This window comes from Podarcis liolepis (genome assembly GCF_965112155.1).
Source record: "Podarcis liolepis genome assembly, chromosome: Z".
Classification (NCBI taxonomy): domain Eukaryota; kingdom Metazoa; phylum Chordata; class Lepidosauria; order Squamata; family Lacertidae; genus Podarcis; species Podarcis liolepis.
In genome coordinates this window covers 18,104,241-18,382,618 of record NC_139570.1, presented here as the reverse complement: position 1 = coordinate 18,382,618, position 278,378 = coordinate 18,104,241, and the positions used below count along the sequence as shown (strand labels likewise).

At 46.6% G+C, this 278,378-nt stretch overlaps 6 protein-coding genes and 2 long non-coding RNA genes across 36 annotated transcripts; 5 read left to right on the top strand and 3 right to left on the bottom strand.

Moving 5' to 3' along the window:
• Positions 1-13,269: 13,269 nt before the first annotated feature.
• LOC310697973 (uncharacterized protein) lies at positions 13,270-21,545 on the top strand. The gene is made up of 10 exons (XM_083484561.1): positions 13,270-13,604; positions 16,975-17,048; positions 17,180-17,217; positions 17,369-17,485; positions 17,710-17,789; positions 18,287-18,383; positions 18,546-18,629; positions 18,973-19,077; positions 19,475-19,520; positions 19,824-21,545. Exons 1-10 carry the CDS (start codon positions 13,585-13,587, stop codon positions 19,874-19,876), a joined length of 714 nt encoding a protein of 237 aa, XP_083340687.1. The 5' UTR covers positions 13,270-13,584; the 3' UTR covers positions 19,877-21,545.
• A 72,916-nt stretch (positions 21,546-94,461) lies between these two features.
• LOC310698106 lies at positions 94,462-129,255 on the bottom strand. Of its 4 annotated transcripts, XR_014521313.1 has the most exons (4): positions 128,298-129,255; positions 117,848-117,914; positions 111,161-111,336; positions 94,462-94,531 (listed from the first exon to the last, which is right to left on the bottom strand). It is a non-coding gene; the product is annotated as an uncharacterized lncRNA (long non-coding RNA). The 4 variants fall into 4 exon arrangements; XR_014521314.1 differs by lacking the exon at positions 117,848-117,914; XR_014521315.1 differs by lacking the exon at positions 111,161-111,336 and having other exon boundaries at positions 94,470-94,531.
• XPNPEP2 (X-prolyl aminopeptidase 2) lies at positions 113,241-149,528 on the top strand. Of its 2 annotated transcripts, XM_083484730.1 has the most exons (21): positions 113,241-113,500; positions 117,585-117,658; positions 118,629-118,739; positions 119,674-119,737; positions 121,591-121,695; positions 123,670-123,756; positions 125,892-126,038; positions 127,235-127,336; positions 128,195-128,276; positions 129,262-129,460; positions 131,297-131,386; positions 132,121-132,230; positions 132,754-132,831; positions 137,021-137,092; positions 139,074-139,134; positions 143,654-143,723; positions 144,805-144,909; positions 145,477-145,536; positions 146,071-146,147; positions 147,028-147,126; positions 147,757-149,528. In XM_083484730.1, the coding sequence occupies exons 1-21, from the start codon at positions 113,452-113,454 to the stop codon at positions 147,949-147,951; spliced, it is 2,037 nt and encodes a 678-aa protein (XP_083340856.1). In that variant the 5' UTR covers positions 113,241-113,451; the 3' UTR covers positions 147,952-149,528. The 2 variants fall into 2 exon arrangements, 1 of the variants encoding a protein (XP_083340856.1); XR_014521289.1 differs by lacking the exon at positions 146,071-146,147 and having other exon boundaries at positions 113,272-113,500.
• A 4,213-nt stretch (positions 149,529-153,741) lies between these two features.
• Positions 153,742-170,854, top strand: SASH3 (SAM and SH3 domain containing 3). 2 transcript variants are annotated; one of them, XM_083484791.1, is made up of 9 exons: positions 153,742-153,939; positions 157,754-157,849; positions 159,369-159,521; positions 161,079-161,190; positions 161,684-161,847; positions 162,688-162,894; positions 163,966-164,116; positions 164,405-164,583; positions 170,174-170,854. In XM_083484791.1, the coding sequence occupies exons 1-8, from the start codon at positions 153,883-153,885 to the stop codon at positions 164,575-164,577; spliced, it is 1,113 nt and encodes a 370-aa protein (XP_083340917.1). In that variant the 5' UTR covers positions 153,742-153,882; the 3' UTR covers positions 164,578-164,583; positions 170,174-170,854. The 2 variants fall into 2 exon arrangements, with proteins under 2 accessions (XP_083340917.1, XP_083340916.1); XM_083484790.1 differs by lacking the exon at positions 170,174-170,854 and having other exon boundaries at positions 153,796-153,939; positions 164,405-165,686.
• On the bottom strand, positions 166,233-187,698 carry ZDHHC9 (zDHHC palmitoyltransferase 9). Of its 5 annotated transcripts, none has more exons than XM_083484783.1 (10): positions 187,557-187,698; positions 184,812-185,077; positions 174,137-174,297; positions 173,280-173,438; positions 172,272-172,409; positions 172,060-172,106; positions 171,790-171,894; positions 170,878-170,981; positions 168,744-168,894; positions 166,233-168,493 (listed from the first exon to the last, which is right to left on the bottom strand). In XM_083484783.1, the coding sequence occupies exons 2-10, from the start codon at positions 184,976-184,978 to the stop codon at positions 168,392-168,394; spliced, it is 1,134 nt and encodes a 377-aa protein (XP_083340909.1). In that variant the 5' UTR covers positions 184,979-185,077; positions 187,557-187,698; the 3' UTR covers positions 166,233-168,391. The 5 variants fall into 5 exon arrangements, with proteins under 5 accessions (XP_083340909.1, XP_083340910.1, XP_083340911.1 ...); XM_083484784.1 differs by lacking the exon at positions 187,557-187,698 and adding an exon at positions 187,424-187,531; XM_083484785.1 differs by lacking the exon at positions 187,557-187,698 and adding an exon at positions 187,153-187,278.
• A 284-nt stretch (positions 187,699-187,982) lies between these two features.
• UTP14A (UTP14A small subunit processome component) lies at positions 187,983-209,743 on the top strand. The gene is made up of 14 exons (XM_083484720.1): positions 187,983-188,699; positions 189,840-189,913; positions 190,030-190,094; positions 190,563-190,705; positions 193,135-193,290; positions 196,140-196,259; positions 196,382-196,476; positions 197,919-198,042; positions 198,154-198,231; positions 199,389-199,686; positions 203,546-203,895; positions 206,086-206,276; positions 206,366-206,465; positions 207,277-209,743. Exons 1-14 carry the CDS (start codon positions 188,628-188,630, stop codon positions 207,565-207,567), a joined length of 2,157 nt encoding a protein of 718 aa, XP_083340846.1. The 5' UTR covers positions 187,983-188,627; the 3' UTR covers positions 207,568-209,743.
• Positions 209,744-215,701: 5,958 nt separating this feature from the next.
• LOC310698101 lies at positions 215,702-223,427 on the bottom strand. The gene is made up of 3 exons (XR_014521304.1): positions 220,248-223,427; positions 219,111-219,528; positions 215,702-217,260 (listed from the first exon to the last, which is right to left on the bottom strand). It is a non-coding gene; the product is annotated as an uncharacterized lncRNA (long non-coding RNA).
• A 7,280-nt stretch (positions 223,428-230,707) lies between these two features.
• Positions 230,708-277,243, top strand: BCORL1 (BCL6 corepressor like 1). 20 transcript variants are annotated; one of them, XM_083484612.1, is made up of 16 exons: positions 244,396-244,525; positions 246,668-246,751; positions 248,464-248,528; positions 256,413-256,545; positions 259,365-259,455; positions 260,929-263,340; positions 264,771-264,909; positions 265,766-265,846; positions 266,278-266,688; positions 268,540-268,760; positions 269,616-269,822; positions 269,927-270,093; positions 271,277-271,422; positions 272,473-272,550; positions 274,062-274,215; positions 275,591-277,243. In XM_083484612.1, exons 4-16 carry the CDS (start codon positions 256,460-256,462, stop codon positions 275,871-275,873), a joined length of 4,476 nt encoding a protein of 1,491 aa, XP_083340738.1. In that variant the 5' UTR covers positions 244,396-244,525; positions 246,668-246,751; positions 248,464-248,528; positions 256,413-256,459; the 3' UTR covers positions 275,874-277,243. The 20 variants fall into 20 exon arrangements, with proteins under 20 accessions (XP_083340735.1, XP_083340726.1, XP_083340724.1 ...); XM_083484609.1 differs by lacking the exons at positions 244,396-244,525; positions 246,668-246,751; positions 248,464-248,528 and adding exons at positions 230,708-231,128; positions 238,229-238,280; XM_083484605.1 differs by lacking the exon at positions 246,668-246,751 and having other exon boundaries at positions 244,475-244,525; positions 248,464-248,548.
• Positions 277,244-278,378: the final 1,135 nt, after the last annotated feature.

Sequence of the window (278,378 nt, the reverse complement as noted above, 5' to 3'; positions counted from 1 at the left end):
TCTTGCGAAGCAACTCGAAAACAAAAAAACCTTTCGTCTTGCGAGTTTTTCGTCTCGCGAGGCGTTCGTCTTGCGGGGCACCACTGTGTGTGTGTGTGTGTGTATATATATATATATATATATATATATATATGCTTTCGTAGATTTTCACGGGTACAGGAATGCAGGTTTTGGTGTCTTCGGGTGTCTTCCCGTGTAAGAGTTGGGGTGTCTAGGCGACGTTTCGACGAGGTCTCACTCGTCATCTTCAGGCTGGTGCTTTCGGCTTCTTGTTACTGGAACAGAGCAGGATCTCAGTGTTTGAGTTCCTATAAATACTGTTGAGGGGGTGTGGTGTATAGCCTCCAACGTTCTGGGCAGAGAGGAAGTTCCCAGGTTAGTGTGCCTTTTCTTCTTTTGTTCCTTAATTACTTGAGGGATATCTTGAGTGATTTCTTGAGTGATATTCTGAGTACCACTTAGGTGGGTCATTAGGTGTGGATTAGTTGCTAAAGCTTTCGTGTCTTGACCTCTTGAGCTTGTGAAGAGTTTTTCTGAGAAGATGGCTGTACTGCACTTAGTTGTGCTCTGGCTTGGCTTCGTGTATAGGGGCGAGCTGTGGTTTTGTGCCCTGTGCCAGCCAGATCTGTGTAGGGATTGCAGGGGGGTGCAGCATCCGGAGGTGCCACTATGGTTTGGCTACTGGATGGTGTCTGTAATTTATCTGTGGAGAGGGTCTGGGTTTGGGTCTGGTGTGGTTGATTGGTGATGGCGTTCTGTGTGCCTCTGGTTCTGGTGTTGGTTTTTGTGGGGAGGGCTAATTTCCAGATGTCTGGCAGGCGGGACGTGTCGTCACGCTTGTTCATGTTGTGAGGGTGTTTCTCTATCTCGATGGCTTCCATGATTATTCTCTTGTGGTGATGTTCCATGTTAAAGAGCAATTTGGAATCTGCAAAATTAATTTCGTGTCCTGTTTCATGTGTTGGAAAAGAGAGGAAGTTTTTTCTTCTTTTTTGACGGCATTCTTGTGTTCTGCGATACGTGCATTTATTCGTCTGTTTGTTTGTCCAATGTACGTGGCTGGGCAGACTTTGCAGGGTATTTCATAGACCCCTTGGTTTTCCAACTGGATTTTATCTTTGGGGTTTCTGAGGATATTGGCTATTTTTTGGTTGGTGCAAAAGGCTGTTTTGATATTGTGTTTATGGAGGATTTTGCTAATTTTATCTGTAGTGCCCTTGATATAAGGAAGGAGGGCCATGTCATTGTTTTCTTCTGTGTCTTGGTTTTTGGGGGGTGTTTCTTTTTGGATTAGCTTCGTAACCCTGTTTTGCTGGTATCCATTGGCGATTAACACATTTGAGAGATTCTGTAACTCAGTTGTCAAGTGGTCTTTGTCAGCCAGGCGTTTGGTTCTGGAGATGAGAGTCTTGGCTACGGAGTTTATTTGTGCAGGGTGGTGGTGTGATTGTGCATGTAAGTAGCGGTTGGTGTGTGTTTTTTTCCGGTAGATAGTGTGTCCTAGTGAGCCATCAGGTTTTTTGTAGATTAGGACGTCAAGGAAGGGAAGTTGGTTGTTGGCTTCTATTTCCATAGTGAATTGTATTTTGGGGTGTAGGCTGTTGAGATGTGTGAGGAAGCTATCTAGTTTTTCTTTCCCGTGTGGCCAAATTACAAAGGTGTCGTCAACATATCTGAGCCAAAGTTTGGGTTTGTGTTCTGACTTGTCTAAAGCACACCTAATGACCCACCTAAGTGGTACTCAGAATATCACTCAAGAAATCACTCAAGATATCCCTCAAGTAATTAAGGAACAAAAGAAGAAAAGGCACACTAACCTGGGAACTTCCTCTCTGCCCAGAACGTTGGAGGCTATACACCACACCCCCTCAACAGTATTTATAGGAACTCAAACACTGAGATCCTGCTCTGTTCCAGTAACAAGAAGCCGAAAGCACCAGCCTGAAGATGACGAGTGAGACCTCGTCGAAACGTCGCCTAGACACCCCAACTCTTACACGGGAAGACACCCGAAGACACCAAAACCTGCATATATATATATATATATATATATATATATATATATATATATATATATTATAAAGACGACTGCTTGCAGCTTGCGAGTTTCAGCCCACCAGCAGCAGCAGCTGGCTTCGACTTATTGCATAGACTCTTGAGGGGAGGTCTGCCCTCCCCTCTCCCCATTAACCTTTGTCTCCAGGGCTCAGTGGTAGAAGGGAGAGCAGAGGAAGAAAAAGAACTGGGCTTGGCTTAATTGGGGGGGTTATGAGAGCATATGTGCACCTGGTGCTAAAGGATATGGCTGCAGAACTGAGCAGAGCACATTTAAGAGCAGGAGGAGCTAAGCCCTGCTCCCGCCACCACCAACAGCAACTCCTAGATGTCCAGCTGTTCTTCTCAAGGGAGTCCAAAAAATGGCCAAAGGAGACTGGAGCTCTCAGAGCAGGTATGGAGACTGCAGAGTCTGGATAGGAGATCTTTTATTATTTATTTTCGTTTGAAGCAGAGTGGATCACTCTGTGTAGATGGATCACTTTGTGTTTTTTTATAATAATTTTTTATTCATTTTCCAAGCATTTTTATACAATCAACTCATATTAACTCTCACATTCATCAATTTTTGACTTCCCTCAGTTTCTCTGCCGATCTTTCATTAAAATTTCTCTTGTTAACGCATTTCTGAACTTATTATTGCCTTTAACCATTCCTCTTCCTTTCTCCTACTTTCTTTTTTACAATATTTCTTAATTTTTCACAGAGACTCTTCAAAACCAACAAGCATTGTCTGTGCATCACATATGCTTTTAAGATAATCTGTAAATTTCCCCCAGTCCTCAATAAACTTTTGGTCTTTCTGATATTGAATCTTCCCAGTCAATTTATCCAATTCTGCATATTCAGTCAGTTTCATTCTCCATTCTTCCACAGTTGGAATTTATTCCTGCTTCCATCTTTGCGCCAGAAGTATTCTTGCCGCTGTTACAGCGTATTGGAAAAGTTTACAATCTTTTCTATTAATTTCATTACCTACCAATCCTAGTAAGAAGGCTTCTGGTTTTCTAACAAATGTATATCTCAACATCTTTTTCAATTCCTTATATATATTATATCTTTTCTAACAAATGTATATCTCAACATCTTTTTCAATTCCTTATATATCATTTCCCAGAAGCCTTTCACCTTTTTGCATTCCCACCACATATGATAGAAAGTTCCTTCTTTTTCTTTACATTTCCAACACTTGTTACATGTTTTATACGTTTTAGCTAATTTAACTGGTGTTATGTACCATCTATATACCATTTTCATTACATTTTCCTTCAACGCGGTACACACCATAAATTTTAGCCTAGATGGATCACTTTGAGCGGAAGCAGGTGGAGAGCAGTGGAACAGGATTGAGAACTTCCCCCTTCCGCACTGATATAATCCAACTGGGCACCTTAGGAATTGGCAGGGCCAACCTGCGCATGAGGCGTTGCAAGGCCATTGCCTCAAGCGGCAGAACCAGGTCCATAGAGCACCTGGCTTGCAGCCATGTCACTATTGTAACCACCATGACCACGGTCATGCCCTTGTGAGTGTTTCACCAACACAACCTGCTCCTCTCCAGCCTCCTTTCCTGAAGGAGAAGCCCAGGGCTGGAGGAGGAAGCAGAGGCAAGCGCTCAGGGTGTTTCTGCCTCAAGCAAAAACATCCGGGGCTGGTCCTGGGAGTGGACATTAGAAATTGCTTTTGGTATGGAAAAGAGCGGAATGAAGGGAAGTGGGGGGAGGGGAGTGTGTTAAAGCAAAATGGATGAGTTTTCCAAACTAAAATTGGGATTGAAGCAGAGTTCTATTGATTCACAAAAAGGGCTTCTTCCAGCCCAGTGGAATTTTTGGCTCCCCTCACCCCAGCGTCTTAAAACACAGGAAGAGCTTGGGGAATAAATTTTGTCTGCAAGGTAGATGTTTGGAATGGTCTGTCCTTGGTGTGAAAAGAGGATTCTTTCAATATTTACTTTGGTGAACTACATCTCCCACAACAACAGCTCTGAAGGTGGCACAGATGTTCAGAGCGGGTTGCTGATAATGCCAAGGTCATAAGTTTGATCCCTGTGTAGGCCAACTGCCTTATTCCTGCTTTGTAGGGGATTGAACTAGATCAGTGGTTCCCAGTTAGCTGAGGACCTCTTATTTTTCAAAAGCCAAGCTGCAGACCCCCTGCTTTTGAAAATTTTGATACCTCTATTGTAGTTACCTCTGCAAAGCAATTTTTTGAACAAAATGTGGGGTAATAAGCAAAGGATTTTAGGTATACTAAAAAAAACCAGCCCATAAAATTTATGATATTGCCATGCAAAAATGACAAAAAATTAGTTGGAGGGAGGCAAGGGATGGGGCCACAGACGCCTGATTCGGAATAACTCAACCAGATGGTCCTCTGTGTGCCTTCCAACTCTACAAATCCTATGATCCTGTGTCTTAAACACAAATCTTGAGGAATAAAGCCTTTGCTTTATTCTGATTTGCACTTGTGTCCCTACTTCCCACGTGTAGAATTGCTATATGTTTGGATTTTCCTGGACATTAAAGCGTTTCCCTCAAGGACACTTGTTTCCAACGGCCAAATCCTGGCAATTCCAGGCTGATGGCAACCCTACCCACTTGTGCCAGATTGCCTGGCATACATTGCAAGCATTCAGACACATAGATTATCCAGAACCCCAAGCAGCGACATTGTGAAACTTTAATAGGAATAAAAGGTAGGGGGAAAGGAGGCACAATGTCAAGCAGGCTATAGAATAAACCAGAGCACTGTGGGTCTAATGAATGTCTTGCTCCCCACTCTGCCCTTCTAACAATAACATTTTTTGCTTGCTGGATGACTGTGCATTGAGACCTCAGTCACTGAGGATGGGTGCTGGCCCAGTCGTAGAAATATGTGCTTGGCATGCAGGCAATCCAAAAATCAATTCAAGACCAAAATTTCAGTTCTCATGTTTTCTGTATAAATGGCTAATTAAAAGGGGAATAACATGGTGCCTTCCACAGAGTCAGACCACTGATCCACCTAACTCCTTAAGGGAGGACCATAGCTCACTGGTGGTGCAGGTCCCAGAACAGTCTCCAGCATCTCCAGGTGAAACTGAAAACATCACCTGCCTGGAACCACTGCCAGTCAGTGTAGAGCCACTGCCAATCAGTACAGACAGTGCTAAGTTAGGTAGCTATGATCCATCCACCATCATCATTTGCCCGAAGCAAAGGCACAATGCTGGTCCAAATCTTTTAAATAATTTCCCTGCTCACCAAGCCACCTGCCCTGCTTTATACATTGTCGATGGCTTATCAAAGGTATCCTCACTGAAAGTATCATCAAGGCAGATGGCTTTATGAAATCTTGGTGGCCTTTCTTACAAAATGCTAACAGGGACAATGGCACCAGTTGCCATCTGGACTCGCAGGGTGCAGCTTATTTTGGAGCCATCAGTTGGAATGGCCCTTGAGAAATTATAGTCTGCCTATATTCAGCAGCTTACCACCTTGTTTGTTAAAAATTAATAAAAAGCATGCTTAAAATAAAACAGGAAAAATTGTGTTTTTTTCTGGCTTCTTGAGAAAAGAATAATGTCTAATTATTTGTATCTGCTTTTAAATGTTGTGTCGCTTTGTAATGAGTTTTACAGGGTCTGTGGTCTTTTTAAGTTGCTTACCTTCACTAAAATATATAAATATACTCAACTGGAAACTTTTATTATACAAATTCAAACCCACTTTTCTTTCTTAGAATGCCCTCCAAGGAAATTAGATGATGAAATGGATAGCAAAATTCTTTGGGTGGGGAGGAGGGTTCTATGTTATAATAGATTAGATATGGACAGTCCTTCAGTACAGCAAAACTTGACACTTTGAGACCTTTTAGTCCTTCCCAAAAGGACTTCACCCACTATTCAGGGGGGAAGTATGTGGTAACTGACCTTCTGCAGTACTTATTTCACATTCTTGGACTCTTAATCTTATACGTAAATTAGAGCTGGAACCATCTCAGGCCCTATGGCTCTTGAGATGACCATGACCTATTGAGCAAAACCACAGAATAGACCTCCCTGGTGACTAAACCCCACTTGCTTTTACAAAATAAATTAACAACAGAGGAAAATCATGGAAGAAATAAAATGGCTTTTGAAATTAATGAAGGAGATTCCTATTATCCACATGTATTACGGGACATGTTAAAAGGGCCCCCCTAAGGGGAAATTCTGTAAGCAAAGGTAGCAGGCTTTGAAATGCTTATGCAGATACACAAGGACACATTGCTAAAGGAAACAAAGGGATTTGGAGTGACCATGAGTGAACAGGTAGTACAATTCTGTACGGAACATACAGAATTGTACCTAGAAGAAGGTTACAACTGGATTACCTTTTTGTAAACAAAACAAAAAACAACCCCAAAAATAAAACTGGAAGCAGCAGGACTCCTTATGAACTCTTAAAAAAGAAACAACAACACAAAACTACATATCCCTACCTAGTCACCAAATGTGAGGGAAAATGTAAACAAGCATCTTACACTGCTTTAAATGATAACCAGATTCTACCATTTTTAACCACACCAGAAGTAAAAGCAAGGGGCATTAATAAGTTTTTGAAAAATCATGCAATTCATTTGTAGGCAAGGGAAAGCTTTCTGAAATGTACAAAGTCTTACTAAGACACACAACGGGTTGAAATGACTAAGCAGCGGACGATTTCCAGGGGGGACAGGGGTTTGCTGCATGGGGAAATGTTCCTTTCTATTCATCTTAAGCAAAGATGCGGTGACCTTGTACATCCATAAATAACTTTCAGAAATGTATTTCATTACTTCCCAAACCTTACCAATGGGCTACCAAATGGCATTTCTTTCTATTTTTGATGAAACTGGGGAAGCAGCTTTAGAAGAAGGGGTTCTTGACATTCACTGGCCTGGAAAACACCTGATGCCCATAGTGATGTCCGCAAATTGTGGGTGTTGCATTGATGGAGAAACTAAGGCAACCAATGGGGACATGACGCAACCTGTGTTCTGAAGATACAAATCGTGCAATGTGGGTTTTCTTTAATAAACATCTAAAGATTATACCGGGCTTCTTCAAACGCACATAGCCTCTTACAAGCAGAGGTTTTAGATTAATTTTTTTGTAAACGTCAGTAATAAATAGTGGTTACTGAAAATACGACCAAACAATGCAATGCTGGACTCATCCCTCCTGACAACGTGCCTGGGGAAGCACGGGTCCGAATAGTTTCTGCCTTACTCTGCTCTTTTCTTTGTGAAAGCCTGCTCTTTAGCTTTTAGATCAGAGCAAACGTCAATCCACCCCCTCCCAAATAAACATTTATTTATTTTTATGAGCCCCCCTACTCTGCGTGTGCTTTAAGCCAACTGCTTTCTTCGGCTCCTGTCTCAATGTGCAGAAATTGAGCACATGAATTTTTCAGCATCGTGAGTTTCCCCCAAGATAGTGTCGAGATAAGCCGTGTTTGTGTGGCTTCACATTGCACCAGTCAAGCTGCACCTTGGTTTTCAAACATTTTCAAACATTTTGGAAGTCAAATGGACCTCGAGAGCAGATTAAATTTGGTGCTTTTGTTTTTGATCTGTATTTTGCATTTTTGGTTTTTGATGCTTTTTCGGTTCATTTGCTTTTGTGACTGTGGGGAACCCAGTGCTTGATTGATTGTGTGGCTGCAGAAATGGATAAAAGCCCCCATCCTAACAATGACTATCATTGGTGCAGGTAAGGAAATAATAGTAATTTTATTATCATCTACAATACTGTCTTATTTATTTTATAGGCATAGTACATTGATTATTGCTTTCATTTTATGGATCAATGGTCTTGTTAGATAGTAAAATTCATGTTAAATTGCTGTTTTAGGGGTTGCTTTTAAAAGTCTGGAATGGATTAATCCATTTTCCATTACTTTCTATGGGAAAGTGCGACTTGGTTTTGGAACAGACTTCCGGAATGGATTAAGTTTGAGAACCAAGGTACCACTGTAGTCCTATTTGGAGATGTTGGAAGATTAGACAGCTCAGTCAACAGAGCATGAGACTCTTAAATCTTAGGGTTGTGGTTTCAATGGGCAAAAGATTCCTGTGTTGCAGGGGGCTGGACTAGATGACCCTCGTTCCTTCCAGTCCTAAAATTCTATGATTCTACAAACATGGGACCCTGAGTTGTGGCCCTTCTAGCACTCTAATTAGAGGAGAGTTTTGTGGTTACCATAGTTCCACTTTGGGACAAGGAGGAAGTACTCAGAAGTCTGATTCACTTTGACAAATATTTTTCAGATCATGGAATCACAGAATTGTAGAGTTGGAAGGGACCCCCCCAAGGTCATCCATTCCACCCCCCTGCGATGCAGGAATTGCAACTCAAAATAATCCCTGACAAATGACCTGACAGATGTTTTTAACTGTTTTTAGAATGTTTTGGTTGTTTTGGAATTACTTAAGAAAAAGTGTGTGTCTTTGCCACTTTGGGCTCCTTCAGGAGGAAGGTTGAGATATATAAATTCTTTTTTTTTTTTAAGAAAATCTTTATTAATTTTCACATAAATTAATAACATAAAACAGAAAATGATACAAATGAATAGAAACAATGAAATAAGAAAAGATAAAGGAACCAATGTAAACAAATACAATATATTACACTTACATGACAGATGAAAATATATAACTTCCAATAGTTCTCATTATACTACTTTTATTATCTGTATTCCTTGCACAGATTCCTATTATTTTGTCTTGTGTATGTATATATAATCCACTATTATATTTTATGTAATTCTTGGTCACCAGTGTCACTCTATTTCTGCAAGTATCTTATTGCTCGTACAATACATTTTTAAATATTCCTTAAATATTTTCCATTCCCTATATATCTTCTGGATTGACACTCCTTTTTTCAGTCAGTTTTGCTAGTTGCAGGTATTCTATCATAAGAGTTTGCCACTCTTTGCCAGTTGGTAAGATTTCATTCTTCCAATTTCTTGCCACTCTTATTCTGGTCTTTTTTGAAATGTAAGTTTGAATAGTTTTTTTAATTCACTATAAATGTTATTCCAAAATTCAGCTTCGCAGTTCCACCACATATAGAAATATAATCCTGTATCTTTTTTACATCTCCAACATATTGGTGATCAGCCCTTATACATTTTTGCAAGTTTTAGAGGAGTGTGATGCCATCTGTATAACATCTTCATGGTATTTTCTCTGAGGTTATAGCATGCTGTGAATTTTATATCTGTCCTCCATAATCTTTCCCACTGTTCCATGTAAATATAGTATCCCAAATCCTGCGCCCATCTTACCATTACAACTTTTATCTTGTTCTTCTTTTACTTCCCATTCTAATAAATAGTCATAAATTTGTGATATGTGTTTTCCTTTATTATGGGTTAACGCTTTTCCAAATTTAGATGTTTCTTTTGCGATACCTTCTTTCTTATCTATGCACAGTCTTTGGTTTAACTGGGGATATATAAATTCTATCATCATCATCATCATCACCATCATCTTAACCTTTGAGTGCACATCCCTTGCTTCCTCTTGGAATAAAACAAAGGGGCTTGAAAACAAAACAGTCTCACAGGTTTACTTAAAAAGCACACACAGAGAGGGGGAGGGATACTAATGCTTTTTGTTTGATATCAGGATGCAAGGCACTTAGGAGAGACAAAGGTGTCTGTAAGACACGACTTTGATAGCAGATAATATACTAAAGACCCAATAGCAGAAATCCAGCCTCTACAGCCAAAGTCCTGTCCGATGCCATGTCAGGAGAACATTAAGCATAGCCTCCTGAATCCTGGCTGGTATTGCTTTCAACAGAGCTCTTTGGTCCAAGTTTGATCCCACTTGCGCAAATCGATTTGCAGTTGCAGGTCCGTTTCCCAAATCTGCTACAAACCATGGTAATCTCCAGTACCCTTTCTAATTAGCTGCTTGTATTTCGCCAAGGCTGCATTGTTGAGTGCTGTTTTAGGATGAACCAGCACTGTCAGAACCTCAGTATTAAAGTGCGTACCCCAAGAAGGAGTCTCTTGCTGCCTCTTGAAATAAGATCAATAAGCGAATTGGTATTTATATATTTTATTTTCTTATTTGGAGCATTTGTACCCTGCTTGTCAGCCAAAGAAGGCTCCTAGACTGGCTTGCATACAGTCAAGTAAAACAAGACAGTACCTGTTGGAATCTTACAGTGTTAACAACACAACACACAAAAATGAAAAAGGACAGGGAAGGGGAAGTGGGGGGGGGGAGCAGATTTTAAGACAATATGCCTCTTCACACACAAACTGAGCACTAAAAACATTTGTTCACTTCAGAAGGCAATGTGAAAGCAACTATTTTCTTTAAAAGAAAACTTGCCTAATCTGTGCTACCCCAAACAAGAAGCAATGGAATTCTGCCGTGCAGCAAAAATTGTATGGGAAGGGAGTGTGAATGAAAAGCACATATTAGTCAAAATAAATGTCCAATCTAGAGGGTCACATTCTCCCCTGTTTTTCAGGGTTATTCAGTTAAGCACACTGTCTGGGGAAAGGTTTGACATCTGAGACTAGATCTGCAGTACTCATAAACATTTCACTCTTTGGAGATGAGTAGTCTCCAAGTATAGGAGGAGGGGGGTGGGGGTGGAAGACAGGGTTGAGGAAATAGAAGAATGCATTCAATCTCCTACACGAAGCCAGAACCGATTATGAAGCTTTACCAGTTGGTTATAGATCAAATGCATGGATCATGCAGCTGCAAAGAGGTCTACCCAGCCGCTCCCACAGGCAACATGGAATTCTTCTGTGCGATTTACAGTGGTACCTCGGGTCAAGAACTTAATTCGTTCCGGAGGTCCGTTCTTAACCTGAAACTGTTCTTAACATGAAGCACCACTTTACCTAATGGGGCATCCTGCTGCCGCTGCGCCGCCACCGCGTGATTTCTGTTCTCATCCTGAAGGAAAGTTCTTAACCTGAGGTACTACAACGGACGCTCGGGTTGTGAACATGATCCGTGCGGGATGCATGTTCGCAACCCGCAGTGTTCGCAACCCACAGCGGCACATCTGCGCACGTGCGGGTTGCGGTCCGGCGCTTCTGCGCATCCACAAAGCACGATTTAGCGCTTCTGCACTTGCGCGACCGCTGAAACACAGAAGTAACCCGCTCTTGTACTTCCGGGTTTCGGCAGTCCGCAACCCAAAAAACGCAACCTGAAGCATCTGTAACCCGAGGTATAACTGTATTTCTGGGTTAGCGGAGTCTGTAACCTGAAGCGTCTGTAACCTGAAGGGTCTGTAACCCAAGGTACCACTGTATTATTATTGTTATTATTGTTATTATTAATAATAACAATAATAAAGATGTAAGACGAGCCTATATTGCACTTCATTAAAAATGCCAGGTCACTTCACAACAATATACAGTGGTACCTCAGGTTAAGTACTTAATTCGTTCCGGAGGTCTGTACTTAACCTGAAACTGTTCTTAACCTGAAGCACCACTTTAGCTAATGGGGCCTCCTGCTGCCGCTGCACCGCCGAGGCACGATTCCTGTTCTCATCCTGAAGCAAAGTTCTTAACCTGAAGCACTATTTCTGGGTTAACGGAGTCTGTAACCTGAAGCGTATGTAACCTGAAGTGTATGTAACCTGAAGCGTATGTAACCCGAGGTACCACTGTACTGATGGACTCAATAGAATCAGCAATAAATATTGGGGCACGGGCCTTGGCCAGTACCCTGAAATGCGCAGCCCCTGCACCAGTCCTGAAGGCTGAGGAGGCTCAAGGCCAGGAGCCAGCAACCTTTTTTCAGCCGGGGGGGGCGGACTATATTTTTTGGGGGGGATTCCTATGCCCCACAAATGCCCCCCAAAGGGGCAGGGCATGCGTATTGGGGCGGGGCACGTTGCCTGCTGGGGCGGGGCACCCAGCGCAGGCGGGAGGGCAGCTGTGATGGAACCCCACTGGGATTGCAATGCCAGTGGCGGTGTGCTCCCCCCACACTTCTCTTCCTCTGCCAGTGAGTCAACGTAGTCAGTGCTAAGTTGGATTTTCACAATGGTCTGATGCAGCATAAGGCATGTTCCTATGTCTAAACTTTGTGCATAATTTGAACTCATTAAGCTTAGAATGTAAGTCAGGGGTCAGCAAACTTTTTCAGCAGGGAGCTGGTCCACTGTCCCTCAGACCTTGTGGGGGGCCGGACTATATTTTGGAGGGGGGGAATGAATGAATTCCTATGCCCCACAAATAACCCAGAGATGCATTTTAAATAAAAGGACACGTTCTACTCATGTAGAAACACGCTGATTCCTGGACCATCCGCGGACTGGATTTAGAAGGCGATTGGGCCGGATCCGGCCCCCGGGCCTTAGGTTGCCTACCCCTGCTCAAGGCAATGACTCTCTGCACTTCACGTTAACTCCGAAGAGAGCCCAGTTGTGCTCAGATGCTCAAAATTCCCTTTTCACCTTTGAAACGGGAAGTCCGATGCCTGGTCCTGCAACTTTCTGCACATGTTAATGCAGAAGACGGCCCAGTTGTGCTCGGATGCTCAAAATTCCCTTTTCACCTTTGAAACTTTGGAGGGTCTGTTTCAATTGACAGCTCAACTGGCAGTGCAGCAGCTTTTATTGCAGAGGCAGGAAGTTTCCTTCCTTTCATATTCAGGATTTCAGTACTTACATAAAAATTATAAAATTGTTTATGCTGTTTGTTAAAAGTCATGAATGAACTCTCACAACTTGTTGATAAGGTAGCTTGCTTGTGTTTCGATAAATAGTGTAAAGAGGAGCATTCTTAGGAAGTTGCACTTTACAATCTAGCTTAGCACTGCCTACACTGACTGGCAGCAGCTCTGCAGGGTTTTCAAACCCGGGGCATTTCCAGCCCTATCTGGTGGAGATCCAGGACTGAACCTGGGATCTCCTGCATGCAAAGCAAGTCCTCCCTAGGCTCAGGAAGCATGAGTTCTCTACTGTATTTTTAAAAAATGTTTGGATGGGCTCTCTTTAGAAAAGTTGCAAGAAAATGTATGAGCTGGTTTGTGATAAAAAGGGATCTGTAAAGCTGCAAGCAGCAAGTGTCCCAAAGTGAGGGAGAAAACATCGGAACTAAAGAGGGGGGAGATTTGTTCAGGGTCAAGGTGGGTGGGTTGCCATGGAAACAGTGTCCTGCCCATCTCTGTGACATCTATTGCTGCTTGCATAAAAGACAGCAGTTCCACATCTCCTTCGCGAGTTAGTTGGGAGGAGTTGGCTGAGATAGAAGTGGGACGGAGGAGCAAGCAATCTAGCTAGCTACGGAGCGAGTGAGCGAGCGGCCAACAGGGGAGATAGGTGTAGACTTTTCTTTTATTTGCTTCAACTTTTATTTCATTTGCTTCAACTTTATCATTTCATTTTTCATTTGGATATTTTGTGCACATATTTTCCCGGGCATTTTAGACGGAGAGGAGTAGCAGTAGGGTTAGCGGCAAAGTTCGGAGTTACTGTTGCGTGAGGATTTTTAAGGAGTTTATTTTAAACCGGAGGGGATTTCACCTGAAGAGATGGCCAGCATCGTCAATATGTAAGTAGGATTTCTTCTGCCTCTTCTTTTTAGTCTTCTGGAGCAGTGGCGTAGCGTGGGGGGTGCAGGGGGGGCCGGCCGCACCGGGCGCAACATCTGGGGGTTAGGGTTAGGGGGGCGCAAATCCACGGGTTAGGGGGCGCAAATTACTTGCCTTGCCCCGGGTGCTGACAACCCACGCTACGCCACTGTTCTGGAGCGAGGGCTCGGGGTCCCCCACACGGCCAGCATCCCCTTGGAATTTAAAATTTTCCCGAAGAGCTTAACTTCTCTTCGCGCGCGCCCCCTTTCCCTGCCGTCCCATTCTCCCTCAAATCTCATTGTAGCTCCTCTGCTTAGAGTGAGCTGCCGTTAGCGCCAAGGATGCAGGTTCGATACCCATAAGGTACAGCTGCATATTCCTGCATTGAAGGGGGTTGGACTAGATGATCCCCAGGGTACCTTCCATGATGATTATTTTTTTGGATGCTTTTTATTACATTCATAGCCCACTTTGCATCCAAGCAGTTTAAGGTGGCCTTTATGGCTTGCCTTTCCCCCTCACAACAAACCTGTTCGGCAGGCTAGGATGGGAGTGACTGGACCCAATATCAAACAGCGCACTTCGTGACTGAGTGGGGATTTGCGCTCGGATCTCCTAGTCCAGAATTCTAACCACTATACACCCCCCGCCCTCGCTCTACCCCTTCTCCGTTTCTCAACTCTTCGGACGCTCTGTCAGTCTTCCTGTCAGTCACTCTGGCACTAAGAGAGTTTTAATCGCATTCTGCGGCTCGTCTATGCCTTGATGCTTTGACGACCCTCCTAGAAGCCCCCTTCGTTCTCCCGGCTGGGCAGGGTTGTCCTAAAAGCATTATGCTGAGGGTTCTTTTAAACGCGGGAAATGCTTCCCTTCTCTTTGCTTTGCCGGGGGTGGTGGGGTGGTGGTGGGGAGTGTTGGAATCCCCCCCCCAAAAAAATGAGGTGCACTACTGTGTTCCTGTGGAGAGCCGTTTGGGGTCTGTGGGTGTATAAAAAAACACGGAAAGAGCCCTGTTGCTGGATCGGAGGGAAAGCCCATCTAGTCCAAACAGATGTGTCCTGTAAAACTCACAAGCAGTAGCCCGCTCCCGCGGCTTGTCCTCTAGCAGTTGGCTCCAGAGGTAGAGTGCCTCTGTTCATGGAAGCTCTATATAGCGATGTTCGGTAATGGTAAAAGATGCTGTTTTTCTCCTCCAACAGTTGGTGTAATCTGCTTCCCAGCCCGGCAGGCTACTTGTCCTTTGAGCATCAGGTGCCTGCAAATTTCAGAAACTGATTAAGTTCCCACCACCAGCGTTCTGAAATCAGATGATTCAAAGCTCTTCCTCTATCTCCTTTCTCTCCAAGTCCACGATCATCTTAGATAACTCCTTCTTGCTCCTTTCCTTGTTGGTTTTTTAAATAATAATAAATAAATTGTTAAATATTTCTTGGTTTACAAAAAAAATGCATTGTCTCTTTTTTCAAGTTGTGTTTTCTACGGATCAGTTTCATTTGTTGTGAGACATTAGTGTTGCATGCGGTGTTAGGTTTGGAAGAAAAGAGGGGGTCGGGGGGAAGAGGGGGGTCGGGTGGCAATGATTCTCTTCTACTTAGTGTATTTGTGGGTTCACTCGTTGCATTTCCTTGGTTGTGAGTAGTTTACAAAAAAAAAAGGATTTTCTCTTTTTTCAAGTTGTGTTTTTTACGGATCAGTTTCATTTGTTGTGAGACATTAGTGTTGCATGCAGTGTTAGGTTTGGAAGAAAATGGGGTCGGGGGGTCGGGGGGTCGGGTGGCAATGCTTCTCATCTACTTTGTGTATTTGTGGGTTCACTTACTATTCACTTGTTGCATTTCCTTGGTTGTGAGTATTTTACAAAAAAGGGCATTCTCTTTTTTCAAGTTGTGTTTTCTACGGATCAGTTTCATTTGTTGTGAGACATTAGTGTTGCATGCAATGTTAGGTTAGGAAGAAAAGAGGGGGTCGGGGGAAGAGGGGGGCTCGGGTGGCAATGATTCTCTTCTACTTTGTGTATTTGTGGGTTCACTTACTATTCACTTGTTGCATTTCCTTGGTGGTGAGAGAGGTTGGGGGGGGTGACCTAGGGTGTTGGTGGTGGTCTTTGGTGGCTGCAGTGAGATTTGTTTTTGTGTGTGAGTTGGCACCTAGGGTACAAATAACCAGAAACCTCGTCAAACTATACATCCACAACAACAACTCCTCGTGGTAACAAATCAACAAATACCTGAGGAAATGCAACAACACCAAATTTCCTTGTTGATACGATGTCCTGCAGCCGAAGTAGCGTGTTTGCGTTATTGCTACGCTGCAAAGACTCCGTCTTCTCTTACACACACACACACACACACACACACACACACACACACACACCATTTTGGTTGTAGGCTTCTGTCTCAGCTTTTGAAATGTGTTGGGAGGGGTTTTTTACTGGGTTGTTTTTAATCTTTATTATGCATTTTGTGTTTTTATATTGTGATTTTTATGTTGCAACCAGTGCTTTTTTTCTAAAAAAAAATGTTTTGGGGTAATCTCATTTTGACTCAAGAAAATCACCATTTTATAGTTCAAATCGGGGGAAACAAATGCAGTACAGTAAATGCAAAGATTCAAAAAATGTTTAGGGGTATGCGTACCCCTGCATCCCCAAGAAAAAAAGCGCTGGTTGTAACTGAGACCTGCTGGTATAGGGCGGTATAACAAAGCGGGTTCTCCTTCATGGAGAGCACGTGTTGCAGTGGGAGCAACCATGACATCCCCTGTTGCTGGGCGGGTTAGTTTGGATGGCCACGAATTTGATTGGGCACCCCCAATGTTGCTTGGGAAAATTGATGGTTGCAATTTTATTTGATTGATGGGGGTGCTATATAGGTCCCTGTGCACAGCATTGAACTTCCTATTTTCTCTGCGCACATCGGATTACCCGCCCACCGTCCCTTTTATTAGGGTTTGTTTGCATTGACCTTTCTATGCCTGTCATGGGGTCGTCTGCTTTGGAGCAGGGGCCTGGTAGGAATTTTACTATTTGGCTGATTGGCTGGGGCCATTTGGGTTTGCCTACTGCGTAGCAAATCGTCACAACTTGTAAGGTTGCAGTTAGGTTTTGTTTTTTGTTTTGTTTTTTTATTAAAGATTTTCTTGTTTTACAGAAGTATGTGTAATGTCTCTTGTATTTTTTCCATATAACATTTTTGCAATTCAATAACGTTGTGGCCAAAATTATGCCAAAAACCAAAACAAAAATGATGTGTGAACCGTGTTTTTATTCAGGGGTGTCTTGGGGGCACTTGACACGCAGCAACAACAACAACAACAACAACAACATCTGCTCCTCTCCTTCTCTTCTAGGTTCAGGAGACTGAGGGACATGATATTCGGCGAGAGGCCTGAGCCCAAGAAGTCCAGGGCTGCTGTGGGCCCAGGTGAACAAATGCTTCATTTTCATTTTGGAGCATAAGGAGGAGTGGCCTTAATGCTTTAATACTCAACTGTGGAAAATAAGTAGAAATGAACTAACGTGCTCCCATGTCCTTTCCTTCTTCTCTTGTTGCAGATGATTCGGTGACTGTCCGGCCTGTGGTATCACGTGCGGTTAGTATTTGAGAAAACAGCACAGTACATACTAAATCCCTCACCCACCCACCCCCATCCACCAATGCTGTTTATACCCCCCATTTAGGCGGTCTCAGATGCAGAGAAGCCCTCCTGCCATGAATTGACAGCCTTACTCTTGCCTTTTCAGCAACAGGAGAAGGATGAGTCGTTCCTCTCTTGCGTGCTGGCCACTTGCTCGGAGGCCCGCATGAGAGAAAAGGACACGTTGAGGTACTCCAAAAATCTGGCCGTCAAGTCAATTGCGGTGAGTGACAGGTTGCCCAGGGGTGAGGTGGGCAGGAGAGCTGGGGTGGGATTTGGGGGATGTTGGGCAGAAGGAAGGGTTGGCGGGGTCTGGCCAAGAGAAGGGTTGTGCAGGCATTTGGCATTAAATTGCCAATTCCTGCCCTGAGTTTTGGGGTTGGAAGAATCCGCCTGATGTCCATAGGGAACTGATTTTCCCCCGCTCTGCCCTCTGTTCTCTATCAGGAAATCATGGGACGGATTCCGTGCTTTACGCACCCTGAATTGGTTCTTGCTATGGCACTGGAGGCTCTTTACCAACTGAGGTATGATGGGTTCTTTGAGCTTGACAACGAGCTGGGGGGGGGGGGAGAGAATGTGGAAAGGTGTTACCAGACCTTGCCACTTAGATTGGAATTATTTCTTACAATTTCTTGATTTTTTTGCGTTCAAAAAGCTTTATTTATGCAGCAACTATTTACAGGATGAGTGGAGATGTGAGAGAGAAAATAGAAGATATATTGTCTAGAGATAACTTTGAAACAGCTCAGCTTTTAGGGGTGGGATTAACTAGAGGCTTGCATACAAAGTGCCAGGTAGACTGCCACATAAACAGTGCCCTCGTATGTTTATTTTAATTTTACCTGTATTCATTTTATCCTGTAAAATTTATACAGTGCTTGATTGTAAAAAGTGGTTTAAGCTAACACATGCATTCACTAGAAGTTCAAGAGAATGAAATGTATTTGATGCCCCCCCCACCTCAATATGAGGAAGACTCCAAGGAGACAGAGTCTAAAAACTTTCCCCTCCATCTCTCCAGCCTCATGAAGCCCAAATTGCCACTGAAGCTCCACAGCCTGATCGTGCATGCAGCCTTTGCGGCTGTCGTTGAGGTGAAAACTGAGCCCGACAGACATGTAAGTTGTTAGTTTTGAAATTTGACTTCTATGGTTATTTCTTTTTCACACACTTTAAGCATTGCACCCATTGCTCAACATCTGATCTCTCTTTCCTCTGCTTGGCGCATCCTCTCCCTCCATCAATGGACCCACGTGGATGAAAATTGCCATTGTCTACAGGAGCTGGACGAACGTTATACTCTGATGCTGGGAGGACTCCTCTGGGAAGCCCCAAGCACTAAGCTCCTGAACTTGCTGATGAATGTAAGTATATTGATGGCCTCAGTGGCTGTTTTACCTAGAAAGCTTTCATGAAGAAGCCACCGCCTAGCATACACTTTCTCAGCATTGCACCTCTTGGGCCCTTCCCCTCTTGGAAGGCAAGCTGGCCACATGGAATAGCCAGCAAAGGCCCACTTGCCCAGACAGCTAAAGGAGGACCTTTAACGCAGAGCTACAATTTGGGGCTGGACGACATTGCCATTTTAGAACAGTTGAGGACAGTGAGAAATGGATCTCTCTCTCTGAGCGTGTAAGGGGCTTCACAGTGGTCTGTCTCTTTCACCCAGACCAGCCCCTGATTCTGAGGTCTTCTTTCCTTCCACAGGAACTGAGAGGTTACACCAAAAGTCCGGTTGCGGCGGAGAGGCAGCTGGCAGCCAGTGGCATTGGCTCGCTGATGTCCTATGCCAAGGCGCTCCGTCGCCTGAAGGTAAGTATCTCACCTTTATTTATTAATTCCTTTGGCACACTTACATCTCACCTTAACAGCCCCAAGAGGCTCCCAGTGACTTATGAAAGGATTCCCACAGTCTGGTATCAGGCACACAACACAAGGTGTGTCCCTGGGATGCCAGACAATTCTGGAGACATTTCCTGCCTTCTTCCTTGGCGTTACACTTCCACCTCTGCCTAGTAGGCTGCAAGACCCATTGAAGTCACCTGGGGCAAGGGATTGGGGCCAGGCAATAGAACTCACTCATCCCATGATGGAAGCAAGTTTCCCCTGGCTTGGGTCTGCTTCCATGTTCTCTTGTACCCATTATTTGGGGAGCGTTTAGTATCAGACCGGTCATCTGATCCAGTATTGTATTTTCTTTTCTCTACAGAATGTTCTCATCCCTCTGGAGCTGGCTCACTTCTGCCCCAAAGAAGGTAAGACCCACAGCCTGGGGATGTGGGACTCACTTTCCAGACTAAGGAGGGCGCACTCAGTAGCTGCAGCATCCTTGCTTGATGCAGACCTCCTGGGTCATGTGGCTATGAAATTCTGCCACAGGACAAACATGGCTATTTCCCTCCAGGGCCAAACTGCAGGCTTGGAAGGAGTCATTGCCACCAAAGACAGCATCCATAAATAGAACCCCAGCCCTGTATGGTTGAATGGGTACCAGGTAAATTTGGTGAATCAGTAAATGTGACATAAATTAATCTCTCTTCTCCTTCATTCTCTTCCAGATGACATAATGCTTAGTGTCGATTTCAATTACGGGGAGAAGACCGAAGTCTAAGTTTCGAGGCTCAGCAATTATCGAGTGGCAATTTTTGCTTACTGTTTCATTGTGTGTGTTGTTGCTAATTGTGATCATTGCTGTTGTTTTAGAATTATTTCCTATGCAATAGTACAGTGGTACCTCAGGTTAAGAATTTAATTCTAAGTCTCAGTCAGTTTTATTGCACATAGCCAAAGGCTGCCGCAATGTACACAAAATTATTTGACAATTAAAAGAAAATATACTGAATTGGTAAAAAAAAGACTTAAAACATTTATACATTACATTATATTATATTACATTACGTACTCTAAACAAAGCTATAAAAGTGCCCCAATGTACAAATAAAAACATTAAACAATAAAATTCATAAGCTAAAATCATCACATGGTCACTAATGTTAAACACAATATCAATTAATACAGTGTGCAATTTATAGTCAGAGTTTGGTGACAAAGATAGAGCATAGCCTGAGGTAGATAGATGGGATCAAATAAATTCATCTCCTTTACAGTTAATGGCTACCTCGGCTATATAATTTGCTCTAATTTTCCTAGCAGCAGTTGCAAAAAGTGCTACCCGCCAGGTCACATACTTATCTGTGTCTGCAAGGAGATATAACATCATGTCAAGGGGGTTCTGGCCAGGGGACCCTGTCATTATAGGTACCAAAAATCTTTTTCTTGCATTATTATATAACGGACAGTGCAAGATATAATGCATAAGGTAAGAACTTAATTCGATCTGGAGGTCCGTTCTTAACCTGAATCTGTTCTTAACCAGAAGCATCACTTTAGCTAATGGGGCCTCCTGCTGCCGCAGCACGATTGCAGTTCTCATCCAGAGATAAAGTTCTTAACCCAAGGTACTATTTCTGGGTTAGCAGAGTCTGTAACCTGAAGCGCCTGTAACCTGAAGCTTCTGTAACATGAGGTACCACTGTACTTTTTAATTGCTTTTAAATTGTTGCTTTTTAATTGTCCTTGTAAAGGAAAGTGTTCTGCTAATGTTGATTGTATTCTGAATTGCTTCAAGAAGCCTCATACCAATGAATAATATTAAGAGTAATAAGTATTTTACCTGCCTTAATTATAATAAAACATTGATATGCATATTTTAAATTAGTGGTTAAGGTCTTAAACTACATATTTTAATTGTTTTACATTTGTATTATTTACTGTGTTCTAGCTTATAGATCAGGACGCGGGTAGCGCTGTGGGTTAAACCACAGAGCCTAGGACTTGCCGATCAGAAGGTCGGCAGTTCGCACCCCCCGCGACGGGGTGAGCTCCCGTTGTTCGGTCCCTGCTCCTGCCAACCTAGCAGTTCGAAAGCACGTCAAAGTGCAAGTAGATAAATAGGTACCGCTCCGGCGGGAAGGTAAACGGTGTTTCTGTGTGCTGCTCTGGTTCATCAGAAGCGGCTTAGTCATGCTGGCAACATAACCCGGAAGCTGTACGCTGGCTCCCTCGGCCAATAAAGTGAGATGAGCACCGCAACCCCAGAGTTGGCCACGACTGGACCTAATGGTCAGGGGTCCCTTTACCTTTACCTTTAGCTTATAGATTTCAATATTAACCTACATATATATCTACATGTTCTCTATCTCTGTATAAGTCCATATTGTGGTTTGTGACTGTAATAAATCAATTCATTCATTCAATAAAGCTTTGGTGATTTTGCAATTCAGTAAATTGTCTCTGCCTCCATTTTTTGGTATCGAGGGAAACGCTTTATAAAATACCTTATTTTCACCCTATAGGACGCACCTTTCCCCCTCCAAAAATGAAGGGGAAATGTGTGTGCGCCCTATGGGGCGAATGCAGGCTTTCGCTGAAGCCTGGAGAGTGAGAGGAGTCGATGTGCACCGACCCCTCTCGCTCTCCAGGCTTCAGGAAGCTATCCGCAAGCCTTGCGAGCCCGGGGGGAGTTCCCACTGGACTCGCAAGGCTTGCGGGCAGCAGACTGCAGCCCGAAAATGGGGCGCGCTCCGGAGTGCGCACTGGGCTTCGGGCAGATGTCCACAAGCCTTGCGAGCCTGGCCGGAGTTCCCACCGGGCTCGCAAGGCTTGTGGATAGCAGCCTGTTCTGGGGGCTGGAGTCGGAAATAATTTTTTAGAAATTTATTTTCCCCCCCAAAAAAAAAACTAGGTGCGCCCTATGGGCCAGTGCGCCCTATAGGGCGAAAAATATGGTAATCAGAAAACATCAGGGTTGTATTAGTCAACATTAGTCCTTTCCACAGCAGACCTATTTAAATTGATGGGCACAAATTACATGGATGTGTTGATTTTGATGCATCTGTTCTGTGTAAAACTCAGTTCACTACTAATCACAGGATATCATGGAATTGTAGAGTTGGAAGGGACCACAAGGGTCATCTAGTCCAACCCCCTGCAATGCAGGAATATTTTGCCCAACGTGGGGCTCGAACCCACGACCCTGAGATTAAGAGTCTCACGCTCTGCTGACTGAGCTATGGGCAGATATATTTTTTGATAAATTGTCCCTTTAAAACATTTTGGTCTCTGCAGGAGTTGCTATGCCTAATCTTTCCATCTAGTTCTGTCGAAAGGGAGGTGGGGGTTGTTTTCTGATTTCTTAATTGTGAAATTTTTTGGGAAGGGGAGGCATAGGTGGAAAGGAGACACTCAGATGGACCAGAGTGAAATTGGGCCGAGCCTTTGGGGCTTCTGGATGGCTTGGGGAAGTCTAAAAGTATCACATCCAAACCAAAACTCTTGGTTGCTGGATGCCCCTGCCTTCTGTCATCATTTGAGTTTTCCTCTGTTTCCCTTTCAAGCTGCTGTCTGGAAGGAGACCACAGCCCACTTAAACTTAATAATGATTATAACAAAACATTCATTCAACAGCTAGGATGAGAATGAGATGATTAAACCATTCTGCAACAGCAACACACACACACACACACACACACACACACACACTGCAATCCGAACCCTAGTACTGTTATGAGGACAGTGGTCACAACCACATATTTAAAGAACCGTTGCACAGTGGCGTAGCGTGGGGGGTGCAGGGGGGGCCGGCCGCAACATCTGGGGGTTAGGGTTAGGGGGCGCAAATCCATGGGTTAGGGGGCGCAAATCCACGGGTTAGGAGGCACAAATCCACGGGTTAGGGGGCGCAAATTACGGTACTTGCCTTGCCCCGGGTGCTGACAACCCACGCTACGCCACTGCCGTTGCACTAAGAGTCACAGATTCACCCAACACATCCTGGGAACCTCTGTTTGTTAAAGATCTAACATCTCTCAGCACCCTTAGCAAACTACAGCTCCCAGGATTCTTCAGGGAAAGCCTGGACTCTTTAAAGTGGTGTAAGAGCTTTAAATGTGTGGTGTGGAATTCCTCCAAAATAATTGGGGAACTGTGCATCCCTCTCTCTCTCAGGCTACAGTCCTGGCCTCAGGCTCAGGAGGAGGAGGAGGGCTCTTTATTAGATGTATCCTGCCTTTCTATTTTCATGGGAGCTAAACCGTCAGAACTACATAAATCAATTATAATAATCAATACAATAAGAACAGCAATAAGAATTATTTACCAAATCTAAATAATCTGATAGAAAGTTGAGGGACGGGGTGATCTCTCCATCAGCTGCAGTCTTTGGACACAACATTTCAATGAACATTATTGTTGTTGTTGTTATTTATTTTATTTCTATACCACTTTATATTTTCAAGGAAAATCTCGAAGCAGTTTACAGCATATTAAAACAGAAATAAAACAATCTGAAGAAAGTCAAATATCGAGTATACAGTTAAAGCAGCATAGTTAACAAAAAACGAAAATATTAAAGATTTCAAAATAAAACATTACAAAGGAAGTCAACTACAGAATACATATTTAACACAAAGTTAACAAAAACAAAACAAAAAAAACTTAAGCATCCCCCCCCCCGCAAAAAACCAACATTGCTAAGTAAAGTCAAACATAAAATGCACATTTAAAACAAGAGAATAAAATATCATAAGCATGACACGGCTGTTTAGCAGGCACAAAAGAATCCAATAGTTAGGGTTTGTTATCAGGCCTAGCGATGTCCCTCTGGTCTCACCAGCAGCCTCTTTAGTAGAGCTGCTGAATCTAGGCCCTGCCCCCTAGGCCAGGTGGAAAGGGCCTTGCAGGAAGCGGCCTTCACAACTCACAACCAGTCGATGCCACCAATATGACACACAGTTCAATAGGAATTCAATTACGATTCCAATCATAAACAGGCAACGATGTTGCTAGGTGAAGTCAAATGCCCTGTTCTTCTTCTTTGCAGACTTCAGAAAGGCTTTCAGATTTTCAGCCTTGAGTTCGAGTGATACAGAGAGTCAGTTCCAGCATTGCAGTCTGCAGGCCACATACTTGGTTTAGGTCTCCTATTTTTGCAAGAGGACTTAGCTTCCTTTTGCTTGTAAGAGTTTTTCCTCAGTCAGCCACTTGGCTCTTAAAAAGTTCAGAAATTAGGTCCTTTCAGAGACAGGGGTGCACACTGAGCATAGTCCCGAGGAGATGACACCACAGGTGCATAGCTGTCAACTTACAGATTTGAAAATAAGGGACCAGCAGCCTCGAAAATAAGGGATCAGCAGCCAAAATAAGGAATCAACAATTACTTTGATAAAATACATATTTTGTTGCATGCAAATGGCTTTAGATACCTATTAGGTCCATAAATTACCATACAGCATATATTCAACACAAAAAAACAGCAACAATTTGTTGTTGACAAAGGACAGCTGGACATATAAAGGGCCCCATTACCTTCAGTAGCTTATTTAAGGGACATCATCAATAAGGGATAGCAGCGGGACATGGCGCTGGAATAAGGGACTATCCCGCCAAATAAGGGACGCTTGACAGCTTGACAGGTGTGGGGTGGGGAGATGCAGGAGGTACATTCCTTCGTTGTGTGCACACATGCACATGCAAACACACAGAGGAAGAGAATAACCACTCCCCACATCAAACGGGGGGCACCTTGTGCATGGTCACGTACAGCCCCATCCCATGCAGCTTCTGGCATGACAGCCTGGATTCCCCCCCCCCCCCAGCCAGACACCTGAAGGTAGCCGCCTACCTCTGTCAGTTACCCAATCCCAGCTGGGGAGGTGTTGCCAGGAGAGAGTTGGCTAGGTAAGGGGAGGGATCGCCCAGCTCACACAATAGTGGGCGGAACTTACCTGGGAGTTCTCAGTTGACTTCAGAGCTTCTCCCACCCTGCCCTCCCTCAGTTAAGCCTTCTTTTGCAGGTTAACCTCTTCTTCACAGGTACGTGGGCGCTGCTATGTTATGGTTGCTGTTGAAGGGCTGGAAATGATTTTTCCTGCATTGGCAGGTTTTGTCTTCCCCGTAGTAAAACGTCACAACTTAGGCGGTTTCAGGCCTTGGGCGGAATCCTTTAGTTTATCTTCCCTAAATGGGGGGGGGGGGCTGAAGTGGTGACTCATGCCCCCCCTGCAGCGGCGATCCCAGGGTTCCCCATTAAAGGGGTTGTTTTGAGGGGAGGCATTGGCCATACGCCATTAGGTTGTCATTAGCAAAATGGGGGGCAGGCTCTCTGCTTGAACAGACGTCCTCCAGAGCCAGCCCAATCCCCACACAGTCTGGATAACCCTGATGTTCCGCAGATCCCTGGCCAGGAACTGGGAGGGAGAAACGCCCAATGCCTAAGCCAAGTTCTCCCTACATCTGAAGTTTTAATAAAGTTGTGGCCAAATTTTAATCCCATAACACGTTGTCTTGAGTCATTATTCCACACTGAAATATACTCGGAGTTGAGAGTCGATTTCATGCTCTTTATTCAGCTCATAGTGGTGAGGAGGAATGAATCTGCTTTATATACATTATTTACACAATGGGCTTCATATGATTGGCTAATTCCAGAATTCTGTAGGCCAATCAGGTTGTGGATTCACTTCCACCTGGAGCTGGATTGGGTGGCTCCTGCGGACCAATCATACTGCTGCATTGTTCTAGGACCAATCAGACTGCTGCATTCTGAATCCTATTGTTCTAGGATCAATCAGACTGCTGCATTCTGAATCCTATTGTTATAGGATCAATCAGACTGCTGCATTCTGAATCCTATTGTTCTAGGACCAATCAGACTGCTGCATTTTGGACCCTATTCAACTCCGTACATAACACCCCTCCCCTCTAAGTTCCAGTCCTGCCCGGGAGGTTGCATTCATAGTCCTCAAGGTACGCCAGCCGCCTATGTGTGCGTTGAGGCCTGGGGTGTTCACTGGTCTGGGGTCCGGGTTCTGGCTCATGTTCCGAGGATGCTGGCTGTGATGGGGCCGTTTGGTCTGGCTCAACCAGCTCACTCAGTCGTGGTTCTGGTTCTGGTGTCCTTTCAGCCTCGCAGGTCATCTCTGTACTTACTGATTCTACCTCACCTGCTGGCCCCGCCTGCTCTATGGGCCTCACTGCCCCACTGTTCCCTTGAGACTCCTCTGACCTGCCCTCCTCCTGGTTTTCCCCCAGGAATCATCGCCGTATCTGATCGCAGTGGTAGCGCCAGCATTGCCCCCCATCCGTTAGCACCGTGTACGACATGGGGCCAGGGACCCTGGTAACTGTGGTGGATACCTATGCCGGGCCTGCACCAAAATTCTTTGCGTACACTGGGTCCTGGGCCACAAAGGTCCAGGGGTTCCTGCCCCCCCACTACCTCATCCTGAGCTCTGTTGGGGTGAAGGCGGTCCAATCTGATTGCGAGGCGCCGGCCGATTAGTAGGTTGGAGGATGGATGGCGGCTAACAGGGTTAGCTGTGGAACGCCCTCCCACCAGATGTCAAAGAGAACAATAACTACCAGACTTTTAGTAGACATCTGAAGGCAGCCCTGTTTAGGGAAGCTTTTAATGTTTAATGTATTACAGTATTTTAATATTTTTTTGGAAGCCGTCCAGAGTGATGGGGAGGCCCAGCCAGATGGGCAGGGTATTAATAATAATAATAATAATAATAATAATAATAATAGTTCAGCGGGGCTCCAGCCAGTCGTTGAGCTGGGGGTGCTGTGGTGTGCTGTGCTGTGCTAGAAGGATTGTGACAAGGCGGTACTCCCAATCCCCTTGCGTCATGTGGCAGAGGGTGTCCTTGGTGGTCCGCTCCATGCGCTCTGCTTGGCCATGCCATGGAATGGCACCGAGCGGATGTGGCGGATTGCGTCTGTGCTGTGAAGGTCTGGAATTCTCCTGATGTAAATGCGGTTCCGTTGTCTGAGACGAGAGTGTCAGAGAGCCCATGGGTTGCAAACAGTCTGCATAGTACCCGGATGGCTGCGGATGTGGAAGTGGACAGTACCAGTGTGACTTCCAGCCATTTGGTGTAGGAATCCACCACTATGAAGAATGTTTCCCCCTGAAAGGAGCCAGTGAAGTCCACGTGCAGGCGTGACCATGGTGCTTGGGCGGACTCCCAGGACTGGACTGGGGCCCTTGGGGGATCTGGACAGGATTCTTGGCAGGCCTGGCAGTGTTTGACCCAGGCCTCTATCTCTCCGTAGATCCCCAGTCACCACACATAACTCCTGGCAAGGGCCTTCATTCTCACTACCCCTGGGTGTGTCTCGTGTAGGGCTGTGAGGACCCTTTTGCGGAGGGGCTGGGGAACAACGACCCTGCTTCCCCATAACAGGCACCCCTTGTGGGCCAACAGTTCATGTTTGCGGGTTGTGTAGCACGCGAATTGTGGCCCAGGGCTGCTGCTGGGCCATCCCCTCCACACCCAATCCAGGACCCAGGAGATGACCCTATCTTTCTTGGAATGGTGCGCAACTTCTTGTGCCTGAATGGGGCGGTCAGGAAGCAGCTCCAGGCTCATAAACTCTTGCGTGGGCACTGGGTCAGGGCCTGTTTCTGGTTAGTGGTAGCCTGCTGTGGGCATCCGCGTGGCCCATCGCCTTCCCAGGGCGGTGAATCAGTGCATACTGGTAGCTGGCAAGGAAAATTGACCACCTGAGGATGCAAGGAGGCAGCACTTGGGGGTTTGCAACCGCTTGTGGTCAGTCACCACGGTAAAGGGCTGCCCGTACAAGAAATCACGGAATTTTTTTACTCCCTTCATGATTGCCAGACCCTCCTTGTTGATTTGCAAGCAGTTCCGCTCGGTTGCGTTGAGTGTCTGGAAAAAGTATGCCACCGGCACCTCTCTTCCATCCGGAAGTTGGTGTCCCAGGACAGCACCAATGCCATAGGGCGAGGCATCGCATGCTGGCACCACCGGCAGTCTCTCGTCAAAGTGTGCCAAGACTGAGTTTGAGACGGCCCCATTGTGGGGACCTTACGTTTCTGGAAGTCTCAGAGGGTGAATGGGACCGGCCTGAGTTTGAGACCCCCACTAGGGCACAGTTTCCTTAAGGTCCTTGCCGAGATTATGGATAGAGTTGAACCCGTGTCCAGCTCCATGCGGCACGGGGCCCCCTCTATCTGTACCTCTACATAAATTTTCTCTATGTTGGGGTGGGGCAACTGGTATACCTGGCAGTCCGTGATCTCCGTCAAGTTGCCTTGGTGCGTTGGGCCCTGGGACTCTTGGATCGGTCATCTGACGCCCGGCATTGGATGGGCTGAGCCTGACACACCCGGGCAATGTGTCCTGATTTTCTGCACTGCCTGCACTCTGCGTTGCGGAAACGGCAGGTCCTCCTCTCGTGACTCTCCCCGCAGCTTGCGCAGTTCCCTGCTTCTCATCGAGGCAGCTGTGGTCTGTGCGCTGCTTGAGTACACCACTGAACTCGGTGCACCTCCTCCCTGTCAGATCCTGAGTCATTGGCGAGGTCTTCGTGGTGGACCCTCAGTTGGGACGGCAGGCTTGGCTGTGCCTCTTGCATCAACCTCTTGGCAGCTTCCGTTGCCAGGGCCTCCTCCAGAGCGACCTGGAACGTTAGGTCCTTCTTGGCATACAGGCGTCGTTGCAGCTTCTCATCCTTCAGGACACCGATGAGACGGTCATGAAGCATGATCTCCAACTCTGAGAAGTTGCAGAACCGGGAGGCTTGGCAGAGAGAGGTCACAAACCCAGTTATGGTTTCCCCAGGGGCTTGCCACTTTGCATAGAAGGCATTTCGACGAGCCACCACTGAGGGCTGCGGCGAGAAGTGCCCCTTCAGCCGTTATTGTTTTGTAAGGAACAGTAGCGATGTCTTCAGGAGCAAGGAGAGCCTGGGCGATTTCAAATATAATAATAATGATAATAATAAATTTTATTTATATCCCGCCCTCCCCAGCCGAAGCCGGGCTCAGGGCGACTAACAACAATAAAATAGTGCAACATTCTAAAAACATTTCATTGTAAAAATTAATTAAAATCAAATTGATGGCTAAAGTTCTGTAAAGACTGCCAAAGGAGGGAGTCAGGCTGCGCCCTGACCAAAGGCCTGGTGGAACAGCTCTGTCTTGCAGGCCCTGTGGAAAGATGTCAAGTCCTGCAGGGCCCTAGTCTCTTGTGACAGAGCGTTCCACCAGATTGGAGCCGCAGCCGAAAAAGCCCTGGCTCTAGTTGAGGCCAGCCTAACCTCTCTGTGGCCTGGGACCTTCAGGATGTTTTTATTTGAAGACCATAAGTTCCTCTGTGGGACATACCAGGAGAGGCAGTCCCATAGGTACGAGGGTCCTAAGCCGCATAGGGCTTTAAAGGTTAAAACCAGCACCTTAAACCTGATCCTGTACTCCACCGGGAGCCAGTGCAGCTGGTATAGAACCGGGTGAATGTGATCTCGCAGCGAAGACCCAATAAGGAGTCTCGCCGCAGCATTCTGCACCCGCTGGAGTTTTTGGGTCAGTCTCAAGGGCAGCCCCACATAGAGCAAGTTACAATAATCCAGTCTGGAGGTGACCATCGCGTGGAACACAGTGGCTAGATCAGGGCGAGAGAGGTAAGGAGCCAACTGCTTAGCTTGGCGGAGATGAAAAAATGCCGCTTTTGTTATAGCTGTAATCTGCGCCTCCATGAAGAGGGAGGTATCGAAGATTATACCCAAACTCTTAACGGACGGTGCTGGCACTAATTGCACCCCCGCAAGAGATGGGAGTTGCCCCCCCAATCCCATATTGTCCCGTCCCAGCCAGAGGACCTCTGTCTTCAAAGGATTTAACTTCAACCGGCTCCCACGTAACCATCCAGCCACAGCTTCCAAACATCTGATCAGTGTGTCTGGGGCCAAGTCAGGATGGCCATCCATCAACAGATAGAGTTGGGTGTCATCAGCATACTGATGGCAGCCCAGCCCAAAACTCCGGACAAGTTGGGCGAGGGGGCGCATAAAGATGTTAAAAAGCATCGGGGAGAGTATCGCACCCTGAGGCACTCCACACACCAAGGAGTGGCGCAATGACAATTCCCCCCCCCAAGCGCCAGCCTCTGTCCCCGACCAGAGAGAAATGAGCGCAGCCATTGAAGGACTGTGCCCTGGATCCCCACGTCGGCAAGGCGGTGGTCCAGGAGTTCGTGATCGACCATGTCGAAGGCTGCTGACAGGTCTAGAAGAATCAGCAGCCCCGACCTGCCTCGATCCAGCTGCCTGCGGAGATAATCTGTTAGGGCAACCAGAGCCGTCTCGGTCCCATGACCAGTGCAGAAGCCAGACTGGAATGGATCCAGAGCTGATGTTTCATCCAGAAACCCACCAAGCTGTTCAGTAACCGCTCTCTCAATCACCTTACCCAGGAATGGAAGATTCGAAACCGGCTGGTAATGGGATAGATCTAAGGGATCTAATGATGTTTTCTTTAAGAGCAGGCGCACCACTGCCTTCTTCAGTTCCCCTGGGAATGTCCCAGTGCCAAGGGACAAATTGATGATATCCCCCAGGGGGGCCCACACCTCATCGGCACACGCTCTAATCAGCCAAGACGGGCACGGGTCGAGAGGACAGGTGGTGGGCTTTCCAGATCGGAGGAGTCTGTCCACATCGGCTGGGGATATCCGGTCAAATTGGTCCAATACTGGACCCGAGGACAGTTGAGGGGCCTCCAGTTCCTTTATTGTATCCAAATTGGCAGGGAGGTCATGGCGGAACAATTGGACCTTCTCCGCAAAAAAGCTCGCAAATGCCTCACAGCTGTGTGTCAAATTGTTATTTAAATTTGGCTGTCCCTCGAGGGATGTTAAAGACCTAATTATACTAAATAATTGTGCCGGGCAAGAGCTAGCGGATGCAATGGAGGCCGAGAAGTAAGACTTCTTAGCGGCCTTCACTGCCATCTCGTAGGTTTTCATAAAAATCCTATAAGATGTTCTTGAGGCTCAGTCACGGGCACCCCGCCATACTCGCTCTAGCCGTCTGAGGTCCCGCTTCATTTTCTGAACCTCCTCGGTAAACCAGGGAGCCTGGTTTCTGCGGGGTCGCAGAGGGTGCTTAGGTGCGATCTCATCAATGGCTGCCAGGTGCTGGATATTCCAGACCTCAACAAGCTCAGTCAATGAGTCGCTGGGGGAGCAAGGTCCCACAAGGCTTGGTGGAATCTATCAGGGTCCATCAGCCTCTGAGGGCGAGCCCAAATCGGCTCACCACCTAAGCAGGGTGGGGGTGAAAAGTCAATCTTGGCTTTCAGAGCGTAGTGACCAGACCATGGCACCTTCATCGAAGGAGACATGATCACATCTATACCGACGCCAAAGATCAAATCCAGCGTGTGGCCTTCTTGATGTGTGGGGCCCGAAACTGGGAGAGCCCTAGTGTCGCCATGGAAGACATCAGAACCAGAGCCTGTGAGGAGGGAGTGGCATCAGCATGGATGTTGAAGTCCCCCAATACCAATAGGTTAGGGAACTCCAAGGCCCAGCCGGCCACCGCCTCCAGCAGGCCTGGCAGGGTGGCTGCTGGTGCGCTAGGTGGCCGGTACACCAGCCAGACAGCCAAGCTCACCTCGGAGCCCCTCGGATCAATGGCAATGGTAGAGCCCTGAAAGAACAATCTTTCCAGATTAATAATGCCACCCCTCCCCCCGGCCCACAGTCCGTGACTGGTGGAGGACGGAGAAACCCGGGGGCGCCATCTCTTGTAAGGTAACAGTTTCCCCTTCGCGCACCCAGGTCTCCGTCACACAAGCCAGGTCGACCCCCTGCGAGGTAAAGAAATCTCGCAGGGTGGCGGTTTTGTTGCCTATAGACCTGGCATTGCACAGCACCAGTGACGGAGGTGAGTAATCGTTGCTCACCCTACCCTCGTCCCTCGGGATGGGGCGCAGATTGGAAGGGGTACAAGCATATCTGTATCCCCTTCACCTATGACATCTGCCCCCACCGCCATACCTCCCTCGCCCCTCCACGGTAGCAATCCCAAGCCTCATACTATCCTCCATTTACAAAATAGAAAAGCAAAACAAACCAAAAACAATTATACCAAAACAAAACCAATCCCCACCCCACTTAACATCCATCCCACCCCAAACCAAAATAAAACAAAACAAAATAAAAATATATGAATAAAAACCACCGTTCACAGTGGTAGAACAAAGTAAAAAGTAAAAACGCTTTTTAAATACATAAAAACATTTTTGACATTTGCTGTAGCAGCACCAGTGTCCTTAAAGCTGTGGTGATGGTGAGTGTGGGCCCTGCCCCCTAGGCCTGGTGGAATTGGTCTGCAGGAGGGAGCAGCCTTCCCCAACACTCACGGTGGCAGCAGCAGCAGTGTCCCAGTGCCTCAATGAGGCCTCTTAAAGCTGTGGCGGTGGTGGGCCCTGTCCCCTAGGCCTGAGGGAGTTGGCCTGCAGGAGGGAGCCTTCCCCAGCACTCACGGTGGCAGCAGCAGCCACTGGAATGCTTCCTCTCCGCAGACGCTGAAGAATATTCCCCTCTTCTTTGCATCGTTGGTGACCCCTTTGGCTTCTAGGAGGAAGGTGGAACGGGAGGCGCATGCTTCCCAGTCTCCTGATGCTGGGTTGAACGGCGAGAAGCTGCTGTTGGCTGCCATTCTGAGTTCCTTGGGTCCCGGAGCTGAAGCCTGGATACACGGTGCGAGGCAGCGGTGCGGCAGGTGGCGGTGCTGCGGTGCTGTGTGTGGCAGTCAGCTCAGCGGGATCCCACCTTCGTTGCCAGTGAAATATACTCGGAGTTGAGAGTGGATTTCATGCTATTTATTCAGCTTATTGTGGTGAGGAGGAATGAATGTTCCCCCAAAATATTTGCTTTATATACATTATTTACACAATGGACTGCACGTGATTGGCTAATTCTGGGAATCTCCTGTAGGCCAATCAGATTGTGGACTCACTTCCACCTGGAGCTGGATTCACTTCCACCTGGAGCTGGATTGGGAACTGCGGACCAATCATATTGCTGTATTGTTCTAGGACCAATCAGACTGCTGCATTTTGGATCCTATTCAACTCCGTACATAAAACATGCGGGTGTCGCCCAGGGTCAGGGGTCTCTGCCTGTCCGCGCAAAAGTTTTTTTTGCAGTAGGAGCTGCTAACACAACCATCTACTTCACCCCCAGAGGCACACTCAATTGTCCCTCGAGACAGACAGATGGCAGCAACTGTAACATCTCCTGCAAAGTAAATGGGGCATTGAATCATGAAAAAAACAACAGCAAAATTGAGCAACAAACACACACTTTCTCAGGCTGCATTCCTGACCCCACTGATAACACTTATGAGAAAACAGAAGTGTTGAATAACTCTGTCTCTCTCTGTCTCTCTCTGTCTCTGTCTCTCTCTCTGTCTCTCTCTCTGTCTCTCTCTCTCTCTCTCTCTCTCTCTCTCTCTCTCTCTGGCTGCAATCCTGAACTAAGTGTAAAGGTAAAGGGGACCCCTGACCATTAGGTCCTGTCTTGGCCGACTCTGGGGTTGCGGCTCTCATCTCGTTTTATTGGCCGAGGGAACCGGCGTACAGCTTCCGGGTCATGTGGCCAGCATGACTAAGCCGCTTCTGGCGAACCAGAGCAGCACACAGACATGCCTTATACCTTCCCGCCGGAGCGGTACCTATTTATCTACTTGCACTTGGACGTGCTTTTGAACTGCTAGGTTGGCAGGAGCAGGAACCATGCAATGGGCGCTCACCCCGTCGTGGGGATTCAAACCGCCAACCTTCTGATCGGCAAGCCCTAGGCTCTGTGGTTTAATCCACAGCACCACCTGCATCCTTACAATCCTGATCTATTCCTCACTAAGAATAGCAACACCTCTTTCCTCCTGCAAAATAAGAAACACACTGAGGGTAGACAAACAGGCAGGTGACACCTTAGCGCCAAACCATGCACAAGCAGGCGGGTAACAGGCAAACTGCAGCTGCCATTTGTGCACTTGTCATGTCTCCCCTACTGTTTGTTTTTTAAAAAATAAAATCAAATCAATAAAAGGAGACAATATAGAGGATGGGACGCAAACGGCACAAAGGCTAGACCAGGCAGGAGCAGGTAACAGGTGAGTCGTGGCAGTCATTTTTGCAAACCATTTTTACCCTCCTCCAATAAAAAACAAAATTGAGGGAGAAAGTGCCAACGAGGCCTGGGCTTCATGGGACAGGTTAGAGGCCTGCCATCTTCACTCCTGACCGCTGCCTGAAGAATAAACAGACTAAGGGGGGTTTGAACCTCCAAAGGTTGTGATGCTCCTGGACATAAACAAATATTTTGTAGGTTTGAGGGGGTCAGTCTAGATGAGCCCATTCCAATTCTTTGCCTGTGATGAGGTTGAAATCTGACAAAAGGAAATTGCTGAACTAGTCATACTTGGAAGACAAAATATCTTAAGTGTCCTCATCAACATCCTCAAAGAACGATCAAGGTTACTAGGGTTGCCCTGTTTCAAAAACTGAAATCCAGACACAACTTGGTTTTGTTTTGCCAAAGTTGTTGAGCTTTTTTGCGTCATTCAAAGGAAACTGAACCCTGGGAAAGTGCCTAGTACTCCTCACCACTGAGAGACAGGGGTAGCCTATAACAATACACAGATGTCCTTGAACAAGATAATCTATGTAGGTTGTAGAATCTGGCATTTCAGGGCACATACAAAAATCATGTTAGCAGGGCTTTTTTTCGAGTGGGAATTTGCTAGAACTCAGTTACCACACCTCTCAGGTGGGTTCTGGAACCTCTCAGGTGGGCCCAAACGCCATTCTAAGAAAAAGAATGGTGAGTGCCTGTAACTCTTTTTCTAAAAATAAAAAAATTCCTTCCAGTCGCACCTTAAAGACCAACTAAGTTAGTTCTTGGTATGAGCTTTCGTGTGCATGCACACTTCTTCAGATACCGCATGCACACGAAAGCTCATACCAAGAACTAACTTAGTTGGTCTTTAAGGTGCGACTGGAAGGAATTTTTTTATTTTGACTATGGCAGACCAACATGGCTACCTACCTGTAACTCTAAAAATAAAATTAAAAAGCACTGGTTTTTTAGTATGACTATTAAATTTATCCTGCAGCTTGGCTTGCAAATCTATCCTTGCTTTGGCTCATCCAGAGGCATTTCAGCAAGCCCTGTTGCCATCAGGGTTGAAGACAGCTGTTCCCTTAGTCACTTCCAGGGCCAGTGGTTGCCACCCTGATGTCTCCTGCAGGCTGGAGGATGACGTGGGCAGAGCTCAAGGTCCAACAGAAGGACCTGTTTGGCGGTGGCCTTCAGTTGATGAGATCTGTGAATAGATAAAAGCGGTGTCCTTCCACCCACCTTGTAAATAACAGGTGGGCGAGGGGATTAAGGGGCTTATCCCCCCTCCCATAGCTCAAATGAAAACTGAAAGTACACATACAGCACTTGCAAAGCAGCTTTGTGGCAAGCAGTGGGGCAAACAGAAGACAGCTTTTACTCATGCCTAGCAAGCACAGGAGAGCTTTCTAAGTACAGTGGTACCTCAGGTTACATACGCTTCGGTTACATACCTTCAGGTTACAGACTCCACTAACCCAGAAATAGTACCTCAGGTTAAGAACTTTGCTTCAGGATCAGAACAGAAATCGTGCGGCAGTGGTACGGCGGCAGCGGGAGGCCCCATTAGCTAAAGTGGTGCTTCAGGTTAAGAACAGTTTCAGGTTAAGAATGGACCTCCGGAACGAATTACCGTATTTTTTGCACCATAACACTCACTTTTTTCCTCCTAGAAAGTAAGGGGAAATGTCTGTGCGTGTTGTGGAGGGAATGCCTACGGATTTTCCTCCCCTAAAAACTACGTGTGTGTTATGGTCGGGTGCGTGTTATAGAGCGAAAAATATGGTAAGCACCGTATTTTTCGTCCCATAGGACGCTCCGTCCCATAGGACGCACCTAGTTTTTTGGGGGGGGAATAAAGGGGAAAAAAATTCCCTTTATTTACCCCCCCCCCAAAAAAGCAGGTCGGGGAAACAGAACAGGTTGAGGAACAGCGGGATGGCGGCGCTGCGCCTCCCTGCTGTCCCCCGAGCTTGTGGGGCTGGCCAATGTCTGCCCCGCGCGAGGGGCGCTCTGCATCAGGGCGCCCCCCCCTGCGGGGCGGCAGGCTGCTATCTGCAGCGTGGGGAGCCCTGGGGGGAACTCCTGCAAGGCTCCCCATGCTGCGGATGTCTGCCTGGCGCAGGGGGCGCTCTGCTTCAGGGCGCCCCGCGCGCTGGGCAGCAGGCTGCTATCCGCAGTGTGGGGAGCCTTGCGGGGAACTCCTGCAAGGCTCCCCACGCTGCGGATGTCTGCCTGGCGCGGGGGGCGCTCTGCTTCAGGGCGCCCCTCGCGCTGGGCAGCAGGCTGCTATCCGCAGCGTGGGGAGCCCTGCGGGGAACTCCTGCAAGGCTCCCCACGCTGCGGATGTCTGCCCGGCACGGGGGCGCTCTGCTTCAGGGCGCCCCTCGCGCTGGGCAGCAGGCTGCTATCCGCAGCCTAGACATCCCTGCCGGACCTCCCGTAGGGCTGCCTAGGCTGCGGATGTGTTCCTGAAGCCTGGAGAGCGAGAGGGGTCGATGCGCACCGACCCCTCTCGCTCGCCAAGCTTCAGCAAAAGCCTGCATTCGCCCCATAGGACGCACCAAGATTTCCCCTTCATTTTTGGAGGGGAAAAAGTGCGTCCTATAGGGCAAAAAATACGGTACTTAACCCGAGGTACCACTGTATATGGCATGAATGCGGCCTTAGTCTCTGTGTTGCTCTTGTAGAACTAGGCAGGGAGGAGGATGGGGGCAATGCTAGAATTAGTTGGCTCTCTGGCTCCATACCCTCCAACATTTCTCCAATGAAAATAGGGATGTCCCATTCCATAATGATAATTCTACTATTTATACTCCACACATCATACTGGATTGTCCCAGCTTCCAACACATATAAAAACATAATCAAACATTAAACATTTAAAAAAACTTCCCTATACAGTGGTACCTCGGGTTACATACGCTTCAGGTTACAGACTCCGCTAACCCAGAAATAGTACCTCAGGTTAAGAACTTTGCTTCAGGATGAGAACAGAAATCATGCTCCGGCGGCGCAGCAGCAGCAGGAGGCCCCATTAGCTAAAGTGGTGCTTCAGGTTAAGAACAGTTTCAGGTTAAGAACGGACCTCTGGAACGAATTAAGTTCTTAACCCGAGGTACCACTGTACAGGATTGCCTTCAGACAGCTCAGGAGTCGAATAACTCCATACCCTCCAACATTTCTCCAATGAAAATAGGGACATTCTAATCCAGGGGTCTGCAACCTTTAAGACAAAAAGAGCCACTTGGACCCGTTTCCAAAGGGGGAAAAAACTGGGAGCCACAAAACTCGTCATTATAAAAATAACTTTTTTGTCACTTTTTTATTATTTCTTTGTTTGCCCCCTCGGAATTACTCCTCCTCATAGAAATAAACGTTAAATTAACAAGTTACCTTTTTGTGTGTGTGTGTTCTTCACTCCCCTTCAAAACAGTGACCAGCGTACATGCCCCCTTTCAACATAGCTGTCAAGTGTCCCTTATTTGAAGGTACAGTCCCTTATTCCAGCGCCATGTCCCGCTGCTGTCCCTTATTGATATCCATCAATAAATGTCCCTTAAATGTCCCTTAAATGATGTCCCTTAAATTTCAAAGGAAGCAGCTCCTCTCCCTCCCTCCCTCCCTGCCGGCCAGGGAGGAGGGAGGCTCCAACTGTGTTGCATGGCTGTGTTGCTCACCCAATAAGAAGTCTAAGAACGACTGGGGGGTGGAGCTTGCATGCCTTGTGTGTGGCTAGTTAATGCAAGCTGAGGGGTTTTTTGAATGCTGGACGCCATTTTGTTGCACGTGCTGCTGCAAACTTTGCAGTGCAAAGCCAGGCCGGGGAGCCATCTTAAGTTGAGGCTGCATAGGCCTTGTGATTCAGATTCTAGTCAGTTGAACCTCTGGTTACAAAGTTGGTTGAACAGTGTTCTCAAAGCTACCCAGCATGAGTTTGACCAGCCTGCAGAAGGACAGGAAGACTGGAGTGCCTGGAACAGGTGAGGCGGCAGGTCCCTTATTTTGGCTGCTGGTCCCTTATTTTCAAGGCTGCTGGTCCCTTATTTTCAAATCTGTAAGTTGACAGCTATGCCTTTCAATGCAGTGAGCAGCGTACATGCCCCTTACAATGTAGCGGGTGGGTGGGCGGGCGGGCGGGAAGGTGACGTCGGGACGGTGCGTGACTAACGCACGTACCGCCCCCATGTGACGTCACAGCCAGTACAGCGCCCGCCACAGTGGGGAGTGTCGGGGCGCACAATGCGCCTCCTCCCCTCGCTATTATCCGCCCCGGAGCTGCAGCAAAGGTGTAAAAGAGCCACATGTGGCTCTGGAGCCGCGGGTTGCTGACCCCTGTTCTAAGGAAAAGTGGGACATTCCAGGATCAAACCAGAAACGGGGACAGCTCCTCTGAATCAGGGACGTCCCTGGAAAATACGGACACTTGGAGGGCAGTAATGACACCTGAGATCCACAGGTTCCTCATCCCTGGTGTAGGCCTATATGGTTTCATGCACTGTATCTTCAGAGTTAAGAAAAGCATTCTCTGTCTCCTTCCATTCCTGACCAGTGTCTAAAATCTTAGTGTGTTTCCCACCCACCCCCCACCCCCCAAAAGTGGAAACTTTGAACACTGAGATTTGCTTCTTGTTGCCTTCTTGGATTCTCTTCTGCACAATCCAAACACATATTATTGCCATACATTCAAAATGGCTTATGTAACCCCTGTTTGAAAGAGGCGTATTTTTCTCCTGATACAACTTCAGATCCTAAAATTTCTTTATCTCAGCTGTTCATCCTTTTTCACCCTCCCTGATATCAGAAAAGGGTTTGATCTAGCTTGGCATAGGCTTGTTGCTCATATCCTTTGCCCACATGCCGCACTGTACTTAAGTGTTTCCTAGTTGGATTGCAAACAAATACTTATCAGAACAACAGCCTTCCTTCTGATGGTTGGTGGCGGCTGACAGTGCCAGGGTCCAGCAGTAATTTAGAGTGCAGGCCACCCGGACTTCTCTCTTTTGGACACTGGATGGGAAGCTGCATTTCTTCTAATTTTGTGGGACTGGCTGTACACCACCACATATGTTGGCAGCTGGATAGGTCCCAGGCTGCATGCAGAAGGTCCCAGCTTGAAGCAGCAGCATCTCCAAAAAGGGCTGGGAGAGACCCCTTGCCTGACACCCTGGAGATCAGTTGCTAGTAAACAATGCAGAGTTAAATGGACCAAGCAGCTTCTCGTGTTTTACACCGACTGCTGTTGCCACCACAAAGCTAAATTGTGTTTTTAGGGGGTGGTTAGGAAAATGAGATGGGACGCGGGTGGTGCTGTGGGTTAAACCACAGAGCCTAGGGCTTGCCGAACAGAAGGTTGGCGGTTCGAATCCCTGCGACAGGGTGAGCTCCTGTTGCTCGGTCCCTGCTCCTGCCAACCTAGCAGTTCGAAAGCACGTCAAAGTGCAAGTAGATAAATAGGTACCACTCCAGCGGGAAGGTAAACAATGTTTCTGTGCGCTGCTCTGGTTTGCCAGAAGCGGCTTCGTCATGCTGGCCACATGACCCGAAAGCTGTACGCCGGCTCCCTCGGCCAATAAAGCGAGATGAGCGCCGCAACCCCAGATTCGGTCACGACTGGACCTAATGGTCAGGGGTCCCTTTACCTTTACCTTTAGGAAAGTGAGGGCTCAGGCCAGGGGCAACCCCTGCCCATATGCAGCCTGTTGGAAATAATCTGCAAACAAAATTCTCCAAAACTGCATATTCATAGAAGCTTCTTCTTTACAAGTAATGCACAGTATTCGAGAGTACATAATCAGTTTGTTCAAATGGTAGAGCACCTGCCTTACAAACAGAAGGTTCCGGGTTCAATTCCTAGAATTTGCAGGTAGGGCTGGAAGAGTTCCTTGCTTGACATCCTGGAGAGTTGCTGCCAGTCAATGCAGTGGCAGAGCTTCATGCACCAGCACTGGGGAGGGGGCGGAGAGCAGGCAGAGGGGGGCTGGCGCGCACCCCAGGGGCAGGGCGCTCCCCAAAGGGGCGGGGCATGCATCCTGGGACGGGGCAGGCTGCCTGCGGGGTCGGGGCGCCCAGCGCAGGCGGGGGGCATCCGTGATGGAACCCCACCGGGATCGCACTGCCGGCGGCGGCATGCTCCCCCCCCCCGCTCCTCTTCCTCCGCCAGTGAGTCAATATCGTCAGTGCTAAGTTGGATTTTCACAATGGTCTGATGCAGCGTAAGGCATATTCCTATGTATAAACTTTGTGCATAAGTTGAACTCATTAAGCTTAGAATGTAAGTCAGGAGTCAGCAAACGTTTTCAGCAGGGGGCTGATCCACTGTCCCTCAGACCTTGTGGGGGGACAGACTATATTTTGGAGGGGGGGAATGAATTAATTCCTATGCCCCACAAATAACCCAGAGATGCATTTTAAATAAAAGGACACATTCTACTCATGTAAAAAAAAATGATTCCCGGACCGTGCGCGGGCCAAATTTAGAAGGCGATTGGGCCGGATCCGGCCCCCGGGCCTTAGGTTGCCTACTCATAATGTAAGTTCTAATCAGTGCTATTTTTATAGGAAAAGAGGTACGAAACTCACCATGAAAACCTCCCTTGTTCTCTTATACAGTGGTACCTCGGGTTACAGACGCTTCAGGTTACAGACTCCACTAACCCAGAAATATTACCTCGGGTTAAGAACTTTGCTTCAGGGTGAGAACAGAAATTGTGCTCCGGCAGCAGCAGGAGGCCCCATTAGCTAAAGTGGTGCTTCAGGTTAAGAACAGTTTCAGGTTAAGAACGGACCTCCGGAACGAATTAAGTTCTTAACCTGAGGTACCACTGTAATGGCAATGGCACCCACCTGAGAAGTGGTGGAGCTGAGTTTTTTTCCGGTTGAAAAAAACCCCTGCTTCCAACACCTCTTTTTAAGAAAAGAATTATAATGCCACGTATTCCCTCCAAGCATAGCTTTTGCATGGCTCAAGGCTGCATCTCTTTATACCATCACAACTATTAAGCCAATGGATCAAGAAAAGTCATCGTGACACTCCTTGAAGAAAATCATAATTTGACATCACAACAGATCTGATAACAGCATTAACAGATGTGGTATTTTCCATTAAGGAGGCTGTCATTGTAGGCTTATCAGCTGAAATCAAATCCAGAAAACACGGGGGTGGTTCAGAGATATGGTGTTCTTCCTGCTGTGGAGAGAGATTTGTCCTCGAAGCATCAGGTTTGCAGCTTCGGGTGCTTATTATTTTTATTGTTTTGAAACCAAATATGGGCATGCAGGCGGAAGCTAGGATCGAAAGGTCTTTTGTCAGTTTACATTGATGTTACTAGCTGTAGCCAATCTTGAAAAAAGAGAGTCTGGACTCTGATGACACCCAGACTGCATTATTTTGTAGTGTGTTAAAGTTCATTTTAAATAAGAACTAATTCTAATTCAACACGTCCAAAGAGAAACTAATTCCAGTTCACATTTGCCGCTTTGCAGAATGAATTAATTCAGTTCACAGTTTAGGTTCATCCAAATAATCCTCAGCCATTCCTCTCCCCCCCCCCCCCAACAAGCTGCCGTGCTGAAGTATAAAATATACTTAAGAAAGCTAAGAAAACATCAACACACACATAGCAGGATGTGAATTGCTTATATTTTTTTTGAAAAGCTTAAAGACCCAAAGAGTCTAAGGAGTAAACAACCACAACCCACAGAGAATGAACTTGATGAGGAACTCGAGATTGTTCAAAGTTCCCTTCACAAAATGAACTGTAAACCTTCAGTTTACAGTCATACCTTGGGTTGAATACGCTTCGAGTTGAGCGCGTTTGAGTTGTGCTCCTCGGCAACCCGAAAGTAATGGAGCATGTTACTTCCGGGTTTCGCTGCTTGCGCATGCGCAGATGCTCAAAATGACATCATGCGCCTGAATGGAAGCGGCAAAATGCGATGCGTGCGTGCGCAGATGTGCCGTCGCTAGTTACGTTTGCTTCTAGATGTGAACGGGGCTCTGGAACGGATCCCGTTCGCATCCTGAGGTACCACTATACTCAGAAATTCTGTCAACAATTTTTGGGTGTAGCTCAAATAATTCATTAAACTAAGCTAGTTCGCTACCTTTTGAAGAACATACCAAAACTTGAACTGTTTCAGAATATGGCAGCTCCATAGGACCAATATTACAGCATCTCCACTATCACCTATTCTGCTTTCAAGAACAATCTGGAGTACTGGTTTTCATCTATAAAGCCCTAAACAGTGTGATACAATGGTTAGAGTGTTGGACTAGGAGTAGTGAGGCCCATGTTAAAATCCCCATTCAGTCGTAAAGCTTGCTGGATGTCCATTGAAACCAGTCCCTGTCTCTTAGCCTCAGCTACCTTAAGAGCAGTGGTGGAGGAAGGGAATGCGGGGAGTGCGGTCTGCCCCGGGTGTCATCACTCTGTGTGTGTGTGTGACAAATTGAGGTTTGTTTAAAAAATGGGCTCACGAAACTTTTTAGGAGTGACGTGGTGGCTTAGGCACCTGCAGGTTCCACGCAGTGTGGGACTTGCCTCTGCCCACCGCCTCTCCCTCAGCCTCCCTACAGCTGAGGGGGAGGCAGCAGAGAGCCTCCAAGTATCGGAGAGGCTCGCCCATCTCCCATGGGCAGATTGCCCCGCCCCCAGCTGCAGGACACGCCCCCACACCAGGCACCCGAGCAGCTAGCTACACTGCTGCTTAAGAGCTCAGCTGACCAGCTCGGCTGTGAATCTGGAACAGTGGCGTAGCGTGTATTGTCAGCACCCGGGGCAAGGCAAGTAATTTGCGCCCCCTAACCCGTGGATTTTAGCACTCGAGTGCGAGCGCGCCCCACCAGATGTTGCGCCCGGCCCCCCTGCACCCCCCACGCTACGCCACTGGGGCTGGGGGCGAGTGAAGGAGCCAAGGACCCCCCCCCCCAAGGCTCAGCAGGAATTTATTAAATTTATTATTTGCGGAGCCCCCGCGGGCCGAGGCAGCCAAAGCCCCCTCCCCTCAGGCGCCTCCCCGCCCCCTCCTCTCCTTGGGCTGTAGGTGGAGCTCCAGATCCGGGCTTGGCGAGCGCCTCTCCTCCTCCCGGCCGGGTCCGGGGGCTTCCAGCCGTGCTCCGCCCCCCCCCCCCCGCGGCTGAGACTTGCGCTGAGAGCTGGAGCCAGCGGCGCCCCCTTCTGCCGGGAGACCCTCGCCCGCCCGCCGGCTTCCTCTCAGAGGGTTTTGGGGAGCGCAGGGCGCGGCGAGGCCCCTCGGAGCTCTCCTCCCTTCCAATCGGCAGAAGCAGCTGCCGCCTGTGGCTGGGCCGAGGGGATGGCAGCGGCGGCGGGGTGTGGAGACTGCCCGTGCCCGGCCATTCGTCGGTGGCGGCGTCGGTGCTGCTGCAGCAGCTGCTCCTCCTGCGAGCAGTGAGTGGAGCGCAGCCGCAGCGGCGGCAGGGAGCGCGCGCACGCTAGGGCGCAAGGCTGGCGGTGGCGGCGGGGAGCCCGGCGGAGGAAGGAACTTGTCCCTTCCCTCTGGACTCGCACCCCCCCCAGATGTTGCGCCCGGTGCAGCCGGCACCCCTGGCACCCCCCACGCTACGCCACTGGTCTGGAAGACCTGTTTTCTACCTTGCAAGCCTTTTCCACCTGGCCTGGGAGGATGGGGCCCTCACGGATTCAAGCTACAAAAGCTAAGGCTGCTGATCACAGACTACTGGGCTGGGGTATTGTTGTGTGTGGGGGGGGGTTGTTGCTGTTATCAGCAGCGGAGCAAGCCAATCGGGCGCCTGGGGCGGCATGCATGCCTGCGTCCAGGGGCGGGGCCAGTCACCTGTGGGGGGTGGGGCCAGCTGGGGCAGGACGCTCTGCGGGGCCTTTGAGGAGTCTGCCTGCCTTCTCCCACTCAGCCGCCCTACAACTGAGGGGGAGGTGGTAGAGCCAGTGTGGTGTAGTGGTTAAGAGCGGTAGACTCGTAATCTGGTGAACCGGGTTTGTGTCTCCGCTCCTTCACATGCAGCTGCTGGGTGACCTTGGGTCAGTCACACTTCTCTGAAGTCTCTCCACCTTGTTCACCTCACAGAGTGTTTGTTGTGGGGGAGGAAGGGAAAGGAGAATGTCAGCCGCTTTGAGACTCCTTCAGGTAGTGATAAAGCAGGATATCAAATCCAAACTCTTCAGGCGGACTGTTTGGGGCAGTGCAGAGCCTGCGTGCGCCCAAGCCACTGCGTCTCTCCCAGTAGAGATGTGTGGCTCAGGTGCGCTGCAGGCCCCACGGTGAGTGCCGACCGGCATTTTGTCCTGCCCCCAGTGGTGACACCTGGGACAGACTGCACCCACCGTACCCCCTTCCTCCACCCCTGGCTGTTATTGGTATTCAATTTTTTGCATATTTATTTTAGATGTTATGATTTATGTGGAAATTGTTTTAATTTGGTTGTGTGCTTGTTAATGTTTTATTTATTGTTTTTTTAAAAAGATATTTATTGGGGGGAAATTTGGATATAAGAAAAAAATAAAAAATAAACATACAAAATAATAAACAATTAAAAACACACATTAATTTTCAATGACATAACTTCCATGCCCTTATTTCCTCCGACCTCCTCATACTTCCCTTCTTTGTATTCCAGTTCAGTTTGTTAGTTCAGCAAATCCTTACCATTAAACTTTTACCCATTTATAATCCTTTTTTCATATCTCCTAAAGCATTACAGCTGCAAACCACTTAGTTTCTATCCAACATCTTTCTAACATTCATTAATTTTACAATATTTCTTTAAATAGTCTTTAAATTTCTTCCAGTCTTCTTTCACCGACTCTTCTCCCTGGTCTCGGATGTTTTATTTATTGTTGCACACCAGCCAAATCTGAGCTGTGTGAGACTGCAGGGGTTCATGTTTCATTTTGGTAATGAGGCACAGCAGAGACCGTGGTGTCTTTAGAACATATGGTGTATTTACACACATATATGCAATCTGAGCCTACAATGGAGGGGTTCATGGTATTATCACCCCAAAGGATCTTGTATCTCCCATAGCTACAGCCTTTGATTCAAGCAGAAATCTAACATTGCACTGACTCCCTCCAGCTTGCTGCTTTACTTCGAGGTCTCATCCCTGGCTTTTTCTGCTGAGGGAGGGGGTCCCACCCAGTTGCCATCTTGCACTGAGCCCTTTAAATCCCCCATCACCTCAGAAATGTTGAACAATGATTATAAGATTTTAGCAAAAATGTATAAGATATTACAGTGGTACCTCGCAAGACGAACGCCTCGCAAGACGGAAAACCCGCTAGATGAAAGGGTTTTCCGTTTTGGAGTCGCTTCGCAAGACGAATTTCCCTATGGGCTTGCTTCGCAAGACGACAGCCCATAGGGAAATATCCGGGACAGCGGGGAAGCGCAGCGCGTCTTCCCCACGGTCCTCGGACCTCCTCCGAAGCCGGGCGGTGGGGCGGGAACGCCTCCTCCCGCCGCCGCCGGGCTTCGGAACGATGCTCGGAAGCCGGGCGGGGGGGCGGGAACACCTGCCCCCGCCGCCCGGCTTCGGAACGATGCTATCTTCGTCTTGCGAGTTTTTCGTCTTGCGATGCACGGTTTCCCATAGGAATGCATTGAAAATCAATTAATGCGTTCCTAGGGAAACCGCCTTCAGACCAGGTCCGGGGACAATCTGTCCCCGGACCTCTTCTGAAGGCTTGGGGGGGGGACAAGGGCTTTTCTTCCCACCCCCAGCATTTTAAAAAACCCCGGGACAGCGGAGGACTTCTCCGCTGTCCGGGGCAATTTAAAAGCCCCTGGGAAGGCAGGCAGGGGGGACAAAGACTTTCGCCCCCCGCCCGCCTTCAGAAGGTGTTCCCGCCCCCCCGCCCAGCTTCGCAGCAGCGCTACGAAACCCGCGGCTGGGGCAGGTGTTCCCGCCCCCCGCCCAGCTTCGCAGCAGCGCTACGAAGCCCGGCGGCTGGGGCAGGTGTTCCCGCCCCCCCACCCCGCTTCGGAGCAGCGTTCCGAAGCAGGGTGGCTGGGGCAGGTGTTCCCGCCCCCCGCCCGGCTTTGGAGCACCGGGAGAAGCGATCTCCCCGCAGCCCCTTGCTTCAAAAGAGAAGACCCACTGTCCCCGGGGCAAGCTTCGTTTTGCGAAGCAAGCCCATAGGGAAATTCGTCTTGCGAGGCAACTCGAAAATGAAAAAACCTTTCGTTTTGCGAGTTTTTCGTCTCGCGAGGCGTTCGTCTTGCGGGGTACCACTGTATAGGGCATAATATACAAATGGAGGATTGGGAAAGGCTCTGGAAAGAAGGCTTAAGATTCACTGCATGTACAGTTATAAAAGAAAATGTTATGAAAATGATGTACCGATGGTATGTAACACCTGTGAAGCTAGCAAAAATGTATAAGACAAGTAACAAATGTTGGAAATGTAAAGAAAAAGAAGGTACCTTTTTCATATGTGGTGGGAATGTAAGAAGGTAAAATGCTTTTGGGAGATGATTTATAATGAATTGAAGAAAATGTTGAAATATGCATTTGCTAAGAAACCAGAAGCATTCTTACTAGGCATTACAGGTAATGAGATAAATAAGAAAGAACAAAAGTTATTTTTATATGCAGTGACAGCAGCAAGAATATTGATGGCCCAGAAATGGAAACAGGAGGCGCTACCTACGATAGAAGAATGGAGAACCAAAATGATGGATTATGCAGAACTGGATAGAATGACAGGAAGGATCCGGAATCGACGAGATCAAAGATTTACAGAAGATTGGGAAAAGTTTATCTAATATATGCAAAAACTGAGTGATAATCAAATTACGTTTGAAAGTCTTAAGGAAGCTCTGTGATGGGAAATGGTTAAAATGGCAGAAATGTGTAAAAAGTAATAAAGGGAAGGAATTGCAGACAAACTGAGGGAAGTCAAAAAAGAGAAGTAAGATGTGATTAAGATGTATGGAGTGTATAAATTTGTTTTTGTATTTGAAAACCAATAAAAATATAATTCAAAATAATAATAATAAATCCCCCATCACCTCACAAGGAAGCTAGTTTGGCTATTTCACAGAATTAGAAGGCCTGATTAGCTTTTGACACTTGCTGGATCCAGGGTTTAGCGGGGACTGACACACACAAACTGTGCCACCCAAACTCTTAGCACTATTGTTTATGCCTACTTATGTTTGTAATTATGTATTTTTTTTTCATGTTGAAAGCTGCCTTGAGCATAGTTTTTAATGTGGAAAGGCAGAATACAAATAAAATTGTGAGCGTGAGGCTTTTTTTTTAGCGGGAATTCAGCTCCTGCACCTCTCAGGTGGGTACCTTTGCCATTATAAGAGAACAAAGGAAGCATTCAAGGCGAGTTCCAGGACCTCTTTTTCTAGGAAAAATAGCAGCATATGTTGTATTCTCCTTCAATCATACCCTGTTTGTGAGCTTCTTCAGAGCCATCTCCTTGACCTGTGCAGGAACAGAACACTGGATTAACTGGACAGGATTAACTGGACTCTTGATCGAGCACAGCTCTTGTTGTAGAACTGTACATAATGATCTGATCAAGGACTACAGTCAAGACTGTACTCTGTCTCTTCGGGGCATGCGGCAGTCATGACAAAGGCTTTGGAGTACACCAAGGTACATGCAGTTATATTTTAATTCTTCCTTAGAGGTAAACAGCTGTGTTGGTCTGCCTAATGCCTCCTGCTATACTAATGCTTCAAGGTTGAAAGCAGCCAAAGAAGCTATGTATGATGTCAATGATATTTCAGAGTTCCATGGGGGGGGGGGTGTCTCCTGGGTTTGAAGAGGAATTGAAGTGAATCATTATCAGGGGTTGTGTTTTTTTTTGGGGGGGGGGTCCTGGCTTGATGTTTTTGTGGAGCTGTAGAGGCCATGATGCTGTCTCACCACTCCAGCCATGCGCGTGCGCCACAGCGTGTTTCGTAATCCCAGGATGAGGAGATTCCACCCTCCCAGAAGTTGCTAGACTCCATCTCCCATCGTCCTTGACCATAGGCCATGCTAGCTTGGGGCTGATGTCCAACAACTTCAGGGGCCTGGGAAAAGGTTAACCATTCTTGCTGTAATTACATCATTAGAGGCAGAACTTAGGAGCCATAGGATAGCCCTGAAGCTTATCATTGCTGCAGGGTTGTGTTTTTCTTGGTTCCTTACCAGATTTCCCTCAAGCCAGGGACCTATTCTTGGCTAAATTGGGGGGCAGCTGATCGGCCAGAAAACACAAGAGATTTGACAGAAATGTATAGAGGACCCTCTCTTAAATTGAAATGGAACCAATAAAATTGTGTGTGTGTTGTTGTTTTTAATGAAATGGAAGTGTTAGATGTCTATTGGCACCTTAAAGAGTGCATGCCTTTGACATTTTAGGGAGATTCCCCCCATTGCCTGACATTCTCCTTAGCAAGACCATGACTCAGAAGTCCTAATGGAAGAGCCTGTATGCTTCGTAGGACTGAGAAGACTCCGGCTTAAAGGCCCATTTAGCCATGAGACTCACTGGGTGGTTTGGAGCCAGTCTCTCCCTACCCCACTAAATCTCTGCCTAACCCAGAGATTTTGAACTCAAGCTACCTTCAAACCCAGCTAGCATAACCTGTCATGAGTGTGGGAGTCTTAGTCTAGCAGCAGTGTGAGGGGCGTCCGTAGGCCTAGCCTTTCCTGGCTTACAGAGTGGTTGTAATGAAGATAAAACTGGGAAAGTGGCAGGGGAGAGAGAGAAACATGTACACTGCCTTCAGCATACCCTCCAACCTTTCTCTAATTAAAATGCTGTAGTAGTTAAGAGCGATAAACTCATAATCTGATGAACTGGGTTTGTGTCTCCGCTCCTCCACATGCAGCTGCTGGGTGACCTTGGGCTAGTCACACTTCTCTGAAGTCTCTCAGCCCCACTCACCTCACAGAGTGTTTGTTGTGGGGGAGGAAGGGAAAGGAGCCGCTTTAAGACTCCTTTGGGTAGTGATAAAGTGGGATATCAAATCCAAACAACAACTCTTCTTCTTCTTCTTCTTCTTCTTCTTCTTCTTCTTCTTCTTCTTCTTCTTCACCATCATAAATTACTATTTATACCCCACACATCTGTCATGGTTGCCCCAGCCACTCTGGGCAGCTTCCAACATATAGAAAAACATAATAAAACATTAAACATTAAAAAAAAAACTTCCCTATACAGTGGACGCTCAGGTTGTGAACATGATCCATGTGGGATGCACGTTCGCAACCCGCAGCATTTGCAACCCACAGCGGCGTGTCTGCGCACGCGCGGGTTATGATTCGGCACTTCTGCGCATGCGCAAAGTGTGATTTAGCGCTTCTGCGCATGAGTGACCGCCAAAACCTGGAAGTAACCTGTTCCGATACTTCCAGGTTTCGGTGGTCCGTAACCCGAAAAAAACACACAACCTGAAGCGTCTGTAACCCGAGGTATGACTGTACTGGGCTGCCTTCAGATGGCTCAGGGATCAGATAAATCCACCTCCTCCAACATTTCTCCAATGAAAATAGGGACGTCCAAAGGAAAAACGGGACATTCTAGGACCAAATCCGAAACTGGAACGGCTTCTATAAATCCGGGACTGCCCCTGGAAAATAGGGACACTTGGAGGCAGCGGCGTAGCGTGGGTTGTCAGCACCCGGGGCAAGGCAAGTAATTTGCACCCCCTAACCCGGGGCAAGGCAAGTAATTTGCGCCCCCTAACCCCTAACCTGCCGCCGCTGCCAGCTTCTTCTTGCTGCTGCCTGGTCTGGTCTGGTGTGGTTCTCTCCCGCACTCAGCGCTGCGCTGGGCGGCCGCTGCACTGTCCCTCCCCCAGATAGTCCCTCGCTCTCTCTCCGCACCGCATGCCTGGCACCCCCCCTCCACAGTGGGCGGCGACCCAGCGGCTTGGATCGGATTCGCACAGCCAGCACTGCAGTGAGAGAGAGTGAGTGAGCCAGGTAGGGGCAGAGAGCTGTGAGTGCGAGCGCGAGCGTGAGCGCCCCCCCCCCAGATGTTGCACCCGGTGCAGCCAGGCCCCCCTTCACCCCGCACGCTACACCACTGCTTGGAGGGTCTGATCTTGAGTTCCTCATAGGAAAAGCAGGATAGAAGTGGAATGGAAATATATTTTTGCAATATATTTTTGGAAATTCATCTGTCTGCTTCCTATGCATTAGGACACTGCTTAAAATATTGTTACAAAAGTTGGTCGTCTCCTGCTCCCTCTGCCAAGCGGTAGCAAGAGTCTATGCATTCCAGGCACTCAGCTTGCTTGTACTATATAAACGACTGTTTGCTTTGGCAGTTTAGTTAAGTTGTTATCATTATCAGTCAACTTATGTAGTTTACCAAACTAAATTATATTCTTTAAAAAAGAAAGATAACAACAACAAAATTCACAACCTATACACTTTCTGGGCATTGTCCTGTCTCCCTGGTGTCTGCTATGCCAGCAGTGTATTAATAGTGGTTGGCTCAGTCAGTAGAAGATGAGACACTTAATCTCAAGGTTGTGGGTCCGAGCCCCACGTTGGGCAAAAGATCCCTGCACTGCAAAGTGTTGGACTAGATTATTCTCGTGGTCCCTTCCAACTCTATGATTCTATGATTCTAGGTTGATCACCATAGTTTTGTGACATCATTTAGTCTGAGAGTTACTTGTGTGGCAAGTTCCTGCCGCCCCCCAGTGGATATAATGACACATGACACATTTATTAAGCTTAATGGGCTAAATAAGGCCACAGGTGATGAGCAGTATTGGCTTTATCGGTTACAGGTGATGAGTGGTATTGGCTTAAGCATTGGTCCTAACTGACTATATCCCACTTCAGCCCGTCCGCTTGAAGTCCGGGAAGGGTTAACCACCAGTAGGGGGAGTCCTGCTGATGCACATCAAAAAGGAACTCCCCCAGAGTCACTGATTGGGGGTGTGCCTTAGGTCCTCACCTCCCCAGGCTTCGGACAGGGCCACGCCCCCCGGAATCCTTTATCGGACTACCCTTCAATATGCGGGGCAGGCGATGGCGCTACCTCCCCTCTTCCATCTACAGAACAATACCAATGCCTAACTGCCAATAACAAGAAAGTTGTGACGATTTGCTACAAGGTAGGCAAAAAACAAGTGGCTGGTGCCAAATTGCCAAGTGGAAAAATTCCTACCAGGCCCCTCAATGGCGACCAACCAAGGTCCATAACAAGGTCAAGGAACTAAAACCTTATATGGTGGGAGGGTGGAAAAACCTGGAACAGCTGGCAGGCGGCAAAGAGGGAGATCCCCAGCCGAGTCCTGCCTTAAATAGGGCAGGCCACGCCCCCGAGCCAGCCGATTGGCTGGCCAGGGGGTGACGCGGCTGGAAATCCACCCAATCGTGCGGGGGCCCACAATTCCACCTCCTCTGTAGGGCAGAAGTGGCTTTCCCCAAGGCCTTCCCATTGGCATTTATGAGCTGCGTTAGGGGAAACCAGGGGAAAATGATTGTAGAATCATACATGCAATCTGAACCTGCAATGGAGGGTCTTGCTTTTCCCATAACCACAGCCTTGGGTTAAAACAGAAATCAAACATCGTGTCCTGCCTCTCTGGCTTTCCAGATTGATGCCTTACTTCTAGGTCTCAACCCTGGGGGCAGCAGGAGGCCCCATTAGCTAAAGTGGTGCTTCAGGTTAAGAACAGTTTCAAGTTAAGAACGGACCTGCGGAACAGAATGTTGAATGATGTTGGATTGAAATTAAGTGGTTTCTAGCTGTAATGGTACAAAGGAATATGATAAAATGGTTTTCTTTTCTTTTTTTTATTTAGGTTATAATAACCTAAGATGTTGGAGAGAAAATAAGGGGTTTTTTTGTTTTTGTTTTTAAAGCTGTAATGCTTTGAGATAAGGATTTGCTGCACAAATAATTTGAACTGGATATGCAAGAAGGGGAGGTATGAGGAGGTCAGGGAAATATGTTATGAGAAAATAAGTTGTGAAATTTATGTGTTTTTAACTTTTTTATGTTTGCTTTTTTCTTTTTGTTTGCAAAAAATTGGAAACTTTAATAAATATCTTTTTAAAAAAAGAAAAACGGACCTGCGGAATGAATTAAGTACGTAACCCGAGGTACCGCTGTATAAGTAATCTCAAAGTCATTTACTTCACCCTTTCAAATTCTCCATAAATCAGTATTTAAAATAGTCTAGTTTATATGGGGTGGGGTGGGGAAGAGAAAGCTAGAGAAAGAGAAAGAGAGAGAGATGAAAGAGATGAGAGGGGTGGAAAGAGGAGAGAGAGTTAATAGGAGCAATTTGAGTACAATAATTCTAATACAGCATGCCACTTCATTGTTGAGCTTTGTTATTCCAATAGTCATTAAAAAAGCCATGCTTCTATTTAAATAAATTCTTAGTTATTTTCATCTCTTGCTCCTTTCCTGTGACCTAGTAAGTTTTGTGGGAGATGTTCAAACTCAGTTCGATTTTTCTCTGCTTTCTTTAAGTCAACTTTTCTCCAAATGGGACTAAACTGCACAACTCCCAGGTTGAACTCCACCACAGACTGCCACTGGAGGGAGCTCCAGACATTTGAATGAGACATTTGAAGCATGGAATATAAGCACAAGGCTGGTAGAAAGCTGAAGATGCATTAGATCAAAAGGATGCAGCTCTGGAGGACCTTTCCCAAACCATACACACACACCCCAACACACTTGTCTTCACTCAAAACAGTGCTGACTTGCTGCAGCCAGCACATAAAAGTTAGTCTAATTGAACTCAGTGGGATTTTCTGAGTCAGAAGGGATGGAATTCCACTGCAAAGCCAGTTCCAGGTTCTGGAATGTCCTGAGCCAAGTCACCCACCATGGGCTCCTCCTTCAGTCTACCTCAACCTTCTCCAGCTTGGTGACCTCCAAGTGTTTGTTGCTGGACTACAACTCCCATCAACCTCCCTGACCATTGGCGATTCTGGCTGGGAGTCGTGCCAGTTGGAGTCCAACAATACCTGGAGGGCACCAGCTTGGGGAGACACTGGTCTACAGTACCTGGTTGCCAAATCTGGTTGAAACCAGTGCAGTTTTGAAAGGTTCAGCCCACCACCTTGATTCAAAAAGGTGTCCCGTTGTATCCAAACAAATACAAACTCTGTGTTCAGCATCTTAAAGATAAAGGGAACCCTGACCATTAGGTCCAGTCATGACCGACTCTGGGGCTGCAGTGCTCATCTCGCTTTATTGGTTGAGGGAGCCGGCGTACAGCTTCCGGGTCATGTGGCCAGCATGACTAAGCCACTTCTGGCGAACCAGAGCAGCACACGGAAATGCCGTTTACCTTGCCGCCAGAGCAGTACCTATTTATCCACTTGCACTTTGACGTGCTTTCGAACTGCTAGGTTGGCAGAAGCTGGGACCGAGCAATGGGAGCTCACCCCCTTGTGCGGCTTCGAACCGCCGACCTTCTGATCGGCATGCCCTAGGCTCTGAGGTTTAACCCACAGTGCCACCCGTGTTCCGTTCAGCATCTTAAGAGCTGTCCAAATGCATAGAGACTTTTCTCTAAATATATAGTAGATTAGGGAGATAGAGCTTGATTTTATTATATCAGAACAAAAATGGAATGGCATATGGTGTGCAGTAAATAAATTATCATTAAACCTATCTGTTCATTAAGCACAATATAAATTATTGTTGTGGGGTTAATCAAACACCAGCTACACTAAATGACAGTTGCAAAATTTAGAAGTTGGAAGTGCTAATCTGATCTAGAAAAAATATTATGAAACCCACATTTTTGGCATTGAAATCTAGGGTGCTCTGTTCAGTGGGTTGCCACACATGCCAACTGGCTGCTAATGAACTCTTCACTCTCATGGAGAAATACTTGCAGGACTCTCCTCTTTTTCAAAAACGTATCCCAAACATTCCCTGTTCAACAAACAAGATAAGCTTCCAGATATAGAAGCAGAGATTGAGTGAAAGAACTTCTGCATGCAAGACGTTGATGGAACATGTAGTTCAGCAACATTTTTTGGAGCCAAAGGTTCCATACACCTGCTTTAATGTTATGAAGTTTGCTAGTCTTGCCTTTAGAACAAGGTGGGGAAGCTGTTGTACTCCAACTCCCATCAGCCCTACAACCAACATGACCAATGGTCAGAGGTGATGGAGATGGGACCCACCATCTGGAAAGCCACAGGTTCCACATCCCTGGACTGCAGCATTTTCATACAATTTTTCTTCCTTCTCTTCCCCCTCTATCACAATGAATCACAGAAGCCACCACCCTTTTACCATATGAACCTGTTGGGACCCAGAGATCATCATCCACGGTCCTCTGCATGCCACCTCTGAGGTCCAGACAGCATGACATATAAACAGGTAGCAGCTTTATGGTATGCTCTCCCCAAGAAGGTCCAGCTAGCATCAACTTTGTCATCATTTTGGTGCCAGGCAAAGATGTTTTAGTTTTTCCAAGTATTTGGTCAGCACCAATAAAGTGATACTGTACTGTTAAATTTTCTTTTAATGCTTATGTGATTTTATGATTGCAATTTTTTCTTGGCAGCAAGTTGTTTTGGAATTTTGTTTTTTAGTGGGATGCGGTAAACTAAACTAAATGGTAGTAGCATTTGTACCCAGGAGCTACAGTTAAGTCTGGTTCTTGTCTTTCTTAGGGTCTTAGCTAATTCCTGTAACACGTCAGCCTCAACACAGTCCCAATGATGGTAAAGGAAGTTGGGATTGGGCCATTTTTCTCACTTAGGCTCTGAGAGGATCCGGGTTTGAATCCTGGCCACACCCCGGTGAAAGAAAGATGCCAGTGTCCTGGGAAAGGAGCCCAGAGCCTAGACCATATGCACTGAATAAAGGTTACAGGTTGAAGCCTGGATACTTCCAGTTGAAAGGACAAGGCAGCTAGTGATGGGAAAGACCCTTCTCTGCTGGGCGCCCTGGAGAGCTGCTACCCGTCTGAGCAGAGCAAACAATACAGTGGTACCTCTGGATGTGAACAGGATCCATTCTGGAGCCCTGTTTGCATCCTGAAGCGAACGCAACCCACGTCTCTGCAGGTCGCGATTTACCGCTTCCGCACATGACATCATTTTTAGCGTCTGCGCATGTGCGAGCAGCAAAACCTGGAAGTAACGCGTTCTGTTACTTCCGGGTCGCTGTGGAGCACAACCCGAAAATGCTCAACCCGAAGCTACTTCAACCCGAGGTATGACTGTACCAGGCTTAATGGACATGAGGTCTGGGCCACCATAAGGCAACTTCCTCTGTTTGTCAAGAGAGCCCCTATTCCATGGAGTGATTTCTTAATGCAGAGGTGTGGAACCTCAAGGGCCACATTCCCTTCTGGGCGACCTCCTGAGGGCCACCTAAGAGTGGTGGGTGTGGCCAGAGGCAAAATTGGGTGGAGCAATGAATGGAAGCTTTCTTTGTAGCATAGTTTAGTTTCCACACAAACTCACACTCAGGCAAGCAACAGGCATTATCAGTGTCAGAATTATAGAACTGTAGACTTGGAAGTGGCCACAAGGGGCATCTTTCACTCAACATGGGGCTCGAACCCAAGACCCTAGGATTAAAGATGCTCTACTGACTGAGCTATCTAGCCTCAATGGGACATTCCAGCTGGGCAGAAACAGTGAGAGTGCAAAGCAGGGTCAATGAGGCCTGGTGTGCGGCAGACTTTTGAGGACCAAGGAGAGAGGCTTGGGGGGCCATATATTGCCCTGGGCCTGAGGTTTCTATGGGATTTCCAGTCTAATTCACAAATCCATGAATGCTAGACAGGGACGTGAGGAGCCGACACTCACAGAGTCCCTGAATCAATACAGAAGAGACTGTATGAGGTCACTTCCTTAATGCTTTGGCGGGAATTTCTAACAAAGGAGACAATCCTTTGTACTTCCTTACTGTCTGAGCTCTCTTGCTCTTCTTTCAAGCCAGCGATGTGAGCAGACGTACATGCTCAAAGCCCAAACTCCATTTTGGGAACTAGTTTTGTATTTTGTAACCAAGAGGCATTTTTACTTGACTATTGCTTAGAAGTATGAACTGGCACAGTTGAATGTAAACCTTTCTATGCTTACAAAAAGATGCCATTTATTCATAGAAAAAGGGACAAAGATAGGAAAGGTCAGCAGATCACATATAAACAGGGATAAAAGGTGTGATCACCTAATTCCTAGCTTCTAGTAAGCTGCAAAAACGCCTAAGTAGGTTTACTCTGCTAAAAAGAACTTCACAGCCTGATTATTCTCATATTTCTCGCACACAGGTGGGACAGGTTAAATTTTTATTTACAGATTTAATCCTCAATCCATCTGCATCAGTTCCCCGTTCCCAGTTGTCATGGCTCAACCCACCAGTAGCCTCCCAACAAGAAGTAGGGCAAGGAAGGGAAAAAAGAACTGCCTGCAAATTCAATATAATAATAAGGGTTTATTGTTTTCATATTTCTTTATTATAAAGCTATATTTACATAGAACAAATCTTTACACACACACACACAGAAAACCCAGTTACCAACAAAGATCTGACACAATAAGATGTCCTCAGCTGGTATAAATTAGTGTTTTTGTACAAAGAAAGTCAACAGCCACCTGAAAAAGGTTATACAGATGTGAGCTTCCAGGCCAGGCTCCTGCTCACCGCCAACACATGCCATTTCCTCACAGCAAGACCCCTTGGCCCAAATGGCCCTCCCAGTGCAAAACAGATAGTAGGTACACCCACCTCACCCGATCCATGCACACACGCCTTAAATGCTTAATATGTGCCAAAGCCACAAGCAAAAGTGAATTAAAGAACCCCAAATGCCTCTGGTCAACCAAATCAGCCCATAACCACAACACTTGGCACTTACATAGGTGTTCAAAGTGTTTATGTAGATATTTGCCTCATTCATCCATACAACACCCCTATAAGGTATGCCCATGTTATTAACCCTGGCTTGCAGATATGCATACCCCCATTCTCTCAGCCTAAGGTCACCCAGTAAGTTTATGACTGAGGTTTAAAGTCTGAACCAATTCTTTCTGACTTATAGCTCATGGCCACTTTGCTTAGCTGGCTCCCACTAGGTCACTACTTCTGGTCTGCCTCTCTCATCCTCTGGTCAAATAAAGTGGTTGCTGTACCCACATAACCTGTTATAGTGGCTGCTGCCTTGAAAAGGTCAAGTTGCCAAGTGGGTTGGCCAGATATCCTGTGTCCTGGCTCCATGTGTTGGAGACCATGTCAAACAGTGGGGAGTACAAATTGTAACAAACCTGCACAAATTGGTCAAAACTTGCTTTTGGAACAGGCCGAAGGACAGGTTTTGGCAGAGGTTTTTCAAATCAGTCCTTACTTACACAGTTACAGGATGCATGTGTCAGAGTATGTCCAAATTCTGCACCAAGTGGTAGCAGATGAATTGGTGGGATGGCAACGCTCTCCTGACCTCCCATCAAGGAAGTCCCATCTACTGCCTACAAGGAGGTAGAGGAAAGTTTGGTGTGGTGTAAAAGCACCAGCAGGAGCACTGGATTGGCTCAGCTTATACACTGCATGGCGCCAACCACACCATTTGCCACTTCACCTCTCAGTGAGCAGCAGCGACACAACTGACGGGAGGTCAGCTGAGCACCATCTGCTCCTGGTACCAAGAAAGGTCTAGGCTTGTAATCTGGCATGGAAAAGGGTTGCCATTCTCACCCTGGGCAGGGCTCTTATACCTAAGAACTGTAGGGCAGGCAGAAATTCAGTTGGTGCAGCTTTTCCCTAGGGTAGAACTGCATCTAGGGGGAAAGTTCTAGCGGCTGCATTGCTGCATTTCTGTGCATACGTCAAAAGTACAGGAGCCTCGCGAAAGGGAGAATGGGGAGGTGGCTGTCCTATATTAAGAGGGCTCAGTGATGGGTCAGAATCAAAATGGGGTGGCTGAGACACCTGCATGCACATTCTCCACTTGACAAAGTGCTTCTCAAAGGCCAAAGGCCTTCTGGCTCCAGCTGTGTCCTCTGCTGCAGCAGGGGCCCAGCAGCTGACTTAGGAGGACAGGAGTGCTTTTGCTACAAGCCACACCTTGGCACATTCCTCCAAACATGAGGGACATGACACAAGGTGTAGGGATCCTTGCAGGCCCATTGTTACCCGTTTCTTCATCTCCCCCACTCCCATTCTGGGTAACCTCTGCATCTCCTTCAAGACACCATTCCCTATCCTGGTGCCATCCAGGACTACAACTACCAGCAGCCTTCAGAAAGCACCAGGTTGCGGAAGGATACTCTAAGCCTCAGCCTCTGGTGACAGTAGCTGAGTTAAGGCGAAGAGAAGGAGGGATAGAGAAGATGAGGTGCAAGCAGCTGAAACCAGCCTGAGTAGGAGATAACACTAAGAGATAACGCAAGAGGACAACAGCAACGCTGCACTCGTACATCCTTCCACTCGGTGTTGTCTAGGCCGGTGGGGTCACGTTCTACCATGGGTGGAAGCCCCATGCAAGCGGATAGTTTATCAAGCAGAGCAGACGCATGAAGGCTGGCCTTTTCTGGGCGGGACTTGATCCTGCAAACAACGACAAAGGAACACTAGGTCAGAGCTGATACAAAGCCTTACTTGATTTTCTTACACTCATTGCGGGGTGGAGAACCTTTGGCTCTCCACAAGTTGCTAAACTACAACTCCCACCATCCCTAGCAAGCCTGGCCAATGGCCAGGAATGATGGGAGCTGTAGTTCAGCAACACCTGAAGGGCCATAGGAGGCTCCCCACTCCTGCATTTCCAAGCCAGCTTCCTTCCAAAGCTGAAACAGGTTTTCAGGTCAAGGCACCCATGTCTAAAAACCCCTTCTGCCTGTTATGAAGGGGAGGAGAGGATACGTTTAGTTTTGTTAGATATAAACAGCAAGGCAATGTGGGCAGTCGACTTCTACTATGTACAGTCTCTAGACCAGTGTTCCCCAAACTTGGGTCTCCATCTGTTTTTGGACTAAAGCTCCCATCATCCCTAGCTAGTAAGACTAGGGATGATGGGAACTGTAGTCCAAAAACAGCTGGAGACCAAAGTTTGAGAAGCGCTGGTCTCGATCAACTTTCCCTATCTGGTGTCTTCCAGATGCTGTGGGCTACAACTCCCATTGTCCTCTGACCACTGGCCATGCTGGCTTGGCATGGTAGGAGCTGGAGTCCAGCAACATCGGGAGAACCCCACACTGAGTGCCTCCGCTCTAAAAATAAATTTGTACAAATACATCTCTGCAAACTTCCCTTTTTAGACTTAGCTTTCCTGGTGGGTTTTACTGTTTATTGTCTAGTTGATGCTGTTTTATTTGTTTTGTGGTTGTTGTTTTTACAGGCTTGTTTCTTAATAGGGTGTTTATTGTTCGCCCATTGTGAAGGTTTTAGCTGGAAGTTGCTTTAACTTAAGAGGAGCCCATCTAGTCCGGCATCCTGTTCTCACAGTGGCCAGTCTGGTGCCCGTGGGAAACCTGCAAACAGGAGCTGAGCACAAGAGCATTCTCTGCTACCCAGTCAACTGGTCTTTCAGAAGCAATCCTGCCTTCAACTGCTGAGGCAGATCACAGCCATCATGACTACCAGCCACTGATAGCTTTTTCCTCCACAAAGGATAGGCTTGGCTAGAGAACGGCTTAAACATGCTGTTGAACAAAATAAAATCTGGGCATTTCTTTAGAGTCCTCTTTTTGGACGAGTGCTGGGCAAGCAGCCCACTACAACCCCCACCCCAATAACCTCAGCTGCCATCAGAAGGCCTACAGATGGATGAATGCACTCCCTTTTATTCTTCCCCATCCCATGCCTTGGGAGAGACCAAAATATGAAAGCCATTCTATCATAAGCATTGTCAGAGGACCACAACACTCTGGATGCTGACACTGTATTGTCCCTTGATCTGGGAGGGGTGGAGCTGAAGCTCAGTGGCAGAACACCTGCTTGGCATGCAGAAGGTCCCTGCATCTCCAGAAAGGGTTGGGGAAGACTCTTTGCTTGAAAGAGAGCCACAGCCAGTGAAGACAATACTGATCTAGGCAGTCTGACTTAATATAAGGCAACTTTGGAAGTTCCTATACCTGCTCTAGAAAGGCATAGGCCCCTTGTGCGAAAGGCGGGGGCGAGGGCGCCGGTACTTCCGCCAGCCATTCTGCCGATGCCCCACAGCACTCCGAACTCTCTTGGGGTGCACCAGGTTCAAGACGTGTGCTTCCACAGGTTCGTTCCCATCAGATGTTTCTGACAGAGGTCCTGAGAAGGGTGGAAGGCAAGAAGCAGAAAATCACCGAGTGAAAATGCACCCCCAAATCTCACAATTCCCACTCTCAAAATGTTGTATGCAAAAAACAAGCCTTTGCCAACTCCAGAAGTTGTTGGACTCCAGTTCCCATTTGCCCTAGCCAGAATGGCTAGTGGTCAGGGATGATGGGAGTTGTAGTCTAGCAACTTCTGGAGGGCCACAGATTCACTGTCATGGCTTTAAAGCAGGCTTTCTCAGCCTGGTGCACTTAAGATGTTTTGGGGCTACCACCCCCGTCATCTCTGTCCACTGGCCAGGCTGACTGGGGCAACAACTGGATGACCACAAGTATACCACCCCTGCTTCAAATAATATAAAGGATTACATATTCCTCAGGTATATGTGATGACACAGAATAGACGTGTCTCTTGGATAACTGTAGGAGCATGCACTCACAAACACCTCCCTCCTCATTGTTGGGCCACATACCTAACATTACAGTGGTACCTTGGGTTAAGTACTTAATTCGTTCCGGAGGTCCGTTCTTAACCTGAAACTGTTCTTAACCTGAAGCACCACTTTAGCTAATGGGGCCTGCTGCTGCGCCACCGGAGCATGATTTCTGTTCTCATCCTGAAGCAAAGTTCTTAACCCGAGGTACTATTTCTGTGTTAGCGGAGTCTGTAACCTGAAGGTATGTAACCTGAAGCGTATGTAACCCGAGGTACACTGTACTGCAATGAATCAAAAGATATGTGTAACTGTAAAAAAAATATCTCTCCATATGCCACCCAACGAGATCAATTCAGAGCACAGCCTGAAATCTTTTAACCTACTTTTAAGACTGGAGATGGTCTTCCCCTTTTCCGCCCTGAGTGTTGAAGGCAGTTTGTATGTGAGAGAGAGATACTATTGTGTTTGGTGAGTATGCCCTCATCTTGCCATCACTTCTGATAAACAGATTTCCATAGTGTGTCAAAAAAACCTCTTGGAAAAATAGCAGCAGCAGTGAGACAAAATAAATATGCATTTGCACCAAGAACAACACTCATTCAGTCATGCCGCTCCCAAGTCTCAAAACAGCCAACGACAACAAGGACTAGAATCCTGTTTTGCGAAGCAATAAGAGAAAGAGGTGAGAATATCAAGACACTGAATTGTGAACTATATAACGAATTACATGCACGTACGTGAAACGGCTACACCCCAGGCACAAGTCAGTGCCTGGCAGAACAAGGTAAATTACAGGAGAACTTGGCAGGTGTTTCATAGTACTTCATCCCTTGCAACTGTACTTAATCAGGCAGATGCAAGACTTACGTTCTCCAAGTACAGTGGTACCTCAGGTTACATACGCTTCAGGTTACACACTCCGCTAACCCAGAAATAGTGCTTCAGGTTAAGAACTTTGCTTCAGGATGAGAACAGAAATCGTGCTCCGGCAGCGCAGCGGCAGCGGGAGGCCCCATTAGCTAAAGTGGTGCTTCAGGTTAAGAACAGTTTCAGGTTAAGTACAGACCTCCGGAACGAATTAAGTACTTAACCCGAGGTACCACCGCACAAGGTTCCTTGCATATCCTTAATCCATGCTTAAAAGATGACAGGCACTTCTCCATCAAACATACCTAACTGAAAAGCATGGCATCATCTTTTTAAGGCAGGAGTGAGAAACCTGCTGCCTGTTCACACATGTTGTTGGACTTCAGCTCCTATCAACCCTGATGGTTGGCCACGATGGCTGATGGCAGCTGGAATCCAATAGCTTCGGACACAAGATTCACCATCCCAGGTCTAACAGTAAGTTGGCCAACGTATGCTTTGTCAGTTAAAAACAGCAAGTTCAACTGAAAACAAAAAGTCTTATAGAACCTGAATAAATATCATCATAGCATAAGCTCTATATAGCATATGCTATTCTAGCATACAGCATAAGAGGTCTGTAACGGCTGCTGATTTGTTATCAGGCTAAATTCAAAGTATTACTATTGGCACATAATGCCCACAACAGCTTGGGATCAATTTACTTGGATGGATTGCCTCAACCCATCTGTGCCTAGTTGATCACTTAGATCTGCAGAGCCGGCACTTTTACAAGCGTAAGTTAATCTCCATTCTGTACTTGCAAAAAATCAATCTCTTAAGTGTGCAGCACCTACCCTTTGGAACTCCCCGTCCATTGATATTTAATAACCACAACACCATTTATATGCCAGCCATCTGGCTGGGTTGCCCCAGCCACTTTGGGCAGCTCCCAACAAAATATAAAAGACACAGTAAAACATCAACCATTAAATGCTTCACTGAATAGGACTGCCTTCAGAAGTCTTCTAAAAGTCAAACAGTTGTTTATCTGTTTGACATCTGATGGGAGGGCAGCTTTCACTGAATTGTTTTCAGTGCCTGCTAAAATCTTTTACTATTTCAGGCATGTAATCCTGACAGGTGATTTTTGTAGGTACAAACGTTTTAAAATTACTGCTTCTATTTTATATTTCAATGCAGCTTGTTTTTAATGTTTGTTCTCATTGGTATTTTAAATGAGTATTTCAGATTGACTTGTAAACTGCTTAGAGCTCTTTTGCGCTAGCAAGCGGTATGCATGCACACTGAGTTAACTTAAATAAATAAATAAGCTTGCACGGACTACATCAGGTGCACCGAATGAAGGCATAAGTGAAACAGCCGTTACAACGAAACACATCAGAGACTTTAAGAACTAGAAATTTGCCTTCGTTTACCATTGGAGATTCCTGCAAAACTGAACAAGTACCATTCTGATTTCATGCTAATACCATGAAATCATACACTGTGCACAGTCCTGATCTAGAGATACATGTGTTTGAATGGGTGAGCTTAGAACTCAGCCAACAACCAGATTTAAATGTTTTCGCTAAACCCAGAACACTGAATTTGTAAGCGATGTATTGTCAGGTGGCCATAAAGTAGCATGCATGCCTCATAGGACCACACGCCCTGTCTGCCATGGGGGACAGGGCATGTTCCTAGGGTCCACAATGACCACTCCTTAATCTGATGTGTGGGTAGACTTGCAGGACCCAGGAAGGGGGGTGGGATTGCACCTCTGGGAACAAAGGATTGTGCTCCTCTGTGCTCCATGCTCCTTCCTCTTAAGGAGGAAGCATCAATGAAACGGGGGGAAGAGAGGATATTTCTGGAATCTCCCAGGGGACTCCTGACCTCATCAGGTCACACCAGTTCCTTCTTCCTACTATATACATCCATACCCCCTACTTCCTCTCCCTTCTGTTTCATCCCTGTCAACTTTCCACCAGCCCCCAGGTCTTGCTACTCAAAGTAGCCTGCGTGGAGTCAGGGTCAAATGCAGCAAACCAGAGTTTACTGGTTCAACACAAGGGCCACATTCCCTCCCAGGCAACCTTCTGGGGGCCACAGTGTGCAGAGCAATGAATGTGTTGATTTTGACACATTCCTCTCAATGCTCCGTCCAGGGCGAACCAGAAGCACTGATCTGCTTGATATTTTGGAAAGCTACCACCAGTCCTGGGTTAGATGGGATCAGTGGTATGATTTGGACTTGGTACAAAACAGCTCCTTACACAGGGCTGAAAAGTCCAAACTGTGCCAACCCCTAAAGCAACACAAGAATGAACTGGCACATTCATCTGTCTTAATTTTGATCTGCCAGGGCTGTGTTCATAATCACATATATAGAATATTTTATTTCTTGAGGTGTGGGAAGTTAAGAAGTCAAAACCATTTGAAATTAATGGACTATGCAGAATTAAATAAATTAACAGGAAAGAATCAAAACCTGCAGGATCAGAGATTCTTAGAAGACTGGAGTAAATATTTGAATTATTTGGAAAGCAATTGTGATAAACAGATTACGCTAGTAGTACTGCAAGAAGTTCTATAAGGAGGACTTTGTGAAATATTGCAAGAAAGACTTTGAAAAGAATGATTAGTTAAGGACAATTAAAAGTAATGGAGAAATAAGAAATGCAGAACAAGGGATAAAGAACAGAAAATCTTCAGAGGTTGTTGACGGAAGTCTAAAATATTGTATAAGATAAGAAGTTATGTTAAATGATTGTTGAAATTTATATGTTAAAAAATTAATAAAAGTGTGTGTGTGTGTGTGTGTATGAGAAGTCAAAACCATTGATCTGGAAGTCATGCCTCTATATCTTCTAAGAGCCTGAGAGTAAGGTGCAGTTACTCAGTGAGGCAGGAAAAACACTTTGTGCATGCTCAGGAGCATTCTTCACCAAAAACATCACACACACACAGAAAACAAAACTAAACAAAACACGGCCTTATTCTGCAGCCTGGCTGAAATCAAGCCTTACCAGTGCAGATCACATTTTCTCATTCATAAAATGTGCAAATGGGATTTTCAGAATAAAAATTTGTTTGTGCCACACGGAACTTTTCATTAATAGGAATACATTTGAAAAACAATGACAACTAGCAGTGCTTGGTTTATAACACAGAGCACAACTACTTTATAATATGATCATGGGATATGCAGAAAGTATGAAACAATGCAACTACATTAAAACATGAATCTGTTCCCAAAATATACCGTATTTTTCGCCCTATAGGGCGCACCGGCCCATAGGGCGCACCTAGTTTTCAGGGGGGGGAATCAAGGGAAAAAATATGACACACACACACACACACACCCCCGCAGCTCTGGGAGCAGCGGACAGGCTGCACGCAGCCTGTGCGCTACTCCAAGACCTTCTCCCTGCTTTTGCGAGAGGTGGGGGAATTCCCCCATCTCTCGCAAAAGCCCACAGGAGCCGCGCAAAACTCCTGCGGGCTTTTTGACCAGGAGGGAGAAGGGTAGAAAAGCCAGCAGAAGCCGCGCAGCCTTTAAAGAGCGAGCGGCTTCTGCATGCTTTTGCGGGAGGTGGGGGAATTCCCCCATCTCTCGCAAAAGCCCACAGGAGGGAGAAGGGACTGACTCGGCCAGTCAGTCCCTTGTCCCTCCTTGGGGAAAAGCCCCCAAGAGCGGTGTGCTCTTTAAAGGCTGCCCCGATCCTCTGGGGCTGGCGATGGGGGGAAGCAGCGCAGGCTTCGGGGGCTTCGCGTTGCTATCGCTGAAGCCAAGGAGCCTGCATTCGCCCCATAGGACGCACACACATTTCCCCTTCATTTTTGGAGGGGGAAAAGTGCGTCCTATAGGGCGAAAAATATGGTAATTACAAATGAGCCTCTTATATATCATGTACATTAAGTAAGTATGCAAACTCATGTGAGCTTGCCTTTAGGCCTAATTTGAGACAAAATAACTCTCATTTCCTCATCGATGCAAATTAGCCTTACACTTTTCTGATGTTTCATATTTGTCAGAATTGAAAATCCCGTTTCACAGCAATTAAGTTATCAGCATCACTTGATGCTCATTTTGGGGGGGGGAATTCATTCTGCATATAAAATTTTGTTTTGATTCTATACTGTGCTACACTGAAATGTTTAAATGTTTCCTTGATTGTCCTTCAATCTTCCAGCCACACTTGACATCCTCTCCTGCCACATCAGTGTTCAAAACAGTAACCATTAATTACTCATTTGTTCAAAATCCAGTTAAAATTATTTTGTTTAATTAATTCAACAAAGCTGATGAACTTGATTAAGTGACACCAGCTTTTCAATGTCTGATAATCAGTTACACCTCCAATTTTTTACTCCCATTGCCTCTTAGCAGCCCCCTAGGTCAGTGTTTCCCAAACGTTTTTGGGCAACGGCACACCTGTTTACCGGGAAAAAATCTCGCGGCACACCACCATTAAAGCCCCGCCCCGTGACGTCAGCGCGCAGCGTCACGCCGGGAGGGACGCACAAAAGTGAAAGTTTTTTCCCTTCCCCTTGCCGGGGTGGGAGGAGGCAGCAGAGCGAGGGATTGAGGGACGGCGGCAGCTGAGGCGGCGGCGGCTGTTGTGGTGGTGGCGGCGATAGCGGGCGGAGGAGGAGCCGTCGCCGGGAGTTGCTGCTGCTGCTGTTGCTGCTGCTGCCCGGACATGCCGGCCTCCTCCTCCTCCGCTGTCTCGCGCTCCTCCCTTTTGCGCGCGCTGCCCCGCCTCTCGGCACCAGCACCGCGGAGCCGCCCCCGGCTCGACGCGGATCCTCGCCGCCGCCGCCTCTCGCCGCCCGACTCGCCCGCCTCCCTCCCACGGCACACCAGCCGGTGTCTCACGGCACACTAGTGTGCCGCGGAACACCGGTTGGGAAACACTGCCCTAGGTAATCCCTTCCCCCGGAGGCAATACTGCCCAGCTTGAGAAGCACTGCACTAGATTTTACTTAAAGGTAAAGGGACCCCTGACCATTAGGTCCAGTTGTGACCGACTCTGGGGTTGCGGCGCTCATCTCGCTTTATTGGCCGAGGGAGCCAGTGTACAGCTTCTGGGTCATGTGGCCAGCATGACTAAGCTGCTTCTGGCGAACCAGAGCAGCGCATGGAAACGCCGTTTACCTTCCCACCAGAGCAGTACCTATTTATCTACTTGCCCTTTGACGTGCTTTCAAACTGCTAGGTTGGCAGAAGAAGGGACCGAGCAACAGGAGCTCATCCCGTCGCGGGGATTCGAACCACCAACCTTCTGATCGGCAAGTCCTAGGCTCTGTGGTTTAACCCACAGCGCCACCTGTGTCCCTTACTTAGAGTAGACCCATTCAAATTAACAGGCTAAAATTAATTATGTTCACTAATTTCAATGGGTCTACTCCAAGCAGGATTAGCACTGAATTCAAGCACCCAACACATTCCAAGATTATGGTCTGGCTTCCTCCTGCTATTTAAGGTAAATTGCCCAGGAGTCATGGCAATGGGCCCAGGCCTCAAAGCCCATTTCCTGAATTATCTCAAACAGGAGCCATTCAGTAGTAAAACTATTTCCTTCAGCCCCACAACCTGCTACTTCTTACTGCCGGCTCATAATGTGCTATGGCCACATTCACACCATTTTCTTTAAAAAAAACACTTTAAGCTGTAATGGCTTCCCCTAAATAATTATGGGAGCTGTAGTATGTTAAGGTGCCAGGAACTGTCAGGAGCTGCAGCTACAATTTCCAGAGTTGTCTGAAGAGGGATTGGCTGTTAAATCACTCAGAATTGCAGCTCTGCCTCTGTGAAAGAGCTCAGGCACATCTGGCCCAGGCAGCATAGCCAACAGCCAGAGATGAGGGGAACTGGGAGTCCAACATCTGGAGGGTGTGAAGTCACAAAGACCCCATCTGCACTATAGATTTAAAGCACTATTATATCACTTTAAAAACAATCATGACTGGAGGGTTGGGGGGAGAAGAATCCTGTGAACTGTAGTTTGTTAAAGATGCAGAATGTTTTCCCCATCCCACAGAATTTGAATTCCCAGAGTTCCCTGAGACAAGGGATTGATTGTTGAACCAGGAGAAGGGCTATAGCTCAGTGGCAGAGAATCTGCTTTGTTTTCTGAAAGTCTCAGGTTCAATCCCCAGCATCTCTGCGTAGGGCTGGGACTCTCCTGAAACCCTGGTAAAAGACAGCTGCCTATGTTCCTAAGCACTCTGAGCACCCTTAACAATCTACATTTCCAGTAGTAGTAGTTATAGTAATAATAATAATAATAATATTTATATCCAGCCACTCTGGGCAGCTTCCTGCATGTATGAAAACATCATAAAACATAAAACATCGAAAACCTCCTGATACAGGGCTTCCTTCAGATGTCTTCTACAAGTTGTGTAGTTCTCTCCCCCCCCCCCCATTTTAAAGATGTTTTATTCATTTTATGTACAATATTTACAACAGAAGACTTCACATCCAAAGTAAAACAGTATATAACAAAACCTTGAGTCTCATGCTTTCATTTATACTGATTCTTCTCAGGTTCCCTTATTTTCGTATTCCTTAATATCTGTCTCCTTCTTTTGGTTCCTTATTCTTAATCTCTTAGATCCCATATATATATTTAACAATTTTTCAATTAATGCCCTCACCTCCCTCCCCCTAAACCCGTTGCTTCCCTTCACCCATGTGCGATCCTCTTTACCTACTGTTGCATTAACAGCTGTTTATATTTGTTGTTCTATATTTGTTATAATATCATCCTATATCCTTGCGCCCTTTAAGCTATTGCGTATTAATTTTAAGTTCTGAAACCAACTCTTTTCATGTAAACTTTACGCATTCCCACTTTTTGTAATTTTTTTGGTTGGGACAGCCTCTAATTGATGCTGTTACCTTTACCATCTCCACAAATTCACAAATTTTAGCTCGCCATTCTAGTAGTTCTGGTATTTTGTCTGTTTTCCAATTTTTTGCCACTAATATTCTAGCTGCGGCTGTTGCATAAAGGACTACATTCCTTTTATCCTTGGGGATGTCACTAGATATTAAGCCCAGCAGGAATGCTTCTGGCTTTTTAGAAATTGAACTCCTAAGTATCTTTGAGCTCTTCACGTACCACAATCCAGAACTGTTTAAACACCTACACCCCCACCACATATGATACAGTGTCCCCACCTCTGTTTTACATCTCCAACAGAGATTTGAGTGTTTTTTGTAAGTCTTTGATAAATTTACTGGGGTGAGGTACCTACAATAAAACATCTTCATTATATTCTCCTTAATCAGATAGCAAGCTGTAAAGTTTATATCTGTTTTCCATAATCTACCAGTTGTGTAGTTCTTTATCACCTTGACATCTGACTGGAGGGTGTTCCACAAAGAGGGTGCCACTGCTGAGAAGACCCTTAGTAATACTGGAGGAAAGCCATCACTATTTTCAAAGTGCTGCAAGAGTGCTTCAGATGTATAGCACAGAGGCAGGGATGTAATTTAATCCAGCAACATCCAACATTGGCTGATGGAGACTGAGGATGCAAAATGAACAGATTGTCTGGAAGCGACTATGGCTTTCTTCCGATAACTCCAGCACCCATGCTACTAGAAGATTTAGGTGCAGTAGCTGAGTCGTGTCTGGTTTTTGGCCAAGATGCCCTTTGCTGGCTGTGCCACAGTGGAGATGGCACTTTTCTGAAGCTTCTTGGGGATGTTGTCTTGACTTCCCTTTCCAGACCGTGTGGCCTTCACAGGATGGTGTTTGTTACTGCTATGAAAAGAGCTTTGTCTGAGCTGTTATTTTTGGGTGGGGGTGGGAGGGAGGAAGAGCATTGGATTCCTGTCAACAAAGGCCCATCGGCCAGACCTGCATGGCGGCAAGCATCTGCCTGACACGCACCAGAACTAGACACGTTGCTACTGGAAGCGGCATCAGAGGCTCTTTTCTTTAAATTAGGACCCATGGCAACAGTCCAAGTTGAGTTCAGTGATGGGGAAAAATGTCAACGGCGCTGCCTAGATGATATTGTCTTGCTGTGCCTTGGACAGATATGCCACTTTATTTATTTATTTAATGACAAATTACATAATATTTGGCTATATGAAAGGAAATTTAATTTCCTTCTTAAAAATTATTGTTTTTATAATAATACCTTTTATAATAAACAAATACCTTCCATATCTCCTCAAAAATCACTTCTCGTGCATATTCCCTGTCTTACCTTAACAGCAGTTGTTAATTTATCATTAATAGCTATATCCCACACCTCTTTTTACCATTCTTCCGTTTTATATTCACCTTGCCCCACGGCGTTTCATTCTTGTGCAGAAATGCCTCCCAGAGACAAGCTAGCACGAGAGATGGTCTAAACTTGCTGAGCAACATGCCCAGAGCTGGCCCAAGGGATGCAAACACTTTATTGTGGACATGGCGATGCATGCATGGAAGTTTATAGTGTAGCATCCACACAACACAGTCCGCATTGTGGTGCCATCCTATACCCCTTTACCATTCCATATGGATTTACCATTTCCGCAGAAAATCCAGTAAGAAGAAAAGCAATGCAGAAACTGTCCCGATTAAAGGGGGTGGGGAGAAATATGGGGTGGCATTTTGCAGAGGGCGGCTTCATGCTGATGCTGTAATAAAAATGTATGTGTGAACAGCACCAATTCCACAATAAACTACTGTGTGAAAGCCACCCCAGTTAACATTCAGCATCTTATAAACTTTGGCTCTCCTACACAGTAGTGACAAACAGAAAGACCTACCACCTTTGATGATATTAACCAATCCTCTTTTCTGTTGGCTGCATTCCAACACCCTGTGCTATGTGAAGACACATGTCCTCTTTCAGGGTTACTAATAAGGTTCCATGAGAACCTTCCAGAGGATAATAAAAGCAGGGTTTTTGGGGGGAGAGGGATGTGTGTGTTTGTAGAAACTGTGGCAGTTGCTATTTAAAGCAAAATAAGGATACAGCAAAATCAAATACAGTTGAAGTAAAATTAAATTAAAAATCCAGTGACTCATTTAGCACTGCATATCATTTTACCTTAAATCTCAGTTTTGCTACAAATTTTCAGAGCTATAGTGATTGCAAGAAGACTATGAGATGACCAAAGCTGTAAGCAATTTGCCAGCACCCTGTTTCACATTTCTTGCACCACTGGGTGGATAGGATTATCTTTACTGTTTGTATTTTCCCTCTTTTCAGTGGGGACCTGACTCCTGACCACTCTGTAAAGCACCGAGCATAATGATGGCAATTGGCATCATCTTCAGACTAGGACAGAAGTCTACATTTCAAACAACTGGCGAGAGATCCTGGTTTTATGGCAGTTGCTACTTGTTAAGAATTGGCACCTCTGTGTAAAGACAGGAAAACAGGTATCCAATATCATATGCACAATGCAACATCCAGGTGCTCCAGTTTAATTAACCCATGCTCTGGTTCTATTTTCACCTGCGTTAGTAATCTTCACTCTTTAAACGCCTTCAAATGCCATCTTTTCAGCTCTTTAACTTTATTGACAATGTGTCACAAAGTGGATGAAGTGCATTAGTCTAACACAGATTAACCCTTCTATTCTGCACATACCTTTAACATGTCCTTCTGCTATAATTCAAATGACAGGGCCCTGCTGAGCAGTTCTGGGAAAACACACACACGAACAATGGTTCTGCTGTGAATTATGGTGCTGGAGGAGACTCTTGAGAGTCCCATGGACTGCAAGAAGATCAAACGCATCCATTCTTAAGGAAATCAGCCCTGAGTGCTCACTGGAAGGACAGATCCTGAAGCTGAGACTCCAATACTTTGGCCACCTCATGAGAAGAGAAGACTCCCTGGAAAAGACCCTGATGTTGGGAAAGATCACAAGGAGAAGGGGACGACAGAGGACGAGATGGTTGGATAGTGTTCTCGAAGCTACCAACATGAGTTTGACCAAACTGCGGGAGGCAGTGGAAGACAGGAGTGCCTGGCATGCTCTGGTCCATGGGGTCACGAAAAGTCAGACACGACTAAACAACAACAATGCTACCCTACAACACACCACCACAACAGCATCGTCTGCCTAGATTCCAAGTCCCAGCCCTCGTGGAGACATTCCTCCCCAATAACTTTATTTCCCTTCCACAAGTGTCTGCACTCCGTGGGACTGCAAAAGCTCTCCCCAAAGTACTTGCCTATTTGTGGATTTAATTGAGGGGAATGAACCTTTTCACCATCAGCATGCAGTAAGTAATGCAGCAAATGTCTTTCACATACATCTGTGCTTGGAGGAAGCACCAGCTTCACCTTCTAAGAAAGGGCCATAGCTCTGTGGTAGTGCACATGCTCTGCGTGCAGAAGGTTTAAAGTTCCATCCCTGGCAATCTCCAGACATGACTGAGAAATCTCTCTGAAAACACTGAGAGCCACAGCCAGTAGTGTAGACAATACTGAGCTAAAGCATCTTCCTGTGTTCCCAACAGGGTAAAAACATTCCCCTCTATCTAATAAGGTAGGATGAGGAACCTGTGGCCCTCCAGGTGTTGCTGGACTTCAACTCCCATCAGCCCCCACTCAGCATAGTTAGTGTTGAGAGAGGATTGGAGCTGCAGTCTAACAACGTCTGTAAGGGCCACAGGTACCCAACCCCTGCAACAAGTCCGGTTTATTTGCAAATGCTTTTACAGGAGCCCTTAAATCTCCCTGTGCACTTGACGGTCAGGTCCTGGAAGACCTTTGCTTTCTTCTGCTCTCATCAGTACTCACATTCAAATGCTACAGCAGTGTGACTTTTATGAAAGGTATGGCATAGGCACACAAAACACACCTCAAGGGGAAGCACTTGATAGACTGATGTTTGCACAAGCAAGGCAACTTATCTGAACAGCTGAACTGTGTTAAGATTTTGGGGAGGTGTGCTGCATGGAGTGCCCACAGCAGGTCTGTCCTCCCCAACACTAATTAAGATATCTATTTTTCTTTTTCAAGCAGCACAATAACAAGTTCACCTTCCACCCTCATTTATCCTCAGTTTATTCTCCATCCCACATACTCCCCTCCCAATATGCTTTGCTCCTTCCTGCAGCCCATCCTGGGCAGCTGTTCACGAACAGCTGTTGCTTGGGCACTTCCCATTCAAATGTTGCTACTCAGAGCCACTTCTTCACACACCGCAGAAATGCATTCCATGCAGATCGTAAAGTGAAAGGAAGCATAAGTCACTAATTCTAAGCATTTGTACTTGGAAGTCAATCCTGCAGTTTTCGATGGAGCAGGATCTCAGTGTACAAGTCAGACCCAAGCTCAAATCTCAACTCCGCCATTCACTCCCTAGGTGTCCTTGTGAAAGCCACCATCTCCATGTCTCATATCTGCAGTATAAGGATAATAATATCAACCCTCCTTTCATGGTTAACATTGTAATGATTACTGATATCAAAGCATCTTAAACAGCCCAATTACAGGGGTTGTTATTTTGTACTAATGAGCAGCTATGGTACATACCAGGTTTTTCAACTATGACATGTGATCCTATCTCACCTTAATAAGTTAACATATATGCAAGTCTTGTGGCTTTCCTCCTTGATGTGAGCTGGTTAAAGCTGGAAGTGTCCAAATAACCATGGTTTCCCAGTTCCTCAGGACTAGGAAACTATAATATCCTGGGGCACTTCCAGATTAATGCTATTTTGGAGTGGGATTGAATGACACGCTGGCAAATTCAGGTTGCACATTTAAAATTGCATTTGGTGCTCTTGTGCAATAATACCACTTCCTACAAAAAAAGCAGTTTTTCTTTACAATAAAGAAAGTAAGGGAAACTATGCTTTGGAAAGTGTTGGGATAATAATTGCTTGATGCAACATCATCTAACCTCCCTGTAGACAAATCAGAATGAATGTGCAAGATACATTCGGTGTCATCTAACCTCCATGCAAACTTTGTGCAAACAAATCAGGATGTTCAATAAACAGGTTTCCTGAAAGGACTACCTTTTTGGAACAAGCTAGGATCACAAAACATGCTTTGAAGTTTGTTTACGATCCTGGCTTGCTTCCCAACCTGGTAACCATAGTTTCCAAGTTCAGACAAAATAGGAAACTATGATTCTTGGTAGACTTATGCTGTAACTGACTTGTGCTGAGAAGGAAAGGGTGATGTACCTATCACAAAGCTTGTTCATGGGTACCATTGTCCAAACTGGATCAATGTAAAAAAAAAAAATCATGTTCGCCATCACATTACATGTTAAGCATGTATTTCTGAGGCACATTTGAAATCTGACACACATGCACATTCAGAGGGCTAAGATGCCAAATGCTTGAATGTCAGGCTCAGTGGAGAGGAGGGCACAACACAACCTTGTATTCTCCAAGATGGTCAAATGCTTGTGAGATCAACCTATTTCAGCTCCCTTCCCTACCCTACCCCTCTGGCTGTCTTCCAAACCCCCATCCTCTGGCTCTGCATCCCTTTGGGACACTACCTCAGTCCCTGGTGCCTTATAAAATGCCCATGACCTACCTTGCCACCATGGGGCACAAACTGGAGGCAAAGACCAGAGAAAGATCACAAGAGGAAATGCCAACAGGGAGGGTAGAGAAGAGACAAGTGCAGTGGCTCAAACCTATTTAGAAGCCACACCTTTTGCTTCCCAACAGTTTCCAGATATGGGGAAGCTAGCTACAGATTTATAGTAGAGGTACAGATTTACAGCACAGTGCTCTCTGCCCGTGCTCAGAGGCACTCCTTTTCCGCAGGGTCCAAGGTGGAATGCCAGCACTGGAAACGGGTCCCAGGACTAAACCCTGCCTCAAATTAACCTTGGCAGTAGCCATTAACAAAAGAATCCGAGTACACACAGAGGGACATTATCAGCACCTGGCAAGAGGGACCATCTTAAACAGCCGGAAGGAGCAGGCTGGTGCCAGTCTCCTTCCTCCCATCCCAACCTGCCCACAAAGTGGTACTCGAATGCACCACCCTGGGCAAGCTGGTCCTGGCTGTGCCAAGAGGGGGACGTGCTGAGATCTCACATTGACTACAGTCCTTTGGCATCTTCTGACAAGGAGCGGAGGGTCAGGTGGTGCTCCAGTCAGCTGTTGCTCTTTAAGACCATAAGGGCAGCCCAAAGCTGCCCTCTTTACTCCCTGCTGCTACAGGTACCCTGGTGCACCATCAAGGTCTCCTCACCTTGAAAGCCTCTGCAGCCCCTTTCCCCTCAAACTGAAAAGCATTCCCCAGGCTAAGAGTTGTCCTATTTTCCCTGCCTCTTGCCCACATGTGGCTCTTCATTAGAAGGGCAGCCAGGAATTCAACAGATGAAGCCTTCCCCAGCAGGGAGTACAAAGCCTTCCCCTTTGGGACGCCTGCTAGTGGAGCCCCTGCTAAACAGGCAGACATTCAGCTGGTAAAAGTATTCCCCAGAAGAGGGTGTTTAGCCTTCAGCAGCTGAACCTGCGCCGATTCAAGTGGCTGCTAACAGGCAGGCATTCAACAGATAGACGTCAGCTGGCAGAAGGTGAGCCGCCTTCATCTGCTGAACATCTTGCCAGCAGAGCGGAGGCTAACAGGCACGATCCCTGCAACTTGCACGGGACTCGTTTTGGGACCCTCCCCGTCCCCAAGGCAAGCGGGTTCTGGACAGCTGCAGGGTGGCAGGGATAGGGTGAAAACCCCACTTCCACCAGACCCTATAGGCAATCCCACGCTGGTTTGTGATGTGCTCGCGTGCAGAGAAGCATGCCTGCCGCGCGCGGGGAGCCGGGGGGAGCGCAGGCTTCCCCGATCTTGCTGCAACAGGCGCTGCCTGCCAGGGGCGCAGCAGAGAGCAGAGGAGGACCGGCGCTGCTGCCCGCCCGCCCGCCCGCCATCTCGCTGTCCGTGCCAGGCCGTCTCTTTCTGGCTCTCTCGTAACCGGAGAAGGGGGCGAGAGGGCGGCGCGCCGCCTGGCACGTCCCCTCCTGGCCGAGCGGGCGCCCCGACGGCGAGCAGAGGGCGAGAGGTCGGGCAGCAGTTTGGTCAGGAGCGCGTCCTTCGCGAAGGAGAAGAGGCGACCCGGTCGACGCTGATCCCTCCTTCCCACCCCGCTGCTTAACGTGCGTGCCCGGCAACAAGTGCGGCGCTCGGAGCCCCGATCCCGCCCGCCCTCGAGGGTCAAGCGAAGCAGCCACCCACCTCCGGAGCCGGGGCTGAGAGCCAGCCAGAGAAGGAGCAGCGCCAGCAGCCAACGCCGCACGCCCATCGCGACGCCGAGGGCCGAGCCACGCCAGCCGGCTGCAACAGTCACGCAGCGAGCAGCAGCAGCAGCGATCGCGCCCGCTCCCGCCGCGGCCCGCCTGCATTTGTAGGCGGGCGTCGGGGGAGACCCAGACCGTCCGCCTTGGCTCGCAGCCCGCCCGGTCATGTGGCTGCCTCCACACGCCCCCCCCCCCCCGCGCGCCTGCCGCCACCTCCGCGCTCTCCTCGTGCAGCCGCCCTCCCCCTCACCCCACGCCCCACACAGCAGCTTTGCCTCCTGTGGTGGGCGAAGGACGCCCCCGCTAGGAAGAGCGGCTTCCACCACCACCCCGCCCATCTGCGGGATTTACTCCGCCCCTGACAGAGCCGTTCAGGACACCCCCAAGAGATGATCACAGCCCCTCCTCCATACACACAACTGGTACCGCAGTTCCCAGCCTCTCCCCTCCTCCCCCCCCAACCTGGTTCTCAGATACCGGAACCCCCTTCCTCCCCTCCTCTTCAAACACTCCAAGGCACCCCTTCCAAGGCCTACCCTCAGGACTGTCTATGGGTAAAGGTAAAGGGACCCCCTGACCATTAGGTCCAGTCGTGACCGACTCTGGGGTTGCGGAGCTCATCTCGCTTTATTGGCTCAGCCGGCGTACAGCTTCCGGGTCATGTGGCCAGCATGACTAAGCCGCTTCTGGCGAACCAGAGCAGCACACGGAAACGCTGTTTACCTTCCCGCTGGAGCGGTACCTATTTATCTACTTTCACTTTTTTGGCATGCTTTCAAACTGCTAGGTTGGCAGGAGCAGGGACCGAGCAACGGGAGCTCACCCCGTCATGGGGATTCGAACCGCCGACCTTCTGATCAGCAAGTCCTAGACTCTGTAGTTTAACCCAAGTCCCCTTTAAACTTAAAGCTCATCCCCTTGGCCCTCAAAGGGTTGTCCTGAATTTGGCCCTTGGACCATAAAAGGTTGCCCATGGTTGGTCTTTCCCAGGCGTGGGGAGCCTCTGGCCCTCCAGATGTTACTGAAGCGCCATTCTACTCATCCTTGGCCATTGGCCATGTTTGCCACAGGCTGATGGGAACTGCAGTTCATCAATATTAGGGCAAAGAGGTCCCTACTCCTGGTGCATTCCCCAGGCATTTTGCTGCTCATTCAAAAGCCGACCAGACTGAGAGTGTCATTTCTGTACTGTTGGTGACCTGTGACAGCATCCCTTAGCCTCACCAGAAGTCTATAGCCTAGTTTGGCTGGTGCAAGGACACACAGCCCTGCTCTCCACCTGGACAGCACTGCTAGTCCTCCAGCAGCTGTTGCCTGAAGCAGCTGCCTCATTCTGTACAATTTTAGGGCTGGACCTGCTTCCTACCCCTGAGAACTGTCATCACCTTTAATTTAATTTTCCTTCTCCATCAACTATATTTTATGCATACGAAAAAACCACTCACTGCACAATCTAAATGAGCCATAATATAAATGCCAATATACTTGCCATAATATATCAAATATAACGCATACCGGGTTTTTTATTGTAAATGACTTGGTTTGAATCAAGTGCTCCATATATACATTAGAAATATTAAAAGCAATTTGACTCCACATAATAACTCCATTTACTTGGTAATATATATATAGTTCCCCCAGGCCTTTGGCTAATTAAGCAATCTGTGGCCTTTATGAGTTTTTGGGAGGGTGTTATTGTTTTGTTTGTTACTGTGTTGTGTATTTTTGTGTTTTTAAATTGTAAACCACGGTACGAAATTAATAATCAAACTAATAAAATAAATAAAAAATTTTGAGAGGTGAAACTTCTACCGCCACCACCCAGCTCCCAACATATGTGTGAATGAGCCAACATCCCAGGTAATAAATGAGCAATGGATGGTATGCCTGGGCTTGGGATGAATTGCCCCCCTGAGACTATAGGAAAGGTAGCAACTTGCTCTCTTTTGCTCCAGAGGAACTAATGGGTGGAAATGGCAGGGAAGTTGGATTTTGAGCTAAAGATTGGAGGGAGCTTCCTAGCTAAAGGAGCTGTGGAACAGGCTGCCTCAGGAGCTGGTGGCTGTCTTTTGCTGGAGATACTTATGCAGAGGCTGGGCAGTTGTCTGTCAGGGATGCTGCAGTTGCATCCTGTATTGCAGATCCTACATTGAGGAAAGGGTTAGACTAGATGAGGTGCCTTTTAAGTCTATGATTTGAGTCCATTCAACCCTTTTGGGCCACAATTCCTCTTTGAGTGAGCATAATCATGGCATGCTCCCTTATTTCCCTTCTTCACTGTTCATTTCCCCAAATGTCTCACAGTGTTAGCATCCCTTTATCAGTCATCACTATTCTCTCCGTATCTTTTGTTTTTGGAAGCCAGCCACTGAGTTTAGCCTCATTGCTTGTCACTCTTTGGTACGCACTGATCACTCCACTTAGAAGATTGCATTGAACCAAGTGGTAGGCACTTATACACATCAGAAGGGGAGGTGCTGTTGGGCTCCCAATTCCTATCAGCTCCCCCTTCCCACAGCATTCCCAGTGGTCAGGGATGGTGAGAGTTATAGTCCAGAGACATCTGAATTCCCTTATTGTCTTAAGTCCAAAAGTTCATTTAGCACAGCACTCTGCCTCCAACAGTGGATAGCTAAGGGCTCAAAACAGAAATGTTGGCAAGCTGAGCGTGTAGGAGACAGAAGAAGATCAAAGGTCCTCCTAGTTTAGCATCCTGCTTCCATTGTAGCCAATCAGCTGCACTAAAAGAGCAAAATAATTCAGTATGGAGAAAAGTTATGAGGAAATGCAAAACGATTGTCACTTTAAAGGAGTTTGCTTTAAGTTGCTACACACGCCGCAGTGAAAGAAAAGATAATGGGAGCTGCTTCGCCCCAAAATCATCTTTGCAAGGCCCATCCCCTTTAGTTGGGAGGAGATCTTATGTGCTCATCCTATCCTTCAATCTCTGGAGCATTTCTGCTTCTCCAGGCTTTTGCAATTTGCGTCTTGGCAGCTGTTAACTACATGACAATTAGGCCTTTTCTGAGAAATCCTCCCAGATTCAGTGCAGTCAAAGTGTGCAGCCGCTGAAGTAAAAGGCATTTTGAAATAGTTTTTTTTTAAAAAAAAGGTTTGCTATCCTTCCCCCACCCCTCCACACTCACAAACCCCTACATTCTCTTTCACCACCATCACCAAACATGTAATACGTGCAATGCAACCACATGTTTTTGCAGCGTGGTTTAGAATGACCTTTCCATAGCTGGTTTACCACTCGTGAAGTTTTTCTTACGTTAATACAGGATAGGGAGGTTTTTTTTCTTTTGAGGGCTGCATTCCCTTGGGAGTAATCTGTCAAGACCTGAATGCCACTGTGTGGGAGGCCAAAACCAGTGATGGACAGGGCTGAAGCCGGTGGTAGCCAGGGTCAGATCTGAAAGTGAGTGAGGCACTCCTTTGTGCCCTCCTCCCCCGCTTGCTTTCTCGGTCCAAAACCAGTGATGGCCTAGGGACAGACCCAAAACTGAGTGCAGCATGGCTTTGCTCACTCTCTCCTGCCACTTCTTCTTTCTGTGCCACCCCATTTTCTCTCTCTATGCCACCCCGTCTTTCTCTCTGCAGCACACCTCTCTCAGCTCAGTCTCTCAGCATGAGAGATGTGGCTTCAAGCCCCATGGTGGGCGAAAGATCACTGCATTGCAGGGGGGACGGACTAGATGATTCTCATGGTCCCCTTCCAACTCTGCAATTTTGTGGTTCTAGGATTCTGCTATTCCTTTTCTTCTCTCTCTCTCTCTCTCTCTGCCACTCCCTTCCACCCCTGTTCCCTCTTCTTGCTACCTGCCTGAACCTGGACAATTGAGCTATAATTTGCCCATGCCTGTATTGAAAAGAGGAAAAGAAGAAGAGCACTCCACCCAAAGAGGGTCTTCATGTTTTGTTTATATGAATGTACAGCCCAGCAGTGATAAAAGGAGCCATGTACACATGCATATACCTTTTCCTTGGCGATATTTTCTGACGCAGATCTTCAAGAAAACCACAGTAAAGTACACATGGCAGTGCACATCCCAGAAAAATGAGCAAATCATAAGGTTGCTGGTGGAGTAAGAGTTCTACTGGCCCCAGCCAAGCAGTTCCCCTTCCTACCCCCGCTCCCCGAAATCTAGCCTTTGTTGAAATATTCTTTATCTAAATACTCTCAGAGTTTGAGGGCAGACAGAAACAAAAGCATGTTGAATCGTCCCCTTCAGGCTTAGACTGAAGAGAGCAAGAGGGCCTCAAATGATCTCTCTTCTGAAATTTGCTACTCGCTGTCAAGCTTCCATCCAAACAGCTGTGGTCAAAGGGGATCTGGGCGGAGGTGGAATAGCTGGCAGAGGAGACGGCTAGCAGAGAGACCACCAGGCCTTCACAGGGTGTTGCTGGCTCAGACTGAGGGAAAGCCAAGTGTGCACCCACCCACCCACTCACTCTCACTCTCTCATATAGAGAAAGGTCAGGCCTCAACCTCACATCACTTAAGGGCTGAGTATGGGTGATTATGTTAGGGTTGACATATTTTGAAGAGCAAAAAAGAGGACACATTTGCTGACTTCTATGACGACTCTCATTTTACATACCCTTGAAAAAGAGGACGTGTTCTGGAAAAAGAGGACATACAGCAGCCCTCAGCTTCCTCCCCATTTCTTATTGTCCTAGTCTTGAACTCAGTTCTCTACACTTCTTCTTTGGTGATTGTCTGTTTGGTAAAATTGTCTTCCATAAACACGGTTTTAACAATGAGTCCGTAAGTGACTGTGGAGGGCAATTCTGGATCCACACGTCCTTCCACAGTGGGGACATTGGTCTCCGGACGGGAGTTGATCACGGTGTAGATTTGCCAAGCGTGCCTTCCTCTTAGCTTGTTTCTCCCTTGCGTCTTGAGTTCAAGTGTCTTCAAAGCCCATGACACCTTTCGTAAAGGCTGTTCTCCAACTGGAGCACTCACAGGCAAGTGTTGTCAGTGTTTATACTACATTTTTTTAGATTTGCCTTGAGACAGTCTTTAAACCTCTTTTGTTGACCACCGCATTACGCTACACTTACACAACAGTTTGTGATTTTTTTAATTAAAAAAAGGAGTCCTCAATAAAACTCATCAGCAATTTAGTGTGAACTTCTCCTGATTATCTATCATCTATCTATCTATCTATCTATCTATCATCAATCATCTACCTATCTATCTATCTATCTATCTATCTATCTATCTGTTATCGCTATGTTAAGGCCACTGTCATGCTGCTGTTTGCATGGCCACCAATAGGTGGCCACACCAGTTCCACTGTGAGGAACAGCGGGCAAACAAGCTGTTCAGCATTATATTTAACTATATTCAGCATTTATATTTAACTATTTAACAGTGGAGGAAGGCACTTACCTCCCACAAACAAAGCACAGGTAACCCAAGAACAAACCTTGATTGCAGCTCATAGTTTGTCACAGCTTAGCCTTGGGAAATGGAGATTTACCTATCCCTAGTGAGAACTGTACATACTGCTACCACCTTCATCTATAGGTAGCCAGCAGCCAAAAGACATTCGTTTTTGCTTCCACCAAGGATTGCATCAAACTAATCATCTTACCAACAAGGGGAGTTGTGAGGAGATGGAGCAGGGGCCTCTTTTGCACCCAGATCTCCTGCCCTTTTACCTTTTTTAAAAAACTGCTTACGGGGGAGTGGAAAAGAAAGAAGCTTGATGAAGTGTAGCCATCCAGATTCTGTAGCAGCCTCTCTCTCCCTGAAATTGCCACTACAGCAGCATTTGTGGGACCATCTTACCCTGAGAGGGTGGGGAGGGGGAGAAGAAGGAGAAGCAGTGGCGTCACAACGGGGGGGGGCGGTGCACCTCAGGTGCCATGTCTGGGGGGGTGACAAGAAGGCACCCTGCGGGGACTTGCAGCAGCGCGAGCAGCCATTGTGTAGCCGCATGTGGAGGATCCTGCGTTCGTGGCTGCAGCCACGAGCAGAGGATCCCAGTGCCAGCAGCAAACCGCTATGTATGCTATGTGCAGCTTTGCATGTATGCGCCATACGTAACAATGCTGCACAAGCGCTGTACATAGTGGTTTGCTGCCGGTGCTGCTTGAGCGCCGTACGGACAGCGGTGGGATCCCTCTGTCACCGCTACAGCTGCGAATGGAGGATGCTCCGTTTGCGGCTGCAGCTGTGAGCAGAGGACCCCGGCAACGTCCGTATGGCGCTGAAGCGCAGGTGCCGGCAAACCGCTATGTACAGTGCATGTACGTACGCTGTACGTAGCGACGCTGCACATGTGCCGTACATAGCGGTTTGCCACCCCAGGTGTCACGACGCCTTCGTTCGCCCCTAAGCAGAAGTGCTGTCTTTTCCATTCTTTTACAGCTTTCTTTTTAAAAATAAAATTAAAATGATGCTTATTGTTGTAAAGACTTTATGTGAACAACTTTCTGAGGTCTGCCTCAAAAGTGATGTATAAATACATAAAATAATGATTGGTTTCCTTGCTTTCCATCCTACCAACTCCAATGGCCACCAGCCACAACTGCATACAGCTGGAGGTTTCTGAAACTGAATTTTTTTGGGGTTCACCACCTTCTCAGTTTCTAGAAGATCTGCCTCTGGGGGATCGCTTTGTCTCTACTGAATGTATATGCACGATCATAAGCAACATTAAAGCAGTAGCGTTTGGCAAGCCAGCTCAGACATTGCAGCTGCTGAGCTCATTTGAACTGTTGATAACCTATTGTAAGATAATTATTTTTCTAGCGCTGTATTATCTAAGCAAAAAGGACACATGCTGTCCTGGCTTTTAAATCGGTGGAAGCAAGGCTATTGCGCAGTAAACAATTGCAGCGTAATGGAAGTGTGGTGGACATTTCAGCATTTTTTAAAGCTTCCATGATCTTCCCCACTATTAAATGCTCACCCTTGCAAAAAAAAAAAGCCACCTAAGGCCCTACTCAAATCTACTCAGAAGTTATACTAACTCCAATGGCTCTTACTCCCATATAAACAAGGTTAGGATTACCACCTTAGTAGCTCAGATATGGGGATAGTGATTCTGATCTGCGTTACACGATTGTTTTAAAGATCGCAGCAAGAGGGTATCTGTAAAATGCTTGGCCCACTTGAAAAGCTCACTCCTTTGGGAGGAAGGGCGGGATATAAATTGAATAATGATGATGATGTTAAATATTTATATAGCGATTACATTTCCTGGATGTGTAATGCTTACATGAGCTAGAATGAACATACGGTTCAAAATGGGGACACTTCCTATCCTGCATGAATAGATGGATGCATGGAAAACACAAGAGGCTTAAGATAAGCTCTTAGGGTGATGTGTGAGAAGAGTAATACTTGAAATCTGTACAGTGCTTTCAAGTGTTTAAGGCTTTTCTAAGATGTAAACCTTACCGCAACCTTGTTGTAGAGTAGGAATAGGTAAAACCTTCTAGATTTTCCTGGACTCCAACTCCCATTAGCCCCAGCTAGCACAGGACGATGTGAACTGGAGTCCAATAGCTTACCTCTGTTATAAGGTTTATTTGCTATTATTGCCCCCACATTTGCAGAATGAGGCTGAGAGAGGCCTTAGGCCACCATTCAGTAGAGACAAAGCGATCCCCCAGAGGCAGATCTTCTAGAAACTGAGAAGGTGGTGAACCCAAAAAAAATTCAGGTGAGAGATGCCTATCAGGGACTTCCTGGTTCTCAGCTCCATCTCTTAATGCTACAGCACAGCAAATATTCTACGCCAGAACCACCTCCAGCTTTGTTAGCCAACAGTCACAATCTTTTAAAGAGCTGCACCCCAACCAACGAAACATTTTCAGCCTTACGAGTTTGGGCCAATCAGCTGACTAATCTGTCAATTAGATTTGTGCACATCTACACGTTGGTAGAAACCATAATGCCAAAGCAGTAAAGATACTTCCTTTGTTCTTAGATAATGCATTAACGTGTTGCAGCAAGCATCACCTTAGAAGAGTATTTCCCTCCTGGGTACGGAAGAACGGAGAATGCCTCTTTTATTATGGGGCTTGTGGTATGAACTTTATAACTCCTTGTTTTTTAAATAGAGTAATAATACGTTGGGTGCCCCTGTCCCTCATTTTTCCCCCTTGTCCAATTAATCGAGAACAAATTTAGTCAACTAGAGGTATTTTAAAATCAGTTAATCTAACATTTATTTTTAAAATTTTGTAGTCCTAATTATAATGTCAAAATGTCAGATTGACAGGTATTCTATTCTGTTCCACACTCAAGGTAGGATTTCCTTGTGGGCTTGCAATATTTGGGCTTTTCCAGGCAAATGTTCATTATGGGATGGGCGTTCCTCATGACTGCACCTCCCCCCCCCCCCCAGTATTCACACAATGAGTTGTATTCAACAGAATCCTACTCAGAGTAGAGCCACTGAAATCAATGTGCCTAAGTTGTCATGTGCATTAACTCCGGGTCCAAACTAGGTTTATTGTCTGATGCCATGCAATACCATTCCAGGGAGATCCGATGCTAAGAAAATCCATTGACCCATTTGTGATATCTGAACAACTCTGCAAAAGGAACGGGAAACCTATTGTCCAGATGTTGCTGGACTCCAAGTCCCATCAGCCCCAGCCAGTCTGGGATGATGTGAGTTATAATCCAGCAACATCTGGAGGAGCACAGATTTCCTACCCTTGGTTTATATGAAACCCCTATCTGGAGATCCCTTTTTCCTCTGAATTCCCTGTAGTTCAGGACATAGGAACAGAGGAAACAGCCTTATACCAAGTCAGACCAATGACCAATCTTGCTCAACATTATCTACACTGACTGGCAGTGGCTCTTCTGGGTATAGTTTTCTCCCAGCCCTACCTAGAGATGCTGTAGATTGAAGCTGGGAACTTTTGCATGCAAAGGAGATGCTCAACCACTGAGCCCTTTCCCGACAGCTATCTCCAAGGCTTGAGTCACTTGTGTCTTGATTGAAAGCCCTTATTGACATCTGTCTTGGATTTTATTTTTCACTGATGTTTAAAGTTTGCAAGGGCATTGTTTTTGTGCTCCAGACACCTGACAGAAACATAAAGAGGAAAAACGTTAGAGCAGTGGAAGCATTTTTGCAGCCTTAGCTGGCACGGGTTGCCAAGTTCCTCCTGCGACAGAAACATCTGCATCGCAAGCAGAGCCAACACAACAAAAGATGTAGGGCAGAGGATGGAGAGATTAAAGGGAGGGAGGGAGGGAGGGAGAGACATTGAAGTGCCTCAAGGTGTCTCTGCAAATGGCCTGGAGTCTGGGGGATAAACAGGAACCAGCCAAGGAAGTGCTCTTAAGAGGAAGGATGCCGTGACAGAGTTGGTCTCAAGACAGCTCATGCTCTTGGAATGTCAGTATTGACCTGGATGGAAAGTGGGGGAAGGGATGGGGGCGGGAGCATTTCCCCAAGCGCATCTGCCACAAAGCCGCTTCTGCCCATTGCAGTTTTGGTGGCTCATGAACCACTCACTCTGTGTCTTAATCATCAAGAATGTCTCTGGTATCTTTAAAACATCACTACTCCTGACCATAGGAAGCTGCCTTATATTGAGTCAGACCATTGCTCCATCCAGCTCAGTAGTGTCCACAATGATTGGCAGCGGCTCTCCAGGAATTCAGACAATGGGAGTCTCTCCCAGTCCAACATGGAGATACTTGGAAATAAACCTGGGACTTTCTGCAGGCAAAGAACAAGCTCCACCACTGAGCCTTCCCCTAAATGTACCCATGGCTAAGTTTCTCCGGCAATTATTTTCTCTTTGTTCTTGGGGAACAGGGCCCCTTTGAGAAGTGTCAACACTTGCTCACTATTCCACTTTGATTCCAATGGAAGATAAAGCTTGCAGTGGAGGCTAATTCAGGCAATGACATATGCGTGTTTTGTTTGTTAATACACCACTTTTTGACTCGAAGGCTCCCAAAGTAGCAAACAGCATGTTAAAACAACAAATTATGGAGTAGATCACAATACAAAATCCCTAAGTCAACCAGCAAGCAACACATTTAGCAGCTAGTTTCACAAAGTCTGTTGCATGTACTCCATAGACACAGTCATGGTCAAACAACCTATCCCAGGGGAGCAACCAAAGCACTACCACTTAACTAAGTCCTTTCCCCTCAGTTGGGGTTCACTACACTAGGGGTATTTTTTTGTTATTTAATCAAAGGAAACCCTGTCCAGCTCCCTATGTCTCTGGTATCTGTGGGGGTTGGTTTTACAGAGCTTGCTCCATGGAAGGAGCCAAGGCTCAGTGGCAGAGCACATGGTTTGCATGCTGAAAACCCCAAATTCAATCCCTGGCATCTCCAGTTAAAGAAGGAAGAAGTAGCAGATGCTGGTAAAGACCCCCTAGACCCCTGATGTTTAAGTAGTCAGACCTGGAATTATGGTCCATGCCTAATGGTACTAGTAAGTCTTCTCTACATCAATGATGTCTGTTTTTCAGAAGTGTGATAGTTAGATTCACTTGTGCTATCCTGGAAGGCAAAGTACTTGGTGCCAATGTGTCAAAATAAAGTGGGGAGGGGGAGCGGTAAGAGAAATATTCAAATCCAGCCTTCACTAGCTCTAGAGGTCTTTGGCTACAACTCCCATCAGCCCCAGCTAACACAGCTTGGACTACTGCAATGTGCTCTATATAGGGCTACCTTTGAAGGTGACCTGGAAACTACGAATTCAGAATGCGGCAGCCAGACTGGTGACTGAGAGTGGCAGCCAAGACCATATAACACTGATCCTGAAAGACCTACATTGGCTCCCAGTACATTTCCGAGCACAATTCAAAGTGCTGGTGCTGACCTTTAAAGCCCTAAGCGGCCTCGGCCCAGTAGACCTGAAGGAGCGTCTCCACCCCCATCGTTCAACTGAGGTCCAGCACCGAGGGCTTTCTGGTGGTTCCCTCCCTGCAAGAAGTGAAGTTACAGGGAACCGGGCAGAAGGCCTTCTCAGCAGTGTAACCCGTCCTGTGAAACGCCCTACCATCAGATGTGAAGGAAATAAACAACTATCTGACTTTTAGAAGACATCTGAAGGCAGCCCTGTTCAGCAAAGTTTTTGATGTTTGATCTTTTATTGTGTTTTTAGTGTTCTGTTGGGAATCGCCCAGAGTGGCTGGGGAAACTCAACCAGATGGGCGGGGTATAAATAAAATTATTATTATTATTATTATTATTATTATTATTATTATTATTATAGCTGTAGTCAAAATACCTGGCAGGCACCAGGTTGGCAAAGGCTGTTTTGTCATCTCTGTGATTTAGGGCAACCGTTCTCACCTACGTTGCTAAGGGCCAAATTTAATCTGCAGTAACTGTGTGGATGTGCTTTAAAAAACACGCACACACAAAAAGTGCAACAGCACAATCTGGTTTGGGGCCTGGCAGGAGAGGGGAGATTTACCCCTTTGCCCCCACCAAGGTCCAGATCTGGATCATGCTTGCTGTTGGATATGTGTGTAACTCCATGCTGAGGCTTTATAAGACCAAAGCAGAATGCATAAAAATCAGACTGATCCTGAAACTTCACTCATCAGCCCACATTGCCACAAGGCTATAATGCTGACACAACTCCACTTTCTCTGTGTGCCAAGTGAATGATGGAATCATTTATTTGTGATAAGGGACAGCTGTCACCAGTGCAACCACAGTTTGTGTGACAGCTTTATCTACACTTATATTTTTCCGTGCTCTTTGTAGGCATAGGTCTGCACTTAAAAGCTCTGTGTCCAAGCGGGTGTCGTTCCCTGCTCCCTGCTCCCCTCCCGCTCAGAGTTTTTCCCATGAAAACCCACTCTTTAGTGTTAAATCAAGGCAAATATCAGTTTAGGTTTTCTGCGAATTGCAGTTTGCTCTGATTCAGCTTGAAAGAGTGGAGGGGGGGGGTTGCAAGGAAAGCTCTGGAGCAAAAGGGGGGGGGGCACTCAGACATGAAACCTTAAAGTGTGGGCTACAGGGAAAAGGTAAGTATGGATAAGCCCTGAATAAGCACTCAACCAAAACATGTCAACAGTTTAGTCACCAGAAACAGCTGAGCAGGAAAAAAAGAGTGTGTCCTTTTTTTCTTGTTCTGTATTGTATGCAAAGGAGCAGGGGCCAAGATGACAGCTATCTGTGCCAAGACATTTTCAAAGACCATGTGTGTGGCAGGGTTCTATAGAAGCACAAGAAACACAAAATGAGGAACACAGAATTCAGCTCCCAGAAAATCTTTCTTTTTTTAAAAAAAAGGAACAAAATCTCTAGCACAGGGGTCAGCAAACCTTTTCAGCAGGGGGCCAGTCCACTGTCATTCAGACCTTGTGGGGGGCCAGACTATATTCTGGAAAAAATAAATGAACGAATTCTTATGCCCCACAAATAACCCAGAGACGCATTTTAAATAAAAGGACACATTCTACTCATGTAAAAACATGCTGATTCCTGGACCATCTGCGGGCCGGACTGAGAAGGCGATTGGGTCGGATCTGGTGACTGGGCCTTAGTTTGCCTACCCATGCAAAGAAGAAGAACTCCTTGCAAGAATGTGGACAGTGCATGCTAAAATATCAAAAACCAGAAGAGTAGCTGAAGGTTTTCAGTGGTTGGTGGCATGGGGGTTTCAATGCCTTGCACAGTTCATTGCCCCTTCCCTTGATTTGCATAATTAGAACAATTTATTGCAAAAAGGTAAGTATTGTGGAATACATTAAGTTAATTTAAAAGTACACAGAGCTTTGCTGGATATTTTAAATCTGCGCAGACTGCAGCATCTGGTTTGATCAATGCCAAATTTTAATGGCCATGAGGCAGAAATTCAATATTATACAGCATGGTGTATACACAGCCTTGGTCACCCCTTCCTTTTCAGTTATCCTAGAACTGGAAGGTACTTTGGATGTCATTTGATCCAACCCCTTGCTTCAATGCTGAATATGTGATACAGGATGCAACGAGAGCATCTTTGACAGACAGCCTCCTAGCCCCCCTGCTTTAATACCCCCAGTGAAGAAGAGCTCACCACTTCACAAAGAAGTTTATTCCAACTGGTGGGCAGGAGGCTCCTTACCTATGACTCTGTGATAACAGAACTGGGGAGAGATGCCCAAGGTTGTCTGCACACTGTTCTATATACCGTATTTTTCACTCTATAAGACGCACTCTTCCCCTCCTAAAAAGTAAGGGGAAATGTGTGTGCATCTTATGGAGCGAATGCAGGTGGGAGGCTCTGCTCAGCGCTCCCTTTAAGAGCCATGTGGAGCGTGTGTGACGGACTGTCCTTCTCCCTCTTCCTCCCTCCTCAGGGAAAAGCCCCTAAGAGCTGCACACACGCTCTGCGCGCTCTTTAAAGGGACCGCAGCTCTTGGGGGAGCCTTCCTCCCGCTGCCCGGCGATTCTTGGCTTATGGGATAGCCGCGCGCAGCCTCTCCCGGGCAGCGGGATGAAGGCTCCCCCTGCCCAGAAGATGCTGCGCACGGCTATCTCATAAGCCAGGACAGCAAGAGGCTATTCCAGAAGCCAGATTCCTCTTGCTGTTCTGGCTTCTGGGATTCAGAATATTTTTTTTCTTGTTTTCTTCCTCCAAAAACTAGGTGCGTCTTATGGTCTGGTGAGGCTTATGGAGCAAAAAAATACGGTATGTTCTGCCCCCGAGGCCATCCAGATTCAGAGGATGCAGAATGTCCCTGCAGAAAATCTCTATCTTCTGCCCACAATGTCTGTGCCACCCATCCATTCCCTACAGTCACTTCACAGACTCACTTTGTGCACCAGTCTCAAGCTCCTGGGGCAGAGTCACATGACTGGGACCCCCCAACACCACGCCATAGCCACTTAAAAGCTTTCTGTGCCGCGACGATAATCACATAAGGAGCCAGCCTGCAGTAGCCTTCAATTACAGTGGTCAAACTCACTGTTATCACTGCCACCCCACAGGCGCTAGGAAATCTAGGAGACTGGAGACCACCAAACCAGCCAAGCCTTTCCCAAAATTGCTCTGTGGATCTCTAGGATTTGTGTTGATTGTTGTCCGTCAGTTAAAAGGGTTTTGCAGAAGCTCCTGCCAAGGTGCCAGCTGACCATCTGGCTCTGCTGATGGGCAGCGGTGGGGGGTTGGGGGGTGGGAATGCTGAATCACAACCTTTCCCACTTCTGTTAGTGAATTTTTCTTGCTAGGATGAGAAATCCTGGTGATTCTCCAATACATGTGTTGCTGTTTGGCTTTTTCTCATTCTGATGCTTAAAAGTTATTTTTTAATGGGGTGGGAAGAGAACGTCGCACTTGTGTGCCACAAATACACACACACACACACACACACACAATGACCATAGGGAAGTGCAACACTTGCACAAGCACAAAGCCCCACACCTGCCCTGGCTGCACAGGCTGCAACCTTATGCACACTTACCAGGGGATAAGCCCATTTTGAACATAGCGGAGTTTACAGCTGAGAAAAAATGCACAGGGTTGCACTGTTAGTTTAGGAATGCAGAGAAAGGCACTATGTCTGTCCTCCATGAACTGTGAACCCCCAAATCTGGTATCTCCCCCCCCCCAAAAAAAATATACAGTGGTACCTCAGGTTAAGAACTTAATTTGTTCTGGAGGTCCATTCTTAACCTGAAACTGTTCTTAACCTGAAGCACCACTTTAGCTAATGGGGCCTCCCGCTGCTGCTGCGCCGCGGTCGCACGATTTCTGTTCTCATCCTGAAGCTAAGTTCTTAACCCGAGGTACTATTTCTGGGTTAGCGGAGTCTGTATCCTGAAGCGTATGTAACCCTGAAGCGTATGTAACTTGAGGTACCACTGTATGCCAAAGTTGTGTGTTGATTGTATTATTAAAAATGTGTTTTTTAAGCTTAGGGGCTTATCTCTGCTTCACCACTGCTGCTTAAACATGGGTAGGGAAATTGGCAGGGCCGAGGAGGTGGGGAGGCTTATCTCTTAATTCTCTAACAAGTATATCATCTTTCATATGGTTTTGGAGGGGGAATCTAATTGGAGAGTTCATAGTTACTGAGGCAACAGAGATGAGCTGTTGGGCAGAGAAACCTTTTTAATAGTAGCGCTCTCTATATACAAGGGAATAAGGGCAAAGCTGTTCCTTTTCTTCATAGCCTGAGGACAAAGTATGAAAAAGGAACAATCATGGCTTATGGTGGTCCAGAAGGGAAATGCTTTAAAAAGGAAACTAATGTGGGACTAAACTACCAGTGCTCACTTCCAGATGAATTGTTTATTCAGCGTTTATCCTGATTTGTTTGCATAAGTGTCAGAGCTGCTTGAAGATCCTAGCTCACAGAGGATCACGCTAGCCAGCGATCATTAAGTAAAAGTCTTTATTGAGTTACAGTTTCCATTCTCACGCTGCTGCGCGCAACTCTACGTCTAGTAGCTAGATCGGCGAAGCTCCGTCTGAGTCTCCGCCCCGTGTGCACCAACTTAATATCCTAGCCCGGCTCCACCTTTTCCGCCTGACTGTCCTCCTCTGGGTCCCTCTACCCCCCGGGGTCTCTTCCTTCCGGGATTCTTCTGACGCTGACCCCCCGGACCCTCCTGTCTCCTTGCGCCGGGCTTTAGGACCTGGCTCCCTTTCCGGGCTGCTTACTGCGTCACCTTCCTCTGCATTTGAACTTGGCGCGCGCGCCCAACCTTCCACTTTCCGCTTAACCGTTTCTTCGCTCCCCGATGGAGGTGTGGCCACTCCTGACTCATGCCCTCCCTCCTGTGGTGAGCTGCCAGCGCTTGCCCCCTGGCTCCTTTCCTCTTCCCTGCTCTCTGGCGGTGACGCTGGTCCCGATTTCCAACTGCTCTCCTCTGAGTCCCCTCTGGCTCTATCTTCCTGGGGTGCCCCCCTAGACTCCCCCCTTGCCCTGGCCACTGGTGCTCCTTTCTGTGAATCCTCTGATTCACTGGAAAGACTCGGAGATCTCGGGTCGTCGTCATCACTCATCTTTTCTTCTGCCTCCTCCCCTTCGCTCTCTGTTTCCTCCCTTGCCCTTGCCTCTGCTCCTAAACCCCTGACAATAAGTTTTGTGTTTAGACAAAGTTGGCTATTTATTGAGCACCCATTGTTATTTGTGGTTAGGTTAAGCCACAATGCATCAAACAATTGTTTTCCTAGGACATTTCTCTATCACTTTCCTTGTCATGAAAAGTCTGCCTTTGGGGGGTGGGGGAAGGGGGGGTCTGTTGTACAAGAGCACACTTGCTGCACAAATCCACTTTAATTGTGCAACCTAAATCTGCCGGTATGAGATTAAATTGCATTCAAAAATAGTGACAGTCTGGAATTACCCAGTACGTGCAAAATAAATGTTGAGTTTACATGAAAAGAAACAGATTGGATGAAAACCACATCTCTAGCAAGTAATACCACCCCTGCCTTCCACACTATCAATCAACCCATAGATATATCTATACTATAGAGCTAACCTAGATGCATAATTTTATATGCTCAGACAATATACCACTTTGATTTCTCTCCCTTCTGCCCTCACCCACCTGACAGTCCCACTTCCAACACTGCCAGATGATTGCATGTGTGCATAACATTGGGATAGTGCATATGTACATAAAATTCAAGGCACGTAAGCCTGAATGGTGCAAGGAATAGCCCTGGCAAATAGCCTATGGATGGTAGGTTTTAAATGCATATGCCCCTATTCAAATGCTATGTCAATGTATGGACACATAGTGGTGTTGGAGTCATGACAAGAGAATCAACTCTACATTTCTGTGATTCTATTATCTCTATCACACATGGGATAGGTAAAAGTATGTGATGAACTCAGCAATGGAGACAAACCTGTATGGTAGGCTTTGGTCACCTCCCCTTGGCCTCCTCCATAAAATATTTGAGGGGGCTGCCCCCCCCCCAGTCGATGGGCATTGCCATTCAAATTGTGTGTTCATGCCACATCTTGTGATTGATTAAGTGGGGCAGAGCTTACCTGCCCTCCTTATTCAAGTTGTCAGCCCTGCTCCAGGACAAAATCTAAGTGGAATGGATCCTACTGACATCTAAACCAGAATCAGTACACAGCCTCAGCAAGGTGATGATCCAAGGAATATGGGGACCAAAAAGCAAATCTTGCAAGGTTAGAGCTCCAGGAAGAAATAGACAGAGCTTTGTCTGAAGCTTCAGAGGAGGCTTCAGACATGACCGAAGGCAACATGAAGGCCCCAAAAGGTGGGAAAGTAGCTACCGTAATGGAAGAGATTCGGTTGGGTACATTAAGAAGGGAGAGAGGGTTGTGCTCCTTGTGGGTCTCCCACAGGCATCTGACCACTGTGAGAAAACAATGCTAGACTACATGGGCCATTGGTCTGATCCAACAAGGCTCTCTCATTCTATGGGAAGCGATTCATAAATGGAATCCAATAATGTTCTCATATTAAAACAAGGCTGCAATCTTAGGCATGTTTACATGGCAAGTTAACTCCATAAAAATCACCAGGACTCACTTCAGATAAAATATGCTTAGTATGGGAGTGTTAAGGTGAAATATATTGCTATTTCTCTTTCAGAGAGATAACATGTGAAACAAAATTCCCTTCTCCCTTCAGGGTAGTGGGAGAGAGGAAAGTGAGCAGGGCAACAGACAACTTTCTACCAGTAGGCTACATTTCAACCATACAAAAGCCAGAGGATTGTGTATGAACAGCTCACTTCATCCTCCATCCAGGCATCATCACAATTCTAAGGACATGTTTCAATGTGGATGGGTGTGGACTGGCATAGGGAGAGGCCTGGAAAGGGCCCCCATTGACCAGTCTGAGAGGCCTGATTTGGCCCCTGTGTTTGTGGTTCCCCGTTCCTCTGTTACATGGTAAGGAAGCCTGAGAGGAGACCATCTGGTTCTCCAGAATGCCAAGCCATTGCTACAGTCCCTGGCAGCTGCTCACTCCAGATTCTCCTGAAACACCTTTCTTTCCCCCCCGTCATAATCCACAATCATCTAATTTTCCAACATTCTGGGGAACTCTTCCTTCCACCAGACCCCCCCCCCCCAGTATCCGCATTCCTGCGTTCCTTGGCCCCCACCCCAGGCCACCTCACTGCCATGCATCCTGTTTCCTAGAGACATAGCAAGGGCCTGAGTCACGCCACCGATGGCTTCTGCAGGTGACGGAAGGCTAACAATAGCCAACAAAGGGAGGATGTCTCCCTTGCGCACGCTCCCGGGCCAACCTGGAAAGCATCCTGCCACAGTCCTTCGAGGAAACTCCGAACGGAGGACAGCAGCGCAGATGAGCTTGGCAGCTCAAATGAACGTGCCTTTTCCAAGGAAATTCTATTTCCTGTTTGCAAAAGAATGTTTTGTTTGGGGGTGGAAGGGATGATGGGGCTGAGGGAACTGCCCTCCGAAGCAGGTGCTTGGCAGGGGCACAATCTCCACACCTTGCAACAAGGGATGGAGCAGAAATTTACTTTGGCTTGCACTTAAAGGAGAACCTACCTGATTGCCAAACCAATGCATCCATTTGTTAGAAATTTGCCCTTCTCTTAATTTTGCGGTGCAGTTCTCCTACCAAAGAAGGCATAGAAAAATTCATATATGCAGGGAAACTGTGCACAAAGATGCATATGTATCTGAAAGCAGCGTATAAGAATGCATCATAATGTGGAAAACTTGTTTACAAAAATCTTTTCATTGGTCAAAACCCTCACACAGAAATGTGTCCATTAGGAGAAATTTGTACTAAATTACTGAAAATAGTGTTACAAAACCTGGGTGTCTGCTGAGTGGTGGCAAAAGCCCATGGACTCCTAGGTACGTACACTGGGTCTGTGTCCCTTTGGAGAATGGAAGTCATGGCGGAGACTGTCGTGCTTTAAGAAATAGGGTTTAGTCACCTATTTACACCTTCAGTCTGCATGGAGGGAGTCCAGATCTTACAGCATAGGCATTTCAAGAGGCAGCAAGGCAGGCAGCCTCCAGTCTGCCTCTGCCAAAGATGGATCCCAGACCTTGTCATGTTGATGGCCCTCAATTGTTCTATTGATAGCCATAGCTCAGCCAAGTTGGTTTGCATAAGCCAGCCCAGGAATTCCTCTGCAGCTTGTATCTCTCCCTTCCCACCCCAAATAATCACAATCCTAGAATTTATTGATTTCTAGGGTTTACCCTAAATCTATAACAATACTAACAAGGCTTTTTAAAGATAATGAATTAATTAACTTGCATCAGACAACTGAATTTAAGATAGGGGAAATGGTAAATGGAGAGAACCAAAACACCCTTACTTGCAGCTCATGCTGGCAAATACCCCTTATCCCCAGAGGGACGGATACCATCACAGCCCCATTAAGGTCTTCAGAAAATGTGCTCAGCACACAAGCTCCTTTATTTCTGTAAAAATCATTATTATCAGACTTGACATGTTGGGTCAGGCAATTGGTACTTCTAGTTCCAGGGTTCAGTTGCCAGCAGCCCCAGGAAAATTCATAAACAGGACAAGACAGCAACATTCACCCACTAATAGTAAGGGAAACCAGCAGAAAGGCTCTCTCAGCACATTTGCTCCAAGACTCAAGAGGCACTTAAGGAAACGTTGTGGCTCTAGACAGGGGGCTTCCAGAACTCCAGTTCTCACCCAGCAGAGGGGCTTTGTATCAACTCCTCCTTTCAAGAGGTGGGATGGGGGACATCCCCCCTTCAGAGTGGGTTGAGGGACATCACCACCACCTTTCACCACCACTCCAGTGACAAAACTGGATGGCCGAAGGCCTCCCTTCTCACTGGCTTAGCATGAGGGGAGGTGTTCCACATAGCTTTGCCCTTAGTCTCCTCCTGCCCCTGAAGGCCAGGGAGACCAGCAGCAAAGCTAGGCAGTGGAACAGAGGTGATGCCTCTTGGGGGTTGCCGCATAAGGTGGCTGCCTCACCCCACCTCATGTGTGGGCCAGCTCTGTCTCTATATACCCAGAGACTTTTGGTGGTATCCACCCACATTTTACTCAGAGTGGACCCTAACTTAGGTTCTACTCTGAATAGACTCAGAGTAGAACCTAAGTTAGGCCCATTCATTTCAGTGGGTCTACTCTTGAGTAAAGCTTAGCTGAATACTATTGCTATTATCCGTTATTACAACTCCTTTGCCATAAGGTCCAAGGGCAGGCTGTAGAAACATAAAAAATTCAATATTAAAATCAATTAAAACAAATGACTGTGCAGCCAGATGAAATTGAATGGATCCTAGGAATTATATAACTCAGGAGTCAAAGGCCAAGGTAAAGAAGTGTATCTTCAGAACACAGGGAAAGCTACACCATGACAGTGCAAGACACACTTCTGTGGGGACGGAATTCCACAGCTCGGTGTCAAGTATCAATTAAATATCAACATGATGGACAGCGGTAGATGGTGCCCATTGGGACTGGAAGGGCAGAAAGTGTGGAGACCAACAGGAGATGAAGCCAGACCCAATGACAGGCAGAGCCCCTACCCAATTGGCTATCAGCAAGAAGCCAGACAAGTGGAGACTGGCTGAGGACAGTCCGAAGTTGGTGGTAGCAACAACAACAACAACATGTTATTTATACCCTGGTAGTGTCCCAGTTGCCTTAATGGAGCAGCATCCACTAATTACAATTTAATTAACTGTTTCCAGAGGGGTGGTCATGTTAGTCTTTTCCAGCAAAAACAACCAAGAGTCTTGTGGCATCTTAAAGATTAACATGTTCATTATGACATAAGCTTCTGTGGGCTGCAGCCTCTCAGAGGCATGATATTTCACAGACTAAAACCTGGTACATATCTATAACTCAGGGAAACATTTCATGCATCTGAAGTAGTAGACTAGGTCCCGCCCGCCCCCGGAAAAAAGCAGGTGGGCCCCCACGGCCCTTCACTTCATCAAATCTGGCCCTTTTTGAAAAACGTTTGGACACCACTGCACCCTTTAGCCCTGAGCTATGTGCCTTAGAAGCTACCCACCACCTCCAAAGTTGCCTAAGGGGAATCACCAAGCCATTTCCCTGTTTTCCCTTCTCAACCTTAGCATGAGATGGCCAAATTAATTGAACCAATTATTCTGTTTAACAAACCACTGTCCACAAAAAAACAGTGTGAAGCAGGCAAGAACCTACCCCACCCTGCCTTCCCTTCCGAAACCATGGCAAACTGGTGAAAATAACTGCACCAAAGTGACCACACATAGCAGTGGCTATATCTTCCTGCAAGTTACTCATATTTGAAGAGAATGAATTTCTTCAGCAAGGAAGATACAAGAATGTCTCACATGTCCTCAGCAATAGCAGCCTATCCGTATGTGCCTAATAAGTCCTAGAAAACTGCCTCCATATTTTGCTTTCTAACTTTCTTTACTGATGTCAGATTTAGCTTCCATTTTTGTTTATAAAGGTAAACCAGAGTCTGGGACTCTGCTGGGGGTTGGGGGAGAGGGAAGCAGACATTATTCCAAGTTTTACCCCCAAATTAACTTAACTCACCTTTAGTTCACCCTATATGCAGGTTAGAGAGCTTAAAAAGTTCTTTCCACAGCGGGTGTTCCCACCACGGAAAACATTTCTAAGCCCTCCACTTTGCTTACTGGGCTCTGGGAAGGTTGCACGCAGGCTCTGGGTGCCTTAGTGAGATCACATGAGATCTTGAACGGTCCTGTGAGATCTTGTGCTGGCTCCAGAAGGTAAGATGGCACACATAGGGTGATGGTTCCAAGGAATTGTTCTGGCTTTACACGATTTTGCTTTTCCATGCTACTCCTCTGGAATGTAACCCCTACGGAAAACGCAATCCTCCTATATTATATAAATCTGCCTTATATTGGGTCAAGACACTAATCCATGTATCCCACTTTCCTCTGCTCTGACTGATAGGGATCCTCCAGGATCGCACGTGGGTATCTTTCCCTGCACTTCTGTTGTGAGATAGGGATGGGTGAATCTGTCAATTCTGGTTTTCTCTCAGCTTCTAATTTTGCCAATCCTAAATTCAGTTCACCACATTTTCGTATCAGTCTGCAGTTACAATTTTTGAAGTCCTCGTGAAAACTTGTCAGCATTTTAGTGCAATTGTTTTTTTAAAATAATATGCACATTAAGAGGTAAAGGTAAAGGGACCCCTGACCATTAGGTCCAGTCATGGCCGACTCTGGCATTGCAGTGCTCATCTCGCTTTACTGGCTGAGGAGCCGGCGTACAGCTTCCGGGTCATGTGGCCAGCATGACTAAGCCGCTTCTGGCGAACCAGAGCAGCCATTTACCTTCCCGCCGGAGCGGTACCTATTTATCTACTTGCACTTTGACGTGCTTTCAAACTGCTAGGTTGGCAGGAGCAGGGACCGAGCAACAGGAGCTCACCCCGTCGCGGGGATTTGAACCACGACCTTCTGATCGGCAAGTCCTAGGCTCTGTGGTTTAACCCACAGTACCACCTGCATCCCTTATTAATTAATTAATATGCACATTACTTGCATGCAATTTTCTCCAACATAATGCATTATTGTGTGTTATTTCCCCCCAATATAAGGTTTTCATGTTTGCATTCCCCGAATATACCCATTTTTGTACATACTATTTGCTGGGAGAACTACAAGATTTGGATATGGGCACATCTCAAAAGCAAGGCTCATATTGTTTCAGGAAGTATGAAGGTTCATGGAAAAATGTAAACCGAATCACATTTTTCTCCCACCCTTAAATTCTGATATCCTTTTAACTGGTGATGGGAAGGATTGAACCTGGGGAATGTGTGCTCTACCACTGAGCAAAAAAGATGGATAATTATTTCGCAGAGGGAGTGTTGGGCACTGATTTGAGAATTACATCTGAAACAGAAACACTCTATTCCAACTTATCAGTAGCAATCCTTATGTTCCACTTGTAACAATGCCCCTAATTGCTGCATAACAGACAGATGTTGGCAAGAGAAGTTTTTCCCCTGGCATGATGATGTAGCAATGGAAAATTTCACCTGCTGGTTTCTACCTGTTATGCCACGGCACAGGGCCTCAGTCCACAAAAGACAGTGTCATACTTTGCTTTTAGCATGCCATTCAACAAGTGCCTGGAATGAACATAAATATAGACCACCTAATCCCTGATCTATTATTATTTCACATTGCACTTTTATTCTACCTTCGCTCCACAGAGGTCAGAGCTTCACCCATTTAATTTTTATCATCATAACAACAACTGACCCAGAGCTTCAATGCCATCATGACAAAACAGAGATTTGAACCAGGGTCTCCCAAATGTAGTCCAACATGCCAGCCATTACACCAAAGGTTGGAAATCAGTGACCTTCCAGGTGTTGGTGGACTACGACTCCCATGATCCCTGCATATTAGCCATACTAACTAGGGGCAATGGGAGTTGTTCACCTGGAGAGCCACATGTCCCCCATCCCTGTGCCACACACTATACTGGATCTGGGGCTGATTCCCCCATGCATTTTTCATCATGTGATCACTGCAGCTTCCACTGAGGCCTCACATGTGAGTGTGAGTCTTTACAGATCAAATAGCAGAAAAAGCTTCCATGTCATCTTAAGCACACAGTGTATTTCAGCGTGGAGCCAGTTCACACTTTCGGTTACTGGTCAGCATCTGTTTGCTGAGTAACCCAGTAAGGAGAAACCAAGTGATGTAAAGGGCTGTATGAACCGGTGCTTTGTGTTCCTGGCTTTATTTTGGTCCTGTGAAAAGGATCAGGGATTTCTGGATCAAGGGGTGGGGGGAAATCCTAGGAGCTTTATGCTCCCTTCTTCAGCAGCATTTCCAGGTATCAGCAGGCATATTGGAAAGACAGAAAAGTTGATGATCTGCTTCTTCAAAGCTTAACCCCTTTCCCCTCCAAGAAACCGATTAGTGGCAATCTCTAGCGCTGGGATATAAGGACATTAACCAGCAGCCTGGGGAAGTTTATAGGAATGCAGGCTCAGAATCACTGACAAAGGGTGAGAGGTGCTGGCCCTGCCCTGTGGCCTAGCAGGCCATGACCTCTGACCTGGCTGTAAATGGTGATACTTTACAGGCTAAGCTGAGCAGCCAAGGAAGCACACACACAACCCTCCTCGGCTGTATTTTTGACCTGGCTGAGCGACCGCAAGTTGTTTGCTGAAATGCCTTCTTCCTATCCTTGCACAGCTGCATCCAAGCCCAAGCGTCATCATGAGGCTGCCCAGGGAAACCCTTTTTTGTAATCCTCCCAGGGTTTGAACTAGAAAATCTGGTAACAGTCCCCTGATAGGAACTTAAAGCAAAACGGGCACTTGTGCTGCTAGCTCAGTCAATTTATGTTGGTGTCACCCCTCTCCTGTGGCCATCTGTTTATGCTCAGCTTAAGTAGAACATGTTCACAGCTCACAATCCATGCAGGTAAGGATCAATGAACAGCATTCGCTGCTGACCCCAGAGTCATATTTGGGAAAGGACATAGATCTCTCCAATGAAGGTATTAGAATGTTGCTTTCCAAATGCTGCCAAGTTATTCAAATCATGCAAAACGGCACACATACACCCAGACATATTTATCATTTATAACTTGTACTTGGTTGAATATATTGGAAAGAGATCAGAAAAGGAGTATTTGGTGCAAGGTATTTAGAGGAGTTTCGATGCACTGAAATGCTAAGTAAGTCAGGGTTCAAGTTTAGAGTTTCCAACAGGTCAGAACAAAGTAAAATAAAAAAACACTTTAAAACTGCCCATTTTCCTGAGGTTTGCTATGCAGGAGTCAACAGAACAGCTTCAGTTCAAAGTTGGCAGCCCTATTTTAGTTCCATCTCTTATGTGGTGTTACTCTATGGAAGCACTGGGAAAGTCAGTCTCCAGCTGCCTCATCACTTTTTAGTTTTGTTTCACCTGGCTTGATACATTGGCATATCTTTGGCTACTACTATTTGTTTATATTATTATATGTATCAGAGCAGACCCTCCAAGTGTCCTTATTTTCCAGGGACATCCCTGATTTAGAGAAGCTGTCTCGGTTTCTGGAATGTCCTACTTTTCCTTAGGATGTCCCTATTTTCATTGGAGAAATGTTGGATGGTATGGAGTTTTCCAACCCTTGAGCCATCTGAAGTCAATCCTGTATAGGGAAGTTGTTTTTTTATGTTTAATGTTTTATTATGTTTTTATATGTGTTGGAAGCTGTCCAGACTGGCTGTGGAAACCCAGTAAGATGTGTGGGGGTATAAATTGTAAAATTACCATTATTGAATGGGACATCCCTATTTTCATTGGAGAAATGTTGGAGGGTATGTGAGAGTTGGGGAACTTTTTCATCCTGAGGGCCACATTCCCTTCTGGGAAGCCTTCCAGGGGCCATATCAGTAGTGGGTGGGACCAGAGGAAGAAGCGAGCAGAACAACGAAGGCAAATTTAGCCTTTTATAGGCTTTCTGCACCTTTTCTCTACCTAGATGGGCAAAATCCAAAAGGCATTATCCTATGAGGTGGTGTGGCTTGCGAAGAATTTTAAGCGGCATAGAGTTAAGCCTAGATGGCCATATTTAGTACCCAGCCCAACGCTTCCCCACTTATTTTATATATAAAGAACTTATAAGGCTTTCCACTCTATAAATACTCAGTATCTGTGGGACAAAACGCCAAACACAAATATGGACTTGATATTTTTTGTTTCAGATGGAAGCTCTCTATAGTGGTACCTCGGGTTAAGAACTTAATTCGTTCTGGAGGTCCGTTCTTAACCTGAAACTGTTCTTAACCTGAAGCACCACTTTAGCTAATGGGGCCTCCTGCTGCCGCTGCGCCGCCACTGCACGATTTCTCTTCTCATCCTGAAGCAAAGTTCTTAACCCGAGGTACTATTTCTGGGTTAGCGGAGTGTGTAACCTGAAGCGTATGTAACCCGAGGTACCACTGTATTCAGAAACCTGTTTGAAGGTCCAAATGGATTAAAATTATTCAGAAAGCCCATAGGTATTCAAATTCTAGACAATGTTTTGCCAAGAAATGACAAAAATACTCAAGCTTCCCCAAAATACTCAAGCTTCCCAAAGATACTCAAGCTTCCCATTCCAACTTCATTGCAGCTTTGATTACAAAATCTATGGGATGTTGAAAGGAAGTCCTGACGTGGATATACGTGGCTTACGTGCCCCAGAGTGGAAAACCTTGCAGGATTTGCTACTTCTGGTTTTGTTTTTAAAATATGTGGAGTTTAGCCTGAGTTGAAGAAGTAACTCATAAATTACCATGTTGCCAAAGGCTTGGATGACCCTGAAAAATTACGTGTTGTTTTGTGGGATTTTATCTTATATGGAACAAATACACACACAAGATTCCCTCCCCACGGTGTAACGTGAATACAATGTACATTACGGGCCTTTTAGTTTAATATTTGCTACACCAGCTTCATTCAGGTGGAATGTTTCTTCGAAGATCAGCAGGAGCAGCGGCTATGAATAGCGGGTGCAGCACATTAAATATTCATATTGCTTTTTAATTGAATTTAATGCTTCTTTTCTTTCTTATAGTGTATTTTATTACTTTATATTTTGTTTCATAATGCATTCTATGAAATTCAATTTGCAATACAATAAAATACAATATAAGTAATAAAAGAAGCAATAAAAATACAATTAAAGCCATACAGCATCTAGCAGAGCAATTGCTACTACAGGCAGAAAAATCATTTAAGTGGTCCGTCAAGACCCTAAGCAATTTTCAAGTGGTCTGGGGGGTTGGGGAAGCTTAGAAACCACTGCTCTACACTGATTGGCAGCAGTTTCTCCTGGGTTTCGGGTAAGAGTCTACTTCAGTCTTTTTTTGGAGATGCAAAACATGAAAAGCACATGGTTTATCATTGAGCTATGTCCATTCTCCAAGGAATAAACTAAAAAGACGAAGCATCCAAACCACCCAGTCCCCCTCACCTAATGTTTGGATACCTGTGCAGAATTAAATGTTACCTGGTAATATTATCCCTATCTCTGGCATAAAATGAGTAGCAAAATATGAGACCTTTTCCCCTGCCCAATAATTTTGAACAGTGCTGTGGGGGAAGATGATGCTAGGCTGAGTTATCTAGATTGCCATTAAATGAATTAAGATCCTCAAACGGCAGGCTGGTCGCCATATGAATGGCAGGCTAGAGAAGTGGCCAGTCAGGATGCTATTTTTAATTACTAGCAGCAGTGGAAAGAAAACCCTCGCCTCCTTGTTGCCATGACAACTTTAGTTCCCATCAACCTGAAACTTGGGTTGCCATAGCGACATGAACTGCCAAGCCACTTTCCATCACCAGGCCCCAATATGGAATCAAGATGGCTCCTAAAGTAGTTAGTTGGAAGTTTTCCATACCTGAAAATTTTGGGTGCTGCTATTTCTCCAGGGTGGTGGTAGAGGGAGAAACCAATCATTGCTTATTTGCCTATGATAATTAATATAAATGTCAAAGCACCCTCTTGATTGAACTGAGATTGATTTTAAACGCATTAAAAACCATTTCCTGAAAAATAGCACTGTTATGTGACACCCATTTGATGGCTAACACACGTTATACGGGGGCTTCCTCCTTTCAAAGGAAACCCCAGCATTTCAGCATGTCTCCAGCATTAGTTTTGCATTTCTTTGTAATAAAGTCCCCCGAAATCCCTATAAAAGTGGGGCCTTGCTTCTCAGAACCCCATAATGGAGCTATCCTCCACTCAATACAGTCTCCATCAAACGCAGGAAGTGTGGCATGAAAATGTAATAAATAATCAATAACTCTGTTCCAGGTCAGGAGAAGATCATTACTTCATGTGTCACAGTTTCAAGCCTTGCTAGTAAACTCAGGGGTTCTGGGATGGATCCTTGACTTATATTAGGGCCTTCCTGCTCAGCTGCATGAACACCAAATCTGAGATCTAGGGGCTGCCCCTGGTAATATCATGGGGCTGAGCCCTGGAGACAGAGGTTAATTGGGAGAGGGAAACAGTGGAAGTAAGACACCCCGCCCCACTTCAGAGTAATTTGTAGGCAGGGAGAGTCCACCCATGAGGTAAGGTGAGGTGACTGCCTCATGAAGTAGGATCCACAGTGGCAGTAGACCTGGCCTCCAGGGAATGCATTGCCTGCTGCTGCTGTGGTAAAACAGCAGCTGTGGCACACTCCTTGGAGGCCGGATCTGTCGCGTCCTTGGCAGCTGCCCCCCAGTGCCACATGTGCAGCAGCCTCTTGGTGACTGGGGGCACTGCTCTTCTTCTCCCACCCTTGATCTCATTGTAGATCTTTGGTCCCCCTTTGTTCTTAGCGTCGCTCTTCACTCACCCCTTCTTCCCTGGTGGAGGGAGTCAACATTTTATGGTTCACTACAGGAGTAAAAATGTATTGGGTTGGCCCTGTTTGCAGCCAGCTCCTGCTTCCTGCTGTACTGAAGCTTGCAAGTTACAGTCGTCGTCCTTCTTCTTCTTCTTCTTCTTCTTCTTCTTCTTCTTCTTCTTCTTCTTCCATTTAAATAAAGGTATTTTCACTCATGCTGGAGGAGACTCTTGAGAGTCCCATGGACTGCAAGGAGATCAAACCTCTCCATTCTTAAGGAAATCAGCCCTGAGTGCTCACTGGAAGGACAGATCCTGAAGCTGAGGCTCCAATACTTTGGCCACCTCATGAGAAGAGAAGACTCCCTGGAAAAGCCCCTGATGTTGGGAAAGATGGAGGGCACAAGGAGAAGGGGACAACAGAGGACGAGATGGTTGGACAGTGTTCTCAAAGCTACCAGCATGAGTTTGACCAAACTGTGGGAGGCAGTGGAAGACAGGAGTGCCTGGCGTGCTCTGGACCATGGGGTCACGAAGAGTCGGACATGACTAAACGACTAAACAACAACAACAATTTTCATTCACCTGTAGATCCAATTCCATCACCTGGAAGGGACCAGGTAGACCTGGAGGCTTTAGGTCAGAAATGGAGGTCTGGCAACCGTAGTTCTAGAGTTCAGCCCCAGCTATGAAAGCAGAGTCTTGACATCAATTAAATGCAAAGGAACCCTAACATAACAGTATGTTCTAGCCCTGCTGTTGGAAATATAGTAAGGACCAGGCCTGAGTTTTAAAGAGACCTATCTCAGTTAAATCCTCTTTCATCCCCAATATGGGAATGAGATGTGCGTCTTTGTGTGCTTGTACAGAACCCCCTAAATTTTGTACAGTGGAAATGTACACCTGCCCGTTGCCCCACCCATTTTGCATTTGACTCTGCCCACCACTGGAATGTGGTCCCCAGAAGCTTACACTTAAGGGAATGTGGCCCTTAGGCTGAAAAGGTTTCCCCATCTGTGAGGCAGGTAGATGAAAACTAGAAGATAGAGAAATAGACAGATATCCCTAGGATGGCAATGGGAATCAGAAGGGGGCCATTTCTCAAGAGTAGAGAGCATATTCCTTGGATGACAGCAGTCCCTGGTTCAGTCCTTGCCATCACCAGACTCACAGCTACCAGGGCTGAGGGGAAACCCCATTTGAAGTTGCTAACTAGACACCACCAGACGCAGTAGGAAGCACCAGGCTAGATCCACCAGAGGTTTAACTCAAAGCAGGACCACTTCATGACCGTTACTTCCTTGAACAGTATTCATTCAACCAGGGAACGCCAGCGCTCTCCGCTGCCTCACAGCAGAACAACATGTTTCACTGCCATCCTGCAAACCTCCCTTTTGCTTTTCACAAAAGGGCCTCAGCACCTTCCTGAGAGCGCCAGCACCTGGCCAATATACAATGCGACTGGACTGCCACCTAGTGGTACGTCCAAGATGCTTCCAGGTAGTCATTTATTATTATACGGGACATTTTGTTATTTTAAATGATTTGTTCCCTTTATTGCAGGACTCTGTTTTGTCGTCGTGCTTTGCTGCACTGATGGATACAACCATATCCTTTGGTCTTTGGATCCTGTGCCACTATTCCTAGACAAAATAGGGTCAAGGGAAACTGCCTAGGCAGACCAATAGATCATCTAGCTCACTATTGTCCACACTGCCTGAAAGCCCACCTGGTGGGAGGGTGGTTTGAACCCGGGACCTTCTGCATGCGAAGCAGATGATCCGTCAGTGAACTATGGCTCCTCCTAACATCAGTGCAGGAGACTCGCAGGAGACCCTCCAGCGAGGTGTTTGGACATTTGCTGAGATATGGAATGAGAAAAGTTGACAAATTTTCTCTACCATTAGTGTAAAAAGAATAAGACTCCAAGTTACATAGAATGCTTTGTCAGGCAGCTTCCACACCTAAGTACTTAGCAGTTTGAGACTTTGGCCTCCCCATAGCTTTCTGTGTTCCATCATAATGTTAAGATAGGCATTCTTCTGTCTTGTCCCCACCCCACTCTTGACTAAACCTTACTGTCTTTCCCTATTCCATCCCTATTCCTATACTATTTTAGGTGGAATTGGTGGGGGCTGGATTTAAGCACTGCCTGACACTGCCCCCCCCTCAGGCCATCACTGCCCCTCCCCCCCCAGTTAGCCTTACTCCTGGCCCACCTCAAAACAGCAACATAAAAGCACCACCACATTTCAAGCAATCTCTGCAAGTCCATTAACTTTTGGTCATCAGACGTCTTTTGGTTTCAGCAGATTGCTGAAGAAATGGCTGGATTTTGAGAATGTACAGATGTTTGGCTAAGGATAAGTCCTTCCCCTCCCACATCTTTTTTTTTTTTGGATTCTAGGAAAACAAAACAATAAACAGCTTGAGACACAATAACAGTTACAGTCACTAGTTTTCCATCCCTGGCCATGGACAGGGCTCGCCCTTTTTGCTCAGCAAAGAGCAATTAGGGCTGCATATTTCCAATATGAGGGAAATGATCCAAAGGTCCGGTTTTGCTGCTGCAGCCATGTACGGGATGCCAATGGCCATTCCTGTAGAAGGACGTCAAGCTGTAGAAACTGCAGCTGGACTTGTCTCTCTCTGTCAAGTCCAGCTCCTCAGCTTTAAAGCAGGTGGCCCAATGTCAGCCCCAAGGGAAGAGCTGGAGAATGCCCTTTGGAGACCTTGAGGAGCAGCTCTGCAGCTCCACATGCCGTCAGCCTTCCTGAACGAGAGAGCCTTGCTATGGACCTCTGTAAAGCAGGCCCCACTGGCAACAAGATTCTGCCAAATCAACAGATGCATCATCTGTCGACACAACTTTTATCAGTATGGGGTAGGGATGGGTGGATCTGCCAATTCCAATTCTCTTGATTTCCTGTTTTTCAAAAGACATTTAGTTTTCCATATTTCTGCAATCTGTGGTTAAAAACAACAATAACCTAAAGAAGATTCATCAGCATTTTAGTGCAAATTTCATCTAATAAACCTGTTTTTCTATGCAGTTTTCTATGCAGGCCTATGCCTAATATCTTTGCAAAGCAATTCCCCCTAATACCATGCATTTCTATGTTATTTTCATAAATATACGCAATATTATGCACAAATGTGTTCATTTTTGTACACATTACTGGGCAGGAGAAATTGCATTGCAAAATTCAAGCAATGTAAATGTCAAAGGATGGCTGTTCTTTGCTTTGCATATTGTTTCACAAAATGCAAATTTGGTAATTTTGGAATTAAAAGAGAGCTTAAATGAATGTCTTCCCCATCCCCGCTTTCCCCTAGCAAAATTCGCAGATTACCACTGAATCAGAGCAAACATTAATGAGCTTCTCTCCAGATTGACGTTTGCTACAATTTAGCAGACGTTTTTAGTTTCGGGAGGGAAAGTGGTGTGGCAAAGGCAAAGCCACTGAGACCAGTGTCTAGAAAGCACAGGACAAGCACAAGAGTGGATGGGCCCAGAGCAAGCAAAACAAATTCTGCATGTGTACCAGAGGCCTTGGATCTTGAAGCAACTAGAGTTCCCAACTTTTCAACAGGCTGCTTCCACCCTGTCCTTAACTGTTGCTTGGTGCGCAGCCATTAGCAGACAGCCATGCTAGTGCTGGGAGCTTCACCTGCTCAGGTGAGCTGCAGTTTCCAGTACAATCCTCCAAGTCCAAGTGTGGCAAGGAACTTTCTTCAGGAACAAGGCACTGGCTACCCCAAGCGTGTTCTGCTCACTTTCTGCTGTACCTGATTTCCTAAGCACTTTGCATGTTAAGATTTACAAATGCTTTCAGGAGACTGTGATGCACCAGCTGAGCAAGCAATGGGAAGGAGTTAAAAGTGTTGAGCTGGCCGGCTTCTCTGTGTTGGCAGCCAAGGAAGAGGCTTCCTGGGAAAGCTGCAGTGTAAGGGATTGATTTCCCTTGGAATTTGCCTTTGACTGGGTGAACGTTCTGGATGATACAAGAAGGCTCAGTGGTAGGCGGGAGAGAGTCCTAGCCAAGGACAGCAACAATAGCAACAGTTCATTAGAAACCCCAGCAGAGCCCTCACTATTCGACAAGACAGTTCTAGGTGGTTCCCTAGGACAGGACTTTGTGACGGGGTGGCAGCAGCTGCAGCACATTAGAAGAACAGAGGAAGCAGGCTGCATGCAATTGCCTTCTAACCCCTGGATTCAGCAAGTATTAAAATACTCTCCAGGCTACCTTCCTGTATTGAGGTGATCTCCTGGGTTATGGGCCATTAAGAGAGCAAAGGGAAAATGAGAAGGCAACTCAGAGATACTCCTCACTCAACTCAGAGATGGTTAGAATGGCAAAGCTGGAGTTTAAAGTAGGCAGTGATGTGATCTAGAAGAAAAGCAGCAAGCTGGAGAGAGAGTCAAATCAGCATTTGATATCCATGTTTTATTTCTGCTTGTTTCTTGGGAGAAACAAGACCCTTTGGGGGTGCTGATGCTCTGCACCCCTCCATCACAGCCTAATAAAGCCTCACATATCATAAAGACACCACAGTTTCCACTGTGCTTCATTCCAAAAAGAAACACAAACCTTGGGTACCCCCAGAATCCCGCACCGCTCAGAGATTGGTGGCGTGCAACAATATTCAGAAGCTCTGGGAAAGCAAGGAAATGTGAATCCAAAATGTCTGTGGTCTGTCATTACATCTCTGGACAAGTGTTTGTAGATAGATTCAACAGCAGGATTGTTACTTCTGACAGATGCTGCTCACAGTTCACCAGAGAAAAACAGTGTCTCTTTAGACAGTTTCAGGAGTTGAAACTGAAAGGCATTGAAATACCCTCCTTGCAGTTGGCAGCAGTTGTTGGCATAGAGCTAACAACACCCCTGGAACAGCCTGCAGGTTTTGATTGTGCCCTCCTTTCGCACAGCACTAGCAGTCAAGGGAGAAGCAGACGGAAGATTATCTTAGGCAGCAAAACTCTCGCTAAAATCAGGGAGTGGCTAATGGAAGCTTTTCCAGGAATCTGTGCGTGCATTTCTGCACGTTAGCAGAATCATGAGAGGCTTCCCGCAATGATCATAGAGGGAGGGAGGGGGAGGGGGGAGGGAGGAGGTGTGATGGTGTGCCTTTTGCCAGCACCCCCGGGTGAGGATTGCCATGCCCAGAAGGAAATAAATGATGCACCAGCTGCCCGCTGAGGGCAAGTGCCTTGGCATAGCCCATGGAAAGGAAAGCAGCTGACTCTCCTGCTTCCTAGAGAGACTCCTGTTCATAGTCATGCCTTGCAGGCACAGCCGTCTCCGCTGTAATTTGAAGAGCATTTATTAGACTTACATAACCCAGGCGGATTGTGGCACTCTCTGCCAGCTGCCTTCTTGAACAGCAGAGTCAGAGCAAGGGCATGGATGGCAAGTGAAATCCTCTACTGTTGAAAGTCAATCTGGAAACGGCTGGGAGGGAAGCAGAGGTGTTTCTCTGGCCCTCTCGGCTACTGTACAAGCAGTGAAAGAAGCGGGCGGCAACGGAGCAAAATGTACCAGTTGTAAGAGCCAATGCCAGGCTGTTGATGCTGTTCCCATGGTGACAGCATCCCCAGGGATGCCTGAACACAGCTCTTCCACTTCTTTACCCACAAAGATGTAAGTAGCAACCCTTGCATTGTTGCCAGTGCTTGGAGTTAGCTAGTTTTTGGGGTTCTTTCCTGAAATGTTTTATTTGGGCGAATTAAGGCCCAGCTCTCTGGGCTGCAGAATCGCCTTTAAAACACCCAGCCCTCACAAGTTGGGGAGGTACAGCCCCAAACCCCATCCAAGAGCATAAACGAACTGCTAGGATTACCTTGGTAGTCTACAGCAGGTGTGGAGAATACATTCCCAAAGCAGTTTAACAACTGATCCCTCTTCCCAGCTCTGTGAAGGGAATAGGTGTCTCCTATCGACTCTCAGCACCCTTAGCAAACTACAGTTCCCAGGATGCTTTGGGGGAAGCCACAACTGATAATGTGGTATAACAGTGCTTTAAAAGTCTGGTGTGGATGAGACCATTCTTTGGTTTGCTTTAAATTTCTGCTGCTGCTTCTTTTGAATTTTAATATTATGTGCTTCTAACCTACCCTGGGACCTTATAGTTAAGGGCAGGGAAGAGATTTCTGAAATAAATACTTAATAATTAAATATTTAACAAATCAATGATGATGACAGTAATCATCACAACCACAGCATGCAACATAAAAGAAGTCTGGTGTACACTCGACATTTTTCCTTGAGTGGAAAATCTATTTATTTCATGTGATTCATATACCTCTTATTGTAATAAAGCCTCAAAGTGGTTTACAAATCGTACATTTGGACACAATTTATTCACATCATTGTAAAAGTAAAGGTAAAGGTACCCCTGACTGTTAGGTCCAGTTGCGGATGACTCTGGGATTGCGGCGCTCATCTTGCTCTATAGGCCGAGGGAGCCGGCGTTTGTCTGCAGACAGCTTCCGGGTCATGTGGCCAGCATGACTAAGCCACTTCTGGTGAACCAGACCAGCACACGGAAACACCATTTACCTTCCCACCGGAGCAGTACCTATTTATCTACTTGCATTTTGACGTGCTTTCAAACTGCTAGATGGGCAGGAGCTGGGATTGATCAACAGGAGCTCACCCCGTCACAGGGATTTATTTGAACTGACGACCTTCTGATCGGCAAGCCCTAGGCTCTGTGGTTTAGACCACAGCGCCGCCTGCGTCCCTTCACATCATTGTACCCTTAGTTACCGGTAAATGAATGTCTACCAAACTTTCTGCTCTTGAGCTCATGAACAATCTATTCTGCATTACAGAACTATCTGGAATGACATTTCCTAGTGTTTTATTCAATAACGATTTCGTGCTTAAAACAAAACAAAAAACAAAAAAAAAAACTACCTTGTAATTTATTTCTTCCTTTACCACCAGGTTTCAGGCTGACTGTTTTCAAGAGAAATGCAAAGCCGACCACCATCAACTTCCTCTCTATTAAATGTCAGCAGCATCAAAGGACGATTTCCTCTGTTTATTATCTTCAGCTCCTTTCAAGTTGCTGCACTTTGGTTTTAAGCAATCTGTGTTAGATGAAACCACAGAGCAGTTCAGCTAGAGTACATTGACTCTGATAGGACAAAACCTTCACCAGTCTGCGTACTCTGGTTTGGGGCAGGACTTGCAGTTTGAGATAAACACGGACTTCCCCAATATCTTAACCCTTCTCCTGCCTTCAGCGGTTAGGTAATTTTAGATTCTGGAGTTGTTGGGGTTATGGGAGTTTAGAGCGAGAGTGCATTAACTCAACGTACTTCAGAATAAACAGCTGAGCTGCAACCGGGGGGGGGGGGCCGCGGCTTTTGTTCATTCTACTAAGTGGGACCCTGGACTTTTGCCCCAAAGTCCCACCCAGACGGTGCCGCTTCTTCCCTGCAAAGTTCAGTTCTCTCTTCCGATGCTCCTAAGCTCATACTGTAAAAAAAAATTCCGTTGAGGGGAAAAGAACTGCCTTGAGGGAGGGGGTGTTTTTCTTTCTTTTTCTTTCGCAATATTTTTGTTTTGTTTTCCAAAAAATAACTGGGTACAAGTCTAGTAATATAATACAATCTCCACCAAAATAAAAATAAAAAAAATCATTGAGTTTGTAGTGTCATTTCAAGCATATTCTTAAGACGTTAATGGTTAATATAGCCTCTCCACAGCCAAATTTGAGTAGTTGGTGGAGTGAATTGTTATCTTCTTCCCTTACATATGAAAAGAAAGAAGATCGGGTTTCAACAAAGGTATCTCTCTTTGTAACAACTTTTGCTACGCTCTTAAGTGACAGCCAGATCCCAAATGTTGTTGAACCATACCTGGAGGCGTAGCTCAGGCTGAAATTTCCCAAACTCTGTTTATCTTGAGCAGATTTTGCAGTTTCACACATTCCCTACACTAAAAAGGAAAGGAAACCTGACCTAACACAAAGCGATATTTGCTCCTTGCTTATACCGTTTCCGTGATGGTTTCTCCATAGAAGTCAGTAGTTCTTATCTACTGTAATAGTAGATTCTTTTATGACTCTGCCTTAGTTAAGTAGCTTAACGGGGGGGGGGGGCAGGAGTACTTTAAGAGTATTTGCAAGTAACAAAAGCATTACTTGCCCAAAGAGGAAGGTGAAGGAGAAGAGGAGCTTCTGACCCAAAAGAAGGTGTTTTAATATAATTTGGGCAGTTTTGCCTAAGTATGGAAACTGAGCACATTGTACCCTTATGTACAGGCTATAAACAGCATTTCTGTAAATGCTATCTCTGACATTGCCTGTCACATAGGTGCTTAATAAGCACAGAACCTCACGTGCCTGATCCCCTGCTTTTTTCAAACTTGACATTATCGTTATCAGCTTTCCAACCAAACAACTTTTTTTTTTACAGCTCCACATTTTGTATCCACCTGCACACTAAAAAAAAAACCAACCACCACAACCACACACAGGGTAGTGACATCCCGCCAAGTTAAATTATTTTAGCTTATTACATATAACAAGACAAAGGATTGAGAGGTACAGAAAAGAGCAATGATATCTGGTCCACAACTTAAGAAAGAAAATGATTCTGAGAAGAGAAATGGTTATTGCAGAGATATAAACAATGCCACGAATAATAAGATCATGATTCCACACAAACGAGGTAGGGTGGGCGGGTGTATGTGCTGGGAAGAATTTGTGGGAAAGAGAGGTATTAATCACCCCACCCACCCACCCACCTGCCAATTTCACCTACAATTACCCCTCCCCACCTTGAATCGCATTATAACAGCAAAAGACACAAGACTGGGAAAGGACTTTGTGAGGATAATGTGCAGTTTTGCCCTCAGACCTTTGAAGCGTTCGGCGAATAATATCTGTCTTGCTTAACTGCAAAAAAATCACGAGAAAGTGTTCCAAGAAATAACAGGACTCCTCTGCTGCCTGGAAGTTGGACTTTGCACCCCCATCATGTGCCTCATTATCTGTTTGTTTTATCTGGTGAAGAGAACCTGATCTCTGGAGCGCAGAGACTGTTGCAATCTGGAAAGTTATCTGGGCTCTCTTGGGCCACTCTGCCACAAGACGCACACATCTGTATTGGCAAACACAGGTCTTCTAGCGCTGGCCGGTGTTTTAATCTTTCTTCAAAAACCTTACCTTGCTGAAGAGTCTCCAGTCTGAAAAGGACATGGCCTGCCTTACCCGCATCATAGCAGTCTGGATTTTTCTTCTTCATGGTATGTACGTTGGTGAAACAGGGACCACGGAAAGAGGGAGGGAGGGCTTGTCTGCAGAACCATCCCCAAAGGCCAGGCCAGTCCATATGACCACATGTTCATGGTGAGTATGGCAGAACTGAATGGATCTTCTGGGCTGATTTGGCACACAAGGTTGACAAATTTTTGGTTGCTTTTCTCATGAGCATCCAGCTTACCATTCCACTTCCCTCAGATTGTTCAGGGCCTGCAGATTCGAACGCTTCAGCACCTGCTAGCCATGAGGAAAGCCTTGGTTTATTGAGCATTCATCCCGATTTGCTTTCACAAAGCTTTCACAGAGGTTAGATTATAGTATTCATTGAGCATTAGGGATGGGAGGATCTTATAATTTCAGTTCACATTTTGTCATTCTTAAATTTAGCTCACATTTCTGCAGAAGTTTGCTACTCATGGAAATTATTCAGCATTTCAGTGCAACTTTTCTTCTCATAAGCACATTTTCATATGTAGCTATGACCGATGTACATATTTTTGCAAGCAATTTCTTCTAATATTATGCATTCTTGTGTGTTATTTTCACTAATGTATTTGTTTTTACACACACTTTCTCCTAATACGTGATTTTTTTTGTAAACACTCTGGTTGGAGAACTGCATTGCAAGATTTAGTAAGTGGGAATTTCGAAGGATGTCTGTGTTTCAGTTCTCATATTGTTTCAGAAACTGCAAATTTAGCTTTTAATGTGAAATGAATATAATTTCTCCCCGATCTGGATCAAGCATTTATTCTGATTTGCTTGTGGGGAGCTTACATATCGTCCCATTTATCATTTGTTCAACCACACTTTTCAATGCATTTCTCTGACATTTTCCAAACTGCAAAAACAAAACACCAATGTGCATTATATTAGGAGAATGTGCTTTACCCAAATATATATATTAGGCAAAACTGTGCACACCAACAAATGTATAGTAGGACAAATCAGTACTAAAATTCTGATGAATTTTCATGAGGGCTTTATTTCCTTTTTCTTTTCTTTTTTAAGCAAACTGGTGTAGAAATATGGAGAACTGAATTTAAGGGGGAAGGGGAGAAACTGAGAGAGACAAAAACTGAGAAATTCACCCATCCCTACTCTTCACAAAGGGAACCTGTAGAAAGAGCAGAAACGTCCTGCTTCAAGTCCTGGCTAGCTCTGGTGCCTCGTCAACTCAGACTCTGGTAAACTGCTCAATGGCATTCTCCAGTCAATTTATGGCACTTAAAATGATAAGCCGGAGGGATGCTCAGCAAATCCTACATTGTGCCAAACATAGCCAAGAACCATCCAGTCTGTGCTTGTCATGTTCCATGACTTGTGTCATTGGGCTTCCACCCTGTTATCAGCTGCTGTTCCCTTTGGGGCAGCGGCAGAGAACAGACACTGAATTGTCATTAATTGCACCTGTCAATGCAAGCACTGGATGCAGACATCACGCAGGCTAACTCTCCAAACTTACAACAGTACAAATCAAATTATCTCCCCTACCTCATTCCCAGGCCTTTCCCCCCCTTGCACCTCTTTTTCTAGGGGGGGCGGGCGAAAAACACACTGCCTGTTCCCATGGCTTTTGCAATTTTAAAAGGAGCAGAAGCTGGGAGGAAGATGTAGTCAAACTACCATTAGATGATTCTGCCTGCCATTGGCTCTGCCTCCACTTACTTCTCTCCTGTCTGCCCCCCCAATCCCAATGGGCAGTGGCGTAGCGTGGGGGTGCAGGGGGGGCCGGCCGCACCGGGCGCAACATCTGGGGGTAAGGGTTAGGGGGCGCAAATCCACGGGTTAGGGGGCGCAAATCCACAGGTTAGGGGGCGCAAATCCACGGGTTAGGGGGGCGCAAATTACTTGCCTTGCCCCGGGTGCTGACAACCCACGCTACGCCACTGCCAATGGGCACCAGCCAACACTGCCCAGGAGCCTAAAAAGATTCCTAGGATCACAAACCATTTTTCTTTGTTTACTGTACCTACTTATTTATGTGTCCTTTAACAGTGTCTCAGCATGCAGACCATATTAGGGAAAGGGAACTTTTCCTGGCGTGAAGATAAAAGTGACAGTTATAGTTCTCCTTGTTTGATTTCTTCCTGTCATCAGGTGACTGTTAATTTGAAAAGAAAACCCAACAGGAGCATAAAAATAAAAGCAGACCCCACCCCCCAAATTTCCCCTGTGCTCCATTAACTCTACCTAAATATGCTTTCAGCTGTGGGCATGACTAGCTGAATTTCTAAGGCTGCAACACAGAGCCAAAGTACTGTATAGCACTGCATGCTCCTCCGATGATGTAAACCTCTGCCTGCTGCCAGCAGGGAAAACGTGGCACATCTGGTGCCAATTGCTAGAGCTGATTACTCTCTTGCCATCCTTGCTAATGGAACGGACCACACGCTCTCAGGCCAAGTGTCATCTCTCTCTACTAGAAACCAATGGTAGCATTAATCCAATGGGATCAGCTCTGCACAGCCTCTTCTCAACAGGGGCAGTAAACTTGAAAAAGTATGGTTTGCCTGGGCAACTAGGATCAGTGCAATGCACCTGAAATCAATAAAGAAGCAAAGGCTAATAATCATTGGGACTCCGACACTCAGTGAATAGGGAGAAGAGCCATAGCTCAGTGGCAGTAGAGCATTTGCATAGCATGCAGAAGCTCCCAGGTTCAGTTCCCAGCTTCTCTGGGAAGGCTGGGAGTGCTCCCTGCCTGAAACTCTGGAGAGCTGCTGCCAGCTAGTGCAAGAAATACAGAGCTAGATGGACCAATGAACTGACTCCACAGAACAGCAGTTCCCTACATTCCAGATTAAAATATTTATGTATCTTGTTGGTAAATTTTTGCAAAGGTAGGCTCATTCACACTTGCAGGTTGATCACTGCAGGACCAGCTGATGATTTGCATGTGTTAATGTGCCACCACTGAGTTAGCCACCAGAGGTCTTGTCTAAAGGTTGTAAAAGGTAAAGGGACCCCTGACCATTAGGTCCAGTCGTGGCCGACTCTGGGGTTGCGGAACTCATCTCGCTTTATTGGCCGAGGGAGCCGGCGTACAGCTTCCGGGTCATGTGGCCAGCATGACTAAGCCGCTTCTGGTGAACCAGAGCAGTGCATGAAAACGCCGTTTATCTTCCCGCCGGAGCGGTACCTATTTATCTACTTGCACTTTGATGTGCTTTCGAACTGCTAGGTTGGCTGGATCAGGGACCGAGCAACGGGAGCTCACCCCATCGCGGGGATTCGAACCGCCAACCTTCTGATCGGCAAGTCCTAGGCTCTGTGGTTTAACCCACAGCACCACCCGTTGTAATGTGTCTTAATTTGCAATACTGTCCTCTGTTTGAAGGGTTGCCAGAAGACAGCCCTCTCTTTGAAGGGTCGTCAAGTCCAGTTTAAAGATATAGAACCAGGAGCACTGGTTGGTTCTTAAAAGACTAGAGGGGAAAGCTGAAGTGGAGACTCTGCCTCAGAAACAGGAAGATCTCAGGTTCAACCCCCAGCATCTCCAGATAGGGAACGTCCCCTGCCTGAAACCCTGGAGAGCTTCTGCCAGTCAGTGTCAACAATACTGAGCTAGATAGGACAATGGTGTGACTCTATATAAGGCAGCTTTCTATGTTCCAAGAAGACTATACATATGTGGAGGGTTCCCCCACCCCAACATATTTACTTTTAGAGACTTTCCTATTCCCCGAAGCATGATACCTGCAGGAGCCTGGCTTCCCTGCTCACCTTCTCCAGATATTTAAGGCTATATTTTCTTTCTGTTAGGTACCTCTGTGATACAAGAGGAGATGTGAAATCAATATTCCATGCAAGCGCTCAGTGAATTATAAATCTAACCCCTGGCTTCCAATGATGGTCCTACTCAGACTAGACCCAACTGAGATAATAGGCATGACTGCCATAGGTCCAATAATTTCAATGGGTCTCTGAGTAGGACGTTAGCATTTTAGCAAACAACTGCAACAGGACGGGTGAACGAGCATTGGGCCATACATCCTCTCCTCCGCTCCCCATACACAACCCATACATCTTACTTGAATATGAATGGAGTGTTTCATTCTTTTTTAGGCCTCATCACAGGTTACCCCAGAAGAAGAAGTTCTGAATCAGAAGACATCAGAAACTGCACAATCACCCCTCCGGTGAGATCCTTAATATTGCTCAAAATTGAGAAATCTATTATTTGTGTTTGTGTGTGTGCATGGGGGGTGGGGAGAGAGAGAATGCCCTTCCCAAAATGTCTAGCATCTAGGGATGGCAGAGAAATTCTATTCAGATCGCATTTGAATCAACTTTATCAAATTCACACTTAACTGAAACAATACACCTACCTTAAAATACAGCTGTGCTCTGAAATTAGCACTTATCTGAATTTTGTGGTGCAATTCTCCAACCATCCTTTAAAAAATAATAATGTATGTATTAGGTTAAAACATGCATACAAATAAATATACTCATGAAAATAACACGCAAAAAAGGCACCACAAAAATGTGAGTTTTAGTTCAAAACTGAATACAGTGGTACCTCGGGTTAAGAACTTAATTCGTTCTGGAGGTCTGTTCTTAACCTGAAACTGTTCTTAACCTGAAGTACCACTTTAGCTAATGGGGCCTCCTGATGCCACTGCGCCGCCACCACATGATTTCTGTTCTCATCCTGATGCAAAGTTCTTAACCTGAGGTACTCTTTCTGGGTTAGCAGAGTCTGTAACCTAAAACGTCTGTAACCTGAAGCGTGTGTAACCTGAGGTACCACTGGACAAAAGTGTGCATATTGGGTATAATTGAATACAAAGATGTGTATATTCAGAGAAATTGGCACTACAATGCTGACGAATTGTCATGAGGATTTAAAAATAAATGAATTGCAAATTGCTGCAGAAACGTGTAAAAATGAGAAACCGAGAGAACGAAAACTGACAGATCCCTACGAAGGTGTAGTCCAGCCCTATGAAGCATCTAGTCTGGCAGCCTCTGAGGTCCAAGTGTCAGTGCTGTGCTGAGACCGTGAGGCAACATTGAGAAGGAGCCGGTGGAAGAGTGTGAACGGCTGCCCTGACCCTCATTTCTTCCTCTACTGCCCTTGTACTGATCATCCATTTGTGCTTTCAGCACTTGCCTCCTACAGTCACCAATACGAGTGAGCGCCTGAGCGCCTTGCGGCTGCACATGCAGTCTCACAACTTCTCTGCCTACATCATTCCTGCCACGGATTCACACATGGTAAGGCAAAGGGTGCAGCTGTTCCACCTTTATCAGGGGTGGGAAGGGACTGGTTCTGTCCAAAAAGAAAGGGACTGGTTCTGTCCAAAAAGGGAAGGGACTGGTTCTGTCCAAAAAGAAACACTACGTTTCCAGACCTGAAGCTACAAAGATAGGATGGCAAGTGTGTGTCAAGGCCTCGTAAGAGACCTTGCCTTGTATGTGGCTTCAGATTCCCATGACTAGCAGAAGCAGGATAGGTTATGCAAAACAATCTATTTGCATATGGTAAAGGTGCAAGTGGCACTGTGGTCTAAATCACTGAGCCTCTTGGGCTTGCCGATCAGAAGGTCAGCGGTTCGAATCCCCACGATGGGATGAGTTCCCATTGCTCTGTCCCAGCTCCAAGCTAGCAGTTTGAAAGCACACCAGTACAAGTAGATAAATAGGTACCACTGTGGCGGGAAGGAAAACGGCATTTCTGTGCACTCTGGTTTCCGTCACTATGTTCTGTTGCACCAGAAGCAGTTTAGTCATGCTGGCCACATGACCCTGAAAGTTGTCTGGACAAATGCCGTCTCCCTTGGCCTGAAAGCGAGATGAGCGCTGCAACCCCATAGTCGCTTTGACTGGACTTAACCGTCCAGGGGTCCTTTACCATTTACCTTTTAATTTGCATATATCAGCACACTCAGTATAATGTATGCAGACTGCAGAATTCTGTTTTTCTGGACACTTAATTTTGATTTCCTAGCTGCATAAGTTTTCTGTTTTCTTTTGGGTTTTTTAAGAGGAGATGATATACTGGTATGTTTTTAGAAAGGGGAACCTTTCTTGCACTTAAGTGCATGGCAGGGGGTTGGACTAGACAGCCCTCGGGGTCCCTTCCAACTCTACAAATCTATGATTCTGCGAAGACAGTTCCCTGAACTCAGAGGGCTTTTCTGTTTCCCAGAGTGAATACATTGGTGAACGGGACAAGAGGCTATCCTGGATGACAGGCTTCACAGGATCATCAGGTAAATACTCTTTCAGACTTACCACCCCACTTTTCCTGGTCTACCTTGGCCAGTACACTAAGATACACAGGTCCTGGACAATAAATGGGGGATGTGTGGCCCATTGCAAGTTGTTGGCCTCCATCTCCCATCAGCCCCAGCCAGCACAGTCAGTTATCAGGGGGGATGGGAGCTCTGTAGTTCAGAAATATTCAGGTCCCAGGTTTCCAATCCCCAGCCTAGGCCTAATACAGACTTCTGTTCACTGGGAGTTAGAACCAGCATCTAAATTGAATGCCAAGTTAATGGAATGTGCGTTGAAATAACAACAGCACATTATTGTTAGGAAAGTCGCTTCTATAACACAGGAGTCCAGAGTGAAATGAAATCCTGATAACACGTTACTCAGAAAAGCTGAACAAAACAGTATATAAACTGGGAAGAAAAGAACAAAGAGATTTTGTCTTCATTACTTCACAACATCCACATAACCAAACATACAGAGAAAAGAATTCCCTCAAAACTACACAGCCAATCAGGGCATGTGCTACCTCAGCAAATATCATTCCCCCCTGCCTGGCTGTTTCCCTCTTGGGTAGTTGACTTTAGCATTAACAGAGCTAACCCTTAAGCCATATGTGGGGAACCCCTGATCCTCTGGATGTTGCTGAACTCCAATTCCCATCAGCACTTGGCATGATCGCTGTCAATTGACTCATTATGAACACGCGAAGGAAGGAAGGCAGGGAATAAATGAATTTTCTGAATTTTTGAATAAGAAAAGTAGCAGCATTTAATGTTTTAAAGATGTTGGGAGGTGTCGTATTCAAGGCACTGTATTTGCTCATTTAAAATAAAAAAATTAAAGGGGAGGGGGACACAAAGGGCAGAAATTCCCCATATCTGATTTCTCACACCTGTAATGTGAGTGTGAAGCTTGCATTGGCAAAGATTCAAATGTGGCCTAAACTTGGTGCTTATGTTCTCTGTGTCTTTTCATTGACATCATTTATAATTGATACACTTCACATGAAAGAGCACTCACAACATCAGTTGTGAAAACACATTGCCACATCCATTCTACACCATTCATATAAAGGACATTTAAAGCACATGGCTCCCCCTCCGCCCACAATGAAGCCTGTGAACTGTAGTTTATCATCACAGAGCTACAGTTCCCAGCACCCTTAATAAACTACAGTTTCTGGGATTATTTGGGAAATGACGTGCTTTAAATGTATGGTTTGGATATGACCTATTTAGGATGTGGGTGGTGCTGTGGTCTAAACCACTGAGCCTCTTGGACTTGCCGATCAGAAGGTTGGCAGTTTGAACCCCTGTGACAGGGTGAGCTCCCATTGCTGTGTCCCAGCTCCTGCCAACCTAGCAGTTCGAAAGCATGCCAGTGCAAGTAGATAAATATGTACCACTGCAGCAGGAAGGTAAACGGCATTTCCATGCGCTCTGGTTTCCATCACGGTGTTTTCTTGCACCAGAAGCGATTTAGTCATGCTGATCACATGACCCAGAAAGCTGTCTGTGGACAAACGCTGGCTCCCTTGGCCTGAAAGCGAGATGAGTGCTGCAACCCTATAGTTGCCTTTGACTGGACTTAACTGTCCAGGGGTCCTTTACCCTTTAGCTTTTATTTAGGCCTTGTTTAGCTCTGGGATACCAAGACGTAGTAAAGAAGCTTCTAGGCATGTACAGAGTGTATTTCCTTCACCAAGTAGTAACAAGTTCCAGCAAGTGCTACAAACTAGGGCTGAACACTTAAGGAATGTGTTTTCAAGCAAGCTGAGGTCATAGCAACTCTGATTTTAGGAATTTATCATGATACACAAACATTAAATTGTTCTGCTTGTTTGTTGTAGGGACTGGTGTGGTCACTTTGCAGAAGGCTGCGCTCTTCACTGACAGTCGCTACTGGATCCAAGCTGAGCGCCAAATGGATTGCAACTGGGAGCTGCAGAAATCAAGTTAGTGGCCACCATAAAAATGTATTGGGGTGCAGTTCCCCCTCTGGCCACCAGGGCTGCATAGAGATAGGGAGAAATTCAATTCAGCTCACAATTAAATGTGAACCTTCTTAATTAGCTTTTCCTGAAACAATATGCAGACTGAAACACAGCCGTCTTTCAAAATTGGCACTTCTGAAATTTGCAGTAGAGTCCTCCAGCCAAATAATGTGAAGAAACTAGGGCAGAGTGTGCATAGAAATGCATATACCAGTGAAAATAACATACAAAAATGCATTGTACTAGGGGAAGTTGCTTTGTGAAAATGTGCATACAAAAATGTGAAAATGAATATATTTGCACTAAAACGCTGGTGAATTTTCATAAAAACTATATATATATATATATATATATATATATATATATATATATATATATTGCACCCAGATGTGGAAATGCTGAGAAGTGAACTTAAGACTGGAAAAATGAGAAACTGAAACCGACAGGTTTGTTCATCTCTAGTGCCACACGTCAGCGGACAAGCCCTTCTGGACTAAAGCAGGTGTCCTAGGAGACTTCAGTGTGAAATGGATGACCAGGTCAAACAGATACTCCAACCACAAGTCCTGGGCTACTTCCACCGTGTGAATTTCTTGTGAAACAGCTATGCTCTGTTCACCCACTTTTTTTAATGAGGCACCTGCATAGCTAATTAACTAATTCAATTCATTAATCAGTGCCCATAAAATATCTCAATATGATTTCACAATAAATTCACATCAGGAATAAAAGCAATTAGGCGAATTTATATATGAAAAACAGGCACACAGACTCAGGAACCGTTGACACATGACACCTACATCTTGCTAGGATTCATACTCAAGTCTGCTGACCTTTATCAAGCCCATCACAGAGCAACTGGTCCAGGGCTGGCACAGTCTCTCCTGATTGCTTCATATAGTTATTGAATAACATTGGTGGCAAGATGGTACTATTTGGAACCCCCCAGCACAGCTGCCAGGGAGCCAGAAGGTAATCACCTGAGGCTATTCTCTGAAACCAACCTTGGAGATGGTATCAGAGCCACTGTAAAACAGTGTCTCTTGCACCCATCTTCCCCCCACCCTAGTCTGTGGAGGATACCATGCACAGTGGCAGCAAACGCTTCTGAGAGTGCAAGTAAAAATAACAGCATCACCCTACCTTTCTCCTGATAAAAGTCATCTGTTGGGGCAACCAAGGTCAGTCCAGTCCCATAACCAGGACTGAACCCAGATTGAAATGAATCAAAACAATTGGTTTCACCCAAGAGCGCCTGGAGCTGTCACACCACTACCCTCTCAATCCCTAAATCCGAAAAGGGAATATTTGTAGCTGGGTAGTAGTCACTGCAAATGAATCCAGTGTGGGCTTTTTCAGGAGTGATCAAATCACTGCCCCTTTGACAATCGCCAGGACCACTCCCACCCACCCACCCTGCAAAGATGCCTTAATCACATCCTGGACCCACTTGAACCATACCCGCTGTCCAGATTCATCCAAGTATGCTGCTGTGTGAGAGCCAGTGTAGTGTAGTGGTTAAGAGCGGTGGACTCGTAATCTGGTGAACCGTGTTCGCGTCTCCATTCCTCCACATGCAGCTGCTGGGTGACCTTAGGCTAGTCACGCTTCTCTGAAGTCTGTCAGCTCCACTCACCTCACAGAGTGTTTGTTGTGGGGGAGGAAGGGAAAGGAGAATGTTAGCCGCTTTGAGACTCCTTCAGGTAGTGATAAAGCGGGATATCAAATCCAAACTCCTCCTCCTGTGATGTCAGCATCAGGGAGGCAGTTCCACCCAACGACACTGGGTGCTACTGGCTCTGCCATTGAGCTATGGCATTAGTTGACTCAATGGCCAATGTTACCAATGGAATTGCAGCTAGCTTCTTCTTCTCTTGAGGTGGTGCATGCAGTTGCTGGAACACTCACCAGTGTTCACTCTCCTTTCTCTTGCAGTCTGGATCAACTCTATTGGGCAGTGGATTCTTCAAGAAGTTTCAGCTGGGGAGAGAATTGGATTGGATCCCTTCCTTTTTTCTATTGGTAGGAAGCACTGTTTGTCACAGCCGCACTATGTATTTAAAGCACATGGTTTCCCCCCCCCCAAAGAATCCTGGGAACTGGAGCTTACCCCCCACAGAGCTACAATTCCCAGCAGCCTTAACAAACTACAGGTCCAGCTCGCACAGCCCTTATTCCGCTTCTGGTCTGTGTTTCCTTTTGGAAAAATGAGGCACAGCAGAGACTATGGTGTCTTTATGATACATGGTTTATTTACACATATATACAACCTGAAGCCTAGCTAGAGAGGGATACAGAGTACCACAAGGTTTCTATTTTCCCCCTGGTTGCAGCCTTGCAGCTCAGCAGCAAATCACTCATCTCTAACTTTCCCCTGACAGCTTGCATCACTCTGTTCCGCTCAAGCTTTCATTGTCTCGGCCTCAGGAAGAGGCCCCACCGTTTCGTGATGCTAATGGTTCATTATCCTCAGGCCATCACCTCAAAGGGCATTAAGACGACTCCATTACCTTTCAACTCATGCTGATTTCCTAGCATTAAGAAGTGCCTAATACCCAACACAGGAAGTCTGCCTGGCATAATATGCTAATTAAATTATTAGGACACAGGTCAAATACACACATGGATCTATGTTAAACACACATGAGTGCGCCTATTTCCTGGTTCTAGCATCCCAACTTTAATTAAATTCTAACACTAACCCGATCCAGAATTCAGGTTGTCTTGCACCACAGATTCATAATAATACAATAAATGTTACAAGATTACTTAAACAACATGCAGCATCCAATAGGAAAAATAACAAGAGAGCTTCACAGTTTCAGCTTAGTGCTAAAGACACCCCTCCCATTATGTTGCTCAGTGTCCCTCGCTTGCATTCACTTGCAGGGCTCCCAAGCACAAGGAGTTGGGTAGTTGCTCAGTGGGCAATTTTACCTTCTAAGAGGGACGGAGAGGCCACCCAGAGTCTAAGAGTAACTGCTCTACTACAGGTGACTTGCTCTTCCCCTCTCCCACAGACCCTGGCCAAGGAAAGCTGCTCTGTACCTGTGGGCAGCTATGGAGTCATTTTCAGTCCCTGGATTGAACTAATTCAGTTTAATTAACTTTTTTTAAAAAAAATCTGAATAACGCATGAAAGCAGTTGCTATAATTTCCAGGTGAACTGAATGTGAATTAATGGCTCGTCCCCACTTCTACCTGTCCAGTGCAAAGAAAGCATGATGGGTCTGAGCAGTTTCACCTTTGCTCCCCACCCCGCCCTGCTTCCCCCAGAAAACATGCTCTTTAGCAATTAATCGGAACAAATGGCAATCTGCAGGAAACCTGATTGCCATTTGCTGCAATGCAACTCTAAACCATGGGTTTTCCCAGGGGAAAGCAGTGGGGAAAACAGAAGTAAGATAAGCCCTCAGTTCCTTCTGCAGCGGAACTTGGGGAGGTTGTATAAATTCAATTCAATTTTCATTTTCATTCAATAATTTTATACATGGGACTCCACTGTGTTTGTGTTTGAGTATGGTCACTGCATTTCACATTTTTACCTATCTAAAAAGTACAGTGGTACCTCTACTTACAAATGCAATCCATTTTGGGGTGCCATTCGCACCCCGAAAAGTCCACAAGTAGAGTGCCGCTACTGCATGTGCGCGAAGTGCGATAGTCTGCTTCTGCACATGCGCGAAGCGCACAGATCGCTTCTGCGCATGCGCGCGGGGCGAACCCAGAAGTAAACACTTCCGAGTTTGCTGCATTCATAACCTGAAAAGTTGCAACGTGAAGCAAACGTAACACAAGGTATGACTGTAATGCTGCTATTTAAGTTCAAATATTGTAATTGTTGGGGAGGAGGAACAACCACTCACATTACATAGTGTGTTTCGATGTTCTTTTAAGTATATATTCTAATTTAGCAGAACGACTTGTAAGATACTGAAGGCTGGGGGGAGACCACCGAGGACGACATGAATAAACTGAATTTAACTGTGGACTGAACTGGAACGGAATCAATTCCCTTTGGGAACAAAATTAGTTCCTTTTCTGTAATCGTTCTTGGCTGCTATTCAATGTGAACTGGAACTAATTTCTTCTGGAAATGATATTTACAATCACTGGTGATTTTCCGCATCTACCTGCTTGACATCCTCTTTCCGCAGAAAACTGGGAGAGCTACAACCAGGCCCTGGTGGGTTCAGATATAATCCTCATTCCCCTAGAGGACAACCTGGTGGACCAAGCATGGGGAGCACAGAGACCTCCTCCTCCCACCAACACCATCTACCAACTCAGTGACAACTTTGTGGGTATGTTCATGAGCCATGCATGGACTGGTGCCAGCCTTCCTGGGGAAGTGCCACACCTCAGTGGCAGAGCTCCTGTCCAGAACAAAGTCCTAGGTTCAATCCCCAGAATCTCCAGGTACAGCAGGGAATATCCCCTGACCCCTGCCTGAAACCCTGGAGAGCTGCTGTTAGCCAGTGTATACAGCACTGAGCTAGTTGGCCAATGCTATGACTATAAGATGGATTCCTGGTATGCCCCGCAGAGGACCTTAAGGTCCATGAATAACCATAGTTTAGAAGTCCTGGGCCCTAAGGAAGTCAGACTATCCGCCACCAGGGCCAGGGCCTTTTTAGTGATGGCTCCAACCTGGTGGAATGCTCTGTCCCATGAGACTAGGGCCCTTCAAGATTTAACCTCCTTCTGTCGGGCCTGTAAGACAGAGCTATTCCGTCTGGCCTTTAATTTGAATTCAGCCTGATCATTTATTTCCCTTCTCTTCTCTCCCCCTCCCCTTTTATGAAGATCACCCACTCTGAGACCCCACAGCTAATTCTCCCCTGGCCTCCTCGCTGGCCCAAGTAGGACCAATTCAGCCAGCTAGCCCTGGGGGTTATCTAATGCTTATTTCCCCTAAATTGATTTTTGAATTTTGAATTTTATTGTTATTCATGTTTTTATACTGTATTTTATGCTGCTTTTAAAATTAAGTGTTTTAAATTTGTTGTTAGCTGCCCTGAGCCTGTTTTTTGAACCAGGAAGGGCGGGGTATAAATAAAAAATTATTACTATTATTATTCCTATGTTCATACATTACACTAGAGTTACTTGGCAAGACTGGCCTGTTTTCTCTAACATAAATGAAGTTCAGGGGAAGCAAGAAAAGACATTCAAGTTAGCATGCTTCAGTGTTCTAATATTCCCTAGTTTGACTTGGCATCAGGCAGATAAGTTCTTCTGTATATATTTCCTATTTTCATCTGTTTGGTTTATCTCTCCTCCTATTGCTTATGTAACTCCGTAATGTGTCCTGTACACTGATAGCCCGATGCTGTCCAGGTTTTTACAGCTGCCTCTAATACCTTCATTTCTGGACCATCAAAACTGGTTCTTAACTGCACATGGTCTTGCATGTGGCCCTCATGGAGCCACAAGGTTAGCGAAGGGACAGGCGGGTGCCAACCCACCTCCCATTGCATCTCACCTCCTCTTCTTTCAGGGAGCAGTTGGCAAGAGAAGATTTCTGTTATCCGGACTCAGATGGAGAATCATGGCAGGAGGCCCACAGCAGTCCTGCTTTCTGGTCTCGAGGAAACCGCCTGTGAGTGCTCCGTTGTAATCAAGTTAATGCACAGCTTGCTTTCTATATTTCCACATTCCCTGTTTCTGCAGCCTCCTCAGCTATGTCAGTACACATTCCCTTTGTTGTCCTCACTTGCTGTTCCTGAGCTACTCCCACCAGGGCTGGCTCCAGAGAGTGGCATTGTTAGGAAAGCTTCAGATGCTTTGGAAGCAGAAGGTCGCGTGTTCAGTCCTGTGCTTCTTTAGGTAGGGCTGGGAAGTTCCCTTTGTGAAACCCCAGAGAGGTGCTGTCATTCACTTTATACAACACTGAGCTAGAAGGACCAATCACATCCCTGCCAATTAAAATTGTACAGTGGATTGGGAAGATCTTGCACGTCAAACTCTTTCTCCCCAAAAGATCAGACTTTTTTTAATAAGGAAAGTGATTGGGAAATGCACTGGAGAATGTGTTGATAACATTTGATTTGGCGCAATGTCATCTAACCTCCCCACAAACAAATCAGAATGAATGTACAATAAATATCCACCATCGTCTGATCTCCCTGCAAACAATTCAGAATGAACGCTTAATAATAATAATAATAATAATAATAATAATAATAATAATAATAGGTCATCTGAATGTGCCCTTATATACAGTTTGCACGCCACCCCAATCTCTGAGCTGTGCAAGATTCCAGGGATTTCAGGACGACGCATGTTCATTTCAGGGCCTTCTCCTCTGCTTCCCCCGTGACTCTAATCCTGTCTCCGTTCTGCAAGCCACTCTCCCCATAACCCTACCCTGCTTCCTTCAACCACTTAAAAGCCTCCTAGGTGAAAAGAAGAAGAAGGGAAAAAATGGAATTTGTAAGAAACCCCTGCCTTTCCACAGGGCTCTTCAATCTTCGGGGAGATGACATCCCTTACACACCTGTCTTCTACGCTTACACACTTCTCACCAAGACAGATATCAGGTACTTGAGCAACTTACTCACCGTCTCAGACAAGGGTCTGGTTCAAACAAGTGGGATCCAGAATAAAATGGCTGCAGTGTGAGATGCTCTCCTCGGGGTTCATGCCAGCCAGCCATGCCCTCTTCCATAACACTCCATTTCCTATCCTCCATTTCCTGTTTTACCTCCCCTCCCCCCAAACAGAAACTCAGCATTTTGTCCTGACTAAGCATTAGGGATGAGGGAGAAATTCTATGCAGTTTGCAACGCTACCAAATTCTCACTTTCAGTCTTCATCTCTTTCCAGGAAACACAGCCCTCCTTCAAAATTCTCACCTATCTGAATTCTGTGGTGCAGTTCTCCAGCCAAACGATGTTTGCAAAATTCCCATAAGTTCCCTGAGAAGAGGGATGGGCTGTTTTTAAACCACTCTTGAAAACTGGAGCTCTGTGAGAAGAATAGAGGCATCCTAACAGCTCTCAGAGCCCTTAGCAAACTATCTTTCCCAGGATTCTTTGGGGCAGGGGAGGCCATGGCTGTTTAAAGTAGGAGTCAGCAACCTTTTTCAGCCATGGGCCGGTCCACTGTCCCTCAGAACTATGTGGTGGGCCAGACTATATTTTTTGGGGGGGTGGGGGAATGAACAAATTCCTATGCCCCACAAATAACCCAGAGATGCTTTTTAAATAAAAGACACATTCTACTCATGTAAAAACACCAGGCAGACCCCACAAATAACCCAGAGATGTATTTTAAATAAAAGGACACATTCTATTCATGTAAAAACATGCTGATTCCCAGAACATCCGCAGGCTGGATTTAGAAGGCGATTGGGCCGCATCCGGCCCCCGGCCCTTAGGTTGCCTACCCCTGGTTTAAAGCGATTTTAGCTGTTTACTAGCACATTAAATGTATAGTGTTAGAGGGGGCCAAAGTGAATCAGCAAAGTAACACACAGTTGTTTGTTCTTCCAATCTCACTTGGTTTGCCCCCACCCCTCCTTAGTCTGTTTGTGAACCAGAGTCGACTGAGCAAAGAGGCATCCCAGTCGCTGGTCTCTCAGTGCCCAGGGCCCCTGTGTGTGCAGGTGGCGGACTATAATCAAGTAAGCACAAGTGTGAGAAAGTATGCCCAGCAGGATGGCGTTCGAATCTGGATCGGGACTGAATACACCACCCTAGGACTCTATCGAGAAATCCCCCTGGTAAGTAAGAAAGATGGAGGGACTCTTGTACAAGGGAACCATTGAACCAGAGAGGAGGCTGCACTGGAAAAACTGGGGGGAAAGCATAGATATCTGCCTTCCATTGAGTCAGACCATTGGTCCATCTAGCTTAGTATGGTCTACTACACTGACTGGTCAGGAATGTGGGTGGCACTGTGGTCTAAACCACTGAGCCTCTTGGTCTTGCCGATCAGAAGGTTGTCAGTTCGAATCCCCACGACGGAGTGAGCTCCTGTTGTTCTGTCCCAGCTCCTGCCAACCTAGCAGTTCAAAAGCATGCCAGTGCAAGTAGATAAATAGGTACCACTGCAGTAGGAAGGTAAACAGCGTTTCCGTGCACTCTGGTTTCCATCACGGTGTCCCTCTATGCCAGAAGCGGTTTAGTCATGCTGGCCACATGACCTAGAAAGCTGTCTGTGGACAAACGCCAGCTCCCTCGGCCTGAAAGCAAGATGAGCGCCACAACCCCATAGTCGCCTTTGACTGGACTTAACCATCCAGGGGTCCTTTACCTTTTACCTTACCTTACACTAACTGGCAGCTGCTCTCCAAGGTTTCAGATGGGGGGCACTCCCAGTCCCATGCGGAGATGCCAGGGATTGAACCTGGGACCGTCTCTGTGCAGAGCAGATGCTCTGCCACTCAGCTATGGCCCTTCCCAGGTAAAAAGGAAGAACATAGAGAGTGAGCCATCATCACCACTCATAGTTTGGAAACTTAGGATAGGAATCTGCCTTGTATCAAGTCAGACAATTGATTCACCTAGCTTTGTATTGTCAACCCTGGGCCCATCCATACGGGAACCCCTTTCTGCTTGCTAAAAGCAAAAGTTTTGTTATGTTTTCATATGGCATTGAATAGTGCATTGCCTCCATTCACTGTGCAATTAAGAGCATAAGAGCTTGCTGGATCAGGCTAGTCCAGCATTCTGTTCTCAGTGGCCGACCACATGCCTGCCGGAAACCAGCAAAGAAGACCTGAGCACTCTCATCCTGCAGTTCCCAGCAGCTGGTATTCAAAAGCATGCTGTCTCTGAGAGCATAACCAACATAGCTAGTAACTTCCTGCACAGGAAGCTCCCTGCATGGTTTTTGCATGCTGTTTGCTGTCTTAAATCCTGCAAAGTTTCTGCACCACCTGACAATGTTTGCAGCGGGTGGCAGTGCATGACAACTGAGCTGCCGAGCCTTGCTTTTTAGGTCACACAAGCTATTATTAGGCACACCTCTCCTTTCACTCTGGTTAGGGCATATGCATTTGCACAGAAAGTTACCTGTGCAGAGGCGTGGTTTTTTTCCTGGGTGGTGTAAGTGAAGTCTCATTTTTCTGCACTGTATTTCACCACAATGCCTTGTAGAACTAACAGGGGGAAAGTTGTGAAAATGAAATAAAATGCCATGTGAATTCAGCCTGAAATTGGAAGATTTGCTAATCCCCCTAAACCTAGATAGACTTTCATCTGATCCAGAGGGACTCTTCCTCATGTCTTATGTTTGTTACTTCACAAGTGTTTTTAATGTTGAGCTCTGGGAATGAAACCAGGCTCCAGGACCAGAGCCCTGCCTCAAATGGAGTTCATTGAAGGACACAGCAGACATCAGGAGATGATCGTGCGTGCATGCAGGCAGGCACTCTAATATATGCTGTGAGAACTGCCACATATAGAATGCAGCATAAGCAAAGGGGAACTGCGCAACATGCTCTGCGAGTGATGACAAAGGCCTGCCTCCAGCTGGTCTGCTTCATGGTAAGCCGACAGGTGCATCCCCCCTGAGAATGGCCTATTGACATGGCTGCCTCCTTCCTGTCTTACAGGAAAAACTCTTGGTAGAGGAGTACTCTCCTGTAATGATCACCAAAGCAGTCAAGAACGCCAAGGAGCAAGAGATGCTGCGAGCTGCCCATGTATGTAAGCCCACCGCGAGTGCAAAAGCAGTGGAATGTTGTGGTGCAATGATCTTGTGAGTTTAGATTTGAGTCGAAGCTCAAGGGAGTTCTCCTAAACCACAGCAAGTGGATCCTTTACCCATGACTGTCTGGACAGTGTTGCCTGAAGCCTTTGGGGCTGGCACCCATCAGGACTGGTGGGGGAGAGGGTGGCTCCTCATCTTTGACAGTTTCGGGGGTTCTTCATCAAATATCAACTTGGGGGAGGACCCACAAGGGCATCTTCAGCATTGAACTCTGGGGATGCTGCCTGCTCCCCAAGATTCTCAACCCATGGGGTGTCTGTTTTGCCTTCTGAGGACTCCATGTCCAGTACCAGGTCAGGGCTAGACACCGTGCTGGAAGAGATTTTACCATGAGGCCATGTTGCAGCCATGTAGAGTGGCTCCAGCCAACTATGATGCCTTCTGCAGATGAAAACTTGATGCAGGGTGTAGACAGTCAAAATGGGACATCTGTGAATGATGTGTGCATTCCGGAACAGACATGATGATAAAATGATATTTGAATATTTATTGCAATCATGTGTTCCATTTGGTTTTGAGAGAGAGAGAGAGAGAGAGAGAGAGAGAGAGAGAGAAGGGTGTTTTTGGACATGCTCATAAATTTGCAACGTGGCTATTTATTATTTTGCTGTAAGTTTTATTATAGCAAGGCAGGATAGAAATACTAAACAATGATTACAACCACAGGTACGAGATGCCATTGCAGTGATTCGGTACTTGGTCTGGCTGGAAAAGAATGTTCCCACCGGTTCTGTGAATGAAATCTCTGGCGCCCGTTATGTAGACCAGTTGCGTAGGTCAGTCTGAAAAGGGCAATGCTTCATTTAGGCTAGTTTTGCCATGGTCTGGTGATTATCACATTGTGAGAACATGGAGGAAGGCCTTTTTACTGGTGGCACCAGTGTTGTGGAATGCCTCTCTGCTGAAATATGAGAAGCCCCATCTATATTGGCATTCCCCCGGCTATTGAAGGTACACCTGCTTAGACAAGCATTCATCCCCCTGAACTTGAACTTCTTGACCTATCTGTTTTAATTGGGGGTTTTAAAAACTGTCTCATAGTTATGCTTCGGGTATAGGGTTGTATAGAAATTAAATAAATAATAAAAATAATGGTATTAAATCTGAGCGGTTTTACTATTTTTGTAGAGTTGTTTTATTATTTTATTTTAATTATATATGGAATTTATAGTAGATTTTATGCTTGTAAATGGCTTAGAAGCTTTTGTGGCATGTAAATAGTATGAAAATCAATCAGTGGTGATGATGCTGCGGAGGGTGAAAAGGGTGCCAACCAGAGTTTTCTCTTTCCCTCCACAGCGAAGAGGCCAACTGCAAGGGGCCCAGCTTTGAGACAATCTCCGCCACTGGACTGAATGCAGCTCTGGCCCATTACAGGTAGGGATTGAGGAGAAAATTGGTTTGGTTTGCAAACCTACCTGATTCACATTTACCAAAACAATACAGGAACCGAAACACAGGTAACTTTCGAAATTCACAGTTCCACAACCCAAAACATGTGGACAGCTCCCTCTCTCAGAACGAAAGTAGTGGAGGACTCTACCACTTGCTTCTCATATCACTCACCATTTCCATCTCCTTAACTAGGGCCTATAATTAGGGATGGATGGGGATGGAGGGCTCTGCCCTTATCAGTTCCCCCCTTTCCTCATTTTCCCGCTCTTAAATTCAGTTTTCCACATTTCTGCAGCGATCTGTGATTTGTGAAAATTCATCAGCATTTTAGTGCAAATTTCTCCTAATAAACAGGTTATTTTTTTGTTTTTTTGACCGATGTACACATTTGGAGGCTCCAACTGCATTATACGTTTAAAGCGGTATCACCCCCACTTAAAATGGTAAGGGCTTCGCTCAAAGAATCATGGGAACTGTAATTTGCTAAGATTGCTGAGAGGTGTTGCCCCTTCAAAGAGCTACAGTTCCCAGAGTATTTTAACAATCAATCCCTCTTCCCAGGGAACTCTGGGAATTGTAGCTGTGTGAGGGGAATAGAGGAATCCTAACAACTCTTAGCACCTTTAGCACAGTTCTCATGATTCTTTGGAGGAAGCCATGACTGTTTAAAGGGGGGTGATATTACTTTAAATTATAGAGCATGACAGTAGGCTACATTCCAGCAACACAGAAATCAGGTCGGAAACACACGATCCTATCCACACGATAACATTTAAAGCACATCTATGCCACTTGAACAGTCACAGCTTGCTCCCTTCGAAACCTTGGGAACTGTAATTTCCCCCAACAGGGCTACAGTTCCCAGCAACCTTAACAAATGGCAGCTCCCAGGATTCTTTGAGGGAAGCCATGTGATTGAAATAAGGGACGTGGGTGGCACTGTGGGTTAAACCACAGAGCCTAGGACTTGCCAATCAGAAGGTCGGCGATTCAAATCCCCGCGACAGGGTGAGCTCCCGTTGTTCGGTCCCTGCTCCTGCCAACCTAGCAGTTCAGAAGCATGTCAAAGTGCAAGTAGATAAATAGGTACCGCTCCGGCGGGAAGGTAAACGGCGTTTCCGTGCTCTGCTCTGGTTCACCAGAAGCGGCTTAGTCATGCTGGCCACATAACCCGGAAGCTGTACGCTGGCTCCCTCGGCCAATAAAGTGAGATGAGCGCCGCAACCCCTGAGTCGGTCATGACTGGACCTAATAGTCAAGAGTCCCTTTACCTTATGTGATTGAAATGCATCAGTGTGGCCTCTTCTCTCCCCATCTTTCAGCCAGACACAAGCACCCAAGGAGGAGCACAAAATGGGGGTGGTGAGAAGCGTGGCCAGGGGAGAGGAGGTGTGGCCTAGAGAGGCAGTCAGTCCAAGGGAGAGCCCCAAAGGGCCAAACAGAGAGGTCTGGAGGGGCAGATTTGGCCTCTGGGCCTGATTGTTCCCTACTTCTGCCTTACTGCCTCCTTGCATTCTCCACAAGAACAGTTGAAAAATTGGGTTTGTTAAAACTGGCGTCACAGCCTCTGAGAACTTAGGCTTGGCACACATTACCACTTACTTTGGCTCCAGTGCAATCCCACCGCTGGTGTTTGAAGCAATGCACACATGATACTGAGCCACGGTCCCTATCCGCACTGTTGTTTCTTGAGATATACTGCTGTTTGATGCAGCTTCTGCCCGGTTTGAAAACCTAAACTACATTCACTTCACAGTTAAGCTGAGGTGGGTACATTCAAAGCAGATGTTGCACATGTACAGATGGCAGATTCACGAAGAGCAATGCTGGGCCGGGGGTGGGGAGAAATCAAACAGTTAATGTGCATCAGCTGAAGACATCCCCCCACCCCCTCACTGGTTTGAACAGCAACATGCAAGCGCAATGTTGTTGTTGTTGTTGTTGTGTGTGAGAGAGAGAGAGAAAGAGGGAGAAAGAGAAAGAGAGAGAGAGACTTTGTTGCATTCTAAGCTACTGATGTGCACATAGCCTTGGTCTGCAATGCTCACATAAAGGAGCCAGTCCTAAAAGCCGTGAGCGTGTAGAGGGAAACCCCAGAGCTGCCAAGAATCTGCACAAACTGGGGTGGGCAGGATCTAAAAATGGCATGCCCAAATATAGGTTGTGGCTTGTGCACGTGGGTTCCTGAGCGTGCATGTCGCACCTGCCTCTGCAAAGCACAGGGAGAGAGAGCCCTGCTGGTGAATTCAGCATCCTGTTTTCTCAAACTTGCTAGCCCGCCCCCCACCCCACCCCCCGCTTCCAGGAAACTCACAGAAATGCACAAAGGCAATTATATCCCCACCTGGGAGCCTTGGGACATGGAGGTGCCACTAGGGAGCTCATTCCCACAAGAGGCAATAATGACCACCAATTTCAATGACTTTAAAAGGAGATGGTTTGTGGAGGATATGGCTGCCAATAGTTGCTAGCTGCTCTGTTTGTATGCTACATTCAGATTCAGAAGCAGGCTGTCTCTCTGGGGAGCTATCCTGGGAGAGAGCTGTCGCTCTCTTGCTCTGCCTGTGGGCTTTCCAGAGACACCCAGGTGTAGACACCCAGTGCATTTAAAGTATCTGAGAACTCTAGCTTCTTCATGGTGCTGGGAGTTGTAACTCTGTGAGGGGTAAACTCAGGGGCTGGCCAGGTTAGCCCACAAGGGCACAGGCCTAGGAAGGCACAATAATTGCACCTCTGGCCTGGAGTGGCTGGGAGCCTGCATACACCCCTTGTGTATGTGAGCCTACTGGAGGGCTCTGCCAGCCTACTGGAGAGGGCTGCTCCTCCGCTGTTCGGTCAGGCATACAGGCTCCTCTGGCCATCTCTGCAGAGGAATCCAGTTGCTGGTGTGTACTGCTGTAGCCAGGTGGGCAGGAGCGGGACTGAACCTAAGGGTCAGGGGTACCTTTACCTTTACTTCACTGTTGCAGCAGCCCTGTGGAGCCCTCTCCAGTTGGCTGTCAGAGCTTTTAGAAGTGTGAGCAGGGGCTCGGAGAGAAGAAAGACAGAGAGAGCAGGGAAGAGTTGTAGGAAGAGGAAAAAGGAAGGGGAGCAGAAGGAGGCAGAAGGGAAAGCACGGAGCAGAAGGAGGCAGTAGGCAGACAGGCAGACAGACTGATTGGGGGGGATGGGGAACAGAGCAGACCCAACTCTGATGGCCAGGAAATCGCTGTCGGAGTGCAAAAGGTGAAGAAAAGCAAACTTTAAGTTTCTACTCCATAGTCTCTCCTGGCTTTGGAGGCTCCAATACAGTTCCTTGCCAAGGGCACAAGCACCTAGGTTCGCCTCTGGGTAAACGACGATTCACAAGATTCTTTGGGGTGGTGCTTGAAATGTATGGTGTGTACATACCGTAGCCCTGGTTGGTCACTGTAGAAAACAAGAAGAGGGTGCTGGATTAGTCTATCCTTTGGTCTGATTCAGCAGGGCTTTTCTTTTTTTACTAGCAGCCTGTGTAGGTGGAGCAGCCTCCCGAAACCAGCATCCCTGCCACTTACTGGGTGGGACTTGGGTGACCCATGGTGGTGGCTCAGATGGGATGCACTAGTGAGAGTAGCAGGTTGGCACTCGGTGCAGCCACACAGCCCGGCCTCACCACAACCTCACTCCACACAAGGCACATTCAGATAAGCTGCATCGGCCCCGGTGCTGGGAGGACGGCTTTGCAGCGCATTCCCACCCCTTGGGCCACTGTTGCTTCTTACATTCTTGCTCTGTTTTTCTGATTGTAAATTGTTGTGATCTTTTGTTTCTCTGTTGTTGTCATTTGCCATAGGACTTTATGGTGAAGGGCAGGGGAGGAATAAAAACCATCATCTAAACAGAGGCTGTGTACAACCCATGCCTCTAAAGCACATGACTTTCCCCCAAAGAATTATGGGAACTGCTTGTTAAGGGTGCAGGGGATTCTAGCTCTGTGAGAGGTAAACTACAATTCCCATGAGCCTTTGGGGAAACTATGTGCTTCCATATAATATTCCTTTACTCTTATTTTGTGAATGTTGCTGCCTTATCCTGTTTTTGAATTTCCCTGCGTCTGCTGGCGACTGAACACTGAGCTTGGAGGCACAATTGCCTGACCCAACATGCTAATTCTGATGTTCCTCTCTGTGTCTTTCTTTTCCTCTTTCAGCCCATCCAATGCTACCGCCCGAAACCTGACTGTGAATGAAATGTACCTGCTGGACTCAGGGGGCCAATATTTGTGAGTATGGGATGCCCTCTCTCTCTTTGGCCAGGCTCAGGTGCCTGCACCTGGCAGCGGGTTTTATGGAGAAGCAGCTCACCTTGTGAGGCAGAGCCTCTGTGCTAGGTTGCTGGCAGGCAGGTCACTGTACTGTAGGAGGGAGAGAGGAAAGTGGCAGGAAGGTCAGCGGAGTCCAAACACACTGGCAGAGCCAATGTGGCACTCCTGCTGATGTGCTTACACATCACCAACTTCCCCACTGCCTCACCCACCCACCCCCGTCTCCTGGTAAACACCAGTGAGCCATCTGCTGAGAAGGTAGCAAAGAGACTCCTCCCCACCAAGCAAGCTGCTTCTGGATTTATGGAGCTTTCTCCTATCAAGGAGAAAGCAGTCTGAGTATGCCCCAGTGACAACTCCTTGTACTCTAGGGTTTGGGTTCATCTATTGATCTCTGAAACACAGCGTCCTACCCTACAGACTGCATCAGAGGCAGATTTAGGGGAGTGCAACTGGTTTGGTCGCACTGGGTGTGGAACCTGGGGATGCCACAACTATTATTTAGAATGCAGTGAAAGAGGTGGGGGGCACCAAATTTTGGCATCACACAGGGCACCGCTAAAATTTGAGAACTCAGCGTCTGCCACTGACTGTATGGAGTGTTAAGAGCAACAGCTGGGACCCTCTTGATAGTTCTGCTGCCCTCACAGGCTCGGGGTGGTAGAATCATAGACTTGTAGAGTTGGGAGGGACCCTGTGGTCATCTAGTCCAACCCCCTGCAATGGAGGGATTGTGCCTGTGGCAGCCTCTAAATTGTGGAACTTCCTCCCCACAGAGGTGCATATGGTGCCTACATTATGTAGTTTTTGTCATATGCTGAAGACACACCTCTTCACCTTGGTTTTGACAAGGGGTATGTGTGGTTTAGGACTCACCTGTGATTTGTTTAAACTGTTTTTAAATTGTTGTAACCCACACTGGGACCTGCTGGTGAAGGGCGGGTAATGAATTTGTCATAATACTTGTTGTTGTTACAAATGATTGGCCGCTTTCTCTATAAAGTCTGTAAAATGTTGTGAACAGGTTACAACATACAGTGGTACCTCAGGTTACATACGCTTCAGGTTACATACGCTTCAGGTTACAGACTCCGCTAACCCAGAAATAGTGCTTCAGGTTAAGAACTTTGCTTCAGGATGAGAACAGAAATCGTGCTCTGGCGGTGTGGCAGCAGCAGGAAGCTCCATTAGCTAAAGTGGTGCTTCAGGTTAAGAACAGTTTCAGGTTAAGAACGAACCTCCAGAACGAATTAAGTACTTAACCTGAGGTACCACTGTATAAACTGTCAGAATATTTACTACCCATCACATGATACAATTGAAATATCAAACTATGCCTAGGAGGAAGAACAGAGGTGCTCCCAAATTGTCATTATTTTTGTTGTTAAGATTCATTATGATCCCTGCTCAAGGAACAGGTCTTGTGGAGGAGATCCAGGATTGAGGCGCAATAAATGGTATTTAAAAACACAGCTACTCAGAATAAAACAGGTAACCAGAAGGAAGAGCAAAGGCATTGCTAAAAAACGAAACCCTCACGTCCTAAATCAGGGTTAAGAGTCAGGCAAGTCTCTGGGAGCAATAGGTTCCACGTAGCAAAGCGGGAACTGCTGCTCTCAAAGGTTCTCCACGTGCTCCCCTAAATATATTTGGCACAACTTTGGGGCTAAGTGAGGGAAGCCCAATCCACCAAAACAGCTCCTCACTACCTAAAACTAGGTAGTTTTATACACTCTAGACTCCTTAAGGAGTGGGGGAAATGCCTCTTTGCCCAGCAATTGTATTACCGACTTTGCTTCAAAATGTGGTAAGCCAGCCTTGCTACATTTTGGGAAGCCCTCCAGCTCCTTCCGCCAAGTGAGGCTCTGGACCTCTGCTGACCTGACGGGTACCATTGCCTGACAAAGCTCCCTTCGCTTTGCTTCTCTCACCCCTGCAGAGATGGAACAACGGACATAACCCGCACTGTCCACTGGGGGGAGCCCACAGATTTTCAGAAGGTACTGTTTCTTCTTCCTACACGTACACCTGGATTGCACACCTGGGACTCGGGGACAAAGTCTTGTTTTCCTTCTGCTGTATTTCCACCCCCACCCCCTTGTCTAAGTTACTTTGCCCTCCTTTTCTCTTGCTACTTTCAGGATGGCTATGGTAAAGCAGGTAGCTCCCAAGTGTGGTGGTGGTGTTGTTGTTGTTGTTGTTGTTGTTGTTGTTGTTGTTGTTGTTGTTTTTCCAAAAAAATTATTGATTTTCACAAAATTAAAAACACACTAACAAACAAACAAACAAACAAACAAACAAACAAACAAACACAAATCATAACCTTATTAAAACTAATCTTCTTAACATTGTTAAGTGACTTCCTCGTATCTCCCTGGCTGAATTTCAGTGCTTATTATTTTAACGGTTTTCCAAATCAAAGTTCTTATAATTTTAACTTAATCACTTAACATCACTCTTCCCAATTCAGCATTAAACATAATAATTCATCACATTACTTATTTAAGTCCTAAGCCTAACTGGTAATTGCAAGCTTTTTCCAATTATTTTAACTTAACATATTTAACTAAATAATCATTAAATTTCATCCATTCTTCCTGATACTCCTCCTCATTCTGGTCGCGGACTCTTCCGGTCAGGTCGGCTAGCTCCGAAAAGTCCATCATCTTCATCTGCCATTCTTCCATAGTTGGTAGTTCTTGCGTTTTCCATTTCTTAGCTAGTAAAATTCGAGCAGCAGTTGTGGCATACAAAAATAATTTAACATCTTTCTTGGGCAATTCCAAATCTGTTATTCCCAGAAGAAAGGCCTCTGGTTTCTTTATAAATGTATATTTCAACATTTTTTTCAATTCATTATAAATCGTTTCCCAGAAGTCTTTCACTTTGGGGCAGGTCCACCACATGTGATAAAAAGTTCCTTCTTTCTCTTTACATTTCCAGCATAGATTGTCACAGTTATGATAAATCTTTGCTAATTTAACAGGAGTCAAATATCATCTATACATCATTTTCATTATATTTTCCTTTAACATTGTACATGCAGTAAACTTGACCCCTCTCTTCCACAATCTTTCCCAATCCTCAAACATTATGTTATGTCCTACATCTCTTGCCCAATCTATCATCACTGATTTAACTTGTTCATCCTTTGTATGCCACTCCAAAAGTAACTTATACATTTTAGACAGATTTTTAGCTTTAGTGTCCACCAACTCCGTCTCCAACTTAGATTTTTCAGAAGCAAAACCATTTTTCTTATCTAATTTGTACAATTCATTAATCTGGTGATAATGTAACCAATTTAACTTATCTTTAACTTGATCAAATGGTTTTAACTTATATCCTTCTTTATCCTCCAATAATAAATCTGAATATGTCAACCATTTGGTATCCATATTTAACTTTTTCTGGGCCTCCATTGGTGAAAGCCATCTGGGCGTCTTCCTTTCTAAAAGATCTTTATATTTTATCCAAACATTGTACAACAATTTCCTAATTACATGATTTTTAAATGCATTATGGGCCTTTACTTTGTCATACCATAAATATGTGTGCCATCCAAACACATTGTTGAATCCCTCAAGATCTAATACATCAATATCTTCTAGCTGTATCCACTCTTTAATCCAGCAAAGCACTGCTGCTTCAAAATAGATTTTCAAATCTGGCAGGGAAAATCCCCCTCTTTCTTTAGAATCCGTAAGCAATTTATATTTAATTCTGGGTTTTTTCCCCTGCCAGATAAATCTAGATAAAGCTTTCTGCCATTCTTTAAAACATTTCACATTATCTATAATTGGGAGAGCTTGAAACAAAAAAAGCATCTTTGGCAACACATTCATCTTAACCACTGAAATCTGGCCCAATAATGACAATTTTAAATTTGACCATACCTCCAAATCTCTCTTAATTTCATTCCATAATTTCTCATAATTATCTTTGTACAAGTTCAGATTTTTCCCAGACAGGTTCACCCCCAAATATCTAACTTTTTTCACAAAATCAAGGCCCGTCTTTTCTTGTAGTAGTTTTCTTTCATCGTTGTCCAGATTTATCTCTAATACTTTGGTTTTGCTCTTATTTAATCTAAATCCTGCTACTTGTCCGAATTCCTGTATAAGCTCCAGTGCTTTTACTGCACTGGAGTCTGGGTCTTGTAATGTCAATACAGTGGTGCCTCGCAAGACGAAAAGAATCCGTTCTGTGATTCTCTTCGTCTAGCGGTTTTTTTCGTCTTGCGAAGCAAGCCCATTGACAGATTAGCGGCTTTTAGCGGCTTATCTGCTGATTGGATCAGCTGATGAGCGGCTTAGCGGCTTGGAAAAAGGGGGGGGGAAACCCCGCAGGAACTCGCAAGGCATTGTCATCTTGCGAAGCAAGCCCATAGGAAATTTGTTTTGCGAAGCACCTCCAAAACGGAAAACTCTTTCGTCTAGCGAGTTTTCCATCTTGCGAGGCATTCGTCTTGCGGGGCACCACTGTACTAAGTCATCAGCAAAGGCTTTTAATTTATATTGTTTGGATCCTACTGCAATATGTTGTTGTTGTTGTTAATTGAATTAATATACCACCCTATACCCAGAGGTCTCAGGGCGGTTCACAGAAACGATCACAACATGTATAATCAGAATAAAAACAACAACCCAATAACACCCCACCTGAAAAGAGCCACATTTTAGAAGGGTATAGGACAGGCATGGGCAACCTAAGGCCCATGGACCCCCGCCACCCACTCGGTTGGCTCCCATGCAACGCGCTAAACCGGTGCAGAGCAGAGCGGGGACCGCCTTCCGCAACGCTGGGCGGCTTCCCATTGGCTGCAGGAAGCTCCTCCAGCCAATGGGAAGCTGCACACGCCTCCTCTGCGCCAGAAGGAGTGCTAGAAATGGCATTTGTGCATGCATGCATGCATGCATGCTCTTGTGCACACACACACACACACACACACACACACACATGCACTCCGGCCCACCGTGGTGTCTGCAGGATTGTGAACCGGCCCATGCCCCAAAAACGTTGCCGACCCCTGGTATAAGATGTCAAACAGATCAACCATAAAGGTAAAGGTAAAGGGACCCCTGACCATTAGGTCCAGTCGTGGCCGACTCTGGGGTTGCGGCGCTCATCTCGCTTTATTGGCCGAGGGAGCTGGCATACAGCTTCCGGGCCATTTGGCCAGCATGACTAAGCCGCTTCTGGTGAACCAGAGCAGCAAACGGAAACGCCATTTACCTTCCCGCCGGAGCGGTACCTATTTATCTACTTACACTTTGACATGCTTTTGAACTGCTAGGTTGGCCTGGTTAAAAAGTTAAGTTTTTGCCTGGTGCCTAAAGGTGTATAATGAAGGCGCCATCACTTTGGGCAGAAATATCTCAACTGGCTTACCTCCTGAAACCTGTCCCCACTCTAGGGAGACCCCAGCAGTAACCAAGCCAAACGGTATATTGATTCCCTTTTGGAACTGATGTCCCTGGTACCTCTGCCTATATTGGGCACTTGGTGAGAGTTGGTACAGGTCTCCCCCTCCCCCCTCCCACCATGCATTAAAAGTGTACCCCTCACAGAGCTGCAATTCCCAGCACCTCCATAAGAAGGAAGTATCAGCAGGCTTGGGGAACCCTGAGGTTTGCAAAAGTACCAAAAAACAAAGAACACAACCAACAACACTTTTCAGGGGAGGATTCTGGGAAGGGGAGGGGACAGAAACAGCTGAATAAGAAATAAGTATGCTCAATGGAATGGCCACAGAATGTGGAGGGTGGGGCTGGAATGGTAAAGGAATGGACTGCAGGGCAGGCAGTGGCCGGGCAGCAGCACTCAACACTGCAACATTTTGTTGCAGGATTTGCATGTTGGTCTCAGTTCATGACTCTGAATGGAAACTCATCTGCTGTGCTCTGCAAGGGGCTTCCCAAACCAGACAAGGAAACTGGGTGCTTAATAAAAACATACTGTTTTGTTATCTTTCACAACAGCAAGTTGTTGGCATCCATCTGTCTCGAGAGACAATGGAGTGTGCCTCTGAGGGTGAAGTCAAACTGCTGCATTAGCAGCACCGAAGCGATGTCCCTGGGGCACAAACCTAGGCAGTGTGTATGGAGGTCCTGGGCTGCCCAAACAACAAGACACACACACACACCCTTGGCCTCACTGATGTGGTCCAAAGGAAAGGAAAGCAATACCTTTGGTTGAGGAACAACAAATAAGGGATTATTCTGTAACCCAGAGAATTCTGGGTGAAAGGACTCTGAGTGGGTGGGTGAAAGAGGTCTTGGAAAATTTGCCCCCCCCCCCCGCTTCATCCCTAAGTGCTTCATCCCTAAGGGTTGGGTTCCTCACCCCTCCCTGCTGCCCCTAGGACTAAATGGACCAGTGGTTTAACAGTATAGGGCAGGTTTTGTGTGTTCTTACGGCATATAAATTTTCCATGAATCTGGCTCATCTTTTCCCCCCCTTCCATTTCAGACATGCTTCCTTTCATCTCTTTATTTCTTCTTCTCTTCCACTTCTTAGGAAGCCTATACCCGTGTGCTGATGGGAGTCATTGACCTGTCTAGGCTCGTCTTTCCATCCAGAACTTCAGGTGAGAGGGGGCACCAAATAAAGTCAGCCCAGCTTCTGATATAGAGTGTTTGCCTCCTCCAAATTTAATTTCAGCTCTAGGAGGGGCAGCCCAAGGTCACACCCACACCATACATCTAAAACACATTTAAAGCATGTAAACGTATGGTGTGAATGTGGTCCAAGACATTTTGTTCCCACACCGCTTTCCTCCCGTGTCTCAGTTTTACTTAGACCCTGACCCACCAGGCAGTTCTCCAGACCTACAGCATCAGGGGTCACCTCTCAGGCCATGTCACACAAGATGTAGTGATGGCTGCCAACTTGGGTGGCTGTAAAAAAGAGTTAGACAAATTCTTGGAGGATATCAGTGGCCACTAGGCATTCTGGTTATGTTCCACCTCCACGTCAAAGGAAGTACCGTATTTTTCGCCCTATAGGTCGCAGTTTTTCCCCTCCAAAAATGAAGGGGAAATCTGTGTGCGTCCTATGGGGCGAATACAGGCTTTTGCTGAAGCTTGGAGAGCGAGAGGGGTCGGTGCGCACTGACCCCTCTTGCTCTCCAGGCTTCAGGAAGCTATCAGCAAGCCTGGGGAGCCCGCCGGAGTTCCCGCAGGGCTCCCTAGGCTGTGGATAGTAGCCTGCCGCCCGGCGCGCAGGGCGCCCTGAAGCAGAGCGCCCCGTGCGCCGGGTAGAAATCCGCAGCCTGGGGAGCAGGGATCCCTAGGCTGCGGGTAGCAGCCTGCTGCATGGAGCGCGGGGAGTGCTGAAGCAGAGCGCCCCGTGCTTTGGGCAGACATCGGGCAGCCCCACAAGCTCGGGGGACAGCGGGGAGGCGCAGCGCCGCCATCCCGCTGTTCCCCGACCTGGTTTGGATTCCCCGACCTGGTTTGGGGGGGAAATAAAGGGAAATTTTTTTCCCTTTATTTCCCCCCCCAAAAAAACTAGGTGCGTCCTATGGGCCGGTGCGTCCTATGGAACGAAAAATACGGTATGCCTTTTATTACCTGTTGCTGAGATTTGCAGGTGTGGGAAAGGGTGTGCGGGAAAACTAAGTGTTCTCTCCTACTGTTCCTCAACAAAACTTGACTTTTCTGTTTTAGGGAGATTTGTGGAGGCCCTTGCTCGCCGAGCCTTATGGGAAGCTGGGCTCAACTACGGCCATGGCACTGGTCATGGCATTGGCAACTTTTTGTCTGTTCATGAGTGTAAGTCGCACCAGGGTCAAGTTGAATTGCGCTTATATTGCCCTTCAACAGTGACAAACAATGAAACAAACATTTTAAAAATGGTAATCCACCTTCTACGCTACTAGAAGCTGAATTCTGGAAAATCTATATAACAGCCTGCCCTACACATTTGCTCATAGATCGGGTCTGCTGTAGCAAAGGCCAGTAATTTGCACAGGGCACTGAAGCTTTGCCAAGCTTGGGGGTCACTGGAGGTGGGGCCAGTTTATTCCAATTTCCTCCCCGTCCTCCTTCCTTGCAGATATACTATGGACATTTAACTAAGCTCAGTACTATCAGGATACTTTCAAGCTGATCTCTGTAATATTCAGGACTAGAAACTTGGGGAGTTTTAACATGAAAAAATGAAAACCAAGATTTCTCATGATATTATGTCTGTTTGCAGGAGTTGTGTAGCTTTGGTGAAATGCCATGGGAAAATTGGTTTTCAGTGCGTTAAGAGGGGAAGACTTCATAGTTCAGTAGGGATGGCAAAATCTCTTGGGCTGGTTTTCTGATAGCAATAACTGATCCTCTCACCTTTAGGGCCTGTGGGCTTTCAGGCCAACAATGTGCCCTTGGGAAAAGGCATGTTCACCTCCATAGGTAAGTGCCACATGATCTTCACTGGTTCTGATGCCACCAAGCCTTGCTTCCCCCTCCCCATCCTGAATCGCAGGCAGGGATTCTTTTTCTTTCTGGAGTTTGTATCTGGGAACTGCTAGGTGTTTTATTCACTACACCATATTCTAGAGGGGTACTTGTGTTAGTCCGTTACAGCGAGCAGAAGTAAGATTTTTTGCAGTTCTTTAAACCACATGAAATCACAATAATGAGCATGTTTACCAAAAGTCTTAGTGTGTCCGTAGTAAAAGCTGTCCACAGTTTCAGTCTAATAAGATTTATTGCAGCATAAGTGTCTGTCCTTCTGAGCCCATTTCGTAAGACCACCTTCCCTCTGAATTTCCACCCTCCCCACCCAGGAATTTGCATTGCTAAAGAGGGTCTCATTTAAATAAACAGCCTGACTGGTTTGGGCAATGAAGTAAGAAGATTTGCCAGACTGGTGGGGAGGGGGAGGCACAGAAGCACTCTGAACTCTCTATCTGCCTCCTCTCTCCTTTGCCCCATTCTCTCCAGAGCCAGGGTATTACCAGGATGGTGAGTTTGGGATCCGCCTGGAGGACATTGCTGTTGTGGTAGAAGCAAAGACCAAGGTGATGCTCCTTCTCTGCCTTTGATAGGTCACTAATGGGTGGGTGCAAGACAACCTGCAGGACATTTTCTGTACAAACCGTGAGCTGTAACCTTAAACAGGTAGAGATTCTGCAACATACAGGTCAGGCCTTAAGGTATTTGGAATCCTCAAAGTCTCTTTCATTCCCATTTCCCATTCTAAGGAGGACCCTTCTGCATGTTAAAAGGGGGGGTAGCATTTATAATTGTCCTTTGTATGAAATAACTGCAGCCCCTAATCCAGGACCAATTGCATAGAAAGAGGACAAGGGGAGCCTTTTTGGCTGAAGTGTGGTGCAAAAACTACAACTCCCATCAACCCTGACAATTGATCATGATGGCAGGGTCAGGTGGGAGCTGTAGTCTAGCAACATCTGGATGGCCACAGGTTCTTCATACCTGCTATAACGCAACATCCAGGGCAAGGGTAGGTGGTCATTGTCAGCCGTAGGATGGTGGGGGACAACCCCATCACCCCTTGGATTTCCCTGGAGTCAACTCAGTCGTGTATGGACAACATTTGACTTCTTCACGCTATAACTTGACGACTGGCAATTATATATGTGAACAGACTTCACTAAGGGCCAGACAAGATGTGAATCTAAAGGTGTCATGGCAAACCATGCCCATGGGTTGTTGTTGTTGTTGTTTTTAAAGAAAAGTAAATGCGGTGTGTAATTTTCATTAGGACTGTAGTATGTGAGGAACCCCTGAATGGTTTTGGCTTGTTCACACGCCCAAGTTGCTCTTTGATTCTACAGAAGAGAGAATGTACATGCAAAACTCAACCTCACAAAATTGATGCAACTGCTGAAAAAAATGTGAGCCACCTGAGCCACCTCCTTTCTTTGTCTGCCATAGTACCAAATGTCTGAAGAGCCCTACCTGACCTTTGAGGTGGTGTCCCTAGTGCCCTACGACCGGAACCTCATTGATGTGAACCTCCTGTCCTCGGAACAGGTGGGTGCAAGCTAAGGGTGGGCAGATCAGTCTGTTTCTGGCATTGTTCATTCATTCCAGCCCATTTCTACACCCATCTGCAATTTTTAAGAAAACACATACAAAAATTAACATTATATTTGCATGCACTTTATCCTAAAATATGTGTTTTTGCCCTGATAGGGGTACATAAATGATCATAAAACATGTATTTGGTGTGCATCTAAAACATGCATTTCTGTATGCGTTTTGGTATATTGAGCCAAGAACTGCAAAATTTGGAGAAGTGCAAAAGCTAGAAGAGAACTGTGCTCGATCTGTGAACTAGTATTTATTTAATTTAATAGGATTTCCTACCAGCCCTTCAGCATAAGGTCCTGGGGTGGGTTGCAAACCTGCCCTCATAGAATATTAAAACCCAGTGAAACAATTTGAAACAGACCAAAGAAGGGCCCAGGGTGTATGAATTAGATTTGTTTGCTTAAAATTACAGACTGATTAAAATCCTCAAGCATCTCTAGCAAAAGCCTGGTGGGTAAAGAGAGCAGGGTCGTGCAGAGGGGAGGAGCCTGCCACACCAAACACAGTGTTCCATTTCTCTGTCTCTCTGTCTCTCCCACTCTGCCTGCCACACCCCCACCCCCACCCCAGATCAAATACATCAACAGGTATTACGAGTCCATCCGTGAGCACATCGGCCGTGAGCTACAGAGACGCAAACTGGATGAGGAATACTTGTGGCTGGAGCAGAACACAGAGCCCCTTTCTCACACCAACCTGCTGGCAACATCCCTAAGTACCCTGGCTGTAGGCACCTTGACCTCTACTCTTCTGCCTAGGATGTAGGGCTGAGTTGGGGGCATTATACCACTTCACTGGTCCACATCGCTGCACTTAAGCCTGCCTCTCCATGCTGTTCCACCTCCAAACTTAGCCTACAGTTAGCAGCCATCTATGGCTGCCGGACGCTGTTGCTTCCAAAGCCTTCTGCCCATCAAGTCTCCGGCTCCTTACAGGACAAAATATATGCAAACAGCACTTGATCTACAGAGATCCAGTCTGCTCTGAGAATTTGGAGAATCTGTGCTCATCTTTACCTACAGTATATCCAATAAAGGGCTCTGCCATTAGGCCTTAAAAAGAAGGGCCTGAGATGTCCATGTCTGAAAGTTCATTCGATGCCCTCCTTCATTCTTACTGCATTATGTGTCAGTGTCATTTCCCCCCCCCCCAGTTAAGAAAAAAAATACATCTGTATGTAAAAATGGCACACAGAAAAAGATACATCCCTATTTGACATCAGGATTTAATACAGCAGTATATATAGCCCCAAAGAAATATAAAAGGAGGAAATAATGTACTTGATTCCCTTGAGTCAGCACCCCATCTGTGCATGGGATTGTCTTCTTCACGTTTCACCAACTAACATGGAGCATCTGTGGCTGTCTCAGCCTGGTTCCCTCCAGATGTTGGACTACAGCTCTCAGTCCCTTGTCCACTGGCCATGCTTGTTGGGACTTATGGGAGTTGCTGTCCAATGACATCTGGAGGGCACCAGGCTTGGGAAACCTCAGTTTGGATTTTCTGTGGATTGTCGTTTGCTCCGATTGAGTTTTAAAGAGTGGGTTTTTTGCAGAGAAAGCTCCTAAGCACAAACAAAAACAGGTGCTTTGACATGGAGCTTTAAAGCACAGACTGTTCCTGGGAAGAGCAGAGGAAAGGTAAATGTTGATAAGCCCAATTTCAAGTGCATATTGTAACTTCAGTTTTTTTGCAATTTAAGTGGGCCTAAGTGATCCATTGCCTTTGCTCAATAAATCCACTTAAAAAAAAGAAACAGACTTTTTGCAGTTTGGAAAGCAATAGAGAAATGCCTTGAAAGTGTGGCTTGAAATAATGATGTATAAACACCTGCAAGCAAATTAAGATGAATATGGGACAAACACTCATTGTTGTATAAAACCACCTTGCAAACAGATCAGAAGGTTATATATTTTCTTCCCTCTTACTGCACTTACGATCATGATCTCTGCCCTGCAATTTGGGGGTGGGGGCAGGGACAGAGAAGAGAGATGGACCATAGAGAAGGAAACTTTTAGAGCAACCCATACAGGGCCATAACCAGACAAAATGGCTGTGCAATAGACCATCTACACTTGGGGGAAATGCACAGAAGTTCAACTATGCTTTAAAAGTCTGATTTTCTGAGATGGGAGGAGGGCGAATGGACCAAAACAAGAGAGGAGCATATTTTGATCATGGTATCATGCAGGTGTCCTATAAAAAGCAAATGAACAAAACGCAAAGTTCCATAATAAATGTCAAGTGTTCGAAAAAGCCAAAATGTCAACGTCACGTGTTATGACCTGCATGGACAAGAAACCCTTTACTATTTTTAAAATAAAGTACAAATTATTCCAGTATGTCTTGACGTGAGCAGCGTGCGTCCTTCATTCTTGACATCGCACGAAGCCGGATTGCAAATGTCACGCAGCCCCATAACATTTTGTATGTTCCGTGTGCCTACCTTCTCCTTGGCAGGGCTGGAATGTAATTAATTTCTCCCTCTCTTTTATTTCTTCTCCCCCACCCCCCTTTTTTAAAAGACATCCCTCTTTTGCTTTCAGCCTGGGACTATTATTCATCCACTTTGTTGGATTCCATTTTTATTGCTTGAGCTTGCTGCTTCAAATCACCAAGGTCATACTCATCTTCTGTGGGAGAGATTCATTGTGAGGGAAAATAAGATGGTCCCAGTAGCAGCTGCGCCACGGAGCGCATAACGCAGGCACAAACAAAACACATGCCCAAAGCGCATACGGCCAGGTTGTATATTTACTGTGCAGATAGGGCATGCTATTTTAGGGAGTTAAACTTAATTTCTGTGAATTTTTTCAGTGAGGAGTTTTAACCCTATGTTTTTGGGTGTGAGGAATTCAGATCTGCTTTTATTCGTGACTAAACGTTTAGCTTAGTAAATCTACATGTGTTGAAGAAGCATATCAAGATGCTTGCAGAAAATCAAATAATTTTAATTTTACCTTCTGAAAGTGTCAGGTAATGCAAACAAACAAACAAACAAATGCATGTATCTGACAATCATTTTTAATGAGTTCTATGCAATTTAACAATTCACTTACCAAGCAAAACTAAATTACTTTAATACAACCAAAGTATCTTTTGAATTCCCAAGTCATGTTACAACCTTTTAGCACCTCTCATTTGCTGAATTTGAAAGTTGAAAAATTCAGCAGCTCCTACTATGCTGGCCAATATTGCTACCAGACTATTGTTTTGTTCTGGGTGTATTCTGTAACATGTTCTTGGCACAATAATCATGCCCTAGTGCGCTAGTATTTATTCTGCTTTAGTTTACTCTGTGATGCATCTTCAATGCTACCACCTTATTGCTGTCCATAGGAGCAATAGTGCAACAGAAGTAGCCCATGAAATCCCATTTGTGGCATTAAAAATTACGGGTTTTAAGTTACGGGATATATACTGACTGGAACTGAAGCGGTTTGATCACCTAAAAACTTTTTCAGGTGACAAACAGTATCGAAAGTGAGATTGCACACAGGGGTGGACTTTGGTAATATGGTGCCCTGAGGACAAAATTTGGCTCACCCCCACTCCCCACCCCAGATTTCTTATTTTTACAATAATTCATTTTGGTACAGTTGCTTTTTTCAGGATCTTCTCAGTAGGTGCCCACATAAATATAGGTATGATGATGTGCCCTCTTAGCTCAGCACCGGGGGGGGGGGGGACCTGCAGTGCCCTAAACCCATTGCTGTTGCACATGACCACCCTAATAGAATTGTGGGCACAAATCATCATGAAGTCACATCGAGAAGTCTGTCTGGAAGGGGGCCTGCACAGAATGGAGTTTGTGTCAAAATGTAGTATCCTGACAGTGCGAAATCATGCTCTGAAATTATACAGAGGCTTTCTGAAATCAACTGCAGTATTCACCCAGGAAGTGCTGTGTTGCTTTTAGTGCTTGTGCAGTGAGCAATCTGTCACTATCCTGCACAGGAAACCACCGGGGCCTCATTCCAACTTACAAAGTTAGGTGCACTTAAGCCCATTGACTTCACTAGGCTTCAGCACGTCACACTTGTATTGTGGTGGCCTGTTTAAGCTGTTCAGAAAACTACAAAGCCCATGATGTAAGAATGAATGGATGAATCTTTATTTGCGTCAGCCATCGGCCATAGCAATAAAACAACAATACGATATACAAAGAATAAAACTAAAAAGTCAATTATATAAAATACATTTTAGGGGACGACAAAATAATAGTAGCAAAACATAATGATAATAATAATAAGATCCTAGGAGAGGAATCTGGGTGACGACACTAATGTCACTCAGATAGCAGCTCTCAGTCTCATTGCTCTCTCGACAAATTTGGCAACCTTCTCTGTTGTCGAGCCATTCTGGTCGGCCAGGAGTGAGAACAGTTTGGCTTCACAAGAGTGGCCCGGGATGGCAGATAGGAGCGGCGTGATGGTCTCGTCCCTGAGATCTTTATATAGGGAGCAAGACAAGAGAATGTGTGACACAGTCTCTACGTAGCCAGCTCCACAGGGGCAGAGCCGGTTCTCGAATGAAATTCCTTGATATCTACCCTCAAGAACAGCCGAGGGTAACATATTTAGTCTGGCCAGTGTAAAGGCCCGTCTGAGTTTTGGAATGGTTAAGGTAGACAAATAAGGTGCCCAAAAATCAAAGTGGGAGGGGGGCAGATAAGCGTACCAACCACTAAATTTCTTAATATAGGCCAGATTATTTTGCTGCTCAATATCCTTCATGCGCTGATCAGTAATAGTTTTTGCCTTGGGGAGACCCATTTTCAGGAGATGCTGTGCTTGGAGGCCACATATAAGTAGTTTTTGATGCACTACTTTGGACCACCGACTTCTATGAGCATCTCGTGCTACTAGAGGTAGTAGTCCGGATGGGTTTAAATTTAAGCAAAGCCAATAGTTAAATGTTCTTAACCAGGTTCGGGTTTCGACGGAGAGGAGGCCAGTCTCCAGCCGTAGGGCCGCATTTGGTGCGCATGGTGGAACGGCTAGAATCTGTCTTAAGAATTTAGACTGGACTGTTTCAAGTGTGCGGCAATGATTTCCCGTCCAGATTTGGGCCCCGTAGAGTAATTGCGCCAAGAGTTTTGCTTCAAAGACCTCCAGAGCTGCTGGGATATGTCTGCCCCCTTTCGTAAAGTAAAAGCGAGACAGTATTTTGGCCCTTTGAGATGCTTTTTCCCTAGCATATTTATGATGGGCCTCCCAGGCCCCTGTTGACTGGAAAACTACTCCTAGGTATTTGAAAATTTTGACCTGTTCTATTGGCTGATTGTCCATCTCCCATCTATGATGTCTGTGTCTCCTAGCAAAGACCATGACTTTGGTTTTTTGGTGATTAACCACCAATTGATCTCTCCTGCAGTAGGCTGAGAATTCTCTTAGTAGCCTTTTGAGGCCTACTTTAGTTCGTGATAAGAGAACTGCGTTGTCCGCATAGAGGAGTACTGAAATTGGTTTTTCAGCCAGTTTGGGGGCATGAAACTCCGGGGATGTTAGGTATTTGACCATGTCATTTATATATAAGTTGAATAAGGCCGGGGCTAAAATACAGCCCTGCTTGACTCCTTTGGTGGCTGGTACAGGGCCAATTAGTTGCCCATTTACTGAGGTTCTTACATATAACTTGGAGTCTTTATATAGGCTTTTTATCAAGAATAGTAATCTTTTATCAATGTTGGTAACATTGAGTTTAGCCCAAAGTTTGACTCGTGAGATCGAGTCAAAGGCCGCCTTCAGGTCAATAAATGCTGCGTATAGAATCCCACGTGTTTTATTGGCGTATTTATCAATGAGATGTGCTAATACGAAACAATGGTCTATTGTTGTTCTGCCCTGTTTGAAGCCGGCTTGCTCCTCTGCCAGAACTGCCTCCGTTTCCATCCAGTCAATTAGTTTGATGTGGAGGTGTTTGGCATACAATTTGCTGGGGATAGTAAGGAGGCTAATGGGTCTATAGCTCACTGGGCCCCATGATGTCATGTGACTTTGGAGGCTGACTGGGTGACTTTCAGCTAGACACTCTCTCTGAGCCTATCCTACCTCTCACAGCTATTGTGCAGATGAAATGGAGTGGAGTGCCTGCTAAATTCCTTACAGCAGGTGGTGCAGGGGACCATTGGATCTCCAGATGTTGCCGGCCTGCAATTGCCATCACCCCTGGCCATTGGGCATGTGTGCTACAACTGATGGAAGCTGTGATTCAGCAATATCTGGAGAGCCAAAGGTTCCCCCCGTCTGCCTTAGAGGAAAGGTGGGCTAAAATGGAAATAAATATGGAAGTGTTAGTAGATAATCCTTTCCTTTGGCTCTCCAAACAACCCCTGTGCTCCAAAGACCCACACCACCACAGCAGGGGCCCCACTATTGTGTTTTCAGGGGGAGAGGCACCCTTGTGAGTCTCTTGTTTCCAGAAGACAGGCATCAACCTCTCACTTGGTCTTGGGTGGAGAAGTCTGCCTCTGCATGTAAGTCGCCACTTCCTTCCTGTGCAAATGTGCAAGCGTGGGGCTGGGCCCCCGACTTCTGCTGCTTGAGGCCCAGTTGCTGGGAAAGGAGCCCATGTGATGCAGTGATTTCCTGCCTACTTCCTGGCCTCTGTCGCTTCTCGTAGTCGCCTGCTGCTTCTCTCTGGCTTACTCTCTCGCTCTGCCTGTCACTTAATGTACTCTGGAGAGAGAGCACCATGTTGCGCCGGAAGCCATCCAATGCCAGTGAGAAGGACCCAGTGCAGAAGAGGAAGGTGAGTGATTGGAGAGGCAAGCACCAGGTCCTCACCTCTTCCCAGAACCTCTTCTTGCCCAACAGATTGCTAGTAGGGGCACAACAGCAGCACTTGACCAATGGGATGAGGCTGTGGAGAGCACCAGGACCTGAATTGATTACATTTCATGCTAGTCCTTTGTACCTATTGTTTTTAGAAGACTTGGGGGTGGCATATTTTGCCAGCCAGAGGCTAGGGGTTGTGGATTTCCTTAGGGCATGGGTAGGCAAACTAAGGCACGGGGGCCAATCACCTTCTAAATCCGGCCCGTGGACGGTCCGGGAATCAGCGTGTTTTTACATGAGTAGAATGTGTTATTTTATTTAAATGCATCTCTGGGTTATTTGTGGGGCCAGCCTGGTGTTTCTACACAAGTAGAATGTGTGCTTTTATTTAAAATGCATCTCTTGGTTATTTGTGGGGCATAGGAATTTGTTCTTTCCTCCAAAAAAATATAGTCTGGCCGGCCCCCCACAAGCTCTGAGGGACAATGGACTGGCCCCCTGCTGAAAAAGTTTGCTGACCCCTGCCTTAGGGGCTACGCTTTGGTACAAGGGTTGCTGTAGCTCAGTGGTAGAGCATCTGCTTTTCATGTAGAAGGTCTTGGGTTCAATCCCTGGCAACTCCAGGTAAGGCTGGTAAAAGCTTCTTAGCTGAGACCCTGCAAGGCCACTGCCAGCCAGAATAGACAATACTGAGCTAGCTGTAGCAAGGTTCTGAAAATATGGCAGCTTCTGTGTTCCCCTTTCCCCCATGCTGCTTGGCACCTGCTGCTGTAGAAGCTGTCTCAGGTCCCTTTGTGGTTGTGCTATGTTAGGCAAAGCTGGACCCAGCTAGGTTCACAGCAACTGCAAAATCCACTCAAGTGGTCTCTTTGGGCAGCAATGTTTCCTTGGGGTGAGGCTGTCACACCAGTGAAATTGAGTGCCACAATCCTAGAGGGGCTCTCCAGGACAGTTGACAGCCCTGCAGCTATCCAGAGCACCAAACTGTCTAGGACAGATGCTTTTTAGATACGAGTCCTCCAGCTTGCTTCATGGGCAGGGGTGGGTAAACTGTGGCCATCCAAGCCTTCCATCCCTGCTTCTTGGGGGGGGGGCAGTTTCCTTCAACAGGCATCCTTGTTAGGCAGTGTCTGTGTACTGCATATGTGGATGTGTTTGTGTGTTTGTTTTCTGACTCTGAGCTTGTTCTAGTTTAAGTGGTATGATGGGCAGAAATCCATCAGGGACATTTTCCACACCACGGAAAACAGCAGCTGATAAACAGTGCAGCACTTATGCCAGGGCAAAGGGGAGGGAAGACTTCATCCAGAAACACAGAAGAAAAGAGGAGTGAAATGATCAAGCCATAGAAACATGAAAGATCAGAGCTCAGTGCCCACTCTGTTCTCTGCAGACAGAGGGTGCTCTTTCTTAGGCCTATTAAATAAATGTTAAAGAATTTATAATATGAGTACAGTATTGGTCATTAACCTCTCAGTTAAATTTGCACACATTAGAATCAAATGTTTATAAAGCAATAAGTCTGTTTTAGGAACAAGAAGCTGCATTCATGCTGACTATTGACTCCATCTAGTTTAGTGTTGTCTACACCGGCTAGATAGCAGCTCTCCAGGCTTTTAAGCAGGGATCTTTCCCGCTTGTACTTGAAGATGCCAGGGATTGGACCTGGGACCCTCTGTATGCAAATGTAATGCCTTATGGCTGCGCTATGATTTTCTCCCAATTTTTAGCCTATTCACATGTGTTGCGTAGCTTGCATCATCTTCAAAGATGCTTTCCTCCTGGACCTAAAACAAGGAAGATGGTGTTTGTCCTCTGCAGCTTTTATATATTTTCCAAACGGCAGCCTGATTTCGGGGCATATTATTTCCCATTTATCTCACTCATTAGTGGATTAAATGTTAGTGCCCCAGTTTCTTCCTCTCTCATTCTTTGGGGGATGTTGTTCCCTTCACCTCTCCATCTTCTCCTGTCACCCCCCTTTTTCACTTCCTCATTTCTCTCTTCCAAAACCAAACAATGGTTCAAATTCCCACAGAACAGCACCCCCTCTAGAATATCTTCTTTCTGGCTTCTTACAGGGGGGCAGAGCTTTGCTAGGCAACAACCTACCTCATCAGATGCATCTGTTCTCGGATGCATTTGATGAAATGGGCTGCAGCCCGTGAGATCTCAAGCTGCAACTCAACTACAGACCGCGAGTAGAGCTGTCATTGCACAGTTTCGTTGCGGCCGCTCCACCTGGGGAGCCCTCTGAGCAAATCAGTTCCGAGTTTTGCACAGCGCTGCAAGCATGCCACTTCGACAAGAGCTGAAGCGAGCCTTCCTACGTGTGACTGGAGGGCTACCGCAAAAGAACTGACTGTGTGTGTTTTTGGTATGACCGGCTGATAGTCCTTCGGGGGGGGGGGCGATGGTGAGCAGCTTTTGCATCCGGGCGGAGTCGTGGGCTTCGTATTGTGTGGATCTGGTGTGGGCTTACCAGCAGCTCCCAGCTCCCCACATCCACCCCTTCCTCCTGCTTTGCTTATGCACCGAGGCGTGAACTCTGCTTTGCAAGTATTTGCATTTTCGGACCTCAAATGCGCCACCGCGTGCGGACACACACACACACACACACACACATACGAAATAGCCGTCCTCTGACTTCGGCAGCTTCTCTGTTCGTAAGCCAAGCCCCACCTCCCGCACACCTTCGCCGCTCTAGCGCTTAGGCTCGAGAGAGCTTGCTGTTGGTGGTGGTGCCAAGCCACGCGCTTCATTCGCTGAGTGGCGATTTTTGTAGCGACCTTACAAAAGAAAAAAAGAGATGCACGCCAGATGTGAAAGCGGGAACGGCCAGGTTGGTTTAAGGCCCATGCTTCTTCCGTGCACCCGTTTCCCGTCTCTGATGGCGTGCAAGATCCAGAGCAATGCATGTACAGTGGTACCTCTGGTTAAGTACTTAATTCGTTCCGGAGATCTGTACTTAACCTGAAACTGTTCTTAACACTTTAGCTAATGGGGCCTCCTGCTACCGCCGCACCGCTACCACACGATTTCTGTTCACATCCTGAAGCAAAGTTCTTAACCCGAGGTACTATTTCTGTAACCCGAGGTACCACTGTATATTGCGAGATGGGAGGACGGGGGACTCCAAGTGATGCTAACACTAATTGGAGAGAGAGCAGGACAGAAGCGACTTGCTCTTTCCTCTTACCAAAATGTACAGTCAGATCGTGAGCTGGCGAGGAGCGTAGACGTGCAGCTTTCTGCAGTACTTCCCTCGTAACAACAGTTCATGCTTCCTTAAAAAGGCCTGCTTCCTTCCCGAGCCACGCCTTCCCACAGTTCCCCATTTACTCCCCCCCCCCTTCCCCAGACAACATATTAATAACAGAGCTTGATGTGGGAGAGGTTGTTGTTGTTTAAGGTATAGCCATCGCTAAGTTAGTACCTGCTCCAGCTATTTTGGACTACAACTCCCATCAGTCCCAGCTAGTCTGACGTGGGTGCCACCATCCGTGCGCATGGCACTTCATAAGAGGCCAGATCTCTGACCCGCGGAGCTTTCAAATCTAAAAATACTGCACAGTGGACGCAAGAGAGGAATGAGGAAATGAGAGGCTGGGTTAACAGGAAGAATCTGTATTTTCTCCAGTTACACCAGCTTGGATTTGGTTGCAGAATTAGTCACAACATGAGGACTAGGAGGCTGAGCCTTCACATGCCCCTCCACCCGTTTCCCGATGTGTGCTCCCTGCTTTTTCCTATATTTACATGCTGCACCCTCTTGCTCCCCTTATCAGCTGTCCCTGCAGCGATCCAGCAGCTTCAAGGACTTTCCTAAATCCAAACCCAGCTCCCCTCTACCTAGTGAGAAGGAATTCAACCTAGAGGAGGAGGTGAGTACCCCCATTTATTTACCTATAACATTTGTAGGACACCTTTTCCTCCAGGGAGCTCAAGGTGGTTCTCCCAGTTTTATCCTCACAGCAACCCTGAGCTACAGTGACTGTCCCAAGGTGAGCTTCAGTGCTGAATGGGGATTCGAACTCTAGGCTCTAATACTCTGACCATATCACCTTCATCACAGAGCATCCGACTCTGCCCAGGCTTATTCACATATTAATCTGTTTATTTTCTTACCCTAATATCCTACCTTTTATCCATCATGGAATGGTCACATTCTTTTCTCCAAAAAATTCTATCTATGCACTGTGATTTGCTTAGCGTGCTGGGAATTGTAGCTACAAATCACAATTCTTTGGGGGAAGCCATGACTGTTAAAGCAATATGTGTGTGCTTTAAATGTATGGTGCTACCAGGCAACATCTATATGTGAAATATACTCTTGAGTCGAGAGTGGATTTCATGCTCTTTATTCAGCTCACAGTGGTGAGGAGGAATGAATCTGCTTTATATACATTATTTACACAATGGGCTGCACGTGATTGGCTAATTCCGGAATTCTCCTGTAGGCCAATCAGGTTGTGGATTCACTTCCATCTGGAGCTGGATTGGGTGGCTCCTGCAGACCAATCATACTGCTGCATTATTCTAGGACCAATTGGACTGCTGCATTCTGAATCCTATTGTTCTAGGACCAATCGGACTGCTGCATTCTGAATCCTATTGTTCTAGGACCAATCAGACTGCTGCATTTTGGATCCTATTGTTCTAGGACCAATCAGACTGCTGCATTTTGGATCCTATTCAACTCAGTACATAACAATATGGCTCCGACCAATCACCTTCCAGGTGCTGACCACCAGTTTCAGCAAAGCAAGGAGTGATCTCATGTGCCTTGGGACCATACCTGTTCCCATCCACTGCCTACAGTCAGTCCTGCTCTTACCTGCCTTGGGCTTCCACTACTGCAGCCCTGAATCAGCTGCATCACATTTGCCTCTCGTATTGCAGCTCGTATTAGCTTATCCTACCTGTGACATCCCAGAGCTGTTGGGACTCTCATCAGCCTCAGCCAACATGGCCATTGGTCAAGGATGGCAGGAGCTGCATCCCAAACAACATCCAAATGGCCACGGGTTCCCCATTTCTGTTTTATATTGACAATGTTAGAGCTTCTGCCCTTTTCAAGGGATGTCACCTGGTCCTTATTTCCCCACTTCCGTGGTTCCTGCACTGTCCGAAACGCTGTGCTGCCCATCTCTGCCCCATCTCAAAAGCTACAGTTCAGCAACTGCACATATATTTACGTGCACTCCCCCCCCCCCATATTCAGTGGGAAAAGGGTGTGTAGACAGCCGTACAATAGCTCAGCCTGTCTGAAAAGGCAGGCCTCTTCATATCTGTTGCTGGGGGCACATGGAAGGTTTGATTCACCGCATCCCACACCCAGCAAGGAGGCATCCTCCTCCTCTCCAGGCCAGCTGCTCCCAATACTTTTCCTCTCCTGTACAGGTCCCCGAAGGCAGTCATACAAACTCTGTGCCCAGCCCAGATGACTCAGGCCGAAGCAGCACCTCAAAGCTGGGTAAGAGATGGAGAGCTGCCATCTCCCGGACCATGAACAGGAAGACCGGCAAAGCAGCCGCCAAAGCTCTCGCAGAGCAGGTGAGAAACGAGGCAGCGTGACCAGCCGACTTTCCTTTCCCACTGGACCTAAATTGCGTCATTGCCTGAAGGGAGAGGCTTGCTCTTTTCTTGCTCTTTTTCTCAGCCCTCATGCTTGCGAGGGGAAAGTGAATAGGCAGCAACAGAAACGAAGAGCAACGCCAGCGGAGAGGCTCTAGGGATCAGCAATAGGCCCCTTGTACAGCTGCCTGGTGATGTCAATTCATGCAGCAAGGCCAGGGTCTGGTGTCTTGTGTGAAACAAAACCACCAAGGTCTGTGATGCTTTGACACCTAGCACACCTTGGGTCAAGGGGCCAGCAACCTTACGCTTTCAACACCTGCTAAAGACTTTTCATTTCACCTAACCCTTTATGGAGTAGCTCGCTGGCTGTGCATTTTATTGTCTCTTACTTGGCCAGTGTGATGCTTGAACAGGTTTTATTTCAGTGGTTGGCACCGTGTGCCTTTTATCCTTTTCTACACTGCTTTGCGATTTTTTTGGGATGCTAAGTGGCTTATAAATACTTTATTAATAATAACTCTTTGAATACTTGCCCAGAGCCTGATAAGACTGAAGCCTAAGCACCAAACAAGACATGACATTTAAATGCATCATTAATCACTGTTTGTTTGTTTGTTTGTTTTTTAAAAAAATTAAAAATTTATAACAGGTGCAGAGATCCATGAGCTTCTGTTAGCCCATCAAGAAAACACCAGCAAGAACTTTCCTTCTGAACTTAATAGCAGCTTGGGCAAGGGGATATTCATCTAGAGCAGGGTTTCCCAATCTTGGATCTCCAGCTGTTTTCGGACTACAATTCCCATCATCTCTGACCACTAGTCCTGCCAGCTAGGGATGATGGGAGTTGTAGTCCCAAAACAGTTGGAGACCCACTTTTGGGAAGCCCTTAGCAAGAGCACAGGGCAGGGGGAAGAAATGGCCAGAATGCTGCAGATAGGAAGCTGACTTCTACAAAATCAGACCTAAGGTCCAGCTAGCTTGGTACTGTCTCTACTTGCTAATGCTTTCTGGAGTTTCAGACAGGGTTCTCTCCCAACTCTACAAGGAGATGCCAAGGATTCAAATTGGGACACATGCAAAGCAGATGCTCTGGCCCTTCCCTGTGTGGGTGTGTAGGAACAGATACATGATTGCTAATGACATGTTAAGCACCCACAGCTAAGCTTGATGTTTAGGACTTGAAGGGAGAAATCTAGGTCCCAACTCAGCAGCATGGCATCTGAACACTTATGTAGGATTTACATACCGTATTTTGAAGGGAGTGACATAATTCATGATACCCTCTAAAGGTTTGGGAGTGGGGAAAGAAGGAACATACGACCAGTAATTCCAAAATATATAGGCCCTAGTGGCTCAGTGGTGGACCACTGGGCATGCAGAGCACATGTTTTAAGTTCATTTAAAGGGTTGCCCAGCTGGGAAAGACTTTTGGTAGTTGGGGGAAGAACAGAACCGACCAGGATGCTGCAAGAAACAGGGTCTAGACACTAGACCCGAGCAAAGTGTTCATTGTGCCTTATTGCCCTAATGCAGGGGGAGGCTGAAGACGAGGCTGCTGCATCTCCCATCAGCAGCCCCACTGAAGACGAAGGCCCAGTCTTTCCAGAATCAAGTGAGGAGACCAGCAGCTCTCAATCACCAAATGGTGAGTCCAGCATGAAGGCTTAGCACTGAGGCTGGGCTATATAAACACTTCGGACTGCAGACAGAAGCTCTCATAAGAGGACGCCTGTCTGTACAAATAAAACCCCGCAACACCAACACCAACACCAAGCTTCCTCCATACAGGAAACGAGGCTTCATGGAGAAGGGTTCGAACATCGCTTTTTTTCCTTGGCACACTAGCTTTCTGTTTGCAAGGATTTGTTTTTCTGGAGGAAGCAGGAGAAAGACCACAAGCTGGAGAGTAGCTTTATATCAGCACACACTGCCACACACTGAATGATGTGGCTTGACGAGATCTCCTAAACCCTGAATAGCTCACCCCCTGCTGAAAGGGGAGGAGGCAGTTTACATTCATCAATCACTCTGTCTCCATTTCACTGAACCTACCAGAGGTCCGGTGTCCAAACTGTAAGCCCCAGCAAAATCCACCCACTACAATTTCTTCCTTCTGATCTGAACCTCTCCTCCTGCAGGGACTGAATTGTCCAATCCCAGACTGATGGGAAGCAGCTGCAGCAGCAGCAAGAAGGGAGATGAGGCCAGCCCCATACCCTATGTTGGCCCTTTTTGTGGAAAAGCCAAAGTTCACACTGACTTTCTGCCCAGCCCGTATGATAAAGACTCTCTGAAACTTCAGGTAAGCAACAATGCAACACTTGGCATTTATCTTCCCTTGCAAGTCTGCAAAGGCAGACTTGTTCTAGCAGACAGATCTCTTTTGTCATCAGCCTACAAAGGAAATATTTCATGCCAAGTTATTGATCAGGCCAATGTGGCATCATCCTGAAAAATGGTGACCCATTGTAGGATTAGGACTGTGTAGCAAGAGTTGGCTCTCCAGCTGTTGTAGGACTCCCAAGTCCCAATACTGCAGCCAGCATGGCCAGTGGTCAGAGATGGACAATATAGTCCAGCAACACCTGCAGGACCACAAACTCCACAAACTGGAGCACTTCAACAACTGAGAGGGATAAATTAAATTTTAAAAAAACCTTTGTCACTTCTCAAGTGTTGGTTCTGGCTGTCTTCCCTTCACTCAGTATAATAGCAGGTGAGAAGCCTCTCTTTTTTTTCAGCCAAAGGGCCTCATTCCCTTAGGCAACTTTCCAAGATCAGCACACCAGGGGTGAGCAAGGCCAGAAGCAAAAAGTGGGTGCAGCAATAGATGTGTGGCCATTACTTGTGTACAGCTGGCAACACCACAGCAACATGAAGAGTGGGACTAGTTTTCAGAGGTTAGGTATCTCAAACAAGACAGATCTAGGCTGATGGCTCCTCTCTTGGAAGGCAGTAGCTTGACTGAACCATACCTGAAGGTCACAGAAACCCCACATCCTCAGTTCGGGGGTGGGGGTGGGGAGGAAGTAGAGAGATACCAGGCTGATACCAGCACCTGCGTTCCTGTAGGACTGAATAGTCATGCTGTGCGGTGCTGTAAGATCAACTAAAAGATGTGATGATTTTGCATTTGGCATAGAAAGGAGATGTCATCCACATCATTGCAAAGGCACCTGCAGGTACCTGGACTGGTCTTTTGAACAACAAAGTGGGCTCCTTCAAGTTCATCTATGTGGACATCATCCCAGAAGACCCTGCGCCAGTTGCAAAAAGCAGTTCGCGAAGCAGGAGCAAGAGGCCCAAACCCAAAACCTTGCACGAACTGCTGGAACGCATGAATCTTGAGGTGAGGATGTTGCCCTACCAGTAGAGCAAAACAGCAAGGCTACTAGAGGGTTGGGTTTGTGGTTCAGGGACTGGGCACACATTTTGCGTGGAGGACAGCTAAGGGTCCGTCTCTGGAATCTCCAAATACGGCTCGGAAACGATACCTGTCTGAAACTCTGGGCCTTACTGCTAATTAGCAAACTATAGTTAGATAGACATTGGATGGGCTAATGGTTTGACTTGGTGGAGTTGTTTTTGAGGAATGTTTGGAGGGTGCATGTAGCTCTAGCTCATTGCTGGCATTTTGCTGTACAGAGAGGCTAGAAACAAATGTGATTAACTAGCCCAGGCTAGCATATAGTCCACATATGTACATACAGCCGTAATTCATTCCCCATAAAGGAACAATAGGCCAGCCTGAATTTTAGCAGCCTGAGTTCAACCATATAGAGCTGTCATAGCTACTGCATAAAAGCTCTTGCAGCTAGTACAAAAGTGCAGCAATGAAGGATCTAAACTTATTGGCAAAAATTCCACAAGAACTAGCATTTGAGCTCCACTGCTGAACAGATGTTCTGATCTGATTGCATCTATTGTACAGATGTAGGGTATTTCCCCCCCAAGCTGCTAGTCCCCACTTTTTAAATCCTCCCTCTCTCTATAAAAACACTCACCGTATTTATGTTGTTGCACAGAGGCCTCTGTCAGAACTGTTATTGCCTCTGCTCGTTTCTCCCTTTGGGGGTTTACATTGAGACTTACTTCTTCTTTTATCAGCATGTAGGACCCTAGGGCAGTTGTTGGGGGCAGGGGCTAGATCCTTGCTTTGGACTCCACTTGAAGAAACAATTTGCTTTCTTAGCACTGGGTGATTGGGTCTGGTAGCCACCAATAAATTTCCCACAATGCTCAGGACTTCTGGGGCATTGTGGGAAATTTAAATGGAAGCAACCGCAGCCTAGTACTGATCAGAATGCTGCTGTGGCCAATGTCAGGGAAGTCTACCAGAGTCTACACATGAAGTCCCCCAGTCACTGAACCTGGCTAGCTGCTCATAGCCAGCACATTGATGCTCTTTCCCATTCATCAGGAGTATGCCTCTACATTGCTACTGAATGGCTACCAGACCTTGGAGGACTTCAAAGAGCTGCAAGAGACCCACCTGAATGAACTGAATATAACTGACCCACAACACCGTGCCAAGCTGCTAACAGCAGCGGACCTCCTGCTTGATTATGACAGTAAGTGCTTTTATTAAAAAGCTTGTTTCTTTCCCTTCCCATTCACAGACTCTTTAGCAGACCTTCTGCTTTGCCTGCAGAAGGTCCTAGATTCAAAGCTTACCATCTCCAGTTAAAAGGGTCAAGTAGCAGACAATAGAAGATACCCCATTCTACTTGAAATCATGGGAGGCTACTACATTCAAGGGTAGACAACACTGGCCAAATAATCTGGCCTCATGTCCAACAGCTTCCCATTTCCCTACAGGTGGGCTTTCCAGTAACAATAGTTGCTTTCTCTCTCCCCAGCAAGCAGTGAGGCTGAAGATGAAGGAGGAAGCTTGGGGGGCCCTGAAGAGCCAAAGGGAGACATTCCCCGTGATTCTGGCTGCTTTGAAGGGACAGAGACACTGGACAGCGGGCGAGAAGACTCTAAACTGGGGGAAGAGCTGCAAAATCTCTCTCTGGCTGGCTCACGCTGAGAAAGGGTTTTTCCTTCTTCATCCTGGGGGGTTGGTTTGGCAAATGTAAGCAGTCATCCAAAATGCGCCTGCCTCCAAGACAGAAGATACAGCTGCAAAATCAAAAACTCCCTCTTCAGAAAGAGCAAGAGCATTGCTGCAGCCTTACTACTCCTGGAGTATTGGCTGGATAAATCAATAAATCTGTCAGGTCCCAGAAACTCTGCCTTTCCCCAGGCTAGAAATTTTAAGAACAGGTTTTTGCATTTAGAAAGGCTTGTTGTTTAGCCTTCTTGCATGCAGTTGGCTCAAGCTGTCCCTCCACCCACAGGTACTGAGAACTATTGAACATGCTGCTGAGCTGAGGATGGTTACTGTTCTCCCCATAGGCTCAGTACCTTCTGGCTCAAAGGACACCCCACCCCCCTTACTCAAAATACAGAACCGACACAATAGGGGTCATGACTGAAGGCTGGAGGTAGAACTAAATAACTGTGGTCTGTATCCCTGAAGAAGAGCAGCAGATGCAGAGATTAATGCTCTGAACGTAGCCACTGCTTTCCCCTTCTTTGTGTTGTGGAATGGAAAAAGGCTCCCCAGGAGGAACGACGACCTAAAAAGCAGGGTGGCTTGCTCTAATGTGGGGAGGAAATGAAGATGGACAATTTGCTACTTTTTTCGCTTTGAATATACCCATAATTATCTTGTTTAAAATGACGTGTGGTACTGCATCGAGAGAAAGAAAGCAGGGAAGGGCCATAACTCAGTGGCAAAATGCATGTTTTTCACAAAGACAGTCCCAGGTTTGATTCATGGCATAGCCAGGTAGGGCCACGAGATGCTTCCCGTCTGAAACTCTTGGGATGCTGCTGGCAGTGTGGACTAAAGCTCAATGGACCATTGGTCTGGCTAAATAAAAGGAAGCTTCCTGTGTATCTGGTCAACATCAGGTAGGTATAATTCCCAGGCTGGCTGAGCTGCCTCTGAGAAGCAGCACCATTTGGATTAGGAGGTCTGCACTTTACTGGCTGGGGATGTTGAGCTGTGTTTGGCAAATTGAACCAGGGTTTCTTTGGGTCAGATTTAGCCTCTTTGTACAGGATCCCAATAAAGCACATTTACATCCCAAAGCACAGGTCTGGTACAGTACCATTTTGGAAAAGTGCGTTTAAAACCACCACCCTCTACCCAAGCAGCAGAAAAAAGAAACCCTCCACTCTGTTGTGGAGTGAGGCATACTGACCCCTCTCACACAACTGTGACAGCCAGTTCATCCTGTTTGTTTCCATCAGCCCCTCATTCAATTGCCCTACGCCAGCCTACACAGAAGCCACGTCTTATGAAAACTTGAAGGCAGTTCTCCAAGCAGGCTTCCATGATAATGACTGGCAGGAAGAGAAGTCAAGTATACCACACCTGGTTCCCCCACTTTGACAAGAGTTATGGCCACTGGTTCAGTGTGGCTTCTCTGTTTGTATCAAAAGGGTGGTGTCCTGGCAAAGTACTACTTCACAACGCAGGCTGCCTCTTGTTTTACTACGGAAGATTCAGTTTAAAGTAAATGCTGCACCATAAACAGAGGCAGGGGAACCAGGCTACCTACAAGCCTAACACCAATAATGGAGACTAGCAGTGGAGACAAAATAGTGCCAAGGCAACACACAGAACACACCAGATAAATTCCAATACCTTCATTGAGATCAGAGGAGCACACCAAAGCTTCAAGGCAGCCAGGACCATCCTGCTCCCTGGAGCAATTTGACACAGTACATTAGAAAATATAATCCAAACAATATGGTTGCAACACTTGAGATTTGGTCAGTAATTGGGGAAATACGGGAGTAGCCTCTACCTTTGCCTCAAGGAAGGAGGGCAGCACTGGCAAGGCTGTTGATTACTGTTGAAATTACCTTTGCCTCAAGGAAGGAGGGCAGCACTGGCAAGGCAATGATTGTTGGAGGTGCATCTGCCTATTCCTGGCTCCCACCATGCCCAGTGGGGGAAATAAGGAAGCTACATGGACCACACCACCATGTTAGAAGAGGAACCACCTTTCTCTCAGTCACTGCAGGGGACTTGCTAAACTAAGGTTACCAGATTTTTTTCAATGAATCCGGGGACACTTTTCAACATCAATGGATTTTGTATGGGGACTGATCTGTAAATCCAGGGACTGTCCTCGGGAAACAGGGACATCTGGTAACCTTATCTGGTAACACACTGATTCTACCCCTGCAGATGAAGAGCGCACAAACTTGGCCAGAGTGCTTCACTACTTGGAAACACAGTGGGAAGAACTGGTGATGTGACTGTCCTAAGCCAAGTGGGAATACACTGAGATATAACCTCTAACAGCTGCAGACCATCAGGGAGAGGTGAGGGGAAGATAAGCTTCTCTGCTGCCCTGACCTGAACAGTTAGCTAAATATTAGGAATGGGCTAAGCAATGCTCTGTTCCCACCTCAGAGGTGCTGTTCATTGCACTTTGGATATGGTCTACTCAGTGACAGCTGAACTACGTTAGAATTGCATGATGCAGGAAGAAAGCTAGTTTTTCAGGGAGTGAGGGTTCCAGCTAGTCTTCTCCCCAATGTAATTGGCTTCTTATGCGGAGGGAGAGTTTTAAAAAAGAAGCATGTTCCTACCAACAGTCTGACCAGCAGCCAAAAAATTATCCTATGGTGAAGAATCCTGATGATGTGCAGTTAAGCTGTATGAGTCTTGCTTGAAATGGCACTGAAGGCTAACTCCACCCACCCACCCCAAACATACTACCACTCATTCAGAGCCCTTTTTTGGCAACTCCCCTCCACTTATAAACAAGGAGGGATTGGGAGGCACAAGAAGGTCTGGACAGAGCAATTACCATTTAGCCAGATAATACAAAGAGCATCACTCAACACTGGATCAACTGAGCTGAAGAGCACCAGGTGGTTTATGGGCCACAAGGAAGTAATGGAAAAAGGGCATACCTCCTATGCCTGTATAGTAGTATCCTTTCCAAGCAAATGCCACCGGCTCTTTTGCTCCCAAGTCACTTTACCACCTTGTGGTCCACCCTGCCCCTTCAGTAGCCCTGACTGAGCAGCTCAGCAGAATGGATGGGCCAGCTTTTACCAATGCTACCTCAGAAGACTGGAATGGTTGGGAGGAGGGACTGAGAGAAGACCAGGAAGACATACTAACTGGGATAAAAGAGGAAAGAGAAAAACGTACCAGAGTTTCAATATCTAGACAAATAGAGGGAGTTGGGGGGGGGGGCAAGGACAAGCTAGAGCTCCCTTGGCTGGTTGTTTGATGATTTAGGACCACTTGGGGTTCAGAGGTACCATATGGCACGGTCCGGCAGGAAACATTTGGGAAGGAGCGCTATGTAGAAACCTGGTTGTCTTATGTTCCCATTATCAACTTGGCTCTGCTGGCTGCTGAGTTCAGCCAACATAAAATACTGCAACCACAGGTAGAAAGACAGTACAGAAAAGTGCCACCAGCTCCATCTTCTTCCCAGCTGGCTCCACGCTTCAGCGATGTCAGGCTAGAGAGGCACTCACTTAGTAGTGTTAAGAGACCAAAGACAGGGGATGTGGGCCTGCCCTAGGCAGCAGCAATTGCCTTTTGAGGGGGGAAGGGTCCCTCAGCAGCATAGTGGGTGCTCAGCATCCATTAGAAAGGGGAGTGCTGGCACTCATCAGTTTGTAGACACAGGTCACAACCACTGGTGAACAAACAGCCAAAGGGAACAGCAAGGCCACTGTCCTGCCAAGCTGTTTCCTGCCCTGGTCCTCTCCACAAGGAGTATGCCAAACAAAAACAGCGTTCATGTCCACTTTGAAGGCTAGTGCGTTGTCTGCTCGTGATCCAGGGATGGAACAGATGGTTCTGCTGCAGAAGGGGGCTGCGCTGTTTCCTGTGGCACCTTGCCTGTTGGCACAGGGAGCTGGAGAGGAGAAAGGAAAAAAAGAGGGAGAAGAGAATGAAGGGTGAGTCACAGCAGAGTATTAAAAAAAAAAAATCTATTTCAGAAGGAAAACTGGCAATTCCTGGAGGTTTCTTTTAGGACTGCATAGCAGAAATCACACCCACACACACCCCGCCCGAGAAAACCCCAACCAAATTCCCTGCCCTTGGCCACCAGATTGCAGAGCTGCTTAGTACATTCAAAGCAAGCTGGCATCTACCACACTTACCACACTCTCCTCTGGGAGGGCACTGTCACCACTGGTTTCCTGGGCACTGGGTTTTTCTGTGGTCCCCTCTTCTTGAGTGTTGGGCTCAGGTCCAGCACTGCTTTCAAGGGCAGCACTCTCCTGCTGCAAGATGCCTCGCCTATCCAGCACGCTACAAGGAAAGGATGCGGTGGGGTGAATCAAGAATAGTAGTATACATTTTTGATCTTTTAAAAACATTTTATTGTGTTTTAATGAGTGGAGTCTGGATCATTAGGGTGAATAGGTCTATGCTTTTTTTTTTTATTCCCCCTCCTATGTTTTTACCTGTTCTTATTTCTTTCTGTAAGCTGCCTTGATTCCCTTTCAGGGGAACGGGTGGGGTATAAATAAATAATAGTAATAGTAATAATAATAATAGTGGGTCACTGTTGCACCAACCTTAGTTGCTCTCAGCAAGCCCTCACCTACCAGGGAGAACCAGCTGTACAAATATAAGATATGGGACACCTGGCTTACAAGCAGTACATGTGAAAAGGATACTGGGGGTCTTAGTGAGCCACAAGCTTAACATGGGCCAACATTGTGATACAGCAGCAAAACAAATGAATGCTATTCCAGGCTGCATCAACAGAAATAGTGTGCAGGACAAGGGAAGTAATAGTACCTTGCTATTCCACCTTGGCCAGACCACGCCTGGAATACTGTACCCTGTTCTGCGTGCAACAGTTTAAGATACTGACAAGCTAGAATGTGTGCAGAGGAGGGCAACCAAAATGACCAAGGGTCTGAAAACCAAGCCTATTGAGGAACAGTTGAAACATCAGGAATAATTTTCTGACGATAAGAGCTGTTTGACAGTGGAATGGTCTCCCTCAGAAGGTTGTGGACTCTCCTTCTTTTGAGGTTTTTAAGCAGAGGTTGGCTGGGCTATCTGTCTTGGATGCTTTAGCTGAGATTCCTGCATTGCAATGGGGTTGGACTAGGTAATCCTTGGAGTCCCTCTTCCAACTTTATAATTCTATGATAACCACTGAGGGTGTGGCTCAACCTACTACTGGGCTTTAAAGATATGCAGTTCAAATGGAACTATTTGATTAGATAAACAAACACAGAAGGCTTGAGACATGCTTTCCCTGCTCCACTGGGAAGAGTAGCAAGGAACTAGCCCAATGAAGCAGTAGCAATGTAAGATGCCTTATCCATTTCCCTGGAATGTGATATTTCACACACACACACCACACCTCCTAGACTAATATACATATCAGAACGTGATTAGCTGTCCAGTTTTGTACTCCTTTGAATTTTATGGTGCTTGAACTAAACAACCACCACCAAGTACCAAAAATAATGTGTACTTAGAAATAAAATAAGTTGTTAAATACATGTTGTTGAAATACATTCTAAGTACTATGCAATTACGCGTTTTTTAATGACATTCATATGGAAAGTGAATGGAACAGATGTATAAATCAACACCTGCAGAACTGACATGAGCCTGTGGCCCTGTTGTTAAAACTCCAGCTTCCATCAGACTCAGCCACCACACCCGAGGGACACGGAATGAGGACAGCAATAATCCCACAATGCCTGAAGGACCACAAGTTCCCCATGCCAGATGTAATAAACTATAACGTGATCAGCTTTTGTGCACGTGTCTGTAAAAGTATCTTCAGCCATATAGGAGCATAAATTGCTATCAGTTCTACAGATTAGCAGAAAGAAATGTTTCTGCCATTCTAACTGGTTGTTTTAGTTATTTGTTTTTTTCTGCCCTTATTTTATATTACTGCGCTGATGGATATTATTTGTAAATTCAGTTATTGTACCCCACTCTGGGATCACTTGTGATGAAAGGTGGGTCAAGAATATTTAAAATAAATTAAATTAAATGGACTGGAAACAGATGAATCTGTCCATCTCTCCTTGTGACCTCAACCTGAAGCAAGACTGGGAGATGGAAACAGGAGGAATTAAAATAGGGAGCTGGTAGTCAAGGAGGAAGATTATCCCACCCAGTTCCCAGAAACTGCCATTAGTCTCTCATCACTTAGATGCACATGAGGGCCTTCAGTCCAAGCACCCCATACCCTACTATGCCCAGCACTATTCTCAGAGGCATAATGTAATATCCAAGCCCAAATCAGACCATTACCTGGGAGGCAGAGGGCCACACAAGACCTCACAGCAGTTCTTCATAATGTTGCCATGGCTATAGGGATTCTGGACACGGTTCTTCCCTGTCCAGGAACCTTTGATCTGAAAGAACAGCAAAAGGTGGAAGGAAGACCAAACACCAAAATTAGCACTCATCTGCATGATGACAGACCTCCCCCCAAAACCAAAAAAGCACCTGTCTTGTTATCCTGATTCTCCCTCTCCCCCTTACGCTTCTCTAAGAGGATGGTCCCTGCTGCTTTCTTAATTACTTTGGTCCTAATAGAAGCCTTCCTCATTTACAGAGCAGTTTTGCTCCCAGAACATGGGTGCAGCCAGGGGTGGGGTGGTGGAGCCCATCATATAAATAATAAAAATACTTAACTGACCAATCGCATCACAGATAACTCAATTCTGCCCCCCCCAACCTCCCCCCACCCCTGCTAACATAAATCCTGGCTATCCCCATGTCCAAGAATCTGGTACGTCACTGAAAGACTCGACAAACTGTTGTCCAGCAAAACTTTTATCTTGCCTATTAATCTGCACTTAAAAACGTTTCTTCCAGTTTGGTAGTCTCTGGAGGCTATGACTGAAAGAGAGGCTCCCAAAGTAGAGAAGCCAGAGCTGCACCTTCCCCCCACCTCTAAAACATTTCAGAAAGAACTAGAGATTTTAAAAACAAAATAAAAGAAAGGTTCTGCAATGTTATTTGAAGGAATCCGATTTAGTTCAAATCCATCCAAGATATGTTTTGGACCATGTTCCGATGGTATTCAACCACTCCTGCCCATCAGGATTCCCAACCCATGTTTGCATTTAGCAGCCTTCCTATAAAGAGTGTGAGGAGTCACATATGAAGCTGGAAGGCTGCTTGCTGGAAGGGGTGTATCTTTGTATTGACACTCACATCTTCGTTAGTTGTCTGGTTCAGCGCTACCAGAAAAGTGTGGAAGCCAGTTAAACCCACGACAGACCAAAGTGTGAAGAAGCAGATCAAAACCTCCAGGACTGTGAGCAGCTGAGTTAGGGAACAAGAACTGAACTACAGATGGCTTAGCTTCCCCCCACATTGCAGACAACCCCACCCTGATGCCCCTCCATTCCAGGTGGTCTCTCTCATTCTCCTCCTGCAACAGGCAGGTTAGAGACAGCTGTAGCGGAAGCAAAAAGGATATGTCCCTGGGGTTTCTTTCAGAGTATTCAAAAAGCCAATCTTCAGGGATTCTATGTGAAAGGAGAAAAGTTAGTTAGTCTACAGGTGCCAAACAAACCAGGAAGAGCAGGGATTGTTTCCCAGTAAAACCACCCCCTTCCCAAGTGATCTTTCAGTCACCAGCAACACAGCCCCTCTTCTCCTCCTCCGCCCCCCCGCCAAAAACATGGACTCACTCAGGGCAACGTAGACAATGTTGAAGGAGAAGATGTAGATTGTGAGAAGAGACAAGGAGAGGATGAAGAGGTAGAAGTAACGATAGTTCCTCTTTCCCACGCAGTTGCCCACCCAGGGGCAATGATGATCAAACCGCTCTGCAAGAGCCAGACAAGCACATCAGCAGAGCCAAAGCTGTACCTCTCCACCCTAGCCGTATAACTCTCAGCAAGAAGTCAGTACATACATATATAAATATATATGTATTTGAATTCCACTAACATGTCAAAGATACATTGCAATTTCCTGTACTAAGTTGCTAATGGACAGATTCACACACCCATTTTGGGGGTGGGACAACTGCCAAGGAGCAACTTTTCGCTTTAGAACCCACATGGTAAAAACTGCCCTTTTGGAAGGAGGCTTTTGTGATTATATCCGAAGTGGCCACATCCCAGAAAAAAAATACACTTCTTTTCTAACCTTTCACAGGTATAGAACAAGCAGTTTTACCACATGGATTTATTTATTTTTGGCGGGGGGAGGGGATTGGTGTAGGGCAATGCCTCCTCCCTCTGAATCTGTGACAACTCTTAAACACAACTGCTGATATACTACTCTCAGGAAGAGGTAACCTAACCTTGCTATTGGTTAGGTTCCAGATCACAGCACACCCAGACTGCCTGATGATTGTCTAGGCACCAAGAACAAAAACTGAGAAGGTAGAAAAACTGAGAATGCTTTTATGTAACAAAACCAAAATCAAGTTCCTAGCCCTTATGGCTGAACAGAGGACTGAAGGTGTGGAGACCATGCCTGGTCAAATTTTACATATCATAAAGATGGAAATTCAGTGTTCCTTCCGTGACTAACAGAACCAGGACACAGAATTCAGCCATTCACAGCAGGGAGCTTCTTTATTTGTAGTAAATGTACAACAGTTTTCTTGTGACCTCTGCCACAGATTATCAGGCGAACTCCTTTATTAAGCTTCCTTTTTCAACCACAATCACAGTCCCACTACTCACCCACACAGTTGTCACAGATGCTGCAGTGCGAGGCACGTGGTGGACGGAAGATCTTGCATGTGTAGCAGTATTTCAGCTTCACTATCTGGTTATTGATCTGAAAGTTCTTAATGCGTGGGGGTGGCCGCTGGCCTGGAGGCACAGTCCCATTGGTTGCCTCTGCAAATGAAAACCACTTTGAATAAGGCAGTCAAACTTCTGAGAACTGTATGCCAGGGTAAAAGTGAAAGTGGGCACTACCAGTCTACACTCTCTCACACAGCATAATCACCACCCACCCAGGCAGACAACTAGACAGATATAAGGGTATCTTTCACACACACAATGCACAAACCACTCCACAAAACTTAAATCTCTGCTCTTTGGAGACGGTGGTCTTCATAATTTTGTTCCCCATCACAGGGTTGGGCTGGGAGGAAGCAAAGGCACTTCTTCCTGATATTGCCAGTGTTTATTCTTCCCCTTGTGCTCTTGCTAATGGCTTAGAGGTGCTCAGGAAACAGGAAGGAGCGCTTCCTGTTTCCAAAGCACTCTGATGTCATAGCAAAGGCAGTGCACAAAGGCAGGGAAAGGTGCATTTACAGGGGGGCTGACAAGCCACTTTGGACAGCTTGGCAGGCCTGATTAAGCCCATGGGTTCAGCACCCTGGTATGCAGCATAAGGTAAGTGGTGTGCGCCCATATCTCTGGGCAGGACCCTACCCTCTCATACCCTTCATCATCCAGGAGCAGTGGGGGAATTCTTTCCATACCTGCAGACTCAAGTGGTTAAACTATGCTTGGAAGGTTTGAAGAAGGCACCACCCAACAGGCTAGAACTATGTTTGGAAAGCTTGAGGAAGATGCCACCCACTCACCAATCTCCATTTCAATGAAAGCTGCCTCATCAGGCAAGGCTCGAGGAATCACTCCTGGGTCACTGAAGCTTGTGCGCAGGAGGGTAGCCATCGCAAATAGGAAGAGGACAGCTCCAAAAACAGGGATAGTTGGGGACAGATGGACAGCAAGATAGCGACACCTGCAATGAGAGAAAAGCCCATAGAAATCAGACACAAAGCCTGTTGTGTGCCAAATTATGCTGGGGGGGGCTAAAAAAACCCCAACATAATTGCTTTAAAATGTTGCCCTTTGACTTCATGTCTCCTTGATGCTCAGAGGCAGTGAGGCATGAAAAAGAGACCTTGTACCAATAGAATCAGGATTAAAGCAAATGTCATGGTTTTCCCAAGTCCCCTGGCTGGAGGGTAGAAACTGATATTTGCTGCAGATTTCTGTGTTTTTATTTTGAGAACCCCTCTTTTCAAAACATGATTTTAACTCTGCCATTTTTTAAAAAATTACACTTTTCATTTCCATTGTTTGTTGACAAGAAGAACTAGGAAAAAGCTGAGCAAATGCTAGTGAAGTCTGATAATCGAACAAAGTCTACACAGCACACTTTTGGGGCCTTCTCATATACCTATGTTTGAAAGTTAATGTTTGAAAGCATTTATCTGCCCCAGGAAGCACTGAAATCAAAGGGCAGTCTTTTGAAAGGCAAGACTCTGGCAAAAGCACAATGTTTTTGAACAGCCCTCAGGTACAATGAATTTGCATCCATAATATAGGCTGGACTTTCCATTCTAGCATCCGAGACTTGTGGGCACCAAAAGACAGGGGACTCAAACAGCAATTACTTTTAGAGATGTAAATGGGGTGGGAGGGGGAGGAGAAAAGCCCTGTATGAGAATAGGCACACTGTACCATTAACACCCACTTCCAGCCACCACCTGGGATTTTATTTCCATTTTATATCCCACCTTCTTCCAAGTCAGAACTGAAGGTGACATGGAGAGGGTTCCTGGATGTTGAAAGCTGTCAGATCAACAGTCTATCTAATTCAGTATTGTCTACACAGTAACAGGCAGTAGCTCTCCGGGGTTTCAGACAGGAAGTATTTCCCAGGCCTCCCTGGTAGGACTGAGCCTGGGATGTTCTTACTGCAAAATATGTATCCCACCCAAGTGCTGATTGGACTGGGACCACCAGCTTACTTTCAGAATGGTTGCTACAACATGCACCTTTGCATCACCATCCCGACCTTTTACAGTTTAAAAAAAAAAAAGGACAGGAAACAGAGTTCTGCAGAGCATCACTATGTCTATCCTATGCCTATCTTAACAATGTTCCTGCCCAAAAGGACGCTATCACTAAGACAACAAGGAGCTAGGTAAACTGTGGAGGAAATTCTAGCAAGAGCAAGAACAAGAGAAACAAAGGAGAGGGGGAGACAACCCCTTTCCTGCAGCAAAAGCAGGAAGTGGGATGCTGACAGTAGCTCTGCGGCCTCCACATCCCTGCTGGAGCCAGCAGGGAACAACCTCTGCATGGAGGGAGCACAACCCATGAAGAACAGCTGACTCTCTGGAAGCCTTCTCTTCTCTCTCTCTCTCTCTCTCTCTCTCTCTCCCCCCCCCCCCGTTTTCTTTTTTTACACACACTCTCCTATTGAATTAATATCTAACAAGAAATGCTGCGACACCATTTCCAAGTTTCTACCTCTAGTTTAACAGCTCACTGATATGACAAGACCCCTCAATTCTGAATTTGGGAGTCAGAATAATTAATCATGGAAGTATGCACATACTTCTTTTGATCAAATAATTCTGCTTTTAAGAATGAGGTGTTTACAACAGTACCTGTTTTAACAATTGTTAGAAGGGAGGGAAGGAATTATAATTGAGATAGGAGTCAACTTGAAAGGTCAAAGAGGCTAATTAACAGCCTTCGGAAATGGAAAACCACTGTAAATGTTCCAGTGCCTCTTGCGCCATTTTAGAGCATTTATTTGGAAGAAAATAGATGATCTTACTAGTATCAGGGACAAGTCTTTACTGTTTTCAAACCAGCTTATCTGAGGGCTAAATACATGTTACATTATTTACACTTCATAAAAAGTATGTGCTTAAATATGAGCACTTTTATTTGGAAGAAAATGTTGTGGGGCCCCAATCCAGATTAGGAACCAGAAGCAGTTTTCTGTTCAAAAACTCCTACCTTTCAGGAGTACACTGGTATGGGCCACCAACCTGGAATGGGGTCTCACAGCTGCTTTCTCCAAAATAAAGGTGGGTCAGTTTTAAACACACTTTAAGAAAGAAGAATGAATTATATTGTTATTTGGCCCCATGTCTAGCACTTTAGAAATCAGTAACTTGCACCAGCCACCAGAAATCCACTCCAGCAACTACATTCTCCCAGCATTCTAATGTTGCTTCACACATATTTTTGGCATTCCAAACATTCAGAAGGCTTGTTTCATTACTCATCTGATATGCTCTCTTTAGCGAACTAAAATTAAACTTTCAAAACAAAAACACCACCATATGAACAAGGGCGGGGTCATGTGCATCAGCCAGCTAAACTTGTGTCACCATTAAAACAAATCAACTGGAACTGACAGACAGAATTTCCTTCCACGCCCTCATTAGAGAGAATATGGGAAGAACCCCAGAAAGAGGAATCTTTAGCTGAATGTCCAATATGCCCATAAGCCAAACAGAAGCCCCATTTGATAGTGGCTACCAAGTACTGTAACAAAAACAGCCCATGCCTCTCCCTCCATCCCTTAATAGGAAATTTTCAGTATATGGACCATACTTAAAATCTTTCCAACTGGCACCCGGGCAGCTTACAATAATAGAAATTCCAACCAACCAATACAGTTAAACACAAAAATAGAAGGAACAGATGCAAGAGCAGCAGCAACCACCAGCCAAGTGGTGACTTTCCCACCCCTCAATCAATCAATGCTAAAAGCTCATCAGCATCCATAGTGAAATACTTTTCAATGCACTCTTCTGTACTCCAAGCAACCTTCACATTACTAGCAAGTGGGATTGCCAGCCACAACCCTTTCAGTGAAAACATGCCTCCAATATCTGAGATTAAATATTTAGCCGTATGCCACAAATGCAGCAAGAATTTTGTTAGCCAAAAATTGGAAGCTACAAGAAATACCAACAGTGGAGGCATAGGCGCCGACTCCATGGGGCCTGAGGTGGCCCGAGCCCCCTCAAAAATTCGTTTGGGGGGCTCCGCCCCCCAATAATCTCGGGCGCCCCTCCAGCAGAGCGCCACCGCCGCCCCTCCCCCAGCCCAAAATGCACAGGGTCGGGCTGCATGCCTCCTGCCCTCCCTCCCGAGCAAAAGCTCCACCCAATTTCCTTCGGAGCTGATTAATAGGCGCAGCACGCTCTCCCCTATTCGCTCATGAGGCGGCGCCACTTTATCTGCATATTCATGAGCTTATTTATTATTCATGAGCTTTCCCGGGCCCCCCCAATATTTTTTTATAAGTCGGCGCCCCTGAGTGGAGGAATGGCAGATGAAGATGATGAACTTTTTAGAGCTGGCTGACCTGACTGGAAGAATCCACGATCAGAAGGAGGAGGAGCATCAAGAAGAATGGAAGAAGTTCAAGGACTATTTGGCTAGATATTCTAACATAATTTAAGTAGAACTACTTGTAAGTAACAAATTGGCCAAGGAGTAAAATAGATTGAATTGTATAACATTATGGACTAATAAGACTAATAAGAAAGAAAGATGTTAATGGAACAAGTTAATTTTATTTGAAAGTGGATTTTGGAAAACTGCTAAAATGAGTACTATGGAAACACAGTTAGGGCGGATCTGAGGAAGTCATTTAACAATGTTATTTAAATTGGGTCTTTAACAGTTAAGATATATGTTTGTTTGTTTGTCTATTGTAATGTTTTCTTTGTATGTTCATTATAAATTTGGAAAACCAATAAAAAAATCTGGGGGGGAAAGAGAGATTAAATATTTAGTATGGAAATTTTTATTTGAAAGCACTAGAAGTTTGGTGGCAGGCAGGGAATATGTTCAAATTCAAAGGGCACTTTAATCATTCATGGAAATACGAGCAAAAGACTTAAAAAAAAAACTTATTTGTAGGCACAACTATGACACAGAAGCTTGGTACTTTGACAGGAATTTTGCATACCATCATTTATGAAACTGATCTAGCCAAACCTGCAGGTTCATTGTGCATCACCCTAAAAGAGAATCTCTGTTCTTGGTGTCAAGTAAAAAAAGCCTGTTCTTTGTCATTTCTTGTTCGAAGACTCACATTTTAAGTCCTGTTTTTCTACATGTGCACAAGTCACTTGATATATCCAGATCTATTTCACCAGACAGATCTCTAGGTAGAATAACTTTAGAAAGAAATTGGACAGATTCATGACTCATCAGGAAGACATACACATCACGTGAAACTCCTGCCAGCCCACTAGCTTCCTTGGGAATTCCACCTCCCCTCTCAGGATATCATATAAGGGTTCTTCCCTATTAAATAATGTTTAGCTTGCCGGGCTTTCCTCCACAAAACCAAACACCAGCCAGCGAGGCAGCACTAGCAAAAGCAACAAGCAAGTCCCACTTGTGAAGGAAGAATCTCCTGGCCCCACGATTCTTGAGTCAAGCTGTCATATCCTTCCTCACGTGCTCTTCAAATGCAAAAAGGTATTAAGATGCCTACCTGGGAGACTTGAGTTATCTGCCCAACTAGCTCTGGCTCCCCATTCGTTAGAAAGAGTCAAAGGTCATTCCCTCAAAAGAGAGGTAAAGAGCCTTTAAAAAGTTGAGCTGCCTGCCTTGGGGGGGGGGGGTTGAAGATTGGGATTTCCATGCCACTGGGAAGCTGACCATCCTTGAAGCCTACTCTTAAATATATTAGAAGTATTATATTGTAGTGGGTGAATTAGGATTAGCCCAGTTTTAGAACCACAGTGCTATGGTTTATTCTTTATTCAGTTTTTACCTTCCACTTGCTCCTCCTCTATCTATTACTTCTAATAAAATTTCACAATTTGGCCACCGATGTGTGTGCAATTGCCAATCTCAGGATTCTAAAATCTCCATGTGCCATCTGGGTGAGTCTTTGGGAGTGTGGACTGCCTTTAAACTCTGAATAACTTAGAAGGTAACTGTCTGGGAAATGAAGGGTGCATTGGTCCCAGAATTCCTGGGCTTTAGGAAGTTTGGGAGGGGGGGTATGACAGGGAAACAAGAAAGCTGCCTTGATATCAGAGTAGGAGAAGGCAATTGGAAGCTAGCCCTGATTTTCCCAGCAAGTTGTGTGCAAGTTGAACCAAGGACTGCAGAGTACACTGGCTCAGAACCTTTTTAGAAATTAATTTTGTGCACGCTCAGTTTTTCCCCTTGCTTCTGGGGCTGTGGGTGACAAAAAAGGAGGGTGGCAGCAACTATCGGAGATCAGGACCCAACTGATAACACTGCACAGCTATTGTGCAGAGTTGGGCAAAGAAGGGGATGTAAGAGGCTCTCCTGGGCATGCCTCCTTTGCCACATCACTATCATAATAGCAAGGCTTAAATAGTCATGATCAAATTGTACCAGGAAGCAAATGTGTCTTGACACAGTCGCATCGCATTAGCAAAATAGCAAAACGCATTACTGAAAACAGACTACATGGCATACCAGCTTTAAATGAATGCCTACTGGGCAGCAAAGAGCAAGTCACACACCCACTGACACAGCCTTGTGAAGAATAATAATGTTGAGGATGATCATTCATCTCCTGTTCCACTTGTCTATGCAGCTTCTTCTCCCCATCTGTTATATACAACTGCTGGGTCATTTACAGTCAGGAGTGGGTCTGCACTTCTTTCCCATGCAGAAATCCCAAATACGCTGGTTGTACCAGTGGCACACTCTCTCAGCACAGTCTCTCACACCCCTTTGCTTTAAAAGGCCAGTAGCTCTTTGAAAACTACAGAACCAATACACAGCCAGGGGGATTTAAGCTGCTAGTCCCAGGTTTAGGTGCTAATGCTAAGAGGTGTAGCAGTGTCAGCAAGTAATCAATGGCAGATGTGAAGCGAAGTGGCCAGAGCATAGGAACATGGGGGTCTGTTTATCCAAGCTCAAGTGAGCATGGCTACACTAAGATTAAACTGAATGACCGTTTTTTTTCCCTTTCTCTTTTGCTCGTGCAAGTATTTCCCAAGAAAAGACACATTTTCAAAGGTTTAATTCACTGCATCAGGTTTGGAAGTCACATTTTGGGAGGCACTCTACAAATAAAAACAGAAGGGCAGATGGTGCATATACAAGACATGACTACACCTTGCTGGGACAAAAGCCAAGTTGCCACATGACAACAATAACAGAGCAAACTGAGGTCATGCCAAACAGAATATAATAAAACTTACATTAGATAGTTCTTGTAACTAGAGAGAACACATGCATCCCCAAAAAGAGTAATTGAGAAGCTGACTTTCACCAAAGGACTGTAGCTCTAGGACAGCACCTGCTCTGCAGGTAGAAGGTCGCAGATTCAGTCCAGGTGTCTGCAGACAGGGTAGGGAGATACCCATCAAAAACCCTAGAGAGCAGCTGTCAAGAGAGTGTAGACAAAACTGAGCTAGATCAGGGGTGAGAAACTGGATCTGTTTGGTGGGTCAGATCATCACACACCTACCTCCTATGGGCCCAATGTGACAAATGGGTAGGGCCACCAATCTGTCAATCACCTGATGACACAATGCCAAGCAATGCCAGGACTTTAAAACACTATGCAGGACTCTTTACAAGTTTCTTACAAAGAACTCTGACCCGTACTTTGAAGCTGCTAAACAGGCCAATGGTCTGACACAGTATAACTTATGTTTCTAATCCAAGGATAAATGGATAGAAGTGTCCTGAGATTTCTTCCATGGCTTGAACAAGCTCCTAATTCAGTTTCAGCAGGCAACACAACATTGCTATAGCTAAAACAGCAGCAAATAGGCACTCTTCTACCCAAAGAGTAACTCAAGTAACAGTCAAATGAATAGTACATTAAGATTTTCAGGAATCTGTGACACTGATTTGACCTCCTCTCGAAGACAGGTTCAAACACTGAACATTCCAGACTTTCTCCACAACGCCATTTCAAAAGTGAAATGTGTTTTTTTTAAGAAACATTGTTTCACTTTGACCACAAGAAGGGGAACAAATCGCAATAAACCAATTAACCTGACCCCTAAGGTTAGACCAATACAACAGAATCAGCAATAAGTTCCAGGGTATGTACACAATGAATGTACATAGCAGTCCTTGATTTTACCCTTCACCATGTCCTGTTCTCATTTCTGTTATTGTATTTGCGTAAGGAGGTGGTGCCCAGGACCTTAGAGAAACACAAGAGAACTGGAGTGGTACGAAGATTCAAACTCTTCTTTTCCCTTTAAAAGCACTCCCCAACATTACAGATGAAAAGAAAAATCCCTGCACAATCTGCTTTCAAATGTGCATCAGGAAAATAGAATGGCTGGGGAAACCCAGTTAGATGGGTGGGGTATAAATAATAAAATTAATATAGTGAGACAGAGCTGCACAAAGTGCCAGGACCTGGTTACTCCAGAACTTCTTCCCATCCATAGTCAATTATTGTCAAAAACATTTAAATGGCTTGACAAATGTTCAGTGTCCTCAATTAGGGATCTACCTTACCCAAACAAGGACCCATCAAGGAGCATGTGTCACTCAACAAGAAGATGCCAAATCACACAACAGTCAAAGGAGTCTTGGGTGTTCACTGTTTTATCAGAATCTGCTGCTAATTTGGCAATAACTTGCTGGGCACTACTATGACAGTAGTGATGATCATTACTCCGAACCCAGGATCAGAGGGCAGCTTCTCAACAGTCAGTGAGGTATAGCAGCTACAGTAGTGTATGTACATCAAGAGAGACCCTGGTTTGAATTCCCATTTGGCAATGAAGGTCACTAGATCACCCTGAGCCAGTTACCATCTCTTACTGCAGCAATAGGGAACCTGCAGCCCTCCTGATGTTGTTGCATTACAACAACATTACAATTCCCATCATCCTAAAACAATGGCCATGCTTGTTGGCACTGACAGGAATCCAGCATCTGGATGGCCTCACCCCTGTCTTAGCCTAACCTACTTAACAGTGGCACTGTGAAAATAAAAGTGGTGCTGGAAGAGAACCATGTATACCTTAAGTTTATTAGAGAAAAGGCAGGATTTAAAATACAACAATAAACTCTATTATGCTAGTTCTGAAGCATCAGTTCATATGCTTCCCACAGGTAGCTGGCTCCTAGGGGTAGATCTGTCAACTTGTTTGTATCATGTTTAGAAGAGAGTCAAAGTAAACCTTCAGGCAGATAAACCTGGAGACTCAACAGCATGGAATTTGAACATAAGAAGAACCTTCTGGATTAGGCCAATGGCCCATCTAGTACAACATTCTGTTCTTAAAGTAGCCAACCCAGATACCAATGGGAAGGCTGCAAGCAGTACAGGAGCACTCCGCCCACTTGTGATTCCCAGCAACTGGTATTTAGAGGAATACTACCTCAGGCAGTGGAGATAGAACATAGCTGTCATAGCTAGTTGCTATTGATAGCCTTATCCTCAGTGAATCTATCTAACTCTCTTTTAAAGCCATCCAGGTACTGGCCATTAATGACTCCAGTGAGTGGGAGTTTCATAGTTTAACTATGCGCTGCGTGAAGAAGTACTTTCTTTTATCTGCCCTGAATCTTCCAAGCTGGATTAGAAATACTAGCTTAGTCCTACCTACCCCTCCCTCCATCTCATCAGCAAATGCTTGAGTGCTTAGCAAGGTGAGCTGGAAATGATGTGAGTGCCAACACACAATCTAGTTTTGCGCAACAACTGCTGGGTAGAAAATGGATCAATCAGTCTACTTTCTGCCAGAATGTCACATGCACAGTGTCTTAAGGGGCTCATTACAAATGTAAGGTAGCAAAATCTCTAAGAAAGAAGGCTGAACCTGTGGCAGCATCCATGATTTCAGGATCTTGATATGGACATACCTGGACATATATCTGGACATATATATTGATTAAGAAATCAAAGGATCATAACCCTTAAGTGATTGTGTGATTCTATATTAACCTCTTTCTGTATAATGTACCATCTTTCATTAATTACTGGGGATTATTTCCAAGTAAATGTACATAGGATCAGATCATAATGATTATTTTAGAAAAGACATTCAGAATAAAGCAAATATGACCATGTTTAGGTTCCAAATCAGAATTCAAGTTTGCTAGTGCGAAGAGGTGCCTTCTAAGCTGATTCTTGATGAGAGCAGAGTTAAATCTAGCAATCTGCACTGATATAATTAGTTGACAGACTTCATGCTTGGCTACATAAAATGTTAATATCAAAGTTTAGAAGCCTTCACAAAAAATTCCCAGTCTCAATAACTTCTTCTTTATATTATTTCTTGCAATGACACATGAATTCAAAACAATTGCATCTTAAGAGTTAAAAAACCGGCACCTACAGTGGTACCGCGGGTTACATATGCTTCAGGTTACAGACTCCGCTAACCCAGAAATAGTACCTTGGGTTAAGAACGTTGCTTCAGGATGAGAATAGAAATCATGCTCCAGCTCTGGCAGCATGGTGGCAGCAGGAGGCCCCATTAGCTAAAGTGGTGCTTCAAGTTCAGAACAGTTTCAGGTTAAGAACGGACCTCCAGAACGAATTAAGTACTTAACCCAAGGTGCCACTGTATTTCCAGAGATGATCCTAATTTCAGCTCTCAACAATGCAATCAAGGTGAACTATGGGATTCTTAGAAGTTTATTTCTTATATTTAATTTTTTCTACAAATATTGGCTCCAAAGTTTACTTACAGTAACACATAATCTACACTCAGAGATGTCTCTCTTGATGCATACTATATTGCAGCATGGTTTCAATAGCTAATCTGGAAAGCTCCTTCCAAAAAAGCACACTCATTTGTCCTGGGTAAGTGACTAGCCATAAGTTTATTAACCTGGACATTCAACAATCTGAGTAGATAAACTTCAGACCCTTTGTGTTACCAAATGATTCATAAGCTCTAGTGATGAGCTGTTCAGTTAGCAAGCCAATGGTTCTCACAAATGACGCTGTAAGCATATTTGGCAGAAACAAAACTGAAGTAACATCTTCTGCAATGCCACTTCCTAGTTTACAAGCCATCATAATCAGATTATCTTTTCACAAGCAACTCACACATATCAAATCCACAATGGCAGCAGCAAATCACTAAGATACAATATTCATATCTTCTGTCCTCAACCAAAAACAACACCTTTCAGAGGTGGTACAGTACTTTATAGAGGCTAACAAGCCCTGTGGATCTAAAGGGCCTCACCCTTATTCATCCCCTTGCATGGGATAAAGGCAAAATGATTTCCAATATATTCACACAAGTTTGAGTTGGCTGGGTCAGATTATGAATCAAAAAAGGATTTTAAAAATATCAGCATAGTTTCACAAATACTTCTCAAGATGGATAAGGACATCTGATTACCAATCTATTCTGCCCTTACAATAGCAGGCAGCAGCTCAATATTTCCAATGAATATGTACTCTTCTAACAGTCAAAGCAACCCAAAGAGTAGAGCCATTCCAACCAACCACAGCCTTGAAAACATCCACACAAACAAAAGTTTCAACCACTGTGAACTTACTCAAAAGCAAAGAAGAGAGCACAAGTTCCCACAATGAGGAAGAGGGTCAGATAGAAGATGCCTTTCTGTCGAGCCATCATGATGCGTCCATCACAACAGAATGTGTTTCTTCCTGGCAGCTTCTCCCATTTCCGTATCACTTTCTTCCTTGCTATCATCACAGACATGGCTGCACCTTCACAGAAGGCAGGACAACTGAGCAACAGTCGATCTCCACACTAGCCACTGGGATTCACACACCATTCTCAGAGATCCAGCCTCAGCCCCTGTAGAGGTAGAAGACAAGGAAATTAGTTAGCATGGTTGTCACGTGACACCTGGATTAAAAAAATTGTCTGAAATATCATTGCTGGAAGCATTTCCTTCCTGGTACACTCACATCCTACTCCCAAGCTTAAGTCATTCACTGAAAAGCACTCTTTTAAATGACATTAAGTGCCTATCTTATCCAACAGGAAGCACAGAAAATGGCTTGCGCCATATCTCTAGTATGAGGAAGGCGTACACACTCCCAATGTTTTACAGTTCATCAACAATTGCAATAAAAGAGACCTCACACACACTTGTGGCTGGGTGTGTTCCTCAGAATCCTTCCCTATACCTCAACCAGGATGGATGCCAGATAGGTCCCATGAATTGCAATAGATTTGCTCTTCTCCCAATGACTTGCCAGTTTGGATCACAAAGAGCAGAGTCTTGCCGGTCAGAAGGTCAGTGGCTCAAATCCCCGCAATGGGGTGAGCTTCCGTTGTTCGGTCCCAGCTCCTGCCCACCATCAGTTTGAAAGCACGTAAAAGTGCAAGTAGATAAATAGGTACCGCTCTGGCAGGAAGGTAAATGGCGTTTCCTTCTGCTGCTCTGGTTCACCAGAAGCGGCTTAGTTATGCTGTCTTTTTCTGTGGACAAATGTTGGCTCCCTCGGCCTATAGAGTGAGATGAGCACCGCAACCCCAGAGTCATCCGCGACTGGACCTAACGGTCAGGGGTACCTTTACCTTTACATTATAGTATGATCCATAATGGCACATGGATTTCCACACTAAATGAACATCAACCATTTTCATACCCTGCATCACATAGACCACAGAACTCTCTAGCAGGCAGCTCCTGGATCCAGCCCAGAGTTTATGGTTCAGCATGTAAAAAACCAAACAAAAAAAACCCCCTGGTGCTTTGCCCCAGAATAATCCAGTGATTGAACCCACTCAGTTTCTACAGAGTATTGTCCAACAGCTGTTAAAAATCACCTTCCCATCTATTTCTTGGTTCTCTGTTGTTGCCCAGCAATAAGAACAGACAACCATGAAAAAGAAAAATTCCCCGCTTTCGCTTTCCACCTTGGCTTTACAAATCCTCTCATAGCCATTGCTCTCTAAACTATCCAACAAGGATATGGTCAATGCAATATAGGTTTCTTCATGGTGTTCTAGAAATGAAATAGGCCTCTAATTGTCTGGGATTCTGGACGCAGGCTCAATAACTTAGAACATATTCGTTCCCATTAGAATTTTCTAGCCACCCTTTGTAGTAGCAACAAGAAAGCAGCAAGGTTCTTTGTATTTAATAATCTTTCACACCTTCAAGAAGCAGGTTGATTAATGAAGAGTGAGAATCATTGCACTACAGTGACTGAGCAGTAGGGAGAAATAACCCAGCCTAGCTAAACAGAAGCGAAGCTTAGGCTCTTGTCGATGTAATATTTGCCTATTCTTCCTTTTCCTTGGTTTTTCAGCACGTGGGACAGCAGGAGCCTGTTTGGGGAAGGGGAATGTGCGGGGTGGGGAGGGGGGCTATCGATTGTACTGACGCGCCTACCCATGAAAACACTGGAAAATCTGCCTTTCTTTCTTTGGAATTAAAAAGCACCCGCCCAAGACGCCCGCTTTGTTTATTTTGGTTTCGATTACTACAAGGTCCATCTTTCTTCAGCGGCTCTCTGCCGTCTCCACGTTTAATGCCTGTCGTTCTGCACAGACAATTAAACGTACAAAGAACAACAGTAACAACATGCATTACAAAACTGAGTGTGATTTCTATTCTCGTCCCACCCCACCCATGCCCACTCCCAACCCGAGCACAACAAAAGCAACCACCATTAACATGACAACCGAATAACACACACACACACACACACACCACCTTCTCTTACAACCTGGCTCGGGCAACGGGCTCCCCAGACCCACGCGCGGCTGCCGCCCATTGTTTCCAGCTGGGCGCTCCGCGACCTTGCACCATCCGCAAGGATCCCGACGATCGTCCGACACGTGTCTCTCCCAACTCCCACGTGCGGCGCGAGAGAAAAGCCGCTGCACAATAAACGCAAACACACACACACACACACCACGTTCAGCGGCAGCAATGGGGAGAAAGAGAAGCCGCGCTCCTGCCGTGCGCGGCTGGCTCCACGGATCAGAATGACAGCAAGGGAAGCTCGTGTCGGGGTGACAGGGAAAGGGGCCCACTCGCGGACCACGCCCAAGGCGTAACAAAAAGAAAGAGGGGAGGGGGACACCACGCCCACCGCCGCGACTGGGAGCAGGACAGGCCGTTTGTGTGAGGGGCGGAGAGCACAGTGCGCTGTCCTGAGGGAACACCCGGGGCCCCGACCTCACCCGTTACAGGAACGGGTATGGGAGTGCTTCATTCTCCTCTGCCATGGCTCTGGATCTTTTTTCCCATTGCCTTTTCCCCCGATCCTCCTCCCTTCCCGCTAACCGGCTCGCTCGCGTATTTCTGCCCCCTCACCTGCCGCTCAGCGCCGTCGGGGCCGAGGCTGGGCTGCGTGCTGCCGAGGCCTTTTCTCTGGCAGATCGGCTGCTAATTGGTTGAGCTGTGCTTCAGCACCGCCTCCCAACTCAGAGGGGATGGCTCGATTGGCTGAGCTGAGGATCGCTCACTCACAATGTGGTGAAGGGAAGAGGGTGAGGCTAAGTTGCGGGGCCCTTTCTCGCTCCCTCCCACCTCACCCATTAGGATCCTGCGTGGGGGGCGAGCACTAGTGCGCTTGGCTCAGAGGCCGCTTTCCTAAGACCAAGAAAGCGGCTCATCGGCAGCGGGGCGGCAGGTTGTTTACGTCAGGATCGTAGTAAAAAACGGGGGGGGGAGGTTTTCACCCTCCTGAGGAGAGGAACTAGGCTTTCCATTGGGCATCTCGTTCTCAAGAACCGCCTGCTATCCCTGCTTTCGCATTTTCATTGGCCGAACCGCACGTCATTCCAAAAAAAAACCCAAGCCACGAGGGGGGCGGAACGGCCTGACGGGCAGGGATGAAGGGCAGGACCCGACCAGAGTTTTTTTGCGTCAATGGATCAAAGGCGGGCATTCACGTGGTTGCTGTTTCGGGCACATCATTGGCTCTTGCTAAGCCCCGCCTTCTGTGGTCTTGTCCAGATTCCCAATGAGGCGTGGTCATGAGCTGGCCACGCCCCTTATTAAAATAGCCAGTAGCCTCAGGGAAGAAGTCTTTGTACCCTTCTTGCTCACTTCCCTTTTAGATTGTCGTTGCACGTATTTGCATATATTTTAAATAATTAATTGGCATATTTAAATAAGGGCGGGTCACGTGCGACATGTCCTTGCCCTCCCAGAGCAGCGCAATAGCGGTCCCTATGGCCTCACCAGTGGGGGAGGGAGGGGAAGTACCGCAAAAAATTAGGTTCACAGCCGGAAGTGCTGCCGTGCTTTACGGCGCGCAGGGTGCTATTTGCTCCCTGCCGGGGCTTGACCATCCACGTGCTCAACCTCCCTTTCTCAGCCCCACTTCCTGGACTGAAGAAAAAGGGAAGGGGAGTATTGGGGTGTCTGAGCTCCCCCCCCATGGCGGCCGCAGAAGAGGAACATCCCTTGAGGAACGGGCTGGTCATGAGTGAGGACGATGAGGAGAAGGAGGTGAACTTTCAAGCCCAACCGTATTTATTTCCAAAGCTGTACAGTGGTACCTCAGGTTACATACGCTTCAGGTCATAGACGCTTCAGGATACAGACTCCGCTAACCCAGAAATATTACCTCAGGTTAAGAACTTTGCTTCAGGATGAGAACAGAAATCGGGCTCCGGCGGTGTGGCAGCAGCACCTGAAACTGTTTTTAACCTGAAACTGTTTTTAACCTGAAGCTAAAGTGGTGCTTCAGGTTAAGAACAGTTTCAGGTTAAGAACGGACCTCCGGAACGAATTAAGTACTTAACCTGAGGTACCACTGTACTCTGTGTGATCCCATGTGTGAGGGAGGGGGTGGCCATCCGCGCGTGGGGGAAGCGCTCTGTAAGCTCGGGGGGGATACCTTTGTTGCCTTCTCGTCGTGCTGCGGTATTCCTGTTGAGCCGCTTTAATGCAGTTGGCTTTAAGGATTTCTTTGCCCCGTGAAAGATGCCCAGGACAGCATGCCATACGCGTAGCCAAGGGGGAAGGGGGGCAGTCACGTCGGTTCTGCCCCCCCAAACAAAAGTCCTGCTCCCCAGCCACGTCCTGACTCACCCCCCACAAAAATTCTGGCTACGCTTATGCAATAAGGAGTAAATATATTCAAGCTCTGCGAGATTAAATAGCAGAACTGGATTGTTGCCTCCTTGCAAAGGCTTAAATCGCTTTTGAAAATTCTACTCTTAATCCTGAGTTTTGATCCCGACCTCTGTGTCTCCCCTTGTCCTTTCCTTTCTGCGTTTTTCCTTACGGCCACTCTCCAAAACTATAAGCAGTGTTTTTTTTCTATTAAAAGAAGTGCTGGAACTCACCTTGAACTCCTCCCTTGTAATGGCAATGGCACCCACCTGAGAGGTGCAGGAACCTAGTTCCGGCAACTTCCAACTGGGAAAAAAAGCCCTGGCTGTAAGGCAGTAAGTCCAGTGAGCAGGTCAGTCTGATTAGCTGGCAGCTGCATCTCCTCACAGGTTAGCACTGTCATGCTAGAGGCTAGGTATGCTCAGTGGAACCCTTTGAAATTATTATTCATCATGTTGCAAGGATGTCTGGGTTCAGCCCTCGGTGAGATGGTCCTTGGCCCTTATTCATTGGTGACCTTTTGTTCCCCAGGCGGACAATGAAGAAGCAACAAAGAAGCACCACCAGCTTGTGGATTCACTCACTGCCTTGGCTGGAGCGAAGCGGTAAGAAGGAAGGGAGACTGTTTCATGGCCCTGGTGATGGAGACAAAGAATGAGCGATCTAAATAGCTTGATTTTCCATTCCTAACTAGGTCAATGTCCTTTCTTTTTTTTTGCAGACGGAGGGCAGTTGAACGCACTGAGGCGAGCAGACAGATCTCAGAATTTGATCTTTGTGGTGGAGGTGAGAGCTCTTGGAGCGTAGCAATCACTGGCACAGATGGATCGTCTGTTACCCCTGGGGCATAGCTAGGAGGGAGCATGTGACCAGATCCATGTACCATTTCTCAATCTCCAGAGAACTGAGATGCATGGCTATAGAACAAGTTTGGCCTTCCAGATGTTACTGGACAACAACTCCCATGATCCCTAGCTATTGACCATGCTTGCGGGGCTGATGGGAGTTGTAGTTCAGCAAACATCTGAAGGTGCCAGAGGTTCCCCACACTTGCTATAGAACATATGCTTTGCATGCAGAAGAAAGTCCCTAGTTTGGTATCTCCAGGTTAAATGGTCACAAATCAGGTGATGGGGAAGGTCTCTCTGTCTGAGACCCTGAAGAACTGCTGCTAATCAGAGTGATGATACTGGACAAGACGATGCACCCAGATCTGGCCTGTCATCTAGTGTTACCATGTGTTGTGCATTGCAGATGCCAGAGAAAAAGTTCTCCTCTCAGAACTGCTGCAACCAGCTTCCAGCTCACCAGCTCTGAGTTCCATTCAGAAGCAGCTGAAGAAAGCCCAGCACAAAAAAGCCATCCAGCTCCCACTGAGCAAGGAGGAGAATGAGCGGGTGAGTTCAGTGGGCTGTTTTGGGGGCAGCTGTGCTTGGGGTGGTGGCAGGAAGGAAGATGTTGGCATTGGAGGTAGAAATGTGAAGGAAAGGGCACTGGAGGGAGAAACCAAAAGGAGAGGAACAGAGGAAAAGTGTGTGTGTGTTGGCACAAGTAGGATAGACTGGCAAAAATATCTTTTCCTGTGGTACAGGTAATTCTCAACTTATACTGTTATGTCCTGTGGTCACAGCATAAAGCCAAAATCACATATAATCACAGCACATTGGGTACAGTGATGGGTGGGATTGCCATTTCCCCCCAGATGCACCCTGCCTCTTTTAAATTTTTACAGAATTTGTTCACCAAGCACATGAAGCTGAATGCACGCAAGTTCAATGTGTGTATGTTGGGAGTTACCTGTACATCTCTTAAATTTTGTTGTCAAATTCATTTTCTCTTTTTTTTTAAAAAAATACATTTTTATTAATTTTAACATGCAAATTGTAAAACATAGCACACAAATTATTACAAATACACCTTTTTTTTTTACTTTCATCAGCACCTCTGATGATATTCCGTCTTAACCTCTTTTTATGCATTTCTTAATTTTATATTGTTTTTACCTCTCTTAACTTATCATCCCCCCTTTTCCATTTTTACAATATTTCCAACAATACTCCTCACAGAACGTCTTGTAAACCTACAAACGTCGTCTGATCATCACAAATACTTTTCATATAGTTCATAAATTTACTCCAGTCTTCGGTAAATTTCTGGTCCCGCCGGTCTTGGAACCTTCCTGTTAATTTGTCTAATTCTGCGTAGTCCATCAACTTCATCCTCCATTCTTCAATCGTTGGCAATTCTTCTTGCTTCCATTTCTGGGCTAATAGTATTCTAGCTGCTGTTACTGCATATAAGAAAAGCTAACATTCTTTTCTATTTATATCACTTCCCACCATTCCCAATAGAAATGCTTCTGGTTTCTTTGTAAATGTATATTTCAACATTTTTTTTCAACTCGTTATATATCATCTCTCAAAAACATTTCACCTTTTTACATTCCCACCACATCTGATAGAATGTTCCCTCTTTTTCTTTACATTTCCAACATTTATTACTAGTTTTATACATTTTCACTAGCTTGACAGGAGTGATATACCATCTATACACCATTTTCATCACATTTTCTTTTAATGCATTACATGCAGTAAACTTTAAACCTTCTTTCCATAATTTCACCCAGTCACTCAGTTGTATATTATATCCAAAATCTTTAGCCCAATGAATCATAACCAACTTAACCTCCTCATCTTTCAAATGCCATTCCAGCAGCAATTTATACATTTTAGACAAATTTTTAAAATCATTATTTAATATTTCTTGTTCAAATTTCGATTCCTTTTTGTCAAATCCTCTTTCTTTAAAATCTTCTTTAAACCTTTCATTGACCTGGTAATAATGTAACCAATCATAAACATAATCTTTGATTTCTCCATATGGTTTCATTTTCCATTTACCATCTTCCTTACTTATTAGTTTCCCATATGTTATCCATTTCCCACTCATATTGACCTTTTTCACACTCATCGCTTCTAATGGAGATAGCCAATGCGGTGTTTTTTCTTCCAATAGGTTTTTGTATCTATCCCAAACCTGCCACTTGCCCAAACTGTTCTATCTCCTCTAATACTTCTTTAAGTTGTCAAATTCATTTTCTCAAGGTTTGCTCCTAGGCTTATCCTTTTTAAAAAATAAATAAAGGGTCTTATAAATTAATGAGGAATAGGTCCATCAGGGGTTATTGGCTATAACAGAACAATTCTGAGGCAGTATGCTAGATAGAGCATAAACAGGAAAAAGCCATCAGGTGGAATGTAGAACTAAATGTTCCTGTCTTGTGTGATAAAGCAAGGTATTTTTTTCTGCCTTGTGAAGAGGAGGGGTTCATGGACGTGAATTTAACTTAGGTGTGCTGTGTTAATGGTTTCAGATCAAATAGATGCAGCAGAATTGATACCTGGCTACATTGCCAGCTCTCACTAAATGAAGTATTAAGATTCCAACAATGGGATTGCATCATATTCTGGGTGAAGTAAATTCCTAAATAACTTATACTGAGGCTTGACTATGGGCATCTTTATAGTGGGTGCTCTAAAATATGCCTCTGGGAAAGCTCGCTGTAGCTGGTCTACCATATATATATTTATACATATACATACATACATGCGTGTGTGTGTGTGTGTGTGTCTCTCTCTCTCTCTCTCTCTCTCTCTCTATATATGTTTCAGACTAGTCGGAGCCAACGGAGGGTCACACTTTTATAGTATGTTCTTCCAGAAGTGGGTTCTGGCTTGACAACTCCCATGTCTCTTTAAAGAAATACCTGTGTGTCACTGGGATCTTCCTGCTGAAGGTTGTGCTTGTCTTATCTGTCTACCTGCAGGTGGTGAGGGAAGCTGCCTACACTCAGACATCTGAAGCCCTAGCTAAGTGGCAGCCAGTGGTGCAGCAAAACAGACGTGCTGAGCAGCTAGTCTTCCCATTGCAACAGGAGAAAGTGACTGTCGCGGCCATTGAGGAAGTGATAAATGGTTGGCAGGTGGGTGTTGGTTGACCTCAGCAAGAAGTGAGAATTAGGCTTGAGCTGGACCCAGCTGTTGCACGGTGCTCTTGCCTCATGTTCAAGCCAAGCTATATCCCTAGGAGTGTAGGAAACTGCTCTTCTGCTGTGTCCCATCTAACTTAATATTTTCTGCGTTGACTGCCAACAGTTCTCTAGGGTTTCAGGCACAGTTCTCTCCCAGCCCTACCTGGGAGGTATGTGGGTGTGCCAATCATCTACTGTGGCTTCTATAGCTTGTGGTCTGGTAGAAGGAACTCTGACTTAGCTATCCAACTTCATAGCTCTAATCTCCTATTTGAGCAGAACTTACCAAGTTGCTTTCTCAGTTCCTCCTCTGAAAAAAAAGAGAACTAGAGAGACACTTACCTGTTTTATTGTGCAGATTAATACCATATAAGTTGTTAGGCAATCCAATGTTACTATGCAGTTACAGACCCATTCAAAAACAAAGGAAACCCCCAAACCATATAACTTCTAGCATAAAATTTGATATGGTTCACAGGTGTATATGAAACAGGGAAAAGAAAAACAGCCCATACAACTGTCAGAATATTTTCATGAAGGTTTGTTATGGGAAATGAATATCTATGAACTGTTTCTGTTAGCCAATAAGCAAGCTAAATAACACTCAAAAGACCTTTCTGGATATTTTAGTCAGACAGGAATAAATTTGCTTTGCTCATCTCTTTAAAAAATTACAAAAAGAATACATATTAGGATTTCTATCGCTCCATCCCCATGAAGGGCAGAATTGTTCATTGTAAGAAAACCCCAATAGGCAATTAAGGAAATTAAATTTGGTCCTAGAGAAGATCAACCAATATTTGGGAACAGTCACATTATCCATATATTTGGCACAACGCTTGAAGCAGTCAGTGGACAAATCAAGATAAATTGGGGAGCAGGTTTTATAAGCAGCTGTCATGGAGAAATTTGCATCAATATCTTTAACCTGAAGTTTAAGAATACAATTTGCCCAGTAGTGGTACTGAGTAGGAAAAAAATCAACAAAGGTCTAATAACTGTAATTTATTGATACAGGCTTTGGAATTTTTTTTTCTTTTTTGTTCTTGCTAGAAATAATATATGGCAATTATGTGGTAACGCTATCTTCTATGGGCTATCCAGTTCCAGCTGATCTTTCTCCATACCTCTGAGTTACTTTTAAAAGGCAGCTGAAGAAAAATCTAGAGAATTTAGCCATGGGTGCATTTTTCTGAAAGAAATGTACCGTTCTGAAAGTTTTATAAGTGTTTACATTTTACTTAAGATGATGTGGCACTTTGAAAACTGGGAAGTGCAACAGAAAAGGAAAAGGTAGCAACCAACCACTTCCCTCCGTTTCTGTGCCCATTCAAGCTCTGTCGCTTTAACTGCTCTTCCTGCCTCTATCATGCTGTTTGGTCTCCATGAGCCAGTTCTTTTATACAGCTTTGCCATTTCAGCCAAGACAGCCCTCCCACTCAACATGTTTGGAGAGCACTCATTCTTAAAACTTCCTGTCTGTATTGGAACTAAAACCTATCCTTACTAAAGACTCTGAAAGGTGTGGTATTCTTCCTTTCTTGAAAAGGAGGGTCGTGTAGAAATTATTCATGAGTTGTTCTTCAGTAGGGGTGCAATATAAATGTAACAAATAAATACAGTGGTGCCTTGCAAGACGAAATTAATTTGTTCCACGAGTTTTTTCGTCTAGCGAATTTTCCATCTTGCGAAGCACAGTGTCGGAAAAGTTTTGGAAAAGCTTCAAAAATTGCCAAAAACCTAAAAAAAGGCTACCTCCTCGAAGTCAAGTCGCAACTGTATTAAGGGTGTTAAGAAAAAGGAAACCAAATTGCAAAAAACTCAAGACGTTTTCGTCTTGTGAAGCAAGCCCATAGGGAAATTCGTCTTGCGAAGCAGCTCAAAAACCGCAAAACCCTTTCGTCTAGCGAGTTTTTCGTCTTGCGAGGCATTCGTCTTGCGGGGCACCACTGTAATAATACATTCTATCTATCTATCTATCTATCTATCTATCTATCTATCATCTCTCTATCTGCCTGCTATGGTTTTTGCTCGGCCAATAACTAACATGCTCCTGGTACGATAAAAGCAGTGAAACAATAAAATAGGAAATAAATTCTAAAAGTAGTATTACAACAGTCTGCATAGGGACAGAGAAAAGCTAAAACCATAACGACAGCATCTAATCACAAGCTAAAACATTTCGGGGTAAAATAAACAGAGTTTGAATGCCTGTGGGGTCCCCCCCTTTTAAAGGCTTTACCTGGTTCTAAAACCACATTTAGAGTTCAAGCAATCCCCTCTTTCGGAGGGTCTTATGCAAGCTGGGGCCACTGCTGAGAAGGCCCTTTTACCTGGTGGTCTTCTCACCATAACTTTGCTGGCAGAGTTTTCCAGAAAAGGCCCTCCAATGATAATCTCAGGGCACTTGTGGGTACACAGTGAGATGAAGCAATCCTTCAGATACTGAAGCCCTAAGCCATGAAGGGCTTGAAATGTCAAAACCAGTCGAGCTTTGGAACTAACTTGGAGCCAGTGAATATGGGAAAGCACCTATGTAACATGCTCATAACTTCTTAAGTTCCTATGTTGCCTCAAGTTTCCAGATAGTCTCCAGAGGCAGCAATGACAAGCATAGTCTGCAAAGGAAGAGGTAGTATCCCTTCACCTAAAATCAGACTGGCAAATAAAGTATTGTGAGGTCGGGGGTGGGGGTCCCCTGTTTTGTTAGTGACCTTTTGCAACCTTGTTGGACTAGTCTTTAGAGTAAGCTGAAACTTACCTCTCTGTGTCCATCCTTCCCTTTTCTCACCTGCTCTAAGGCACGAACACCCCTGGAGCAAGAAATCTTTGATATTCTGCACAGAGGAAAGCAGCCAGTGAAGGACCCACTCCTGACGCCACAGGAGAAGTCCTCGCTGCAGGCCATGAGTCTGGAGGAGGTGAGTCTAGATCTATCTGTTTCTGTCCCATTCTCCATCTCTCCCTCCCTCCTGGATCCCACGCTGCCTTTCTCTGTAAGCTTTTACAGTCAGCCCTCCTCTCCATTTGTGCGCGTTTTCAGGCACAGTTGCGACGTATGCAGCGCCAGAAGGCTCGAGTCCTGCAGTCCTACTACGAGGCTAAGGCACGACGTCAGCGGAAGATCAAGAGCAAAAGGTAAGCAATTGTTGTAGAGCAGTGGCTGGGAACCTACAGTCCCATTAGTTCTGATAGCGGACCACAAAACTTGTCGTTCCCCCCTTCCCTCAAGCACAGTTACCTGCTCCGTACCTGATATCAAATTTTACATTGGGTGTGGGGGCAGGTAAAGACATGGGTGTGGAAGATCAATTGGGAAGCTGCAAAGTATGCTCCCAGTTGTTCGTGTTCCAAGAAAGACTTGCTGTTAGTCCTGATCAGATGATTGGTCGCGACAGCAAGGCTTGCAGGGACTGGCTGCACTACAGAGTTCTTGATCAACTGATCCCTGCCCAAAGCAGGCATTGCTGTAAGTGCTGATCAGCTGACTTAAGTTGGAGAAAAATTGTGAACAGCCATCCAACCTACCTTCACCCTTTTAAGTTGGTTGCCGGAAAGAAATGAGGCTGGGTGGGAAAAGTTCTTTTCTCGCTTTTGTGGATGAGCCCTGTTCAGTTTCTGCATAGTTCCTTGCAGCCCACAAAGGACTAGGCATCTTGCGACTTGCTACACTGGGCTCCTTTGGGAGGGAAGGGCAAGACATAAATGTAATTTTAAAAATAATTAATAAATAACATTTGGAGTATATATGTATCTGAAGAAGTGTGCATGCACACGAAAGCTCATACCAAGAACTAACTTAGTTGGTCTTTAAGGTGCTACTGGAAGGAATTTTTTTATTTTGACTATGGCAGACCAACACGGCTACCTATCTGTAACTGGAACATTTGGAGTATGTTAGAATGAGGAATTCTAAAACAGATTCAAATCCCTGTGTACGCAAAATGAAAACATGCAGCCCCATGTGCGGTTCTCTGTTCCCCAACAGGCGTGGGCTCTGTTTGTTTATTTTTTACACTTTTCTTGCAATGATCTCTTGAGAAGATGGTATACGTTGCTCTCCCCCTCTCTCTCAACATTCCCATGCCCATTTTATCTTTATCCTGTGAGGTGGGTAAGGCAGAGACATTGACTCAATCAGGGTGACCCATTGAGCTTGACAGCTAGCAGGGATTTGAAACTGAGACTTTCTGGTCTTAGGCTGATACTCCACACAAAGGGTGGGGAACTAGTAGCCCTCAGTAAGTTGCTGGATTCCAACCCCTACCATCCCTGGCCATTGGTTGTACTGGCTGAAGTTGAGGGGATGGCAGCAACATTTAGAGTCACAGTTTTCTTGTCCCTTCTCTAACCACTTCACTGAATCTCTGCTGCAGGCTCTGTCCCTCCAGATGTTGCTGAACTACAATTCCCATCAGCCTCAACAAGCATTGCCAATGGCCAGGGCAAACAGGTTCTAGACACCAGCTCTGTTGCCTCCCTTGAATCAGGAGTTGGCAGTGATGTCAGTTAGCTGTGTGTCCTTTCCCTCTGGCCTGGCTATTCACGCCTCAGACATTGCTATCTTCCTCTTCCTGAAGGTATCACAGGATGCTTAGGAAGAGCAGGAAACGCAAGGTGCTGAAAGAATTCGAGACATTGCGGAAAACTAACCCTGAGGCAGCTCTAGAAGAGCTAGCTAAAATTGAGAAAGCGCGTATTGAGGTGAGTGCAGCCCTCTTCCTGTGGTACCGAGATGAGGCCCCTCTGCCTAGTGGAGGGTGCTATCTTACTGTACTCCACCATCGTGACATTTTGCCTTATTTCTCTGTGCAGGAGAGGATGAGCCTGAAACACCAGAACAAGGGCAAGTGGGCCAAATCTACAGTCCTCATGGCAAAGTACAACCTAGAGGTGAGAGACGTGTGGAGCGAGGAGGTTTTATCAGCCAAAACCCGCTCTCAACATGTAATTAAACCAAGGCAGGTGCTTGAGAGATTTGATCGAGCTGAAACGTACCTTCCAGAAAAGGGTTGGCTGAAAATATCAGGCTATTCCCATAGAAGTGGTTTTTAGAGCACCTTTAACAACATTTGCAAGTGGGTGATAAAAGGCCTTTCTTTTGTCCACTTGCCTTCCCGCCATTGGGTGGATTTACATCCAAAGCCAAAAACAGATGGCAAAACATTTTCTGGCCAGTTGCAATTCATACCCTTTCTCCTGGGAAATTGACTTTCTCTGGAGAGTATTGTTTGAAATTCTTACTTGGGAGGGGGAGGAAATAGTAGTGAATTGTTGTAAGTTGGGCTGTTAAATATTTTACTTGCTTCCTGGGTAGTTATTAGATGGCTGTATGCTTTGCTGGTCCCCTTGTCGCTGAAAACATGGGATACTGTAAGTCAGGGGAGGGCCAAAGATAGATCTACAATCTACTGGTATATTGTTGGACAATTTGCAGTAGATCAGCAAGGGTTTCTGACTTCTGGTTGTTTAACAACAGCTGGGTCAAAAAGAATCCTCTGGCACCAGACCGTTCAAGCTCTTATCTGAAATAATACAGAAACAGGTTTGTCTATGCAAACCATCCCAGTATCCATGTTGACTTTTGGGGTGCAGCAGATAACTGTCTCCTCCCCCTAAGCCTCCATTTTGCATATGGCACCACCTTCAAAGGTAAAGTTGTCATATTTCAAAAAGTGAAAATCCGGACACAAAAGTTGTTGAGATTTTGGCTGGTTGTTTTTTTGCCAGAGTTTTTGAGCTGTGTGTGTGTGTGTGACAGACATTTTGTAATTTATTTTATGGAAAATAGGCAAAAACAACACTGCTGACATGAGTTACCATATGTCCAGATTTTCCCAGACGTGTTGCTGATTTCCACCTGGACACTGCTTCTAACTGCAGTATTCCGGGAAATTCCAGGCGTATGGCAATCCTATTCAAAGGCTCTACTCTTTGCACCTGGCTTTGGGGGTTGGATGGACCTGGGAGGGTTCTAGTGAAGAAGCAAAGAATAGCTTTCGTAAGCCTAAGGTCTGCAAGTAAATGCTATTGCCTGCCTGCTTTTCTAGGCTAGGCAAGCCATGCAGGAGCAGCTGGCCCGGAACAAAGAACTGACCCAGAAAGTACACCCGACATCCGATAGCGAGGAAGGTGGCAACGACACTGACGCAGAGGGGGATCTCGTGCCAAGTGTTGTCAATGAGAGGCCTGCTGGGCTGGATCCAGACAACCCCTGGATGTTGGGACGGCCCCACCCAGAGCCCAAGGAGGACCTTCCAGCTGCACCAGAAGACAGCGAAGAGAGTGACGAAGAGATGGAGCCACCTGCAACCAAGGAGGAGACTTTGCTGCAAGGCTTTGTTGCAGGTCAGCAGGGCCAGGGTCATAAAACCATGCATGCTGTGGGGGAAATGAACAGATAAGGTGCTTTTATTCCTTGTATAATACCAGAGCAGGGTCATCCAGTGAAAACGATAGGCTGTATATTCAGGATACAATTATTATTTTTATTTTTATTATTAATTAATTAATTTTTATTATTATTAATTTTCTTTTCTCATAACAATTATTCAGTATCATCATTTAACATCCATTTTCTAGTTTCCCCCCTCCCTGTTGACTTCTCTCCACTTCTATTTCTGGTTTGCTACATTCTGTTTATACATAATGTTCTTCTATCACTAATTATATTTCTTGTCATCTGTAAATAAAGTTGTGAATGTTTATTTAAATCCTGACAACGAGTCCATGTTTTTTCTTGTTTCTGCAAGTATGTTGTAAAAGGTTCCCATTCTTTTCCAAAGTCACTATTGTTCTTTTCACACAGTGTGGCTGTTAATTTTGCCAGTTCTGCATAGTTCATCAATTTTTCTTGCCATTGTTCTTTAGATGGTATTTCTCCAGGCTTCCAGTTTTGTGCTATTAGGATTCTTGCTCCCGTAGGTAGCGTACATGAATAATGTCCGATTTTTCTTTGGCATTTCTTGTCCTAGAATACCTAACAAAAAGGCTTCTGGTTTTTTCAGAAAGGTTATTTTAAACATTTTTTTCAATTCATTATATATCATTGCCCAATTTTTTAAAATAATCTTACAATCCCACCACATGTGATAAAATGTACTTTCCCCTTCTTTACATCTCCGAAAGTTCTTCTGTTTTGTACATTTTGGCCAGTTTTAATGGTGTAAAGTACCACCTGTACATCATTTTCATATAATTCTCTTTCAACAATATACAATCCGTAAATTTCAAGTTCACTTTCCAAAGCCTTATCCAATCCTCAAATTGTATGTTATGACCTATGTTCTGTGCCCACTTGGTCTTTAGTTTCCCATTCCAACAGAATATTAGACGCCTCCTTTAACAATTTAGAATTATCATCTATGATATCCTTTTGGAATTTGGAAACTGTGTAAGTGAATCCTCTCTTGTTATCTTCCGTGAAGATTTCATTTAATGCCTATAATGCAACCAACTCTGAAGATGTTCCTTTATCTCATCGTAATCTTTCAATTTCCACTTTCCTTTTTGTTCTACTAATAAATCTCTATATGTTGGCCATATTCCTTTCATTGTTAATGTTTTAAGTGATAATGCTTCAATAGGTGACAACCACCACGGGGTTTTGGATTCCAGTAATTCTTTGTATTTTTCCCATACCCTTATCAGGGACTTTCTAATTATGTGATTGTGGAATCCTTTGTGTACCTTTGCTTTTCCCTACCACAGATATGAATGCCAACCGAATCTGTTGTCGTGTCCTTCTAAGTCTATTGCCTCCTCTTTTTCCAATTTAATCCAGTCCTGAATCCAAATAAGGCATGCTGCTTCATAGTAAATTTTAAAATCTGGAAGAGAAAAGTCTCTTCACTGTTGTAAGTCTGCAAGTATATTGTGCTTTATTCTTGGCCTTTTCCCATTCCAGATAAATTTTGAAATATCTTGCTGCCATTTTTTGAAGCAAGCATTATTACTTATCGGTATTGTCTGAAAAAGGAACAGTATTTTTGGCAATACATTCATTTTTATTGCAGCAATTCATCCTAAAAAAGAGAGGTTCATCCCATTCCATATTTCCAAATTCCTTTTTATTTCATTCCAAAAAAATTCATAATTGTCTTTGTAAATACAGTGGTACCTCGGGTTAAGTACTTAATTCGTTCTGGAGGTCTGTTCTTAACCTGAAACTGTTCTTAACCTGAAGCACCACTTTAGCTAATGGGGCCTCCTGCTGCTGCTGTGTCGCCGCTGCATGATTTCTTTTCTCATCCTGAAGCAAAGTTCTTAACCTGAGGTACTATTTCTGGGTTAGCTAACAGTTTTGTTTTGTTTTTATTAAGTTTAAAACCTGCCACTTGTCCAAACTTTTGAATTTTTTCTATTACTCTAGCAAGATTATTCTTTGGATCTTCTACAGTAATAACCAAATTGTCCACGAAGGCTTTCAATTTATGTTCATTTTTCTTTATTCTTATTCCTGCTACTTCTTTATCCATTCTAATATTCCTTGCCAGAACCTCCAGGACCAGAATGAACAAAAGTGGTGATAATGGACATCCTTGTCTAGTTCCTTTTTGTATTTTACATTGGTTTGTTATCACCTGGTTAATAATCAATTTTGCATTCTGTTCTGAATATCTATTCCCTTGCTAAATTTTACTCCAAATTCCATTTTTTCAAGAACTTTTTAATGAAGTCCCAAGAAACATTATCAAATGCTTTTTCTTCATTTATAAACATCAATGCTGCTTGTTTTTCATTTTGCACTTCCAGGTATTCAATTATGTTTAAAATGTTTCTGATAATATCTTTCATTTGTCTACCTGGAAGAAATCCTGCTTGGTCTTGATGTAAATGTTCCTCCAAAGAACTTTTCATTCTGTTAGCAAGGATATATGCAAACAGTTTGTAATCGTTGTTTAATAGTGAGATAGGCCTATAATTTTTTACTAATGTTATATCTGAATCTTGTTTTGGTGTTAATGTTATATAGGCCTCTTTCCGTGTTTCTGGGACTTCCCCTGTTTTTAAAATCTCATTCATCATATATTTTAAGGGAATCACAAGCTGTTCATTTAATTTTTTATAATACTTTGCTGAAATTCCATCTGGTCCTGGTGATTTGTCTGTCTTTGCTTGATTTATTGCTTCTAATATTTCCTGCGATGTTATTTCGCCATTTAATAGTATCCGTTTTTCTTTTATTTTTGGGAGAGTGCTGCTTTTTATATATTCTTCCATCAGTGTCTTCTTTTCAATTCCTTTTTTGTAAAGAACTTAATGTACTTAATGAAGTCTTCCCTTATTTCCTTTCGTTTGTGAGTGACCTTACCATTATGTTTTATCTTATTTATATAATTTTTTTGCTCACTTCTCCTCATTTGCCATGCCGGTAATTTCCCTGGCTTGTTGGCATGTTCAAAATACTTTTGTTTCATCCTTTTAATTTTCCAACTTATTTCCTCATTAATCAACAGTGAGTATTGAATTTGTAATAGTTTAATTGCCTGTTTAACCATTTCTTTATTTGGTTTTTTATCTTTTCTCCTTGGACTTTGATTTGTACCACTAGAATCCTCCCTTTATTGTCTTTTTGGATTAGCTTGGGTTCAAGTGCAAGTTTAATGTAAAATACTACACCACGTCTTTTAGCATTGTCTGCTGAAATAAAATCCATTCCTAATTTTTTTTTATCAATCAGAATTATTTTGTGTTTGTTTGCTACGTGTGTTTTCTTCAGGCGGGAAAAGTATATTTTGACTGCTGTAAGAAGCAATCATTTTATTTAGCTAGTTGACAGAGGTTTGCATACTGCTTACTTGACTGCTTAAATCTCCACACGGTTTTAGAAGGAACAAACTGAAATTTTTCTTTTAAAAATACTGACAAATGCAAAAGCAGGTCAACATTTATTTTAAAACTCAGAATAAATAGAAATAAAATTGGATGTATTAAAACAATGTGCCTGGGTAGGCTTGCTGGGGGGGGGGTGATGTATTCCAAAAAGTTAATTAGTGAAAATTTTGGGTCTGCTGATATTAACCATGATGGCAATATGGAGTATCCACATTCCAAGGCAGTGTACCCTTGAGTACCAGTTGCTAAAGAGCAGCAACACAGAGAGAGCCTTGATTTTCCTATCCTGCAGGAAGCTGGGCTAGAGTGATGTCTGATCCAGCAGTGCCCTTCAGATGCTATGTTAATTTGTGTTGTGTTCTTGCTTCAGGTCTTAACAGTGAAGAAGCGATGCCCAAGGTGACAGACGTGCTTTTACAAGCACCTCCAAGCCCTGTGCCAGAGGGGCCACTCCTGAGTGAGAAGCTGGAGCGGCTTCGTACCTTAGAGGACATGGAGGCCATAGAGACAGAGGAAGTCCCACTGGAAAACGGAATGCCAGAAGTCAACGGTGCTGAACTTCAGCAGCCTCCGGAAGCTGAGTCATTGCCCAAGGGTGGCAAGACCCAGAGCTCCAAGAAGAAAGCCAAGCGCAAGGCTCTGATTGATCTGAAGGCAGTGCTGTCTCAGCCACTTCGTCCCATACAGTGTCCGTTTTTGCCTTCTGCTGTACAGGATGAGGTGAGCACCATTAGGAGGGGCTAATCAGGGGTTCCATGGATCCGGAAGAGCTAATTGCTAGCGCTTTACTTGCACTGTGCCCCTTCAGGCTAACGGCGTGGGAAGTGTTCATCTTTGAAAGCTCCCCAATGGAAGAAAGCTAGTATGTCAGGTAGAAGGTTTAATCTCCTTGGCGTGTTTGTTTTCCAGCTGCAGGGAGCCTTATCCCAATGCATCAGGGAAGAGAGAGCATGCTTTACATTAGGGATGGGGTGGGGCTGTGGCCCTCCAGATGTCATTAGTCAACACCCATCAGCTCCTATTAGCATAGCCAACTATGCTAAGGGTAGTTGTAGTCAAATAACATCAGGAGGTCCCCTTGCATCACATGTAGAAGAGCTTTGATTCATTCCTTGTTTTGTTTCTCATTAAAAAGTGATTTTGGGTAGCAGAACTGGAAGCTATATTTGCCTAGAGTTATTGGAGAGCCAGCACTGAGCTAAAAGGACCAACTGTCTCACTGTATGAGAAAGCCAATAATTGCCTTCACAGATTAGCTTTTTCAGAGCAGGCTGGCCCAGTTCAGAAATGAATGGCAAATTAGGGTTTGTTGTTAGAAGAAGAAACCTGAGGCTCATGCACTCCTCCACATGTATAAGAGGAGGCTGAAAGCTTCTACTTTACCCCTTTAAAAAAATGTTTTTATTTAAATGCACACACATTTTGTGTGTGTGTGTATACATACACACACACACACACACATATACACACACACACACACACACACACACACACACACACAGACATACGTACTAATAGAGTATTAAGAATAATAACCTGGTGAAAGCACCTAAATATCAACAACAGCAATTACAAAAAACAAAAACTGGGCTATTAACATTAGTACGATTTATATGCCTAGAGAAACGTAGACATTAAATAGGAGTAACTAATAATACAATGGTACCTCGGTTCTCAGACGAAATCCGTTCGCTTTTTCAAAAACCGAGGCAAGACTTCCCATTGGTTTCAAGAGCTTCTTCCACTCAGCGGAAGCCGCGTTGCACATTCGGGTTCCAAAAAGCGTTCAAAAACAGAAGCATTTACTTCCGGGTTTTCAGTGTTCGAGAACCGAAACATACGACAACGGAGGCATTCGGGAACCGAGGTTCCAGTGTATAACCAAAGGGACATTATTATGCTTTCACTTTTGAATTAATCACAGTTCCCTGTTAAGTCCGAACTTGAGGAACTGTGGTTAGGTGTCTTCAATATGCTGGTTTATTTTTTAAAGAACAGCAGATAAAACAAATTTCTGTTCCACAAGTGCAGACATACCAGGGAACTGTCCAGAGCTTACAAGCAGGTGATTTCAACCTCCTTTCACATAAAGAAGGGAGAGAGGAAGGGACAGCAGGAGCAGCAGCACACTGACGCTAATAGAATCGTCGGAAGGAACCATGAGGGTAATCTAGTCCAACCCTCTTGTTATGCAAGTGTATTATTATCTGATCAGCCTTCCTGGTGGTGTTTGACTATGGCTCCCATTATCTGTAAGCATTGGTTTTGCTAACTGGGGGATGATGGGAATTGGAGTCCATCAGTATTTGGGGGGGCACATTGGGGTAGGCTGCAATGTGACAAAGCATGCTTTGTCATTTAGTTTGAATCATGCCAGCATGTCTTAAGCAAACAGCTTGTGTATTACAGGAAAGTATTCGAGGACCGAACTGCTCCAGAGGATTCTTGCAAGCGAGCTGAGTCACATGCTGCTGGGAAAGGGAAGGAGGTGTTTTAAAATCCAAACACCAGAGCTCCTGGACAGACCTCTGGGCAGAGAAATTCCTTCCTGCTCCAAATCCCTGCACTGAGTCAGACTCTGTGAGCAGAAGCAATTCAGCAATCTCCTCAAATGAGCTTTCATTGGATGCAGTTCCGTGCCACTCAGCAGTATCTTGCTCCTTGTTGGTTAAAGATGCAAAGTGGGGAGGAGACTCATTTGTCTGTTCTCTTCGTTCATTGTACACCTGTCGTTTGGCTCCAGCAGGGCCTTCAAGAAAGCTTAACAGCACTTTCCGTAAAACAATTACATTTCCAATTGAGCATCAAGGTCACTGTTAGATTATACTCTTCCTGTTTTAGTTACCTATTGTCTGGAAATCCTGTGAGACTCCTTGTCCACCTGCCTGCTGATCTTTTTCTCCCTTGCAGCTAGAGATGGGCAAAGACCAGCGACAGGTGATCCGGGAGGCCTTTGCAAGTGACAACGTCGTTGCCGACTTTATGAAAGAAAAGCGTCGGGCAGAGCAGAACAGCAAACCAAAAGTTATCAATCTAGTTCTTCCAGGATGGGGCGAGTGGGGAGGTGCAGGACTACAGCCGAGTAAGATGAAGAAGAGACGGTACGTTTCAGGGCGGAAGCTTAGTGGTCTCTCACTGCCAGCTTTCACCTGCTTCACCTCCCTTCTTCCTTTTCTTTTTTGTCCTCTAGGTTCCTTATCAAACCAGCAGCTGGGCCCCCAAGGAAAGACAGGCACCTGCCCAATGTTATCCTGAGTGAAAAGCGCAATATTTCAGCAGCAGTGCATCAGGTGAGTTTATCACTCTGGCCTGGGAGACTGCCGTTCACACTTTCACCTTCAGAAACAATGTGGGGAAAAGAAAATGCAATATAAATGTTCTTAGAATCATAGAATTCTAAGATGTTAGAATTGACTTCTTCTTCTTAATTATAGTTGGAAGGGACATCAAGGGTTGTCTAGTCCAACTCCCTGCTATGCAGGAATGTAATTAAACTCTGTGAATTTAACTGAGGAAAGACCATAGCTCAGTCAGGAGAGCGTCTGCGCTGCATGCAGAAAGTCCCAGTTTCCATCCCCTGCCTCGCCAGTCAAAAGGATGAAGTGATGGGAAAGAGGTCTGCGTGGATTTCTGAGAAGTAGACAGTTCTGGGACAGATGGATAAATAGTCCAACCTGTTATAAGGCAAATTCGTATGTACTTGATTGGGTATGTACAGGCAACACCCTGTTTGCATGGGGGTTGTGTTCTGGGTTATCGCACGCATCAGCAGTTGCGCAGAAGCCTGTTCTGCCCTGTTACGGGACCAAAAGCAGCACGCATGTCAGAGGCCAGGCTACAATCAGATGTGCAGAAAATGATCACTGCCTGTCCTATGTACCTGACAGCAATTCCTTTCTTTTGGTATTTTTTATAAGGATTGTTTTATCTGCCTGAAGGTTGACAGAGCAGGTTGCAACTACAAAATAATAAAATGCAAGCAGCTCACCAAGGCTTTGTGCACATGCCACCTCACTCCCAGGAACTGCCTGCTTAGCTGTGTGTTGTTCCTAGCCTTCCACTTTCAGGGTGCCATTAAACTACTTCTTCACTACACTGCAGGTGAGCCAGCTGCCCTTCCCGTTTGAGAACAGCAAGCAGTTTGAACGCAGCATCCAAGCACCCATGGGCCCCACTTGGAACACCCAGCGTGCTTTCCAGCGTCTGACAGCTCCTCACATTGTCACCAAGCCTGGCCACATCATCCGGCCCATCAGTGCTGAGGACAGTGAGCTACTCTGCAAAGTGGAAAAGGCAAACGGCATGGGAAGGGAGCCGGATTTGGCACTGTCATTGTCACCCCACAATCATCACCCACGCCATGCCTCAAAGAGGAAGGCTCGGCGGAGCTAAGTCCTACAGGGACTCTGCCATACAGGCCTGATTCCTTGGGCTAACTGGCATTGTTGTCTTCTTATTTTCTTCAGTCAATTTTATTGATTTTCAGTATATAACACAGAAACACATACAACAAATGTATTCGTTTCCCATCCCTCCCTGCCTCCATTTATTCCCACGGAACAAATCAGTTTATTACATTCTGCCAGAGTCCATTGAGTGAATTAGGTGGATGCCGGTCATCAGGGTTATCATTTTGAAAACCCAATGAAAGGATGACAAGTTTCAGACATCTATGTCTTCTGTGCTGTTCAGTGCTTGTACTCGCCTTGTTCGTTTTTCCAGTAAGGGAAATTGTCCGTACATCTTGCTTCCACACAGAATTCTGTAAATGATCCAGTCTCTTCCATTTCTGTGCTACCAAGTGGAAAGTGAATCAATTAACCATTTGTATAAAATCGTGGAACAGTAGAGTTTGAAGGGATCTCCGAGGGTGACCTAGTCTAACCCCCTGCAATGCAGGAATCTCAACACGCGATCCCTCGTCCAATTTGAAACCAGACCAGACCCTGCTCAGCTTTACAAATGTGTTAGTAGTTTTATTGCTGCAGTTGAAATTAAGCTGATCTTCCCTGGAAATGGTTAAAAGTCCTAAACTTGATGTGCAATCTGCATGTTGCCCCTTGATGTGGCTTCCTCCCCCCACCCTGTGAACACCTTTTACCAAAAGGATGTACATAAGTCACATGTGAAACATTGTACCAATTGTATTGCAAGCTTACAAACACAAGTATGATAATGATTTATTACTATAGCTGCATGTTAGTGGTGTCAGATGCCATTTATGTAACAGCTTAAATGTAATCACTCATATATGAGTTGAGACTAATGCTAAGGGTTTTTTGGCCCATAAATTATTCCAATCCACATCTGCACTTTCTATGCTAAATCAGTTTCCCACAGCCATTTTACATGATCATGTTGTCCAATTGTTAGTTGGCTGAGTATTTTGAAAAGCATAGGTTTGTATTGCATATTATCATTCTAATTGCATTTTGTAGATGAGCCGCATCATTATACTTCTGGAAGTGTTGGTAAATCACTGTCAATCTTGGGCCTTTTGCCTTAATGGACAAACATTATACCAATAATTTTGAGAGTTTCGATCAATATACAAATAGGAATAGTCTGAAATGAAAACAATTTTTGTAATACCGTCATTTTTACCGATGACGCTCTTACCATTCATGATAGGTTTAACTTGGGCCTATTACTTACGGTCTTTAACAGTATCTTTAGTAATGGTAAAAAAATACTTTTATCAAGCTTTACCCAAGAATTCCTAGATATTTTACATGCTGGGGACAGATCTTAAAGCCTGTGATCACTTTGAATGTATCACAATTCACAGGATAAACTAAAACACAACTACTTGTTCAGAGATAGCCCAGCAATTTTACCATGTGCTTTCCATCTCCCTGTTGGCCTCTGACAGTGATTAGTCTGGATCAGAGAACATCAGTGCGATATAATCAGCAAATAAATTGAGAGGGTAAGTCTGACCGTTGCGCAGATGATGACATCACCACCACCCTGTCTTTTTAAATAAGTGTTGTTTGTTTGTTTTTTGAGAAATCAATAAACAAATTTAACAAAATACAACTTACCAGTTGTTCCCTCAATGTCAAATTTTCAATGTCACTTTTCTCCTGATAACTCAACAGCCCATATGTGCGTATATCATGAGCCAAGTGACAGACACATCACCAAATTTCCATCATTTAGCTTTTTGAGGCCAACTGGAGTTTATTCTAGAGTTTAGCTTCCACTTAACTGAAGGAGCTAGCTGTCTGTGAGTTCAGCCAGTTGTGTTTTGTTGGAGGGAAGATGGGATAGGATATTCCATGTGAAGACATAGGTCTGCTAGCCATGAATTTGGTGACAAGGTTGGTTGGCTTAAAAGTGCAAGCTTGTATTGAAAAATATGTTTAATACCTGGCTCTTTTTCATAAGCAAATTACTTTAAAAATAATGCAGTTGGGTTTGTTCATCTCTTCCAAGATTAATTGGCATCCTCTACTCAACCTACTATGGGGAAAAACTATAAATATACTGCTACTTCAACAAGCTCAAGGGAAATAAAGCTATTAACATGTATTTATCTCCAATAAAACTTCTACATTTGATTGCATCATGTGTTGAATTGTTGTTGTTGTGACTTCCTGAGATGTAAATCTAAGAATCGGTGCTGAAAGCTTCCTATTAATATTTGCACATTTAAAATGCTGTTAATTGTGTGCATGTGTGTGTAGAAAACAACTACACCTTATAAACAGAAATGGGAGTGAGAGTGCAGAATACAAATAATTACAAATGACACTTCTATGGCAAATTGTTCCTGTGTTGGCTCTAAAGACTGAAAGCATATTTTGCAGATCAGCACTGTCACGCTACTTGTTTCCATTGCCCCTGCTGCAACATATGAACAGCCTGCTATAGAGATAAGGAGTGTTCAGGTATTTGCCTGAACTCTCAAACTCTGTATCCAAGGGCAAAAGCAGGGGTTTGCATGGCAGCCCCACTCCCAAGGTGCGGTGTGCCCAATGTTAAGTGGGAAAGGTATATCAGAGTCCTCAATGTGAGATGTTCTATGTTCAAGAAAACAGAAGTTCTAAAAAAGCCCAGCAGACCTTTCTTGCTACACACAAGGGAGGTTAGGGACACAGCAAGGGTGTTGCACGAAAGGATGTTAGGGCATGTCCACATTTGTCTGCTGCCCAGAGTTACATGATTCACATGACCAAGTTAATCCCTGTAGCATTTAGGACAGGAGTCAGGAAACTTTTTCAGCAGGGGACTGGTCCACTGTCACTAGACTTTGTGGGGGGCTGGACTATATTTTTTGTGGGGAGGAGAACGAATTCCTACACCCCACAAATAACCCAGAGATGCATTTTAAATAAAAGGACACATTCTACTCATGTAAAAACATGCTGATTCCCAGACCATCCGTGGGCCAGATTTAGAAGGCGATTGGGCCGCATCCAGCCCCCGGGCCTTAGGTTGCCTACCCATGATTTAGGACCTGGAGAGGAAGATTAACCCTACACACCCCCAGGGTCCCAATGGAAATCACCTGCCAGAAGCTATTGGTTGCATGGGATGTGAGCTGCTCTTTGTACCAATGGAAGCTTTTATCTCAATGCGAATAGTTTCAGGAATACACCTTTTTTTTTTTTAACAGGACCACACAGGGGACGGTAGGATCCTACTCTTCTCCAATTCCCATTGTCTGGAGGCTGCTATTTGCATATTTAAAAACTTGCATGATCAGACCAGTGACCCACCTAGGCTACCATCTTGTTCTCATAGTGTCCAAGCAGATGCCTGTCGGAAGTTTGCAAGCAGGACATGAGCACAGTAGCACTTTCACCTCCTGCAGTTTCCAGCAACTGGCATTCAGATGCATTTCTGTTTCTGATCATGGGAGCAGAGAAGAGCCATCATGGCTAGTACCCATTAACGGTCTTCTCCATGAATTTGCCTAATCCCAAGTTGGGCCATCACTACCTCCTGTGGGAGCCATGCGACAGACTTGCTAAATATAGTTTCCATCCTCTCAAGTTCCCATTTTTGAAAGAAGGCAAGATGTTTGGATTTGGATTTGATATCCCGCTTTATCACTACCCGAAGGAGTCTCAAAGCAGCTAACATTCTCCTTTCCCTTCCTCCCCCACAACAAACACTCTGTGAGGTGAGTGGGGCTGAGAGACTTCAGAGAAGTGTGACTAGCCCAAGGTCACCCAGCAGCTGCATGTGGAGGAGCGGGGAAGCAAACCCGGTTCCCCAGATTACGAGTCTACCTCTCTTAACCACTACACCACACTGGCTCTCTAGATATCTGCCTAGGAATGCATAGTTACCCCTGTGGATTGCCAATATCAAGTCCACTGGGAGATGTTTGTTCAAACGAGGACTTGCCCCTTCCTACCTGCTGCTCCTTTTTTCTTTTTGTTTTAAACTCCCCATTGCCCCAACAATGGCAAACAAAAACAACCAAGTTACAGATATCTGAAGTATCTGAAGAAGTGTGCATGCACACGAAAGCTCATACCAAGAACTAACTTAGTTGGTCTTTAAGGTGCTACTGGAAGGAATTTTTTTATAAAAACAACCAAATGCAGCATAAAAGCAAACTCCATGCAGGGAATCATTAGGAAAGGAGCCACCAACACAGCCACCAATATCCATTTATTGATACAAATCTACGGTGTAATTGCACTTGGGATACTGTGCAGAGTTCTGGTCACGGCACCTCAAGAAGGATATCACAGAGCTGGAAAAGTGCAAGCAAAATGATTAAGGAGCTAGAGCAAAGGCAAGGGGCAAACGGGATAAAAGGTATATATAATTAAGCATGGAATGGAGATAGTGGACAGAAAGGAACTTGCCTCCCTCTCGTAATACTAGGGCCCACCCAATGAAGCTGAATGTTGGGAGATTCAGCACAGACAACAAAGAAGGATTTCTTGACAGAGCACATTTGCCTTTTTCACAGCTGCTGAAAACTGGGTCGACATTTTCAGCGAGCTATCTACTACAACCTCAAAGACTTGCTCCTCCTTGTCAATCACCACCAGTTTAGACCCCATGAGCATATGTATATGTGAACTTAAGATTATTTGTCCTGACTTGAAGCACTTTACACTTGTTTACCCTGAACTACATTAGCCATTTCTGTGGGATAACCAGCCTTATATAACCAACCTGCTTAAGTCTACTTAATTGCATGAAGGGGTTAATACCATACTGCAAGCTATCCTTACAGGCTTAGCTCACCTTGGGAGGAACAGGTCAGGCATAGGCAAACTCGGCCCTCCAGATGTTTTGAGACTACAACTCCCATCATCCCTAGCTAACAGGACCAGTGGTTGGGGATGATGGGAGTTGTAGTCCCAAAACATCTGGAAGACGAAGTCTGCCTATGCCATAGCTGTCAACTTTTCCCTTTTCTTGAGAGGAATCCTATTTGGAATAAGGGAATTTCCCTTTAAAAAAGGGATACGTTGACAGCTATGGCCTATGCCTGAACTAGGTAGACAACCATTGTTCCCATTGAGTCTACCAGAGAAGCTCATTGTGTGAGGAAGTCTGAGCTCGCTGCAGAAGCTCAGATCACACGGCTATTACAAGCCTCTGTCGAGCTCCTATACCAATAATTTAGGGACTTTCACTGCTTTGCAACTAAACTTTTACTGCCTGTGCAACCTTTTCTGAATGCTATATGGTAAAGCACATGAACCTGAGCTTTTGAGAGTGTGTAAGTAAACCATTTTTAGCTTACAAAATGAATAGTCCTTTTCTATGCTAGGGGAAGTGGGAAGCTTTGGAAGGAACTTGGAAGGGCTTATTTTAAAGGTCTAACAGCCCATATATCCATGCTTTACTTTGGTGCATTTTTTGTGATTTTAAATCTCTGCTGGGGTTCTCTCATCAAAGAGTACTTGCCTCCAACTTAGATCTTGGTATCCAGGGAATTATGCTTTCTATATACCTATTTTTTAACTTGAACCAACAATTTTAACTGTCAATTTGCTCAATTTGGAGATATATTTTAGGAGATCTTCGCAATCCCTTATTAATGACCCTGAACAGCTCCGTATCATAAGCAAACTTGGCTACCTTACTGTTCATCCCTAACTCTATATCATTTATGAACAAGTTAAAAAGCACCGGTCCTCTCCAGAAAACCAAAGACTAGTTCCAAAGGTTTCTACTAACTTGTGGACTACTTAATAAGAATGTGTTTCACAGATGTATAGTTAAAAATTGAGGTGCATGTATGAGAATACTGCTTTTCATAATGTATTTGAGTGGAGTTTCCAGGGATGTTGTCTTTGTCCATGGAGTTTTCTTGGCAGGGAAACTGGAGTGGGTTGCCGGTTCCTGCTCCAGGTGGATCATATTTGGTCAAAACTCTCCACTATGACCTGTTCATTTTGGGTGCCCTGCTCGGCATAGTTCATAGCTTCTCTGAGTTATTCAAGCCCCTTCGCCACAGCAACGCCAAAGAAGTGATGCTTTTGAATTATGGTGCTGGAGGAGACTCTTGAGAGTCCCATGGACTGCAAGAAGATCAAACCTCTCCATTCTTAAGGAAATCAGCCCTGAGTGCTCACTGGAAGGACAGATCCTGAAGTTGAGGCTCCAATACTTTGGCCACCTCATGAGAAGAGAAGACTCCCTGGAAAAGACCCTGATGTTGGGAAAGATGGAGGGCACAAGGAGAAGGGGACGACAGAGGACGAGATAGTTGGACAGTGTTCTCGAAGCTACGAGCATGAGTTTGACCAAACTGCGGGAGGCAGTGGAAGACAGGAGTGCCTGGCGTGCTCTGGTCCATGGGGTCACGAAGAGTCGGACACGACTAAACGACTAAACAACAACATCCAGGGAAGTAAAAAGTAAAATAAAATAGGCACAGGTCCCTGTATCAATCCTTGGTGGGCTCCATTTTCTACATCCTGCCATCATCATCATTTGCTCCTATGCTCTACTTTCTGTTACTTAAACAGTTCCTGATCAATACCTCACCTCTCATTCCATGATTGCTAAGTTTACTCAGTTTTTGTTAAGGTACTTCGCTGGAAGCTTTTTAGAAGTCCAACACATCAGCCACATCACCTCTATCAGTATGCTTGCTGACACTCTCTATAGGTTATGAGACAGGACTTCCCCTGGCAGCAGCCATGCTTGTTCTGCTTCAACAACACCGTACACAGTGCTATTTTATCTTTAACAACACTGTCCGTCAGCAAAATACATTAACTAACCTATAATTTCCAGAATTCCTCCTGGATCCCTTTTTCAAAAATTGGTATTGCATTGGCTACTTTTTAGTCCTTAGATATGAAAGCTGACACTAGGGATAAGTTACATATTCTTTTTGAAAGACCAGTAATTTCACCTTTGAGTTATTTGAGAACTCTCAGGTGGATACCATCTGGACCTGGAGATTCATTGGTTTTTATTTTGCCTATTAGGTGTAAAACTTATTACCTACCACCACTGTTTGCCTCAGTTCCTCAAACTACCTTTCTGCAAAAGTTACTTCAGACAGAAAGGTTTGTCTTATATCGTCTTCTGAGAAGACAGATGCAAGAAGACAGATTCAGCTTCTCTGCAATAAGTTCCAGGACACCCCAAATGACATGCATATTGTCTCCTACAAGGACTGTTAAATTTAGAAACCTTTATTACGGCAGAACATGAGCTTTTAATAACTAACACAGGCTTTCAGACAGATGTTTATGTTTTATTTTGATGCTGACTTAAATTTCAGTGAGTTATGCAGGTGTGCATTTGCGGCATTCTGGAAAGCGTAAGGAAGGTGATCATGCTTTAAAAGGACCGAGGTTTTGAACCAAACATCTGGATCGATCTGCTTAGAAGAGTGAAGAAGTTGTGGCTCTCCAAGTGTTGCTGAACTCCCAGTTCCCACCCCACCCCCAGCAAGCATGGCCCATGACCAGGAATGATGCAGTATGCAATCTAGCAACATGAAGGGTCACATCCCAGGTCTAGTATCTAATGACATGTACACATTAGCAGCTTAAAATACAGGAAGGTATTTTCCCACACACATACACACACTGTGTTTCAAGCTGTGTTTTATGTTGCTGTACACACCATTACCTGCTTCCCCCCCACATATTACCTGATTTGTTATCCCAAACCTCCAAAGTCCTATTCAATGAAGCTGTCAACTGCACATGCACTGCCATTTGTGCATGTATAATGGCTTTTTGAAATGTATCAAATAGCAATATTTCTCAAGAAGATACAGGATGCAGATGGATTGTGGCAAACATCATGTGCGCTTGGTTTCAGAAACCAGTGGTGGCAGCCAGAGTAAACGGCAATGTGTACATAGCCTAAGAGTGCTGCTGCAACGCAAGCCTGTGCAGATGACGCTGTTTCTCAACTGGAAACCCACCTCTTCTCAAACCTCCTGATTTGGAAGGAGGTGGAACCGTGGTTACGAAATGGAGAGAGGGAAATGCATTTTGCAAACATTCAGAAATAGGATTTCCCTCCCTCATTTCTTCTTCTATCTCCACCGTGGCCAAGCCTTAAAAAAATATTATAGGGCTGCATTCCCACCCCACCCCCAGTTCAGCTAAAGACCAGGTCAAGCACAGATTATGAGCCCCTCTCCAACGGGGACAGATAATTGCAGCAGGCACAGAATGAATGTTAAATGAACTAGTAGGCTCAGGGTCATAGCTGTCAACCTTCCCTTTTTTTGCAGGAAATTCCCTTATTCCAGCGCCGCTCCTGCTGCTTCCAGCTGCTATCCCAGATTGTTAGATATCCTGTAGACTGTCCCCGGGACAGGTGAGGCTGCTGATCGCTTATTTTCAAATCTGAAAGTTGACAGCTATGCTCGGGGTTCACACCTTCCCCCACACAATTGGACTGACAACTATCACATGCAAATATTTTTACTTGAGAGAACTATAACACCGGGAAGGCTCTCCAAGGTTTAGTCCAGCCACCTGCTAGGGGCAAGATCTGCAATGCAAGGTATTAGCAATTGAACTGGGGCCTTCTGCATGCAAAGCATATACCCTGCCAGTGAGCTAAGACTTTTCCCAAATGGCAAGTGAAGTGTTTGCACACCTATGTGTGAAAGTGCCCTTTCCCAGTGTTTGGAGGCATTATACATCTGAATACCAGGTTCTGGGATCTGCAAGCATGGAAGACTGCGGTGGAGCGCAGTTCCTTCTGGCTGGTTTCCCATTAGGCATCTGGTTGGCCACTGTGAGAACAGAGTGCTGGACCAAAATGGGCCTTTCATGTACTTCCCATGTGATCCAATTCACACCAAATGCACCATATTTTATACAAAGAAATATGTTCCAGGTAGATAAGAGAGAACATGTGAAGCAGCTCCCCTCAGCTCCCCCAGTCTTAAGTTGCCTGGTTTCTAGAATGAGAGGTCTCAGAACTTGCTATTGGAGACAAATAACCAGAGCTTAGTCATGCTGGCCACATGACCCGGAAGCTGTACGCCGGCTCCCTCGGCCAGTAAAGCGAGATGAGTGCCACAACCCCAGAGTCGGCCACGACTGGACCTAATGGTCAGGGGTCCCTTCTGCAAACAAATGCAGAGAAGTGGGGAGAGAGAGAGAGCGCGCAAAGAATTTGAAGCTTTTAAAGAACATATATAAAAGCTACCTAAAGGATATGTATAAGATCTGCCTGATTTGTGTAATTTAAAAAATACAAAATCAGAATCACATTCTAAATAGCTTATTCAAGCCAGACAATCAGCGCACAGCAAATAACCGGGACATTTTCTTGCACTTTTTACGTCACCTGCAAGGAGAGATATTCTACCTGATGCACATCACTGGCCTGCTGTCCATCATTATTGCAGTACAACAGTGGATATTCAGGGCAGGCGAAAGGCAGAGAGTGAGTGGGAAATGAGATTCTCTGCTCTTGCATTCACTGGAAAGTAACGTGGCATCTTTAGCAGAGGGTGAAGCTGCACTTGTAGGCAGAGGCTTCATGAATTAAGTCTGCGCTCGTCAGACTGCAGGTGGGAGTATTGCATCCACTTCTGGTCAACACATTTTAAGGATGGGAGCATTTGTCAACAGGAAGGCAGCTAGGATGGCGAGGTGGTCTGGAAGCCAAGCCCTATAAGGAATGGTTGAAAGAGGTATGTCATGTGGGAAATGGAGGAGGATTTGGTTTCAATTGCAGCAGAGGATGGGACTAGAAACAATGGGTGGAAACTCATAGGGATTCATAGAATCATAGTGCTGGAAGAGACCACGAGGGTCATCTAATCCAAAGCCCTGCAATGCATGAATACTGCCCACAGCTGCCTTGTTGGCTCAAACCAACAAACGTCTGGCCAACAGCCAGATGCACTGACCCTTCTCACCAAAGACTCCCTTAGAAAGCCTACAGCACCCAGTATTCCCAAGCAGTCTCCCATCCAAGTACTAACCAGGCCTCACCCTGCTTAGCTTCTTGCACATTTTAGTTCAACATGAGCATGGCACTGAGAGCTGCATTCCCTTCTGGGCAACCCTCCAAGGACCACATGACAGTGGTGGGTGGGACCATAAGAAAAAGCAGGCAGAGCACGCATACAAAATTTTGCCTTTCTGCAGTAGTCCTTCATCTAGGCACATATATTATCAGGGTTCAGAGACACATTCCAGCCCTTGCAAAACTACCTAAGGAATAAAATGGAGTGTACTAATGGGTGTCACTGGAGAGAGTGTGTGGCCTTGGGAGAGTCCCAAGGGCCAGAAAGACCAGGAACGGACACATCTGGCCCATGAGCCTGAGCTTCCCCATCTCTGCATTAGGAGGCTGTGGAACAACTTGCTTTGGAAGGTGATGGGGCCCCTTGGTGAAGGCTGGGTGGCCATTTGTCAGGAATGTTACTATGCTAGAGTTCAGGTGTTACTGGACCCAACTTCCATCACACCAAGTCAACAGAGCCAACGATCAGGGTTGAAGGGGAGCTGGAGTCCATCCACATCTGGAGGGCGAAACCAGTAGCCAACACCACCTCCTACAGACAATCCCACAAATTATATGTGTGAAGGCACAGCAACCAATGTGCAACAGGGATACATGCGTGAATCAGAAGTGTTCCCCAAATGCTCCAATGTTATTAGTTCCCAATCTCCCCTTTCCATGAACCACTTGATAAGTCTTGATGATTTTTTTCCCTGCCTGTTGTCACAATTGTAATGTGTCGTGCTAACATGCTGCATGGTTTTCTATTGTATTTTTATTGTTTTGTGGGGGCTTTTTTGCATTATGATCCTCATTCCATAGAATTCAAATTCTAAAATAAAATAAAATACAATATAAGAAATAAAAAAGCCACAAAGATGCAATTAGAAATCAATATGAGCATTTAATGTGGAAATGCCACCGGCCACCTGAATGCAGCTTGTGGACCAATGGTGGTCCTTAGACCACAGTTTAAGAACCCCTCCTCCAATGTGCACACAGCTTAGTTACAGTTACAGATAGGTAGCCGTGTTGGTCTGCCATAGTCAAAATAAAAAAAATTCCTTCCTTCCAGTAGCACCTTAGAGACCAACTAAGTTAGTTCTTGGTATGAGCTTTCGTGTGCATGCACACTTCTTCAGATACACCCTGTATTCAACTAGAATAAGGCTACTATTCCATATAATAAGGCATACTATATCCACAGCTACTAGCCACGATGGCTATAGTCTACCTCCACTGTCAGAGGTGTTATGCCTCTGAATACCAGTTGATGGTATTCAGTGTATCTGAAGAAGTGTGCATGCACACGAAAGCTCATACCAAGAACTGACTTAGTTGGTCTTTAAGGTGCTACTGGAAGGATTTTTTTTTTTTGACAGCTTAGTTAGTTCACTAAGCATCCCCAGAAAATTAAGAATGGTATATTTTCCTGGTAGGTGTGGGACTCCCTGACCCTTCTCTCTTTTTTTGACAATTTTATTCTCTTTATAATTACATTTACATCCCACCTTTCCTTCAAGGAGCTCCAGGTGGTTCTCTCCATCCTCAGTTTACCCTCACAACAACCCTGTGAGGTGGGCTTAGGTTGAAAGATGGATGGTACCTAGTGAGCTTCACGGCTGAGTGGAGAAGTTGAGCTCTGCTCTCCCAGGTCCTATTCTGTTCCTCTAACCATCATACATGCTGCACGGAAGAACACCAGCGATATGGATCGTTGTTTTACCGCGCATTTAAATGTTTCTGCCTCCTTCTTTTAAATGTACTCCAGCGCCCTGCCCCTGGCAAGCACTGATCAAATAAATAAATAAATAACCAAGGGAGAAGCACGGCCACGCGGTTCTTAGCGTCACATGTGGAAAGAAAAGCCTCCGCTTTCTCCGGCGTGCTACACAATGATTCCGAGGGGCGCAGAGAGGAATGCACATTCTGGCGGAGAAAAAGAAAAGTGAAATAAACACGCAGCTTTTGCAAGCAGAGCCGGAGGATGGAGTAGTTAGTTGCGGAACCTCCCTCCTTCCCTGCGACCGCTCGATCTGCTAATGCCAGCCCCTCGCTATATGTTTCTCCGGCTCCGACACACTCACAAGGCCCGCCGCCTCCCCACCTTGCAGGGCGGGTGGTGCCGGGGGAGGGTTCACTTGCGGCAAAGGCGAGCGGAGCGGCCGCAGCAGAGCCTGCCTGGCCTACTTTGCAGAAGCAAAGCGCGCGTCCCCTACCAGCTTCGCGGAGCAGATTGGCGGCGGCGGCGGCGGGGTTTAGAGGGAGAAAGCAGCCACAGCCCAAAAAAAATTTGCAAAGAAAAGAAAGGGAGTCGCTTCCCGTTCTTTGGTTTGCCGCCCTCCCTCGCTGCGTGCTCACCCGGATACCCTCCACCCTCTTCCCCGACTACACGTCGGGCAGATTCGCAACCAAGACGGCCTTTACTCAAGGGGAGAAACGCGTGTGCCGGAGCCGCTCCGGAGTCCGGTTTCCACCAGGGTCAGAAGCGGCCGTTTAGAAAAACACAAACAAACGCCGCGCTCACGCCCTTAGGCGGCGGACTCCTCCTCGCCGTCTCCTGGAGAGAAATGCAAGCCAAATCACCCCCCAATCCTTCCCTCTAGGCCATGCACAGCCGCTTCACACATTACACACGTGTCGTTTACCTGGAAAGAAAAGCGCTTCCTTGCAGGCAGTAGCGTGCGGGCAACTCGCATGTATAAATCGTCAGTGATTTCGTGCCGTCGAGGATAGGTTGTTTTTTTTTTTGCAGGATGCCCCCTTCGTCACCCCCGTTCGTCCAGCCTCACTGAACGTCTGAAGTGGGGACGCAGTAATGTTCGAGCCGCGGCTTCTTTCACAGGACCCACAAGAAAAATGAATGCGTTCCCTAGCCACGAAACTAGGTACACCTATCTCTATTCTCTGTGTCCCCACTTTGTGTCATAACACCGCGCACGTCTGCAAAGCATTTGCGGGAGCATAGTTAAAGGCGACTTTGCCCGCTGTGGTAACGAATGTTTGGCGGGGTGGGGGCAGTTGACAGTCACGAGTGCAATTTGCTGTAGCCGCGTAACTCTAGTTTGACCGAGGCTTCCCTTGCAGGTATGCCAAATGCACGTGTGTGCTGTCATACCATGTGACGTTCGACATGTGGGTAGCCGTCCCTTTCCCACAACCTATTTCCCACAACCTGCTTTCTGCGATGGAAGTGCAAAACATGGGAAAGGAGCCTTGGGCTTCTCCGGGTCAGTAGACTTCAGCCTTCTCAGACCCAGGAGCCACTTTTAACTCAAACATTTCTTAATCTTTTTTTTTTTCGTTTAGGCGAATCACCAGTTCATTAGGTAATTTCAGCCTTGCCTAAAAATGCCACCTCCAGACTTGTAAGCCGTGAAAGTGAGGGTTGCTCCCGTGAGAGCCCTTTTGTTGGTGTTGGTAGAGAAAGAGGCTAGGATTAGGAATTGAGTAGCAAGAGAGAGAAAACTTTGCTTATAGGAGGTGTTCTGCTGTTCCACATTTCTCAAGGAAGAGTCCAGGAGTCCTGGCTTTACAAAAGCGCTTGCTCCTTCCTACTCCACCCGGAACTGAGGTTGGGCCACCAAAGCTGATTCAAGGTTTGAGTAAAAAAAGAGTGATAAAATGATGGGTGCTCTGCTCTGCAAGGTTGCTCAACCCTTTCTGACCGCCGGAGTCTCTGCAGCAGCTTGAAACCACAGACAGTGCCGCTGAAATTCAGCAGGATGGGTCAGGAAATATGGCAAGGAAGGAAGGAAAAACAGGTTGTGTGGAGGCTTGGCCAGGGTAGCCAGACAGGTGGAGACAGGACAAAGCAGGGAAGAACCATTTATGGCTTTGTCATAGGAAGCTGTCTTATACCGGATTAGCCCATTGGTGCATCAGCACCGCCTGGCAGTTGGCTGTCTGAGGTGTCAGGTGGAGGACATCCCCAGCCCTACCTGCAGATGTTGGTGATTGAACCTGTGGCCTTCTGCATGCATAGCAGATGCTCTACCGCTGAGCTACAGCCCTTCCCCAACATTCTGTGGTGCCCCCATGTGCTCCCAGCCATACCAATGAGGCTTGCACAGGAGAAGTTCCCTTAGTGAATTGTGGCCTCTTACCTTCTCTTTGCTGTATGCTAGGGAAGCTTTTTGTGACCCTTGGTCCTGGATTCCTGAAATGCAGCCTCTGAAAAAAGGGGGGTTGTGTGTGTGTGTGTTTTATGGCCACATTACCACATGGGGAGGATGTTCTGCTTGTTACGGCTGGTTATAGCTGAAGGTGGTGGTGGTGGAGAGCTGTTTGCAACATATTTGGAGGGTGCTCCAGATTTAGCTGCAAGTAAATCCTTGTTGCTGTAAAACTCTGGACCAGGAAACTTTGAATTATTGGAGAGTTTGACGTTCCTGCTGGAGTAGTTTAGCAAGCTCCGTTTTCTCTTTTACGAAAGCCATCCTGTGTGTGCTTTGGAACAAAGCAGCAATCTGGCAAGTTGAGGGAACTGTGTTAAAAAAGGAGGGGGGGTTGTCTCATTCATTCCTAAGGTCCCCACCCTCTTCTGCCACAGCCCCTGTGTCTGAGGTCTGAAAATTCCTAAGAACTTAAAATGCACTTACTGTTATAACAGTAAATAATAAGATCGCTTACACCAGTGGCTTCCCATCTATTTCTTAACAGACTGCTTGAAAATTGCTGAGGGTCTTGGACCACTTCAGTGAGTTTTCTGCCTGTAGTAGCTGTGCTAAATGCTGTATAGTTTTAAACAATACTTTTATTGCTTCTTTCGTTTCTTATCTTGTATTTCATTGTAGTACAATTTGCATTCCATAGAATTCAAACTACAATACAATAAGATATAATTTTTTTAAAGTAGTTAAAGTACAATTAAAAACCAGTATGAATATTTAATATAGACATGCCACAGCCACCTGATTGAAGCTAGCAGACCACTGGCAGTCCACAGACCATAGTTTGGGAACTCCTGACTTGTATCAACTGGGGAATTTTACTCATGGCACCACACTCTATATAATCCAGTGTTTCCCAAACTTGGGGCTCCAGCTGTTTTTGGACTACAACTCCCATCATCCCTAGCTAGTAGGACCAGTGGTCAGGGATTATGGGAATTGTAGTCGAAAGCAGCTGGAGACCCAAGTTCGGGAAACACTGATATAATATTACAGGCAGTAACCCCAAAGCACACATTCTTTGCTCCTGCTCTGCACTGTGGAAAGCCCTTCCTTCTGCCATATGCTCCCTCTGCCAAAGTGATTTATCAGTCAGTCCCCCTTCCCAGGGAACTCTGGGAATTGCAGCTCTGTGAGGGGAAAAGAGGTCTCCCTATCTATTTTTAGCACCCTTAACAAAATACAGTACAGTTCTATGATTCTTTGGGGAAAATTGTAAATGTTTAAATTGGTGTGATACTGCATTAAATGCTTCTTCTTCTTCTTCTTCTTCTTCTTCTTCTTCTTCTTCTTCTTCTTCTTCTTCAGCGATCGCTCGTAGCCGAGTAAGATTGTCTTCCATAAACACGGTTTTAACAATGAGTCCGTAAGTGACTGTGGAGGCCAATCCTGGATCCACACGTCCTTCCACAGTGGGGACATTGGTCTCCAGACGGGAGTTTATCACGGTGTGGATTTGCCAAGCGTGCCTTCCTCTTAGCACATTTCTCTCTTGCTTCCTGAGTTCAAGTGTCTTCAAAGCCCATGGCACCTTTGGTAAAGTCTGTTCTCCAACTGGAGCGCCAGTGTTTCCCAGTTGTCAGTGTTTATACTACATTTTTTTAGATTTGCCTTGAGACAGTCTTTAAACCTCTTTTGTTGACCACCAGCATTACGCTTTCCATTATTAGGTTCGGAATAGAGTAGTTACTTTGGAAGACAATAACCAGGCATCCGCACATGACCAGTCCAATGAAGTTGATGTTGAAGATTCTGCATAGTGCAGATGTGGCCATTCTTGCACAGGGATAGGGAACCTATGGCTGTCCAGATGTTGTCTGAATGCAGCTACAGCTCTGATCACCCCTGACCAATGGCCATGCTGGCTAGGACTGATGGGAGTTGAAATCCAGCAGCATTAAACATCTGGAGGATCACAGGTGCCCCATACCTGCTCTAACCACCATACCCCATGGGTTCTAATACAGGAAGCATAAGAAACTGCATTATCAAGCTTTGTAGTTCAGTCCACACTGACTGACAGCAGCTGTCAAGGGTCTCAGTCAAAGGCCTTTCTCACCCAGTCTATTTAGAACTGGAAATGCCACAGGCTCTCCCAAAGTTTTGATATCACCAACCCCAGCAAGTCTGATTTTAAATCTGATCTAGTCAGACAATTTATTTGTGAGGGGGAAGCAACGATAAAGCTTTGTTGTTAGCTTGGCATGATAACCACATGTAATAGGAAGCCCCACTATGCAATGGCCACATTTCCAACCCAGAGAATTACCAGTATATAGTTACCTGTAGTTGGCAGTTTATATGGAATGTACCACCTAGTCATCAATTTTGTATAATTCTCTGCAACTGAAATTTTGACAGTGGAGGAGTCAACAGAGGGAAGGCAGAAATGGCAGATGCAAAGAGAAGAAATAATGAATATATGCAAACATAGGATGTACTGTTCCTACATGTTACCTGGGAGATCCATGTGACTGGCTGCTTCCAGACTATTGCTACTTTATGAGTAGAATTCAGTTGTGCATGGTCAGATTCAGGTTGCATAATTAAAGTGGATTTTGTACCCTTGTACAATCAATCCACTTTTTTAAAGGATTTTTTTTTCAGTAAGGAAAGTGTTGTGAAAATGCACTGAGAAGTTTGAGATTATAACTGCTTGACCTAACTTCATGGTGCAAACAAGTAAGCCACCATAGGGCTGGTGTGCAGAACTCTTTCTGGTATTTTGAATTACTATAACATTATTAGTTTACAAAGTTTTGATTAATTTGTTGCTGTTGTTTGCTTTATTTATATGCTGCTTTGTTTGGTATTACAGTGATCACAGTGTTAGTCATTTTTTAATGCTGTTGTAACTATTGTGAGCTGCTTTGAGCTCAACATTTGGGAAAAGTGGGATACAAATATTAAGCCAAGTAAAATCAAATAAAAAGCAGCATGAATGTTCAACTCTAGTCTTCTAATATTGATCTACTTGTAAAGGAAGTTATGCAGAGCCCAGTTTGGATCAGGCCCATATTGTGGGAGCAAAAGATTAAGCAGCTGGGGTGTGTGTTGGGAGGATACAATTCCATTCCATACCCTGCACCAGTTCCCCTTCCCCAATGCAAATTGCACCTGCAAGAATTTGTTGCTCAGCTCTTGCTCTGTCTTTTATGTTTCCCCCAATACAGCTAATATCAGGTGGCAGGGGCTAGGATTTGAAATTTAGTATCGGTATAGGGAGGGCAGTCCTGATCAAATCACCTCCCACTCTACCCATGATGCTTTTAGGAAATCTAAACAGAAATCTGCTTTACATGCAGTCTGAGGCTTTCTGGCAGAGTGGTTTGTTTCACTACTGTACCAAGTAATCACACACCTCTGGGACGGGAGACAAAAGTGTAGGCTTTGTTTTGTTCCATTTGGCAGGGGGCGAAACTTGACTTCATTTCACCCGGGTGAAAGACCCAGTTTGACACCTCCCATTGCGCATTTGTGTGTGTGCACGCACAAACACACACACAGAGGCTGGGAGCCTGGCTCCTCCGGAAGCTTCACCTGGGGCAAAAAACCTGGCTAGACCCCTGTAGCCATGGCCCTGCATTTGGTGAAAGTGCTGCAGCTCACCTGTGTGCAAGAAGTCCCCGGTTCTATCCCCAGAATCTCCAGGTAGATCTGGGGCAGACTCCTGTCTGAAACCCTGGAGAACCACAACTAAGAGAGTGCTGAGCTACATCAGCCAATGGTCTGACGCAAGGCAGCGTTCAATGTTCCATCTGCACTACTCAGATCTCATTTGGAGTATTGTGTTCAGGTCTGTGGGTCACACTATTAAGATGGTGATGTAGTGATGGCCACCAGTGTGTGTGTGTGTGTGTGTGTGTGTGTCAGTAGGTTTAGACTGTAGTACTGATAACACCAAGGTTGCAGGTTCAATCCCCATATGCAGCAGCTGCATATTCACAGTATAGTAGCAGGGGGTTCGACTCAATCAGTGTTTTTCAAACTTGGGTCTCCAGTTGTGGTTGGACTACAACTCCCACCATCCCTGCCCACTGGGATGATGGGAGTTGTAGTCCAACCACAGACGGAGACCCAAGTTTGCTAAACACTGGAACAGATGATCCTCAGGGTCCCTTCCAACTATGATTCTGATTCTAATTTGGATAGAAGAAGAGTAGAAGAGTTTGGATTTGATATCCCGCTTTATCACTACCCGAAGGAGTCTCAAAGCAGCTAACATTCTCCTTTCCCTTCCTCCCCCACAACAAACACTCTGTGAGGTGAGTGGGGCTGAGAGACTTCAGAGAAGTGTGACTAGCCCAAGGTCACCCAGCAGCTGCATGTGGAGGAGCGGGGAAGCAAATGCGGTTCACCAGATTATGAGTCTACCGCTCTTAACCACTACACCACACCGGCTCCCCAGCTCAAGAATTGGGCAAATTCATGGAGGATGGGGTTGTCAATAGTCACTAGCCACTGTGGCTTGGCTCTGCCTCCACAATTGGAGGCAGCAATGCTTCTGAATATGCCACTTGCTGGAAACTACAGGAAGGGAGAGTGCTATTGCACTCAGGTCCTTCTGACAGTCTTTTCACTTTAGTTTCTGGTTAGCCACTGTAAAAATAGGATGCCTGATTAGCTGGGGATATTGGTCTGCTCCAGCAGAGCTGCTGTTATGTACTTCTGAAAGCATTTTCATTTGTATTGATCAAGTGACTAGCAACAAGGTTATTAACCCAGGTGCTCAATGAGGTAAGTGGGCAAGCTTGAGACCTGCTGTGTTACCAAATGGTTCGCTTGCTCTAGAGATGAGAGGTCTGGTATGCCTCTGAATATGCATTGCTGGGAATCACAAGTGGGGACAGGGCACAATTGCGCTCAGGTCCTGCCAATCCAGCAGGGCTCTTCTTCCGTTCTTATAAACAGATTGGAATAGGTTAAGAGGGAAGCAATGTAGATGGTCAACAGTATGGAAAGCAAGTTATTTCAGAAAAGATGAACAGAGTTTGGTATGATTAGCCTAGAGAAGAGATGACTGGGAAGTCAGGGGGCAATGATTACCACAGCAACATGACAGCAGTCTTCAAGTATCAAGTTGTCGTTGCTTAGCCGTTTAGTCGTGTCCAACTCTTCATGACCCCATGGACCAGAGCATGCCAGGCACTCCTGTCTTCCACTTCAGCTTGGTCAACCTCATGTTGGTAGCTTCAAGAACACTGTCCAACCATCTCGTCCTCTGTCGTCCTCTTCTCCTTGTGCCCTCAATCTTTCCCAACATCAGGGTCTTTTCCAGAGAGTCTCCTCTTATCAAGTATCTGAAGATAATTACTCTCTGCTGCCCAAGAGGGCAGGGCAAGAAATTGCATAGACTTAAGTAAGAGGAGGGTGAGTTTTGGTTGAATATTAGGAGATGCTCCTTTATGGTCGGAGCAATTTGACATTGGAGCAGTTACTCGCAGGGCTTGGGGGGCACTAGAGGACTTCAAGGAGAGGCTAAGAGAGACTGGCCCAAGGCCACCCAGACAGCTTTCCGGCTTGCTGGAAACTCGAACCCTGGCTTCTCAAGGTTCTTACCCAATAGTCTAATTCAGGGATGTGGAACCTATGGCTCTGCAGATATTGCTGGACTACAGCTGCTGCCACCCCTGACCATTGGGTGTACTGGGAGTCCAGAAACATCTGGAGGGCCACAATTCCCCCATCCTACTCTAACTATAGAAACATAGAATTGGAGAGCCAGTGTGATATAGTGGTTTAGAGCGATAGATTCGTAATCTGGTGAACTGGGTTCGCGTCTCTGCTCCTCCACATGCAGCTGCTGGGTGACGTTGGGCCAGTCACACTTCTTTGAAGTCTCTCAGCCCCAATTACTTCACAGAGTGTTTGTTGTGGGGGAGGAAGGGAAAGGAGAATGTTAGCCGCTTTGAGACTCCTTAGGGTAGTGATAAAGCGGGGTATCAAATCCAAACTCTTCTTCTTCTTCTTCTAGAGTTGGAAGGAACCCTGAGGCTCCTCTGGTTCACCCCCCAGCAATCCAGGAATCTCAACTAAAGCATCCATGACAGGTGGCCATCAAAATTCTGCTTAAAAGCCTCCAAGGGAAGAGAGCCCACCATTTCTTGTGGGAGTCTGTTCCACTGCCAAACTGCTTTTACCGTCAGAAACTTCCTCCTGATGTTAAGTCAGAATCTCCTTTTTCTGTAACTTGAAGCCATTAGTTCAGGTCCTAACCTCTGGAGCAGGAGAAAACAAGTTTGCTCCATTCTCCAAGGGACACCACTTTAAATGTGGAGTCTCTTATAGTAGCAGTTTTAAGAATGTAAGAAGAGCCCTGTTGTATCAGACCAAGGCTCTTTTAGTCTAACAACCTGTTTCCAAGAGTAGCCAGCCATTTTTTTTTCAAGGAAATCTTTGTACCTCTCCATTTGCCCCCAGGATCTCAGATATAGAGGTACACTGCAACTGCAAATGGAGGTTCAGTTTTCAATCATGCCTAACAACTATTAGCCATTATAGTTATAATATTGTGCTTTAAATTGCACTGGGAATCACTCTGGGGTAAGAGTTTGTGAAGGGAAGTGTGTGATTGTCCTAAATAAATGCACAAACCTTCCATGGATCCATCTATCAGAACTTGCCACTGTCTTATAACCCACCACACATGCTAATGCTGATACAGTAGAAAAAATATTTCAACATGGTACTGTTGGGTTTGTGGACCTTTCTCTCTCCCCCCCCCCCCCGCGTTCTTTTTCTCATGGCTGTCCTCTCAAGAACCCTGTAAGGCAGGTCGCTTTCATTCCCTTTTTGCAGAAGGGGGAGCAAAGGTCGAGAGATAAGTGACTTGCCTAAACAAAGCCATGGGTCTGAGGCAGAGGTTGACGCTCCCTTTCCTGACAGAGGCTTCTGTGCCTCTATAAAGCCAAAATCCAAAAGGCTGTGCTTCTCGTGGCAGTAGTTCCAAGACACATAAAACACTACTGGTTGAGTTTCCAGCTGTCATATTACTGCTGCAGCCTCTGTCAGGAAAGGAGTTGAAAGTACACCAGCAAAAAGTCTCCCTTTTATTGTTTCCCAGCAATCTGGGCTGCTTTAAACTCTGATCAACAAGATGATAACTCACCTCCTCCGTGGGAATGAAAAATGCACCTTTGATATTGGCAAATGTATTAATAGGGGAAAGTAGTCATTAACAGAAACTCCAGTATGAAGGTGTGTGCTCTGCATTCCCATGGAGAAAGATGAGTTGTCAGCCATAGAGGTGAGTTATCGCCTTGCATGGCAGCCAGGAATTCAGCACAGGACTGTTTCTCCATCAATGCACATTTATGCTGAAGAAAAGCTTGCCCTGTGGAATATCCACCTGTTGTGTAGCTGCTGAAAGCGAAAGGGCCCTTGCCAGGAAGAAGAAGGAAGAAGTTGCCAGCTATGCCTATCTCAGTTCACTGGCAAATAAAAGGCAACTTTATATTCTGCTCTGAGAGCATCACCTGTTCTTGCATGACCCCTGAGAAACACAGTTCTATTCCGTTAGGGAACTTCTCCAGGTAAATGTTGCTGCACACCAGCGGCGTAGCGTGAGTTGTCAGCACCCGGGGCAAGGCAAGTAATTTGCGCCCCCCCCTCTAACCCCTAACCTGCCGATCTGAGGTGAGTTGCCGCTGGCGCTGCCGCCCAAACCACGCCGCTTGCCCGGAAGAGGAGGGGGGCAGAGAGGCGAGGAAAATGCAATATGGCCCAGCAGCTGCAGCAGCAGCAGCGGAGGCGGGGCTGTGAGGAGGGGCTGCCTGGCGCGTCCTCCGCGGCCCTGACGCTCGTGGCTGAGAGCCGCTGCCTGCCGGCGCCTTCAGCCCGGACGCGCGCACAGCTCGTCGGTTCCACGAGACATGGGGCTCTGCTACAGCCTGCGCCGGAGGCTCTACCGCGACTCCGGAGGCAGCGAGCGCCCCCCCCCAGATGTTGCGCCCGGTGCGGCCGGCACCCCTGGCACCCCCCACGCTACGCCACTGCTGCACACTCGGCTTTCCAGGAAGGAAACAAGGGTCCCCTGGCAGGGGAGGGTCTGCTTGCCCTAGGGCAACCTTGGTCTGCTCTCAGCCAGTCCACCACCTATCTTCTTGCTTACAAGCGGAATGGAGTAGCTCTGCCTGTCGCTGGCACCAGTCACCACGGGCAAGGGGGAGACCACCCTGGGCTCCTAAGAAGCAGAAGTTGCAAGAAGCTTGCGTCCCTCTCCCCGCACCGCCCCCCTCCCTGCCCTTCCCAAATAGCACTCAGCTCCAACTGACAGTTGCTCCAGGATTGCAGAGCGGAAGCACTGCTGGTCCCATTTATCAGTCAGGGGACTAAAGACCGCTGGGTTGGGTGGGTTTGAGGCTTGTGTATATAACTCTCTCTGTGTGTGCATTATTGCTGTCTATTGCAAGTTGTGCTGGGGACCATTGGGGTTTTGAAAGGCAAGGTAAAAACATATTAATTAAATGATAATTAACAAATAAGGCAGAGGCCACCCACTTTCCCTTTAACTCTGCGCTGAGCAAAGAAGGTACCCGTGACTCCCAAATCGAATGCCGGCTCGGGTATGTTTGTCTGAATCCCTTAAAAATGAAACAATTCTCTCTTTGCTCCCTTCGTGTAGACATCCTACTCGACGAAGAACTCTGGACAGCTCGAAACCTCGCCACTGTTTTTGTGACATTTTGGCTGGGTCCTAATACAAGCACCGCCCTGCTGTGGATTTTAGGGTTAATCGGAGCGCGATTCGTATTCTTCTACTCCTCCCACCAAACCCCTCAAATTTTCAGATTCGTGCAATCTGAGAACTAGCCCCTGGCTAGTTCAATCACCATCCTTTTGTTCTCTTTGCCTCCCCAAGAAGCGATCGACACAAACAGAGCCTAACCCGGCCGTTCAAGAACTTTTGATAATTTAGGGGCTTGAGCGACCCGTGTAAGGAAAGAGAGAGAGGCTCGTTGCGAATCCGAAAGCTTGCCGCACTTTGAGAGAAGCAGCCAGAACCGATCTCCACATTCCGAGCCTCCCTTTTGCGCGTGCGGGCGTGTTGAAGTCCCGATCGGTTCACTCCCCGCTTCCTCCTCGCCATCCCTCCCTTTCACACGTTGCTTCGGCCCCGCAGACCCCTCCCTGGCCATCTTCCCCTAAACTCCCACAATCCTTTCTCCGAAAGCCAATCGCACGGTGGTTGCTTGCGTACATTCTGCCACAAACTCCGCCCTCTTCCCTCTTCACGCGACCAGCCTTTTTCGCGGAGGATGCGGTGGCGCCGAGGCGATCGTGCCCCACGGACGCGTTCCGAAGCCGCTGGAGGGCGAAGGTGGGAACACGTGTTTGTCTGCCATTGTGCCGCATGAGGTAATCCTTGCACACGACCCGGGAAGTAACACATTCCGCCGCTTAGCTTGCACGCACCGCACTCGGCTGCGTGTGTGTGTGTGTGTGTGTGTGTGTGTGTGTATGTTTGCATGCATGCATGCATGCATGTATGTGTGTGTGTTTCTTCTAATGTAGAAGATCGTGCAACTTTGCAGAAAAGTTTCTTGTTATTGGTCAGAATAAGACGCATAGGAATAAAATGTGGAGCGAGGAAAGGGAGCACTGGAATACCTGTGAATATAGGCTGGGTTTTCGATGGGGTGTGCAATCTTACGTATGTACAGTGCAATCTCGTGTATGCCTACCCGGAGGTTATCCCCGCTGAATTTAATAGGATTTGCTCTCAGGAAAGAGTGCATATATATGTGTGTGTGTGTGTGTGTGTGTGTGTGTGTGTGTGTGGCATTAAAAATGCAATTATATATATATATATATATATATATATATATATATATATATATATATATATTTGCATTTTTAATGCCACCTTTTCTACAAGGAGCTCAAGCTGGCACACTTAATTCACTTGTGCCCCCCCTATCCTCACAAGAATCCTGCGAGGTAGATTAGGTTGAAAGAGAGATCCCACATGATCATGAAGCTCATTGGGTGACCTTGGGTCAGTCACTGCATCTCAGTTTAAGGTACCTCACAGGGTTGTTTGGGGGATTAACTGAGGAGGAGGAGAACCATTAACCATTAACCGCCTTGAGCTCCTTGGAGGAAGTGCTGGCATATAAATTCGACAAATGCATAAATAAGTAGATGAGTTGGGATTTTAACCCTGGTCTGCCTGGTCCTAGCCTGACATTATGACAACTGCATCACACTGCCGTACTTACCTGTGCCCACTTACCTGAGAGCAAGTTCGCATGGAACTCAGTGGGGTTCTGAGTAGACATGCATGGGGTTGTTCTGTCACTTAATTTATTTTAACATTTATGTTATATATTTCTGTGACAAGTATGCTCAAGGTGGCTTGCAGAATTTGAGTGTGTGTGTGTGTGTGTGATGAAGCGAGTGAAAACCCAATTGTTGTATTCAATATGCAGCGATAACAGCATCGTAAGAGACGCTAGGGGAGGGAGGGAAAATAAAACTGCCAATAACATAACACCGTTATACAAATCTATGGTGCAGCTGCACATACAGTGTTGAGTTCTGGCTGCTGCACCTCAGTTGTAGAAATTGCAGAGAAAGGTTCAGTAAAGAGCAAGTAAAACGGTCACAGGGCTGCAGCAATCCCACGTGAAGTAAAGCTTACAATATTTTGGGCTTTTTAGTTCAGGGAAAAAGGCAGGTTACAGGGGACATGACGGAGTTGAAGAATATGTATGGGGTGAAGAAAGTGGGTACAGTAGAGACTTTTCTCCCTCTCTCATATTGTTAGAACTTGGGACCATCCAGGGAAGAGGAACGTTGGAAGATCCAGGACACACAAAGTAATAGACTTCTTCATAAAGTGCATAGTGAAACACAATGGAATTTGCTGCCAAAGGATGTGGTAATTGCCACTAATGTGGCTTTAAGGTGTTTACACAAATTCATGGAGGATAAGGCTTTCAGTGGCTAACTAGCTCCGATTCCTATATTCTGCCTCTGCTGTAGGGGACAGTCATACACTGAGGAATAGCTGTTGCAGGAGAGCGAGCACAAGAGCGCTTGTGCGGTTCACTTCCTGCTTGCAGGCTTCCTATAGTCCTCATTCTGGATAGGATGGGCCTTTGGTCTGATCCAGTACATAAAACACATTGCTATATATAGGATCCCTGACCATTAGGTCCAGTCGTGACCGACTCTGAGGTTGCGGCACTCAACTCGCTTTATTGGCCGAGGGAGCCAGCGTTTGTCCACAGACAGCTTCCGGGTCATGTGGCCAGCATGACTAAGCCGCTTCTGGAGAACCAGAGCAGCGCACGGAAACGCCGTTTACCTTCCCGCCGGAGGTGTACCTATTTATCTACTTGCACTTTGACATGCTTTCGAACTGCTAGGTTGGCAGGAGCAGGGACCGAGCAACGGGAGCTCACCCCGTCGCAGGGATTTGAACCGCTGACCTTCTGATCGGCAAGTCCTAGGCTCTGTGGTTTAACCCACAGCGCCACCCGCGTCCCTTGCTATATATAAGCTGTAGTTAAAACAAATGAAAATAAAACCCTGCCAGAATAACATCACTTTGGGAGCTTGTTCAAAAGCGGGCAGAAACAGAACCCTCGGCAAGGTACTTTCCTGTTTCAGTGCCGCAGCTGAAAAGGCCATGCTATGTTGTCCCTGCCAATTGCGCTGTTTCCTCAGAGGGGACAAAGAGGAGTACCTTAGAAACAACATAGACCTGAGAGAGGTCCAGAAGTTTCTCTTTGCTGCTCACCATGGACTGCCTCAGTTCTGAGGTGGCCCTGAGCAAAGTGGGGAACTTCTGTCACTAGGCCCTGGTGAGATTACTTGGTTGTGCCTGCAGGAAACTTTACTCAGAACACAGCCAGACAGTTGATTTTAGCTGCCATTTTGATTTGCTGCAGGATGCTACATTGTTGGCATGGGTTGAGCGAGGGAAATGGGAGCTAAAGTCAGCTATGTGGTGCTGCTCAGAGCCACCCATTGATGCTGGGAGCTGACACTGGCCATTCTTCTCACATGTGGTTCCTGGAACTCAGCAACTGAGACCCTGGTCTTGCTGTAAGTCTCAAGTCAGTATGGACTGGGAAAATAGGAACTGGTCCATCTATCTATATCAATAAGTCTTCTCCAGAGTTTCAAACAGGAATCTCTCCCAACCCATGCTGGGGTTTGAACTCAGGACCTTTTGCATTCAAAGCAGATGCTCTGCCGCTGAGGCACAGCCCATTTCCCTGCAAATCAATATCTCCCTTATCTTAAGCTCTTTCCCAACATGATAACTGAAGCAAACAGTTGAAACTGGAAGTATACTTGGGGCTAGATTGAGGGGCATGTGTCACAGCTGACTGCCAAACCTCAAGGGGCAGGAGTGAGGGGATCAACACATAGTAGAAACAGCCCGTTGAAAAGCTGGCACCAGTGATGTTCCCGGTCAGCGTTGCATTCATGTTGCTGTTGTCATTTTGGTCACATCCGCACCACACCTTTAAAGCACTGTGATACCATTTCAACCGTCATGGCTTTCTCTAAATCACTCTGGGGATTGTAATTTGTTAAGAGTGCTGAGAGTTGTTTAAGGGGCCTCTGATTTCCCTCACAGAGCTGCAATTCCCCTACGATTTCCCTCACAGAGCTACAGTTCTCAGAGTTCCTTGGGAAGAGTGAATTTTAGTTCTTTGAGGGGAAGAGGGATCTCCTAATGAAGTGATGGCCAAACTCAGCCCTCCAGCTGTTTTGGAACTACAGTTCCCATCATCCCTGACCACTGGTCCTGTTAGCTAAGGAGGATGGGAGTTGTAGTCCAAAAACAGCTGGAGGGCCAAGTATGGCCATCACTGTCCTAATGGCTCTCACCATCCCTAACAAATGACAGCTCTTGGGATTCTTTGAGGGGAGGGAAGCCATCACTGTTACAGTGGTATAACAGTGTTTTAAAGGTGTGCTGCCGATGTAGCCTTAGAATCACAGAGCTGGCCCTGACTTTCTGCAATGGGGCTGTGTATACAATATTCCTTCAGAGCAAAATAATTTCCTCAAAGAATTCTGGGCACTTTAGTTTGATAAGGATTGCGGGGAATTGTAGTTTACCCCTCACCAAGTTACAATCCCCAGCAATCCTTAACAAACAAAAGTGCCTGGAATTTTATGAGGAATCCCCAACAAGACTTAACAAACGATAGTGCCCAAAAGTCTTTGAGAAAGAGAATGTGTTTTGAATGTGCTTTAAAGGTATAGTGTATACACAGACTGAATCTCTAAGGTGTCACTGCATTCACACCATACATTTAAAGCACATGGATTTCCCCAAAGAATTATGGGCACTATCATTTGTTAAGTGTTGCTGGGGATTGTAGTTCCCTGAGGGGGTAAACTACAGTTGCCCATAAATCTTTGAGGGAAAGAATGTGCTTTCAATGTGCTTTAAAGCTATAGTGTGTCCATAGCCCGGGGCAGTGGAGAACAAGCCCTTTTCTTCTTCTGTGTGACAGCCCTTTGAGTAGTTGAATCGTAGAACCATAGAATTGCAGAGTTGGAAGGGACACCAAGGGTCATCTAGTCCAACGCCCTGCAATACAGCAATCTCAGCTAAAGCATCTGTGGCAGATGGCCATCCAACCTCTGCTTTAAAAACCTCCAATGAAGCAGAGTCCACCACATCCTGAGGGAGACCAGAGCAGGAGAAAACAAGCTTGTTCCCTCTTCCATGTGACAACCCTTGAGATATTTGAAGATGGCTGTCATATCTCCTCTCAGCCTCCTCTTTTCCAAGTTAAACATACACAGCTCCTTCAACCGTTCCTCATAAGACTTGGGTTCCAGATCCTTGGTTGCCCTCCTCTGCACACATTCCAGCTTGTCAACATCCTTCTTAAATTGTGGTGACCACAATTGGACAAGGTATTCCAGATGCGGTCTGACCAAGGCAGAATAGAGTGCTACTATTACTTCCCTTGATTTTGTACTTCTCTTGATGCAGCCTAGAATAGCATTAGCTATTTTTGGTGCTGCAGCACAATGTTGACTCATGTTAAGCTTGTGGTGCACTAAGACCCCAAGATCCTTTTCACATGTACTGCTAGTAAACCAGGTGTACCCCATCTTAGATTTGTGCATCTGGTTTTTCCTGCCTAAGTGCAGAATCTTACATTTGCCCCTGTTTAAATTCATTTTGTTAGCTTGGGCCCAGTTCTCCGGTCTGTTAAGGTCATTTTGAATTCTGATACTGTCTTCTGTGGCATTAGCTAACCCTCCCAGTTTGGGGTCGTCTGCAAATTTGATGAGCATCCCCTCAATTCCTTTATCCAAGTTGTTTATAAATATGTTGAACAACAGTGGGCCCAAGACAGAACCCCGTGGCACGCCACGTACCACTTTTTTCCAGAATGACAAGGAACCATTAATGAATACTATTTGGGTTTGGTCAGTCAACCAGCTACAAATCCACCTAACAGGTACCTTGTTCAACCCAGTTTCATCACAAGAATATCATAGGGGACTTTGTCAAAAGCCTTACTAAAGTCAAGATACACTATGTCCACAGCATTCTCCTTACCCACCAAGCTTGTAATTCCATCAAAAAGAGAGATAGAGAGAGATTCATCTTGCATGACTTATTTTTGAGCAACCCATGCTGGGTCTTAGTAATCACAGCATATCACGTCCCTCCTCAGTCTGCTTTGCATACAGAAGGTCCCAGATTCAATTTCTGGCATCACCAGGTAGGTCTGGGAGAAACCCTTCCCTGGAGCCTTGCTGAGCTGCTGCCAATCAGTGTGAATGATTCAAACATCAGTATAATGAACTGATTGAAATGCAATAAAAACGAAGATATTTGGAAACTGAGCAAATGGAGAAGGAGTGCTGAAAACTGGGGCTTTTGGTCTGGGGTGCAAAAGATTCACTTTTGAATTGTGTGGGAAGAAAGAATGATGTGCCATCAAGAGGATCCCACTTCAGGAGGCATGACAGGCACAGTAACTATTATGGATAGATCAGCAGTTCTCAAAAAAGGACGCGGATGGCGCTGTGGGTTAAACCACAGAGCCTAGGACTTGTTGATCAGAAGGTCAGCTGTTCGAATCCCCGCTGTTCCTGCCAACCTAGCAGTTCAAAAGCATGTCAAAGTGCAAGGAGATAAATAGGTACCGCTCCGGCGGGAAGGTAAACGGCGTTTCTGTGCACTGCTCTGGCCACATGACCCGGAAGCTGTACGCCGGCTCCCTCGGCCAATAAAGTGAGATGAGTGCCGCAACCCCAGAGTCGGCCACGACTGGACCTAATGGTCAGGGGTCCCTTTACCCTTTACCTTTACAGCAGTTCTCAACCTGTGAGTCCCCAGATGTTGTTGGACTACAAATCCCATCATCCCTGAGCTCTGGCCTTGCTAGCTAGGGGTGATGGGAATTGTAGTCCAACAACATCTGGGGACTCACAGGTTGAGAAAGGCTGAGATAGATGTAGTGGAGAAGTCTGGTGCAAGCAGCTGGTATCCTGTTACTTCAGCAGGGCCCAGCAGTACTGCCATGTGCCCTAGTCTGTGTTTATTGGGTAGCTGCATCCATGAGCCCCTTCATTTTAAATTTCCCATAATGCCCTGGAATAATACTCTGGAAGTGGTGCTGCCACTACTACCAGGTAAGCTGGGAGGGAGAGGGAGATAGTGGAAAACTTAATTGGGGCGGGGAGAGAGAATCTTTGCTAAAAGATCAGGTTGACTCTGGCCCTGGCAATGGGGATCTTCTTTGCAGGTCATTCTGCATCATTAGAGCAGATTAAATGCTTCAGTTGCATCCAGCCAGAGATGGACAGAATTCTTCCCCACATTGGATGCTGACTGGAAGGAAGCAACACCAGACCACCAAATTGTGCAGATTTTGGATTTCAAAAACCATCACTGGATATATAAAAGCTTTTCAGTAAGGGCACTGCCAAGAAGCACCCCACTTAAACAGCTCCTTTAGGAGACAAGTTGACCATAAGAACATAAAAAGAGCCCCACTGGTTCAGGTCAAAAGCCTATCTAGTCCAGCGTCCTCTTCTCTCAGTGGCCAGCCAAATGTCTGCAGGAGACATGGAAGCAGGACCTGAACACAGCACTGCTTTCCCCTCCTGCAGTTTGCAGCAACTGGCATTCAGAAGCACACAGCCGCTGACAGTGGTGGTAGCACACTCCTGTACTGAAAGTCATTTGATCAGGGAGCTCATCGAAGCAATTGGAAATGGTTTTTGTTTTTGTTCTGACTTCTGTCAATATGATATTGCAAGCTATTTTAAAATGTGTGCTATTAGTGGTTCAGTCTTGTGCTGCTTTATTGGACTGTTTATGTATTTGAAGATGGTTTTTCACCACCTGGAGAGTTCTATTAAGAATGGAAAGACAGGAAAGAGATGTGCTAGTAATGAAATGGTGTTTGATAATTTATCCAGTTTTCAGAGGTTAATTTTTGCATTGTGTCACTCAGGGCTTATTTCCCCAGCCGGAACTCACTGGAACTCAGTTCTGGCACATCTCAGGTGAGCATCATTGCTGTTCTAAGAGAATTAGGGAGGCATTCATGGTGAGTTCCAACACCTCTTTTTCTAGAAAAATAGCACTGATGTTACTAGGTTTGAATAATATGCATATGTTTATGACACTTATATTCCATTCTTCTTCTGAGGGATTTGGGGCAGTGTACATGGTTTCTTCCCCACTTCTTTATATTCATAACAACCCTGTGAGGTAGGTTATTCAGAGAGAGATAGAGAGAGAGAGAGATAGCAAAAGACAGACAGAAACAAGGCCAATATTACCTAGGGAGCTTCCTGACAAAGTTGAGATTTTAAACCCATTCCTAGCAGAACGTTTTAAACTAACTTTCCCCAGCCTAGTGTTTACCTCTGCAACATAACTTAACTTAACTTGCCTCAAGACTTAAAAGTCAGAATTGCTTGTCCAGATCTACTGAAATCCACTTGCCTGAGAAGTATTCTCCTCCCTTAAATTCTTGTTGCATGAACCCCTTTTCATCTTCCCTAATGAAAGCACATTCTCTGGAAAAGTTCCTATCCATCTCAGAACAAAACCCAAGGCCACTGCAGTTAATTCAGCTGATTAAAACATCACCAATAGCTTGAAAAGATATCGGGCAAAGATACACGAGCAGTTTTGGCTTTGCTTTAAAATTCAAACGGCTTAAATGTTGGGCTTTGGGAAAGAATGGAAGCATTATAGGGCTTGTTCCTTAATGTACCCTTTTCATTTTTCCCTGTTGAGTGGGGAAAACAGTAAAAAAAAACCTGCTAGAACTTTGGAGGCCCTCAGTAGGTCTCCCTTAAGCGATGGCTGGGGGGCGGGGGGCGGGAAGGCAGGCATGAAAGCAGAAGAAATTCACCAGAGTCCTCTGGGGCACGCTGTCAGTTTGCACAGCGGACTACTCCTCCCCTCCCCCAGCATACAACTGGCCTCTGGCCTTCCAAACACGCACACTCCCCCAACCCAGTTTTCTGGGCATTGCAGAAAACTCTGGGTGTGGGTGTGCATGCAGGGGGGGGGGGGAGATTTGAGACAGAAGAACCGTAACTGAACATCCTGTGCAGTCTAGCAATGTATTCTCTCCCCTCCGCATCTCAAGAGGTGCCTTGTCATCCTCTTCTTCTCTTCCTCTTCCTCAAATAAAAGTTAAAAAGGCAGGCAACGGAATGCAAGGCACATGGAAACACAACAAGATGACTAAAGGAATAAAGAAACCCACTGATTGCAATCCTTAATATATGTCATGCTTGTGGGACAATTACTTTAAAAAAGAAAGAAAGGAAAACGAGTAAAGTAGCCTAAGGAGAACCTTCCTAATTATTTGATTTGTTGTTGTTTAGTTGTTTAGTCGTGTCCGACTCTTCATGACCCCCTGGACCAGAGCACGCCAGGCACTCCTGTCTTCCACTGCCTCCCGCAGTTTGGTCAGACTCATGTTTGTAGCTTCGAGAACACTGTCCAACCATCTCGTCCTCTGTCGTCCCCTTCTCCTTGTGCCCTCCATCTTCCCCAACATCAGGGTCTTTTCCAGGGAGCCTTCTCTTCTCATGAGGTGGCCAAAGTATTGGAGCCTCAGCTTCACAATCTGTCCTTCCAGTGAGCATTCAGGGCTGATTTCCTTCAGAATGGATATTTGATACATACGTTATATTTGATGATATAGACATCATATAGTCATCCGCACTTGATTGGTAGTTGATCAGAAGCTTGAAGGCTTTCCATATAGTAAATAAAACTGAAAGCCACACTGCATTATTATTAAAAATGGGGATTCCTTGCTTCCTATGTTAAGCTGAATTAAATTTGTTCCTAAACCTAATGTCCCAAATCTTATTAATCAACAACTGTTGAGAGGGTTGTGTTGGAGACTTCCAGCTACATGCTGTACACAACTTTACCATGGCATAGACATAGTCTAAGAAGGTCTTTATGCAGGAATCCTGGGACATTAGGTTCAAATTGATGAGGAAGCATTGCTTTCGGATCAATCTGTAGTCCAAGATTGTGACATTTCTGGCAATAAATATTCCAAAACTCTCGTACCCATCAAAGGAGAAAGAAACAATCTGAGCACACCTCTTCTAGCAAGACTGATTATAATTTGGACGTAGTAAATGAAGCCTTCTCCTTTTCTTCTCTTCAGCAGAGAGCCTATTTTTTTGGGTTTGGACCCATATGCTCAGATGGTTGTTCATGTTGAGTGGAACACAGGAAACTGCCTTAGATGGAGTCAGAACATTGGTCCGTGTAACTCAGTATTGTCTACACTGACTGACAATTGCTCTCCAGGAATTCAGGCAGGAGTCTTTCCCAACCCTACGTAGAGATGCCGTGGATTGAACTTGGGACCTTTTACATGCAAGGCAGATGATCTGCTACTGAGCATCATATCAAAGCTTGAAATCCCGGCTTCAGTCAGCAAGTTCATTCTCCTAAACTTAGGGTTTTTTATGTCTTAATGATACACAGTGCCGCAGGGAAGTACTTTGTGCATGCTCAAAGGCACCCTTGAATTTCTGTGTAGTTCAGGCTAACCTTGGCTGAACAATTCTGGTAAGGCTGTCATCCAGACCTATGATCTGACGTATCAGAAGAGGTTTGCATGCCACCCATTTAGCACTGGTGGATTACTGGTGTACGCACCCCTCTGGTGAGTTTCTGCATTTTGGATTTCTCTGTTACCCTGCTGTTATTTCAGAATAAACCATCCCAGAGTCAAAGCAGCACCACACTACTACTCGCTCCAGGGAGTATGGGCACACTACATTAATTACTACTGCCCTTCCCCTCTGGAAAACTAAGGTCAATTTCAGGAACCAAAATGCTTTTTCTGTGCAGCCAGAGCTGGAGCAGTCGACAAAATTATAGTTAATGGTTGTCGCTTGTCTTCACATACCCCACCCCACTTCCCTGCTCTCAGTTGTGAATAATATTCCCACGTTATGAATGATCCATGTCACCATTAAGAAAAAGAGGTCAGAACAGGACAGTATATATGTGGACTGTCCCTGGATAAAGTGGCTTTTCTTCTTTAAGTTCTCAAAATTCTTAACCTAGCTCAAGGTTGTCCTCTGAACTAGCTAGATGTTTAACTGAGAATCATAGCCATTTGAAAAGTAAGACTTGCCCCAAATAGCAACTAGACATTCCATTTTGGTGACCTGTAACCTTGGTGGGTGGCGCTGTGGGTAAAACCTCAGTGCCTAGGACTTGCCGATCGTATGGTCGGCGGTTCGAATCCCCGCGGCGGGGTGAGCTCCCGTCTTTCGGTCCCAGCTCCTGCCCACCTAGCAGTTCGAAAGCACCCCAAAGTGCCAGTAGATAAATAGGTGCCGCTTTATAGTGGGAAGGTAAACGGCGTTTCCGTGCGCTGCGCTGGTGCAGGCTCGCCAGAGCAGCTTCGTCACGCTGGCCACGTGACCCGGAAGTGTCTTCGGACAGCGCTGGCTCCCAGCCTCTTAAGTGAGATGAGCGCACAACCCTAGAGTCGGACACAACTGGCCCATACGGGCAAGGGTACCTTTACCTTTAACCTTGGTTTTAGGAGCCATTTTGCACCTGGCTTATATATCATGAGTTTCTAACACTGCCTCCACTTAAATCACTGAAGTCTGTACTGCAGCCTCTTCTTCAGATGTTTTGTGCTACAAAATCTCAGCTGTGCTGGCTGCTGTTGATAGGAGTTGCAGTCTATGATGTCTGGAAGACATCCAGTTAGCAAAATTTTGCATGGCCTTTCTTTGTCACCACTGTAACAGCATAGGAGAAGTTTTGTTCTTTCTCCTTCTACTCTTTCCCTTCAGTCTCTATCAGGATCTCACCGCTCTTGTATTGTTCTCATTCAAGCCATCAGTTCAGCTGCCTAAGGATTTATCAGTTATCTGGTGTTTGCAAATATGTGTTCCTGCCTGCCTGGTCAACTCCCATAGATGAAGGGCTGATTCATACTTGCATGCTTCTTCACTTGATTACTGCACCACAAGACGTGCAATTTGCATGTGTGAATGGTAGGCAGAACACCAATAGAACTTTCAAGAGGAAACCTAGCTCAGCGGCAGAGTACCAGCTTTGAATGCAGAAGGTCGTAAGTTGAATCCCTGACATCTCCAGGACCTAACATAGCATCCCTAGTGAAGGCTGTGCTCCTACAGTCACTTTCCACCGAAAATATTGTGTTTGAGGTAATATGAGATGATGCCAATGTTCTGTTGGTGTTATAAGAGCTCTTTTCACCCATTCAAACATGCATGCTATCATTTGATGTTAAGCCATCCAGTGGAAAAATCAAGCCATGTACGTGTACATACAAGAACCATCTCAAAGCTGCTCTCCAGCAAGGTCAGACTAAAAAAGGTGGTGGTGGGACCTTTGAAGATGTTGGGACTCCCATCAGCCTCAGCCATCATGACCAAATAGCCAAGGATGCTGAGGGCTGTAGTCGAGTAACAGGTGTAACAGCATGGTCTCCTTTCCCAGACCCATCTGGTCTCTGCTAACATTCACTTACAGAAAATGCTCACATGACCCACATCTTCTCCTTCTCTGGTGCTGATCTCATCTTGCCCTGACCCCCTGATCTTGCCCTGCAGAGGGTTCTCCTTGGCCCCTATACTGGCTGGGGTACCATTAACTCTTACCTTGCTTTCAATTTGCGGGAAATGTATGTGACTGTTCTTTCGCTGCTTTATGCCAGGGGAACAGCAAGCATGTTCTGAACTGCAGGAACCTTAGAGAAACTTTTTTAGGGGAGCACAGTGAGCATTCTTTGCTTTGGAAACGCTGAGAGTCTGTGAGTGCTACTCCATAGTTAGTGCAAATCATGGTTTGGGTTGAACTAAGCCCAAACCACTATGCTTTACCAGCTGTAAAACCAGTATTTAAAGTGACGTAGATCAGCAGAACAGGTATACTTCAGCTATGCCCATTACATTTAGAAAGAAAGGAGTTCTTTTATTAGGCCCGTTATCCATGTTATCCACCACTGAGCACTTAAAGGGCAATATGTTCCTTGGGGGTAAATTGTTCCTCTCCCCAGTTTCTAAGCAGGTCCATCCTATTCTGGTCTACATCTTACACAAAATCACCTGGATGTCTTCTTACTATGCAAGAAACTTCAGCTGGAGCTTGGTTTTGCTTTGATTGCTGAATTACAGGCTTAGCTGTATATTTGTTAAATTTCTTCCCCTCACTTCTGAAACATACCACTTTTGAATTCACAGGTACACTGGTGGAAGAGTTCGAGGCATTGTATCTGAGCAACTTGGTCCAATAGTAACACCCAGGAGGTCATCTTCATGGACCTGTCTTGTTCTAACTTTCACATCCTGTGTGATTTTGGCCACTGGCAGAAACATAAAACAGCAGGTATTTAGTAAGGAAGATGAGGCAGAAGCACAGAGATATTGTACTGCTCGAAGAACAACACGTTGTGCACATAAACCAGGGAAGTCATACAAGAAGTAAACTTCCCCTGAGCACAGGAGGTAATGGAAATTTAATTTTAGCCCCCAGTCCAGGATGCTTTCTAGATTGGGGCACGTACAGTTTAAGGTAGTGTAGTGGAATTGTCTCTTACGACTTTATGCTCAGGAATCTTAAATGGGCCTTCCTAGAGAAGTTTGAGTAAAAGCAAGAAACAAGGGTTGTTGATGGGGGTTTGTTGGGTGGGTTTTGCCTGATCACAGTTCCATCCATCTCTGTAAAAAGTTTTTTGCAAAATGCAAAGCATACCTCAAAGCTGCAAAATGCAATGCAATACAATACATTCCTCCTGATTTTAGGATCCTTTAGAAGAATTCCCGCTTAAAGAATTCTTGGGGGCTGTTCAGGAAGCTTACTCGAGAGTAAGTTCCCCACTAGCTTACTTCCCTGTCGCACAGTATTAATAGCCCCAGATTGCATAGTTGCTGCTTGGTGGCAGCGGTGGGGGGTGGGCTTCCCTGTGCCGGCCAACCAGGTTGTGGTAAAAAGAACTCCTAGCCCTGAGGCGGAATACAAAAAGCAGGAAGAACGGCTAGGGAAGACGATGTAAGGCGCTGGGTCCATACAGAGGGGAGTCGGTTTAAAGCTCGGGAAAGCGGAGGTGTGGCAAAGAGATCGAGTCGCTCGGACGGCACACTGGTAAGGAGAGGTGTGTGTGCACACGCGGGTGTAAAGACGTGCGGGGCTGCCAGAAAAAAGGTGGGGGAGAAACTAGAGGGGAAACGGGATCAACGCCACTCGTCCTAGATGGGCTGCGATCCTGGTAAGGGAGGGCGCTGGGCTAGGGTAGGGGGCAAGACGGCGCGGGTGGGAAGGCACTGGGGTGCGAGAGGAGGGTCCCGGCCGAGCAGAGGGGGAGGGCCTTGGGCAGTGGCGAAGACGACGGGCCCAGGGGAAGGGAAGCCGGGCTCGATCGTCGCCGAGACGGCCCACAGGGGGGCCGGACTGAGCAGGGCGGCGCGGCGTGGGCTTTCTGCTTGTGCTGCCGACGCGAGGTGGGACTCGCGCGGGCCTGGCCGGCGATCGCGGCCTTCGAAGCTCGAGCAACTTCTAGGGCAGGCGCTGCGAGCCCGGACAGACGGGCGGTGAAGGAGAGCGTGGCCGCCAAGCAGGCAGGCGACGGACGCTGCCGGCCGGCTGGGGGTCAAAGCCAGCAACCGATCCTCCGGCCGAGCTGGGGCGCCTCCCTCCGGCCGCATCCCCGAGAGGAGCCGAGCAGGCGACGGAAGGAGGTAGGCAGGCCAGCCGCTCCCCGGGGCGCGCCGGTGCTGATCACGGCTTGCGCCGCCCAGGGAGCGAGCGGGAGACGGAGAGACTCGGACGCCGCGTTGCGCTGCGACCCCGAGGGGGCGCCCACCCAGCGCAGGTGCGGAGCCTGGAACGCGCGCAGTATCAGCTCGGGCTGATCCAGGTACCCCCGGCACGGGCACCCTGCTTTTTCCCATCCGCGTGCTGCAGCCCTCCCGAGTCGCTTGCGGGCTGTCTCCGTCGGTGCAGCCACCGGACAGCACCGCTCCGGTCTTCGCCTCTCTTTCCCCGCTGCGCAGAGAGGCGCGCTCGCCAATCTAGGCACCGCGAAGCCCTCGGCTGATCCGCCGCTTGACCCTCTTGGGCTCCGTGCGCACTCGGGGCTTCCACTTCCCCCTCCCTTAACGCCACGCGGGTTCCTTGCGCCCCCTTTATCTTTTCAGGCCCCCGCTTGATTACCCAAAATTGTAGATCTCTCCCCAGAAAACACCTAACTCCCCCCCACCGCAATGTTTGATGTACCCCGACCCCTCCTCTTTTCTCTCTCCAGTCCCGTGACCTCATCGGTGTGGACAGCTAACAGTGCATATTTTTGGGATGGGTGCCCAGTACCACCCGAGGACTTGGTTTTCTGCGTGTGAATGGGTAACCCCGGGGGGGGTGGAAAGAGGGGAGGCGAGCAAGAGCCTAGGCGCAGCAGCTGCTGCCGCCTCCTCCCCTTCGCCCCTTCTTATCTCTCCCTCCCCTCGGGTGGAGGACGGTCCCCGCCCTCGCCCCCCGCCCTCGCCCAGCCTCTCCCCCTCCCCGGGCAGGGCGCGAGGCCCCTCCCCCTCTCAACCCCCCCCCCGACACTCCACCCCCCCTTCTTTCCCTCTCCGGACTCGGCTGGCTCGGAGCAAACCGCCCCTCCCGCACGGGCAGGGCTCGCCGCGGTGCAGCCTGGGAGGCGTAGTCCGCAGGGCAGGGCCCGGCTCGGGGTGGGCGTGGGGGCGGCCGGACGATCGTACTACACTTCCCGGCAGGCCCCGCAGCAAGCAGCAGTCGGCGGCGGCTCGCTCTCGTCCTCACACTCGGGCTGCCGCTGCCAGTGCCGCCACCGCCGCTGTTCCTTGCGCTGCGCTGCTGATCGGTGGAGCCGCGCTGGCCGGCCCTTGTGCTCCTCCGGCTCCGCTTGGCTGGATTCCCTCGGGATCGAATGCCCCTTGTACCCCGGCGGGAGCCCGCCTTGGGAGCAGGTGCGTGTGGACGGTCCCCGGCGGTTCCCTTTCCCGGGCCCGCTTCTCCTCTCCCCCCCCCCCGCCGCCTCCGTCGCCATCGGGGAGGGAAGGGGGGGCGGCGTGTGAGTGAGGTTTCCATGGAAACGGGGAGCGGGCCTTGGACCGCGGCCCTTTTCTCTCCCTTCCTGACCCCCCCTCCCGTCCTCCCTTCGCGGTAAGGTCCCGTCCAGGACAGGATGGTGACAGCAGGGCCGCTTCTGCTCCGGCCCCGACGGCGAGGGAGGAAGCGATCGTCGCTTCAGGCTAGCAGGCAGATTATTTCACTTTCTGTTCTCAGGAAGGGGTGCTTGGGCTTACCCCCCACTACTTCGACCACCGCCACCCTCCTCTTCCCCACTCTCTTTCCATTTCTCCTCTGCTTCCATCGACGGGGCGGACAGAGGGGGTCGACACCCTTTTCGCTCTGGCGAATTCGGTGGCGGATACGGTGGTCTGCGCGAGTCTCTGCGCATCCCGAGCGTGCGGTGAGCCTTCGGCATGGGGAGCCTGAGCTGCACCACCCCGTCTAAATTCTGGGCTTAATTTTTTGAGCGAGGAGGGGGAATAATTCAGCGGCCACCCACTCCGGACGCACGTTGCGGAGCGATCCGCCGATAGAAGAGACCTGATAATGGCATATACACTTCTGAATGGCAGAGACTCAAGCTTGGTTGGTCCCTCCCGTCTGCTTCCTTCCAGGCGTCTTGGGTTGCTGTTTTCCGCCGCCGCCGCCTCCCTCTTTCTTTCCCCTACCCCGCTCCCTCCCTCCAACAAGAGACAAGGGCGATGCCCGTGACGGTCCCGAAGGGACGGGCAGCCTAGATCGTGGTGCGCGGGGGAAAAGGAGAGGAGGAACGCGGCGCGGCGGCGAGCTAAACTCGGAAGGAGTAACCAAGTGTTAGACGGTCGGGAGGCAGAGATGGGCTGCTGAAGGCAGAACGGAGGCGACCCGTTCTCCCGGAGGTTGATTTCTCTGAGTCTCGGTAGAGAGTGTGTCCGCAGGAAGGGAAGAGAGCATAAGCTTGTTTTCAGAAAGAGGGGGGCAACTTTTGCCCTATTTGGAAGAGTGGGAAGTATTGGTTGGCATCTTTGCAGTGTAACTGGCCAGCCCGTTTGGAATGGGCCTGCCCTTTAAAATCCAAAGTCTCGGTGGGAGGGTAGCTTGAAAATGCTTGCAAAGCACAAGAGATGTCCCTGTGTGTTGGTGAGGAGGATAGAGTTAGGGCTTTGCATGCTATCCCAGTTTGCCTTGCCTTGCCTTGCCTTGTCCAGGTAACACATGAGCAACACCCCCCCCATCCAATTTGTTGTAATCAGGGCTCTGCCTCCAGGTTGCCCCACGAATGGCAGCCCCCGGAGCTAGTCGTTGTGCATGTTTACTGTCGTGTAGTTCTCAGCCTGCCAAGAAAATCGGAGCCTGGCAGTGGCAGCGGGGAAGAGTGAAGGGATGGGACGTTTTTCGAAGCTGAAATGGGGATGGAGGGTGGTTTGCGGGGTGGGGAGGGGAAGATGTGCTGCAGGCATCGCGTCATTGGCCGGACAATGTGTGTGTGCTTGGGTTCTGGAGGAGGCTTTTCCCGGTCTTGGTAGCCTGACTTGTGTTTTTTAGAAACGTGATGTTAATCTGCAGCTGCGACAGGTTTCCACGGTGAGGCTTCCCTTGCCAGGCTGCAGTGAGCAAGCGAGTGATGGTTCGTTCTCTCTGTGCCATTGCACAGTGTGAGTAAGAGAGAGGCTTTACCTGGAGACGGTTGGAAAGTTTGCAAGTGCCTGGCTTTGGTGGAGATGCATTATTGTCTTTGCATGCTTAGGAGTGCATTGTCCTGGCCGCGCACGCTTAAGAAAAGGGAATGAGCAGGTGTGCAGGCAAAGATTGCTTTTGCAGTCATTCTGTATACATACCCGCAAGCAGAGTGTGAGGGAGAGGAGCTGGGGACTTCCACTCTGATACTGCGCTCCAAATGCATGCCTTCTATTGAAGCCAGTTGGAAGTGGTTGCTGACACTACTGTGATAAGGCCTTCCACTGGGTATAGTGGTGGTTTGTTTCTAAAAGTAGTGCCATACTTCAAGCCACTGTAGGCCTAGAAACTTTGTTCCTTCAACCTGGATGTGTAGAATGGGAGCTGTGTTCTCTCTCACTTCATGAGAAAGAGGCACTCTGTACACTCTCAGAAGTATTGTGTGCTTAATTGCAGGTTGCCAGTGCGGACTCCTTGCTTCACTTAAGTTCTCAGCGTCAAGATTTCCAGATCGTTATAAGGTGCAGCAAAAGTAAATAGGGTAACTTTATCTTTTCCATATTGCTAAAGGTTTGGCAACTTTCGCAAGTTGAATTTATTTCCTACATAATGGTTGCTGTTTTTCATGGGGTGGGGGCTGGAAAGTATATTTAAAAAGAAAAATGTCATATATGGAATTTGATTCAGGAGCATACTTGTTTATGTACTATGTGTCCGTCAAAGACTAATTTAAAGAGATTGCAGGTTGGGAATAAACCTCTTTCTTCATCTGGAGGGCTGACCTGAAAACACAAGAGCTATAAGAAATGTTGTTAATCCGTCTGGCCTTTAACTGTTGACGGAGCTCATTTCCTTTTGGCCTTTGTCTCTGCAAGCACCAGCAGAGATGTCAATTTTGACTTTTTGTGGTAGCCCCTGAAGCTCTCAAAGCTGTACAAGCCGTTGGCTTTATAACATACAGTATATATGTATGTTGTAAATTTTGCCCTGATTCTTAGTAAATATGTTCCAACATCATCTAAAGCTTTATTCAGACATTGGTTTTTCCTCTGTGGCAGAGGTGGGAAGCCTGTGGCCCACCAGAACATACTGGACTACAACTCCCATCATCCCTGACCATTGCCCGTGTTGGCTGGGGCTGATGGGAGCTAGAGTTCAACAACTTCTGGAGAGCCATAGGTTCTCCAGTTTCTGCTCTGTAGTCTTTTGGGATGGAGGAGGAATTCAATCAGTCCGTTTTTTCGTTTTTTGTTTTGCAATGTATTGACCCAGTTCAACAGTCCTAAACTTGTCTGTGGATTGGAACACAAGTCCTCATTAGAGAATGCTCTTAACTGGATTTCGCAATGAAGTTTTAGTGCGCAAAAAGAGCACAGACAAGTGTTGTTGATGGTTAAAGCACATGTAAAATGTATCTTTTGTGGAAAATACATTGGAAAGCATTGAAAAATACATATTTTGGGGCAGTGCATATAATTTAAGTACAAGTTTTTCATGCTATCTTTAAAAAAGAATTGCACAAAATAGGACAGAACAGACCTATGATTGGGTGCCAGTGGAAAGGAAAGGGACAGACTTGGGCAGATCTGTCCATTACTAATGGTCATTTTTCTGAGGCAAGTTTAATATAAGGGCTTTGAGACTGAATTTACGAAATCTCCAGTTCAAATTCTGTTCTTTCGTGAACGAGGTTCTGTCCCTTAGGAAAACTGCTGTTTGCTTTTCTACCCATCCTGGATCATAAAAGTGACCTAACTTACAGGATTGTTGTATGAGTTACTGAAATAATGTATCTTAAGTGCTTTGAGCCTCTTAAAGCACAAACCTGAATTATTATTAATGTTCCTATCCTGTCCATTGCCACCTATGGCAACCAGCGATTTGAGCTTTCTGGATCATTCAGTGTAAAATTCAAACGGCCCACTTGGAAGTGAAGGGAGAGACAAAAAAGAGGCTAAAATATCTCCAAGGGACGACAGGAAAGCTGACTCTTGTCTTTTGTTGTGTCAAATGGTGGCCAAATGTTGTCCAGAACCGGACCTGGTGTTGATAATCTGTGAATGGTGTGTTATGGCTAGAAAAGCTTGTGTTGTCATTGTTCAGATAAAATAGTGTTTGATCATTTGGAGTACGGCGTAGGAGGAGAAGAAACAAGGGAAACAATAAATTTAGCTATTTTGCTAAAGTAAGATACCGTATTTTGCGCCCCATAAGACGCTCCGGCCCATAAGACGCACCTAGTTTTTTGGGGGGGAAATAAAGAAAAAAAATTTATTTCCCCCCCAGGTGCGGGGCTGGAAGAACTAGGTCGGGGAACAGTGGGAAGGCACGCTCTGCCTCCCCGCTGTCCCCCGAGCTTGTGGGGCTGGCGATGCACCAGTCCCGGGAGGGCAGGCAGCTCTGTGCCGCCATCCCGAGCGGGGCGGGACTTAGCGCCCCGCTCGGGATGGCGGCAGAGACCTGCCTGCGGTCCCGCGACGGCAGGCAGCTCTCTGCCGCCATCCCGAGTGGGGCGGGAATTAGCGCCCCGCTCGGGATGGCGGCAGAGACCTGCCTGTGGTCCCGCGACGCAGGCAGCTCTCTGCCGCCATCCCGAGTGGGGCGGGACTTAGCGCCCCGCTCGGGATGGCGGCAGAGACCTGCCTGCGGTCCCGCGACGGCAGGCAGCTCTCTGCCCCCATCCCGAGTGGGGCGGGACTTAGCGCCCCGCTCGGGATGGCGGCAGAGACCTGCCTGCGGTCCCGCGACGGCAGGCAGCTCTCTGCCGCCATCCCGAGTGGGGCGGGACTTAGCGCCCCGCTCGGGATGGCGGCAGAGACCTGCCTGCGGTCCCGCGACGGCAGGCAGCTCTCTGCCGCCATCCCGAGTGGGGCGGGACTTAGCGCCCCGCTCGGGATGGCGGCAGAGACCTGCCTGCGGTCCCGCGACGGCAGGCAGCTCTCTGCCACCATCCCGAGTGGGGCGGGACTTAGCGCCCCGCTCGGGATGGCGGCAGAGACCTGCCTGCGGTCCCGCGACGCAGGCAGCTCTCTGCCGCCATCCCGAGTGGGGCGGGACTTAGCGCCCCGCTCGGGATGGCGGCAGAGACCTGCCTGCGGTCCCGCGACGGCAGGCAGCTCTCTGCCGCCATCCCGAGTGGGGCGGGACTTAGCGCCCCGCTCGGGATGGCGGCAGAGACCTGCCTGCGGTCCCGCGACGGCAGGCAGCTCTCTGCCGCCATCCCGAGTGGGGCGGGACTTAGCGCCCCGCTCGGGATGGCGGCAGAGACCTGCCTGCGGTCCCGCGACGGCAGGCAGCTCTCTGCCGCCATCCCGAGTGGGGCGGGACTTAGCGCCCCGCTCGGGATGGCGGCAGAGACCTGCCTGCGGTCCCGCGACGGCAGGCAGCTCTCTGCCCCCATCCCGAGTGGGGCGGGACTTAGCGCCCCGCTCGGGATGGCGGCAGAGACCTGCCTGCGGTCCCGCGACGGCAGGTAGCTCTCTGCCTCCATCCCGAGCGGGGCGGGACTTAGCGCCCCGCTCGGGATGGGGGCGCAGAGCTGCGCTGGTCCCAGGACCGCAGGCAGCTCTGCACGGCCACCGGGAGCGGGGCGGAGCTTCTCCCCAGCTCCCGGTGGCCGGGCAGAGCTGTGCTGGTCCCGGGATTGCAGGCAGCTCTGCGCAACCCTCGGAGCCGGTCTTCTGAGGGTTGCGCAGAGCTTCCTGAAGCCTGGAGAGCGAGAGGGGTCGGTACGCACCGACCCCCCTCGCTCTCCAGGCTTCAGCGAAAGCCTGCATTCGCCCCATAAGACGCAGGCACATTTCCCCTTCATTTTTGGAGGGGGAAAAGTGCGTCTTATGGGGCGAAAAATACGGTAAGTTAAGGCAACATGCGGTTTGAAACTTTACTGCTGGAGTTTTGTGTCCTGCTTTTTGGGGATTTTATTTTGCAAAAATCAACCCTCCTTTTACAAATGCATAAACTGTAAAACAATTTCTCTGGACACTTCTTTTTGTCCATCTCCTTTAGATTTTCATCCTTTTTGGTATTTTATTCCTTCTTTCTTTTCCATCTGTCCCTAGGATGGAGTTTCAGGGCATCTTAGGCAAGAACACCCAGTCTTTTGCCTTGTCCCAATTTTGCCCTTTCCTCTGTGCTAGGACTAAGCTAATCACTTCTATTGAAGAGACCTCCTTGCTGTTCCAGCCAGTAGCATTGTGAGGCCCCTTCACCTGTTTGGCACCCTTCAGAGTATGTCTGGACCCTTCAGCAGAAAATTCAGACCATGATATCCAGGATGAAATACATGTTCTGCAGAAAACAGATCTGGGCAGGAACAGATCTATGCAAAGTTAGGGATATCAGACATCATTTCTACTGAGGACAAAGCAAAAAGCAATGGGTTTGAATCCGGATTTTGGAAAATACATAAAATTTCCAAGCTCCAGCATTTATATAACATTGGTGTCCTGTGCACTCTATTTTGTATAATTATGTGCTAGAATCCAACTTCTGCCGTTTCCCTAGCTTTGTAGTGAACTTCCATGACAGATGTAAACTAAAAATGATTTAAGGAGTTTGGAGAGCAGTTATGCAATGGAGTTAACTTCCTGTCTTTCCTGGATGTCATCTAAGAGATCTTGTCTCCTAGGGTAGGAGGTCATTTATTGTTGCCATCAATCATGTTTGTATCCTGCTCTTGCTAGGATGAGTTATGGGCAATATGCATGAGGGTTATCATAGTGTATTCTCACAACAGCCCTGTCAGGTAGCACAGGCTGAGGATGAGTGACTAAGCCAAGGTCCTGCAGTGAGCTTCATGACTTAACACGGACTCAGACATGGGTTTTCCAGGTCCAGGTTGACACTTGTACCAACTACATTTGACTGAGATTACACTGAGATTGTATTAGATGACCCACTGAGTTCCATCCGGGGTTGGAATTCCCTTTCACATGTTTATTTTGAAGACCAAGAAATGTGCTGCTGTGGCTCATCTCCCGCACAGGATCACGGCATTTTCCCTTGACGAACTGCGTCTGTTCTGAAAGGGTATTGCAGTCACCATCACCCCCATCCCTCCTGAAAAACACTGATGGAACCATATTGTTGTTGGGAAATTTTAAATTCTTTGCTCAGCTGGGTAAGGGATTGCTATTTAGAGTGCTGTCTGGAATGTGGTTGTGTGAGTGCAATGGCTAGTGCTCATGACTTCACTGATGAGGTACGTTGTGGAAATTGTTTAGTTCAGTTGTGTACTTTCTGTTTATGGCTACTTTTGCTATGTTTGTAATTATGTAATATTTTTCATGTCGTAAGCTGCCTTGAGTATGGTTTTAACTATGGAAAGCCTAGTGGTCCTTAATTCTAATGCCACAGCCTGCAAGAGGCCCCCTGAAATTGACCAGGTTGAAGAGGACAAAAATCTAGAGAAGTCCTTTTGTTTGTTTGAGCAATTCTCCTCCCACCAGTTCAGATGGATGATCAAGGTGTTCCTCCAGACTATCTTGAGACTAGTTTCTCATGGTTCCAGCACAAGCTCCCTCTTGCATCTTTCCTGACCATTAGGAAGGGGTGTGTGAGCACAGTTGCACCTCTCTGCAGCAAGGCGGACCTCACCTCCCATCCATTAGGTTTTGACTAGCTATTACTCTATTGCCGTTGCACCAGGACTTTGGAACATAGGAAGCTGCCTTATACAGTAAAATGAAGCATGGCAGCCCCCTGCTTATGCAACTCTCTCCTGAGTATCGTCGGATCGTCCACCACTTTGATCACATTCAGGCAAAATTTAAAAACTCACTAATCTGTCCTGGCATTTGGGGTATGGTGGGGACCAAAGGGTGTTGGGTCTATACGGCACTGTTTATTGTACTGATAGGCAGTTGTGTCATATAGTTATTTTCATGTTATGTTGTTAGTCATCCTGTGCTGATCTTTGGGATGAAGGGCAGGTTACAAGAACTATTGATGAATGAGTAGCGGGCCATTTCCTGACTGGTAGCAGCTCTCCAGGATTTGGGGCTGGGCTCTTTCCCAGCCCTACCTGGGGATGCCAGAGATTGGACCTGGGAGCTTTCACATACAAAGCACGGTGCCCCTCTGCTGATCCACAGCCCCTCCCTGACTTGCAGGACTAACCCCTGCAAAAGCTTAAATGGCATATGCAGTTGTGCTTTGAATTGGTTCTATGGGTAAGCTACCAAAATCCCTTCTATGCTTCCAGCAGCCCTCAGCATCCTGGACCAAGTGTAGCACTCCCAGGCGATGATCTTTCCTGTATTATCGAGTGTGTTACTTCTTGAATAACTTTGCAATGAAACAGGAAAACAGCAAGCATTTCTGCATGGGTTCCGAACTGGATTCATCTCTGGCAATTGGAACAGGCTTCTGAAAAAGGCAGCTGAGGCAGATGAATGGAGAAAACAGGCGAAGTGGGAGGCAGCTTTCCCCTTTCTCATGAGAGCTATATTCAAAACTCCATTGCTAAGGTGTTTACTAAATTTGGAAGACCCTACAGATTGCAGCATCCTCTTCACAGTTAGCCTCAACTGTGCCGAAAGCAGGGCAACTTCTGAGTAAACATTTGTAGGCCCGAACTGCTTTCCTGGTGCCTCTGTTTTGTTGTAATGGTTCACTGTAGATGGGCAGAGAGGGAGCTTTGGGTCATGCTAATTTGCCAGGCTACACAAGATGACATTATGGGACCCCAAGAGGTGTACATGGCTAGCTTCCTGCTGAGGGAGTGGCATACTGAGGATGGGGAAAGAAGGTGCTTGCTGCTTCTCAAGGCTCCTGACTCCAAGAAGGGGTGCTTGCCATCAGGGTGGCTTCTCAGTGGGCTTGGTTGAGGGCACTTCTGCAGATTCCTTTGTGGAATTCTCTCTGCACTTGGCACCTCTCTACGTGCTGCCTGCCCAGAAGGGAACTCCTTGTAGTTCCTTGGGAACTTGCACTTGTACTGCCTAGTTTGGAGTGTGTGTTTCTGTGCCTCTCTCTTTTTCTCTTTTTTCCCCTCTACCCAATTTTCAATCCCTGGGTTTTGTTCCCCTGGTTGCGAGGGATTCCTGCTCTCCCCTTTTCTCTGTTCCCTGGGAATGGTTCTGCCTGGCTCACGTCCCACATCCTCCCTGGGAACAACAAAAAAAGAATGCACTCAACAATGTCCGTTTCTGTTGCTGCATCCTTCAAGGGGCCTTCGTGCCTCTGCCGTTGACCCCCATCCTTCCTTGCGCTTTCGGCAAATGCACGGCTGCCCGTGTAGCCTTGGCCTCTGCTTTTGGCATCTTTCGTCCGCGGAGATCCTGTCCCATCTGTGCTCTCTGCTTCTCCCCCAGCGCTGCCTCCCATTTTGTATGGTACTTTGCTTTCTTCTCGCCCTCTGAATTTGCACGTTAAGTCCCCCACACATCTGCAAGCTCTTTGATAACTATATAAAGCACTGATACGGTCGGTACATGAAACAACATGGGCAAAGGAGTTCACACTTGCTTCCCTAATCTCTCTCTCCCCCCCCCCCTTTATTTCATATACTGCATTCAACCTCCATCTTTCCTCCAAGGAGATCTTGGTGGCATAGATGATGCTCCTCCCTGCCCAATTTTTATCCTCACAACAACCCTGTTAGGTTAATACATGACGATGGACCCAAGGTTCATGGGTAATTGGGATTTGGACTTGGGACTCCTTCGTCTCAAGCTCTAACCACTACACCACACAGCTTCCTAGTGACTTTGAATTTCCCCTTGGTGTTGTGTTTTGTTCTAACTTCTCCTCATCGTGAAAAGTTACAGTACTCCCCTCTTCGGGTTTCCCACAATCCCTGTATGGTCTTCCCACTGTGGCCCCTGTCTGGAAATTCAACAGCTCATGTCTTGCATAGCTGTACTGAGAATTGCTTTGCTAATTAATTGCCTGGCAGTGCTTCAGTGCGGAGAGGAAATGACTCTTTATCTGAACAGAACTCTGCTCAAGGAATTTCAAGCTGACGTGTGTGCCTTTGCCTTTTGCACTTCTCCAGCAGTGCTCCATGCTTCCTCCAGCCACAGGCATCCACAAAGGAGACAGCCCTGCACCCCATGAACCATAACTCCCAGATTCCCCACTTTTCATTTTAAACAAGCTAAGTTTCAAGCCTGAGATACGAGGCAAAAAAGTACAAGAACTAATTATTCTCATTTTATGCGGCAGAGAAGTTAGCTTGCTTTCCCCTTTTTAGTGTTTTAACTCCACCTTCCCAAAAACATTTCTGCAGATGCCGTTGTCTCCAGCCTAACTTTGTGCATGGAAGCACCTCACCTTAGCCAAGGGTCAGTGTGTGACTACCCCCCTACTCTTTATCTGTCTGAACTGCCTCTTGGATGCTGAAAACAGCAACTGCCAAATCTGGCCCTAATGCTTTGTGTTTCGTTGTTTTTTTCCAATAGGCAGAGCCTGTGACAGGATTGAGACTGGCTGGCACTGAGTGGCTGTCATGATCTCTGCAGCGCCTCTCTACAGCGGGGTGCACAACTGGACTGGTGCTGAGCGGATTCGCATGTGTGGCCTCAGCGAAGAGAGGTGAGGTGCGTGTGGCCTCCACAGGCCGGGAGGGCAGCTGGTGTGTGAGAGGTGGTCGGATTCCTTGTTAGAGGATGCTGGGCAAAGGGGTGTCCTCCAGTTTTCAGAAATGCAGTTCAGCTGACTTTAATTTGTAGGGTGATTTAGGCAAAGAGACTCGAGTGGAGCTGGGGAACCTGTGGCCCTCCAGCCTTTGCTGGGCTACAACTCCCATCATTCCTGATTGTTGCCTGGGGGCTTATGGGAGTTGCAGTCCAGCAACATCTGCAGGGACACAAGTTCCCTGCACCAGACACCAGCCTTCAATTGTTGCACCAGGTACCCACTACTTATCTACAGTGGGTCAAAACAGTAGCTCTATAACCATACAAATATATGGTAAGAAAAATAATAAATGGGTCAGCATATGTATGATGGAGCTAAAGGAAGTTCCTGGGTCTGAAAAAGCTGGAAGACTGCTGCTTTAAAGTAGCTATCTTGGTACGCACCAGATGTGCTGACTATGGCTCAGATCAGCACCAGCCAGCACATTTTATGATTTCCATTAATTATTTTAACTCTCTTTTTTGCTGGATGTGTGTGGCTTTGTTGTTTAATAATAATGAAGGTTTTGTCCTTTCCTCCAAGTAACTTGTGCTTCTCTCCCCTGCTGCTTATTCTCACAACAACCCTGTGAGGTAGGCTACTTTGAAAGAGAGTGATGAGCCCAAAGTCACCCAGGGAGCCTCGTGGCTGAGCGGAGGTTTTAACCTGGGTCTCTCTCCTTTCCTAGTCTGCTCTAGCCACTGCATCACATGGTATCGAGCTTTTTTGTCATTAAGTGGTACATTTAATAATAATAATAATAATAATAATAATAATAATTCCTTCCAGTAGCACCTTAAAGACCAACTAAGTTAGTTCTTGGTATGAGCTATCGTGTGCATGCACACTTCTTCAGATACACTGAAAGAGAAGTTGCCAGATCCTTCTATATAGTGAGAAGGTGGGGAGGGGTATTACTCAGAAGGGTGGTGGGAATGGGAGATTGGCAGATAGCTGAGATGAGCCTGTTGACGACTCTTAACGACTGCAATAGCTATCTGCCAATCTCCCATTCCCACCACCCTTCTGAGTAATACCCCTCCCCACCTTCTCACTATATAGAAGGATCTGGCAACTTCTGTTTCAGTGTATCTGAAGAAGTGTGCATGCACACGAAAGCTCATACCAAGAACTAACTTAGTTGGTCTTTAAGGTGCTACTGGAAGGAATTTTTTTATTTTGACTATGGCAGACCAACACGGCTACCTATCTGTAATAATAATAATGACATGTTGTTATCACTATCATCATTAGTTTAAAGTATGAATTTGGCCAAGTAGTACTCAATATTGCAAGATCTTTATTAGGGTGGTAGTTTTTAAGCTAAAATCAGAAACTTTCAGTGCATCAGGTCTGAATGCATAAGCTTTGCTGGATCCTTCGAATTTGTGCAAGATAAATGACATTTCACCTGCAGCCGTATTCATCACCAGCAGAGGCAAAGGGGGACAAATCACTCCTACATGATCACAGTCACCTCTCTGAGTCTCTCGTATGCAGTGGTGCTGTCAGGGCAGGGTTTGGAGATGCATGTTCAGAGCCCTACACCTTAGCAAAAGGAGCAGAAGGGGTACCAAATGCATCAGGACTGGCTTTCCACATTTTTGAAGTGATGTAATGCACACAATAACTAGCAAAAGTTCCCCGCTGCCCCCAGCAAGACAGTGTTTCATGATGTGTATATACCACAAATCTGAAGCTCATTTGAAGCATATGCTTTCCCCCCAAAGGATCCTGGGAACTGTAGGTCGTTTTTAGTTGCCAAGAATTGCAGCTTTGTGAGGAGTAGACTAAGCTCCCAGGATTCTTAGAAGAAAGTCACTTGCTTTAAATTTATAGCGTGTATGCAGCCTGAAATTACCTGACAGCACCACCACTAACCACATGTTTTCGAAGAGATAGTGTTGCTCTACCTCTCCCAAAAATGTTGGGGTGGAGGGAAAGAAAGATTACTTTCTAAAAACATGGCCAGGCTTTCCACTCAGCACTCTTTAAGTAGAGAAGGGGATTGAGGTCAGGCCAAGTGGATAATGTGGGGTATTTCTCCATGGTTGAGATATGAGAGAATTTGTGGAAAGTCTGGGAAGCTTGAGGTGAGGGATCTCAGGGGGGAAAGGTGGATGGAAGGGATCTCTTGGCCTCTTCTTTCCCCCCACACTTTGGCCACAATCTCACCTGCTACTTCACAAGTTTACTTCCATCATCGGTGATAAAGTTTGGGAAGCTGCAGCCCTGGACCCAAAACAGCATAGATTTGGGAGTGGGTGCCACACGAATCGAGGTGAACAGGTAGAAAAAGGTCTTGGAAGGGAGCTGGTGTCTGTCCCTTGTTACGGCTTTGTTAGTGTTCTTCAACCTTGGCTTCCCTGGAGTTGCAGGACTACAGCTCCCATCATCCCTGACTCTTGGCTAAACTGGTTTTGCATGATGGGAGTTTTAGTCCAGCAACAGCTGGAGACCAAGACTTAAGCATTCAGTGATTCTGAATTTCTCTTAAGTTATACAGGCCTACTGCTGAAGGTTGGGAAGCCAACCTTGCCTTGCTTGCACATCCTTTAGGACAAGTGTGAGCTGTGTATGACTCATGAACTGCATCTAGCTGACGAAGCCCCCTGCCTATGTGCATCTGCTCGCAAGAGATACCTCCAGAAGTGGGTTGGGGGGATGCTTTGGGTCTTGCAGGTTTGGGAGATTGTTTCTCGGCTTCACAATTCTTTCTCTTCTTCCTGCAACAGGAGAGCCCCACTTTCTGATGAAGAATCCAACACCAGCAACTCCCAGCATCTGGGCTCCCCTGACTTCTGCACCGGCAGCAGCTTTTCCAAGGTAAGGGGCAGCTTAGTGGCTGTACCTAGGGGAGGAAGCTTTGGCTCTTGCTGAGATACAGAGGGCCTAAGTGGCTAATTACCTGGCCAGCTCAAATGGAATGGGCTGCCACAGGGTGGACGGATGGCCATGGACTTGGGTGACTTTTTATATAAAGGGTGTTATGCACATTCATGGAGGAGAAGGAGAGATTTGTTGATGGCTGTTTACCCCATGACCAAGAGGTAGGGCAGCTGCTTTGCATGTGTATAGACCCAGGCTCCATCCACGTCAGCTCCAGAGGATCAGGTTGCAGGTTCTAGGAAGGACTCTGGGAAGCTGCTGCCAGTCAAAGAAGACAGTGCTGGGTTAGATGGGCCAGTCATCTGAACCTGGTACAAAAGGATATTCCTGTTTCTTAAGCCAGGGTAGCTAAATGGAACCTCCATGTGCTGAGGCAGTCTGTCCCCGAGCACCAGATATTGGGGACAAATAGGGACCTTTGATCTGATGAAGCAGGAAAGGGATTCTTATGTTGCTTTCTTCGAACAAATGTTGCATAGTGGCTATTAAAACAAACAAACCAGAACATGAACTGGACAGTTCTCAGTTCAACTCTTGCCTCTGCCATGAAATTAGGTGCTGGTAATAATAATAATAATAATAATAATAATAATAATAATAATAATACCCTGCCCATCTGGCTGGATTTCCCCAGCCACTCTGGGCAGCTTACAGGCTTACAGCATATATCAGAACATACTAAAACATCAAAATTAAAAACGTCCCTAAGCAGGGCTGCCTCCAGATGTCTTCTAAAAGTCAAATAGTTGTTTATTTCCTTGACATCTGATGGGAGGGCGTTCCACAGGGCGGGCCTGACTACAGAGAAGGCTCTTTGCCTGGTTCCCTGTAACTTCGCTTCTTGCAGTGAGGGAACCACCAGAAGAAGATTCGGAGGAGGACCTCAGTGTCTGGGCTGAATGATGGAGGAGATGCTCCTTCAGGTATACTGGACCAAGGCCGTTTAGGGCTTTAAAGTCAACACCAATACTTTGAATTGTACTCAGAAACGCACTGGGAGCCAATGTAGGTCATTCAAGACCGGTGTTATATGGTCTCGGCGGCCGCTCCCAGTCACCAGTCTAGCTGCTGCATTCTGGATTAGTTGTAGTTTCTGAGTCACCTTCAAAGGTAGCCCCATGTAGAGCACATTGCAGTAGTCCAAGCAGGAGATAACCAGGGCACACACTACTTTGGTGAGGCAGTCTGAAGGGAGGTGGGGTCTAACCCAGCGTACCAGGTGGAGGTGTGGGTCACCCTTGTTGATTCCAGGTAGCCTTAGGCGAGTCACTCTGCCTTGGCTCCCTAGCAAGACAATAAAACTGATTTCTAACCTGCTTTAGGATTCCTGATATAATTTGCATGTGAAACACCAACAACATGCTTATACAATAGTGTTATTGACGCAATTGCCTTCCCTCGTTGCTGCAGGTGGAGCTCACGGCAGTTTCGAGTAGCGGCGGCAGTGCCCAAGGGTTTGAGGCAGAGGGCATCGTGGAGGAGGAACTCGGACCTACACTTAAGGAGCAGCCCTGCGAGCCAGACTGTGCTGAGAAGGCCTTGAAGGGCGGCGATGCCAACCCAGGCAAAGTTAGGGAGGGCGGACTCACAAGGCCAGAGAGCAGCAGCAGCCCGGACTGTGCACAGCCGTCTGCTAAGGAGGCGGCAGAGGTCTCCCCTGCTTGCCCAAAGGCTCTGGAGAGTGAGCATCCAGCAAAGGAGAAGAGCACCCCAGCTGCTGGCACAACCCTGACAGCTGCCGCCACGGCTGCCGCCGCCACGGCCACCAACAGCTGCAGCACTTTGACCTCTCCCCCAGCCACCTTCACGTTGAAAAGCGTCTGTTTCTCCACTTCTCAGGCCCCTGCTATGCAAAAAATGGCCCTCTCCTTCCCACCCGGAGCAGTCCTCACCCCCAGCCAGCCCCTGGTTTACCTCCCACCTCTTCCGAGCCCACTCGGGGTCCCGTCTGCCCTTGCCCTGCCTGTCATACCCTCCTTCCCACAAGACCCCTGCCTGCCTAGCCTTCTCGCCCCCTCTGAGCTGCGCTCTTACCCATATGCCTTCTCCGTGGCCAGGCCTTTGGCCGCAGATCCCAAAGTGGCGCCTGTGGAGACAAGCCAGCTGAACTGCCCTGCCCCGTCAGGGGAGAGCAGCGCCCTTGCAGTCACTGGGCCCTCCTCTGCTGTCGAAGGCTCGGACCTCTCGCCTAGCACGCCTGCCTCGGCAGCAGCAGGTGCCAGCACTGTCCCGCTGTCAGTCGCCGCCAGCGTGCTCACCAGGGCCCCGGCAGTCCCGGAACAGCTTCCCTCAGGCGTCCTGGCCTCCATCTCCCCGCTGAAATCCCCCCCACAGCTGGAGCGTGAGATGGTCTCCCCGGAATGCAGCGAGATGCCCCTTGACCTTTCCGCCAAGTCAAACCGCCAGAAGCTGCCTCCTCCGAGCCAGCGCAAGACGCCCCCGATGCCTGTGTTGACCCCGGTGCACACCAGCGGCAAAGCACTGCTCACCACGGTCTTCTCCAAGCCTCAGCGGGTGGCTCAGGCCATTGGCGGCCCGGGCACCGCTTCACCCTTCGTCATCTTCCCGGAGTTCCTCCGCAATGGGGAGCAGGGCTCCTGGGTGAAGAACTCGACTGCCCTCATCAGCACCATCCCAGGCACCTACGTTGGGGTGGCCAACCCAGTCCCAGCTTCCGTGCTGCTGGGCAAGGATTCCGGCCCCGGCCTTGGCAGGGACTCCCGCCATCTCGCCAAGCAAGAGCTCATTTCCATTGTTGACCAGGGAGAGCCTCGCAGTGGTGGGCTGCCTCCTGGGAAGAAGAGTGGTGGAGAGGGGCCTCCTGACCCCGCACGGCAGCTCCTTCGTGGCCGGGGTGTCCCAGGGGCTCAGTTGCACCCTTCAAAGGAGCTGGCCATTTGGAGCCCCAGCCAGGGAAGCGTTTACCCTCGGTGCTCAGTCAACGGGAAGCCTGCCAGCCCCCAGCTGCTGCCCGTGGGGTGGTCGCCTTATCATCAGGGCCCTCTGCTTTCCATCGGCATCTCGGCAGCCGGGCAGCTGTGTCCGAGTCAAGTTGCCCCCTGCAAACCAGCTGGCGCAGGCGAGCTGGCCACGTTCCCTGGTGTGCAGCCGATAGAGTCCTCTGCTGTGGTCCAGAAGCCCCCGGAAGCTCCCTCTCAGGGCAAGGGTTGTAAGGCAGCCTTGCCGAACACAGCCAGCCCTTTGTGCATCTCACCAGCTCTTCAGACCAGCCTCCCAGACGCAAGGGGCTCCGAGGGTCTCATCCCAAAATACGACTCCGACAGACTCGAGGCTGACTTGGCAGCAGAGGCCACCCCACAGCCCAAAGCTCCCCCAGAGGGCTGCAGCCGCAAGCGCCCCGGGGACGCCAAGCCTAAAAACCAGGTCTTGACTGCCTACCTATCTCACGGCCTTTCCTTAGCTAGCCAGCCAAGCGTGCGGACGACCTCTGAGACGCCTCTCCCAGGGAGCAAGCGCAAGGACCGGAAGTGCAGCAACGCATCTCGGGATCAGCCGGCGGCAGAAGTCACTCTCCGCAGTGTGCACCAGGTTGATCTCAGCCGCGTGAAGAAGGAACGGGTGGAGCCAGAGGTGCTGATCACCTCCACCACTTGTCTGCATGCTGGGGCTGCCTCGAGAAGCCCTCCGAAAGCCAAGCTCAAGGGGGTGGCCCACATCAAAGTGGAGGAGGGCTTCCCCTGCAAGTCCAAGCGGCAGCATGACGGGCCAGACCGCCTGACCCTCAAGAAGCAGAAGTGCAAGGGCAGTGAGGAATCTCAGGCCCCCTGCAAATCGGACAGCCAGAACCTGCACACACGCAAGGTGAGTGACTTGCCCTGATGTGAAAACAGGGATCGCACCCAGCGTTTCCTGGAGCAGCATCTGAGGGGTGGAATGGGTGAGATTGGGCTGAGGGTTAGGGAGTCCTCAGGGAGGACTAATCTCTTGCTGAGGACAAGGTAAAAGATGAACCAGGATTGAAAGATGTTGGAAGTAACCTCCTGTAGTGCTGATGGAGGTCCTGAAGTGCTGCTTCCAATACTACAGGAAGGAGAGAATCTTGCCTGGACAGCAGACAGAACCAGGTGATAACATTGTGCATCTTAACTTATTTTGTGACTCTCCCTCATGAGAAGTGCTTGTTTGATGCACAAGAGCACTATTAGGATCAGTGTCCATTGTTAACACGAATGTCCTGGTTGGTTATTTTTTTATTCAGTTTCTTATTTTCGCTGTATCTTAGCTAACAGACAGAACGGATCCAGGAAAAATAATTGCATGACAAAATGCTTCTGATGTTACATTTTAAAATGTAGTTTGTCCTCTAAAAAACTGTATCCAGGTTGAATCTCTGTGTAACACACTAGTTGGAGGTGAGGCTGATGTGTGAATCCCAGATGTGGTCTTGGAAGCATTTCTGGGTTTGTCTGGTGGCTCCAGCCTTATCAGAATGCCTTGGGCTTTTCCCTGGGTTTGACTTTACCTGTGTCAGAGGTTTCTTTGTGCAGCTAGATGGAGCATGTGACGTCAGAAGAGGCTCAGAGGCACTTGGCTGTGTCATATGGCTTAGGGCAAGTCTGTTTTAATTGCCCCAAGTCCATGCCCTGTTGCCAGCAGCTGCTTGAATGAGACACAGCCATTAAGAAGCCACGGCCTGGCTTCTGATTTCTTTCAGAGTTCAGTTCAAAGTGGCCCATGCTTATCATTTTAAAGCTTTTGCATGGCTTGGAACCCAGATTATCTCTTACTGTCTTCCTCCCTACCACTGTGACTGAAGTTCACTTCTGTAGCCTTTCTGAGGGTGACCTGCCCTTCAAAGGCTAAGTGAATGGCAATAAGGGCAGTGAGAGACCTTTTCAGGTATTCCTATATACATACACATACACACACACACACTTCCCCCAGGTGGCACCTGATTTTATGTCATTTCATCACCAGCTAAGACCTTTTCCATTTCCCCAGGTTTTAATTTCATTTGTTTATTTTTTTACCTGCTAAGCAGATTGGGGTAGTGGTTTCTATTGCCGTGCCTTTTTTAAATCTGCTGGATCTTCCTAGCATTTCAGTTCCAGAGTTTTATTCTGCCTTGTGTTGTATTTCTGAACTTTCATTTCAATTGCAAGCAGCCCTGGGGACATGGGAGCGCTGGAGGTGTGGGGTACAAACGTGGGAAAAAAATAACAACGTGGAACAAACCTGGCAAAGACCTCTCGCTTCCTCTCACCGCCAGTGTGTCTCTTCTGTGTCCACAGTGGCGGAAGTACCACAGCTCCCATGAGGTCAGCAAGCAGGAGAGCCGGTCGGGCTCCACGAAGGAGCATGGCAGCCCCCGTGCCAAGCGCAAGCGCCGGAAGGCGTCTCCAGGGCATCATGGGCACAGCTGCGAAGAAGGTACAGGAGCCGGGTCTGGGCTCTGGCGATTGCCTTTCCTAAAAGTGTCCAACATCCATGGAAGACTCTCCTACTCTGGGTCTCTCTCTGCTGGGCACAGCCCATCTTTGCCTACCTCTTGAGAGAGGGATCGAAATGGGAGTGAGCCCCCCTTAAAGGGCAGAGCTGCTACCTGCAGTGTGAGGGGTTTCTGTCCATCCTCTCTGGGGTATATGAGGCCCGTTCTCTGAATTTGTGGCTTGCTTCCTTAAAATACAGTAGCGTACCTAGCATTTTCCTTTCTTGTGAGGAAGCAAAATACGTGTAATCAAAGGTTTAACAAACATCAAGCCTATTAGACAACTTAGATGTAGGTTTTTGTTTTATTGCAATTTCCTCTACCTCAGTTTTTGTTTGTGCAACCACGGCAGGACCACTTGCCTGTTGAGCTGGGCATGAGAGTACAAGCTGATGATAATGCAAATCAGAACACAACTGTCCTTTGGGTTTTGCACTTGTTCAAATTTTGCAATACAGCTCATAGCTAAAAAAATAAATAAAGATTGGGGGGGTACCAAAATACGTTTTAAATGTGTATTTTAGGTGGGCAGGAAGGGCGGGATAGAAATGAAAATTTTAAAGCATATTTTCCAATTAATGTGGAAGTTGTGTGTCTGAAAACTCCCTTTTGGGTTTGTGGGCTCACTTTCCCAGCTTCACACCTGCTTGTGGCTGAGATCTCCTCTGGGGTGGGGGCAGGACGGAGGATGCACAGCTTCCCTGGACCAATAGTTGTATTTTTCCAGATGGCAGTTTAGTTTTCAGAGCTCTCTTCTTTTTTCCTTTTCTTTCCCCCCAACCAAACGATCCTCCTCAGCTTTTGTTGAGAAGAAATCAAAGAACAGTTTCCGGGACTTCATTCCTGTGGTGCTGAGCAGCCGGACACGCAGCCAGACGGGTGAGTGGCTGATTCCTTCGACCTGGGGGAGGGGAACCTGGCTTTTTTTCAGGGGGCTGTGGTCCGTCTGAAACGTATGCTTGTGTGTTGTGTGAAATCTTCTTAGCTTAGCTGCCTCGGTCCCCCAGTCCCTAAGCAACCATGCAGAAAGAGGCAAGCAATATCTGTACTTTGGGTCAATTTAATTTTGAAACCAAGTGTGCAGGTTTTTGAGTTACACAGGTCTCTTCCTCAGAGTGAATTTGGAAGAAAAATCAGCATCTGGATTTGCTAATTGTTTTGTTGTTGCTACTTGTGAAATGAATTAGGGGATTCTGAGAGGGGAAATTGGGCACAAAAGAGGGAGCTGTTGCTAAAGCTGAGATCCCGAGGTGTAGTGCTTAATTCTGATTGAAGAGCGAGGGGGTCCTTTCCTTTCCTTCTTCCTGTAGGGAGCATGGGAGGCTCTTCCGTTAACATGTTGGAGGAGTGTGGCCAGGAGATTCTACCGCCGGTGGAAGAGGAAGAAGAGAATGTCGAGGGAGAGGATGAGCTCGCCCTGAGGCATCGCAGGCTGAGAAAATCCCACCGCCTCTCCCCCCACTCCAGCTGCAAAGACGGAGAGCGGTCGCAGTCAGAGAAGAGCAGTTTCCACTCGCGCAAGAGTCAGGGGATGCCGTGGCAAGTGGACGCCACTCGGCAGCTGTGGAGCCGCAAGGAGGCGGAGGAGGAGAGCGGCCACATCAAGAGGAAGAAGAGGAGGAGGCAGAAAAGCTGGAAGTACCAGACTGGAGAGTACTTGATAGAGCGGGAGAAAGAGGAGCACACGAGCTGTTGCCATAAGCGGCGGAAAATGAAAGCAGGTAGTGAAGGGGAGCCACCAGGAACAGCATGGGGCATGGCTGCAGCGCAGGGATCCTTAAGGCGGCAGCCCTTGGTGCAACTTCTGCGCTGTCAGGCTAGTGGTACTTGGCCCTGTGGCAGCTTCACATTTAACAGTTCACTTAGTCGCCATGGGCAACCAGGAATCCCATGCAGGCGAATGAGTGGGCTTGCAAAGGAGGCATGTACCTTTCTGCCTCTCCTCTGCCAACCTGCTTGGCAGAATGCAATTCTTAAAGAAAGCGTAGCCCATGTTTCTTGCTGGCCGTGGGGCAGGCTGGTAAATAAAAAACACAAATTTGTGGGCTGAGCCAGTCCATGCCAATACCTGTGACTGGGAGGGTTGTAAGGGGCAGAGAGGGAAACATTGTACATCCTGTGTGCCCCCGCTGCTCACAGTGGTTGCCAGCACTCTTAGTTTGCCCACCATGTTTCTGTGCATGTGCAGTAGTAATAGCCCATGGAAACAGTGTGAACCTGGGACAGGCGGTCTCCCTTCCTTGGGTCTTCTGAGGTTTTGCCAAGCATTGACCATGCATTTTGAACCATGTGGTGCAGCCTGAAGTTTGTCATCCTGCACCAAGTGCTGCACAAACTGCACACCGCTCTGCCTGTGCCTGACGCACCCCTGGTGGATACCCATCCAACTTCACTTCCCTAGAGGTTGTCCAAAATAGACCTCGCCAGCGTCTTAGCCTGCTTATTTGTTGTTGAACGGCTGTTAAGTCTGTGGAGTGCCCTTTGAACAACTTATGCTGCAGCCGTCTCCTCCCTAGAATTTAAAAGGCAGTGCTTTACCAGAGAGGAAATAACAAGCAATTGTCCCTCTCCTTTCTGGCATCTTTTTTTAAGAAACAAAAACAAAAACAAAACCCTTTTAGGCCATTGGAAAGAAGAGGGACAATTGCTCTTGCAGGCTTGCCAAATTAATCCTGCTGTCGGCTGCAGGAAGGCGTCCCTCTTCAGCCTGAGTGAGGACAAGTCTTCCGTAGTGGCACGGAGCAAGGCACAACTGTCCAGTTTGTCAGCTGTGGTAGCCACCAGGGGGTGGCTGCTTCGGCTTGGGCTTTGCTAGCAGGGGTGGAAAAAGCTGTGGAGTGCTTTGCGAAGAGCTTAAAGGCCTGGAAGCCTTAAGGGAGGACAGGGCCGCATGTATTGTGGGAAAGCTCATTAAGCAGGAGGAAACTACGTAGAACTTCAAGCACAGCTTCCCTTTGGGGCGATTGTGGACGTCTGCAGTGTATCTAACGGCGTGTGCTGCCAGTGGTGGGTCCGTCCACCAGTCTGCTTCTCTCTTCGTCCTCGTTTGTTTGCTAATTCTTTGCTTCTGGTCAAAGGTATCAGTTTCCCAGAATCCTTTGCTTTTGCAGTTCTCTGGCCCTCTGGTCCATCTTCCTTTCAAGTTGTTAGCAAAGGATCATGTACATCGATGGCATAATAATAAATGCAATAAAGCTACGGAACTCACTGCCACGGTAATGTGGCAGTGGCTCAGAATAGAAGGCGGCTAGGGAAATAGGTGCAAAAGTTGTGACGTTAGTGCCGTTTCAGTTGGCTAAAATGGGAGCAGTTGCTTAGCAGCACTCCATAGACTGAGGATGCGGGACAGCTTCCTCTGGCGTACCCACGGCTGGCTGATGGTATGCAAGGGGAGCTAACCAAGAAGCTTGCTCTGAAGCCTCTGCTGTTCCTTTCTTTTTCTACTTCCCACTTCTGTTTGCATGTTCGGGAGCTGATTCTGAGGCTAGGCTGCCTCCCGGAAGGGCTTCACAGGGATGTCTGCATTTGAGCCTCCTTTGTTCTGTTTAATCCCCCTCTGGCTTGCCTTGCAGACTTCAGGTACCGAAAGCACAAGGATGCTGTGCCGAGCAAAGGCTCAGACCTGTGCTTGAGGAGCAGGCTTTCTCCAACCCTCCAAGGACGCCTGGACTTTCACAACGGATTCCTCTTGGATCACCCCGAGTCGGCTCCCATCCAGGATGTGCTAGAGAAACCTTCCGGGAAACGCAAATGCAAAACCAAACACCTCTCAGGCGTCTGTGAAGAGGGGAAGGTACAGTATTGCTTAGGAGGTGCTGGAGTTGATTTCGGGATAGGGTTAGACGGGTGCTGCACCCGGGGCTCTGTGGGAGTCTGAGCTACAAAACCAGGCTCAATTGCCAGTTAAAAGGTTTAGCTAGCAGTTGCTGGGAAATAACTTACCTCGGTTGCCTGGGGCCTTGGGAAGTTGCCACTTGGTATTGCATACCAAGGATGGGCAACCCATAACCCTCCTGGCTGGGGTGGGAGGGAGCTGAAGTGCCACAGGCAGCATATCCCTGTTGTCAACAGTATTAATTTAAGCATAACAAAGAGTCTCATCTTGGTGTACAGCTGCTCCCTCACTTCCTATGAATGGATCTGCCAGCATTTTTCATTTTATTTTAAAGGGCTCTCAATATGATCAGAGCAGAAGCCAGGTGTGTATGTGTTCAGAACCCAGATTGGCAATCTTATCTGCCCTCCTGTGCACAATGCAAAGGCAGAATGGATTACCGGGAGCCGAATCCAGCGTTTGGGAGTCTCAGTTTCCTTTTCTTTTTTTAAGATTTAACAAAATGTGAGTGATGCCTGTGAGATCCCAGGAAACTGGGCTAGTGTGGTGTTGGAGAGTGTGATTTACACTGCTGAGATTTCCGGACTTCCATATTGTATATCATTTTCTGCCCTTCTCCACAGCTAGCAGAAGCAGAATTGAGTGTTCATACAAAAGTAAACGTGTTATTGATGTAAACTGTGACCTTGTGGAATGCAAGCTTTTTTTGGTTTTTTTAGAGGTTCAGAATTCTTCTTCGCTTAGCCCTGTTCTGACACTACTTTTCTTCCTCCCCAATCATTCTCTGTGTTCCATTTTTTTTTTTTTAAAAAGGCCAAGGCACGCCTGAGCCAGTCCAAGACACGCTCTCCAAAGAAAGCTCGGGAACCCTGCTTGTTGAACAAGTCCCGGCAGCACAAATCAGAAAGATCCCCTGAGCCCCCCGCAGCCCCGCCGGTGCCCCCTGAAGCTCGCCGACTGATTGTGAACAAGAATGCCGGGGAGACACTGCTGCAAAGAGCAGCCCGGCTTGGCTACAAGGTGGGTGCCAGTTCTTGCAGGGGGCGGGGCGGGGCGGATAGATAAACAGCAGGAGACAAGTGCTGCCATTGTTTACTAATCTTGGTTGGGGGTTCTTTCGCCAGGATGTGGTGATGTACTGCCTGCAGAAGGAAAACAACGATGTCAACCACAGGGACAACGCAGGCTACACAGCCCTGCACGAGGCCTGCGCTCGCGGCTGGGTGGACATCCTGCAGCTCTTGCTGGAGCATGGTGCAAACGTGAACTGCAGTGCACAGGATGGCACCAGGCAAGTCCACTGCTGCTGAGGAACCACAGTTGCCAGGGGCATGGCCAGGGGCTAAGAGGTCTGCTGACTCTGGGCCTCATTTGGCCCGTTTTAGCTTCTGGATCTGTAACATTGACGAGTTAAGCCAGTGAAAGCTGCTGTGGTGCAGTACTTAAGAGTGTCAGATTTAGGGCAGAGGAGAGCCAGGTTCCATTGCCAACTCTGCCACTCTCTGGGCAATCTTGGACCAGCCATACCCTTTTTCATGAGGGTAAAGAGATGGGGGAGACCACGTAAACTTCCTTGAGATCCTTGGGAGGAAAGGTGGGGTGGCAATTAATTAAATAAATAAATGCAACCTACCTTGTCCATGTGCTCTAAGAGGGACATCTTGCACTGAATTTCAGCCAGTTCTGCAGGTTGAGAACTGTCTGCTGAAGTGGAGCTACTCTCTATTTAAAAATCCCTGCACATAGAAAAATAGCATGCTAGGGAGAAGGCTCAGCAAGAATCCCTCCGCGGTCTTGGAAGCAGTCCAGTCCAGGCCACACCCCATGAGAAAGACACGATGGATGGGCTGTCTAATGCACTCACCTACCCTGAGGGGCAGCGGTTCTGCAATGTCCCGAGCCCAAAGTGGCGGTGCCTGGATCTTTTATCGAGTAATTCCGGGGACTAAATTGTTGTCCCGCGTACTTGAAAGGCATGTGCTTTGCCATTGAGCTGTGGCTCCGTCATGTCTGGTACTTCTTTAAATCCTTGCAGCTCGGGATAATTATTTATTAATAATATGGTCGTCGCTCAGTTACCAAGGGCAGGCCAGCAGTGGACATTTCTCCATATTCATTTCTCCCTATTTAAAATATGTAGCAGAGCACAGGACCCTTCCACCCACCTCAGCATATTGTTTACGCTGGCTGGCTGAGGCTGGCTGGTTTTTCAGACGAGTCTCTCCCAGCCCTACCAGAAGCTCCTAGGGATTGAACGTGGGACCTCTTGTAGGCAAGCAGATGCTGAGCTTGCCGTCTGTCATTAACAGAAAGTACACAACACTTCACAAAGGCAAACAGGAGGGGTAGGGTCCCTTGCAGGTTCCTCAAGGGTTCCCTGATGGGGAAAGGCCAGGGAGGAATGGGTGAACCCTGCTCAGCTCCAGCCTTTTGACTCTGTGAAATCCGATTTAAAACTCTTTGTCTCTTGGCAGGCCTGTCCATGACGCTGCAGCAAATGACAACTTGGAGATCATGTGGCTCCTGCTGTCTTACGGTGCCGACCCAACCCTGGCTACATATTCGGGGCAGACTGCCCTGAAGTTGGCCAGCAGCGAAAACATGAAAAATTTCCTTAATGGTAGGTTTCCTTTTGTCAAAGGTAAGACAGCAATTTTACACACACCTCGGCCATTGGATACTAGATATGACGTGTGTGTTGCTGCAGTCGAAAATGCACATGGGTTTTGCAGGAAAAGTGGCTGATTTGCACTAAAGGACATCATTCTGCAGGATATATGCATGCTTCTTTGGGTTGATTCTGGTGCATAGTTTTCCCTCTGAGGAGGGCTTTGGACGGATTCATGTTGGAGGGCTCTACCTTGAAAACATTAGACTAGAATCCTACATGAATATTTCTAGAAGGTACCCATGAGCAAAAGACAAAGATTTTTGCTCCATTAAAGGTGGATTTATGTGGATTTATCATAACATCACAATCTTTCATGGTAAATCCACATTGAATTATGCCTTTAATACAGGGTTTCCCAAGCTTTGGTCTCCAGCTGTTTTTTGGACTACAATTCCCATCATCCCTGACCCACTGCTCCTACTAGCTTGGGGTGATGGGAGTTGTAGTCCAACAACAGCTGGAGGCACAAGTTTGGGAAACCCTGCTTTAATCAGTTTTTATGGCAAGGATTGTGGAACCTTCATCCTGCAGGCCAATTTTGGGTCCAGTTTGGCCCATGAGACCATTTCCCCTAAACTGTGCCCTCTCTGGTCAGTCACGTGACATCACTTTGATGGGTGGGTGAAATCAGTTGATGGGCTGTGCCTGCCTGTTCCCCATATGGAGCTGGTATGCTCAGCCAAAGCACCAGTATTTTAAGTGCCCTCCCATCACCTGATGAGAGACAGTTCAGTTCTGCTCCTTGCTGCTTCCTGGTGACTTTTTCCTTCCACAAGTTAACTTAAACAGGTGAGCAAGATTGCCTACTTAATGGTCACCTGATGGCAGATGGGTTGCCTCTGCCTACCTGTAAAAGTTCAGACACAAGGATAGGAAGAGATAAAATATCTGGCACACCAGGTCAAAAAGTCCCCAACCTTACTCTCTGGGAACCTTGCCTAAGCACCCAAAAACACATTGATGTCTCAGCTTCCTTTATTCCATTTTATCTTCTTGCAGATTACCTCTTGGATCTGCAGGGTCGAGCTGAAGGGGACCCCCATACAGCCTGGGATTTTTACAGCAGCACTATAGTAGGTGAGTAGACCCCACCTACCTCTTTTCCCTGCTCCCTGGAACAACACGTAGTGGAGCTGATCAGCTTCCCTCCATCCTTAGAGGCAGGATGTTTGGAGCAAGGGAATGAAGTGCAGGGCATTTTTTGATTGTTTCCCAAGCACTCTGTCTTTTGGTCTGAAACCACTTGCTACTGCAGCGTGCTGAGTGGAGGAGAAACATCTTCAAAGATGTGTTTGAACCATTTTCTTCAAAAGGTGGGTGATTTTGCCCAGTTACTGCCCTTTGAAGAAACCGGTTTGGTTGCCCCTGTGGAAGAGCCTTCAAGCTCAAGACGTGTTGGTCTCACAAGTGCACCTTGGGATGTTTCCTCTGTTCTTTGTTCCTTTGCTGGTGCCTTCCCTTCTTCAACCTAGGCAGGGATAGGGAACCTGTGGCCTTCCAGGTGCTGCTTGACTTCCGCTTCCGTCATCCCTAACTATTTCCTTGGACCGATGGGAGTTGGGAGTCCAGCAACATCTGGAGGGCCACAGGTTCCCTGTCCTTGCCCTAGTGGCAGCTCTGAGCAAGCAGCAGGCAGCAAGAGATGGGTGACTTTTGGCGTACCTTGTGCCAGAATTCCAGCCATTCTCTGTGGGAGAAAATAAGCTGCTGCTCCTGTGCCTGAGGAAGTTGGCCTCTCCCATCCTGAGAGTGGAGCAAGTGGGGAAATGAGTATGTATCTAGGACTGTTTGTCTTCTCTGTTTAAATGTGGGAAAGAGGAACCCAGCATTTTTGCATCCGTGCAGTCCAGAGGAGTTGAATTTTGTGCCTGCTGAAAGTAGCCTCCCCTCACCTGGTGCCTTCTAGATGCTGCATGATCCCAGCTCCCATCAACCCCAGCCAGCACTGCTGACAGTCATGAGTAATGGGAGTTGTAGTCTAAAAACAACTGGAGGGCACCACATTGGAGAAGGTAGCTCTAAAGGACAAGGATTGAGCACTGTGCATGTTCCCCTATTATGCACAATTTATTCCACTGTTTTGGGGGGGGGGGTTGTCTGTCATTTATTCTAACTGGGAGGGGCTGATCCTGGGAGGGGCTGATGAGCTATGCACCCCAACCACTGGAAATCTTACTTTCTGACCTGAAACATCAGGAGACCCAGCTTACTTGCACTGCCAGATGTTTCTCTGCACCTAAAAAGGCTAGATGCATGGGGGTTTTCAAAACAGGAGCTGTCATTCTTGCAGAGCTACATTCCTCACCCAGCCTGAGCCTTCTGCACTCCTGCAGCATTGCAGCGTAACACAGCCCCATAGTGGTCTCTAAATTTCTATTGGCTTCTGCCAGCTGTTCCTCCAGGCATCTCCATGCTGGGCTTCTTTTGCAGCCCGTGGTTGGGTTGCTATGGCGATGGCTGTCCAGCAAGTGAACTGGGCACAGGGAAGGCTAGGGAGCAAGGTTGTGCGTGCAGAGTTCTTTGAGCCCGTGGCGTTTCCCCTCGCTCACCTCCCTCTCCCTCTCCATTTCCCGTATCCCTTGTTTCAGAGGGGAAAGATAAAATTGGCTGTGACCTTCTGCTCAACCCTCCCGGGAGCTCTGATCAGGAGGAAGATGAGCAGGACTCGGACCACCTCATGTTTGAGTTCTCCGACAAGCCGCTGCTCCCCTGCTACAACCTGGAAGTGTCTGTCTCCCGGGGGTGAGTAATGGCGGCATCCCCTCGTTGGGAGAGCTTGGGGAGCTTGTGAGAACGGGCCAAATTGTACCACCCCACTACTCCCTGGGAGAGCCCTGGAGTCCAAAGACCAGTGTCATTGGAAGGTGGTGAGCAGGAGGGACGGAAGGACGGGTCTGTTGCGGACAACAGCTTTTGAGAGCCTTGGAGAAAGGATGAGCGAGACGTGCATTTGCAAGTCAACTTTCCCTTTCCTTCTCCAGCTCACACAGGCACAGCAAGGTTTTGCTAGCTGCTCAAGGAGGGGAAGGGCATTCAGAGAGCCTGCTGTGACAAATGAGAGACTGGGAAACCATGACAAAATAACAGGCTTTGTGGTGGTGGTGGGGTATGTGATGCCTATTCTGCATATTAAGCGTGGAAGTGGTGGGAGCTCCGTGGTTCCAAAAGGACGGGGGTGGGGGCAGATAGGGTCGTGGCCAAGATTCTGCATCTGCAAAAGCACCATTCCAAACTGCTGGTGCTGCAGTCGTTACAATGCTGTGACCCAGATAAAGGATGCAAAGGAAGCAGATCTCAGAATGTCTTGTGCTTTTGCATCATTGGTTCTGATTTTTATTAGGCAGAAGCTGGGGGAGGGGTGGGGGAGGGCCGCACAGCAGAGAAACGAGCTACCCAGAAGTCTCACTACCTGACCCAAGTCCTGCCTCCCTCTGCCCAGCCAACTGCTGAGATGTCAGTAGGGACAGGCTGCAGTGTATTCAAGCATAATGGGCACCCATGAGGGTTAGAAGCATGGTCTTCAAAAACAAAGCACTACCATCCTTTTCACTTACTCGCACCAGGCAGTTGTGGCCCTGGGTGATGTGAGGGGGGTGCTAACAGCTGGGGAGAGAGGTTGCGTGGCGTTGCAGCGTGAGCACTTTTTAAATAAAAACACTCAAACAGTGTTTCCCAAACTTGGGTCTCCAGCCACAACTCACATCATCCCTAGCTAGCAGGACCAGTGGTCAGGGATGATGGGAATCATAGCCCCAAAACAGCTGCATACCCACGTTTGGGGAGACACAGCACTAGAAGATAGGGCAGTTGCTCTGAGTACATTAGGGATGGGGAACATGTGGCCCTTCCAGATGTCATTGAGCTCCAACTTCTGTTGGCCCCAGCCAGTTTGGCCAGTGGGAAGGATAATGGCAGTTGCGATCCAGCAACATATGGGGGAAATGGGCTTCCGTCAAGATGGGATGGTGTCGCTTATGGGTAGGTTTCAACCCTTGCATTTCAGCTTTTAGAACATTGACTGTGGGGGTGGGAGGGTGAGGGTGAAATGGAGAACAGGGGAGGGATGGGCACAGAGAGCATGTCCCTACTGACCGCCGCACTTCTCCCCTTTGCCCAGGCCCTGCAACTGGTTCCTCTTCTCGGACGTGCTGAAGCGGCTAAAGCTCTCGTCCCGCATCTTTCAGGCCCGCTTCCCACACTTCGAGGTGACCACCTTGCCCAAGGTGGAGTTCCAGCGCCAGGTGTCGTTGAGCCAGGTGCTGGCCCCGGAAGAAATCCAGGCGCACATGGCGCCCCCCTTGGCTCTGGGCGCTGCAGAGACGGTGGAGCTGGTGCGCCACGAGCCAGAGCTGGCTCGGCTGCTGGGCTCGGAGGTGATGTTGGAGGCCTGGAGCAGCTGACGGGGGGCTGGGCATTCCCCTCTGTCGGCGTCGGACTGCACTGCGAGGCAATAATTGGACCAAGGAGAGAAGGTGGCCTTCTCGCGGGCAGGGCTTCTGTCTGCCTGGTCCTCCCTGACGAACTGCAACGGGTGCTCACCGCCTGCCCTCCTACCTTCCCACCCACCCACCCCGGGGGTAGGAAGCTGCCGTCCCCTGTGCCCTGGACTCTGCACTCGTTCACCTGCTGCAGGGCCTCGGTGGTTCGGAAGCCTCTCCATGGAACTGCATCTCTTTCCCCACCCCCAAGCTCTACCAGAGTATTTATTTAAATTAGTATTTAATTTGTGGTGTTCTTTTTCTTTTTTGTTCTTGCTAAGTCTGTATCACTGTGATTCGGGGGAGGGGGGGTGAGTGGAGAGACAGGGGACAACTTCCTGCAGCCACCATCGCCTCTGGGATTCCCCTGGGTGACTAAGCTTGGGGATTCCTTTCTCCTCTCCTCCACGAAATAGCGAGAGGGAGGCTATTGTTTCTTCTCTCCTCTCTGTTTTAGAGACACCCAGCTACAGTAGGAGCCAACCTTCAGCCTCCACAATAAAATATTTGAGGAGCCAGGGCCCCCCAGAGTTGAGGAGCATAACCATTCAGATGGTGTGCAGTCATCAGGTCTTGTGAGCAGCTAAGCAAGGCGACACCTGCCCCCCCCCACAGTACTTTATTCAAGTTAGCACCCCTGGTTGGGTGCATTTCTCTCCCTGCCCTTTTTATGATATTATTTTGTTTCTTATGTCCAGCCAGCCACTTTTCGAAACAGAATTATTATACAGCCAAAGGCACCTGTTGGTCTCAGCTATTTTATTTGCCCCCCACTCCCTCCTTATAATTTCATCCTTGTTCAGTCAGTTCAGCTGGCAAGGCAGTACGATCTTCAGTGGGGTGGGGGCAGCAGAGAGAGAGAGAGAGAGAGAGAGAGAGGATCATTTGGAGGGTAGGGGGTGGGGGGGTACAGCTTTATTGTACAGGTGGTAACAAGGACTGGACAATCTCTTATTATTTTGGCTCTTCCCCTGCTCTGGGGAGGTTGTTTTGGGTGGTGACATTTTTGTTCTTTTGTGTTGTGTTCCCCCCCGCCCTTCCCACTCGGGGAGCTGCATTTCCTTGCACAGCCCCAAAATCAGTTTTGCAAGCAGGCTGCCTCTACTGGCCCCCTTCCTTGGAAAAAGCAAACAGCGTTCCCTTCTCTCCGCCCCCATCTCTCTTTTCCACCAAGGCTTTGGGCCTTTGGGGCGTGTGCTGCAGCTGCTGCTTTTTCTTCTTCTTCTTCTGATTTGTTTTAAGCAACGCTTTGGTGTCAAAAACACTTATGTACAGAAAAACCTGCATCAGGGCCTCAGTCTCCTGCCTCGTCTTTTGGGTCCGGCCTCTCTTACTCCTGAAGCCTGGTGGGCAGGGCGGGGGGGGGGGGAGCAGCCCCATCACAGAAGCACTTCTGCTCCGAGGGGAAAACAAGTGTTCTCCATATGCCATAATAGCTGCCTCTTCCACCCATTTTTGGCAGTGAGCTGTGCAGACCAAATAAGGCTGTTAACAACTTCCACTTGATGCTTACCTGTACAATAACAGTTGGCTTTTGAAAACAGTTTCTTGCCATCCCTCCCAGGACAAAACAAGCTGTTGCTGGTTGGGGAAAGAGAACGCTAGGCTCTTAGTCCCAGTACGGGCCAGTAAACCAAGATCAGCAAGGAAGGGAGATGGATTTTGGCACCGATACTGTTGTCCATCACCTAAACTGTTGAACACGAAGGCGTCTTGCAGGACAGTTTTAATCCGAGAGCCTGCATTGTGTTTTTCAAAGGTGCATCATTTAAGCGACTTGCATTTTCCTGACTGGAATTCCCATCCACTCACCCCTCTGCTAAAGCTGCTGTGATTCCAGTTGTGTAAAACGGGGTGTGAGGAAGTTGAAAGGGTCAGCCTCCACATACACTTTCTCTCCCAGCTCTATCCGAACCCAATGTTCTAATTTCTTTAAAGGAGGCAAGTGCTCTGTTCACACAGCTGGTTTTTTAGGACTTAGCCCCCTTTGCCTTTTTAAACCAGGAGTGAGGAACGTGTGGCCCTCCAGATGTTGGGGAAACTCAGAACACCCCAGCCAGCATGGGCAATGGCCAAGGACTCTTGAGAGTCACAGGTTCCCTATACTCATTTGGACAGTACCAGAGTATAATTATCTGTTGCAGAAAAATCTTAAGGCACTTTGCTGGGTTATCCCTCACACCATTCACCTAAGGTGGGATTTGCTGCAACAGCATCCTGTCTTTGCAAAAGTCTTCCCGGTGAGTGCTGTGCAAAGGGAAGGACTAGCTGCAGGGGGCGGTCTGTTCAACTAGAAAGGTTTTGCCCAGGGACAGGAAACCTGTGGCCCTTTGGTTGCTGTGGGTGGACTTCAACTCCAAGCACTTTCAGCCAACTTACCCAATGGCCAGGGATGATGGGAGTTTAAGTCTTAGCAGCGGCTAAGGT

Bases quoted from the DNA above. Each gene is read 5' to 3' on its own strand.
- BCORL1 (XM_083484609.1), top strand. From the start codon at position 256,460: ATGATCTCTGCAGCGCCTCTCTACAGCGGGGTGCACAACTGGACTGGT. The intron at 264,910-265,765 runs GTACAGGAGCCG...GATCCTCCTCAG, and splicing joins TGGGCACAGCTGCGAAGAAG to CTTTTGTTGAGAAGAAATCA. The intron at 271,423-272,472 runs GTAGGTTTCCTT...ATCTTCTTGCAG, and splicing joins CATGAAAAATTTCCTTAATG to ATTACCTCTTGGATCTGCAG.
- SASH3 (XM_083484791.1), top strand. From the start codon at position 153,883: ATGTTGCGCCGGAAGCCATCCAATGCCAGTGAGAAGGACCCAGTGCAG. The intron at 159,522-161,078 runs GTGAGAAACGAG...GCCCTAATGCAG, and splicing joins CCAAAGCTCTCGCAGAGCAG to GGGGAGGCTGAAGACGAGGC. The intron at 164,117-164,404 runs GTAAGTGCTTTT...CTCTCTCCCCAG, and splicing joins CCTCCTGCTTGATTATGACA to CAAGCAGTGAGGCTGAAGAT.
- UTP14A (XM_083484720.1), top strand. From the start codon at position 188,628: ATGGCGGCCGCAGAAGAGGAACATCCCTTGAGGAACGGGCTGGTCATG. The intron at 198,232-199,388 runs GTGAGAGACGTG...CTGCTTTTCTAG, and splicing joins TGGCAAAGTACAACCTAGAG to GCTAGGCAAGCCATGCAGGA. The intron at 206,277-206,365 runs GTACGTTTCAGG...TTTGTCCTCTAG, and splicing joins AGTAAGATGAAGAAGAGACG to GTTCCTTATCAAACCAGCAG.
- ZDHHC9 (XM_083484783.1), bottom strand. From the start codon at position 184,978: ATGTCTGTGATGATAGCAAGGAAGAAAGTGATACGGAAATGGGAGAAG. The intron at 172,410-173,279 runs GTGAGTAGTGGG...TGGCTCTTGCAG, and splicing joins CATCTGTGACAACTGTGTGG to AGCGGTTTGATCATCATTGC. The intron at 171,895-172,059 runs ACATATCCTTTT...ACTCAGCTGCTC, and splicing joins CTCTGAAAGAAACCCCAGGG to ACAGTCCTGGAGGTTTTGAT.
- XPNPEP2 (XM_083484730.1), top strand. From the start codon at position 113,452: ATGGCCTGCCTTACCCGCATCATAGCAGTCTGGATTTTTCTTCTTCAT. The intron at 132,231-132,753 runs GTCAGTCTGAAA...TTCCCTCCACAG, and splicing joins TATGTAGACCAGTTGCGTAG to CGAAGAGGCCAACTGCAAGG. The intron at 132,832-137,020 runs GTAGGGATTGAG...TTCCTCTTTCAG, and splicing joins GCAGCTCTGGCCCATTACAG to CCCATCCAATGCTACCGCCC.
- LOC310697973 (XM_083484561.1), top strand. From the start codon at position 13,585: ATGGCCAGCATCGTCAATAT. The intron at 17,049-17,179 runs GTGAACAAATGC...CTCTTGTTGCAG, and splicing joins CAGGGCTGCTGTGGGCCCAG to ATGATTCGGTGACTGTCCGG. The intron at 17,790-18,286 runs GTATGATGGGTT...CCATCTCTCCAG, and splicing joins GAGGCTCTTTACCAACTGAG to CCTCATGAAGCCCAAATTGC.